This window comes from Erpetoichthys calabaricus, chromosome 6 (genome assembly GCF_900747795.2).
Source record: "Erpetoichthys calabaricus chromosome 6, fErpCal1.3, whole genome shotgun sequence".
NCBI lineage: Eukaryota > Metazoa > Chordata > Cladistia > Polypteriformes > Polypteridae > Erpetoichthys > Erpetoichthys calabaricus.
In genome coordinates this window covers 189382286-189670643 of record NC_041399.2, presented here as the reverse complement: position 1 = coordinate 189670643, position 288358 = coordinate 189382286, and the positions used below count along the sequence as shown (strand labels likewise).

Genomic DNA, 288358 nt, shown 5'->3' with positions numbered 1-288358 from the left:
TGTATTTGTAGTGGATTGTGATGTGTGTACATTATATTTAACACTTTTATTGAATTTATGAACACACAAAGCTAAAACAAACAACAAAATTAAAAAAGGTTTGTACGTATCCTGATGTTTTTTACTAAGAAAACTGCAAAGACAAGGGAAGACAAGGAGAATGAGTAGATTTAACAAGAGGAAAAGTCAAAAGACAGAGCAGAGCAGATAATACTTGAGAGAAACACGAACAGTATGCTTTAAAACACACATTTACTCAATCTTTTTCTTAAGCCTAATAAGAATATTTTTCACAAGTTTTTAAGATTACACATACAGTGGCTGTTAACATTACAGCTCGTGAGGGTAGTTTTTCAGTTCTAAAGTTTGCAGAGACTTACTTACAATATACACTGAGTAATGAAAGAATGGGCAATTTGGAAGTGTTACATACTTAGTCATAGTGGGCAAAGGTAAATAATATTGGGGAATTTATGTATGTATTTGCGAAAAAGCTCCATAACAGGAGAATACATAAATTTGATAAATAAGCTTAAATACCGAAACAGGAGATGATTGGATATTGTGTTAATGAAAAGAATGTATGATCATGTTATTTGGTTTGATATAAACAAAGTATAAATTAAATAGATTTTTTAGAGTATGCCTGTTATTTAGCATTCATAATTAAATTTATATTTGAATACAATTATTTAATCTAATGCTAATTTGAATTTAAGTTACAATGGCCATTAATGTTTCACTCTAAATTAATTTCTACAATTTATTTATTTAATTGAACTTAATAATCCATTTAAATTGACACTGAACATGTTAATTAATGACAAATATTTTTGACATCAGTTCAACTAGACACCTGCATACATTCAACTTAGGTATGCTACAGATTCTGCTGTGACCCCTCCAAAATTGTTCTGGCCCTCATCTGACCCACGTGTTGAAAATGTGCTAGAGGCACCACTGTTTCTCAGTTAACTTAGGCCAAGAAGGGGAGAAATGCAATGATTTTATGCAGATTTATCAAATGAAAGTTTTTAATGATGTTTACATTACATTGGCTGGCATGATAATGAAGTGGTAGTGATGCTGCCTTGCAGTAAGGAGGCTAGGGTTCATGTCACCTCTCCCTGTTGTTCCCATGAGTTTCATCCGGGTGCTCGGGTTTCTTCCAACAGTGCAAAGACATTGATGTATGTGTGTGTGTGTGTGTGTATGTTACAGTGTTCAGAACCCATTAAGAAGGCTAACATAATATTAGGTTATATAGCATGATGTGTAGAGTAAGTACAAAGAAACATATGCTCAAGCTTTATAACACACTGGTTAGACCTCATCTGTGGTACCGTGTGGATTTTCAGTCTCCAGGCCACAATAAGGACATAGCAGTGCTAGAAAAAGTCCAGAGAAGAGCAAATAGGCTGACTCCAGGAGTGCAGGGGATGAGTTATTAGGAAACATTAAATGAGCTGAGCCTTTTCACTTTAAGCCATAAGGAGATTAAAAGATGATATGATTGAAATGTTTAAAACTATGAAGGGAATTAGCACAGTGGACACAGTTGGAAACTTGTTAAGGGTAAATTTCACACAAACATTAGGACACTTTTCTTTACACAGCAAACCATAGACACATGGAATAAATAACCAAGTAGTCTGGCAGACGGCAGCACTTCAGGGACCTTCAAAACTCGACGTGATATTATTTTGGAAGAATTAAGTGGAGCTTTGTTAAGAAGAAAGGCCTGTTCTCATCTAGATTTTTCTAATGTTCTAATGTGTGTAAGTGAGTTCACGCTGCCATTGGCACCTTGTCAAGGGATTGTTCCTGCCTTGCTCCTGATGCATGCTGGGTTAGGCTAGATGGATGGATGGATTTACATTACATTGAATTTTTAGGTAAAATACCTGATCTGTCCAAAAATTAGTTTTTAGTCTACACCCTTTTCACCCTGAAATGAATTGCGTCCCTCATTTTTGTTTCTACCTAACTGTTAGCCTCTGCATTAACAACCTCTGGTCATTTTAGCTCAGCACAGGCCTGTGATTATAGTGCACTATGCAACTCCGCTTCACAATTCTTTCACATTGTAACTTTCACACATGACCAGTGGCATTTGTGTATACCATAGACAAAAGTAAGAGTGAAGTTCTGTACCAGTGATCATAATTCTACTAACGCATAAAGTGGTAATTATTACTGTATTGTTCTAAAAGAACCCTTATTTGGCAGTATCAGGCATCTACATGTATATGATTACATTTGCCTGATTACAGATACTGTGCAAAAAAGGTTATTATTAGAAAAACATATAAGGAAGGGTTAAGAAATACATACATCAACAAAAAAATGGTTAAACACTAATGATCTGTTTGGTGATACTAACAGTTGCTAGGTGCCTTCACTGTCTTAAAAGCATGTCGATTCTTCCTTCCATCTTTCTCACACTGTCATTCGGAGATTACTTATTTCCTTACTCTATGCAATGTATTCTTCTTCCCTTTGCCTTTTACTCTAGGTTTATACAACTCTGGTAGAAAGGAGCTCCTTAAACGTGGCCAAAGGTTACTCTCACGTCTGCCATTAAGTCTTCTCAATAAAATATTGAAGCCACCACACCATGTCATCCTCCTGCAGTCCCAGTGTTCTGTCAGTAAATTCCCTAATATCTATAATGACACCAGCTTTGGTTCCTAGAGGCTGGTTACCACCTCTGCCACCTGCTATGATTTGATCTCCATCCATTAATTACTGAATTTATTTAGGGTTGCAGAAGGCTAGAGTCTATCTTTGCAGTATTATGTGCAAGACAGATAGCAAACCTTGTCCATCTTATTCAGACAGCCAGCTTGGACTGGCCAGTTTATCCTAATGCACCCATGTCTGGAATCAGTTACTAGAAAAAAGAAACACACTAAACCATGGTGAAAATGTTCAACCTACATGAAGACAGTAATTTGGCTGGTCTTAAAGTCCAGTAATGCTTAGTTGTCAGGCAGCAGCACTGACTAATTGGAGACTATACAATACAATACAGTTTATTTTTGTATAGCCCAAAATCACACAAGAAGTGCCGCAATGGGCTTTAACAGGCCCTGCCTCTTGACAGCCCCCCAGCCATGACTCTCTAAGAAGACAGGGAAAAACTCCCAAAAAAACCTTGTAGGGAAAAATGGGAGAAACCTTGGGAAAGGCAGTTCAAAGAGAGACCCCTTTCCAGTTAGGTTGGGCGTGCAGTGGGTGTCAAAAAGAAGGGGGTCAATACAATACAATACACAGATTAGAACAAATCCTCAATATAGTATAAAAATAAAAAGTTTAGAAGTATGGAGCAGAATTTAGTAGATGATATCACATAAGAAGATTTGGATATATTTAGAGTCCTGGAGACCTCATCCATCAAGCTGCCTCCCCCATTTGGCCATTCCAAGACTATGACACTTGTCATAGAGGCTGATTATTTATAGAGTCCAAGGATCATCCTTATTGTGCAATAGAGTGGATTCAGAAAGTATTTAGACTGGTTTGCTTTCTACACACTTCATTGAGTTTTAGATTTAATTTTAAACACCTGATTTAATTTTAAAAACCTGAAACCTCTCATTCAAATATGTACTTAGACCTTTTGTTGAGTCACTCATGATTGTGGTCACGTGATTCCTATTTGCTTTAAGTATCCATGAGATGTGTCCAGAACTTGATTGGAGTCCACCTTTGGCAAACTGAATTGATTGGACATCATTTAGAAAGGCAGACACCTGTGTATGTAGGGCCCCACAATTCATAATACTGTACATATCAGGTCAAAAAGCAAGCTTCAAAGTAACTCAGTAGATTTCAGAAGCTTTTAGTGTTATCAGGAGCATAGTGGTCTCAATAATTGTGAAATGGAATAAGTTTGGAACCATGAGTAACCAGGCAAGAGAGACCTTGGAAAGGGAGGTAACCAGGAACTTAATGGTGACTGTAACAGAGCTTTGGAAGCTTTCTTTAAAGTTGTGAGAACATGTCAGAAGGATGACGATCTCAGCAGCACTCCATCAATCAGACGCATGTGACAACCGTCTTGGAGTGTGCCTCATGGCATTTAAAGAGATCACCAGGAAGAAGATTCTCTGGTTTGATGAGACAATAACTGAACTGTTAGGACAAAATTCCAAGCACTGTGTCTTGCAAAGACCAGCATCTCCTCATCACCTGCCTAATGTCATCCCTATAGGTGAAGCCTAGTGGTGACATCATCATGCTATTGGGGTGTAGTGAAGGGGTCTAAATTTTTTTTAATCCATTGTATAACTGGTTTCATGAGGCGGTGCATGCTTCTACACCTTATTTACTCTTGAAAGCTATGAATCCTTTGTAAGAAAGAATTCATCATATCATAAGATATCTGTATGTCTTGTTTTCCATATGTTATAGCCAACACTTATATGTTCTATACTAGCTGCAACATAACTAGCTATCTCTTCTTGGGGAACCTCTGTTTAAAGCTGAAGAGTTTCAACTGTTAACAAATTAACACATTATTAAGCTGTGTGAAAAAAATGGCAGTCAGTACAACCTATTACTGTGTAACTGCAAATAGAAGTCTGACACTTCAGCAACAACAGTTACATGATTAACCGTTTTGCTAAATGATTTAGGGAATCTGTAACAAACATTTAAGTTTAGGCATTTTCTTGAGACTCTGGAAAAACCTTTAGAAATCAGTGATTACTAAATCATTAACTTATTTAAAGAGAAATTCTATTCAATTTTTCCCCCTTCTTAAAAAAAAATTACATAAACCACAGCTCCCGGCTTATTCCTGCATCTCCAGAAGTGTGTTAATTAATGACATGTACCTTAGTCAATCAGTCTTTTTTCTGGTTATACATTAATGTACAATAAATGAGGATGTATTAAATACAGAATGGGTAATGACTTCCCATTGAGCTGTACGACATTTTCTAAAGATAAAATTATAGGCACTGTGCTGAATGCAAATTCTATTTGTCAAAAGTTTAGAAGAGTGGGAACGTGACTGCATGACAGTGCCATCTGCAGGTGAAAAGATTCAATATAAATAGACATTCTAGGAGGTGTCTCTGAAAACAAAGTGCTGCGGACATGCATGATAAAAAGAATGATACCTTCAACATTAAGATGATATTCGCATTTAAAATTAAAGTAGGATAATACAAAGTACTAAAGAGTAAAATTTAAATAAATAACTTTTTCTGTGAAGTCAGAGAATTTCTGTATTGGCTTGCCTCTATTGATTTTCCTTTATAAAATATTAATATTGTGGCATGCGGCTGGGGGATGGTACCCAGCCGGGATGCCCAAGAGGACCAGAGGAGGGCTCACGCCTCCTCCAGACCACAAGGGGGCATCCGCCCTGGTTGCTGTGGGGGCCTCGGGTACAGAGCTTTGAAGCTCAACCCTGTAGGGGCCCGTGGTCACCGCCAGGGGGCGCCTCAATGCCTGGAGAGCCCTGGACCTCAGTATTTCCGCCACACCAGGAAGTGCTGGGGGGAAGAGGAGCAGGGACACCCGGAGTGCTTCCGGGGGATGCAGCCGGCACTTCCGCCACACTGGGGCGTATCGGTGGAAGATTGCCGGAGCACACCTGGAGTATATCCGGGGGACAATAAAAGGGGCTGCCTCCCTACATTCAAGGCTGGAGTCGGGTGGAAGAGGACGAGGTCTGGGAGAGGAAAAAGGCGGCCTGAAGAGACGAAAGGCATTCATGTTGGCCTGGACTATTGGGGTGATTGGTGTTGTGGCACTGCGTTGTGCTTCACTTAAATATTGTACATAAACGTGTGTTGGACTTTAAACAGTGTCCGTCTGTCTGTGTCTGGGCTGTATCGCACAATATATATTTTAATTCATATGTTTTCCTTCCCAGGATGTCGATTTTTCTCACTAAAATGTAACATTTCAAAAGTATGAATTACTAAAACACAAAGAAGTTGTTTAAGATACAATTTCACAACTATATTTCCAATCATTGGCATAAATGCACTATTTAATTGTAATCAGAGGGCACTCTTATAATAACTGGTGAATCCTTCAAAGTGCTGCTCCACATGAGTGCCTTATTTTAACTATTAATCCTCACAACAAAGTACACAAAAACTGTAAAGAAAATGCAATACTTTATAGGTAGTTACTGCACATTTCATCTATAATTATATGATGTCCCTTGTGACACAAAACTCTCCCAATTTTGTTCTTAATTTGCTTTATACTTTACAGCACAATACAGTATGTTTATAATCTATTTATAATATATTGTCACACAGAGGTAAGCGATACCATCCCAGGGTGAGAGGGGGCACAGTTGCCAACATTCTTGTCTCTTCTGTCACCCACAGAAGGCAACTGACTCAGCCCCTAAGGAGAATGACGTATAAGGCCCGAATAGCGAACAGCAAGGAGCTCTAGAAGACGACATGATTGATATTCATTAAAGACGCCACAAAGATTCCTCTTTAGTGTATTTCAATTTACTTTTTATTTGAATTCATTTGGAGTAAAAGGCGTGACCTGGCTAACACCCCAACACTTCCTTGACATTACGAGTGTACTTCCACTCGTTCACATTATCCAATGGTTACTTAATAATGTACTAATACTGTAAGAGCCATTTCCTTAGTATATAAGATTCATAAATGTTTTACTAAATGACAATGCATAATCTATGGGAGGTTCCTATAACCTCCACAAGTAGAATTGAATTGGTATATTCTAGCCATTTCTAACAGCTCTGACTAGACATTATTTTCAGTTAGTGGCCAGCCTTGCCATGTGTAAGGTGTAGAGGGCACATGGTTTTAAACCGTGCCTATGTGCCTTTTGTGTGTGTTAAGTAACATGTAAGACAAACGCACTTAATTTAAGTGCTGCGCCGTACGTTTAAAACGTACAGAAGAAGAAGCTAAGAATCTTTAAATATATAAGACATTAAGAATCTTAAGTATAAAAAATAACTAATGTTTCTCAAGTAAAGCTAAGTTTAGAAAAGATACATTTTTCCTTTTTTTTGCCTTTTATTTTATGTGTGTAACTACTTTTTTCTTTATTCTTGTGTGGATTATTTGCTTTTAATTTTCACTAAAATTTTTAAAACGAACTTTTGGACTGAGAGAGTTCTTTCGGCACGCGTTTTATCCGTGTGTGAACTCGCCTTATACTTTGAGGGCTATAAATACCTTGTTTCTTAATCGTGACTTCATTATGTATGAAGTCAATCCTATTTTAATTCATGAGGGCAGGTACCATCAAATTATATGTGTATGTGTATGTGTGTGTGTGTGTGTGCGTGTGGGTGGATACAGGTGCGTGTGCAGGAGGAGAACAGACAAAATTATACTATAATTTTTAGAAAGTCATGAAACTGGGCTCCAGATGCCCCTGGATACAGGTTCTAGCAGCAGTAGATTTGCTGCAGTGTTATGGGTGTATAGAAGATGAACCAATACAAAAAAAATTCCATTCAATGGTGATCAAAAACATTATTACTAATCATACCTGACTGAGGCTTAACAAAGCTACCTATAATTTGCCAACTAACAACTGAGAAATGAAGGGATCTTTGAAGAGGCACATCAGAATACAAAACCCTTTTCCTTGTTATAACCAGTGTATGAAATTCAACAACACAGCCAGTACAATTAGTAAGGTACAACCACACTGCATAATGGAAACATATTGACTGGTCCACATAATAGCAAAGATCCCATGGATACATTTTTCAAATATGTCATTACACTGGTCAACAATCATTTTGCTACTGGGATTCTTTCACCTGTACTTTAACAAATTTCACTTGCTGACTCCAAATCTGAAAACCGTTTTCGTTCAGCACGTCCCATCTTTTAGTTATGATGTCCCAGGTCTTGGAGAACTAGGGTGACTGGACAGTAAAGGCGATGCGTTTCAACATTTAAGAAATAAGTTTGGTCTCAAGAAAAGTGAAGCCAAAATTAAGGAAGGTGTTTTTTTTTGGCCCTGAAATCCGTGAACTGATGCTTGACGATGAGTTCAAAATGAAACAGAAGCCCACTGAATCAGCACCCTCATTCGTGCAGGTTGTCCAGAATTTTCTTGACAGTCACAGAGCAGAGAATAATACTGAGCTTGTGGAGAATATGCTGAAAGTATATTAACTTACGGGAGCCAGAATGTCACTGAAGACGCATTTTTTACATTCTCATCTCGACTTTTTTCCACCAAATCTAAGTGATGTCAGAGATGAGTATGGGGAAAGATTTCATCAAGATATAAAGGTGATGGAAAACTGATATCGGGGAAAATTCACTCCGAGCATGATGGGTGACTACTGTTGGTTCTTGCAAAGAGAGACATATGTGCAGTACAAGCACAAAAGCGAGTGCCTCCAACATTTTTGGGCACGCTGACACATTGACATAAATATGCTTTAATGTGTCTCTGGTGTTGTCTTCTGGTTTGTTTTCAGAATTAACACATCAAAACAATTTTGGTGGGACACAGTTCAAACTCCAGATATCGTGTTGATATATTATATTGATATTCAAAAGTGTCAAAACATCAATGATGTGTATTTCAAAAACCTGACGTGCGGCTTAATTCCTATTTCATATATGAAATCGGTGTAAAAAAACTTAATGAAGAGCTGATCTGAAGTTCCCAGTAGCAAACAAAAAATATTTTTTTGTAGACCAGTGTTATTAGTGTATGATGGTAGTGTTTGAATAATTGTGTGAAGGCAGTGATTTGGTATGAGCATAGAACCATTTGGGTGCCAATGAATCCATTCCTTCATTGTAGAATTGTTCTTTTAATCTAGAACAAATATACTTCAAGCCATAAACCAAGGAATCCAAGAAAATGAAAGTCAGTTTAGCTTAATCAGATCTTATTTAAACTGAGAAACTCTGGGATGATGTAGATTAAGCTATTTGGAGTAGAGTTGCATTATGAGCCAATTTCTACAAACTATGAATGACATTTGAGTGTATGAGGTTTGTTATAGCTGTGTTATCGAGTTCACTATTCTTTACAAATTGGCATATTGTAGTAAGTACAAGCATCTAGCTTCAGGTCTGTCACTGAGGATTTCACCTTTGGGATATAACTTTAAACTTCAATATATACCTTGGCCACTCTTTTAATTACACTCTTGTTTTGTCAATACATCAGATCATCAGCTCATTTTTTTAGTTAATTGGCTTAGCATAATACTTTTAATGAATTCTGAAGTCGAAAAGCATCAGTTCACTCAATAAGATTTGATTTGCCCTGATAACAAAGCGTGTTACTTTGAATATTTTTTACTGTAAATAAGAAGTGTAATGAATAGGTATGGTTTGCAACAAGAAAGCTAGGAGTGCTGTGTTAGTTCCCTCTTTAATGTCGGTAGAGTTTGTTCTGTCTCAGAGCCTTTGTGATTTTCCCTTAATGGGAATTCCAATTCTCTCCTCCTTTGCTGTTCTCCAATGGCATTTTTTGAGGCATTGTGCGAAAGACTACTTTTTATCCATCTAGACCAGGGGTGTCAAACTCATTTTGGTTCAGGGACCACATACAGCCTAATTAGATGTCAAGTGGGCCGGAGCAGTATTCATAACATAATTACCTATAAATAATAGTAAGTCCATGTTTTTTCCCTTTGTTTTCGTGCAAAGAAGTACAAGTACATTAGAAAATCTTCATATTTAATGAAATGTTTTACAAAACATATCAACATATCAAAACATATAAACAACCTCAGATTTCTTAAAACAAGTGTTTGCACAAATACAAACAAAACTTTAAGTCAGAGGTATTTGGAACTGAAAAATATAGTACTGCACCTTAAAATTTATGGCATTACATGAACAATAGGATTCCACCAAACCAAACTCTTTTGTAGTGAAGCTGTTAACTTACATTAAATTTAACATTTTTTAACTATTTCTACAGCAAGAATTCATTTTTACAGAACTGAATTCTTTAAGTGCAATCGGTGTCTGAAGCAATATTGTAAAGGAGTTAGTCACATCTAGACTACTTTGTTTTTGCTCCTGAAACTTGGCATCTTTTGGTCTGCACAAGTGCATCAATATCAGGTGTCATGTCCTGACTAGTAGCCAATCTCAGAATGTCATCTAAGTGCTTGTTTGTGAGCCTTGAGCGCAATTTTGTTTTATTGATGTTCATTACTGAGAAAACTTGTTCACAAAGGTAGGTTGTCCCAAAAATGCACAAAATTTTTGCAGCCAGGGCTGTTAATTTGGGGTACCCTGGCAAGAGATATTGATAAAATGTGTCCAAGCCCACTGAGGCAAACTTGCCCTTCAAATCTGCATCACATTGCAAATCAATTATCTCTAGTTGGATGTCGACAGGGACATCAGAAGCTTTGACTGTGAAGGGTGAGCGAAAAACTGCAAATTCTTTCTCGAGTTCACCAAAGATCTGAAACCGTTTCTCAAACTCACACAGCAATCCTGCAATCTTGTCTTTATACCGTTTCATGTCAGCATTAATGCCTGCTGCACATACCTCTCTTAGGCAAGGGAAATGTGCAGGGTCACCACTTGACAGCTGTGTCTCCCACAAAGTCAGCTTCAACTTGAATGCACATATGCTGTCATAAAACTGTGTGACAACTTTTTTGCGGCCTTGCAACATTTTGTTCAGAATATTCAAGTGCTCTGTAATATCCACCAGAAATGCAAGGTCCTGCAGCCATTCCTGACATTGTAATTCCATCACTGGATTTCCTTTTTTCTCCATGAACTGTCCTTTTTCCTCGCGTAGATCAAAGAAACGCCTCAGCACAGCACCTCTGCTTAACCACCTTACTTCAGTGTAGTATGGCAGGGTATTAGTAACGTGATTGTCACTGAGAAGGCAGTCAACCTGACGATGATTCAGGCCTCTGCCTCGGATGAAATTAACAGTTCGGACAACCACCTCCATGACGTGATCCATTTTTAACGACTTGCATCACAATGCCTCCTGGTGCAAAATACAGTGAAATGTCCAGAAACCATCTCCTCCATTAGCGGCTTGTACTTTCTCTCTGAATTTTGTCACAACACCTGCTTTTCTTCCGATCATTGATGGCGCGCCATCTGTAGCCAGGCTGACGGCGCGGGACCAGTCCACCCCGACTCTGTCCAGCGCGCCAACCACAGAGCCGAAAATGTCCTCAGCTGTTGTGGTGTCACTCATAGGCACCAACTCAAGGAACTCCTCAGTGACGGTCAATGTGTCATCAACTCCACGAATAAATATGGCCAGTTGAGCAACGTCTATAATGTCAGTGCTCTCATCAATTGCAACAGAAAATGCAAGAAATGACTTGACCTTGTGTTTCAACTGCCTGTCTAAATCAGCCGGATAGTTCCGATATCCTCTCTGCCATAGTGTTTCTCGTCAGACTAATGTTGGCAAATGCTTGTCGCTTCTCAGGACACACGAGTTCTGCAGCCTTCATCATGCATCTTTTAACGAACTCACCGTCGGAATACGGCTTTGATGCTAATGCTATTTCGTTAGCAATTACGTAGGTGGCTTTTACTGCTGCTTCACTGACCTCTCGGCTCCGAGTGAAAATTGACTGCTGTTTTCTCAGACCCACCAGCAATTCATTTATCTTCTCTCTCCTCAGTCGTCCTTGCAAGATGTCGTATTTTCCACCATGATGAGTCTCATAGTGGCGCCGAATATTATATTCCTTGAGCACCGACACTTGTTGATTACACACCAAGCACACAGGTTTCCCATTTATCTCTGTGAATAAATAGGAAGTGGTCCATTTCTCTTGGAAAACCCTACACTCGGTATCCACTTTTCTCCTTTTTGACAAAGACATTTTGGCTAATGAGGGTGTCAAGGTGAGTAGAAAATAAGGTAGCCTACAGAGTGACAGAGTTGTTGCTTCTTTTACTCTAATTAAAACAGTGCACCCCTCCCCTTAGATTAACACAGTGCGCCCCTCTCATCTGACTAACACCCTAGCGGATGATTTAGGAATTGCATTTTATTACGAATTTCGAGTTCGTGTCTTTTATTAATTTTTTTACTTTCAAAATTCATCCAGTGGGCCGGATTGAACCCCCTAGTGGGCCGGTTTTGGCCCGCGGGCCGTACGTTTGACACCCCTGATCTAGACTCAGGCATATCTCTTAATGTTTCCCAGAGATTATGAATAATTTAATCTGAAATACTTCCAAGCAATTCTCCATTGCCTCATAAGGTAGTATTTTGAACAGACAAGTACACCTTACTTGCGCAAGTCTCTCATTCAGTGATCATTACTGTCAGGTTTGACTTAGAACCTTCTGAGCTTGTATGCTGGCCAGGTCCACTTGAAAAATTTGAATAATGTTGTTATGTTTTGCTTCCACTCTTAGAAATATACAAGTGCTGTCTATATCCTCATGGATTTGACTGTAAATGTTCAGGTACATTTTCCCAGAACAGTGATTCCTATTTTACAACTTGACCGATGATTACATTCTGGATCTACATGAGGGACGATACATATTAATTTATTTTTCCAAAGGTGCTTTTATTTTATATTTTAGATTGCAGGACAAATAACATTTTTTCTTTATCTGTACATATGTCACATCTAATCTATAACCCATCCATCATATTCTGTCTTTCTCATTCAATTTTCAGTATTGTTCATTTGTTACAGTTGTTTCTGCTAATATTGTTCTGTCCATTTATTATTTAGTAAAGTTGTTTATTATATTACTGGTTTTGTAATTTTTAGATATATTTTTCATTTAATTAATATTTCGTTTCTATGTGTGTGACTGTGTCCTGTTATGTTCCTTGTATTTTGTCAGTGGATCCCCAAGAGTCAGGACCACCTTTACTTTACTGCTAAAGGACCGCACCCCAGGCTTTAAAAGCAGGTTGGGATAGTGAGTTCCTTGCAGATCAATTAATGTATTTTGAAAGTAAGCTGTGCACATATCACTGCTTTTCTGTTTTTTGGTCTATTCTTCTGGATTACATTTTGGAACTTGCATGCTCTGGATTGGGTTTTAAGCAACTGTTTGTTGCTCTTTTTTTGTGCCTTTTGCCATTTATTATTGTTGTCAATAAATATCTTTGTTTATAAAAATTCCTTGTGGGACTTGTCTCTTCATGCCAGAGTTTTATGGCTCTCCCTCTTCTGAAGCATATTTGTTGATATTTGATATTCTTGATATATTTTGGAACATTACTAATTCTTCTTTCAGTTTGGGACCTTGAAGGCCGAAGCCCCCCAATTTCCTAGGGTCAGGCTCACCTAGAGTGAACAGTTTTTGTTATTTTTTTTTGCTGTGGATGATTTTGAAGAACTCAACCATTTTGCTAGCATGTGGTGTTAGAATCACACTAAATGCAGATATTACAGTCACCAACAGCAATAAAAAACTGTGTTTAGGATAAGACTGGATTATGTTATACAGTAAGTTTTAGAGCCACACCCACAAATGACAACAGCCATTGATGTTTAAGTCAGATCTAATAATTGAAGCCAGACTGACATCCTTATATGGAGTTGTCCGACCCTGCAAATAAAACACACCCAGATGGAGCCTCTGCATTAAGAGAGATCTGTAGTAAAAAAAAAAGGAAGCAAGCATAAGATATCAGGCCTAGAGATCTTAAGATTAAAATGATGTTTAGTCATTCATGATGGAATGGCAGAGAGCCTGAAACCTGTATGATTACTGTTAAATGCTTGTTTTCCTCCTAGACCCCAAACTTGTGCTTGTTTGGTTAATTGGCAAATATAAAATTGCTTTGTAGGACTAAATGTGTGTAAGCTTGCTCAGACAGAACTGGTGTCTTTCCCAGAGTTGGTTCTAACCCTGTGCTCAAGTGCTGCTAGAGTAGGCACCAGGTCCCTGAGACCCTGACCTAGATAACCAGGTTAGAAGACTAATGGATATATGGCTGTCTAATAATGTTTGCTTCAATAATCCATGTTTCTCTAAAATCAAAGTAATAACTGAAATGGCAGCATAATTTCTGTAATCTGTCTCCATTAAATTTTTCAGGGCAGATGTTGACTTTTGTCGAAATTCAGAGGTAGAGGATGGTAATCAGCTATAATAGATGACAAAATGTATGTTTTACTTCAACTCTCTTTGCTAGAAGGAACATTAGCTTTGCTATTCTGACCTTGATTCCCTGCATGTAGATGAGCAGCAAAGAGCAAACAACCTCTAAAATGGCATCGACATCTGGTGAATGACCAAAGTGAATGTGCAAAGCAAAATAGATAGATAGATAGATAGATAGATAGATAGATAGATAGATAGATAGATAGATAGATAGATAGATAGATAGATAGATAGATACTTTATTAATCCCAGGGGGAAATTCACATATTCCAGCAGCAAAAAATATTAAATTAAAGAGTAATAAAAAATGCAGGTAAAAAAAAACAGACAATAACTTGAATAATGTTCAACATTTACCCCCTCTGGTGGAATTGAAGAGTCGCATAGTTTGGGGGCGGAATGATCTTCTCAGTCTGTCAGTGGAGCAGGACAGTGACAGCAGTCTGTCGCTGAAACTGCTCCTCTGTCTGGAGATGATACTGTTTAATGGATGTAGTGGATTCTCCATAATTGATAGGACCCTGCTGAGTGCCCGTTGCTCTGCTACGGATGTCAAACCGTCCAGCTCTATGCCAACAATAGAGCCTGCCTTCCTCACCAGTTTGTCCAGGCATGAGGCATCCTTCTTCTTAATGCTGCCTCCCCAGCACACCACTGGGTAGAAGAGGGCACTCGCCACAACCATCTGATAGAACATCTGCAGCATCTTACTGCAGATGTTGAAGGATGCCAGTCTTCTAAGGAAGTACAGGCGGCTCTGTCCTTTCTTGCACAGAGAATCAGTATTGGCAGTCCAGTCTAATTTATCGTCCAGCTGCACTCCTAGGTATTTATAGGTCTGCACCCTCTGCACACAGTCACCTCTGATGATCACGGGGTCCATGAGGGGCCTGGGTCTCCTAAAATCCACCACCAGTTCCTTGGTTTTGCTGGTGTTCAGTTGTAGGTGGTTTAAGTCGCACCATTTAACAAAGTCCTTGATGAGGTTTCTATACTCCTCCTCCTGCCCACTCCTGATGCAGCCCACGATAGCAGTGTCGTCAGCAAACTTTTGCACGTGGCAGGACTCCGAGTTATATTGGAAGTCCGATGTATATAGGCTGAATAGGACCGGAGAAAGTACAGTCCCCTGTGGCGCTCCTGTGTTGCTGACCACAATGTCAGATCTGCAATTCCTGAGACTCACATACTGAGGTCTGTTTGTAAGATAATCCACGATCCATGCCACCAGGTATGAACCTACTCCCATCTCTGTCAGCTTGTCCCTAAGGAGCAGAGGTTGGATGGTGTTGAAGGCGCTAGAGAAGTCTAGAAACATAATTCTTACAGCGCCACTGCCTCTGTCCAAGTGGGAGAGGGATCGATGTAGCATATAGATGATGGCATCTTCTGCTCCCACCTTCTCCTGGTATGCGAACTGCAGAGGGGGTCGAGGGCGTGTTGGACCTGTGGCCTCAGGTGGTGAAGCAGCAGCCGCTCCATGGTCTTCATCACATACTCCATGGATGACATTTTGTGTGTTATCGCTGAATCGGACTGTGACTTGTTGGACTGCATTGATCTGGAGATGGAAATTGAAAAATGAAACTGAGGTACCAGCCTCAGCTGATCACGTTGCTGATCATGTTGCCCAGTTTCCAGCTGGGAGGACCATAATGTCCGATGACAACAGGTACAAACCAGATTGTGTCACACTGCGACTGCCACCGTCACCCACCTGATGTGCAAAGACAGCCAGGTAGCTGGCCCACCACATATTCCTTCTGACCATCGAGCTGCCCACCGCCCTCCCACTGCTGCCAGGGACACTAAACAGGTGTTGACAGACGCCACAGATGGTTTATGTTGATTTATGGGTAAAACCATTGCTTTGTGTGCTTTTAAGAAAACTGAGGTTTTTGGAAAAACAAAATATTCAGCTCTCAAAGAGTTAATGCTGTATGTAATTGTTTTAAGAATGACAATTCTCTTTTTGTAAGGTTAATGTCTATCTATCTATCTATCTATCTATCTATCTATCTATCTATCTATCTATCTATCTATCTATCTATCTATCTATCTATCTATCTATCTATCTAATGCTTTATAAGTAAACATCTGGGTTGCCACGCTGTATAAATAAGACCAGCATTATTGAGCAGGGAAATCAAAATACATTAATACAACTGTTAGGTTCTTTGTTCTTATTTAATTTCCGCAACTCTGATTCCCCTCCAACCAAATCTCTTATGTGTGAACAGCTCACCTCAGGAATTTTTACAATATACATAATAATGTTGCAACAATGTTTTAAAGAGTATAGTCGAAAAGCTGTGATATAAAACATTTTTAGGAATAGGCGAAAAATCTTTAAGTTATCTGACCCAGAAAGTAAAAAAATACTGAGATAACATTTCGGGAAGCATTGAGAATTAATCAAGAATACATCAAGGTAGAGAATGTAATTTTGTATGATAACACTTTAAACATATGCCTAAATAAAAAATCTTTATAAACTAGTAATTAGAATCAAGCAATTTATATTCCCAATACATAAATCTAACTATATTATATTTAGCTAATTTCATTTTAAAATATGAGCTAAATGTAGGTAACTTGTGTCAAAGTCAAAGGTAAGGGGGACCAACTATGGCCAGCAGCCACATATTCCTGCATTATAATTATACTTTCTTTTTTCCACAGATACTCCTATAAAATATACTGTAATGATCTGAGATGCAAAGAAGAACAGTTGGTACACAGACTCAAATAGTGAGTTAGTAGGCCTGAACAGGGCTGTTTATTAGTGAGCATCTCCATAACAAATTGCCTTCTGGACCATTTGTTACCAGGATTATAGGTCTATGCATATATAATAAATAACAAACTCTAACAAAACTAGGAAAAAAAATGTAAAGAAATGAATTAGGACACAATGGTTTTATTATCAACAGTAACTCTGTCAAAACTCTGTAAATAAATCCAATGAAAAATGCAAAGAAACTGTTAATTACTTTATTTTCCCTAGCAACATGACTAAAAGTCTGCATTTGGATGAGAGTCCCTGAAGCATGGCATCATGTAGAGTGAAGGCTTAGAAGCACATGTACTGAAAATACAACATGTTAAATAATAAGAATACATTTTATTTATAAGGCTCCATTCTAATGCTCAAAGTACTTCACAGAAATTCAGAAACAACAACAGGGCATATCCAACATTGGATACAAATAAAATCTAAATAAATAAAGATACAGAATATACTCAACACATTTGGTAGTTAGCAAATGTTTGCAGATACATTGTGATAAAGAATTCTCTTCACAGCAACTATTTGCATCAGTACCAAAGCCTACAGGTTCCACATCATCCAATTGATTGTCACTATCTTGATCACTGTCCTTGTCATTAAATATACATCTTGGAACAAATCTGCTTTCAAAACATCAGCAGCTTCATACCGTTTATGTGACAACATAACTACATACTGTCTATGCATAACAATGTTTTCCATAAGCTGCTGCCACTGAAAAAAATGAAATTGCAATCCACTAGATGGCAGCACTGTAGTAGGTAACTGAGAAGTGGCAACAGAGATCAGCAGCATACTGAAAAAAAAAACTTGCAACATCCGGCGCCGCCGAGAGTGGCAGCCTTTTCCGCAGCTCCGTGTAGGACTATATGTGTATGTGTATTTTTCTTTTATTTTTCTATTTTTATTTATTGATCACTCCTACCACTTTATTTTATGTGGATTTGTTCCCTGGACACACTTACTTTTACAACGTGGGCATGGATTTTTACACGCCGAGACTCGCCTATTCAAGTACTCAACTTCGAGCGCTGAGAACAAATGCCAGTGCCGGTGTGGTTCCCTATTTACCTGACGAGGTAAGAAGGCGGTATCGTGGCAGCAGAGCCGGCACTAAGCTAAAAATGAAGCGGCTTGCGAGAAAGTGGCGTTTTTAAGCCTTCGGTGCCTTCTGTTATTCTGGGGAATGTTGAACTCAATCTCAAATAAGATCGACGAACTGGCTGCGCTGGTGAAAAATGTCAGAACCTTCAGAGAATGCAGTTTGTTGTGTTTCTGCGAAACGTGGCTAACACCATCCCAGATGCTAATGTGGAGCTACCCGGGTTTAGCACAGTTAGAGCGGACAGAGACGCAAGTACCTGTGGGAAGCACAAAGGAGGAGGACTCGCTCTCTATGTTAATACACGGTGGTGTAACTCTGGACATGTTAAAGTCAAAATCTCCACTTGCTGCAGGGACATCGAACTGTTGGCCGTAAGTCTGCGACCCTATTACTTACCCAGAGAGTTTGGACACGTCATTGTTGTCATCGTGTATATTCCTCCTCGGGCGGACGTGGAGATAGCGAGTGACATCATCCATTCTGCTGTTGCTAAGTTACAAACGCAGCACCCCGAGGCACTTGTGCTAATCGCTGGAGACTTTAACCATGTGACGCTGGACAAAACATTACCTGCATTCTCCCAGTATGTGGACTGCAACACCCGGGGAAATAAGAGTATTGATTTACTGTATGCAAACGTTAAAGACGCATACAGTGCCACCCCGCTGCTTGCGCTTGGGAAAGGAGATCATAACCTGGTTCTGCTTCGGCCTCACTACAAACCAAAAGTGAGAGTCCTACCTACAACCACACGATCATTCAGGAAGTGGACCCCGGAGGCTGAGAATGCTCTGAGACAATGTTTTGGAACTACAGACTGGGATATCCTGCAGGGATCACATAGTGAGAACATTGAGGAGGTTGTTGACTGCACTACTGACTACATCAACTTCTGTATGGACATTGTAGTTCCAGTAAGAACTGTACGCTGCTATGCTAACAACAAGCCATGGATTACAAGTGACATCAAGGGCCTTTTGAACCAAAAGAAAAGGGCGTTTAAAGAAGGTGATCAGCATGAGCTCAAGCGTGTGCAGAAGGAACTCCGAGTCCAGCTCAGAGCGGCGAAAGAGCAGTACAGGAGAAAGCTGGAGCAGAAGTTGCAGAACAACAGCATGAAGGAAGTGTGGGATGGGATGAAGATCATCACTGGCTGCAGCTCAAAGCGGGGTACCACCATCGAGAGAGACGTGAAGACTTCTCTAGTGCCTTCAACACCATCCAACCTCTGCTCCTTAGGGACAAGATGACAGAGATGGGAGTAGATTTATACCTGGTGGCATGGATCGTGGACTATCTTACAAACAGACCTCAGTATGTGCGTCTCAGGAATTGCAGATCTGACATTGTGGTCAGCAACACAGGAGCGCCGCAGGGGACTGTACTTTCTCCGGTCCTGTTCAGCCTATATACATCAGACTTCCAATATAACTCGGAGTCCTGCCACGTGCAAAAGTTTGCTGACGACACTGCTATCGTGGGCTGCATCAGGAGTGGGCAGGAGGAGGAGTATAGAAACCTCATCAAGGACTTTGTTAAATGGTGCGACTTAAACCACCTACAACTGAACACCAGCAAAACCAAGGAACTGGTGGTGGATTTTAGGAGACCCAGGCCCCTCATGGACCCCGTGATCATCAGAGGTGACTGTGTGCAGAGGGTGCAGACCTATAAATACCTGGGAGTGCAGCTGGACGATAAATTGGACTGGACTGCCAATACTGATTCTCTGTGCAAGAAAGGACAGAGCCGCCTGTACTTCCTTAGAAGACTGGCATCCTTCAACATCTGCAGTAAGATGCTGCAGATGTTCTATCAGATGGTTGTGGCGAGTGCCCTCTTCTACGCAGTGGTGTGCTGGGGAGGCAGCATTAAGAAGAAGGATGCCTCATGCCTGGACAAACTGGTGAGGAAGGCAGGCTATATTGTTGGCATAGAGCTGGACGGTTTGACATCCGTAGCAGAGCAACGGGCACTCAGCAGGCTCCTATCAATTATGGAGAATCCACTACATCCATTAAACAGTGTCATCTCCAGACAGAGGAGCAGTTTCAGCGACAGACTGCTGTCACTGTCTTGCTCCACTGACAGACTGAGAAGATCATTCCTCCCCCAAACTATGCGACTCTTCAATTCCACCAGAGGGGGTAAACGTTGAACATTATTCAAGTTATTGTCTGTTTTTTACCTGCATTTTTTATTACTCTTTAATTTAATATTTTTTGCTGCTGGAGTATGTGAATTTCCCCCTGGGATTAATAAAGTATCTATCTATCTATCTATCTATCTATCTATCTATCTATCTATCTATCTATCTATCTATCTATCTATCTATCTATCTATCTATCTATCTATCTATCTATCTATCTATCTATCTATCTCTATCTACTGGCTGTGTCTGTAGTGGCTGTATACTGAAGTATGAGTTGTATCATACAGTTAGCCCAGACAGGCTCAAATGGATATGAGTTAACTTGTGCCTTGTTCCACTGTTATGACTTTGGAAGGCACCCTATAAAATACAACAAAAATGCAGAACAAACAGAACTCTGTCAAACCTGCACTGCTTTCCAGGCTTTATCTATGATGTAAACTATTTCAAGTATTGCTACTCTAAGAGTACTATGCTGGCTCCTCTTTGTTGGTTTTACCCACAAGTCTCCAAATCTCACTTGATGACTTCTCTCAGTTCTGCGTTGCTGTCCCTATTTAAATCGTTTGCCTCCCAGGTGTTTGATTCTTTCCTCCTGAAAGGAAAATCTTCAATACAAGAGTAACATTCTGACCTTGCTGGGTTTGCAGTACTTTTCAAAGTCCCAGATTTTAGCCAAGGATTCATAATAAAACGTTGAACGTGGAATTAAGGAATTGCTGTTGCCAGGTGTTAAAGTGGATGTCAAATTCGATTTAAAGAAAATCAGTCTGCTACACTGAAGGAGTTAGTTTGAATGGGACACTGCAAGACATGAGAAGGAGGAAAGGAGCAATCACTACAACCATAAAGAGTAATGTAGAATTAAAAGATATTATTGTCTGCAAGAAAGTCTGACAGGGTGCTGCATGGTTGGTGTTTTAGAGCTTTTTCCTGTGCCTTTATTAACAAAACACTATTTTTAAAAAGTTGATGGTCAGCTCATAGACATCATCAGGAACATGTTCATAGACCACACTTTGAGAGCCACTGTACTAAGGAGTTACAACCTGAGAAAATGTCTAGTCTGAAACTATTGTGATGATTGATGACAGACATGGTAGCTTTTTAAACTGAAAGGGGCAATTGTAATTTATTTCAATTCTGATTAAGGAATATACTGTTTCCCACTTTGCACTTAAATAGTACATTTCTAAAATAAAAATAATGATAAAAAAAACCCTAAAATGAAATAATAAGGCAGGTTTCCAGAAAATGCTGGAACATTTTAGAGGTAAAAATGTACATTTCAAAGTAGTCATGTAAAAGAGACATACAGTATAGCAGTGTGCCATTTTAAGTGCTGGATGTTGTTATGTAAAAAATAGGTTACACACAAAGTTTATTTTAGATAACACCTTACCCAAGGTGCTTTGCTGGGTTACAGTTGTTCATAGTGACACTGGCAGGTTAAGTGACTTGTTTGGGTCACACAGTGAGTCACTAGCAGAGATTATAGCAGACTCCAACTTCTAAACCACTCGGCCACACTGCCTGCCAAATTGGAGCTGACAGCTCATTCAGAACAATTCCATGGGCTATGTGGTCACAAAAGTGGAGTTCTACTAAATAACAATCTTATAAAAAAGGTACACTCTTGTGGGGTATAGTTATTCATATTTGACATTTTTATTTGCTTTCAGTTTCAATGTAGACATGTCAGATCAAGGACCAAAACCAAAGACTCCAAATTTGTAGTAATTGTGGACAATGTTATGTAGAGATGTGTGGGAAAAAAAATTCTTTTTGGGGCAAACCATATCAGAGACTTTATGATCTATTGATGTATTTTAAAAATAAAAACATACAAAAACATTCATAAAGAGAAAATATGTAAAACGAAAAGAAAGAATGAAATTACTAATAGTGGAAACAAATTAAGGAAGGAACAAAAGAAGGAGGGAGTTTCAACAGGATATCAGATGGGCATTTGCAGATTTTGAGAAACATGTAATAAGATACCAATAGTGAATTGGTGCTACAAAGGGCATTGTAACCTTTAGGGAGTACATTAGAGCAATCTCAGAAACCAGAATGGATGTTGTTGGAGGAAGGAGCAGAACTTTCCTTGTAATTCTTCAAAAGTGGACTTTTTTTTTTTACTATGCTAAAACAATGTGTTATATTATGTTATAATTATGTTGTGTTACATGGCTACAGAAAATTGTTACTGGTTTGTTAATGCTATTGTGTTTGCCTAATAATTACATGAATATTTTGGTGATTTGTTTAAGAAGAAAGTGTACAAAGCTCTGCTACATTGTGAGTCTAAGTTATTGCTCGACTGTGCATGTTTTTGTTGATTGACGCTGAGAACCGTTTAAATCAAATGTATAATGCAGAACTGCTTTCATGATGTCATTCTAAGTAATAAAAGCATGATGCACTGTTATCTACCCATTTATGATATCAGAAGCATTAGCTATATCAGCTGATTTTAGAAACATGATTCTAATTTTATGAAATTTGGACAATGGCAAAGTGCTTCACAAGATCAGTAAAAGAGCTGATTGGAAAGAATTGAGAGAAGAGAGGAAAGAGAGAATAAAGGAAGCAGGGAAATGTCAATCCAAGAAGGGCATCGAGTTAGGGTAAAACACATTACTTTAACATGGCTTCCTCATAGCTTCAATTTAGTTTGATCCTGATGTTCTGTATATTCAATTAATTATCATTATTATTCATGGTGGCTCCTAAATCCGTACTAACCCCTACTTTAGGACATAGACACAGAATTGTATTTCTGTAGCAGCAGCTTGTAGAGAATAGTGTTATAAATCAGTCCATATTTATGTCATTTCTAAAAAGGTATAAAGCTTCTGATGTTTAGAAACAATTAGATTTATTGCAGGATGAATATTTTGATGATAATGACAGTGATCAAGATAGTGACATTCAGTTGGATGATGTGAAACCTCTAAGGCTTTGGTACTGATGTGAATAGTTGGTGTGAAGAGATTTCTTCATTACAAGGCATCTGCAGTTGATAACTACCAAATTTGTTGAGTAGATCCTGGCTCTGATATTGATGCAGGTAACTTCTCCGAAGGCATTTCTTCATCACAAGGCACCCGACTTATCTGAACTGTCAGGATAGAACACATGAATATCCTGCTACCCATTGAATACACACAATCATCAGTTGCCAAATGAATTGCATTCAACAAGCATGGACAGCGCAAAGAAACAAGTTATATTTATGACACATGTGTTTCTAAGCCTGCACTCTGTGTGGTGCCATGATTCAAGACTCTCGGTCTAATGCAGGCTTTTAGCCATGGTGCTGGTGAAAATAAATCATTTAACAGTTTCTTGACATTTTTCATTGAATTTATTTACTTTTTCTGAGTTTTGTCAGAGTTACTGTTAATAATAAAACCATTGCTTTTTAATACATCATTTTTAATGAGTTTTGATAGAGTTAATTATTTATCATACAGTGGTAACTCTGGTCACGACAGTAATTCATTCCAAAACTCTGGACTGGACCCTAACGTAATTTCCCCATAAAATTGTATGTAAATACAGTACAATTAATCCGTTCCAGACTGTATGTAAATATATATTTTTTTTAAGCACAAAAATAGTTAATTATACCATAGAATGCACAGTGTAATAGTAAACTAAATGTAAAAACATTGAATAACACTGAGAAAACTTTGAACAACAGAGAAAACTAACATTGTAAGAGTTCACTCGCTGTAAACACTTTTTTATGAGTTGTAAGCATAGGGAAAAAAATGAAATGCCACTTCTCTTACAAAACTTTTCAAACCATCCTCTACTGGCTTTAAATTCCTCACCTTCGCCATTCGAAGAAGGATTTTTTTTCAGTAAATCGCCATGAATCTTCCTGGCTTTCGCGCATATGATCAGCTCGCTTACTCTATCCCTTGCAAGTTGCTTCTCGTTCAACCACACTAGCTTCCAGCACTTGATGCCTCTGCTTGGTTAACATTATAACTCCTTTTGCAACATCAGCTGCTTTGTTAGGCCCTGTATACACAAACAAAAGAAAATGGGAAACGGAGAATGGCAAATCATTGGCGCGTACGAACACGCATAGGCAAACTGGCTACCAGTGTTATTGTTCGCCACCAGAGTGTGTGGTCATGAACAGATGCAATATTTTGGCAAACTTTTTGATCGTAACCCGATTTGTACGTGTTCGGAAACGTTCGTGACCAGAGGTTCTACTGTATATGGATAGACCAATATTGCATCACCCTGGTAATAAATAGTCTAGCATTTATTGTGTTAAAGATTCAAATTTATTAAAGCCTGCTTTTCTGTCTAGTCATTTGCTCTATTTTACTGCCAAAGGCTGGTAAATTTTTTTCTTTCTTTCATACTTTCTTTATTTGTTTGGTTACTGAGTTCTGCTCATTTTTTGACTTTGAATGTTTCTTAGCCCCAAACAACTAATTAGTTTGTTGATCTTGTTTTCTTTACTAGTTCTGACCTCATACTCAAAGCTTGTTACTCTCTCTATTTAGCTGTTTGGTTACATTATTCACAATAACCTTGACAATGACTCTGTCCTGTAACACTTGTTCCTAAACAGTCCCCTCATTTGATGTTTAGTTGATCATATTGACCTCTTATGTAAATTGCTTTCCATAAAAGCTTCTGTTAAGAAAATAAATGTAAATGTAAGTACCTGTTTCTAAGAGAAGCTGGGGCTTGATTAACAAAAAGAAAGACTTTCTGCTTAAAATTAATTTATTTAATTAACTTTTTTTTTTTACTAAAGATAGCTGTTTCAGACCATTTTCTGTCTGTGGGATTTTTTTTAACATTTCAGGAGTCACCTCTGCACAAGTTTTCTTTGTGCCAATTGTTGCGTTGGAGAGATACCACATACAATATGTCAGAGACAGAGGTTTGAGCTAAGTCACATGTAGGAGGTTCTTGGACTGATTGGATGCAGCAACACAAGTAACTTGTATAGATGTGTATATCTGTAATCTTCTGTGCCTGTGTGAGCCCGTGTGCCTACTTTTAGAAATTGGTACTCACAAATGATGAATCATCCTGGCAGTGTTGATTGTATAATTTACTATCTTACTGCAAATGAATTTGCTATTTCATATTGCCATTTTACTTTTTTTCCATTATATGTTTTTGTTTTTCCTCTTTACTTCTAATGCAGCTGCATAATAGATTTTAAAATGTTATGCTTCACCCACAGATGCTTACAGGAAGCTGCAATGAAAAAAATGTTGTATCCATGGAAACAGTGACAGCCAATCCACTATATTTAAGAGCTCTGCACTTCCTGTACCTCAGAAAAGCTTTTCTATTATAGAATGAGATCTAATTGCTCTAAATACCAAGTTCTGTCTTTTATTATTGGAGCCAATTTTGTAGAGAAGATTTGTATTATTTACACACTGTTCTAACATCCTCAAATGAAGTTAAGATAATCATTTCACCTTTGTAGTCTTAACACATATTACACATATTTTTGTAAATTGTTATTATTGGAAAAATATGTATTTCACTTTTAAATTATTTCTGATCTTGAAAATACCATACTTTCATCATTAGTGCCACCGCATGACTATGGCCTTTCAACACAAAATAGCTTTCATGGGCAGTATAATTTATTTCAGCCTTCTAAAACTAGAATCTCAAAAACAGATGTCCATACTCGAACTGGGTTTAACTCAGTGCTTATAAATTATAAATTCATTTGGGGCAAACTAATGGGCTGATTTTTCATTTCTTTGTGTTTTAATAGTAGCTATATCATCATATGAGGTACTAAATGTATTTTTACATACCAGTAATAAGCAGAGTGCCTCGTGCAATTTCTTCTAACCCAGATTAATACCAAAAGTACATCAAAACAGTGCATCTATCCACTAAAATAAATGATAGCATGAATAAAGATGCAATACACCCTGACATTGAGTATTTTCAGCCAACAAAATATTCAGCAGAAGTGGGTCAAGAATGACTACGGGGGCTCCTTTATACCAACAGCAATACACCTGCATAATGCCTCACTGCGACTGTGATAGCCAAGTCAAAAGTTTTCTTGCCTTTTAGTCATTCTGGTGTGTGTTCAAACCAAAGTGTGTGTGTGTATTTGTTTATTTATGTATGTTTGTATTATTAAAAGAGTTTCTGTTAAAGCCAAATTTCCCCCTGGGAGCAAATGAAGTTCTGTTTATCTCTCTATCTTTAAAAAGTTATGGAGCCACCAAGTCACAGAGCCTTCTGCTATTACCATAACATCGTGCAATACATCCCGTTATTTCAATAACTAATAAATATAGGAATGAACAATGTTCAGTTCAGTTTAATTACTCTTGCACATCTCATTTCAATGAATACAGGCTGTGAGCAATTACACACATTTACAACTAAAATATAATAACAAATAAATGACTAAACAATCCAGCAGAGCTATTCAATTACGAATTCAGTTAGCCAGAATAAATTTAGCTGGGCCAGACATTTTCAGATGACAAATTTTAAACCAAATTAAAGGAACGTACTGAAAAACAAGTAATGTTTGTTTATTTTCCTTTTAAATGTGGTCAGGTCACAGGACAGGTCAGGTTGGGGAACATGCACTGGTACAGTTCATTACTGCAACAACCACACAACGAAACTGCTCAGGATCCTGGTTGGCAACCCCTCAGGCAGGCACGCAGTCCAGTCCCACCCTCCAGAAATGACCCTCTATCTACCGCGGCCAGGTGTTATGTGGGCACCCCCTTGGCCTGGTCCAGCCGCTCGTGCCCTCAACAATAAGGATCCTGCAAGCTGGATCACCCTCTGGGAATCGTGGCAAATGGCTGTAGTGCTGTAACTGACGCTCCCTCACAATACAGGTAATGTGCCTCATTCATGACTGCGGACACAAAGTCAAACCAAGGATTCTCCAAAGAGACACAGTACCAAAGGAATCCTGTCTTCGCCTCAGGTCACTGTATAGCATCCATGTCTTGCAACCTAAAGAATTGGACCTTTGTCTTTTTGTAAAGATATCGGGAGTGCCACACACCCCTTTCCAGCGACCTCATGACCCCCCCCCCCCCCCATGCAAACCCAATCTGTCTACTGACTTCATAGGAAGAGTCACCAGAGACATGAATGTGACTGCAGAGGTAAGTAAACCTCTCGACAAGGTTGACACTCTCTCCACAGACAGACACACTGCTGATAGATGTGCCAAAGAGGCACATCAAAAAGTGCATAAAAAACAAGAACAAAAAAACTACAGTAGAACCTCAGTTTGCGAGTAACTTGGTTTATGAGTGTTTTGCAAGACGAGCTAAAATTTTTAATAAATTTTGACTTGATAAACAAACGAGGTCTTGCAATACGAGTAGTATGTATACGCTTTGTCTGCTGAACGTCATGTGATCACAACTAAGCTGATGGTTCTTCTCTCTCTCTCTATCTCGCTGTGGGATTGTGGGCGATCGTCTCCTATTCTCCATCTGAGTCGGCGTGCCTCACTCATATAGTCAACATCCGTATGAGCATATACTTTTTACTACAGCATTGTGATTCTGTGTGTGTGCGCGCGCATGTGTGTGTTTGCTGTGACGTGTGAATCCCCGTCTTGTACCCCAAAACACGAAGCTGAGTCTCAGTACTTTAGCAACACCAGCTTTATTCAGCTTGAAACAGCAACAGCGTGGTTATTTATTGTAGCGGGACCTGCTGCTCTCCTATACACAGACACAGCAGTCAGGCAGGGTCGTGGCGAAGTAGTACTGTGCCCTGCACATTTATAATGTTCCTTATTCCTTGTATCACCCATCGACGGCAGGCGCTTATAGGATGTCTGCGATCTTTTTGGATTCGCTTTTATGGCGAACTGCTACAGCGCTGGGAGACTGCGATTGCTTTGGGATGCTCTTCCGTGTGTCGTCCCGTTGGGTGGAATCCCACAAAAGTTTAGAAACTCACTCACACCAGCCATGATTCTTTTCAAAGGTAAAGTGCAGGTTAATTTGTTTTATGAATTTTTACTTTATATTTTGTATTAATAATTTTTATATGAATAGTTTTGGGTTGTGGAACGAATCATCGGAGTTTCCATTATTTCTTATGGGGAAATTCACTTTGATATATGAGTACTTTGGACTGCGAGCACGTTTCCGGAACGAATTATGCTCGCAAACCGAGGTTCCACTGTATAACTGAACTGAATCTAAGGTAAAAACAATACCTTTTTTTCACTTTTGAAATAAAAAAATAAATATTTTGCTTACATCTGACCCAGGCACATCACAAAATGCATTTAAAAGAATAAAAAAGAACTATCAATGCTATATCAAAGCTATCAGTGCACAAACACATGAATACAATGTCTAGTGCACATAGATGGAACATAAGTTGGTTTTAAATCACCACATGTTTGATTTGTTACACATCACGCATTATGTTGATATTGTGACTTGTCTCACTACTGCATGGGTTGTGGAGAATGGAAGCAGAGTTGGGGGGTGGGGGGGGGGGGTTTGGGGAAAAGCACTCTGTGAGGGCTCAGGGCACCTCCTGAGCTGAGTGACAGGATCAGGGTGAGAGGGGAGTGAATGGTAAAAGAGCAGGAAGAGGCAGAAATGTAAAAGGTTACCTTTTCTTTTGTTGTTTTTGTTTTGGAGGTGTTCCCATGTCACAGACAAGGAGTGGTTGCCCAACATAGCATAACACACCAAATGAAAAGCCAGTCAGCATTTTGAAGATTCCCCCAGAGAAGCGGCTCCTATGTGTTTTATTCAACAGGTCGTCAACATTATCATAGACTACAACCACCACTTCTAGGCACACAACAACATGCTGCATTGTGCATTGAATGTTGCTCGGCTATATGGAGTGTTGCATTCATGGTATATACTACTTTTAAAAATTTATGTAGGAATTTCTGAAGGCTCATGGAATGTGTTTTTCCTGGGTTTCCCTGTGTTTCTAGTAGAACCATAGGCTGGTCTACTCGGGGGTTGCTCCTGGGCCGTATGTGGCGCACAGGCCACAATTTGAATATGTCGGCCATACAACATTAATATACATTAACACACAGATGAGATTAAGCATATTGTAAAACAGATAATAAGAAGAAAGTACAGGTGTGGAACATTCATAGTCAGTTATGAAAACTTAGCCCACTCTTCTTCTTTGTTTGTCATTCTACAGCATTGTAGCGACCTTCCATGTGAGTAGAGAAAGAAAGAAGGACACTGTGAAATGCAGAAATAATAAAAAAAATGGAAAAGTCTATTCTTCTTAACAGCTTCAAACAAAATAAAAAGGCAAAAGTGTTTTAACTTATATGACAATAAGAAAAAGAAATTAGCAATAACTAATTACATTCTTAACTACTACTCCATTGTTGTGGCCACGTAGAAAATATTGACTTCTGACTCTGGTGTTTTATTCAGCTCCAAAGCACATCGTCTTTTCACCTTTTCAGTTCTGTTCATGTGTCACTCAATGCTAGTCTAAAATAGTCTCAGCATATTTTTAGAGGTAATAATGCTGTGCATCTGACCATTTGTAAGATATAGATTGTCATTCATACAATAAGAATGAATATATTACAAAAACAATAATTAATTGTTGTGACATCTGGCAAAACTTGGTAAGGATACGTCTGTCTTGTACTGCTGTTGTTAAGATGGAGTGAAAGCATAGGAGTCACGACTCAGCACTGCACAATAAGACAGAGCAAGAATATGAAAGGGTCTTGTTGGACTCAATAACAAATAAAGCGTAATTTTATTTTTGCATTCTCTTCCTTGTTTTAAATTCTACCAACACTTTTCATAAAGAGGATTTGCTTAAGTCGAGGTTTTAATGTATGTATTATGTGAATACAGTGAATGGTTTCTTGCACCAGTCTCTGAAAGTAAAATGTAATAAGTGTGTGTAGCCTGCTTGAACAAGATGGAGTATTCAAACCGGGAATACATTAAACATTAAATGGGAATGTAGGCATGTAAAGCAAGACAACATTTTGAAGAAATCCACAAAGGAATATTAAATAAATCAAGAGAGAAGATAGCAAGGAGAGTTACGGTCACAGCCAGGAAAATCCCTTTGAATTGCTTTAGGTAAAATCCACCCAATGTACTTGTTACGTTTACTTTTATTGATTTATTTATCAATCGATTGATTGGCTGTATTACCTGTCCTGTGAAAAAAAAAGTTAAGGCAGTTTACTAATCCCACATCAAATTTTAATAATGAGACCAGTGCAATGCAAGTCCTGTTGGATGTTGGACTTTTTAGATGATGGTTTGGAAGAGCCAGTTGTCTATGAGGGCTACATCTGCAAGAGATGCCAGCTGATCCAGCACCTCGAGTTCAGGGTCGCTGAACTGGAGGAGGAGTTGACTGACCTGCATTGTAATAGAGAATTGGCGGACTTGGCCCATTTGTCCTTTAGAGAGATAGTGTGCACCCCCAAGGTGGCGCGGAAGCAGATTCCAGACCAGACAGGTAGAAATAGGTGGGTCACGGTCACAAGGCGTAAGGTAAAGGGTGCACACTATCCGGGGGCACCAGAGCTGGACGGTGTCTCTGATAATTCTGAGGTGGTAGGCAGGGATGAGGAGCCCCAAAGGGCCACCTCAAAACCAGTTCCCAAAAAGAGAGAGGTAGTAATAGTTGGGGATTCAATCATTAGGGGGATTGAAGTGCAGGTGTGCTCCAGAGAGAGAGAGTCTCACATGGTGTGTTGCCTTCTGGGAGCACAGGTGGGAGACCTCCCTGGAAGGGTGGATAGGCTCTTGGCCAGAGTGGGGGTGGATCCAGTTGTAATTGTCCATGTTGGAACAAATGACATACATAAGGGTAGTCTGTCAGTTCTGTGATCCAAATTCAAGGAATTAGGTGCCAAGCTGAGGAGCAGAACTGACAAGGTAGTCTTTTTCGAAGTTCTGCCTGTGCCACGCGCCAGTCCAGGTAAGATTGAGGAGATTAGAAGGCTTAACGCGGGCTCAAATCTTGGTGCGGGATAGAAGGGTATAGGTTTATGGGGCATTGGGACTCCTTTTGGAACAGATGAGACCTGTTCCGCCGTGACGGGTTACATCTGAACTGGAGGGGCACCAATGTATTGGGGAGGCATATGTGTAGGCTAGTTGAGGATTGTTTAAACTAGGGAATGGGGGTTGGGGGGAGGGGCAGTTAGTTTAGGACAGGCCAGGATTAGATCTATACATGGAAGAACAAACATTGGTGTAGAAATAAAAATGCATAGTAATATAAATTCTAAGCAAACATTTAAATGTAGAAGGAGTAACACATTAAAATAGCTTGCCTTAATGCTAGAAGTATCAAAAATAAGGTAAGTGAGTTGGAGTTGTATGCAGCAGAGCATAATTATGATATTATAGCAATAACGGAAACCTGGATAAATAACAAAGATGGGGATGAGTGTAACATAGATGGATACACATTTTTAGGAAGGATTGACAGAACAGAAAAGAGGTGGGGTTGCTGTTTATGCCAACAGGATTTAAATGTAAGTCCTCTTCAGTTGGATGATGAGCCCCATCTTAGTGAGGACATGTGGCTTCGCCTGGAAAATATTAGGGAAAGAGGTCTTATTTTAGGATTGTGTTTTAGACCACCCAATTCAGACAGTAATTTCAACACACATCTTTTGAGTAATATCAAAAAGGCAAGTTTACAGGGAGATATTATAGTCATGGGGGACTTTACTTATCCAAATATTAACTGGGATAACCTTGCAGATGGAGGAGCACAAGAGCAGGAGTTTTTAGAAGTAATCAGTGACTGTTTTTTAACACAGCATGTTAAAGCACCAACAAGGGGTGAAGCCTGTCTGAATTTGGTATTTTGTAATAATCAGGATAGAATTGAGGGTGTAGAGGTGATTGAACCATTAGGGTCAAGTGACCATAATGTAATACAATTCTCAGTATTTTGCAAGAGTACAGATGCAAAGAGTAAAATTGTTAAGTTGATCTTTGGTAGGGCTAATTTTGAGCAGATGCGACAATGTCTAAGTAGGATACAAGTTTTAAGACAGTTGTGGAGCAGTGGAACAGGTTTAAAAATGTTTTAGCTGTAATGCAGGACAGACACATACCTAAATTTGGAATTAATAGGAAACTAAAAAAAAACTCCACAGTGGATTAATAAAGATTTAAAAAAGAAATTGCAAAGGAAAAAACTGCTTTATAAGGCATATAAGACTAATGACTGCAAAGTGAATCGTAGAGCGTATGAGAACATGAGGGCAACCATTAAGAAGGATATCAGGGAGGCTAAAAGACAGTTGGAGAGGAATATAGCAGATAAGGTGAAAGACGACTCTAAGAGATTCTTTCAGTATTTTACTAGTAAAAGAACAGTCAAGAAGGAGGTCAAGTGCATCAGAAATAGTAAAGGGAAATTAAAAGATACAGACAGTGAAACAACGGATACCCTAAACTTACATTTTTCTGAGGTGTTTACAAGTGAGCAAGTAGATAACCTCCCAGAGGTAACAGGGACTACTAAGGAGGTACTGAGGGATTTGGAAATTGTAGAGGAAGAAGTGCTGCTCTATTTAAATAAGCTGAAATCAAACAAATCACCAGGACCAGATAATATGTACCCTTGGGTTCTTAAGGAGTCTAGTGAGTACATACTGTATATAAACCCTTGACACATATTTTTAGGAAGTCACTGCGCACTGGAGAGATCCGAAGGACTGGAAAATGGCAAATATCATCCCATTATATAAAAAGGGTGACAGGGCAGATCCAAGCAACTATAGGCCAGTAAGCTTAACATGCATCACAGGAAAATTAATGGAAGGAATTATTAAGGATAAGATTGAGCAACACATGACAAGGACAGGAGTTATTCTGAACAGTCAGCATGGTATCAGAAGAGGGAGGTCATGTTTTACTAACATACTGGAATTCTATGAGGAGGCAACAAAAGGATATGATCAAAGTGGACCATATGATATTATTTATCTGGACTTTCAGAAAGCATTTGATAAGGTGCTACATGAGAGGTTGGGCATCAAATTAAAAGAAGTGGGAGTTCCGGGTGATGTTTTTAGATGGGTGCAGAATTGGCTCAGACACAGGAAGCTGAGGGTGATGGTGTGAGGAACCTCATCAGAACTGGCCGATGTTAAGAGTGGTGTTCCACAGGGATCAGAGCTAGGGCTGCTGCTATTTTTAATTATATATAAATGATTTAGATAGGAATATAAGTAACAAGCTGGTTAAGTTTGCAGATGATACCAAGTTAAATGGATTAGCAGATAATTTGGAATCTGTTATATCATTACAGAAGGACTTGGATAGCGTACAGGCTTGGGCAGATGTGTGGCAGATGAAATTTAATGTCAGTAAATGTAAAGTATTACATATAGGAAGTAAAAATGTTAGGTTTGAATACACAATGGGTGATCAGAAAATCGAGAGTACACCTTATGAGAAGGATTTAGGAGTCATAATGGACTCTAAGCTATCGACTTTCCGACAGTGTTCAGAAGCCATTAAGAAGGCTAACAGAATGTTAGGTTATATAGCACGGTGTGTGGCGTACAAGTCCAAGGAGGTTATGCTCAACCTTCGTAATGCACTTGTGAGGCCTCATCTGGAGTACTGTGTGCAGTTTTGGTCTCCAGGCTACAAAAAGGACATAGCAGCACTAGAAAAGATCCAGAGAAGAGCGACTAGGCTGATTCCAGGGCTACAGGGGTTGAATTATGAGGAAAGATTAAAAGAGCTGAGCTTATACAGTTTAAGCAAAAGAAGATTGAGAGGTGACATGATTGAAGTGTTTAAAATTATGAAGGGAATTAGTACAGTGGATAGAGACTGTTATTTTAAAATGAGTTCATCAAGAACACGGGGACACAGTTGGAAACTTGTTAAGGGTAAATTTTGCACAACAATTAGGAAGTTTTACTTTACACAAAGAACGATAGACACTTGGAATACGCTACCAAATAGTGTGGTAGACAGTAAGACATTGGGGACTTTCAAAATTCGACTTGATGTTTTTTTGGAAGAAATAAGTGGATAGGGCTGGTGAGCTTTGTTTGGCTGAATGGCCTGTTCTCATCTAGAGTGTTCTAATGTTCCTTGTTTTCTATGTTTCTGTGGCTGTATGCATTCGAATTTCACCATAGGCTTAATAAATGTTATCTAATCTAACCTAAAATAAAGGGCACTAATGGTGTTCCATTGTTAGATGTAAGAGGTCCTTAAGAGGTCCTTTTAATGGTAATGCTCTCAAGAGCTTGTTGTTCCATCAAATGATGGCTACTTCCTGTCCAAGTCGTTCTTTATATAGGGCTGCCAGAAGAGGTGAAGCAGAGGCCAAACTGGAAGTAGCGTGTCCCTCCATGGAAAAAAACATTCCATATTTAGTATTTTCACATATTAAACATTTTTTGGAAGCTGTGATTGAACATAAATTGGCCATTGCCTGAATAATTATGAGTCTTTTAAGGCTATATCCTTATCATGAGTTAATTTTTCATTGTCAACTCACTAACATTTTTCAGCTTTTGAATGTTACTGCACCCTCCCATCAACCTGTTGTTGCCTGTAATGTCACAAGCAGCAACACAGCAGTATTTTATACTTGGTTGAATACAAAGATTCCAAATATATTTTGTAGCTGGCTTTGTGGCAGTTTGATGAGGGGCGTCCTTTGGGTCTGGAGGCCCCACCTTGTGGGAACTGCAGGGGGTGTCTGCTATGCCACTGATTGAGAGTTTTCCGGTGGGAAACACTCCACTTTCAGGGCATAAGCAGAGGATATGTTAGTGACTGGGATACTCTCACTGCCCCCTGTGCCCTCTTAAATCATTTCCTGTAAGGAGCTTACCACATTGGTGTATATGACATTATTAAACCAAGCAAAATCAGCTTGGGTTTAATAAGGAATTATGGGACAGCTCAGGCCTAGGGCATTTCTACCTAATTTTAATGTGTCACTTCTTTTCCTGATTGGTTTATATAAAGTAATTCAGCAGCTGGTACCCTTCCTTAGCCTCATTGTTCATTTCCTCTTGTGAAATGTCTTTGAGACAAGGTTAATTAATGTAATCTACTGAGTTCACAGTCTCTTAACATTTGCTTGTGGAAAGATTCGTTTATATGGCAAAGATGTAGATGTTGTTCCCAAGATTTAAAAAATAATTATAACAAAAATAAATAGAACACTTTAGTTAGTGCATAAAGATAAAGGGCCTTTTAAAAATCAAATTCTTTCTAGTAGCCTTTTTCATGAATTTGTCTTATAAATTGCTTTTAAACATGGTGATTTTTAAAAGGAAAAAATTGTCTGTGAAAAGATGTTTCTGTGTCTTAAAAAGGAAAGGTCTGTCTGTTTAATGGTACTGTAATATTCACATCAAATGCTTTTTCAGATTCACATGTTCCCTCTAGAAATCAACAGATTTACTAGTCACCATGGAAACTGTACAACATATTTTCAAAAAATAAAAAGAGTGAAGTAAGGCTTATTTTATAAAAAAGCTGGACCACATTTCACTTCACTGACAGTTGTATTTTTTAATCATTTTTGTCCTAGTTATACTGTTCTTTTTCATTTATATGATTGACATGTCACATCTGTAATGATGCCTTTTTTATAGACGAGTTTGTATGATACTAGTTAGAATTATGGCTTTCATGGCAGTTCAGAAACCTGCAATGATTCTGAAAGCTGCAGAGAAGTATTTTTGAATGCCAGCCTGGTGATTCTTGTGAATAATCTGTATGTTTTCTTTGTGTTCGCTTAGTTTTTTATGGATAATCTGGAAATGTGTACATTAAATGATGACATTACATTTTCCCAGTATAAGTACATGTGGTTATTCGTGTTTACCTGTGAAATTCATTAAAGCATTTTTTGCAACAAATTTGCTGGGTTCATTAGTGACCTTGCTCTCTGAATTTTTCTCTGAAAATTTACTCAGGCAGCTTTTTTTTCCCAGTGCCCCATGATGCTTTGTGAGAATCGTGTGACATTGCAGAGCTGCATCAGTACAATATTGGATGAGGATATCACTACCCGATCTACGCTACCCACCTCATTTGCATTGTGCATGTGCAGAACTTTCAAGGATGTGCAGTATAATCTAAGTGTACTCCACTACACTTTACAGAGCCGCTTCATGTAAGTGTAAATAATTTATGCATGGTATGACCAATGTCACCGCTGGTTAGTTGCCCATAACAGTGGCGACTGTCGTTCATGTGCAGTTCAGTTGTTTCCCTGCTCCGTTTTTCCTCCTGCATAGCACCGCCAGCTGCATGCTCTTAACTGCGAGCTGTCTCTCAGTTAAACAGTAAAACTATGGCAAAGAATCACAGCTACTCTTCAGAAACAGTATTTCAATGAGAAACGGACACACTCTTACTCGTCCCATTTGCGGGATCAGCTGTGGGCTTGCAGGCTTACTGTGCAACGTGCTTCTTGCACGAGGCTTTGAACATTTAAAAGACCGAGCCCCGGTCAACCTAACGGCTCACTTTCCTGTCCACTTTCCTTCAGACTGCGTCTCCTCCAGTCACTGCTTCTGAGCCGTTGAACTTCCTTGATGAGGAGGACTTTGTGTTCTTCTGACCAGGAGATGAGAGCTGGACAACCTGTGTGCTTTTCTGTTGTTGACAAAACCCTTCTGAATAAGGTCTTGTGTTTGTACCTGCCAGTGCAGCAATAAAGATTTTGTTTCTTGGAAACCTGTTCCCTTTTCCAGTATCCAGTGCAACTTTGTGACCCAAGCTTGACAAATTACACACGTGTGATATCATAGTTTCATTGTACATTGTGTCTTCTCTTCTGGATTAAGCATGATGTGTGCCTCCCTGTGTAGCGCAGATTGTGTAGTGACAGGGACACTCCCCTCAGTATACAACACTGATCTCTTGTATCACAGGCTCAGAGTGTGTTAGTTAGTCATGTTCTTAGGAACTTGGGAGATGTAGGGAGAGATAAAGGACTTGGAGTATCAGTGACATCATTTTCCGAAGTTGGTTTGGGTCAGGACTTGAAGTGTGATTCGAATAGAACTAATTTGAGTTGGAGTGGAGGTAGTGGGGTGAATATTTCTCCATCCAAGTTGGTTCGACAGATTGAGTGTGACCTAGTTGAGGATGTACAGGCTTATGGAGGGAGGTGGTGGTAACCTCAGGAAATGGGCAGGAGGAGTGTTGTATATCAAACTGAAGGAGTAGAACAGACTGGGAGGGATGTTTCCCCTTCTCTTTCCGGGATGGTCTTACCGTCCTTGGGAGGAGCGGGGGACTCGGACTCAGATAGCATCAGGCTCCCTCTTATTTTTACATATCCATAACAGGCATGGCAGGTAGTCAGGGTGATTTGGAATAATTTACATCAGGCGCAGGGTGAGTTTGAACTGTTGAAGCCTATTAAATTAATGGAGGCGTATCGAAAAAACAAAAACTTAAAAGATATATTTGTGCACGCCTCGTGTAGCTTTCAGCCAAAGAAACTCTTCGCTTGGGACATCCCCTTCAAGATGAAAAGGGTCATCCGTAATCCATCCTCTCACAAAGAGGTGGCAATTTTGCAGAAAATTAATTTAAATACCATTAACTGTGTATATGCGATACAGTATCGGGACTGCAACATAATTTACATGGGAGAGACTAAAAACTTGTTGAGGGCCCGAAGTGTCCAGCACCTCCAACTTATAGGTACCAACACTTTAACCAAGAAGGGTACAGACCGCTTATGTTTGGGCATGAACATAGTGGTAGTTGGGTTCAAGATATGGGGGCTTAAGAAAGAACTGGCTTGGATTGAGGGCCTGGAGATGTATTATCCCCAGGGTCTGAACGAAAGGTGATGGAGACTCTGCACACAAAAAAAAGGTCATTAAATTTTGAGGCTTTTGAACAGACCTTATTGCACAATTTCATAAGTGATGTTTGAATTAGGTATAGATTTGACAAATATGGATTTGATTGCAGGCTGCAGTTTGAATGTAGTATATTTAAACTGTTATATGGCCAGCCTATTGGATTCTATCCCCTACCCTAAACCTAACCCCAATTTTATCTCAGGGAGACATGGTGGTCCAGTAGTTTAAACTGCTGCCTCACAGCTCAGGTCACTATTTGGTCGCAATAATTGGTTCTGTATAGTTGGCAGACATTTCTATAGCCCTTAGGGACACTTATACGATCGCTATGCAGAGCATACCTGTTGAACATAAGCACTTATAAAACACTCCTCTGGTAAAATGTATCAGCTACAGCACTTGGTTCTCTTGGTCTTGGAAAAGATCCAAGCATGAATTGCTTCCCAGAGTTGGGGAAAAACAGATGTGTTGCCTTGGAACCCATGGGAGAAATGGGATACTCTATATTAGAAGAGGCAGTGGGTGGAGGATAGGTGAGCGCTATTTTGATTTGAGAGTGGCCAGATTCACACAGAGCAGCATGAAAACAAACATTGGCATTAATGCTAGACTGAAAAAAAGAGGTTTGGAGTTCAACCACAAAATAACAAATGGTCCTTTTAAGGGCCATCACCCACCAACATTATCTGAGTGCTAGCTCATGCGTTCACCTCCACATCCTGTTTATTATACCGGAACATCAACTCTACTGGCCTGATCATACTGCCCTCAAATGGACCAGCTGAAAAACTTTGTGACCCTGATGGATTAAACAGTGTAACATCTGCAAACCAGAACATAGTTATACCCTGCTAAAATATATATGGGCTGGAACAAGAAGAAGAAACCATCTGGCAAACAGAGTCATATAAGGAGCCTTTACAAAGCATGGAAAAGAGGGAAAAGCAGTTATCTGTCAGACATGAGCACTTATAAGACTCACTCTGCTAAAATTCTATGTCCTTGGCATGAGGTTCCCAGAGTACTTTCTTGGCATGCATCAGTTGCTTTAGTTGGGGAATGTGGGAGGTGTTGCTTTGAAAACCCATGGGTGGTCATGGAAGTGGAGAATAATGGCCAGGTTTCAGATTGGAGTGTAGTCTCTTTGAATGAGTGTGAGATGGAGTGGCAGCTTTAGAATGTAGTCATTGAAGGAGTCTTCAATTTGGCTTCAGAGTAACAAAACACGTTGCAAACTGTTAACATAGTCTGAGTTCTAGGCCACTTTAGGAAACGTCTAAGGACTCCTACTCCAAGGTAATAATAGATATCTCTCCATGAACTGCAATGAATGTAAATTACCAGTATAATACACTTTTATTTTAACATTAGAAGCTGAAAGGAACATTTCAATGTAAATTCTGTTTACAGTTATGCTGAGTGTACACACAAATGCTTTTTCCGGACCTGAGCAATAGTACTGTGCTGCACATCTTTGTACTACTATTGCAGTCATTTTATAGTTTTGCTGTTACAGCAAGGCTTCTGTTTTAGGAAGCATCACACAAAAGTAAGACTATAATTCTGAACAATACTTTGTATCACTTGTTTCTTGAACCATTGTACTTTATTAATATAAAATTATTGTTTCCTGAGTGCCCCAATATAATTAACAAAAACAAAAAAAACTGCTATAACATTTCTCTAAACTTCAAAATATTACAAGAAAGTATTCTAATATTAAAACCCCCTTGGCTTCATTTCAAATTAATTTTTAAATCAAAAAATGTTCTGCACTGATGCTAGTAATGTAAACATTTATACAATGCCATCATATTAGCTCTGCTTTGAAATTACATTTTGAGCACCTTATGGGAGAATGGCGTGCTTTGTCAGCTGAGTGGTGCTTGGAATAAAGAACATGTACAACAGGTGCAGAGTGGGGAGAGGACACGGGAGCAGCCAGATGTTAATAAAATACCACTCTCAACCTTCAGAAAGGAGAACAGAAAATAGACATTGTACTGGTGCCTGGCCCAGTGTATAAAGACAGCAAATAATCCATTTTTACTGGAACCAGTTCAGGCCCCTTTTCCTTTTTACTAGTACCAACATATATGCATTTCTGAAATTTGATTTTTGGATTCTAGGGTATTTTTAAGTAAATTTAGTACATCAGAATTCTAACTGGAGTTGCATGACAAGTAGATACAAGCTTTGGGGCAACCTAAGAATACATAATATTTATGGAACTTACCATGCAATTTTTACAAAAATATATGTAACTAGTGAAACACATGGCCCTCCTGTCACATGCAATTCTCCATCTTTGCCGTTCTTATATTCTGTATCCTACGCAAGATGCTCATTAGTCTAGCCCCAGTTGTTACACATGGATCCCCAGTCGCATGTATTTCTCCATCTGTGTTGTTCCTGCATTCTGTATCTCACACTTCATGCTCAGCAGATGGTGCTGCTCTTCTTCTTCTCCAATTTGTTTGACAATCAACAGGTTGTACTGGTCGTTTTTCTTTTTAACATGTCTCTTTGTTTGCCTTCCACTTTGCAGTAAGAAACCCATGAGCGCTGGTCAGTGGCCCGAGGTTGCTGCTGCCACAATTGGTATGAAATTTTCAGAACATGTCATAAACCTTCAATATACTGTATATATATACTGTATATACAGATGAGAAACCACATAACCATTTTATTATAGAGTGTACAGCCAGGACTTCTTCTCAATCAGGATGAAGGTTCACTGGCAATAAGGAAGTGTACCCCATAATTGAGAAAACAAAGCACTGAAGTGTGAAGAAAAAGATGATACATTTTCAAATGCACCAGTGGGATGTTATAAACCATTTCTGTGTATTTCTGAGGTTAGTTTTCTAGTTTTGTATATCTCTCTATTATATTAAAAACGTTTTGCATCGTGCACTTGGTGATTTGGGTATATTGGGGTTAAAATGAACTGCTACTTGAATAAAGGGAGCTGTATATTAAAAAGAATGTATGCAGCACAGGCCAATTTTCATATGTAAAACAAAATAAATAATAATTTATTGGCTCAATGAGCAAAGTGGGTGGGCATAAGCCTACCCAGCTCCTATACTGGTGTCACCAGGGCATTGTGACAAAGATCCCATAACAAAAAATGAGTTGACTGATACCTGTCAAAATGTAATGCTTGTTAATCTATAAAATTATGTGTAGTAATGTTGATTAGTTTTAGTGAAGAACTCCAGAAGTGTGCATTTGCAAAGGAAAAAAATGAAATGTTATTTTCACCCTGAAAAGAGATGAAGGTAAGAGACACAACACATTGGCTGTACCATCTTTTTCAGGTGTATGGCCAAAAAGGAAAAAGCTTGTTACAAATATATGGGAGTGAAAGAGGGAACAAAGCCATGGGAGACAAAAGAAGTGAAAGATCAGAGTAGGTGTGCAAAGCTGCCATTAGGTCATTAAGTAATATGCAATCCAAGGATAAGCTTAGCTTCTCTGGTTTTCTTAAACACAAACAAAGAGATCAGTGTTATGATTAAGGTATGTGAAATGTTCTACAATAGACTTTGTGAGGTCCTTGACTTTCACAGCTTGAATGTACTCCCTGAAATGATCTGCTAACTCTCCCTGTTTCACCTGCATAGTGTAGATGGCAGGACACTTCCTACAATAAATGGACTAAATAAGATTGTTAGACTGGTATGAAGCTTGTTTGTTTCATACTGAATTTTCTAGAGGAACCAGATATAATGGTATTGTTGCTGGCATATTTCTTTATGCATGTTCCTGGCATGGCTATGGCTATGTGAATTGATTTGTGAACAAGAGATTTGTACAGGTTAAGGGGTCAATGGAATGAGGAAAGGTTAGGAAGAAAAAGCTCCTGTGGTAGAATCTGCCTGAAAAATGGGAACATTTTGTTTAAATATAACGTTACTTATGTAATATAATACATGATGTTGTACAACATATAATGTCATTTATCATTTTTTTAATGACTATTGCTTTTAATTACATTGATTCAGAGTACTCTCTGTCCAAAGACCAGAACTACAATACCGCCACTATCATCAATCACTTTCCAACAACCAAAGTAACATCTACAATACGGACTCTGCTCTGTTGGGCCCTTGAGCAACGCCCTTAACCTGCAATTGCTGAGTGCTTTGAGTAGTGAGAAAAGCGCTATATAAATGCAAATTATTATTATTATTACAATGTACTCTGGAACATATTTTCCAAATAATTTCCAAAGTTTCCTCTTTCACTAAATAAGTGCCATCTTGAAAATTACAATGAATGCTATTTTTCCATTTATATACCATCCACAGCTAACAACACATTAAGCTAATTGTGCCAAGTTACAAATATTTGCGGAGGTTGCATTAAATCATTAAAGCCTTGAGAGACAAACATTTTACAGAGATGGCAGAACAATCTACTACTGATGAAGCTGTGTAGATTTAATGTAAAGAATGTGGCTCTTCATGAAATATGTAGGTATGAAAAATTTAGAAGCACCAAAATTAACACAGTGGAGTGGAGAGTGTGTTATCATGCTTCTTTCTGAAATCAGATACACACCTGAGACCACAAAATATTAACTTGCAACAGTAACCTCAGTTAGGACAGAAATATGCATACTAATAATAAATAAAGGTACTGAAAATGCATTATATTGGAGAACAGTGTCATGACCAAGCATTATTAAAGTCACAAAGACTTCCTTCTGGTCACAATTAATACAAAACATGCAAAATCTTATTCTATTTTAATCCAAAATACTTCTCAATTTCTGAAACTGCAGTGAGTCATAACATATGAAATGACATATTACACAAATAATTGCTATTAGCTTTACCATTTTCAGAATGCTGTTAGATGCTACACTATGCACAGCAGGAAATCTAGAGTATTGACAGAAATCATCTCTTGTTGTTCTCCAAGTGTCCTTTTTTGAGGGGTAAAAAGAAAGGATTAATTAAGCATAATCATCCAATCTTGGCAGGCAAAGCTTTTAGCCTGTGACGTACAATGAAAAGAAAGGCTGTGATTTTATAAGAGCAATTTCAGATGCCTCAAGAGCTTTAAAATGTCATGTAGCCTGAAAGGTATGAAGAACAAAAAGGATGCTTGATGTCAGAAGGCATGTGCAATATATATATCTGTATATATATTGTGGGATATGGCCGGCATGTCATCCCGGCCAACACCCCCAGGCCGCCAGGTGGAGCCCTTCCTGCAGCATGGAGGTGCCCTGAATGCCAGCAGGGAATACTGGGCAATGTAGTTTTTATTGTCAGCCCTGTTGGATACTAGAGGACGCTGCAGGGAGGCACAGAGACTATTTGCTTTACGCCCAGGAAGTATGTCAGAGTCACGTGGACAAAGGGAATGATGTGCTATCTGGGTGAAGAAAAGATGGATTTTTTATCTGACTCGGAAGTGTTCCAGGTCACATGGACAGAGAGGGTGAAACGCTTCCAGGTCAAGGACTATAAAAAGGACAGTGAAACACCAGAGTGTTGAGCTGAGCTGGGTGGAAGATTAATTGATTATTGATTTATTATTGTGTATTATATGAGTATAGTGGAGCGTAGAGTGCTTGGTGCACATTATTATTATAAAATAAAGTCATATCTGATGTCTGACGTCTGGTCTGAGGGTTCAAGGGGTCGACAGTGCCTCTATCTTTCACTATATATATATACAGTGATCCCTCGCTATATCGCGCTTCGCCTTTCGCGGCTTCACTCCATCGCGGATTTTATATGTAAGCATATTTAAATATATATCGCGGATTTTTCGCTGCTTCGCGGGTTTCTGCGGACAATGGGTCTTTTAATTTCTGGTAAATGCTTCCTCAGTTGGTTTGCCCAGTTGATTTCATACAAGGGACGCTATTGGCAGATGGCTGAGAAGCTATCCAGCTTACTTTCTCTCTCCCTCTCTCTCTCTCTCTCTCTTGCGCTGACATAGGGGGGTGTGAGCAGGGGGGCTGTGTGCAGCTGCTTCCTGAAGGACATGCTGCACGGAGCTTCGCATACTTAAAAGCTCAAAGGGCACGTATTGATTTTTTTTATCTGTCTCTCTCTATCTCTCTCTATCTCTATCTCTTCCTGCTCCTGACGGAGGGGGTGTAAGCTGCCGCCTTCAACAGCTTTGTACCGGCGGTGCTTCGCATACTTAAAAGCCAAAAAGCCCTATTGATTTTTTTTTTGACTGCTTGCTTTGCACTCCTTTGAAAAGGAAGATATGTTTGCATTCTTTTAATTGTGAGACAGAACTGTCATCTCTGTCTTGTCATGGAGCACAGTTTAAACTTTTGAAAAAGAGACAAATGTTTGTTTGCAGTGTTTGAATAACGTTCCTGTCTCTCTACAACCTCCTGTGTTTCTGCGCAAATCTGTGACCCAAGCATGACATTCTAAAAATAACCATATAAACATATGGTTTCTACTTCGCGGATTTTCCTATTTCGCGGGTGGCTCTGGAACGCAACCCCCGCGATGGAGGAGGGATTACTGTATATATATATATATATATTATATATATATATACACTTTATTTCATATATTTAGAGCAACTGTTTCATATATCCAGTATACATGAGCCTGTTTAGATACTGTGGACTTAACATGCACATATTAGAGTTAGAGACAGGCATCTTAATCTTCTTTTGGCTGCTCCCATTAGGGGTTGCCACAGCGGATCATCTTCTTCCATACTGTATCTTTGTATCCTCTGCATCATGTTCTGTTACACCCATCACCTGCATGTCCTTTCTCACCACATCCATAAATCTTCTCTTAGGCCTTCCTCTTTTTCTTTTCCCTGGCAGCTCTATCATTAGCATCCTTCTCCTAATATGCCCAGCATCTCTCCTCTGCACATGTCAAAACCAATGCAATCTTGCCTCTCTGACTTTGTCTCCCAACTGTCTAACTTGAGCTGACCCTCTAATGTACTCATTTCTAATCCTATCCATCCTTGTCCCACCCAATGCAAATCTTAGCATCTTTAATTCTTCTACCTCCAGCTCTGTCTCGTGCGTTCTGGTCAGTGCCACCGTCTCCAACTCATATAACATAACAGGTCTCACTACCGTCCTATAGAACCTTCCCTCTATCTATCTATCTATCTATCTATCTATCTATCTATCTATCTATCTATCTATCTATCTTTCACTCTTGCTGTCACAGATTACTCCTGAAACTCTTCTCCATCCATTCCACCCTGCCTGCACTCTCTTTTTCAACCTCTCTTCCACAATCCCCATTACTCTGTACTGTTGATCCCAAGTATTTAAACTCATCCAATTTCGCCAACCCTACTCCTTGCATCCTCACCATTCCAATGACCTCCCTCTCATTTACACACATGTATTCTGTCTTGTTCCTACTGACCTTCATTCCTCTCCTCTCTAGAGGAAATCTCCACCTCTCCATTGTCTCCTTAACCTGCTCCCTACTATCGCTACAGATCACAATGTCATCAGCAAACATCATAGTCCACAGGGACTCCTGTCTAATCTCGTCTGTCTACCTGTCCATCATCATTGCAAATAAGAAAGGGCTCAGAGCCGATCCCTGATGTAATCCCACCTCCACCTTGAATGCATCCGTCACTCCTACCACAGACCTTACCACTGTCACACATCCTGTACAACTCTTACGTACTTCTCTGCCACTCCCAACTTCCTCATACAATACCACAGCTCCTTTCGAGGCACCCTGTCATATGCTTCCTCCAGGTCCACAAAGATGCAATGCAGCTCCTTCTGGCCTTCTCTATACATCCTCAGAGCAAACATTGCATTGTATTTGTGAATGTTATGGTGAATTGTTTTATTGGTCAGCTTCTTTGTGAGAAAAGGCAGTCTACCATTGTATGCACTGCTCCCTTCTGTATTCTGTATTACCCAATGTCCAATCCCCATATATATTTTATATTTTCATATCCAGTTTTGATGTCACCTTGGTGAGCTCTACACTTCAGACAACTTGAATGTGTCCTTTACTTCAGTTTGAAACTAGTTTATCTGTTTGCTAATCCATTATTATGTACTTTGATCTGCTAAGCAGAACCTGCTTTACACAAGACATTTATGTAAACAAAGATGCACCATCTGCTGCTTAAAATACATTTTATTCAGAGGCGCTTTACATTCTAATGCTAAAATATTTTAGCTTGTTACAGATACAAGAGGATACTTAATGCTTGTCCTTCTGTTTATTTGAAGTACAACATGATTTTGTGCTCTCTGTTGGATACAGGAAAACTTGTTGAAGTTTCACTTGAAATATTATGATGTTCTCTATATTTGATTAAGGATTCCTATAAAATTGTTAATGATCCTAATAAGAAAAAGATGAATTGTATACCTAAAGATTTGCAGTGAAGTGTACATCACTGTTCCATAATATAGCAAGTAGCAAGAAACAGAAGAGCTGGGCTTTGAACACCTCATCAGTTACAGGCCAAAAGCAAATAATGACCTGTTGTAGCTTGTGAATAAAAGAATAACTGAATTTAAAGAGGCTGATACACAAAAGGAAGACATTGTCAAGAGAAAGTGTCATTTTCTGCCCACTGAAAGACCATTTGGGCAATCATTACCTGTATAACCATTACACCACAATCACAATTTAACTGTCTCCCTGTTGATACATGTCATTGGAATATTTATTGACACTTGTTCCCATAGGTGCAATTTATGAATGCAAAGGGGGCAATCCCCCCCGGTCCCTGATCAATGCTAAAGTTGCAATGGTAAAAATTAGTTGCATGTCCATATTGGATTTGGTTGAGTCTATATGTTGCTACATGTTACCAAGGCTGCATTCAGACTGTAGTTAAAAGTGATTTAATTCAGATTTTTAGCTCATATCTATTTTTTTTGTTAGACTGATCAAATTAAAATTGACTGCTGACTTCTGAAAGTTTACAGTACAGAATGTTTGCAAATTCACCAGCCCACAATGGCAAAGATACTTGAAGTGGAATCATTATTTCCACACCTGTATGTCTATCTAATCTATCTATCTATCTATCTAAACCCATGGACAAAACAGGAGGTAGGACTGGTTGGGGCAAAATGTAGAGGAGTTTGATGCAAAATGGTGGTTTGACAATTTCAGAATTTCTAGGGAGACATTCAAAAACTTATGACATGCATTGTCTACAAGACTCTCATTGAAAAATACCACTCTGAGGCACAATATTTAAGAAAGCATGTAGCAATTGGACATATTAACAGACATGCATGCACATCTATGGCTCATGCTCCAGTCTCATCGGAGGTACAATAGGTATTACTACCTCAGATTGAGAGGGGGTGCTGGTGCCAACCTTCTTCTCTTTTGTTCTCTCTGCAGTGATCTTGCCCTTTCCAGTCTCCTCCTATAAATCCTGCAGATGCCAGAAGGAAATGTTCAGTCTTGTACAGAATGTATGTCGAGATGGAGCTCCTTTTTTCTGTGACCAGAGCAAAGTATTTGCCTAGTCTTACAGTTATCTTGTTTTGATTGATTTTCTTGCATTTGCATGCATAGTGTCCCTTTTTTCGTTACTTTTTTTTATGTGGCATTAAATGGGGATAACTGGGTTGGCACCCCAACATTTCTTTGTGAAACTTGTGGTGTTTTTCTTGACCACACAGACTTTTTTTTTTTTTTTTGCAATTCACATTTCTCTAAAAAGATCAAATTTGTGTCATATAAGTCACATTAAAAATGCATTTGCAATAAAGTAATTGTATTTAACCTACCAGACTAACAGGTAGCTTATGGTGATGGTGACAGCACTAATCTTACCACACAGTACCATAAACCATACATTTTGGTCCCTGAAATAAACTGAATAGCCTAATCACAGAATTCAACAAATTAATATTTAATGATTATCTTTAAGCATTTACCCATGATTCCTGCTCACCATATCCTTGGTAAAAATGCAAAGAGCACTATATTTGTATCCAATCAATGCCTGATGTTAGTTATTTTTAAAAAAGAGAAAAACATATATAGACATTGTATGCTAAACATAGACAGGCAAATGTAGTTTGTTTAGAGCACCAGAAGATGAAAAACAAAGTCAAATTAACAATTCAAAATTCACAACCAGGAAGTCAATAGTACTGAATAATGATGCCAAAACTTTAACCAAAATTACAGTCGAAAAAAAACCAGCAAATTAATATTTAACAAGGCAAAAGTCTACAAATTAAAGCAATCTTTAAAGAATATACACACCTCCTGTTGCTATCTACAGTATTGACATAGTAACCACATCATACAGTAAAATGGTGCTGCATATGTAAAACCATTATAAATGACAGAAAATATTTTTACCTATAAGAAAACAACAAAAACTAATATTAGAAATTAATTCAGCAATGAAAAAAACCTAAACCATAAAAAAATCAGAAATTGTAGAAATAATTTATAACAAAATATTCATAACTAATGGTTGTAAACACTACATGACAATATTTGTGGAGTCTTAATATAAGCCCATTTGAAAGATGCTTGTACCTTGAATTAAAACGACTTTAGCAGTGAATGCAAAGCCTAGAGCCACAATCCTTTTGTCATATTAATCATTTAAGTTTAATTTGCTGTGTCAGTGTTTCCAATGACACACCAGTTTGAGAATGATTACCATTAATATCGTTGCCTTATCTGTGTTCTACCCTATATTCTTTCCCCCGTCTCTCCAAACTTTTAAAACCAATTGGCACCCATGATTGTTCCAAAGAGAAATGTTTATTGAGCATGCATAAAATGCAGTTAATGCCACAATGCTCATGATTCATAATGACTCAGTCATGTTAATATAGAGGATGACAAACTTAAAGGGGCACATATCTCTGATCAGGTATTGTGTAATTTTCTATAATCATTCAGTACAGCATTAGTGTATGAATATTGCAGAGAACAGAAAGCACAAATTAGGCAAAGGTGACATGCCATTTTATTACAGGACATGCACAAGTAAAGCTATACCACACATTTGATATTTATAACTGGCAAATCAACCTGATTAAATGGCTTTCAACAACAGAAGGAAACCTTAATACACCCTGTGGTACAAGAAAAACGCAGTGGGAGAACATGTTGAATATACACTCAACCCTGAATCAATCTCGGATTGTAGCTTTTATGATGTGAAATCTCTATCTACTGCACAAATGACTATGGCTATTTTGTGTGTATTCCATTCATCATATTTACTAAATCCACGAATCTGTAAACCTATTTTCAAATTCCAGTTAGTTAGTCCAGTTATAGGACTGATGGACATCACAGCTTAGCTTGGTAGTATTAGGCACAGGGTACAGCGAGAAACATAGACCTGCTCCAGTTCTGGCCGAATAAAAAAAAAAGACAGATATGTCTAACTCTTACAGCTTATGAATAAAAAAGAAAGGAGTATATCTACACTGTAAAAGCATTACAATGTCTTGAGATAAGGGCAGCATTGTAGCTAAAGTATATTGAAATGTGTCTGGTACTTTTGCTCACTGCTTTTATTTAAATCATTTGCTAATTATCCATGACATTTAAGCTATAAGTCACATATTCTTTGTGCTTATTTATGAGTTTTTGAAGCTACTTTATTATAAACAATTCTTTCATGTTTCTTGTCTAATGTATTTAACTTCCTGTGTTGGCATTTTTCACTCTGCTTTGCCACTTAAATTATTTTTAATTTTTCCCCATATAGCCTATAAGAAGTAAACTTTACTATGATAACTACTAATCTTGACTGCAATTCACAGTTAAAACAATTCAATATTTATTATGAATCAATTGTGTTATGAGTGACCTGATGGATAATGAGAAGAACGCAAGCAAGAATAGATGGCATACATAGTGCAGAAGCAGTTTTCTGTAGGGAATTAGTTGGCAAAAAGGTGCAACTGCTAGCAGTGAAAACAGACATTGTCACACTAGTCCTGAATGAATTGCATCACCAAATCAGCAAAATGCTCTGTATGTGCACTGAATGCCCACAAAAATGTAGAAATAGGTGCACACAAAGGAATAGAGGGACAAAGCAATTTGTTAATGGAAAGGAATGATCAATGCTCCCCTGGGCAGAAGAGGAAAAGCAACACAGCAGATATCAGGGATGCATGATACTCCTTTAAAGGGACTAGCAGTGTTACCCAGCTTTGCTAATGGACCTCGGTTATAGTGCCATCGGTTTATCAGGTATATTAGAAGTATTATGTACCTAAGTAGACTTCTGCATACAATATCGGGAGTTTTTTTTGTTTGCTTTGTGTGCTGTTGTTCTGCTTTTCTTGCTGATTGACCTTGGCTTTTCCAAAACATAATTTAACAGGAGACTGAAATGAACTGAATTGAATAATTGTAATTTAGGGTATATATTATTATTATTATTATTAGATGTTTATGAATTTGTTTATGTCATTCCCTTAAGCATTTCTTTTCATGTCAGCTGTATTTTCAAGCTTCTATTTTTTATTTTAATATGGCTTATGGCTTTTTTTACATTAATTTATAACAAACAGCACTGACATTTACAGGCTACACATTTACATGGTGAATGCAATGAAGTGAACTTTTTACATTTTGGGATTGTTTTCTCCCTGTAAATGTATTGTAATGACCTTTTTGTGGGTAAAGAAAAAAAGGCACATGAGTCATAATAGATACAACTAAGGGACTAAACTTTTTATGAAGGAGGAAAAATTGATTGTACACAAAAGATCATATGGACCTTCTTTATTCTGGCCATGGTGGACCCCTTACTTTAGTTAAGCTAATGTGTAGACTGACCAGGGACATAGTTGCTCCAGTCTTGTCTTGGACCCAAGGATACTACTTCCTCCTCTACTTCTTTCTCCCTGTCTTTCTCTTTCTGATGAACCAACACCTACGCTCACATCCACAGTATCTGGCACTAACACTGGAACTTTTTAATGTGCTTATTAACTATGTCTTCCTTAAGCTTCACCAAACTTTCCTCCTTTCAATTCATAGCCCACTCTCTTTGCCACAAGTGATCCCATCTCTTTTTCTTCTAGAGAAATCCTCTCCTTCTTCACTTATCCACCCACCCTATTGGTCAGTGCCGTTCTTCGTGTAACCCTCCCGTTGCGTTTGCTGGTGGCATTCATTTCTATAAATCAGTAAACACCCTTAACAGCCAGCTGGTGATGTTTCTCTCTGCATTGTGACAAAAAAGGACGTAGCACAGTCTACTTGCTATGATATTATTATTTGCAAATAAGAAACACAGGTCAGCTAATTATCAGATTACAATCAAATCAATCAAAGTATTTTTTAGATTTTGGGGTATATAATTTTTCAATTATAGTGGTTGTTTTTACTCCTGAATATTGTTAGTGAACAGAAAAGGCCCAGGGTTGTTGTTCTAACTACTCTAATGTTCAGGGTGACTTTGACACATGGTGAGTTATCTTGGTTGTCATGTGCCATAGAAGTGCGAGTTTAGTTGATTGCTCACAGGCTTGGTGCATGGACGCACGCTTAAAGTGCTGCATACTCTGAGCTGACCAATGACCTGTTAAGCAGCATCTACTTCATTAAATTCAATACAAATGTACTACTGAATACTTCAGGATGATGTTTAGTTAATTATTAAGGGCTTCCTGACAGGTATCTTTGTCGTGGACCAGTTGTTTGTGAGAGAAGGGTTGATTTACACCTCTCTTTCTCTTTCATCAGACCAAAAGAAGACAAACAATCCATTTTACTCACCACATCAACTTCCGGATTCCCAAGATGGCCACCTAATGTCACTTCCACAGTCAACTTCCCGATGAAAACGTCACTTTCCGTTCCCCCAACGATGATGTCACTTCTGTCACAGCAGTAACAATGTCACTTCCATCTATGAGGTCATCTCCTCCCACATCATTTCCTCCAGCCATTTTGTTCTGTATAAAAACGCCATTTTTCTGTTGCCATTTGTCAATTACTTTTTTGAAGTATTTTGATCGCTTTTTCATATATTTTCTTTTGCCTTGTCCGCTGGACAATATGTGGGGTCATCCCCCAACTCTTTTTTATGGTGAAGAGTCAATTCATTCACGACACAGTATACAGAGTTTTTGTTGATAAGTGAGTGAGTGAGTGAGTCAGTCAGTCAGTCGACTTTGTATTTTACGAATTGTCACACAAGAGCGATTAGGGGACAACTTCAGGGCTTAACTGTCTGTAATTTCACTCAGAACCAGAAATTTGTGCTGTTACTTAATATCTCTTCTCCTTTTCCCTCTACTGAAAAAATGAATGACAAACCTTCCAATGATAATGTCCCTTTCGGTTGCAGGCCACCGGAACCTGCCTCTTCTGCTTCCCAGCTCTTAAAACTGACTCCTCTGCCATCTTGAGGCGGTCAATTCTTGACTCTCATCTGAAGGAGGCTACTTGTTTTTATTTTCTGTTTTGCAATTTGAGATTTTCCAATTATAGGGGGATCACTTTGCTGTCCCAAACCTTCATGAGTTTTTTTGGTTTTTGCTCTTTCAAAATATAGACTGAATTTATGGAAGGCTTGCAAGAGATGAAAAGAGATCCACGTTGACAGACAATACCATAGTATTCCTTGCTATTTCAGCAGGGACCATGTTACCTTTGAAAGATCTCGGGCAGAAATGGCCACCCTGGACACACTGTCTTTTAAAGGTGCTGAGGACACAGGAGTGTAGAGAACTGGCACCTGGACTGGGAGCTTTAGCCAGGGAGGCAACTGAAGGGTAGTCTGTCACTCCAAGTGAGGTCAGAAGTGAATCACAGAGGTGGGGCTTAAAAGTTTCTCACAAGTTCTTAACTGATTGCAGGGTTAGGAAAAATGAAAGAACAAGTGTATGACTTGCATGAAGATGTAACATCAGAGTTTGATACAAGGACAGAAGTTGAGCTAGGATGTAAATAGAATGTTCTGGTGCTTGTCTACAGGACATGGCAATTAAAGAAGCCACGCCACAGTTAGGTAAGGACATCAATCCTGTGTTATGATGGCCCAGAGTGTCCTTAAGTGTTTGTTATGTTCTTTCTTTTTTTTACATGTTTTCTGACTGATTATCTCTTCATGTTATTGTTTTCCTAATGGCTATTATTCTGGCCTACATCATAAAAGAAAGCTCAGAAACAATTTCCTAAAACAAGATAAAATATCTATTGGATCAATGTGAATAATAAATTGCTCTGGAAATAACTTTAGATGTCCCAGGCATGTGCCACCTGATGTTAAAATGTAGGAACTTGTTGAACCAACTACAGAAACTTTATTCAACCTATAAACCACCATCCTTTGTCAGGTGATAAGATGGCAAAATATGACAAAATCATCTTTTCAGTAATTAATAATTTGTGCACATCAGTAACAACTTAAAGTTTGATTTAAATCTTTGGATTTTGTATTTTGCATTGCTTTGGATATGTAGTGGAGTGAGGGTATGAAGAGCCAGAACTATTCATCCATCCATCCATCCATCCATCCATCCATCCATCCATCCATCCTTCTTCCTAATCTGGATCATGGGGCAGCAGGAGCGTATTACAGACTATTTTATAAATTCAAGTTTTATTTTTTTTTATTTCTATTTAATTCTTTTGTAGGCTGAATTTAAGTATCCAGATATATTTTAATAATAACCCTACATTATGAAATACACTCACCAGCAGAAGATGTGGCAAGTGAATTATAAGTGTGAATTTTGCTTGATTGCTTGTGGCAAGACTTCAGTGAACATCAGGGATCACTGCATTTTAAATAAGATCTGAGGAGTAAGTTGAAATTCTGAAGATCTGCCTGCATAGTCAAAATATCTATCAGAGACATTTTACTGCAGGATATTTTGCACTACAGCTTTCTTAGACAGGACCAAAAGAATTTTACTGCAAGCTTTTTGAATTTGTTACATTTTCTGACTTTTCTATTTGTCTCACAAACAAAACCTCTCGTTTTTGCTTACAATTTGCCTGTTTCATCAACCTACCAATAACACACCAATGTTACTTTTGTGGAAGAAATAGTAAATCATAATATTAATTAACAAAAGGATGCCATTTTACTGATAAGGATTCATATCTCTTAAGTAGAATGAATGCCTAAAATTATTTTCAAGACAATTTAATACAAGAATGTGACCTTCCTAGTTACATGACTAATGTCAAATCCAGTTCTCTTGCTCTCCAGTTCTCTTAAACTATTGGTACAGAAATATATTCTAGCCGCATCTGGTTGAAGGCAAGAACCTAATGACCTACTATTACATGAACACTTTGTTATACAAGTCTTTTATGCATTTTTTTCATTCTCAGAATTTATTTCTGTGTTTTTTTATTTTGATTTGATTAATTTGTTCATGTTGTCATTGGAAACTTTTCTCTACCTTCAAAGAAGGCTGTTATGAAGTCCAGATAAGAATTCAGAACATATCTTTACTTGCACATAGTAATGCACAAATATCTCAGTCTATGCAGTGAGCAAACAATTAATCTCCATTTATACTTTTTTTCTAATTACATCACCTTATCTAATACATGTTATCTGATTCTTAATATGCAGAACTTTATCATCTCCTCAAATCAGATAAAGCCACCAGTCATTTCTGACTCATGCTGATTCTTCCATTATTCTGAACACCGCTTTGTTAAGAGGGGTGTTTAGTGGATTTTCCTGTTGATCTTAGCACTGCTTCCTCAGTTTATCTCTACTTTTTGGAGGGGTGTTTTTTGTTCATTTACCATATTCTAACCTTGGAAAATTATACTGGTGGGTTCTCTAAGACAAGGCAGAGACCTCATGTGTTTAAGCTTTAAATACTTTTAATTATCATAAACTTTTCCTTCTGATTTATATATAGTATATGTATAATAGCTAGGATTTGAATAAAAAAATAATCACAAAAATGTATGCAATTAATCATGATTAATCGCATTTAACATTAAAATATAATTATAAAATTAGTACATAAATCATCAAGTAAATACACACTGAATCACGAAATTAATGTAGAATCAAGTGAAGCAAACAAAAAATGAATGGCATATTGTAAACTTAGAACGATGACCTTAAACCTGAACTTTTAACAAAATACTACTTGAGCAAGTACAATTTGAAACTAAATGCCTTCCTAAAAAGCAAGTTGAAAAGAAGGCAATAAGAGAACAAGATCAATGTATTAATTATCAAATTGGCATAGCATATGAGACAGAGATGTATTAATGTAAAAAATTATCGAAACGACTGTTGACTTTGAATGCACAGCTAAAGACCGATTTAAATGAAAGAATACATGCCACTTAAATGGGCATACATTAAAACTTGTGTTAAAACTCCGCAAATACTATCCTCAATTACTCATCAACGTCAATGATTGAACAATTATACTCCACCGAAGAGTTGTGGCTGTGAACGTCAATTTCCAAGCTGCTTGTTTGCTGCCCCTTCGAACAGTTTCACATCTTAAGATATTTAATGCTTTTGTGGTTGGTAGAATTGTGGTGTGTCTTGGGATGTTTTTGGGTTACAGAAATGTACCACAACAAAAAAATGGTTGTAAAACACTGCTCTACCTACACCTTTGCTTTGTTCAAACTAAAAAAAGATCTCCGAAAGCTACACTCTCGCTTAAAAACTTAACACTGTGCAATACTTGGATGGTTATGTTGCATTCTTTGCATAAATTAGCAAAGATACTGCAAAAACTGGTATAATTATGCTTAGGAATAACCATTACACTTCTATTTCATAAAATTTTGGCACTATATTAGGGAAGTCAGCACTGTCAGCTGGCTGGACGACTGGCAAGTTAAATACAGTGGCTTATTTTGGTTTTAGTGCCACTCAGAGATAATTTAGTTAGCACATATTGGATCTAACATTAATTCAATCTTCTTACAGAAACATGAAATAAAAAAGGGTATAATTGTTACCTTTGCAACTTTTCTCTGACATTGCACCAGGTCTGCCGTAAACTCCTGTCCCCACTCTCTTCCCTCCCACACTCCTGCACCTATGTCAGTATGTATAAATCAAGAAAATGAACATCAAAGCTACATATTGTGAAGGTGGTGGGTGTAAGAAGATACGGAAAAAGATGATCTGCTGTAGTGACCTCTAACAGGAGCAGCTGAAAGAAGAAGAAGATTTTAGAGGATCTGTTCAGATTTGGATGATGTAAAAAAAACTACATCCACATTATTCAAGTCTCTACAGCAGAGAAGCTATTCTTAAAGATTCTTACGTAGAACAAAATTGGAAGTAAAGCGCAAAGAGTTTGGAGTGTCAACTCGCAGTATAATTTGGTCCAACAGAAAACAAATTTACTTTGTTTCAGTATTCATCTGAGGGGTCCTCACAGTTAGTTTATGGTCTAGAAAATGGTAAGGGAAGGAGAAATAAGACAAATTTTGAATCCCAAGAAAATACTATTTATTCTATTAGAGGACAGACAGGAGCAATATAATATTTATCCTGTTAATGATAATTTTTTTCAGTATTTACTTGTAGATATATTTCTAAAGGAACATCTTTCTGGAGCTCAGTTCCATCAATTCTATATCTGAATAAAAGATGAGGGTAAAGTGTCGAAAGGAAGGGCAGCAAAATCCTTTTCCGAAAACCCTGAAAATAATATAAAAGGTTAATATTTTAGTAGATATGTTAAGATAATCTAATACAGTACTCAACCCTAAAATTAAGTCACTAAAAACAATTGCCCTTTGTGGGAAAATATGGGATTACAGTATTTAACCTACCTTAATCTTAAAATCATTACCAACAATGGCCGCAGTTTAAATACTCTGCCTGATGTTTGGAGTGATAAGAGAAAGCCTAATCCTAAAAAATATTTTCCCTCTAATTTTCTGATGAATGAAAACAACTTTGAGTTCGACTCAGAATATTACTTACAGATCAAAGGCACCGCTATGGGTAAATGCTTCACTCCGTCGTACGCCAACATATACATGGCAGAGTGGGAAGAGACAGTTTTTGCAAAGTGTTCGTTCCGTCCCAGCAATTAAGTTAGGTATTTAGACAATGTTTGGGGGACGTGCGAGCACGGTCACGAGACGTTCAAGGCGTTTGTAAAAATCCTAAATACGACATTTTCTCTTGTCTAATGGTTTTCAGATTTTTCTCCTCAGAAAAAGTATCTCAATATTCTCACTAGTATATCCTCTTGAGTTTCAGCAGAGACCTCAGCAATGTCACACAGTGGGTTCAGATTTTCCAAGTAGTATCTTGATATTCCTTTTGCAATTTGAAAGTATTTACATTGTGTAATATATGATGAAATGTATAGGCAGTTGTTTGTGGTAATAAAACACATTTAATATTATTCCAAAACTGTAGTCGTTGCTTCTGCATAATACTGTTAGGTGCTATAATTTATATTACTGTGTTCCAATTAGATCATACTCGTTTTGGAAGAGAAGGCAGGCACTGTTGCATGGTGGTTAAGACTTTGCACTAGGAAATCCATTCCCGGGAATGAAACTGCTGGAATTCCCAGCTAAACGGGAACGGCCAAGCTCACATATATAGCGTGTAAAAGTGTAAAAATCGACCTAGAAATAACAGAGTTATAGTTGAAAATAATTAAGTGGCATGGTTTTTTGGCCCACGGTGTAGTGTGTTGCTCATTAATTCAGTCAACAAGAGACCAGCAGCAGTCAGTCTCCCGGCTTCCACTAAGACCGAGCACAGTGGCCTGGGAGTTGTCTGCATTCTGCAGCTCATGAATGCCGGGACGGGGCACAGTTCATTGACGTCTGTGCTGTTGACAGCTTTGAACAGCAACTTGAAATTGCAATGTGTCAGTCTGTTGCATCTGCATTATCTGTGCCAAGAAACTTGCCATCACAGAATGATGACAAGAAACTGGATGCATCAGTAAAAGCTGAAATGGCGGTATCCAATGACTGTGCCGCCTACTTCAGTGGAGGCAGAGCGTGCTTTCTCAGCGGCTGCCGTACTCTGCACGAAGGTGTGCTCTTGCCTGGACGACCGCACGCTCGACATGTTGTGCTTTCTATGGTTTTAATACCACAACTAACTAGATACATGTACTTATATGACAGCATGAACTGCTTGTAGTTAAGGTTAGTTTTTTATTGGTGTCAACATATTGCAGTAGTTTTATTAAAAATAAGTGTTGTTCGTTCTAAAACCATTCACATGAGAGATGCCTGTGCACTGTGTCATTCCTGGGAGCCCGGGATTCCTGGGAATGACATGCAGGATTCCCAAATTCCCAGGAATGGATAAACCCGTCCGGGAATGGATTCCCTACTTTGCACTTGAAACCTTGAGTTTGCAAGTTCAAATAATGACACTGTGTGAGACCACAAGCAATTCACTTCATCTTCCTTTTAGGAGAAACATCTTTGACAAAGTTGATTATTAAAATAAACGTAAATGAGAATCTCTTTCAAGACCCATGGGCCATCAAAGTTCAACATTTTGGGTAGTAAAATTTTCTTATGGGCTAGAATGGCCTTGTGCATTCTTGCTTTTAATTTCACAGGCTATATGCTTTAGCTTACAACATGGAGTATTTTACATTTAAATGTAATTAGTACATGTATACCTGGGGTATTGTAAGCATAATTATATTATTTTGGAAGTCTCTTTTAGAAATCTGCAGACAAAGACTCTTATATTAGCATTACACAGTTTTTCACAGTAAGATTTCTTCAAAGATTTTCAAAGTGCCTTTCAGAAATCCATTTTCTGCTAAATGGATTGGCTATTAGTAGTTGAAGTGTTTTTTTCAGAAACATGTGGCTTTTATTTTTAGCTAAAAATCTATTTCTCTAATTTATTTTTTCTAAGAAGAGTAGCTAAGAGACTATGCAGCACTAATAGCTCCAGTCCACGGGATCATGTGGAGAAGAAAAGCAGTGTCTATATTTTTAAGTGTATAAAGACTCATACTGAATGCAACCCATATTTTAAACTATGTCTTCATGGTGGAAATGATGGTGCTTTTAGTCAGAGTCTTTGTGTTTTAAAATAAGTTAGTATTTTAATGGTTTATACCTCCCTTTTACCAATTAGCATAATGGTGTAGTGCTTTAAAATATTTATGAGAGAGACAGATATTGCATAAGTTAAAAATAACATTTTAAATATTGTGACCGTGAGCAGAGGTCATGAAAAACGGTCATGAATTAAAACAAAACATTTTAAGTAACTTTTTCGAGAATAGTTTTGGACTAACTGTAACCAATAGCCCCTAATAACAACTGAAAAAAAATTAATTCTATAGAAAAACAAAATGCAGCTTTAGAAAAAAATGAAGGATCTCCAGTACTCTTCCTCTCTTTCTAAGTTTCAACTGGTTTGTTCTTATCAGACAACAATCAGCTCTGTCCCATTTTATTTTTATCTTATAAAGCAGTCAGCATTGTAGAGAGTGGCAGGTGTCAGGTTCATGTGAATATTTTTTTGACTAACAGTTGAGTAGTGTCTGTTTTGTCTTGTCAAGACAGCCATCTCATTTTAAGTGGGAGCAATATTTTAGTTCTGTTAAGTTGCAAATCCATAAACACAGCAAATCGTTTGTGTCTGTTCTTTTTGCCAGCTACCACGGCCATTCTATTATTTCTCTTTAGTTACTTTTTTAGCAAGACAGCTGCTGTTTCACAGTTTTTTAGCTGGCCAACACCCAAGTGGCTGTGTCTCTGTTTTACTGTGCAGCTGCAGACTTTCATTCTAACTTGCATCTGTCTTAGTGTTGCACGGTTGACATTACCATCTAATGACCCCTTGCATTGTTTTAGGATGTTGTCTATCACTCAGATACGTAACCTAAAAATATAGCATCAGTGAGCCCGAAAACATAACATCAATAATTCACAGGGCATTTAAGGATTTCTTTTCATTTGCCCAGCTGGATCCGAACACTAAATTTGCTCTTGTGTAGAAAGTGTGTAGAAATAATCATTTGTACAGCAAAGGTCTTTGTCTCTGTGACCATTTTCTCATTGTATGAACACTCATTTCCAAATCCCTACCTATGACTCAGTAGTGGAGCCCAAACCAGCAGATGAGTTGCATTTTAAATCATCAATGTTACACATTTTCAAGAGGTGACGGAGCAGACAAGAACAATGAGAATCCAATTACCTGTTTCTTACAAAGCTAGAAACGCCTTTGCTGAGTCGATGTTTCGTCTACAGAAGTGTTTGAGAGAAGAGATGACTATAGCAATTGAAAGAGTTGTAGTGATAGAAAGCACACTTCTGCAGAAACGTACTTGAGAATACACAGATGTAGCTCTGACATTTGGCAACCAAGGATATTAACTTAGGTCTTTGCTATCATTCTCCCTTGTTAGAAAGTGTTTATTGAAAAATGATAGTGTGTTATGTTAGGTTGTTCATTCTATACCTGTATTTTTTCTTGCGACACCATGATGTAGTTTTCAGAATGTTAATAATTTGTGGTCCCATCTACAAGACATGGAGCTTGGTTGCTACGTTTGTGCCTCCTTGCAAATTCTTAGTGCATAATGACATCAGCGCAACCTCATTTGAGAGATCAGCATGCTGTTTGCTTCATCCGAGATTGTGGATAACTTGCAGTTTTCGCTGTATTTAGGAATTTAATTTTGAGATAATGATCTTTTTGACAATGTACTTAGACTGTAATTTTGTGTTTAGTCGTTCATGCTAGGTGTTTTTTATTCCATAATATACAAACGTGGAAACCTGTCAAAGTAAGCAGTTTGGATCTAGTATACTGGTGCATGATTCAGTTTTATTTATGCTGCATTTATCAAGGTTTCACCTCCTGACCTTTTCCCAATCCTATCTTTATTTATTCTGCTGTGAAAAAAACAGTATGGGCTTTCTCCTTTGGCCATTTTATTGATCCCAGTAAAATTTGCAAAATTTATCCATTGCTGACTAATGAAGTAAGGACTTAAAGATCCTAACGTTAAGAAAAAGCCAAGTCAGAATGATGCACACACTTCTGTCAGAACAGGGGAAGAACAATCCCCAGGGGTGGTAAAACATTTCATTTTAGTAATGGGAGACACAGTTAGAGAACCATAGACACGTGGAATAATTTACAAAGTAGTGTGGCAGACAATAGGACTTTCTGGACATTCAAAACTTGACTTAAGTTCCTTTGAAGCAATTAGGTATATAGGACTGGCAAGATTGGTTGGGGTAAATTGCATGTTCTCATCAAAAATGTCAAGATAGACTTAGGGCTCAGGGAATTGGGAATACCTATAACTGATAGAGAAAGCTTCTGAAAGACAGTTTTGAAGATTCTCAATAGTAATTTATGACCTGGAAGGTAACTAGTGAAGTTATCATTGAATGGGGCTTAAAAGTGGGAATTTAAGTGATGGGATAAAAAGAATGCCATATATCTGAGTTAATGGTATGTGAGATAGAGAGAAGTAATATTGTGGACAGTAATATTGTATAATACGGGTTATTATCCAGGGTTATTACACGCCCTGGATATTTAGGAGAATATTCTTTGCATCTGGAAACAGTGAAATTAGAGGTGCTATGTAGTAAAGGATTTTTCTTTTTGTCAGCATAGGTCCTAATTTAGCACTGGCATCTCAATGGAAAGTTGCTCACTCTCTTTTTGACCATTTAAGAAAGTCTTCTTTGTACTTGGTACTTCTCAGTGAATCATTGGCTAATGGGTTATCTGGGTTTGTTACTAACAAATATTCCTACACCACCTGGATTTTATAAGCTTGTGTGTTGTGCATGTCACATTGTTATTAATAATCTGATGGACATCTGATGGATAGCCAATGCTCAACTCATTTTTTTTTAGGCCCAGTCACCCTTTCTGAATTGCCTGCTGGTAAAAATGAATATGGTCACCTGCTAGGATGGGGTTAACCAAACCGAGAGATGCATACATGCAGAAGAACCCATAGCGAGGGTCAATTCCAGAGATCAGAGAAAATAATGCCAAAACCAAAGGGGTAAACTATGAATGAGGTTAAAAGAGGGATTGCCACCAGTTGGTAATCATGAACCATAACCAAATCCAAAACTCAAGATGGCAGACAGAGTTGAGATGAGAGTAGTTATGAGTCAATTAGTTCAAGACACTAATCACTAAGAACTCCCAGGCTCATAATTGTTCAGGGTTAGAATCCATATTCTCGGATGCTATACTGAATGCTGCAAAAGGCTATAAGAGTACCATCTGTGACATGGCACCTTCTGCCTCTTGGGACACTGATCCTAGCAACAATGTGGCACATCCCAGCAACACGGTAACAAATTGGTGACAGGATCCAGTTAAAATGAAATAAAAATGTCCAATGGTTCATTACATCAGTAGTACAAAGCACTCACATATTCATATTCCCTGAGGTTAAAGTCTTCCAAAAACTCGAAAGAGAACAACAAGAAAAATGTATTCAAAACAGAAAAACTTCCATAACGCTGGGAGGCTGGTGACCAGGGATGTCGAGATCTCAATATTTTTATTTTTTTTGCCTCTCTCCTTTAATCTTCATTCTTTGATCTGGGGTGGGGCAGTATACTCTTTTACACCTGTCCTGGCACTTCCTCTGTTTAGTTTTTTATTGTCTTCATCACTGAACCATGAGGAGGAAGAGGTATGAGAATGGAAGTCTACCACCAGCAGGCACTTCTTTATTTTACTTATTTTTTAATATTGATTTGTAAATTGCTTATCTGCATTACTTTTTGCAATTCAATAAATTTTTTAGTATCACAAATGTGCAGGTAATATCAAATTAAAAATCTCATGAGAACACTGAAACATTTGAGTAAATCAATAGAAGAAAATGACATGACATCAAAACAAAATAATTCCACGAGGGATGTTTGAAAAGTTTTTTTTTACTCTGTTTATTAAGAATTTCAAAAACAAATTACATCAGTTTTCTACATAGTCACCTTCCTTTGCGATGCAATTTTAAAAGCCACATGACACTCTCAGACATGACCGATTACTACTCCTCCCGCCTTCACTGTTACCAACGAAAATATAAAAGAGAACTTTTTGAATGTTCCTCGTAATATGAAAGTTTCTTTAGGAGATCCTCCTGCAGTTGCTGTATATTCCTTCAAATTCATGTTTCATGTGGGAAAGTATACAGAACATGACTGAACTGAGTTTACTGTCCTGATCAGTAAAATCTGAATGTATGCCGGTACAATAGTTCAATAGGCCTCCAAGTTTAAAGAAAGGCTAATATAATTTGAAGAATTACAGTTTCCTTTAGTAATCTTTAATGGGCACTTTCTGGTGCTGTTGTTAGTTCAACTGCCTCATAGCTTCAGATGACTGGCTTTGAATCCCAGCATGGTTACTGTCTATGTGCAGTTTGCATGTCTTTCAAAAGTCACTACACACTGGGGAAGTTCTCAAGGAACAGAAAATGAATATTATCTTGTTACTTAAATTGGGTGATCAGGCAGATCCAAGTAACTATAGGCCAGTAAGCTTAATGTGCATCATGAGTAACTTAATGGAAGGAATTATTAAGGAAAAAAATTGAGCATCACATAACAAAACAGGAGTGTTAGTGAACAGTCAACATGAGTTCATACAAGGTAAGTTGTGTTTTATTAATATACTCGAAATCTGTGAGAAGACAACAAAAGAATCTGATGTGTACATGAGACTGAATTTTAGCTCATAGATAAAGTAAAAATAACTACAATACACTGATAATGTATAACTATCATAGAGTAATTTTAATAATGTTTAGATTTTTCTACAACCAATTTTCAGGAGTGCACCAAGAAAGAAAATGTCACAAGTAGAACAGCACAAAATTCATTATCATTTTTAATCAAGAGAATCAGAAACATGTTCAATGTGAATTCTATTAAAGAGAAACACCATTTCACAATTTCTGCCTGCGAGAGAAAAAAAAGGAAATTCATGAAAGCAATCATCACAATCAAGAGGCTGAGCACAAACTTAGGTTTGTCTCCCGTCTCTCTATTTATACATCATTTAATACTTGTAATTTGTCATGTAATTAGATATGATCATTTACTCATGTGCCACAGCTAACACCTAGCTGGCTCTGGCAGAAATGTACTATAGATACAAAATAATTCACATTTTAAAAATGTCGACAGCCATAAAAGCAATGCAAGTTTGACCTTTTCTTTTAAATAAATAAATTCAAGAAAGGCTGCCTGAAATGAACCCCCATTGATTGTACTTGCAGAGACAGAAGATAAAGCAGGATTTTTCAATAACCTACTATTTCCATCCATTTTCTAAACTACTTCATTCCAAGTTTAGGGGTACAGGAAGCCAGAGCCAATTTTTTTCAGCATCATTTACAAGTTGGAAAACAAAACAGGGTATCTGTTCTGGTACGGCTGCAGCAACCACACCATATAGGAATAAAGTTACAGTTGGCAGTTAACCTAACAAATTTATGTCTTTCAGATATTGCGGGTGGGGGTGCAGCAAGAGTACACAGAATTATCCATTTACGAACATGGAAAGAAAACTCAGCCCAAGCACTCAAGTGTGAGGTGTAAATGCAGGATGCTGTATCCATGTGACAACAGCAGTAACCAATTCACTATGTCTTCTCACATTCAATTCAAAAGTGTTGAAGTGTGTCTGCTAGCCAAGATCACACAACACAGATGTACTTCCCTACAATGCACCACAAATCACTCCAGCCCAGGCCCCAATACAAAGATACAAATCCAACTCAACATTCATTTAAAAGTTGTGTTAGGGGTGTGATGGCAGTAAGATCAAAGAGGAACCATCTTCAGGTAGTTCACCAGACCATACGTGGTTACTCATGCAAATTCTTGCTGCAGGTCAGTTAGACTGTAGCCATGTGACAATGCAGGCTGGCTCCATACTCCTGTTGTGCCCAGGAGCCTCTTTAACCCGCCACCGTCGATCTGAAATGAGCCAGGCAGACGAGGACACATGCCTCCAGACAAGGGGTAGGTGTAAAAGGGAGTAGTGCTTTTATTACAACAATCAAAACAAACAGTGTCCAAATTAAAGGGCAGTGATTCACAAAGTCTTTCATAAGAAACTAAATAATGTAATAAAAATGAAGTGTTCAGTGACAATTAAAAACAATCTTTAAATTAAAAACACTCCTTTAAAGTCAAGGTTAACATCCCCAACCACGAATTTGTCCAGTTAAAACTCAGTCCCTAGTGCAACCCATTTAAAACTGCTTATCCTCTGTTTATCTGTCACAAGTCCTCGCAGCAGAGGAGACGTCGATCTGACAGGCACAGCCTTCTCCAGGTTTCTACTGTTCCATGGCTCCCAATTGGGCCCCATGTCAAACCTCAATGTGTCAGCCTCATGCTTCCTGAGGGGCTGTCCTCCCAACTGTCTTCCTTCTTTCTTGTTTGCTCTCTTGCACTGGGATCTCTCCACCTTCCTTCCTGCTTCTCTTCATTCTTTAACCTCCATTCTTTTCTTTGTCTTCTCTTTCTTTCATTCTCTGATCATTCCATCTTGTACTGGCTTTCCCTTATATGCCTCTGTGGGCGCAGTGTCTCATTCGAGGACTACCATAAGCCAATGGAGCAACCCTCACGTGCAGGTGTGCTTCACCTCAATCACTCCACCAACCTCCCACAGCTGCATGAGCACACACAACAGCAGAGATTGAGCCGGCTATTTAATTATTTATTTATTATGGACCCCGTGCTGCTTAGCCGCAGAGCCTCTATTACACAAGCTAATCCTTGTAACACAATGTCCACTGATTGTCAGTGGATAGTGGAGTCCCTGAGGAAAACCTACAATAAACTTGAGAAGAAGTGGATGTATCAAAACACATGACATCCCAACCAGTGACCCAACTGAGGTTTACTGATTATGGCACTGGACTGCATTTTGTTTCTTCATTTTCATTGTTGGTACATCATTTTCTGTGCTGTAACTATTGTCATCTAAAAACAGAAGACCACAGTTGGAAGCTTGTTAAGGGCAAACTTTGCACAAACAGCAGAAAGGTTTTATTTAAAAAAAAAAAAAAACTAAACGGATGGAATAAATTACCAGGTAATATGGTAGAGCATAAATTTGAAAGACCTTTACGTCTGAGACCAATCCAAATTGTCATTAATTTGGTCCACCAAATACTTGTAGGAATGGACCACCTCGACATACACTCCTTGAATAGCAACCGAACATAGAGGCTCTTGTTGAAAAAGGACCCTTGGCTTCTCAGCAGCCATTTCCACCATGCCACTCTGGTGTTCTGTTACTTCACATGCTCCCAGCTGGTTCAATCCTTTGCCCACTCATATATACTCCAGCTCCTCCTCACTCTGCTCATCTGGAGTCAGAGGCAACTCAAATGCCACTGAGTGGACCCAAGACCAGGGTCTGCATCCCAGACGTACTGACAGTTATGCAACAGGGCTGATATACTCTAGCAGCCAGGAGAATCATCTGAAGTGCTCTATTATATCTCTCTCTCTATATAAAATCCAACGTCTGTTTGTCTGTCCGCTTTTCACTACTTAATTGATTTAGATCAGGTTTTTTTTTTATAATTTGCTTGAATGTTCTGGTTGATTTTGTGACTTCCCTCATTGCGCTAAGTACCATAGTTCGCTTGCAGGAGCAATTTATTTGTGCTAATCCAAGACAGAGGCTGCGGGCCAAGGGGAGAGAGAAATGTGACATCAGGAGTGGGGAGCTGGATGGGGCCCTTCTCACTCATGCGCCAGCCTCAGTTTGAGTCACTCTACCTCTCGCCACGTTTTGGAGTGTAGCTTGCCTCCACTTAGCTAGCGATTATCTGTTTGTTTATTGATTTTTAAAGTTTGTCCTGTTTCTCTACCACATGGACGGAGCTGCAGGGGACAGAGTGACCTGCTGGTACAACTATTACCTCACAGGTTCAAATCCTGCACTTTATAAATGTTTATGTGGAGTTTGCACATTACCACCATGCCTGTTTAGGATTTTCTCCGGAATATGCATTTTTTCTCCCACATCCCAAATTTTCCATCTGCGACTGTGTACATGTGAGGGGATCATTGTGTCATGTGCTGTGTTATGTAATTATGTTTAGGGAAGAACAAAGATATAGTGGCCAGCACCACTGTCTCCCAGGTATAAATGACAGGGTTAGAGTCCCAGCCAGAGCACAATCTGTATATATAATTTTTGTCCAAGTGAGGTTTCCTCCAGGTACTTCAGATTTCAAATCAGAGTTACAACATTTTCTTGGCAGTTCTAAAGTCGCCAAAGTGGCTGATCTTAGTATGAGTGTATCAGTGTGTCTTGCAATGGACTAAAGACGTGCCAATTGTTGGTTCCTTCACTATGCTCATTGCTGTCAGGATAGACTGAAGCTCATTGACTATTAATTGGAATGAATGTTATTCAGAATATAGATGACTTAATAAAGCGTTATGTAAGTATGAACTAGAAATTAGAAACAAAACATAGTGATGTCTGAGGATATACCAGACACATAATTTGTTTAGAATAGGAAAAGGAAAGATAACAAAGTCATAAATGAATTACATTATGAGCGAAATTTTATGAAAACAGAACATAAGCTATGCTGTGTACTCATTTGGCACTTTAAGGATATTGTAGTGGAAATAACAAGTAAAATGCAGTTTTCCCTCTATGGATTAAATTTAAGTGCACCTTGTTTATTATTGTGAATGCCAGCAGCATGTCTTTGATTTTCTCTAGAATATAAACCTTATTTCTTGAACCACCACCAGACTGTCCATCTTTTCTGCACAACTGAAAAATTTAAATTTTAATTAATTACTGTAACACTGTTTTTGCCATAAGAAACAAAGCACCTTATTCAGTTAGATAGGACTCACCTCTAGGAGGTACAAGGTTTTAATCCTTGTATCCATTTATGATAAAACCATCGAGAGTTTTTTTTTTCTTGCTTTGCATTTTGCCAGAGAAACAACCTAAGATCTGTGAGTACAAATTGAAAGGAAACCAAAGTATAAATCAACAGTGACAAGAAATATACAGGGGCCATGCTGAGCAGAAATGGCACTGAATTCAGCAGTAAATATGCTTTCTGATTGCACTCTGTGCCCAATGAGCAATATTTTGTCAGTGCTGGACTAGTTAATAGAATCTGTCTGTTTTATCAAAAAGAAAAAATAATGAATAGGATTTTTCAATTCAAATTATTTCTTCATAATCATGGTATATGTTAATTTTTCACATGCAAATACATTTTAAAGTGAAGCAAGTTTTAGAAATCTAAAAAAATACCTAGCCTGCTCTTGGACTTTATAATAGAATGAAAGAATAACAGGGTCCAACATGAAAACAAAAACCTTTAAACTTTCAGAAGACATCCACTTTGAAGCAGCAAAGGTCTCGATTTAAGATAATGTTAATTAAGCATTTCTGAGGGATTTGCGACAACAAAAGTAAACTGGAAACAATAAACTTTATCATAAATTGTTGGTACTGTTTTCTTGAGATAAGGATAACATCATTTACTCTGTTATTTCCTTACAGTGTGTGTCATGGGAAGAGTTTTGTCAGATTTCCAAAGCTTCAGGTTGCATACTAAGCTAGCTGAGCTGGTGCAGTTCTCTTTGTTCATCAGTTATGTTCAGCCATGGTTTGTACTAACAGACAGATATGCACACAAATCATATGATTATGGAGCTAGAGTCTGGCCGAATGACAGTGTGGTGGTGAAGAGGACACATAAGAGTTTCTGTGTACACATAACATTACATCTGAACTGAACAGATTACGCCGCATTGCATTTTTTATTAAAGCTTTAGGCTTTTGAATGAACCAAGCCATCTGTATGTTGGTACCATCTCAGGGTAAGTTCACAGGGCCAATTAAAATTCAGCTCTACTTCCTATGGCGTATTATGCACACACATGATAAAAAAATTAATTAGAAAATGAAAAAAACAGAGTCTGCAACAGAATCAAATGACGATGACACAGATTGAGGCACCACAAACCAATTAGTGGCTTTTATTGCACATTTTGAGTTGCTCTTAACTAGTAATAATAAAAGAACTTAAGACAATGTTTTTTTAGTAAACTTGCTGATACCAATCAACCCCTAAACACATGGTTAGAATGTGCAAACTCTGTACTGATCCAGGGTGTTGTGAGGCAGGAATGACATCGCCGCACTACCACTCTGCCTATGCTGAGTGTTAAACTCACTAAACTTCAGCATAATTAAAACTAAATAGTATGCCTGCCTATCAGTTCTTTCCAATTGATCGTTTGCTGTGCACATGCTCAACCTTTTTCATGCTAGACCACCAAAGCATGTACAAGCATGATGATAGCAACAGCAATGAAAAATGTTAGTGAAATAACACTACTTTTTTTTTTTTGCATATCAGGAATACACTTCTCCGTAGTAAAAAGACTGAAAGTGAAGGTAAGAGTGGCATTTATCAGTGATTAATGTCTAGTTCTCAACAGAACAGAAACAGCAGTTCACATCTGGACATCAGCTTTCAATAATGTCAGTAACAGTATTTAAAGAAGACACATAATGGTGAAACTACACACATTGCCCAAACATGGCCACCAATGAAGATGAGCAGCCTATCTCCTTTTAAAATGGCTGAAACAGAAACTCAAATTAGTGTTAATTTAATTGTGTTTACCTTGGTTTTAATTATTCATGTTAAGTGTTCATTTGTAATTAATGGAAGATTAAGCAAAACGCCTAACTGGATTTATCCCAAGTCTAGTTGTTTTAATGAGCCTCATGGGATTACCTTAGGCTCCTTCAGCCACTGCAGTTTTACACTGGCATTAGTTTTTGATGTGTGCTTCTGCTTCTTCTTGCAGTCCAGAGTTTTAGTTTTGCTGTCTTTTGACCATTTTGTTTGAAGTTTTTTTTTCATATTTTTGACCCTCTATAATGATTTTGGTTTTGGATATAGGATTTTGACTTGGTTAGTTTAATTGAAGTACTATTTGCATTCCATTTTTGAACATATTTTTTGCATTTTGTATTTTCTTCTTCATTTTTTATTTTTGTTTGTTATTTTTATTTTTGTATTTTTTATATTTTTGTATTTGTAATTTTGGTTTAACATTTTATTTGATTTTATTTTCGTGACCAAGGTTTTCATTTTTTTTTTTTTAGCATTTTTTTAAATATTTATTTTAGAGCATTTCACAATACAGAGATTTGTTATCCTAAAAGCAGTTAAGAAACAGCAAGAGCTTCCAAATGACTTTTTAGCATTCCCTGCTGTGTTTCATTTTTCTTGTTTTGATTAATATTATGTTCTTGACTGTATTCCTAGCATGATTTGTAACTTTATCCCAGTGGTATACCACCAGCATAGCTTAATTAAGCGTAGGGGTTACTTTCAGCGGTGGGCTCCACCTGTTTCCAGTAAGTGATAGCCAAATATATATGAATTAATACATTTACTGTAAAAGCATAAATTCATTCACTTCTTTCAGAATTTTCTTTAGTTACACTAATATTATATTTTGGTACATTCAAAGGTTAATGACCATTCATAATATTTCTGGATTCATATAAAAAGTATAGTAGTTCATAAAAGCAGCCATGTGTTCAGAGTAATACACAGTAAGGTATTAGATTAAGCGCAAAACGTTTTTCCTGTGGAGAAAAAAAATGCAAAAGTTAATTTATACAATAACCTAAGCAAGACAATATTTATATTCTTTATGTCTCTTTTGTGTTACCTTTGCTTTAGTTTCACTTACCACTGTCCTACGAGAAACTATACACTGTTTATTTTTAAACTGTTTCCAGTCTAAATTAAACCTACTGTTTTTGAGATATAGCGTCATCTAAGTTAGAGACAGTTAATCTAACAGTAACATCTTTTGTCATAATGCAGTGAAAAAGCAGTACCTAGAAATCATAAATAATTCAACTGAATGAATATAATTTATTCTAATAAAGCATAATTCCATTTTTGAGTGCAGCATACTTCCTAATCTCTACTTTTCTTTGCTTTCTTCTCTAGTTCTTCTGTTGTGGTGCCACCACCATCTGATCATGACACTGTGCAGCCACCTGTGGTCCTGGAATGAAGACAGGTGCTCAAGCTGTCCACGAGACTGACTGCATCGAATCATCTCAAACAAAGCCTGGAAGCAATGAGGAATGACTTAAGCACATTTATATCTAGTAGAAAGCCCATTCGAGGCTGGGTGGTCTTTTCACCTTGGACCTCCTGCAGATTTTGTTTTTCTCTACAGCTTAATTGGATATATTTGTTTTTTTCTATCCTCCCAGCCATCTGACCTCATCATTGTGCTCATCTGTAGAGACTTAGACTTTGATAGTGTATATAAGAATGCTATATTTCTACCAATGTTTTATAAGCTTGTATGAATTTATTTTTTTATATATATATATATATTCATTATCGTTCTTATGTAATATTGTTTTTTCTTTTCTTGTAACTTTCTCTTTGACATCTTGTAAAGCACTTTGATCTGCATTCTTTGTAAGAAAATTCCCTATATAAATAAATATTGATGTATACAAAACATTAGTAATAATGATGTAGAAACCAAAATACATCAAGAAATATATACAAAGAAATACACATTTATTTCTTTAAAAAATCTTTAACAAATTGTCTCAAAAAGATTTTTAAACCCAGATTCAACTATAGTAAACATACAGCTGCCAGACCTCAATGATTAAACCAGAATACCACTAACCTCTGATGATTGAGGTAACACTTTAGTTTAGGGATAGTGCATTTAGTCACTTATAGCTATGCATCAAGACCTTGATGAATGCTTTATATGGCCCTAATACCTTTATTTGGACTTAAACTATAAAAGAACCATTACCAGTTGTTTCTTTCTACATTGTGCAGTTAGTTCTTAATAAATAGAAACACAACTTCTGTTCAGAATGTAAGCTGTAAAATTCCATATTAGTTAGATAACTCTCAACAGCCTACATCTTACTCAATTGTTGCAGTCAAAATTGAATTAATAGTTTAAAAACACCTAATTATCCATCCATCCATCCATTTCCCAACCCGCTGAATCCGAACACAGGGTCACAGGGGTCTGCTGGAGCCAATCCCAGCCAACACAGGGCACAAGGCAGGAAACAATCCTGGGCAGGGTGCCAACCCACCGCAGGACACACACAAACACACCCACACACCAAGCACACACTAAGGCCAATTTAGAATCGCCAATCCACCTAACCTGCATGTCTTTGGAATGTGGGAGGAAACCGGAGCGCCCGGAGGAAACCCACGCAGACATGGGGAGAACATGCAAACTCCACGCAGGGAGGACCCGGGAACACCTAATTAATTCCTAATAAATATAAACACAATTTAATTTTAAAATGAATACAATTAACCAATAGAAAATCACAATGCAGTAATTAAAATTCAGTTCTTTATTTATAATTTTTAAGTCATTTTCAATTAGGATAAACAAGGCCTGCACTTCAGAATAAGGGATGTAAAATGATATTTAGGTATCTAGCAAACTCCTAACTTTCAAATAGTCACAGGTGTTTTGTTTAGTAATGCAGTCCAAATTTTAGTTGACCATAAAGTGTGATCTAACATGTCTGTGAATAGTCCATGTTATGCCTGCAGTGAAAAAGACACAGAGGAAAATAGCGTTCAGAAGATGAAAACAGTAAATGTGAGCCAAGCATAAATTTGATAACCAAAAGTACACCCTATTTTTCAACAAAGCCAAGAATCATAATGAAAACATCAAAGTCGGAAAACACAGCAAGAATTCTTAGTACTAGAAAATCAAACACCAACCATAAAGTCTTGTTTTGATCAAAACTCCAATACCAGGAAGGGAGTAGTGCTTACCTTTATACTGTTGATCTGATGACATCACAGGTTGCAACTTCCAGCCATCCTCTGGTGTAAGCAACAGCATACACAATCCTACAGAATGGCAGCTCCCATAAAAAAACAACATGGCATCGTAAAAGCCACAAACCAAAATCACCTTTGTCAAATATTAAACTGTACTGAAGGACAAATATAGTTTGCAGTGTTCAAAACCCCTAATGGTAAAAAGAAAGTCTGAAAAGTAGACACAACAAAGACAGATAAAATTAAATTTGAAAGCCAATCATGACATGTCCATACTTTAACTTTAGACTTACACATCCTTGATAGATAGATAGATAGATAGATAGATAGATAGATAGATAGACTATCTATCTATCTATCTATCTATCTATCTATCTATCTATCTATCTATCTATCTATCTATCTATCTATCAAGGATGTGTAACTCTAAAGTTAAAGTATGGACATGTCATGATTGGCTTTCAAATTTAATTTTATCTGTTTTTGTGTCTTAGTAAGTCCAAATATAGCCCTTGCGCTGACATGATACTAGTATTTAATGTGCTATTAATATGGCACATTGAAGAATGATATAAATAACCACTTTGTTGATGCGTTGTTAGTCTTATTAATACCAAATAAAGCCTTGTAAAGATCTTCCTAAGTAGCAGTGATGTGTATAATAGGCATGCCTTTTGTAGTCCATGAACTAAAGTATTCCTGATGAAGAGACATTCATAAGTGGCAACACATTCAAAATATACCAAGTAGAGAAAGATGAGAAATGAAACTTGGTAGTGGACAAACAATACAATTAATTCAATATATATTTACATGGAGTGTGTAATGATGACTGCAGTATTTCTTAATGAATCCTTATACAGTGACAGTGAACAAAAGAGAGCTGCTAAGCAAGAATTTCATCTAAATAATGCCAATGAGGCAAAAGTGTAATAAAGGGAAGGCTTCATAATAACAAACATAATAAGTTGCAGGGTTGCTTAACCAAGATAAACACAAAAGGGAAAGCAACACAATCTAATGCCCCTCAAGACCTACCTAGACACGGATTCTCTTTCTTGCACACTCTGGTAGGTTTGCTGGTCCAGTATCCCAGTTTATTTCTGACATTTGCACTCTTTCACATTTCTTCATAGTTTGGCCTCAGATCTTTCTGTCTGCTGTGTCCTGCACTAGTTTTCCAATCACCAAGTGCACCTGGCTAGTACCAACGCACCAATGGAAACCTGGTTAATAATAAGATGAGAATGGTTCATATGGTGTGAGGTTATTAATGGTGGAGTCACTCAGGGGTCTATCCTTGGACTGTTACCTTTTCAGGTTTATGTTAATGGTATTGATTCCAATAGCGCTGGCAAACTTACGAAATTCACAGGTAACATTAAAATTTGAGGGATGGCTGACACAGAACGCAACAAAAATAATTCAAAAGGACCTGGATAAGCAAAGTACTATGTGTGGACTAAAAGAAAGTCAATTATTATACAAGATGGGAGATATAGTCTTACAGAAAGTAACCTATGAAAAGGATTTGGGAGTATATGTTGACACAAAATTTTTATCAAATAAGCAATGTACAAAAAAAATTGAAAGGGCAAATAAAATGTTAAGTTATATCATAAAAACTGTTGAATATAGATCAATGGACATTATGCTGAAACCATATAACGCACTAGTGAGACGGCATCTGGAGTATTGTGTGCAGTTCTGGTCACCATGCTAAAAGACATAGCAGCACTTGAATCTGTGCAGAGGAGAGCAACCCAGTGCACCACAGGACTAGAGGACATTTCCTACTCTTACAGTGATGGTGTGGGTCGGCCCCATGCTACTGGGTCCTCCCATGAGTTTCTTGAACCTGCTACTGCCCGATAACATACCGAGGAATGAGCCAGCAGATGAGGACACAACACACAGACATAGCAAGGGGTAGGTGAAATAGTGTCTTGGTGCTTTTAGTAAACAGTGTTCAAAAGTGCAGTGTTCTAAACTCTTCAGTAAATAAATATTCCAAAAAACAAATGTGTTCAGTGGAGGTCAAAATCAATCAAATAAGTAATCTTTTAAAAACGAGATTAAAAACATGGCAGGAATCTATCCTTTATCTGTTAGTATTACATCGAGGCACAGTAACCCCCAACTGGTAACAGTCCATGTCACTGACATTCTTACTTTTTGAGAGTTCATTTATCTTTGGGGTATCTTGTGATCAAACTCCAACACTACACTCTACCATTCTTACTGCAGATGAGGTCCCAACCGATTCCCCCTTTACATGAGGTATTCAAATGTTATTCATTTTTTGGCTTATTGTAATGTGTAACAGAATTATGGCAGCTGTAATTCTACCTAATAGCGTAATTTCAACATGGTGCATTAATGTTACTCTTGGATCCTCACATCTTAAGAGACCTGCCTTCAGTTTCTAGGCCCTCCACTTTCTTTACCAAGTTAGCCTTCTTCAGGTTCTCTAATTACCTCCCACATTCCGAAATATTTAAGTTAATTTTAAATTGGTCTAATATGATTGAGGGTGTCCAGTTTCTGTATTTGTGTGCTGCTGGGATGATGTCCAGTATCTTGTGCAAAAAACAAAATGATGAACTTAAAAGATGATGGTTCATTTTCACCTCATTTATGTTACTGCTTGATATATCAGAGACTAAGATTATGGCAGTTTCCTTATCAACAAAATGGAGCTAAAGAAGAAACAGAGAAAAATAGCTGAAGTGATGTGCTTCTAGGTGGAAACCTAAGACTGTATGCAAAACAGGGGGAAGGAAATTTCACGCTTTTAAACTGTGGTGCTGAAAAATATGATTGGACATACTTATAAAAATTAGCTTTAACATACTAGGATCATAAAGAGGTCAAATATAAAAGGAGATAAATAAGCAAGAAAACGGGAGGAATCCATACCACTGCTCAAGAATTTCAAAAACAGTGGGAATTGAGTAAAAGCCTGGAAAGATGCTGTTCGTTTGATCTCAGATTGTTGCCTTTGATTGAATATTTAGTCTATAAATGCTTTATATTTTCTGTAAAAAAGCACCACACAAAATACAAAAGTGATCAGTGAACACATTTTTAAAAAATACCCAAAATTCACTACAATGTTCACCAAAATATTCACCTGTTTACATTCATAAATAATGATAGAAACAAGAGCACTTTATAAAAGCAAACGTCACATTGATGCCATTTTTTATCCTAAGATACCCTTGGGAGATCAGAAATAGGAAACACTTTATCAGTGATTAAAAAAAAAAGCAAAATATTGCAGCATTCAAAATATGTCAAACTTCTACTGGTATATTCTCTTTTCCAGTTACATTATGGACCAGATTTACTTTTAATTAGGAGATATGTTTCCTTTACCAGCCAGGTCATGGATCTTAGCACTACGACATTTACTGTATGTCAGCACTAATGCTGCATATTTTCTTTTCTAGCTTTGTCTCACACTTCTCTTTGAAATCTCTCCCTGTCTGTTGTCATCTCTCCTTGAATGTCATATGTTCATTGCCCCTCCATTAGTTTATGTTCTCACTTCCTTGCCCACCTTCTGCTCTTCTTCCCCTCTATGTATGTGGCTTTTTATACCACCCTCCCTTATGCTTGCCTTTAAGTCCCAATTATTTAGAGCCACCTCATGTCCCTTTCTCACAGTGTATAACATTATAGACTGAGAGCAATGGTTCACTTTTTCTAAACACAATTATGTATTGGCAGTACTGTAAGTATTTGAAAAAGCAGGTCTCACACACTGAAACACAGAATCATTTGTTCAACAGGATTCATTTTTTTATCCACAGTCACATGAATCTTTATTCTGTAGTGCCATCTAATGGAAGCAGCATGCTCTATAATTTTTAAAAATTTCAATTTTTTGCAATAAACTTGCATTGAATGTTATAATGATGCCAACAATAAAATGTAATACATTATACAAAAGGCCAAATGAATCTTTTTAATATGAAATTTGATCTAGATAAATATTGCGTCTGCAACTGAATATTCCTATATTGCATGTAAATACAATTTGAAGTCGAGTATCATCTATCACATGTTTTTTGACTTCTCCAATGCTTTTATCACCATACAGCCCTTACATCTGGAAGATTAGCTGAGTTCTGTTTAAATAAATTTATGTCATGGATAATTGAGTATTTATACCAAAATTTATGAAGTTGCAGAACTTGTTGATTCCTGCATGAAGGTAATGGACCAAGGAACTTCAAGGCTCTTCTCTGGCTCCAATGTATCTGTAACATTGTTACAACCAAACCTGTCATCATACATAACTGGCAAATCTGACAATCATACTACAAGAATACGTCTGCCAGCTCAACAAAATGTCTAAAACATGGCAAGAAATGATTCTGGTCTTTTTTTCAGTAGAGATAAGTTTTTTATTTAAATATTAATTGAATGGCAGGCACATGCAGAATTAATGCACCTAAATTCTCTCAGACCTGACTAAACACCTTTCTTTAAGCGTCAATAACACGGATTCTGCTGGAAGTGAAACAGTTTCTTTCTTGATTTCTTTTGCAAAGCGACAAAATTCAATTGAGCAGCACAGAGTAAAGCCAAGAAACTGTCTTAGATCCCTTCTGTTCACACTTCACATGTCTAACACGATTCTGAGACATGCCACCTGCAGTTCTTGAACCACTCTGAAATCAGAGGGTGCTGTGGTAAGTTGCATTATGGTGACAGTATGTACCATGCATGTGTGTCTGAGTGTACATATTTATTGATTTTCTTTTGAGTTGAGTTTAAACAGTTATACTGGATTACGTTTACCTTGAGGGTTTTAGGGTAGTGCCATTGAGAGAACTCCAGTAGAGAGTAACTGTGAGGCACATGTACATTTTATGATTTTATGACAGATTATATTCTGAAAAATCTTTTGGGTTTTACCCTTTTATGCTGAGCACTGTATCTGTTTTCCTGTATGCATATATACCCCTTTTTACCCCTTGAATTTTTACACTATCGCCTCCCCTTTCTGTTGGCCAGTTGTAATACTGACACTTTTATGACCTGTGTGTTCGAGTGTGGCTGGAATGTGTTGGCTATTTGTCATGCATTCTGTTATACAGTCAGAACAGGAGATGAAGGGAGATTAGAGGGGAGGCCAAGATACTGAGTTGTATGTTGAAGGTTTAAAAAATGCATTTCACATAATGGGGTGGCACAATGGTGCAGTGATATGAATAACTACTTTATTGGTGCATTTTTAGTCTTAGTCTTAGTGTTAGTCTTGGTTTTCGTCTCAGGTTCTCCCTGCATGGAGTTTGTATGTTCTCCCTGTGTCTGCATGTTTTACCTCTGGGTGATAGATAGATAGATAGATAGATAGATAGATAGATAGATAGATAGATAGATAGATAGATAGATAGATAGATAGATAGATAGATAGATAGATAGATAGATACTTTATTAATTCCAAGGGGAAATTCACATACTCCAGCAGCACCTTACTGATACAAAAAACAATATTAAATTAAAGAGTGATAATAATGCAGGTAAAAACAGACAATAACTTTATATAATGTTAATGTTTACCCCCCCGGGTGGAATTGAAGAGTCGCATAGTTTGGGGGAGGAACGATTTTCTCAGTCTGTCAGTGGAGCAGGACAGCAGTGTTCCGTTTTTTTCCCCACAGTCCAAACAATGGGTGTTATTTGTGTTCTTTGCATTGTATTTTTTTTTTGTCCACAATGGTCTTTTTTATTTTTTTTTTGGAGTTTTTTCATATCTTGTTAGGGAGTGAAGGCTGGGGGGGCCATCAAAAAACAGGGCCTGTTACAGCTCATTGCAGCAATCCTTGTGTAATTTTGGGCCATACAAAAAATAAATTGTTGTTGTTAGGTGGGTTGGTGATATTAAATTGGCTCTAATGTTGAGTTTGTGTGTGCTTGTGTGTTTGCCCTGTGATGGACTGGCACCCTGTCCAAGGTTTGTTCCTGGCTTGTGCCCTATGCTAGCGGGGATTTTGCTCCAGCACCTTTCGTGCCCCTGTTCAGGACAAAGCGAGTTAGAAAATGACTGACTGACAGATATTTCACATAATGCACTTTTATGAGCAGTATTGGTTGGTAGATTTTGGAACTTGTGTTCCTGGTTATTCTTTTTACTTTTTAAAAGGTAGTATAATTGAATTTTATTATGTTGCACTTATTTAAAATGCATTGGGTACACCAGTGAAAAATTAAAACAACTATATTACTAACATCCAACCTCTTTACTTAGTTTGACACAATGCAATAATAAAGCTGTCTGCCCAGCACTTCCAGGGCGACTGACAAATCTTTCTTGGCAGGCAATGTGGCCTGGTGCCAAACAGCAATGTAAAACACAAAACTGTCATTTTAGTCTCATGACTCTGCCTCACTGTATGACCCTACGGAATTTACTTAGCTTGCCTATATCCTCATTATTATTATTATTATTATTATTATTATTATTATTATTATTATTATTATACCTCTATACTTGTAAAATACCTTGAGATGGTATTTAACATATGAAGACAAAGTGGTTTCTAAATTGCCCTCTTTTTTAAAGATCCTAAGGCGATTTTTAATCCACAGTTTACGATGGCTTCACAATAACCTGGTGTTAATCAGACAGATGTTAGTCAGGACAATAATTATAATAATGTAGGTTAGACTCTTTTCCAGAAGGGTTATCAGTGATAATATTTCCAGGCAGGGACAACAATGAAGTAAACCATTGGATGGTATTTTGTGAGTGTTATTTCACAGAAGGGAGGTGTGTTCTAATAGGTATAGCCTCTTTTAGTTCACCATGCTAAGAGTTGCAGTTTGCTAGTTGCTTTCTTACTAGCACTGCTTGGTAACTTGTTTGACATATGTACAACTTGTGGCCATCGGGGGGTGGCTTCAGTTCCCCAAACACCCAACACAGATGGGTGTTAAACTTTTATTGTGTTAAACTCTTCTCAGGAAGAGTTTCCAACACCACCAAAATAGTACAATAAGCACAAACAGCACACAGCAACTCTTTGTCTTTGACTTCTTCTCTTTCCCTTTCTATCTCTGCCTCCAATGCTCCTCCAGCAAGCTTTGTCTCCTTCCTCCTGATTTGGGCTCCCAGAGCAGTGGCAAGTAGCACTTTTTAAGTGATCCACGGAACTACTTCCGGTGTTCCGAAGCCATGACGCAGAAGCACTTTTAGGTAAGGTTGGAGCCCAATAAAGTAGGGCTCACCAGTGCTCCCAGTGCATCCTAAGTAGAACCCAACAGGGCTCAGCCAACAAACTCCAATACCAGTGATACCTCGTGGGAATCCATGGCAATCCTGCCACCCAGGAGGGTTCTATTCAATAAGGCGAGCTTCAAAAAGGGCGACCTCAATTGGGCGCGGCGAATAAAGGCGCGTGTAAATAAAGGCGAGCTTCAAAAGGGCGACCTCAATTGGGCACAGCGAATAAAGGCAAACGCAACAAAATTATTACAGAAAATTTATTAGATAAAATCTACTATTATTATGTATCTATTATTATCTAAATTATCTACGAACGCCTTTATTCGCCGTGCTCAATTGAGATCGCTCTTTTGAAGCTCGCCTTTATTTATGCGTGCCTTTATTCGCCGCACCCAATTGAGGTCGCCCTTTTGAAGCTCTCCTTTTTGTGCATGCCCTTATTGAAGGATACCCCCAGGAGAGCTGCCATCTAGCACCCTGGGGGAAACAAAGCCCTGTGCAAGTTGTCTCCCCCTGTCCTTTCACACTGTGGGTGTCCTGGCCAGGTAAGGTTCCCAAGAGGCACCCTTCACAAACTCCACGTGAAGTAACATTTGCTAACAGTTTTGTAAAATTTTCCACTTAACCAGTGCATGTCTGTGCTGCCCATATTCTTGTTGAAGAATTATTATAATTATACGATTTAGGACTCTTCTGTCCTTTCACCACTGGAGACTTCAGTTTTATTTGCTTTGTCTCTGCCTGAAATAAGTGAAATATGAACAATATAGCAGTTTTTATTGCTGTTTTTACAAAGTCTCATAAAAAAAAAAACTTTAGCTGAAAATTGCATTTTTTGAGTTTATTTGGAAACTTTAAAACAATGGATATTGAGGTACACTGTTCACAGTATTTCACTGATAAAAATGCAAAAAACTACGTCAATGTCTAGATAGTCTGTATATAACAATAGGTATTGTTAGTTAAATGTCATGACATTCAAGACCTGAGCTGCAGAATATCACACTTCTGTCAAGTTAATTATGTCAGATATTTTCTGCAATGGATATCCAAGTTCATTATATCCCATTGTTTTTATTTTATTTTTATTTTGAAACATTGCTTACAAACATCCTGGTCTTTTACTAAAAATTTTACACATTTTGGAAATATAATACAGGGTTGGGCAAAAGTAGGTTTACAGTTGTGAGTATGCGAAATAAAGGGATTTATTCTTGTATTATGCTTTATTTATTAATTATTGCATTATTTATTTCTGTTATTTGTGTTTATGTGAGACTGGATTCGACTTCTTTTACACCTCCATCAACTCTTTCCTCTTGCTTGGATGAGATTGAGGCCTGGATGTCCAAGAACTTCCTCAAGCTGGACAGCACCAAAACTGAAGCTCTTTTAATTGGCACCCCCCATCAACTTTGTTCCTCTGTAAATTGTATTTCCTTTTCTGACCGTACCATTACCCTCTCCCCTTCTGTTACAAATCTGGGTGTCAAGTTAGACTCCCATCTGTCATTTGATACACATGTCCATCACCTTTGTAAAATGACATTCCTTCATCTTCGAAACATAGCCAAACTCTGTCTCTATCTTTCCTTCTGTGATGCTGAAAAGCTGGTTCATGCCTTTGTCTCATCCAGACTGGACTATTGCAATGCACTCCTCATCAGGATCCCCAGCAAGAGCCTTCAAAAGCTACAACAAATTCAAAATAGTGCTGCAAGAATCCTGATGAGGGTGCGGACATATGAACACATTTCACCAATCCTTCGATCACTTCATTGGCTCCCTATCCATCCCTGTATTGAATACAAACTCTGTTTGTTTACTCACCAGTGTATCCACGGAAATGCTCCGCAATATCTTAAGGAACTCCTTATACTACAATCCACTACAAGAAACCTTTGTTTTGCAAATACCTACCGCTTTCACCCCCTTGTAACAAAAACTTTGTACAGTGGGTGGCCGAGTCTTTGCAGCCGCTGCTCCACGGCTCTGGAATGCCCTACCAGAGAGCCTGAGAACACAGCAGATTGTGGGCTGTTTTAAAAAACAGCTAAAGACTTTTCTATGTAGGAAAGCTTATTAACAAGAATGCTACTAATTATTGTTGTTTTATCTGTTTTTATCTTGCTTTGCCTTTGTTTAAAACTTTTTTATGTAGCACTTTGAGATTTACTAGTAATGTAAAGTGCTCTATAAATAAAATGCATTATTATTATTACGCCACAGACAAAAACCTGTTTAAAGCAGGCCACCCATAAAAACTGAGTGATCGTGCAAGAGGAAGACTAGCAAAGCAGGTCACTATCGGAGAGACTGTACAGCCAACAAATGTTGCACAAATGCTTCATCAATTGCAGCTTTATGGAAGAGTGACAAAGAGAAAGATACAGGTAAAAATGTACATGACTTCTCAACTAGAGTTTGCTAGAAGGCATACAGGAGACTCTGACGTCAGCAGGAAAAAGCTCCCAATTGAGCTTTTTGACCATCAGACTGAATGTAATGTTTGAACAATGTACATTATTAAAGACATGCCATCACCACATGATGGTGGCAGCATCATGCTGTGCCGATGTTTCTCTGCAGTGGACCCTTGAAGGCTTTTGAAGGTAAAGGGTAAAATGAGTACAGCAAAATACTGGTAAATCCTGGAGGAGCACTTGATGTAGTCTGTGAGAAACCCGCACCTTGGGAGACGTTTTCCAGCAAGACAATGACCCCATGCATAAAGACAAAGCTACACAGCAGTGGCTTCAAAACAACAATGCTAATGTCCTAAAGTGGTCAGGTCTGAGTCCAGATTTCAATGCAATTGATATTTGTATCTGGACATGAAAAAAACTGTTCACTCATAATCCCCATGCAACCTGAGCAGGTTTGCAAAGAAAGGAGAAAAAGTGTACTGTACACTTTTTTGTATACACAGACTGAATACTGTAATGTCTGCTAAAGATGCTAATTACTGACGTGAAGCAGGTGAATACTTATGTGGTTCATTATTTTGTGTTTAATATTTAAAATTTAGTTAGATAACTTTACAGAGACCTGTTTTCACTTTGACATTAAAGAGTATAGTGTAGTGGTTAAAGCTTTGCACCTAGAACTTTAGCCTCTGGGGTTGTGAGTTCAAATCCACTGTATGAACATGAGCGTGTCACTTCAACTGCCTGTGCTGCAACTAGGGAAACAAAAGAAATGTAATCAATATTTTCTAAGTTGCCTTAGATAAAGGCATGAGTCAAATAATAAGTAATAATGATGAGTGGTGCTTCTTACTCTTGGACATGCTATACACCAGGGGTAGGCAACGTCGGTCCTGGAGTGCCACAGTATGTGCAGGTTTTTGTTCCAACCCAGTTCCTTAACGAGAACTCAATTATTGCTGATGAAGCACATATTGCTTAAGTGACATTTTAATGCTTCATTTTAGTGGTCTCGCTTGTTAAGGTTCTCCAACCTTAATTGCTTATTTCAATCTTAAACTGCTGCATTCAGTGTTTTAATTGCTCCTTATTAGCAATAAGATGTAAAACAGGGGTAGGCAATGTCGGTCCTGGTGAGCCGCAGTGGCTACAGGTTGTCATTCCAACCCAATTGCTTAATTAGAAACCAATCATTGCCAATCTCAGACCTTATTTAATTTTATGGCTTGTTAGTCTGTGCAATGTAAGGCTTTTATATCGTAGATTTTTTTCCTTTCCAAGGATATCATCCAAATGATTTGAAGCCTAAAACAGATCATTTTCAGTCTGTCACATTTTTCTATTAAGTGTTTTATTAAATCAAACCGTGCATGATGAACACACACAGATGTAATTGGAAAAAAGCTAGCTGGAGAACTGCTGGCTGCTTTGTCTTTTACATCTTATTGCTAATAAGGAGCAATTAAAACACTGAATGCAGCAGTTTAAGATTGAAATAAGCAATTAAGGTTGGAGAACCTTAACAAGCGAGACCACTAAAATGAAGCATTAAAATGTCACTTAAGCAATATGTGCTTTATCAGCAATAATTGAGTTCTCGTTAAGGAACTGGGTTGGAACAAAAACCTGCACATACTGTGGCACTCCAGGACCGACGTTGTCTACCCCTGCTATACACAATTATCCATGCGTAAATTGTTCCTACTTTTCATGACTTGGTTCTTGTTCATTGTTGCAAAACACAATTTTACAGTGAAGTGAATTCTTTTGAATTGAAATGGATAATCAGCTGGAATATTGTGAAATCAGAGTATACATTATTGTCATTATTAGATGTTTATGATTTTCATTAATTTACGGTGTTCACTCAAGTGCAATATTTCTTTTTGTGTTTTTCAAAAGTTATATGTAGTCCCTCTTTTAAAGTCCACAGATTTGAATGTATATGAAAAGCAGTGCTTGAAGTGGATATACATATGTGCACTGGTACTGTATGTGTTCCACTGTTGTATTTAACATGAAGAGCAAGGAGTATGGGGCAGTAGCTTTGAGTGTTATGACAAAATTTCTGTGGCTTCCCCTTTAGGTTTCAAAGACCACCATGTAAGACCTACATTTCTCCTTTAAAGTTTTCAGCACTGCAATCAAAGAGTAGGGCTGGGAGGGGTGGTTGGTTTTTAACACCACAACTTGGGGCTGGAGGTCGATGGAGTAAAACAGACAACAAAGATGAGAGCCAGTATGCATCTAAGAGTGTTGGTAGTCAACAGCAAAAACCAATGCCTGCTAACCATTGAGCTTTAAATCTTCCTTGAATTTTGCCAAACTTTCGCTTTCCATTTCACACCGTGATCACGTCTCTTTTTCCCTGTCTAGGAAGCCACCCCATCTACAGTCATCTGGCGACCCTGTTGGGTAGTGGTGGTATTTGTGTGGCCTGTCAATCTATTCTGCTGCATCCTTCATTTGCATAAAGCATGCTCTCAGCATAGTACAGAGCATATAAGTTACCATAATATGAATAAATGCCAACTGTGAAGAAGGGGAAGGCAAATAAGAAACTGGAGAACTGAAGTAAATTTGGGGTGCCAACTGGGCCATCCCGTTTACAGCAAGTGTTTAAAAACTGAACAAAACTGGACACGTTTGCGCAACAGAAAATAGACGTAACGAGTTCCTCATTAGTCTCAACACCTTCTCAAAATAATCGGCTCGAGAGAGAGAGGGTTTGTGTCGCTCATACAGGATGTAACTCCACCAGCTGAGACACCATCTTCCATGAGCTCTTGGATTTATACTGTCCCGATCAGGGTTATTGTATACCTTATCAGGGGCAGAAGGTTGATCCTTAGATGCCCATACGTGACACAACAAATAAAAAATTTATAGACACAAAAACGTGTCGGCTAATTTTCTTTTTTCTATAACGTCACCAAATTTCAGTCAAATCTGTCAAGGCATTTTTGAGATTTTGGGGTATTTACATATTCTTCTTTAATGGACACTACTGCCCTAGATGTACCATCCTGCTAAATGTAAACTTTTTAACTAAACTGTAAAAAGTAGTTCTGGCAGATCTACTCTTCACCTGTCTGTTCCAGGCCAGTCTCTGGCAGGTTGTACTGTGAACTTGAGGCCGGTTTACACTTTGATGGAACTTTAGCTGCCTTATCCTTTTCCTTTTCTTTCTGAGCCCTTTGTTTGCTGCTTGTACTTATTTCTATTTATGTATGATGTACTTAATTCCTATCAGGATAGTAAATGCAAGATAATTCGGGATGACAGTAAAAAAAATAACACCGCTGCTAACGGAGCTTAGCCCTAGAGGTCCATCTCCCACAATGGACATAACACAAAAAATTATTGACAAAAAAATGTGTTGGATAATGTTCTTTTTTATAACATCACCAAATTTCAGTCAAATCTGTAGTATTTACATATCCTTTCTTAATGGGCATTTACTGCCCGACATGCCCTAGATCAGGGGTCTCCAACCTTTTTTCCCCTGAGACCTACTTTTACAAAATGAAAATGGCCGAGAGCTACTCATGTTTTCTAACGTTTATTCTCATAGCTTATTTCAACCCAAACAAACGGAATAAGCTTGTTTTGCCTGAACATTTACAAAATGTTGGTGTCCACAACTCACATTTTGCATTAAAACATCACAAAAAATATTTAGTTCACCTGTAAGTGCATTTTGTCTGTCTGTATGCATTTTCTAGTGTATTTCACACTATTGAATTAAAGCATGAATGCTGTCAAAACAAAACAATGCAATTCCAAATACACAGATATGACTTACATGTCACTGTTTCACTTTGTCATTCACATGTCCAGTGTGATGTGTTTTTGAGTTAGTGAGATGACTGGCACTGCATGGCGTCAACAAGAGAGGCAGGTGGATGGTGGAGTGGAGCCACTTAGGTTCACTCTTATGGAGTCATTTAAATGTTCATCTATCAGTCTTGTTCTGAACTTTGATTTCATGACATTCATCTTAGACTCACAGAGGTATGGAGACCCAAACAAAGCAGACATTTTCAAAGCTGCTTGGTGAAGATTCTTATAGGTATCTGGCTCTACTAAGCTCCAGAAATGCTGAGAATGCTGTTGAGACTTTAACTGCACATTATTTTGAAGGTTAACTAATATATAGTATATAAAATCCAGTGTCTGTCTATCTGTATGTCTGTCCGCTTTTCACGAGAGAACTACTTAACGGATTTAGCTCGGGTTATTTCTATAATTTGCTTGAACATTCCGGTTGATTTTGCGACTTCTCTCATTTTGCTATGTCTCATAGTTTGCTTGCAGTACTGATTTATTTGTGCGAATCCGAGAAACACGCAGCTGGCCGAGGGGAGGGCCCTTCCTCACTCACTCACCAGCTTCAGGGTGTGTTCCTTAACTCCACTTAGCTAGCAAATGAGAGAACAACTGAATTCAACTTTGTTTGATATTTAAAATAAAGTGTTACTTAGGTCTTGATGAGTTTGAGTCCAGATATTCTCTTAAGTGTATGCCACATTGAAAAGATAGATTGCAATTCAGATTGTGGATTGTGATTTTGTGTTAAAAGGATCCTGATATGATATTTTGGAAAGATCACCAACCCCTAATTTGACTAATCAAGTTTTCAAATTTATGTAGGATTCATTAACCCTTTGGCGGGCTACTTGGAAAGGGGTTGCAAGGTAAATTTCAGCCTTTTAACTAAACGGGAAAAATGGTTTTCTTGATAAGTGAGGGAATGAGTTGGTCAATTTTGCATTATATATACTGAATACTGAATATATAGAATATTACTATTGGTTTTATAAAGTATTACTGTTATGTATTGGGTTTATGTGTTTGTTGCATGTTCCTTTGTTTTGTTTTCACTAGATTTGTTGGTGTCTGTGTTATGAACTGACACCTCATCTAGAGATGGTTCCTGTGTTGAGCCAGTGCTACTGTTACAAGGTTTAGTTCCTGGCACCCTGAACTGGATAAAGTAGGTATGATAATGTGTTGGTGGATGTCTGTACATGTATAGAACACTCTGGAAATAAAAACTGAGAGTACACTATGTTCAAGTGAATGAATGAGGTACTGTGAGAAATTAAAGTGTATTCTATAGTACTAATGTCAATTTGTGTGAGTGTGAAAATATAAAGGTTCAAAATATTGTTTTAATAGTGTTACATTTGTATTTGGTGCTTAGTTAAACATTAAAGTGTTATCCAATAATCTGAAGACCACTACACAAAAATACAGTGCTGTTGTTCACTCAGAAATCTTTGTATATTAGGCCACTAAGAAGTGTGTGCATCCCTCAGTTAAAAGACTCAAATTTGGAAACGGCAATTCTTGTCAGAGTAAATTTAAAGGCTTACTGGCCCAGCCTTCCATCATTTGATTATTATGAGAAAATGAAAGCAGATTGTGTGACTCATCAGATGTCTCTAGTGAACACTGCTAATCAAATCAACCATGTCCTGAATGAAGTACTGATTCATCAATGAACTTCAGAATTAACTGAATCACCTTCACTCGCTGGTGTCCAACCGAGCATGCAGCATCTAAAAAGCAGTGGCACACTGTGTTCATCCGATGCCTGTGTGAAATACTAAACAAATTCTTGCCTCTAAAAGTTCATAATGCAAAAAGATGTAGTCTTTTATTATTTTTATTTGTAATGTGTATTATTATTAATTACAGTAATCCCTCCTCCATCGCGGGGGTTGCGTTCCAGAGCCACCTGCAAAATAAGAAAATCCGCGAAGTAGAAACCATATGTTTATATGGTTATTTTTATATTGTCATGCTTGGGTCACAGATTTGCGCAGAAACACAGGAGGTTGTAGAGAGACAGGAACGTTATTCAAACACTGCAAACAAACATTTGTCTCTTTTTCAAAAGTTTAAACTGTGCTCCATGACAAGACAGAGATGACAGTTCTGTCTCACAATTAAAAGAATGCAAACATATCTTCCTCTTCAAAGGAGTGCGCGTCAGGAGCACAGACTGTCAGAAACAGAGAGGAAAGCAAACAAATCAATAGGGCTGTTTGGCTTTTAAGTATGCGAAGCACCGCCGGTACAAAGCTGTTGAAGGCGGCAGCTCACACCCCCTCCGTCAGGAGCAGGGAGAGAGAGAGAGACACAGAGACAGAGAAAAACAAACAGTCAAAAATCAATACGTGCCCTTTGAGCTTTTAAGTATGCGAAGCACCGTGCAGCATGTCGCTTCACGAAGCAGCTGCACACAGAAGGTAGCAACGTGAAGATAATCTTTCAGCATTTTTAGACGAGCGTCCGTATTGTCTAGGTGTGCGAACAGCCCCCCTGCTCACACCCCCTACGTCAGGATCAGAGAAAGTCAGCGCAAGAGAGAGAGAGAAAAGTAAGTTGGGTAGCTTCTCAGCCATCTGCCAATAGCGTCCCTTGTATGAAATCAACTGGGCAAACCAACTGAGGAAGCATGTACCAGAAATTAAAAGACCCATTGTTCTCAGAAATCCGCGAACCAGCAAAAAATCCGCGATATATATTTAAATATGCTTACATATAAAATCCGCGATAGAGTGAAGCCGCGAAAGGCGAAGCGCGATATAGCGAGGGATCACTGTAATATGTATTATTCTTTCTAATGTGTATTATTTATAATGTGTTCATGTGGGGTGGCACAGCAGAATACCTGTCTCAGTAGTTTAGAGTTCTGTGTTGTCTGCCTGGAGTTTTCCTTAAGTCTGTATGTTTTTTTTTCCTGGTTCTATGATTTCCTTATGCATTTTAAATGACAAAGTGGGCTAAGGTAGTTCATTGGTGGCACTAAGGTCCAATGTTAATGTATAGGAATTGTGTTATGTGATAGACTAGCATCCCATTCAGTACCAATTCCTAGCTTCAGTCAAAGTCTGAATGAACCAGTACAGAAAAAAAGACATATGAATACATGTTGAAAAGATTAGTATGATAGAGTGACATGCTATAAATGTTAGAATCCTACCTTGTGACTGACACTACCAGGATTAGCTGATTCCTGTCCTAATAACTATGTATTAGAAAAAGGCAGGTTTAGAAAAATGAATATATGTTCTAAAAAGTTTTTACTTTTAGAAATGCTTGTTTCATATTAAGATTTTTTCCTACACCTGTTTTCCAAAACCGACACAGTAGTTGAGGATTCTAGGAAGTTAATGCCTATGCCAGACTATATTAGGCTACTGCTTTCAAGGTGCAAGTGCAAGGGAACACTTATACACTTATGAACTGATGAGCAGCTCCAAAGGCACAATTAAATGGCTATCTTTGATTATATTTGAGTGGATAGCAACATGGTGCAATGTCTAATGCTGCTGCCTTAAGGCCATGTCGCATTATGTAACTTTTCCAGCAATTTTCTGACATAGCCTCCATAATCTTAACAAGTCTGCTAATGTGGCATACCCAGTAACACTCTCCCAACTAGTCCACGACTTGCTCTGACAAAATTTAACCTGTTTAATTTTTCTGTTTGAACCTATGTGTTCAATCATAGGGGAGAGCTCTGTGTGCATGTGAGCTGACAAAAAATGACTGCTCAGACAGAAATACAATGCCTACTGTATAATGAAGTGATGAGGAGTATAGAACAAGGGTGTTTTGGATCTCACAGACAGAAGAGGGGTTTGTCTATCTGATGTCTGGTGTTTTATGTACCATGCCAGAATGAAAAGGAGAAAAATAAAGGGTCGAGGCTGCAACTGAACTTGCCGTGCCTATTAATCCTTCATACAGCACCAGCGCCATCAGGCACCATGCCATTGGATTTCACAAAAAAGGACAAGCACAACTTTGCATGCCCAGAGATTTTTAGTCATATAAATTGACACGATCCGGCAATGATATCAGCAACATCTGTCGGCAAATCTGACATACCCTATGACTGGAAGGTGCATATTGTGACATCAGCTTTAAGGTTTGAATCTCATGGTCACTCTCTGTGTTCGCGTAGATATGACTCCATGCGTTTTTACCCTCAGTAGACTGATTATTTTTCTACAACCCCAATTCCAATGAAGTTGGGACGTTGTGTAAAACGTAAATAAAAACAGAATACAATGATTTGCAGATCTTTTTCAACCTATATTCAATTGGATACACTACGAAGACAAGATATCGAATTTTCAAACTGATAAACTTTATTGTTGTTTTGCAAATCTTCACTCATTTTGAATTTGGTGCCTGCAACACGTTCCAAAAAAGCTGGGACAGGGGCATGTTTACCACTGTATTATATCACCTTTCCTTTTAACAACACTCAATAAGCGTTTGGGAACTGAGAACACTAATTGTTGAAGCTGTGTAGGTGGAATTCTTTCCCATTCTTGGTTGATGTACAACTTCAGTTACTCAACAGTCCGGGGTCTCCATTGTTGTATTTTGTGCTTCATAATGCGCCACACATTTTCAATGGGAGACAGGTTTGGACTGCAGGCAGGCCATTCTAGTACCCTCACTCTTTTACTACGTAGCCATGCTGTTGTAACACATGCAGAATGTGGCTTTGTATTGTCCTGCTGAAATAAGCAGGGACGTCCCAGAAAAAGACGTCGCTTGGATGGCAGCATATGTTGCTCCAAAACCTGTATGTACCTTTCAGATTTAATGGTGCCTTCACAGATGTGCAACATTGTGCCTGGTCATTTATGTTTTCTTGTTTTTAATGCTGCGATTACCAAAGTTACTAAACAGAAATAATTCAAATTACTGATGTATTTTAATAAAAAAAAACAACTTAACACATTCATTTTGCATTAAGTTGCAGGTCTCCAGATTAGTAATATTATAGGTGTAGCTGTACAAAAAGAGACTCATTTCATCTTGAGTTATAACCAAACAGAGCTGTATCACCTTATAATATTTAAATTACTACTAGTTCAGTTCAGCAGGCCTTCTCATCCTCAGCATAAAACATTCACATGAAATTAGACTTCATTGCAACTGCATTATGATGCTTTCATTTCTGTGTGAGATGGACATTTTTCAAACCAGGCTGTGTCCAGTCTGATCATTTGAGGAATATGAGAGGAAATGCACCACCAACTTCAAGAACAGAATCAGAATTTTGTGAATGTTTTTGTAATCTGTCTCTTGGTAGTTTTCTTTTATTCTAATTTACTCCAAATAGAAAAACAAAAAAGAATTTGACCAATTGCTTCTCAGATGTATGTCACCTTGGATAAAGGCATTGGCTATATACAGTACAATATTCCAAAGCTTCATTTCTTTGTCTGTTATCCAAGGGACTTGTATATTATATAATAACATTTAAGTGTGCATAATTACAATTACTTGAAGGTACTGTATATGAAAATATAAAAACATATACTGTGATACTGAATCACATAATTCATCTGCACAGCAGCTTTAGAAGTTATCAATGACTGACACACACTGCCCTCTAGTGGAAGAACTAGGGAAGTATCCAGCACACACTAAATTATTTCTTTTCAATTTAAAAAAAAGCATACAGTATATCAATTTAATTTCTGTAGAACTGATTAAAAATGTTACTACTTTGCCAAAAGTAAGAAATTGTTAAGTTGTAAACAAGTGAACATCCATGAAGCGGATCAGGTTCATCTAGCACAGTGGTGGTACCAAAATCTACAAATGGTAAATTGCTTAACTCAAAATAACAGATATCTTTACAATCATTTGCCTTTTGGCATGATAGTTAATGTGATAACACAGTCATAAATAAGCTCTGAATGTGTTACTCTAAATGAGACCACCTTGGAGGAATCTATTGAATGGTTGGATTTTTTTCTTTAAACAATTTTCTATAAACTATAGAGAAAAGCCAAGCAAAATGACACCTTTTATTGGCTAACTAGAAAGATTACAATATGCAAGCTTTCGAGGCAACTCAGGCCCCTTCTTCAGGCAAGATGTAATCAACTGAAGAAGGCCTGAAGAAGGGGCCTGAGTTGCCTCGAAAGCTTGCATATTGTAATCTTTCTAGTTAGCCAATAAAAGGTGTCATTTTGCTTGGCTTTTCTCTACATTCATAATGGCTAACACGGTACAACACCCTAGTACTATAAACTATATATAGCAATAATCAATTTTATGAATTCTGTCAAGATGACTTCATGCAGTATAAGAGACACATAGCTTATCTATATCCATTTGTTGTGACTGTTTTTTGAGGAAGGTTTGGGAGCCCAGAGAAGACCCCACTCTTTCCGGTTCAGACCAGATAAAAAGGGAGGGTGATGCTTCTCTTTGGATCTACACTACAATGTGAAAGGAGCTCCCGATTGTTTGATACATTTACTATTATTGAGGCTGGATTGGCTAAATTTTTCTTCACTGTATTCAAATCTTAACGTTTTCTTTTTATTTCATTAAACAGGGTTGCCTGGTTGGCTAGCAAAGTTTATTATGGGGTCTGCGACTCTTCCTGAGAGGGACTTTACTTATAGAGATTTTTAAGACCTTAACAACTCTCCAATTGCACTGTGTGCCAACCCACTGTTAATGTTGGCAAGGATTGGTTTTCTGCTGCTGGTGCAATTGCAAGTTCACAGACTCACCACATAACGTGTCTTTTGCTTGATAGTTTGTGCGGGGAATGTTTATAAGCAGCTACTGACCTGGCCTTGTGCTCACTTTCTGTCTCCTCTATTGCTGTTTTTTTTGATCTGAGAAGGGAGCTAATGCAGGACAACGTCATCGTCACTGCGTGCATACTGCTTGTGTTTGAGAGACAGCTCCCATTTGAATAAATGCTTTGAAAATGTTCTTGTCTTCATAACAATAATTTTTTGGAAACCTGGACTAACCCCCGTCTCTCTTGTGGAAGTCTGTGTCCCACACATCACTATATAGCTTAAAGAGCTCTGGTGATGGTCATTACCCACTGAACTAGGGGTTGGTGCTGTGGTCTAATGCCTTCTCTCTTCCACCCTCTGCAGAACTGAAGACTGACAGCCACTCCACTGCTGATGTCACTTCCATTGTCCACATTCCTGGACCCACCCCTTCCTGCTGAATGACTATATTACCTGGGAACCCATCATCTTGTTCTCAGTTCTGTTTTGAACTTGATTCTGGAAAGATGTCTGTGCCAACTATTGTGGGTTGTATTTTTTGTGCAGTTTTTCAAATTATACAGGGTCACAAAGCTGTTGCCCTAACACTTTCACTTTTTTGTGTCTCCTTTATACAATCTGAAATAAATTAGATAGCAAAAGAAAGTTGTACTCTGAAACAATGTTTAGTGGGAGTGTGGCTAGCTTTACTGCCTCCAGGATCCAGTGATTTATATCAGGTCACTAGCTAAGAAGAGTTTGTGCATTCTCCTTAAGTGTAGCCATTTTTTAGGTGTGTTCACATATAATGTAAAAAGCACCTGATATCATGGCGATGTCCATCTGTCTATTCATACAAAACAGCTCTTTAGAAATTTCTGAAGTTCCAATTGAGAAGTATTGGCAAATTTGTGACCATATCCGTCTTTAAATCCTGTAGAGAAACATTCTGGGACAGTTAAACTATGAATTAGTTTACTGTTTCAGTTTTACTGTGAGAAAAGGCTACTTTAACGTTTATATTTCTTATATTTTTCCTTTTACTTATTTGACAGCTGCATCTGATAACAACTGCCTGATGTTCATGCTGATGTAAACACCTTTCGTTTCAGAACAAGGAAGAGTGGGCAGGGTCAGATTATAGATAGGGTTGAATGGCCTAATGTTATCATATAAAGAAGGTATGACATTAGATGTGTATGCATTTATTAAATTTGCTAATAATTTATATTCTTTATTCAGTACTAGCCAACACGCCGTATAATCTCGCCGCTTTTTTAATGAGGGAAAAAATGAACATTTGAAAATCCATAATTTAATAAACCACCAAGAAAGGTAACATTGCAACAATGCACGCTAACAACCAACATACAATCATCATTCAGTACGCACTGCCTTCTCATGTGCCCGCCCCCAACTCCTCACCTGAGTCGCTTTCGCCTGTGAACAGTCCACATGCACCTGTGAGTCACGTGGACTGTTCATTTTCCAAACACCGCCTCAGTCGCTTTTGTCTCTGCTATAGTCCACATGCACCTCTGAGCCACATTGTCTTTTCATTGTTCTTTGCGGTTTCGTCTGCTTTTCTATATATAATCCACCAAGTCACCCGACCATGTTAGTAGTGGGAACAATTGCAGTACGAATGGGGTTCAACGGCTTACCCACGTCTCTCGGGGCTGGGTAGACATACGTTGATCCATTCAGTGTAGTGCGCATGCAGTACTGGACATCCAAGGGCATCACAGACCTGTTAATGCTCAATCGCACGTGGCTGAAAGCCACTTGTCCCTCTAAGAAGTTGGACGCTGACCACTCTTGGGTCACGTAACTATTTAGCAAACGGGAGTCTCGTTCGATTTCTGAATTAACCAGACAAATCACTCCACCAACTAAGAACTGCCATGCACCACCACCCACAGAATCGAGAAAGAGCTATCAATCTGTCAGTGCTCTCTGTGTCCGGGCCAGGTGAGGTTTCCTGTGTTGAGTCAAATTAAGCAAAAGGCTCCACACCTGATGGTGCCCTTCCGTCAATTCCTTTAAGTTTCAGCTTTGCAACCATACTCCCCCCTTGGAACCCAAAGACTTTGGTTACCCGGTTGGCCGCCCAGCGGGTCATGGGAATGACGCCGCCGGATCGCCTGTCGGCATCGTTTATGGTCGGAACTACGACAGTATGTGACCGTCTTCGAACCTCCGACTTTCGTTTGATTAATGAAAACATTCTTGGCAAATGCTTTCGCTCGAATTGTTGTCGGGCGTGTGCCATGGTCGGCTGCTTAGTGAATTGTTGGTGGGCAGGGCTCTGTGTTGTCAGCAGGCGTAGCTCTGTGAGTTGTCATCGAATCCCATGGTCTTAGTATTGGTGGGCGGGTCTCTGTGAGTTGGCGGGCGTGGCTATGCTGTGCGTATCCCATGGTTGTCTTGCTTGTTCTGTCGGCTATGCTGTGCGTATCCCATGGTTGTCTTGCTTGTTATGCCGTGTGTATCCCATGGTTGTCTTGCTTGTTCTGTCGGCTTAGTGAATTATATATATAGATGGTAGTGACGACATTGTTTTATTTATTCATCACTGTACAAGGAAAGTCCCATCAGATACTGTGCCAGATTACAGGACTAAGTCTCATAAACTAACATACAGGCTTCTGCCTCCATCCCATCCTATGTATGTCACTGTGGTTGCACAGAATGTTGCGTGAACTTCAGTCACACCAGCTCACTTCTCCTGCTCCTTGAAATCAATGCAGGTAAGTGACATGATCTTCATGTCTGTAAAAGTAAAAACAACATATGTAGAAATGTATGAAAGATGGCTCCGTGACACTTTATGCTACAGTGGCAAAATGTGCATTACCATTACAATAAAAATCAATCTCATGACAGCATTATCTAAAGATTATTATGAGGTAATATCTCTGTGACACTATGTACAATTTAGCAATAAAATGCTTAAATAACCCACTATCTGTCAACTTTGGATGCGGCCAAAAAATTTATCTTGAGACTTCTGCACAGATTTAAATCTCCATCCAGCATTTTTTGAACAATTTTATGTTTGCGAAATTTGAACTCCAATTAGCCAAAGACCCTTCATATCCAACACCTAACAACAATACTGAAATTTTTTAATCACTTGAGTTAGAATCTGCTGTCTTTTAGCAACATTAGATTGTAAAATAACATTAGCATATGTACACTGCTAATACACTTAGATTCTATAAAAAAACGGGAATGGTCTCCCCTAGGCTTTCTCACATACTCAGAAATGGGGATGGATATTTGAGGAGTAAATCACAAGATAATGATTATACTTTTATATTATGAATATTAAAAAACCATCAACATCAAATCAAATTAATAAATATTGAACAATTATTATAAAAGTAAAGTTGAATAAATCAGACTCTGCAGCTGCATGTATAAAAGGTAAAATACCACTTCCGTTTAACGGAAATAGCCCAAAACTTGATAGAAATCTATGTTTTGTATGTACTTAATACTTTTTTGCAAAATTTGGTTGACCTAAGTGAAAATGTACTCAAGTTATCGTGTTTACATACGTACACACACACATACAGACAGACACACAGATATAATTCCAAAAATGGTATTTTCAGACTCAAGGACATCAAAGACGTTGAGATTCATCAAAATCTCGAAATGGAATTTTAGGAGGATTCCAATACTTTCTCTATACTTGTATATGAGAAAGTCAGGGAGGTCTAAAACATCGACATTCATCAAAATTTCGACATCGAATCTTTGGACGATTTTCCTATACTTTTCCTATACAAGAAAGTAAAAATTGTGATAGCAAATGCTTTAATGAAATACTAGAAAATGTAAAAATGCTACAGGTTTTGAACTAGCAAGCCAAGTCAATGGATGCACCTGAGCCATTACATAATGTACTTTTTAAACATTCCATGTACAGTGGATTTGGAAAGTATTCAGACCCCTTCTCTTTCTGCACACTTCATTGTGCTATAGATTTAATTTTAAATAAATACATTTTCAACTTTTTCCCATTTACTCTACACTCAGTTAACCCATAATGACAAAGAAAAAACATCATTTCAGAAAGGTTTGCAAGTTTTTTAAAAATCAAAAACTGAAATCTCTCATTTATATGTAGACATTTTGCTGTGGTCAGAAGCATCCTGTTTGCTTTAATTTTCATTGTGATGTGTCTAGAACTTGATTGGAGTCTACCTGTGGCAAACTGAATTGATTGGACAGCTTTTAGAAGGGCACAGACCTGTGTATAAAAGGTCCAACGATTTCATGCTACAGGCCAGTAGACCTCCATGATAAAATTTTATTGAGGCATAGATCAGGGCAAGGGTATAAAGCCATTTATAACGTTTGATTGTTCAAAGGAGCACAGTGGCCTCAATAGTAAATGGAAGATGATTGGAACCAGCAGGACACATCTATAGAGTTGGCCATGGCACCCAAAGTGAATACCTATGCAAGAAGGGCCTTGGTCAGAGAGGAGACCAAGAACCCAATGGGAATCTAACAGAACTTCGGAAGTCTTCTGTTGAGGTGGAAGAACCTGCCAGAAAGGACGACCATCTCAGAAGCACTCCATTAGTCAAGAGTTTATGGCAGAGTGGCTAGATGGAAGCCACTCTTGAGTAAAAGACATATGACAGTTTAAAAGACTCTGAGAGCATGAGAAAAAAAGATTCTTTGGTCCGATTATACAAAATTGAACTCTTGGGGCAGAACTCCGAGCACTGAAGACCAGGCACTGCTCATTACCTGCCTAATAGTATTCATATGGTGAAGTAAGGTGGAGGCAGCATCATACCCCATAGAGGTGCTTCTCAGCGGCAGGGACAGGGAGACTGGTCAGAGTTGAGAAAATGATTAATCCCGCCAAATACAGAGAGGTCCTTGAAGAAGACCTGCTCCAGGGAGTAAATGACCTCAGCTTGGGGTGACAGTTCACCTTTCAGCATGATAATGACATGAAGCATAAAGCCAAGACAATACTAGTGTGGTTTTGGGATAAGTCTCTGATTTGTCCTAATTGGCCCAAACAAAGTCCAAACTTAAACCCCATATAAAACCTGTGGAGATGCCAGAAACTGACCACTTACAGGCACTTTTCATTTAGTATAAGGGGGGCTCAAGGGGATCTACAAGGAAGAATGGGATAAATTGACCAAATCGAGGTGTGCAGAGACTTACCCAAGAAAACTCGAATCTGTAATTGTTGCAAAAGGGGATTTCCGCAAAGTACTCAATAAAAGGTCTGAATACTTATATTAATAAGAAATGTCAGTTTTTTTAATTTTAATAAATTTGCAGACCTTTCTGAAATCATATTTTTACTTTGTCATTATGGATTATTGAGTGTAGATTGATGAGCATAAATGGCAATTTTATCAATTTAGAATGAAATCCGCAATAGAGTAATATGTGCAGAAAGTGAAGAAGTCTGAATACTTTCTGAATCTACTGCATATTGTACCATATAAAAATCTGTGTCTTTTGTGAAGCCTAAAGTAATGTAGATTGTATACAAAACAAATTATAATGCATCATGTTCCCATCACTATTGGCAGGCTTGGGAACATCTAGTGAACACTTGTTCTAAATCCACCAATTCATTTGTAAACTGATTAACCTTTTTTGGCTTCTTAGTCAAACACATTAGCCCATATGGCCTTATCTCAAAGCACACCATAACAGGATTAATATCATTTTTAAAAAAATGATTTATAGTTCAAATGCAAAAGCTATCAAAAATCTCATATTACGTAGTGTTTCTCCAGTGCTGCCATGGCCCTCAGTTTTACACATTCATTATGAACACTTTCACATATCATCCTCAACCTACAGGGCTCAGCTGTCTGCAGAAATGTGTTTAGGAACTTAGCTGATCTCTATTACTGCATCTCAGTGTTCTGCAGGGTTATTGGTTTAATTTGATCGCAAATTACACATGCTCTCACTGAGTATGGAAAAGAATGATGTAATTGCTGTAATCATGTAAATGTGACAAAGAGATAATCATAGTGAGTGATTGCCCTCTAAAAATATCGAATAATTGACATTTCAAGTGCTAAAAATCTACTGCAATACATAGCTGTTCTTAAGCATATCCATATTACTAACCGAGAATGCTAAACCGGATGATGGACGCAGGCACATCCGGCCATGGGCCGTAGCTGCAAAAAGACGTACTGCGCAGGCGCAAGAAAGGGCGGACGGGATACACACCAAGAGGGGGATTTAACAAGCCCCTGGAACACAAAAAAAAAGAACACAAAACCGCCCCACACACCCTACAAGCAACGGACGGGACACACACAAAGAGGGGGATTCAACAAGCCCCTGGAACACAAAACGAAAGAAGACGCTCGCTCAACAACAATCCTCACCCACACACCCCCCCCCCAATCAATAAGAAGTGACACCCAAAGCCACATATCTAAAGGAAACGTCCATATTAAACATACGTCATCTCAAAACCTTCACACTAGGCAGCATAGGTGGATCTCATTAAAATAAAGCACTATTAACCGTTCAACTGGACAAAAGGCTCCATATTAACAGTGAGTGCGATCCTACTAAATACTTATCCATATTTCGCACGCTGAGGAACAAACAAGTCATGCATACACGGTCACGGGTACAAAACTATTCGGATCGGATAACGGGAACAAAACACACGAACACGAATGAAACAAAAAGAATACACGGCGGCGCATACAATGCGCTTCGGAAAATACGTGAGAAAAAATGTCTCGGATCAAAAAACGCAAAGCTCAAGTAACCCCGTTACAGAGACGTGCCCAAATGAACAGACACATTGAACGTAGATGCATACAGCGCGCGTCTCAAAGTGCTGCATCAAACAAGCACGATTTCAAAAGAAAGAGCTTGCGTCTCAGACATACAAAAAAGGGAGCAAAGCAACGCGCATATGACCGGCCAGAAAAACAAGCAAGCAGGACTCAAAAAGCAGAAAGCTCAACTGAACGACATACAAAAACGAACAAGGCACGATACAAACAATGCACGACGTAGAGTGAAACGGACTTTGCGCAAAGCGGAGGCGGATCAATTAAAACTCAAAAAATAGCGCGTCACAAATAATGGACATGCAACAACGCGGCACTCAAACACCACAAGCAAAACATGCCCGTCGCAGACATCAACACCAGACGTCTGCTAAACTCTTACGCCAGTTGGCTGACAACGCTTTCAATAATGAGTCCACTATTGAGGAAAATTCATTGGGATTAATGAATGTCATTTGCAATCATTGTCATTCACTTAACTTCACAGAAGAAACAACTGGCAATACAAATAATGAATTTACACGTTGTTGTCAAAAGGGGCAGATTAGACTGCCTCCTTTACATTCATATCCGGATATCTACAGAAGCTTCTAACTAAGGATGTGCCTGAAAGTAAAAACTTTATGAACTACATTAGATCCTACAATAGTTCATTTGCTTTTGCATCTACCAGAGAACATAACAGGACACCAAAAGGCAATGGCCCATACTGCTTTCGCATATGTGGTTAACACAACGCACTATATTATGTCCAAAAAATATTAATGTTAATCACATTATTAACCAGGTCATTTCATTACTTCCTGGAGAGACACGGCTCTTTCTAAGCTCTGACAAAGTTGACTCTGATGACGACAATGAACATCTGAATTTCCCATTAGAATATTTGAACACTATTAACCCGGATGGATGACCACAACACAACCTTACCCTTAAAAACGGAACAATAATCATGCTATTAAGAAACCTTAACACTAAACAGGGTTTAAGCAAAGGCACACGGTTAGTCGTCAACACCATAACACACGATGTTATTCAAGCAACAGTTCTTTCAGATTCACATGCTAACAATACTGTTCTCATTCTTGGAATTGATCTTACGAGTTCTGACCTAGAATTACCTTTTACATTGAAACACCGACAGTTCCCCATTAAACCTGCATTTGCCATGACCAGCAAAAAATCACAAGAACAAACCATGGACAAGGTTGGCATCTACCTCTCTGAACCCGTTTTTGGACATGCACAACTTTATTTTGCCTTCTCATGTGTTCGACGTTCATCTCACAATAAAGTTAAAATTTAAAATGATCCATGCCAAGGAAGACTCATTCAAAGACAAGACACCATCTTAACTACTAATGTTGTATACAGAGAAATATTCCAATAAAACATTACTCTATGCCAAACACTCTATTTTGTATTTATATAGGCATCATCCAAACCTGCACACTATTCTATATCTAATTCATACATCTCACTCTTTGTCATGCCCCAACGCCAGGGGTTGGCGAGCGAAGCGAGCAGGGGGCGGAGCCCCCTAGTATGTACATAACTTAGCAAAGCTCCCTCCCAGATGTCTATGCATACTTGTTGATCTTATATTCATAGGGTTCATTGTGCAATAATATTTTTTTATTACATTTATTTTGAATACAAATAAAATGAGGTTTGACTCTAACCACCCAGGTTCCAGTATATAAATTAATACTTAATTATCAATTGTAAACAAATGGGAACTGAACAACAAAAAGCATCTTTGGATCCCAATTTGGGTATACTTAATTTAAGGATAAGGTGAGAAAGCTGGTACATTGAGATGGATCTAGTGTCTGTCAAAAGCGTAGCTCTTCTACAAGCCACAGGTCTTCTCAGATGCTGTTGAGGGGTTGCTGATGTCATGTGGGGAGTGGGAGTGAGAGAGCATGGAGAGGTCCATAGAGTAAACCAGGCTCATAGGCCTGCTCCTGTGTCAGCCACTTCAGAGCCGGAGATGAAGCTGACAGATATGTGTGTCCCCTGGCATTTTCTATAGTGCACCACCACTAATTGTCTTTGCTCAGCCTTTTTAGGCACACATGAACAGTAAACAACAACAACATTTATTTATATAGCATATTTTCATAAAAACAATGTAGCTCAAAGTGCTTTACCTGACAAAGAAAGAGAAAAAAGACAAAATAAATAGTTAAAATTAGGGAACACTAATTAACATGGAATAAAAGTAAGGTCCGATGGCCAGGGAGGACAGAAAAAACAAAAAAAAACTCCAGACGGCTGGAGAAAAAAATAAAATCTGCAGGAGTTCCAGGCCACGAGACCGCCCAGCCCCCTCTAGGCATTCTACCTAACATAAATGACCTCAATCAGTCCTCATTGTATTCAGGGTTCTCATGGAAGAACTTGATAATGATGGTCATGTGTACTTCTGTCCTTTAATCCATCAATGTAAGGACATCACGGTGCTTTGATTAGGTGGGTAAAGTCCTCATCACAGTAAATAAAACAGCTTGTTGCACTTACAGACTGATAGCTTACGGAAATCCATCAAGTCATCCATTCTTAAAACAAGTTCAGAAGTCTTCCACCTTCCTAAGAAGTCAATGAGGACTTTGCCTATTCCACTGACTCAGCTGACTCAGAGCCCTCGCATTTGCAGTAACAAAAACATGCTGATGAAGCATACAAATGCTCTAAATGGTAAAATGTAGGCCCTGCAAATGTAGCCAGTGACAAATAAGAGCAGCCCACTGTTCAAAAGGAGATACATTCTATACAGTCCAGTTTCTCAGCACTTTGAAGAAGTAGAGAAATCTTCTCTGCCTTCAGGGTGCTGACATGCCAAACAAGGACACCAATGAGCCAGGCCATCAAGACAGTGAGAGATGTCTGCCTTCATCCATTTCTACTCTACACTGCATTACTGTGGCTAATATTAGAAGATTCCCTCAAACTCTTATAATATTTAATCATCACTCTGCAGGTTATTGAGGACTTCCAAACTATCAGCCAGTTAACTTTCTTGTTTCTGCATAATGCAATGTACTGACTGAGCTCATTAATTATATGATGGGTTGTCTGGTAAAAAGGAAAATGTATGCAGGAAAGGGATGCAGTAGACAAGGGAATTGTACAAAATAGCACTAGGAAAGAGAGGGAAATGTGCAATAGCAGAACTGTTACCTGTGATATTCTGGACATCGGATAGATCATGAGCCAAACAGGATCAGAGGAGAGAAGAAACACAGACCAAAACTGAAAGATGAAAGGTACACGTCTAATCCTAAAATGCTGTACAACAAAATCAAAGCAGTGTCATGCAGGTTTGAGTCATAGTCCTTCAGTGCTAACACTCCATCCAAAAGAAATAAAAATTTAAAAAATCAAAAGGTTCGAAACCAAAAAAATTAGTGTGTTTTAACAGTTGGTACGATGCACCCCCGTAGTCCTTTATACAAATACTACATGCACACAACCAAAATAAACTCAGTTTTCCTTTTTTGAAACTGGCTCATTAACTTCCTCAAAAGGGAAAAATGGAGAAAAATATTTACAAGAAAAATCAAGTGTGTGTATATACAAATAGAAAATCAAAAGAAAACTATGCCAAAACCAAATATTTATATAAACCTCCACTTGGACATATGTAGGTACAAGAGATATTTGCAAAGCTGTCAAGAAAAAAAAATAACTGCTCATTTTAATGCTCAGCAGCGCTTAGCCCTACCTTGCCATTTAGGTCCACTGACGACCCCTGTTGGCCAGCAACTAATTAAAAATATAACTGTCCAGGTTATCCAGGCAATAGGGACGAACAGGAAACATATTGTGCCTTTAGCAGGAGCTGAAACAAGCAGGCTGTCCTGGGGAAGTTCTTCTCTTGACAACAGCACTGTTTTTTTTTTTTTGCACATTGTCTTTAATTTTCTACATACTAATTTAGAAACAGAGCTTGTTTTGTATATGGGGGAAGTCAGTACAGAAAGACTGTGGAAGTATATGCTGTCAGACATGTGTGCCTGAGGAGAGTCTTATGGGCTCTAAAATGGTAGGAAATATGGAGAAAAGTGTTATACCAGAGCTAAAAGTCTTTACTTTTCTGTCCTTAGAACTGAGGAAGCAACTCACAAGGAACCATGATGTCACTTCGGTTCTGCTCCTTCTGTTCCAGCCGCCATTTAAAACCAGCATCTAAATGTTTCCCTCTGAGTTTTTGAAGCATTTTCTCCAGGCTGAGGAAGACAGTACCAAGACCTGACAGTCTTATTCCTTTTGTTGTATTTGGCCTTGCTAGATTTATTTATTTATTTTTTTACTGGTGCTCGGCTCTGCACCCCCAACCCTTTATACATTTCTGTGGTTCCTGTTTACACAATGCCTTACATTTTCTGTTGTAATTTCATCCACCTGCATTCAGAGAAGAATTTGGATACAACAAAAGGAGTTGAGATTGGTGGGACTTTATTTTTAACTACTTTCATAAATCCCAGTGGCTAGAGACCCGAATAAGATGAAATATCTGTGAATATATACACATTAAAAGTGTTGTTTTCTTGCTGTACTACTGACCATTTGATTGTCATTCTCATTCATAAAATTATGTAATTGTCAAAAATTGGAACATATGGCATGAGAAAATGATATCTGCATCAGCAATAAACTACTGACACATCTTGCCTGAAGAAGGGGCCTGAGTTGCCTCGAAAGCTTGCATATTGTAATCTTTCTAGTTAGCCAATAAAAGGTGTCATTTTGCTTGGCTTTTCTCTACATTCATAATGGCTAACACGGTACAACACCCTAGTTCTACAGGAAAGTAAGAGTGTCCTTTATCATGCGAGAACTGTTTTACTTTAGAATAAGATGGGCTTTCATCCCAAGATCACAGCTGTTGAAAGTCTTCCAACAGTCAACCGATTGAAGTTTTGTATCTTCATAATTCAAAAATTTTTTAAAGTGTTTTTATGACATGTGTAATGTCTTCATATTCATGTTTGGTCTTAAATTACTGCTAATGTTACATGGACTATTTTCAAAAGGGTATGTTTCTGTTATTATACCTTAAGCTCAGTGTTTTATAAAATCTGACATATGTGTCTGCTTCCTCTCTTTTTATTCTACTGCAGCAAACTTTACTGCTGCTAACTTATTCGGAGATTTTATATTCCACCCATTGTTCTAATTAGAAATGCTTTGGTCTGTGATTAACTTCAGATTTTGGTTGTATTTGGTACACTGTATGAAGGGAACTTGTCTTTTCGCATGACCTTTGGAGGTCAGGGCAAGGGTTTTATAAGGATAGCTTTCAAATTTTTGTCTTCTGGAATGCATACTGCACTTTTCTAGGATTCCTTATTTCTCCATTTTTATTAATTTATTCCCTTTTGTTATTTGTCTTGCATTTGATATAAGCTTTCAATTATTGTATTGATTTTCTGCCTACAATAATTATAATTAATGCTGAAATGTTGTAACCCCTTTTACTGTGGACACACGCTAGAACAGGGGTGGGCAAAGTCATTCCTGGAGGGCCGGAGTGGCCGCGGGTTTTTGTTCCAACCCAGTTGCTTAATTAGAAAACAATCCTCGCCAATAATTACATTTCATGGCTTGTTAGTGCTTTAACTCTGCTATGTCAGGTCATTCTCGTATCTTTTTTTTTTCCATTCAGGATATCATCCAAATACTTTGAAGTGTAAAACGGATGGGTAATTCTCAAACCTTCACTTTTTTCTCTTCTCTTTCCTTCCAAGTATTTAATTAAACCAAATAGTGCATGATAAATACACACAGGTATAAAGGGTAACACACAAAATGGATAACTGCTGGTTTCTTTTGTCATTTGCATCTTATTGCTAATAAGGAGCAATTAAAAACAGAGAATACAGCTGTTTAAGACTTAAATAAGCAATAAGGGTTCAAAATCTTAACGAGGGAGATAACTAAAATGAAGCAGAAGTGTTTCTAGAGCAATAAGTGCTTCTTATTAAGCAATTGGGTTGGAACAAAAACCTGCAGCCACTGCGGCCCTCCAGGAATGACTTTGCCCACCCCTGCGCTAGAACATAGCCTCTGAGGTCTGTGGTTAGGAAATTCCTGTTTGCTGAATATTCTTTATTAGTTAGGCTTTAAATTGATGTAATACACATTAAGTTAAGCTGCCTAGCTGCTTAGGTTTTATTATGAAACACAAGCTAAGTATGGTTCTTAGCCCCCTGAGGTTTCATTATAGAGCACAAACTAGTTAAACAGCTTTAACCTCAGAAGTTACAGATAAAAAGTGACTACCAAAGTCGTATTACTTTCTAGGGTATATGAACCAAAGCTTTGCAAATGACGTTAAATCAAGCTAACTCAGGCTAATGGATTTATATCATAAAACTAAAATTGGTCTTTTAGATCCAAAGCAATAAATTGTAGTCATAGTCTAGACTCCTATTTCATGGGACTGGGTGAGTTAAAACTTAATATCTGTCTAAACTCAACGCCATGTAAAAACACTGAAACCATTCCCCTGAGAAAAAATCCAACCTGACTGTTTAAACTCAAATGAAATTAAACATAAGAGGCTATCAGAATTTAAACATAATTTATTGTCACATATGAAAGCAGCCTATATCTGCTCTTACAAAATCAGATACCGTACAGGTTTAAGGTATTTACACCAAAACTAGTATCTGTCATGTTTATTTAAAAATTTGTAATGAGGTCACATCAGCTGGGTTATTTAAAGTATATACTGTAGTTATTCTTGTTCAGTCTGTAATTTCTTATGAAAAAAGCTGAATTTTTCATTGATAAAGAGAGTCAATTTTACGAAATAATGCCATAGAATGTGTTACCTATTTAGAACATATAATGTAAATACAAATTTTACCAGGTTTTTATTGTTTCTTTGTTTCTGTGTTCACTTACCAATACACTGTTTGTAGTTATTTGGGTCAATAAAATATCCATCAATTGCTAATTAAAGAGTGTAGTCATGCATGATTTAAAAGTTGCATATTAAAAAAAAAACACCAGTCATAAGTATTTCAACAATTTAATGATGTGTTGAGCAAAACACATAAAGTAAGCAAATATTGTATTTAATAGTAAATCATTTTACTACAAGGAGTAAGATTACATGCACATAACTATTCCAATCTTATATACAGTGCTTAAATTGAACGGTAAAAATATAACTCAGGTGAAACCCTTATTTTAAAAAACAAATTCTTGTTAAGCCCTTAATGCAAAACTAGAATAAGATAAGATAAATTGCATATGTCCCGACTAACCCCAAAACAGGATGCATGGAAACACCTTATTCCACTTACGAGTTTGAATATGGTCTGCAACTTCACATTATCATAAAAGGCAGTGTGGTGCACTGATGTACTAAGAAGCTAATTCAGTCAAAAATATGGCTTGTGTAACAAGAAGTGCACACTTAACTGGTCCATTACCTGGTGCTCTTCTGCACATCTACCTAATGTGCACTACACAATGCAGTCTTAGTATGCATGATAAGAAGCATGGATACTTTTACAATGAGCTTAGAAGGTATCATCATTGATTTTTCTTGTTTGCATAATTTATTGAATGAGTTTGCTCTCCAGTTTAAATTAATAAATTAACCACAACAATCTTTTCCTACCACTTTTGCAAAGTTTATTTCATAATCTGTGTACAGTATAAATAATCTTGGGTCTATAATTACTCCCTTTCAAAATTGTAAGGAAAGCATGAATTGTGCTCCCTTTATGATCAATAGTGCATCATTAGTGTTGAGATGATAATAAGAATAGAATTAATCACACTTTATTCATTTCATGGAGCATGAAAATGGGACATAGAAAATAATTTTCATTAGAATAAGAGTTAATATTTGTAAACGTCTATGAATACATGCACCTTTAAAGTTATGGAACACATTCTTTAGAAATTCAGTGTAAATTAAAGCTATTTTAACATCAATAAACCTAAGTTTTCAAATAAATAAATAAATAAATAAGATGTAATTGTTACACAAGACAAAACATTATGTTTTTCTGAAGACTAGAATGCCATAATAATCATGGACATACAGATAATTTAATCATTACTATGATTAAATAGTTAAGAGCTAGCTATTTTGGGCAGGAGCTCATATCCTGTCGTATATAGCAAGGCAGGTGAAAAAAGCCTTTGTGAGGTCGACCTCACAATTGCAGCTGAATATTGCCAGGTTAGTGCTTTTTATGTTTCATACCATACAGAGTCACAATAATAATGCACATTAAGTAGACACACTTAATTTTCCACAGTATGTTAGCCTTCTTTGTGGCCATTCTGTTATCTTATTGTAGTGACAATCTTATGTACTATATGCCCCTAGTTAACTGCTCCTATTGCTAGTTACTCATAAAATGAAATATTCATAGTAATACAGGATTTTCTATAAACTCTTGTGACCAGGTTTAGAACTATATTTTAGTTGCCATTAATTAATCTAATAAACTTTTGAAATATAATTATAATCATTTTGGTTTTATGGCCAACGACACTTTTCAGTGTCTAGGCATGGGCGTCCCTGTGATTTTTACTGTTGCTATTCACATGAAATCATCACATTGACACTCTTCAAGATTATGGCGTGCATGAGGTTTGTCTATGAAACGATAATTGTGATTTCATATAGATTTAGTCTATGTGGCTTCCTTTAGCATTAGGCTTAACAGGAATATTCAAGAAGCATTCTTTTCAGAAAAAATAATAAATCACTACTAACTTGTCATACTGATTCCACCCACTTTATATTAGATCAAAAAAAAAAGTCTGTGAGAACAGTGAAACAAACAATGGAATAAAATGGAGAATGATACAAAGGTATTAATGAAAACATAATAGCTTTTTAGGGTCAAAAAGGTGTGTCAGCTTGGCTGTCTTTGGCCACCACTGGTACAATTCCATAACTGTTGACTTGCCATCCAATCCATTTACGTTGGATTTCTGATTGGACCTGCGGGTTAAAATGATAAATATATAAATACAGTTACAGTATAATGGTAACATTTAATTGTAAAATATAGTCTATATTTTATTTTTAATTGATCTTTCATAAGATAGGTATGAAGAAGAAGAAAAATAAGAAAGTAAATCAAGTGTCTGTTGTGATGTGAGATTTTTGCATATAAGTTGATAAATATTTTGCATGTCTTTATTTGTAACTTAGGCAAAGCAATATAATATTAGTGTTACGTTAGTGAGACGCATTCATGCTTACAACCCCTCCCACAAGGACTGAGTCTCTCTGAATTTTACGACAGGGTTGAGGGGGAAGTCCCTCAAACCAGTTTGGCAAGTGTTTCTCTGCTAAAGCCTCTCTCTCATTCCCCACACAAAGCCAGGCTGCCTAACTGCCAAGCTTTACCTCAACAAATGGTTTTGGAGGGTGGCAGGTGTGAAGATGTTCTATCCCCCCATTGGTCTGAAGTATGGCTGTTTGGAACTGGCTTGTATCAGAAGCCTTTAAGTACCATGACGTCCTATTGGCTCAAGGGGTTGGACAGAGAATCTATAAATTTGCTTGCTTAACCTCACTCTCACTCTTACCAAACTGATGCATGAACTGAAAAGGACAACACAATGAAGAGCACAGCTGGGCAGCCATATTGAGACAGGCAATGCGGCCTGTTCTAAAGAAAGCTGACCGCCAATGATGCCTTAACTAGAGACATTTTAAGTAACTAACAAGTCTGTGTCTGCCTGAAACTACACATCACCATTTAATCAGGTTGTATGGTTGCCAATATTCAAATGTACTTTGCATATTGTTATTACTTATGAATATTATCAGTAATACATTGTTTAAATTGTAATGTAACTCCTGCTTGTCTTTTACTACACCTAACTGCCTGAGGTTATAGATGTAGAAGGGAAGGTGGGGAGAAGTTATATACTATAATACCTTATAAACAGTGGTAAGTCTGTGAGATCTGAGGCATTCTGACAAAGGCTACATATTAATAATATAATAGGGCAAAGTAGAGTAAAATGTTACTCTACCAAGACAAAGAGTCTTTAACCATTTTATACTTTATCTCTTGAAATGAGATTGGATTGACCTAAAAAACATTAGGTAATCGGGTACAAAAATAAAAATATGTTTTTTTGTAATGGTCCTTGGATTTTTTGTTTTATTTTCAGTGACAGAGGTTAAAAAAATGAATAGTAGATAAACCCATAATCCAAATAGTGAGGTGGTACTACATTTACAAAACCAAAGGGCATGCAATATGGGTTCTTCTTCTAGCATGTATAGTGTCAGTAGATTGCTCCCATTTTCTCTGTGTGCACATGCTTTTCTCCAAGGAATTCCTCTTTCCATTCCAAGAAGTCTAAGTTAGGTTGATTGGTAAATGTAAATTGGTTGCATTGTATGTGTACTATGTAGTGGAGGTTCTCTAGGTTTGGAGACCTACATTGTGTTTCCTGTAAACATCTAAATTTGAGGTTAGATTTAATAAATATAAATGTAACAGATAGATTTTGTTTAAACTTTATTTATACATATTTTCCTAATTAATATATTACTAATTTCTGAAATGTGTAGACCCAGTTCGCTTCCCGGGTCCACCCTGCGTGGAGTTTGCATGTTCTCCCCGTGTCTGCGTGGGTTTCCTCCGGGCGCTCCGGTTTCCTCCCACAGTCCAAAGACATGCAGGTTAGGTGGATTGGTGATTCTAAATTGGCCCTAGTGTGTGCTTGGTGTGTGGGTGTGTTTGTGTGTGTCCTGCGGTGGGTTGGCACCCTGCCCGGGATTGGTTCCCCGCCTTGTGCCCTGTGTTGGCTGGGATTGGCTCCAGCAGACCCCCGTGACCCTGTGTTCGGATTCAGCGGGTTGGAAAATGGATGGATGGATGGATGGATGTATAACAATAATGAAATATATATATACACATATAGTATATTTATAATATAATCTCTATATATATTGGCTCAAGAAGAGTGAGCAGATGGTGCTCACGAGGTAGGGTCACTCCTGTTGAGCTCCCAGGGAACAGAAACAACCGTTCCAGGAGATCCCACAGATACCAACGGACAATGGCAGGAGAAGGGAGCAGTGATTGTGGTACTGCCTGCTGAATAAAGACGGATAGCGGTGGGGAAGACACGAGCCAGTGAGAAGAACGTTGACTGCACTTGTTAGTGAGTGTCTCTGCTGGCTAAGCAGACCCACTTAGGTAAAGAGCAGAAATGTGGTTTAGATGGAAACACCATGGCTCATGATTTGTTTTTAATGGACAGATCCTAAAAGTGATTTAACTCTGTTTTACCTGTGGATTATTTATGAATTATTTACTGATTTTAACCTCCACTTCATCACTCTTTTCACTATGAACCATTTATTAACCCATTTGAACTCAATTGAAAGACTGCACTGTTTGCACTCTGTTAATAAAGGCACAAATTCACTTTGCACCATACTTTTGCTGTGTTACGTGTCCTCATTAACCGGCTCATCTTGGTCATGACTATTGAAGGTCCTGTGATGTCAGCTGCAGGCAACACGGATGGTCACGCTGACTGTTTCAAAACATATGACATAAAGAAACTGTACTAAATCTGCATCAGTACTGCACTGGACATTACAGACATACCTTTCCTACTGTATATATGTTGATGTTTTGGTTGAATAAAATTCAGTGTTTTCCAAGGGTAAACATAATGTTAAGTAGGTTAATCCAATTCAGGATTTTTGGGGCCAGAGACTATCCCAGTGTCATTTTCAAAAGGCATGAAACACGCAAGACAGGGTGCGACTCCATTGCAGGGCCCACAATCACAGCAGCATAAGGTTCACTTGGAAACACCAATTGTCCTAACTAGCACATCTTTGGAGAAGTGGTAGCTTTTAAAACAATACAGATATGGAGAGAATGTGTGAACATTATAAAGACAACAACTAGGCATATGATTAAACAAAGAATGTTTTATATGTGAGGCAATCCTACTGTGTGCCATCGTGCTGCCTATTGAGAAATACATTACAAATAAAATAAGAGAGAAATTAATATTTTTTAAGAAAAAGTTATGACAGCTAAACTGGGTCTAATATATGGGACTATCCAGGGAAATATGGGATGACTGATCACCCTATACAATGTTCATTTGCAACACACAATAAATGCAGTATGTGATGTAATAGATTTTGGTTATTGAAGAGAAATATCTAACAAAATGTTGTAACTCATTATTGTTCATTTGTGATGTGTTGTCTGAGAAGTCATCAAGGTGATACATAATGTCATTTTGCATGCAGTTACGGTGATTCACAAGTGAGAACTCTAAAATGGACTACTTCACTATTGCTGAATTGTCTAGTGCAAATCTTTTACTGTCCACTAGATGGCTCAAAAGTGTAATTTCTGCACGCTGAATGTCAAGTACCACAGAATCTATTGTATCTAAAATGGCCTTACACTTATTCCATACGTATTTGTATGATATGCTTGATTATTATTATAGAACATAGGTTTATTTTCTTAATAAATTTTGCACCATACACTACTGGCACTAATATCCCATGTTAAAGCAGACTTACTTCTTGATTGAGAAAGCAGTACAGAACAGCCACTAAGAAACCCTGAAAAACAAAAGATGATAATTAGAGAATCACATTTTGTAAAATGGGTGCATCTATGAGTCAATTAATAATTTCTGACAATATTCTGTAAATGGTGGGTGAACAGGGATTGAGAATGTGATTTACTGCCTGTTCTTCTCGAAGGTTTCCTGATGCTTTTCAACCTTTTTGTTTCTTACATTTGTTTAAAATAAGTTGTCATTGCATGCAAGTTACATAACTCTGTACTCAGAGAGCAGAAATAAATTTGCACAATGACATGCCAAAACATATATTTAATTATAAATGCAGTTAAAATGTTCCGTATATATTCTGAACTGAAGAGTGGGTGTCATTTGTTGTAAACTTTATGTCCCATTTTTATTTTAATAGTAAGCCCCTGATAACACAGTAATAATTACACAAAAATTATATAGCCTAAGATTATTTTAAAAGCAATTTCAATATTTTCTATATTTTATGTATTTTTTTTTGATCGTCCAATAATTAAATAAATATCCCGTTTGTGGTTGGGCCACAAATGTACAGACACTTTTACTGTAGTTTTACATGACTGCATACATTCCCATCGCCCTGTAACACAAACTGTTGGATCAGAAAATTGAATTTTTGGTAGAGCATTTGTCTTATGACTCAAATTCTGATTCTTACAACTTATAGATAAGTTATATAATTATGATTTTACACATGTAGGAAAACATTCTCAAAAATATCAGTTAGATTCAGCAATTACATGTCATTCAGAAAGTACAAACAATATGAGCTAATCATAAATAATATTCTCCAACCTGATTAGTCCAGTTCAAGGCCATGTGGAGCTGCGGCCTATTTTGGTAGCATTGGGCACAAGGCAGGAACCAGTCTTAGACAGGATGCTTGTCCGTCACAGAGCACACAAAGGCCATTTTAGAATGCAAATCTTTGGAAACTTGTTAATGCAGTGTTATAATATCCTCCAGTTCATTGATTAGCTAACCCACTTAGTCCAGTTAAGAGTTGTAGAAGTCCAAAGCAAAGGCGGTCAAGACAAGAACCAATCCATGAGGGGATGCTACTCCACTGAAGAACATGCTCCCTTCCAAACCCACAGTTACTTATACTGGACCATTTTATGACTCCCAATTAAACTAACATTCATATTTTTTAAAACAATCAAAGAATCAGGAAGAATTTGCAAATTCGGTTTTCCTAATCACTGAATTTAAATTGTAACTCATAAAGAAACAGACATTTAATTTGTATGAAGATCCACTGAATTTTTAATGTACAGTAATGATTCATTTGTTAATAAAATAAAGAATTCCAAATTTAACTGGAGAAGAAATGAAAAAAATTGATTCCCATAAATAGCCACTGAATTCGGAATGCAGTAATGCATTACTGCTAATAATGCCTATAACATTAGTTCTTATACCCTGAAATCTATCTATATTACAAGTAGTGATGAGCGAACCCCAAAGAGTTTGCTTCCCTATGATTTTTGCGAAATCACGGAAATGTTCAATATGCATTGAAGTTAATGGGGAAGGAGGAACTGAATTAGTTTTGAGTTGATTTTAATGATGCAAATGGTTTATTTTGTGTTCCTGAGGGCTACGGAAGTGGCTACCGATTATGCTGGACTGATTATTGTGGTAAAACTGTGCCCTGAGGTAGCAGTGGTAACTACTTCCATCAAGAAGAATGAAACGCCTTGTGAATAGTAATAAATCTTTCATTATTATTATTGCACAGAGTCTTGTGTGTTTTCTGATGACGGGTGGAAAGAGGGGTTGGCTCCTTTAAGGCCTGTTTTGACTGTACTTACAACTTTAACGCCTGTTTTGACTGTATTTACAACTTATGGCTAACTATGCATGCACATTAGCCATGTGGCACTGTGAGCACATAGAGGTCAGTGTTATATACAGTATTTGGTGGCAGTACTCATAATATTCTTGTTATGGTCAGCTAATGCAACCCTCAAGTGATAATACTTGACGTTTTTTTTTTTTTTTTTTTGAATGTCTGTGGGGTGGAGGGTTGAATATCAACCAGGTCATGACATTGTGCATGCATAAAGCAGTTTGACAAATATCTTACAATTACGAATGCATGAAAGTTCTGCACATGGTTGCAAGAGCTTTGCGAAGTCACACATGCCTCACAAAGCATCATGGTGTGCTAGGAACAAAAATGTTTGTCTAAGCTGGCCACATGGTGAATTTCCAGGAAAATATACAGTGAACGAGGAACAAATAACTCTTTGGCAATTTTCACCCATAAAAACTAATTACAAGAATCCATTTTCTGATCCCATTTACAGCTGACAGAGGCAGCAATCCAAGATGATATATGTTCATCACAATGGGCAAAATAAACAACTTCAATTAAAACAAAATACAAATGTCTTTAAGATGAAAACCAGACACACAGTGACCTCCTTCAGATTTGCATCCCATCTCTTAGAAATGTGAAGCAGCAGTGCTAATCATTACAAATCCATGCCTTACTCATCGCACAAGTAGTGATATAGTAATCTTAACATGTTCTTGATTTGGGTATACATTTGTTTACAAACCTGAAAGGATCCCAGACAAAGTTCCATGAACAACCTTGCACTTTCACTCACATGCTGTGGTAGGAAATTAAAGACCATGTAGTGTGTTCCAAATAAGGGAATCAGAAGCAGTGTTGACTTTGCCAGACGCCTGCAAAACAAAGCAGAAGAAATTTTAAAACATTCTGTTTTTAATCTGGGCACTTAAAAATCTCTCTCTATATAAAATCCAACATCTGTCTGTCTGTATGTCTGTCAGCTTTTCATGAGAGAAATATTTAACGGATACAGATCGGGTTTTTTTCTATAATTTGTGTGAACATTCTGGTTGATTTTACGACTTCTCTCATCGTGCTAAGTATCATAGTTCACTTGCAATTCCCGATTTATTTGCGTGAATCCGAGAGAGATGCAGCGGGCCGAGGGAAGGGAGAAGCATGATGTCAATATTAAGGAGCTGGGAAGGCCCTCCTCGCTGTCCTGTTTCACTATTACGCGGGCAGAGCCAGCCATGGAGGATGGCTAGTTACATATAAAGTATCTAGTTACATATAAAGTATCCTGGCTTTAACATTTTTTTTTTCAAATTGTAGAAACCAAAAAGACAGTAATTAATTTTAATTAGAAAGCTAGAAGGCTGGATAGACTGTTTAAAAATCCAGAAAATAAGGTGTATCTAAATAACTTAAAATATTTTCCAAAAGCAATTGATTGGTATCATTACTTTTAAAATGTTTTATATATTGTAATGCAGGACCAAGCAGAGACCACAATTACTGGCAACTTTAGATTGTGTAGGGCAGGTGCAGGCCAGTAAGATGCCCAAATGGTTTTTGCAATGCCAATAGTGACACTACACCACTGGTTCCCTGAAGTAAATTTTTCCTGGAGTATAAATATGGATTGAAGGCACTGGGAGAAGACTGGGAACTTCAGGAGTCAGCCAAACCGTTGGATGGCAGCATGAAGACCTGTGACATTTACATTTACTCATTAAGTAGACACTTTTATCCAAAGAAACTTACAAAAGAGTTCAGTGTAATTGAGTAAACAGGTTCTGTTTTGAGAAAAATATTATAGGACAAGTTCACAAAATGGACCAACACAAATGAAAAGCTCTAAACCAATTACAACAACTACATAGCTACAAAGAACCTAGCATCAAAAACATTTTCAATGAGATATTCACAGAACAAGATCAGTGGTGTGGATGGAGGTTGGCAGCTGGTTTCATCATCTAGGAGCTAGAAATGAACAGATTTTGGATTGAGATTTAATACCACATACAGGTAGCATCACCAGATGTCATTCATTAGCAGAGCTGAGTGGGCAAGAAGGAGTGTAGGACCTCAAGCATCTCTCCATATACATAGGTGTTGAATCATTGACTACCCAATAGGTAAACATCAGTGATTTCAAATGAACACATGCTGCTATCAGGAGACATTGGAGTGAATTGAAAAGAGCAATGGTGTGCTGCAGTCTGTGTTGGTTGAACAAAAGATATGCTTCTACATTTTGAACCATTTGCAAAGGCTTGGCACTGCATACAGGTACCCCATCTGCAGTGGTCAAGACATGACAAAACCAATGTATCGACCAGTAGTTGATCTGTATAATCTGTCAGATATGGTCTGATATGCATTAATGAGAGAAAACTGTAATGTGGTCAGCAGAGGATAGCCAGCCATTGATCATCACTTCAAGGACATATACTGACATGGTCGGTGTTAGTTATAATAAGGTGAGCTTTATGCAGTCAGTTGCTTTGAATAGATGGGCTGTGAGGCTCCATTGATGACCCAACTCAATGTAATATATTTTTCCTATTTTTTCAGGTATTGCAATAACATTCTTTACTTTTTTAAAAAAACAGCAATAGGTGGTCAGAATCTTCTGTTCTGCTTGAAGTGGCAGGAACTGCTGCTATATCTGTCATATGCTTTGCTTTTGTCTACTGCTCTGGTTGAACTGTTCAAAAATGACTGACTCAGCATGTTTTTAAACCCTTCTGTTTTGTGAATTGGAGTTACAGCAACAATTTTCCAGAAATCAGATACCATATACCTGTATAGTAATTGCTAGAATATTTTTAGTAAACATTTATAAATGACTAGCCGACCCGCGGCGTAGTATACGCCGCATAATTATTTATTGATGGGTGAACACTTCCTGAAAGACACAGTTGTCCAAATGGGGTGGGTTTGAGGATACGACTGTGAGTGAATGAAAAGACGGAACTCTGGAGAGAGCAACATGCAATAGTCCGTGACTGAAAACTGGTTTTGGCAGATACAGGCATATCTTTTTGAAAGTTTGCCCCTGTACCTTATTAATTGTCATCGCAAAGGCTAATCTAGCAGGAAATTGTCTGCGTGTAAAAGTAACAGGCAAATTTGAATCTGATGGGGTCAGGGAAATCCGGGGAATAAGGACAGTTTGTGAGGTAGCAGCTGCGATAGTTTTACACTCCAGTACATTGCGGTGAACGCTGGTAACAGTCAGTCTGTGCCATTATAGAGACTTTTTGCTGGCATGAGGTTTCTGAGAAGAACCAATTTTAATTTTGAGTTTATGCGGAGGCATGCCAGTGGGAGTAAGACTGTTCAATGAAACTTGATCTGCAGGATCATCTGTGACGATGGAGTCAACGCTGGTGAAAGTTACTTCGTCGGTAGGGATAAGTTTCAGTACTTGTTCATTAAGGTGTAGCGAGTCTTCGTTGGTGACGCTTAATATACCTTGCGTACTGAGTTGTTCCAGAGTCACAGTTGAGAAGTCGATGTTGCCATATAGTTGTTGAATGGGATCAGAAATAAAAGGAAAACAACGTGAAGGTAATGGACGCGGGAGGAGGGTTTGAGTTGGCGGGTGGGGCTCTGTCGTGCGTATCCCATGACGCGGGAGGAGGGTTACAGTTGGCGGGGGGGCTCTGTCATGCGTACCCCATGGTCTTAGAGTTGGCGGGCAGGGTTCTGTCATGCGTATCCCATGACGCGGGAGGAGGGTTAGAGTTGGCGGGCGGGGCTCTGCCTTGCATGCGTGCGTAACCCCTTGGTCAGGTGACTTTGTCTTTTATATATATATAGATGTATTTAATTTCTTTTCAATATACCAGGAAAAATTGCATTGGACCCCGGAATTGTTTTTTTTTTTAAGTCCTCAATGCATCAAGAGTCTGAAGTACTTTTGATTCTTCTCTGTTAAAGTCTGTAAACTCAGGGCTTTCTTGTACTTCTGCATGAGTCATTCCATTTATCTCTTCTTTTATGAAAAGCTTGGTAAGGTTTTTATGTAGTTGATTTGTTGCTTATTTTCACTGATATTGTCCTTGTGTGTCTCTAAGGCTTCTTAAACTTTCTTTTATTGCTTCTTACTACAGTAGTACCTAAAACATGTTTATTGCTTCCTTGGCTTCAAGGGCAACTTTTTATTTTTTGGTTTCTTTATGAACCTTTTAATGTTTTTCAAATTCCTACAGTACTTTCTGATATTCCCCTAGAACTATATTTTTTGTCTCTTTTTAAATTTTAACATAGGATGATCACTTTAGTCTTACCATTTAAAAAATGCCTATATTTATACATCTACAACATTTCTTTTGTCCTTTCATTTTATTTTTTGGGGTATATTTTTTCCAACTTGATTTACAATGTCACTAAGGTTGGCTCACCATCAAAATGTGAATCTTTGCTTCCCTTTAAACAGATAGAAATTCTATAAAATATACAGTACTAGGGGGCTTCACCCCCTGCTCGCTTCGCTCGCCCACCCCCGAGTTTGGTTTACCGGATATACAATTTAAAGAGATTGTTATTTTCATGGGAATTGTTACATATGCATTATTTTCACTTTTACTTTAAAGCTTTTGTAAAAATAATACTTGTCCTTTGTTTCCGACCCTGAGCGTGGTTAAATCTTTCTCGCAGGATGTATAACACTGCTTGTGAACGTGAACACATGGTAAGGAGATGCAGTCGGATCATCTGATGTCTTTCTGCTGCTGCTGCTGGCGAGCTGCGTGTTCTTTTTGTCATGTGGCACGTTGATCATTTAAAAGCCTGTAGAACAGCTGTCCTTTTGCCACTTCATGTCTCTGCCGCTCGCATTGGGAAGGGGGTTTGAACACACGCTAAGGAGTTGCAGTTGGATCATCTGCTGGCTTGTTGCTGCTTTTGAGCTGCTTTTTCTGCTTGTCGTTTGTCGTTGTTTTAAGAGCTGGGAGTACATGATGTCTGCCTGCCAAAAGCATTCCAACAACTGCTTGGTTAGATGTCCGTGAACTTGTTTTAAATGTTGTCTCACTACCTTGTCTTGCGGGACGTCAAATTGTCTTTGCATGACGTTAAAGTGTCTCTCACGGGATCTCAAATTGTTTTCCGAGAAGATCTCCCTAGCATCCCTCCCAGGATTTTTTTTTTTATAATAGAGAGATAACCAATACTGCGGTGGACTGGCGCCCGGCCCGGGATTTGTTTCCTGCCTTGCGCCCTGTAGTTAGGATATAGCGGGTTGGATAATGGATGGGTGGATGGATAACCAATATGATTGAGATTGCAAACCAAGTGCACTATCAGTGCCTTGTAGACGTTGTATTTACTGTTCAGTCCATTACCAAAGCTGCTCCACTCAGTTTAGAGACAGAAGAGTTACATTCTATTCCAGATGCACCAGGTGCCAAACCTAGGACAAGGTGCCTGTCAAAGCTAGAACACACTTTTACATACACCTTACCTCACTTGTACAGGGTCAATTAACCTAACTTGTCTTATGTACACTTTATATTTAAAATACAGCCAAAGCTAAATCCTACAGCAGTGTTACACACTGTTGAAGAGGATGAGATATTGAGATGGCAGTGATTGATTGGCCATCTAGCTTAGTGAAGAAGAATACTTGTGTTTTGTTTTGTATGTAGTATTTACCCCATTTTGTGACACCAATTGTACACCCAACCTACCTGGAAGGGGGTCTTTCTCTGAATTATGAACAGTCTCAGATAACCAGGAAATCTGTTTCCCTTCTCCATATCAAACAATTTTGTGCTATGACATTTTCAAGATTTCTTACATTTTTTTCCCTACAATTTTTTTTTGTGTGTATGTGGGGTATTTCTTCTTGTCTTCGTAGGGAATCAAGCCTGGGGGGCTCTCAAAAAGCAGCACCTTTTAAAGCCCAATAAGGCATTCCTTGTGTGTGGGGATATACAAGAAATAAATTGTTGCTGCATTACATCTGAATGTCTCTGCCTTATCAATGACTAATACTGAGTACAACATTTCAGATATCAATAGTAACAGTCTACTAACAAGCTACTAACTGAAGTTATCAGAAACATCCACAAGCCACCACAAAACTAAAGAAAATGATTAAAAAAATATTTTGTACTATCTTTCCATCCATTTCAAAATATACTTATCCAGAGCAGGATCACTGGGAAGCTGGAGCTGATCCCAGCAAGCATTGGGCACAAAGCAGAAATAATCCATGGACTGGGTGTCAGTCCGTCACAGTATTTTGTAATATTCATACTTTAATTGCAAAACCTAATGTAAAACTTATGCTTTGTGAGAAGCCCTACTGCGTTTGCTGAAGTGTGCAATATACTGTGAAATAATGCTTTGCTTCTGAGAAATGTGACAATAACAACCAGCTTAAGTGGCAATCAAAAAAGTACTTTCTCCTTTGATATTTAGTTTGGCCAGAATATTGCCCAAATTCTATATTTAGGAGCTTTTAGGGAAGCACTTCCACCTCATTGAGTCAAGTCTGAGCACTGCAGATTTAGTTTTGCTAAGGTACAGCTCCGACAGCCTCTTTTTACCAGTCTGCTTTATACTGTATTGTAAATTTGTTAATTCTCATTGATGAAGGAGAGTAGTTTTTGTCTTTGTAGCTTCTGTTAAACAGTGAATACTATACATATTTTACTTAAAATATATCAACACTGATAGATGGCTAAACTCTGTTTAGCTGCGATTATATATTCTTCAAAATGGTTTGATCAGATTTGATTTAAGAAACGGCTGCTGCAAATACCATTAATCAGGACCCAGAAAATATAGTAAAGAGACTTCATATAAAATTAAATTAGTACAACAACAGAGTAGGTGAGCTCTGGAGAGACATAATTAGCAGCACTCTAGAGCTGTGTGGCAGTAAATGAGCCATCAGTCCAGCAAAGATAATTATATTACAAGCTTGTCTTATTTTTAAAAATGCAAAACGTTTATGTAAAGCTGTTGATGGTGCTTATCACGAAAGATACTATTTGTTGACAACTTTAGGCATTTTTATTGTGTATCCATTTAAATTCTAAGTTCTTCAGAAGCCCCTAAGATCTTTCTTTTAAAATATTTAGAATTAGAAGTTTACAGTTAATTAAGAACATCTTAAATGAGATATACATGAATAAATTGGTGGATGTTTATTGTAAAGCCCACTATTTTTGCCTCAGTTTGCACGACCATAACATAATTTAGACATATGTAGTCAGCATATTGTTAATGTAAATTTCAATGTGAAACTGAAACAATGGGGCAGCATGGTGGAAGTATTTTTTTTACACAAATCAACCCACCCTTCCATCCATCCATTCGTCAATGTACTCAGTTTGTTTAATTCAGTTTGGCAGTCTTTTCTAGCAGTTTAAACACCAATTAAATCATCAATCTATTCAGTTTCCTTAATTCTGTTTTAAGGTCATGGGGAACTGAAATCTTTTCTAGTAGAACTGCTTCTCACCCACTGGAGCCAGTTTACTGCCAGCAGTTACTATGGCACACGTCTTTGACATGTACAGTAGAAGACTATGACAGAAAAACCCATGTAGACAGGGAGAATGTATAAACTCCACAGAACAAATAACAAAGCAATAATTTGAAATGGGCCTGGTTTCATGTCAGGGTGTACAGCCTGTTCTCATCAGAATTGTTCTAATGTTCTTAAAACTGCAAGGCAGCAGCACTGAGTAATGTACCACCATATCACCCTTGGTATTAAGTTATGGTATAAATTATAATTAGTTATAGTACAGAACATGCTGTACCATATCTATCTATCTATCTATCTATCTATCTATCTATCTATCTATCTATCTATCTATCTATCTATCTATCTATCTATCTATCTATCTATCTATCTATCTATCTATCTACATTGAGAAATAAGTGAACTCCTGTAAGATAATTACATAGTAATTATTCTTCCAAAGTAAACCACGCAACATTGTCACAACTTGCTTTGAAATCAGTGCTTTCTGTCGTAATTGATTTTGACTTCATTACATGTCTCTACTCAGAGTAACATATCACTGTGATTTGTTTGACTCATTCTAATGGACTTCAGTTTGAAGATTTTATATAGTTCTATTGCTACTTAATAAATCTGTCAAAACATTTCCAACCCACATAAAACTAAATGTGTTGTGCAAATGTGTTCTTCATGCTAAGGTGATTGTAGTTAGCATTTGGAGATGGAAGAATATGTTAATAATCTTAAGCTTTAACTGTTTTTTTTGGAGAAAATAAATTAACCATTTGACTGTGATATACTGAAAGAGATGGAGAAAATGTTTTTTTATTATGGATCTGCTATTTGGAATTTGTGGCTTTTTACCATACTCAGCACCTGAACTCATATTCCTGTGCTTTCTCTTTTTTAATTTAATCATTGGTCCATTGCATGAACTATATTTTAGCTGGTGAATATAAAATAAAATAAAACTGATTGTATTAAAGGAATATTTTACCCAACTATGATATTTTTTATACATTGCATACCATGTGTGTTTTGTAATGATGACTGAGAAAAAATGTTTAATCTCATGTTTATATGAAAGAGAAAGAGAGAGAGGTTAGGAGCAGGCGCTGATACAGCACATTGCCACACCCACCACATGACAAACCAACTCAGGATCCCAGATTAGGACCCAAGTGCAGCCATGTGGTGTGTGACACCTCAGCAGCACACAAGTTTAGATGGAATGGAACAGTGTGAGGTTTTTATGGTGGCTGGAGTTCCAGTTCTGCCACTAACCCCCAGGTTTGTCCCTGCAGGTTGGAGGGTCTTCATGCAGGGCTGGATGTAGATTAACTTCATACCCAGGATGGAGCAATTGCAGGTTAATGGACTTGCTCAAGGGCTCAATGAAGTAGAGTCACTTTTGGCATTTACGGGATTGGAACTGGCAACCTTTGCCAAGTGCAAATCCCTAGCCTCAGAGTCACCACTCCGCCCACTCCGTTTACATAAAGAACGGAGATAAAGTTTATGACATAATACAAGCAAATGGTGACTAGTGCTGTAAAGTGCAATGTGAAAAACATCAATGGAAAAAAAAAAATGCAATTCACATGGGACTGAGCTTTTAATTTGATGATCTACCTCTCCCCCTCTTTCATTGGTTAAGAGTACTACCTTCAATTCAAAATCTCAATCGCTTGTGAATTGTGTTTCCAGTTTATGATTCCACCAATTTTTCTGGAAGTATCTATTTAACAATATTTTATTAAAAAATGCATTTTTCATGCATGTTGTAGGCATGCAAGAGGATAACTGATACAGCACCACACAGATTAAAAATGTGTTACAAAGTAATTCCAAATCCAGAGAAGACCGAGGCAGGAGCTCTAACCTCTATTCCACTTCTGTCCTTCCTGGTAGACTGATAATTGCAAATTAATTAAAGGAACAATTTTTAATGAAAGTAAAGCTTCTGGGAAACTTCTGGGTTATTGATCTGGTCATTTAAGTAGCAGAGTGGGTTGTTAATCAGTTTCAGCTGCTTTGGTGTTAATGAAATTAACAACAGGTGCACTAGAGGGGCAACAGTGAGATATCCCCCAAAACAGGAATGGTTTAACAGGTGGAGGCCACTGACATTTTCCCTCCTCATATTTTCTGATTGTTTTTCACTAGTTTTGCATTTGGCTATGGTCAGTGTCACTACTGGTAGCATGAGGTGATACCTGGACCCTATAGAGGTGGCACAGGTAGTCCAACTTCTCCAGGATGGCACATCAATACGTTCCATTGCCAGCAGGTTTGCTGTGTCTCCCAGCACAGTCTGAAGGGCATGGAGGAGATTCCAGGAGACAGGCAGTTACTCTAGAAGAGCTGGACAGGGCTGTAGAAGGTCCTTAACTCATCAGCAGGACAGGTATCTGCTCCTTTGGGCAAGGAGGAACAGGGTGAGCACTGCCAGAGCCCTACAAAATGACCTCCAGCAGGCCACTGGTGTGAATGTCTCTGAGCAAACAATCAGAAACAGACTTCATGAGGGTGGCCTGAGGGCCCGATGTCCTCTGTGCTCACTGCCTGGCACTGTGGAGGTCGATTGGCATTTGCCATAGAATACCAGAATTGGCAGGTCCACCACTGGCGCCCTGTGCTTTTCAAAGATGAGAGCAAGTTCACCCTGAGCACATTTGACAGACGTGAAAGGGTCTGGAGAAGCCGTGGAGAATGTTATGCTACCTGTGACATCGTTCAGCATGACCGGTTTGGTGGTGGGTCAGTGATGGTCTGGGGAGGCATATCCATGGAGGCACGCATAGACCTCTACAGGCTAGACAACGGCACCTTGACTGCCATTAGGTATCGGGATGAAATCCTTGGACCCATTGTCAGACCCTATGCTGGTGCAGTGGGTCCTGGGTTCCTCCTGGTGCATGACAATGCCCGGCCTCATGTGGCTAGAGTATGCAGGCCATTCCTGAAGGATGAAGGAATTGATACCATTGACTGGCCACCACTCTCACCTGACCTAAATCCAATAGAACACCTCTGGGACATTATGTTTCGTTCCATCCGATGCTGCTAGGTTGCACCTCAGACTGTCTAGGAGCTCAGTGATGCCCTGGTCCAGATCTGGGAGGAGATCCCCCAGGACACCATCTGTCGTCTCATTAGGAGCAAGCCCAGACATTGTCAAGCATGCATACAAGCATGTGGAGGCCATACAAACTATTGAGTACGATTTGGATTTGCTGCAATGAAATTTTGGCAAAATGGACTAGCCTGCCGCATCATTTTTTCACTTTGATTTTCTTTGGATTCATCCCTCTGTAGGTTCATAATTTTCATTTCCATCAAACGATGTGACATCTTTTAGTTCCTAACACATTACCCAGTCCATATCAGTATAGCTATCCAGCATGATTTTTTTCCTATTGAGATCTGATATGTTTTCAAAGTGTTCCTTTAATTTTTTTGAGCAGTATATTTGGAGAGAAATAGGGAAATAAGTGAAGCACTAAGAATTACTGTTCTGCTTCCATCCACAATTCTGTTATATATGGCAAGGTGAAAGCACTATGTAGTCATGGAATTGGATAACAAGTTCAATATCAGCAAATATTTAAATTGGTTTGGAACAAATAAAAATAAAGCCATTGTGGAAAATTCAGGACTGGACTTGAAGTCCTCTGACTTATAATGTTTTGATTTTACTTTATTTAATTTCAGGTAGAAGAGATGTCAAACTTTCCTTTTGGCATACGTAAACATTATTAGATTTTAGGTTCTCAACTACTAGTGCAACTGAAAATATTACACATTTTGTGAATTCTGTTATTGTTTCACAGTTTGTTTAATTGATATAGATTTAATTTTATGGTTATACAGTGGTAGTGCTACTGCCTTATAGTGAGGAGACCAGGGTTCACATCCTGGCTCCTCCCTTCCTGGAGACTTAATTGTCTCCCCATGTCTATGTGGGTTTCCTCCGGGTGCTACAGTTTCCTTGCACGGTCCAAAGGCATGCAGGGTGGATGAACTGGCAGCGCAAAATTGGTCCTAGTATTTGGGTTGGGTGTGTTTGCCCTGTGGTGGACTGACGCCCTGTCCAGGGTTTGTTCCTGTCTGCACCCTATGCTAGCTGGGATAGGCCGCAGTGAGCCCTGGTCTGGAAGGATGTTAAAAAATGATATGACATGACTAATGTGTATGTATTATGCAAAATATGTTTTTTTTAAACTTTATTAATCACATTTGAGGTCTGTAATGGGAATGTCCAGAGTTAGACTAGCCATCTTTTCAGGGTTTATTCCTTGATCACTTTCTATATTGTCAGAAACTACACAGTCCTAGAGAAAAACATGGTAACGTTGAAATGGTTGCTGTGATTTTGAAATATATTTTTTCCCTCTTAATTATCAACTAATATCCTTTAATTCAATAACATTGAAAATGAACTTTTTGTTTGTTTTATTGTTATAAAGTACAATATAAAGTAATTCTTAGCAAATCTTTGCTATTTGATCATTAAACACATTTAATTGAAAATACATATAAACTATCGATTTTACATTATTCAAAGTACATACTGTTAATACGGATTAACTCTCTAAAAAGATAATATCAGCTATCACTTCTTGGCAGCTGTAAATCCTGCATTAGCAAGTGAGGTCTTATAACAGATGGTGAGCTTGGCACTGTCTTACACCAAAATGTCTTGGCATTCTGGTTGCTGGGTAGGTCAAATGAATTTTTATATATACAGCACAATTCACTGAGTACTATTGTTTGCCAGATAATAAGCAATATCATTACAAATTAGAAAACAGACTAACATGCAATTTTTGAAAACCACTTGTGTTTACTATACACATAGTGGGAATAATAAAAATGCCTGCTAATTAAACTAAAATGCATTACTCCATTGAAAAAATATGAAATTAATAAATTAAAAGTGAATTCTATATTTTTTTTGTCTTGATGAATTACAATATCCTTTTTTTTATAAAGGCAAATGTTTCTTAATTTTTTTTTTGTAATTTTGTAAAACACTTTATATAAAGAAGGTTGTTTAATTTGCATAAACCTCAATGATGACTGACATGTTTGTAGATGCACTAATCATTACTCATAATAAATAATACACCCAGTCATATAATTTGTTTTTTTCTAATATAGGATTGCACTTACCCTGTGGTTTGTGTGTGGATCCCAGTGCAGTGATGGGGGCACAGTGCTGAAAAAGTTGTCATCGTCCTTCAGATGAGATGTAAAACTAGGGTTATGATGGTTGTGAAAGTAACAAAATGGTTTACCCGATATTACTATGTTATTCATTGTGCTGTAGCAGAGTTGCAGATTTTGAGACAAGTAAAATAATAATAATATCCACTATTAATATTAATTTTACTTTTAATTAGATGATCTCTAGTTCTAAGGTGCCTAGGATGGCAGCCACGATAGTTTGATGCTCCATCTTTTGTCTGTCTTTTTGTGTTCAATTCAAAGGCAAAGTCATATAACATATATAAGGGAACATCTGTCGCAGTGTGCAACCTGATCTAACTCCTGTTACACATGTGTGCATGGGAAGCAGCTAAAGGGTCTAAATGAGAGTAATTCCATGCCAGACCAGGGGGTCGAGGAGTGCGCTGACCTTTTTTCTCACTTTCCTGCAGACCATTCATGGGAAATTCCACCAGGCTCTGATGACATCACTTTGTTTTCCGGGCCTTCTGATGACGTCACCTTCTGGTCCCAAACCCATGGTGGAGGACCATTCCACTTCCGGCCCTTTTCATGCTGACACTTCCGGGTTCAAGCCTATGGAGGAAGATCTAGCCCTGTTGACATCATATCCTGTTTTGGCCTTTAAAACCGCCATTTAACAAATAATCGATCAGTTCTGTTTTGGACTCCGTTCTGAGCACATCAGTGCTAGCAATTTACCATTTTGCAGCCGGGGAATATTATACGGATGGCTGCCCCAAACCTTTTTATGACTCTTGCATCTGCTTTTTGTGACACTCCACATATTATAACTACATCTGTGGATCTTACAACTTTGTTGATCACAGGTGCTCATGCCGCTAAACCGGTAGCTTGATGGCAGAGGACCAGAGGCAAAAGAGCTGGTGTCCTGGTTTGATTCAGGAAATGAGGACTACAGCAACCACACCTGAAATATATCTATCTAACGTTTGTTCACTGGCGAACAAAGTCGCCGAACTGCTGATGTTAATACAAGCTAAAATAGGCTTTTCTTTTTTATCTGTCCTGTGCTTCACTGAAACCTGGCTGAATGACTCTGCATTGGACTTAACCTACTTCACACTGTTCCGTCCAGACTACATTACTGAACTTTGCAACAAAGCAATGGGCAGAGGAGTGTGTTTCTACATTAATCAAGACTGGTGCAACAATGTGACAGTTCTTTTCAAATCATTCTATTCCCTACCTAGAATTGCTTAGTAGAAACTGTAAGGCATTTTATTTACCACACAAGTTCTCCTCAGTGATTATGGATGGGTTTTTACATTTGCTCTTGCATTAATACTCAGTGATTACATTAGTGAGTCGCCACTGCAATTCATAAGATTGAAAAAGATAACCCAGAGATGCAAATCATTATGATTGGTGATTTTAACCATGTCATTTTTAACCAGGTTCTTCCTAAATATCAACAACAAATAAAACAAGTTACATAAGATGAAAATATTGTAGATCACTACTATGCAGGTATTAAGGATGCTCATGATGCCTTCTCCTGGGCCTCCCTAGGTAAGTCTGACCATTCTCTCTTTGCTATTAAAGATGACTGACAGCTGGTGACATAGCTTACAAATCTGGCCAAATAATATTTTGCAGCTTCAGCTAACACCATCTGCTGCAAATATTTTTTCCAACATGTCCAAGATCTGCTTCTAAAGCTCATTGGTACAGTATTCTGCTGAATATTTTGCAGTTACATCTCACAGTTACGCAGGTTAGAGTGATTAGTGACTGTTGCTTCTCATAGTAGATTGTGTCACATGTAAGTTTACTGGCTGCCTTAAACTTGATGCTACCAGAATAGCCCTGTGGCTTCCTGTGAACAAACAGATTTAGAAAATGAATAAATGAATGGATGCACCTCCTTATACACAGACGCCTGCATGAAAACATGAGATTATACATTTTTATTGACCATCACTACAGACTACATGGGCTAAGTAAGATACAGTATAAAAATAACATTTTTGGTATGAGCATTTCTTTAATAAAGCACGTACATTCTTAAATTAAAATACCAAAGTACAAGAACATGGATGTATAAAGAGATAAGTGGCAGGTTTACAAAATTGCATGGAATTAAAAACAATGAAAAGGCACATAAATGCTATAGTATATGCTCCGCTTCTAAATATCATTCCCAACTAATTGATGAAAATAAAGACAACATTTAAATGTCATCTTGAATTGTAGTAAATTAAACAAATAGTCAACCTGAACTGCAATGTAAATTTCCTCCCAGCCGTAGAAGCACTTTTTAAAAAAAACAATTACTTAAAATTTAGAATTAAAAGATTAAGTTCTTTCCTTGCATGCACTATGTCTCTACAGTACATGATAATTAAAACTAGATTTGCTTTCCTTTCAAAAGCTCTTGAGAAAATAGGTTCACCTTTAGCTGTGCACCTATAAGAAATGTTTCTGGTTTGCATTGGCCCCATTCACAACACTAAAAAGGCCTCAATTTATATGTTTAGCATCAAATAATATTATCAGATGCATGAAACCCTGTATTTATTGGGACTTTAAAATTTACTGCAGCTACTCATACTTTGGCTGATTGAAATATAACAGATGGTTGGTATGAGGTTACTAATATCAACCTCAGGGATCATGTATGGAGTGATGTCAGGGGTCACGGGGTGTAAAGGGTGATCCTTTGGGTCACTTTCTTACTGGAGTTTGCAAATTTCTCAAAAGAATGAAACAAAGTTTGTTTGCATTTTTCATTAAGCTCTTGGTATTTGAATACCTTTCTGTTATTCTTTTGCCTTTGAGTTTGGTTCCTGTTTATGCTTGAAATGCAAGGCACTTTTTCATCTCTTAGTTTAGATTTCTATTTTGACTCACGTTGACCTCCCAGTCCTTTCACTGTCTGAACGCGGAACAGCTACTCTTAAACAGTTTTCATTTCTAGTGTACAGATAATTTGAAATTATGTCTGTAGTAAAACTGATTGCTGTAATATTAAAATGGCAAAAAGGGAGAAGAAGCTTGAAAATTAACAAATACTAGGCCAAGGCTTCACTAAATCTGCATCAGAAACAGGCCTCGCCCCATGCAACCATACCTTAAACTTAAAAGATGGTGCTCCAGTTTGCCTAGGCCCAAAATGAGACACAGGAGTTAAGAGATCTTCTTTTTCTTCCTAGTGTTAGTCCCATGCGATGACAGTGTCTATTTGTCTGTAACGTTTCTTCCCTGGCAACACCAGCGATTTTCATCCTCCTTGATCAGGTCCATCCAATGTTTTTTCGGTCTCCCTCGCAGGCGTCTGCCTTGGGGGTTCAGGTGCAGTGCCATTCTGATCACTGAGTTCTCATCTCCGTGGACGACATGCCCATACCATTGTAGCCTTGCCTCACATATCTTTTCCATGATTGGTGCAACTCCCATCCTTTTCCGGACATCAGTGTTCATAACATGGTCCCATCTTGTCAAAACAAGGTACCACCGCAGCATCCGTGTTTCCATCAGACTAATGGCCCATTCGTACTTTGCTGTAGCTGTCCAGCACCCTGAGCCATAGAGGGCAACTGGGCACACCACCGTTTTGTATATCTTGGACTTAAGATTGTCTGGCATGCAGCAGTTGCAGAGGACTCTGGTGACCTGTTGCCATTTCAACCATGCAGCATTGATCCGTGCACGGATGTCAGAGAGCAGGTTGCTGTTGCTGCTGATGACTGAGCCGAGATACTTAAAGTTGGCGACCTTCTTCAGGTCTTTGCCGCCAATGCTGATGGTGCTGTTGGTCTGTGGGCCACAGGTGTTAAGAGATCAAAATGCTCAAAAATGCCCTTTTATATGAGAGGATAATTCTTTGCATTTTGTATAAATTGTTCATAAACTTAAAGTAGCACGGCAGACACAAAATAACAAAAAACAAGGTAAAAAGCCATAAAAAAGGCAACCCATAATCCAGAAATCAGTAACCATAAAGATAAAAGCAAGAATCCAATAAACCAGAAAAAATGCAAACAATACTTACAAAGAAGCTCTAAACACTTCAATATTTAATGACACTTTGTGTGACCTTAGATTGGTCTGAATTGGGTGGTCCTTTGGCAATGGCGTCATGGTGGACTTGCCTTTTGGGCTTCCACTCACAGAACATAAGGGATATAGTATCAATATGAAAGCACTGAATAATTAAACAATACGACATTAACAAAAACCATAAAAGAGATGAAATTAATCCAAAAAAGAACTAACATTAAAATGGAACATATTATGAAATACAACAAAGACCTTAAAATAAAAATAAACATACTTGATCCGGGGATTAGACCTTGGCATGAACAGAACAATAGCAATGTAACATTATTATGAACTCACTAGAGTAACCCATTTTACATATAATAATTTTTTTTAAGTTTTATTTGTAGAAAATAACATTGCCTTACAATCATGTCAAATGTATACAACAAATGACTTCCTAGTTAAACTAGAAAAAAAGAAGAAAAGTAAAAAAAAAAAAAGGAAAGCAGGAAGAAAAAAGAGAAAAAACCTAAAAACAGAATTCAACCCACAACCAAGATAACCCATTTTACAAGCAAAACATTATACATTAAACAATCCAAAGCACATCTTCAGGGATAAATAAGGCTACAGGAGAGGATGGAAGATTTAGTTAGGGGGTCTCCAAACTAAACAACGATATCCTCTGATTAGTGTAAGGGATGCTTCATAGTTCAACCATTAATTAATAGACAAATATTGCTTTGCTCAATTTATTTTATTCAGTTTTAAACTGTTTTGATTTCTTGTCTGTTAAAACGAATCTGTGTGTACTCATTATGTAATTAATACTTTGTAAAATATGTATGTGGTTCTACTTGTTACAGTGCTAAAGTGGTAAAATGGACTCACTTTGCTGATTTTAAAGCACAATACAACTTATAAAGGGCTCTTTACTTTCAGAACACCGGAAATTGGAGTTTTTGCTTTCTCCAGTATAAAGCCAACTGGACACACCTATAACAAATGAGCTAAGCTCAACAAAAATTACCAGGTGTTATATAGTTAATGCATTTTGACTATGACTATTAAGCAATACATTTACATGTTAGAGGGAAATATATAGCACAAATCATGTTCATATTTTTAGAGTGTGACATAAGACATCCACGATTTAAAACATTGTTGGTTGTGTCGAGCTGGACAAAATTGAATAACCTTAATCAACATACAGCACTGAACTTGAATCACAAGATAAAGTAAATTAGAAATGCTGAAAGTTTGAAGTTTCAGATATTTCTAAGGCTTTTTAATTTCAGAATTGAATTAATGTAATCTGGACAATCTTATTTAATTAAAATTATTTAAAATAAGATGAAAAACTGGTTAAAATGATAGTTATAATACTTATGCAAAACTAACACAGAATAATCTATTAGAACTACATTTCTTTTCTCTTTTTATTTAAGACATCAACTTTGAGCAACCACTGTATGACAGCCTAATTGACTTTACTGGAATCTTAATCACAGCACATTAAAATGCAAACTCATCCTTACCTGTACTGGGATGAATTGTTGAACTGAATAAGTCGAGGATCTAGCTTCTGTATTAGAATTCTAATGATGTTTAAAAAGAGTATAAAATTTACCTGTCAAAAAGAGACAAGGATGTGAAAAAAATGAATGCAAAATTATCCTGTTGCTAGTTCTGGCATGCGAACACTTTTAATAATATTTTATGTACCTTATGTGTAAATATCAAATTTCTGCTGATTGCTCCAAACACACAACAAATAAAATATTCAAAAATATATTCCATCCATCCATATATTGAATCTGTTTTTTTTCATTATATGATATTAGGAAGGGAATTTTATTTGTACTATTTTAAAATTTGACACAACTACTTAGAAACATTTCACACCCTTGAATCAGAAGAAGAAGATTCAAAGATGTATTGATGGATGGAATTTCAGTATATTAGGTAAACTAATAATGCACACTCTAGCAATGTGAATAATACAAAAAAATTACAGGGGAAAAAAGTGAAAATATAAAACTCCCATAAAAATGAGCCAGAGACCTACTGGGTAGCAAAGCCTCCCTAGCACATTTGGCTCCTTGTATGCTTGCAGTATTTTTACTATAATCCAAACCCCATTACATGTGGGTTAACGTTCTTTGACAAGGTGAGCTCAGCAGTTTGACAAGAGCTCAGCAGTGTGGGAGAACAGTGAAGTAGAAGCACTTGTTCTCTTTGATAAAGAGTAGTAATTTGACATGGTATGGGTGTGTATTTAGGATGGCCTCTAAGCACTTCTCATGGGGCTGCATCAAGCATTGCCTAAAAGGAGAAGATCTAGACATTCTGGGGGGATGTTATCCCCTCAATTAGGCATCAACAGGTCCTAAAAGTCCTGGAATCTAGTAAAAACACTGGCCACTTTGAGCCTTCCTAGGAAAAGCAGATTAGTTAAGTAAAGTGAAGAAATAGTAAAGTATATGAAGCTCAAGGAAGTTATTTGCAATGAAATGTTCAAGGTCAATTAGATGATTTAGTGTGCTAAAAACACATGAATAAAATATAATATACTGGCAAGGTAAACCTATTAAATGTGTGTTTCTCAGCAGATAATAATAAGGTCAATGTTACAAATATGGAAAAAGCATCCAAATGCTCAGTCACGTATCAAATATAGAGATCAGAGAGGACATTGTAATTGTGGCTAGGAAAGGTGAACGGCATAGACATGCTTGTCACCGGCTGTATTTTAAAGAATTCTCTTCATTTACTGAACCAGTAAAATAATTCATTGCTGCTGTTAACTGCAATTTGAAAACAATTTTAATAGAATATTTCTCAAGCGTGAATATAATTATTAAACTGCACCAAATTGATTTTATACTGATTCTACAACTGAGTACGTAATGAGTTTTCAAAGCGGCAACTGACATATAGACTATTAAAAAGGCAATGTGGAGGTTTACAGGAGGAATACAGGAAATGAAGACAAATATTTTTATTATAAAAATATTAAAGCAATCTAGCTGAAGTTGTTTGCCCTATTGAAACTTTCATATTGCATAAAGTGTCTGATCTCAGTAGAAATGTAAATATGATTCCATAAATACATCTGACTTACTGCAATAGATGTAACAATTGGACCCTTTATTATCCACCAGTATTCAGAAGTCTCATTAATATCCCAGCAGCTAAAAAGCAGATAAAAGAAAACTCCGTAACTTACACATGAGTAAAACAATATAAATAATGCAAATTATAATGAGAACACCATTGGCATTTCTTATTTCTAGTTGAATTAGTGTTATATTCCCAAAAGGCAGTGTTTTACCAGTAATATTGGGTCAATTTGCTTTCCAAATTTACTAATGGAATCAAGAAAATTGTTACAAATGTGGCATGACTAAACCAATAAATACAGAAAAATAATAATATAAATAATAGCAATGAGGGTATGTCAAATTAATGTGTACAAAAATACAATTTTATACAAAACAGAAAACAATTACTTTTGTAATTGTTATGTAGTTATGTTGTGACTATTCCTTTTCATTTTAACTTCAAAGGCGTAAAGCTTTAAATACATTTCTGGGCTTGACTTGCAAAAGAAAAAAAATGTAAACATCAATCAGTGGGAAAATGATAAACATGAATTAGACACATAATCTAATTCCTATACAGGAATGCTGACAGCAATTTAATCAGTCATGACCCTAGTAATTCAAAACTTAGTCAGAAGACAAGTGATGGCATTCTTTTATCTGTGGAAAAAATTAATCTGCTCTACCTAACATAACAATTGTTAGCACAGAAAATGATTCTTTTTCCATTATGAAAGTGCTGTATTATTTGTTGTTTGTGCTCTTATGATGTACAGGTTGACTACATTGCAACATGACAGTATGTATTACTATTGTATTTTAATAATAACAGGATACTGTGATGGACTGGCACCCTCTCCAGGGTGACTCATGTCTGTGTCATCATATCCGTATTAGAAACAAAAAAATCAAAGAACATTGAAATGTGCAGTCACACACAAACTCTCTGATGGAGAAAATGAGTCTTTCTGAACAGTATTCTTAACACGACTATTAATGGAAGCAATTATTAAAGAAAATGTTGAGCAATGCATGTTAAATACTGGTTTATTACTCAACCGTCAACACAGGTTTTACATCCATTTTTAATAACATGCTCACATTCTATGAGGACGCAACAAAAACATTTAACTAGAAATGCTATCTTAATTTTCAAAAGTGAGTAAAGTAATTGGTATTTTTTACTCTGGTTGGTACTTACTTATTCAAATATATTTTATGAGGAGGCTGTTTTAATATTAGGATTTGATGCTAATAAAGAGTAGTGATTTGTAGCAATTTTAAATTCAGCTTTGAATGAATTACCTTTTGTGGTAGTACGGCTCAGACACAACAGGCAGACACACGAAGTCCTGAAACATACACGTTTATTTACAACAAAGTTCTGCACACAACACAATGCCTAGCACCAAACACCCTTGTGTCAGTCCCTTTCACTTCACTTTTGGAGTGCTTTTCCACCTCTCCTCCCGAGCACTGCCTTCTTCCTCCCGACTCCGGCTTCTCTGCTCAAGGGAGGCGGCCTTTTTTATAATCACCCGGATGTGCTCCAGGTGCTCTCTGACGAATGTCCGGCGGCACTTCCTGGTGTGGCGGAAGTGGCGCATGAGCACCAGTAATCACTCCAGGTGTCCCTGGAATTCTTTTCGCCAGCACCTCCGAGTGTGGCGTAAGTGCTGGCCTCCAGGGCACCGCAATCCTCCAATCACCCCCTGGTGGTGACCACGGGCCCCAATAGGCTTGAGCTTCCATGCTCCATTCCCATGGCCCCCATACAGACCAGGGCTGTCGCCCTCTCGTGGCCCAGGGGAGGTATAATCCCTCTCCCGGTCCTTGCAGGTGTCCTGGCTGGGCATGGATCCCCTCCGCCCGCCACATTTTGAATAATCTTTATCATATTACCAAATATCCCTACTGGTTTTTCTCCTGAAAAATTACGTCCCACAGTAATTATTGTGAAGCACCACCCTCTAACACCAGCCTCAAGACCTAGCACTCCCCAAGCATCCCACTGCAAATGTTTTCCATCATCCTTGGTTCGGTGAATAGGAATTGAGAAGTTGAATAATTATCTCACTGATTAAACATTACCAGCCTACTTTATATAAAACAGTGGCAAGAAACACAGCTCAGTTTATTCAGAAGATTCATGTGTTACTCTCCTATGAAGGACAATCATGTAATCTGACATATCCAGTAACTAACTCCAAATAGTCCACAAAGTTGCCCTGAGAAAGTAAAACAGTTCTGATTTTGTCTGTAGTTGTAGCGGCAGAATCATGTGTGTGAGAGCTGACAACCAATGAATGCAAACAAAAGAGAAGCTTGGCTGTCTGATTTCTTGTGTTTTATGTACCACGACAGAATGGAAAAAAAGAAAAAAAAAGGGCAGAGATTGTGGCTAAACTCACAGTACCTATTAACCCTTTGTACAACATCAGCTCCAACAGGCAGCATGCTATTGGCTTTTAGAAAAAGGGATGAGAACAACTGTTCTGGCAAGCTGACACATAGTCGCTAAAATTGATATTCCCAGCAATTTTAAGTCATGTAAATTGGCTTTGTCTGGCGATCAGATTAGCAACTACATTTGGAAAATCTGACATACCCCATGACTAGAAAACATGTAATGTGTCTTTGGCATTAAGTCACATCCACACTGCTACATTTTCATTTAAAAAGACAGACATTATTCTTTGTTTTCACCTTTCATACATATTACCTCAGAATTATTAACCCCCAAAAAATGGAGACGTTTTAAAATGCTCTCCAGAGCTACATATTTCTGCTAACATCTTCTCATTGTAACAGTGTGGATGGTTGAAAATGGAGCGTTTTGAAAACTAATTGTGCTCTAATTGCTTTGTGTTTATAATGTGGCTCTTCCTTGTTTGGATCCTGCTCGTTACATTTTCTCACCTTGTACATGTGTATTAATTTCAATAACAATAACACTTAACTATCAGTCTAAAAGAAGAAAAACCTTTTTTCTGTTTTTTGTATTCATCTTTCCTGTTCTTTGTGTGGAAATGCCAAACGCATTTCTGCCAAGGTGCCCAGTGTAGCTTCGTCACATGTGTTTTCAATCTTTTTAGCGCTGGAAGAGATACTTTAGTAAATGATGCAAAAAAAGCTAGTGTGGACAGAGATTTGTTTTGTTTAAAAATGATGATATAATGCAAAATGTGATGAGTAATACGAAAGATAGAATATAACTTCAAACAATCCTACCCTAAACCACTTTTGAATATGCAACCCAGGGAAGTCTTGCTTTTGGGAAAATTATAACAATGGCAGTTTTGTTGGCAGTTTGGCCAAGTATCTAGAAAAATCTGACATTAAACGACAAGGTTTTTGGATTAATCTTTGCCTCTGAATCAGTGTTTTAGTCTTAATGAATAGCATCCATCTCACAAACAATGTTCTTGATGTTATTACTCTTTCACTGGTGATAAATCTTGTTAGGATTGACACAAGCTCAAAAGAGTCTGACAGAACCATTTTGATATATTATACTCTGAGAATGAAACATCCTCTGAAGAAGAAAATCCTTTATTATATGATGTACTAAATGCCACTTGTTACCTCGCTAACATTATTCACTTTATTAGCTCAAATGAACTAATGACTACTGATAATGTATATAAAATGGAGTAATAACAAACCACTCAGGAGGAATAAGAGACATCAAGTGCACAAAAAACGTAAAGTATGACTTACTCAGTGTCTTCAAAATAAAGCCTTGATATGATCCAAACCACAATAAAAAATTTGGGAAAGCCTATAAAAAAAACAATGTCATTAGTCTAATGGATTTCTGATGAGTCAATGTTTTGGAAGAAAAATATTACTCTTGATTATTTTTTGTGAAAATGAAAAAAAATCGAACAAGCTCTAGCCCCATCAGTGCTCCTGGAAGCAGCTAGCACCATTTACAATTTAAACTGGAGTGTGTAGACAGACCATAACAGGACAGAGATATACACTCGATATGGTGAGAGCATTTCAACTAATATGCATTTCATTGGAGCTTGGCAGGAAAGCAGAATGCCAAAAAAGGGGGATGCATTGAATGCATGATGCTGGAGTCATGAGGCAACAACACAAACTACGGAGTCAATGCAGAACGAATCAAAACACTTATCTCAAACTTCAATAAAAATGCAGGCTTGACTTTTTTTTGGTGTGTGTACTATGTGATGAATTTATACTGCAGAAAGTTGATGTTGTAGTCGGATTTTAGAGAGAGAGAAAGACAAGGAAAATCTAGAACATCAATCTTCATGAAGAAAGCTTTATGCAATATGCCTGATTTTGATATAACTGGCTGTCCCCTTTAACATTATGCTGTATTATTGTACTGTTCATAAAATGTGAGGATCAAAGTAATGTTTAAGTGAATGGTTTTATTCTCGTTTTTCAGCGTCATAATGGCTGCTTTGATTTTCATTTCCACAGCTCTTGTCCTCATGTTGAGCAATGGGAACTATTGACTCCAAAGGTAGTCCATAGGTAGAATAAAGCCTTGGTATCTTATGCCTGTACTAAAGAAGCAATGAAATACACCTAAGTAATCACAAACGTTATGGTGCTAAGAAATACTGGGACCATGTAGAAAAATTATTGTCATTTCTCCAATTGTGACCGAAATGTATGCAAATACCTTTAAATCAAAGTCTGCAATGTGTACTTTAATCATGTCTGAATTGTTTGATTTGTAATAAGCTGTTGTGGCGGACGGTTGAGGCTCTTACCCAGCCAGGACACCTGGAGAATAGAGGGCAGCCACCCTGGTTTGCATCAAGGCCACGAGATCAGAGTTTGGAAGCTCAACCCAATTGGGGCCTGTGGCCTCAGCCAGGGGGCGCCTGGACATTTGTGGAGCACAGGACGGTAGTACTTCCACCACACTTGGGAGTGCTGCGAGAAAAAGATCTGGTGACACCTGGAGTACTTCCGGAAGTTAATGAGACATCACATGGACCACTTCTGGGTACAATATGGATGCCGCCTCACTCCATTCAACAAGCCAGAGTTGGGAGGTGGAGAACAGAGCTTGTGTGGAGGACTGTAGGTGGTGAAGAAAGAAAGAAAGAAAGAAAGAAAGAAAGAAAGAAAGAAAGAAAGAAAGAAAGAAAGAAAGAAAGAAAGAAAGAAAGAAAGAAAGAAAGAAAGAAAGAAAGAAAGAAACAAATTGAGTAATTGGTGTTGGTGATTTGTGCACAGTGAGCTAAAGAGAAGAAAATAAAAAATGTGCTTTTGGGCCTGTCTGTGTCCGGGTCAGGGGGCTGTCTGAACCCTGATCTTGCACACTGTGAAGCAGTGGGGTAATTCAAGGAAAAAATATGTGTTTGTGCCAAACATTATGGAGGGCACAGTGAAAAGGGTAAATATACAGTGTTGTAAAAAGTATGTGCCCAATTTCTCAATCATTTCAAATATCTGATATTGAGTGCTCTCAGGCTTTCAACTAATGTTTAATAGTTGATGAGGTTTTCACTTTTTATATATAAACACTATACAGTATATAACGTACACATTAGTAGAGAGTACTATCAGGGGAGGTGTAACGATTGTAATTCCAGCCCGGGTCAAGAGGTAGTGCTGTTATTTATATCTTCTCCTTTTTTTTAACAGACAGTTCTACCACCACTTGCCAGTTTGTGTCATGATCAGGGCTGAATTTTGGGGTCTCATAGCCTTCTTATTTAGTAGACGTCATTTTACTAAACCATCGTTAGGGTCACATCTAGCATTTCAAGGGGTGTAGTCTGTATGGTCGTGACCTGGATGTTATCATCAAGAAAGGATAAAAGGTCAGCAGTTGCGCCTGTGGATAAATCCTTTATAGAAATTCTATCTTTATTACTGATTATGTGTCTTACCTGGTTTTTGACTTCTTGCCTAATTTTTGACTGTGATTCTTGACTATTATCTAGGTTTCATTCACTTCACTTATATTTTGTTTTATTTTGCCTTTTGCAGACATCTCTCGGTTAAACTCAAAAAATTAGTTATCTGTTTCCTTGTGAGCCAGGATAAACTGATTCATGGACTCATGTCTGAAAAGATGTCAACTTATATGAATGAGCAACTTTGTCACAATTTTCTTTCCTGTGCAACAATATATACGGGAATTACAGACTTGTACCCCAATTATCCAACACAAGCTTACACTATGTGAAAAAGTTGTCTTACCTCAAAAACTGGCTATGAGAATTGTAGCAGCAAAGACTGCAACCAGATGTTTTCTGTAGTTCAGCATCAGTTTTTCACATCACTGTCATGGTAATTTAAACCCACTCTTCCTAGAGGAATGGCTTTCCATTCAGAAACAGTGATACATTTTAAGCATTTTAAGGCTAAGCCAGTCCAAATGTTTAATTATACTTCTTTTCAGCCATTCTTAAACAAACTTGATTTTGTGTTTTGGAGCCTTCCTTCATGACCCAACTACACTCCAGCTTCACCTCAGAGATGGAACATTCTTCCTATTAATTTTCTGATAAAGAATAGAATTCCTGGTTTATTCAAATATGTCAGGTTATCCAGGTCTCAAGACACTGACACATCCCCACCCCATCACACTACCACCACTATTAGTATGATGGTCTTACTGTAGTTGTTTTACACCAGAATTAATGTTGTCCAAAATGTTCCACCTTTGTGCAATCTGCTCATCTTCCTGAAATATTTGATGATCTTGGTAAATGAGAAACAAGTGTTTGTGTTCATCTTAACAATGGTGTCTGTCTTGCTACTCTCTAATTAATCCCATTTTAGCCCTGTAACTTCCTGATTGACTTTTGCTGAGAGGCAAGGCCATTTTGTAGTTCTTTGAAGATTATTTTAGGATCCCTTGAGACTTCCTGAATAATGTTACTATGTGCTCTTGGAGTAATTTTGGCAGATGGTCACTCCTGAAAACTTTTACTAATGTTCTAAATGTTTTCCAGTTGGCTATGGCTTCCAATGGGATTTGGTGGAATCCTGGAACATTAGGAATGGCTTTGTAGTCCTTTCCACGCTGATAGATATCAATAATTTCTTTAGGAATTTCCTTTGAAATTGAAATTGGCATTATGTGCTTCTTGAATGTCTGCATTAAATGGAACTAGCCAACCCGCAGCGTAGCATACGCCACATAATTATTTATTGATGGGTGAACACTTCCTGAATGACACAGTTGTCCAAATGGGGTGGGTTTGAGGATACGACTGTGAGTGAATGAAAAGATGGAACTCTGGAGAAAGCAACATACAATTGTACGTGACTGAAAACTGGGTTTGGCAGATAAAGGCATATTGTTTTGAAAGTTGGTCCCTGTGCCTTATTAATTGTCATTGCAAAGGCCAATCTAACAGGAAATTGCGTGTAAAAGTAAAAGGCAAATTTGAATCTGATGGGGTCAGGGATATCCGGGGAATAAGGACAGTTTGTGAGGTAGGAGCTCTGATAGTTTTACACTCCAGTACATTGTGGTGAATGCTGGTAACAGTCCGTCTAGTGCCATCACAGAGACTTCTTGCTGGCATGAAGTTTCTGAGAAGTATGACGACTGAACCTATTTTAATTTTGAGTTTATGCGGAGGCATGCCAGTGGGAGTAAGACTGTTAAGAAATTCTTCAGGGAATGAAATTTGATCTGCGGGATCGTCTGTGACGATGGAGGCAACGCTGGTAAAAGTTACTTCATCGGTAGGGATAAGTTTCAGTACTTATTCATTACGGTGTAGCGAGTCTTCGTTGGTGACGCTTAATATAGCTCGCGTACTGAGTTGTTCTGGAGTCACAGTTGAGAAGTCGATGTCGCCATATAGTTGCTAAAAGGGATCAGAAATAAAAGGAAAACATTGTGAAGGTAATGGACATGGGAGGAGTGTTAGAGTTGGCGGGCGGGGCTCTTTCGTGCGTGCCATGGTCAGCTGCTTAGTGAATTGTTGGTGGGCGTGGCTCTGTCTTGCGTGCGTCTTGCTTGCCATGGACTTAAAGGAAAACAATGTGAAGGTAATGGTTGTGGGAGGAATGTTAGAGTTGGCGGGCGGGACTCTGTCGTGCGTGCCATGGTCGGCTGCTTAGTGAATTGCTGGTGGGCAGGGCTCTGTGAGTTGGCAGACGTGGCTCTGTCTTGCGTGCGTCTTGCTTGCCATGTCTTGCGTGCGTCTTGCTTGCCATGGACTTAGTGAATTATATATATAGATAAGCTACCAAGTAGTGTGGTAGACAGTAGGACTGTAGGGACTTTCAAAACTAGACTAGATTTTTTTAGAAAAATTAAGTGAACAGGATTGGCAGGCTTTGTTGGGCTGAATATCCTGGCCTGTTCTCATCTAGATTGTTCTAATATTCATGCTGCCAATCTCACTCTGATGGTAAGGGTCAAAATGACTGTTTATGTTAAACAGGGCTGGCTGTGACCAAACCTGTGTGTTCATTTCAGTTGACTGTTTTTGCACAGCTCCAGTTGCTGCTTATAACATAATTCATTGGATAAACAAAACAAACCTTAAACATTTATTTGTTTACTTAAGTGCCCTTTACCTAAAGTTAGGTTTGGTTTAACACCAGAAAACATTAAGTGTCAAAAACCTGCTAAAATAAAGGAAATCAGGAAGAGGAATATACTTTTCTGCAGCACTCTATTTTAATGTCTGTATTCCAAAAATATACAGATGGTTAGGAGCATACTCAGGTAAGCAGAATATCAGTAGAATGATGCAGGGGAATGACTGAATGTACAAAAGACAAAATAAAATAAATAATGTGTATTGCTTTTCAGTTTCTCTCTTTCTCTGTGTAACTGTTATGTACAGAGAGTTACCAAGCAACAAAAAAAAAAAAAAGGAAGTGAGGCTAATGGCAGGTAGCATATGAAGGAATAAACTACAGTATTTGTTAAGCCTCAGTTCATTCTAGACACACAATTATTATATCTAAAGAAAGTTTAGAAAGGAGCAATTGAGTAAAGAAGCATTATTGAAAAATTGTGGCCTAAGGTTTTTCTGCTTAAATGGCTTCTAAAATAATATTGATAAAGACGGCCTGAATAAACACACACATACAGTTGTTTCCATAGACAACATGCAGCTATGGTTTTAAAATTGTCCTGCCCAACAAGAATTCCACATAATTTAGTTTTTATGTTTTAATTTTGCCTGATCAAATAAGTACAAAGTTTCATAGTGTTTCCTCGAATTGCCTAGCATCTACAGTATTAGTGTTGATCAACTGAGCAGAAACTAATGCAGTTGAGAATATGTTATTTTTAAGATGTGTGCATTACATTTATACTGTTCATTTTAACTTAACTAAATTGTTATACATACAATCATATTCTTGCTTGAAAGAAATTTCTTCTTCAGAGTTCCAAAATGGTGGTAGTAGTGCCATGAAATGTTTTCTCGTTTTACTGGATGGTTCATGCTGTGAGATTTTGAAATAACATCACTCAGTATATAAAGGTATTATCTACTTTGGAGGTGACTTTGGTGTATGCTTCTATCTTCATTATCTCCTGTGCATAGACTTATCCCTAAACTATTAATACTACAGCAGTCTACAGTTTCAAAACTGAGATCATGACATCAGTATATTTATCGACTCATAAATTGTGGGGTTGGATTAGATAGATAGATAGCAGCACCTTACTGATACAAAAAACAATATTAAAGATTGTATAATGCATGTAAAAACAGACAATAACTTTATATAATGTTAACGTTTACCCCCATAGGGTGGAATTGAAGAGTCGCATAGTTTGGGGGAGGAACGATCTCCTCAGTCTGTCAGTGATTTAAATCTTATTTAAACTTTTCTAAAATAAGTTAATATTATATATAGTGAATATTATATATTCTATTGAAATACAGTTGCGGCCAAAAGTTTTGAGAATGACTGCATGATTGACAGAATGCCAGGGTGAATTGCAGAGGTCTTGAAAAAGAAGGGCCAGCACTGCAAACATTGACTCTACATAAACTTAATGTCATTGTCAATAAAAGTCTTCAAAACTTATGAAATGCTTGTAATTATACTTCAGTATACCACAGAAACATCTGACAAAAAGATCTAAAAACACTGAAGCAGCAAACTTTGTAAAAACAAATATTTGTGTCATTCTTAAAACTTTTGGCCATGACTGAATTCTCTATAACTTGAATAGAGATTATTATGGTTTTGCAACCCTCTATTCCACTCATTCCTAATCCACTCATTCAAGCACAGTGTTTAAAAAGAAAATGTGAAGTATATATTTTGACAAGTTCTACTTAAAACTTACAAAACACTTATGCTCTTTATATCACATAAATGATTAAGTGGCTATATAGTTTATTCAGGACTGAATAATTTGAGTTCTTAGGAGGGAATGAATTGATTCCAGTTGTGAAACAGCTTTGCACTCAAAACAGAATTCAAACATATTTGCTTAAACCTTACAAATAAGGAGACCAACTCAGCTTACTAATTAAACTATTAATTATATTATTATAGTCCCGATGTACAGTATTGCTTTTAGGCAATGACTGCAACTATTGCTGTGGTTTAATGCCAATCTTTGTAACCTTTCAATTTTTTGTATCTTTGCCTACACCAGTTCTTTATCTCGATTAACTTAATTTCTAAGCTTGTTCTTGTTATCATTTTGCATCTTTGGGATTTTTTTTTCTGAAAATTATAATTTTATTACTGAAATATATTTATTCTATTCTTAGGCTATGAAAAGTGTAAAATTTTGTTTCACCTTCATTATCATTTTTTTAAATTTGGAATTACAGGTAGCTATTTGTCATTGCTTGGAAGACTTGTTTATTACTGAATGTCACCATTTTGAGCTCCAGTTGCTATTATACAGGAGCCCATTGCTAAGGGCATTTCCCATTAGTTGTGTAACATGTTATTTTTATTGGTAATTAACTAACATAATTCTAACAATAAATCCCTATTTCAATATTTATGACCAACATCTCTCTAAATTACTCAGTTGGTAATTGAAAGATCAGTCAAGATCAGTCTGAATATATAAAGAAAAATAAACATAAGCTGTGAATAAACATCCTTAATTGTTTACAATCACACATGTAGTGGATACTTACCCCATCCCAATAGCACAAACCACCAGAAGAACTTTCTATCTTGATGAAATGACGACAGAAGAAGTGAATTTAAATATAGGGCTTCTACAAGCAGCCAGAAGAAATTTGTCATTACACAATAATTGCAGAATACCATGGATACTTTGCAAGCCACCTAGCAGAAAATAAATATTATTAAATGTGTTTTCATTACTCATTGCACACATCTTTCTTGACTCAGTCCCAAGCTTTAATTTTACTTCATTTTATCTATTATGTGAACTTGCTTTTGTGTTTTGAAACATTGTTTTCCGTCATGTACCAACTACACTTCAGAATAAACTCAGCAATGGATGACCATTCTCTTTAAGACTTCTTTGATACAGAAAAATATTCATTCTATCATTGGTTATCTAGAAGTTCCTAAGGCAGCAAAGCATCCCCTCAATCATCATACAACCACCAATTTAAACAGTACTAAATGTACTTTCTTTACTCATCACACATTTTCTTAATTCCAACTATCTAAAATGGACCTGAGTCAAGATCCTTTTCTGAATAAAGTTGCCTGGCATTTGCTTCATTGAGTTAAATGTTTTTTGAATATCTCATTCATACCTTATTGGAATGAAATCCTTGCTTACTTATGAGAAACTCTTGGAATACGATTAATCACTAGTGCACTTAACAGCACTCTTTTAGGTAATGCCTGTTATCATGATAGATAGATAGATAGATAGATAGATAGATAGATAGATAGATAGATAGATAGATAGATAGATAGATAGATAGATAGATAGATAGATAGATAGATAGATAGATAGATAGATAGTCTATTTTATTCCTGGGGGAAATTTGGCTTTTTACAGAAGCTATTTAAATAAATATATGCATAAATAGATAAGTAAATAAAAAGGCAAGAAAGACTAGTAACTAGTAAACAATTACTACCTAAAGAGCAGTCAGTATCTCATACTACACTATTTTCACTGTTCTTTCTCAACCACAAGAATTCTAACTCATCTACAATTATACAGTAAAAGAAACAAATCCAATTTACATTAAAACAGGGATAATCTAGAGGAAGAAAAATACAGTAAAATATTTTGGTTAAAATGAAAATTGTTAAGCGAATATTAGCCTGCTCACGTCTGTATTAGTTGGGAAGCTTGAAGTTTTTACAGCTTCTATAAATCATTATTATCAGATATCCTCTTCTATTTAAGTTTTCCCTTTGGTACAATACATATACACCTTTCCTTTTTAATAAAACACCTCAGATACCTTAAGTTGAACTAAACAGTCTGTTGTGCATACATGGAAAAATAGTTACCATATAACTTGGAATACAGTATACCATAAAATTAATCTAAACTGTAAGCAGGAAAAAATTTTGGATGTTGATACACCTCCTATTCTTCTGAGAAAACAAAATTCTAACAACTAGCCTTTAAAGGATCAAGATATTGGTGAGGGGAAAAATAATTGAGGGGCTGTGATCACTTACTGTAGAAAAAGAACAATGATCTGTGTCTTCACTGGAAAATAGGATAGCATCCTTAATAAATACCGACACAGACTTCAGGATGAAGGTTATGAAAAGCTGGACATGTATATAATTGCGGGCACAATGAAGTCTCCTGCCAAGAAATAAAAAAAGTGGTTTTTTTTTTAGTTTTTAGACCTTTTAGTCTATTTTTTCCTTACTCAATATTGCTGTGCAATACAGACAGCAGTAATCAATCAAGATACACAAAAGAAGGAAAATAATCAGTAAAGGATTTTCTAGAGCTACTGTAGTTGGGGAACTCATTAGTATGCACTAGAATATACTGCAAAATCTGGAAAACTACATGATGTTGCAGGTGCAGAACTGGAAATAAATGTCAAACAGCTTATGTGATTCTAACTCACACATTCAAAGTCACTCTAATACAAGACTAGTATAAGGTTGTCAAGTGATCTACAGGATACAGAAGAAAACTTGAGTTCCTGGGGAAAAATGCAGGGGCACAGATGAACTATATTACTGCACAAACAGCAACTGGGCCAGAATTCAAAGTTATTCTTCTATACTGTAGATGTGGATCAGAAGCAATAATCACTGGGCCACTCTGCTACCTTAGTTTACCACAGTTTATTCAAATAGACTTTTTAATTATATTGTATGAAAGCAGATGTTGCACGGAATGGAACATCTCATAGATGGTACATCTGGCTTTTAAATGGACCAGTTAACCATTTCTGCTATAGCTATTAAGGACAACACTCAGCTAACAACAGTAACCATCAACTTCATTCTAAACTGAGGAAGTCTGCAAGTCTCAGATTTCTTGTACTACCTTGAAAATATTTACTACCACTTTTATAAATAAGGTACATAGCGATACACAGTAAGAATTGTTTATCTTTCCAAATTGATATTTGGCATTTAAGTAGAAAAGAAATGTTTGTAAATTAGTTTCAACCACTAAGCCGTGTTTTCTTTTACTGTATACTAGTGACCTTTTCACTTCAAAGTGCATTACAATGCACAATGAATTACTGTACATAAATCTTTGTGATTGATTATGTGACCTTGAATTGATTTAGTGTGCTCTAAAATAGGTGGATGCATACAGCAGATTAAGGCTTGTGGGTAGTTATCATTGAACATATTCATTCTGAAAGATGCACATAAACCATTTTAGCAATTCATGGCACAAGCTTCATAATAAAGATATGCCATACACTAATAGTTCAGGTTGGGAATGTTGAAATGTAAAATCCAGCATGTGGAGAACACTCACTTTTGTATCACTGTTAGACTATAACCCTCTTGCTATGTCTGTCTCTTCTAAATTGAAATTATTTTCATCCTTGGAAAAACATTTTTTAATTTAAAGAATATATTAACGTTTTTATGTCTTTAACAAAAGCAAAACATACCGAAAGGTAAGCAAAATGGCAACAGCAATTGTGAGTGAAACAATTGACGTGCCATATCCTATAGAGTAGATTGTCTTCATCGTGGCAAAGTAAGAACCCTGAAATACAAAATAAAAGATTAATACCATTCATATATATGTGTTTTACAAAAGGCTGCAACATATAATCTGTGCATCCTCCGTACAGTATATCTTTTTCCAGCCTGATGGGCCTTGGTTTAAAATATGACCCCATAACTACAAAACGCTCTTAGTCTTGCATTGCCTGCTAATCCTTATGGATTGTAAAGGATAACATCTTAAATTTTATACAAGTGATAATATATCGAGTGTGGAAATTTATACATGTTTATAATCTCATAAAACTCATCTACTTCTTCATTTTTTGAAGTTTTTCTCCTGTTATTTTAAACTATCAAAACAATGAAGTTAATAAAGCCATGAAGACATAAAAACAGGAATAATGTTTCAGAAAACTACTGACTGAGTAAAATATTACACTTTCACTTAGTATAGTCCTTAGCTACGGCATATTAAATAAATAAAATGTTCTATTTAATTGATATAGTGACAACAGGCAATCACAACACCTTACATTTTTTAAATTCAAGAAGATTGTCTTTTTGTTACTGATTAACAAAAGGTGAACATCTACAAGGCACATTATTAAATTGCACTGCTGTTACTTTTGTAAATATAATATTTAAATTCTCTGAACCTCATTCAGGAAATATTGTCTGAAAAATATCTAATTTAACAAATCACACATCTGCTGTTTACTTCATGTATTGTTTATTATTGTTTGTCATTTTCCAAAAAACATGTTAGAAAACCTCTTAAGCAAAATGAGCTTTTGAACTGTTCAAGTCTAAGCTCATTGTAAAGTATAAACAACACATTAAAATTCTTACTTGTATTTTCTCTTAGAAACTAGTGACAGTTTCATATTAATATGACCTATTTCCAATATAATCGTGAAAGTAATAATAGAAATGTTCAAATATGCATTATCTATGTAGCCTTTTTTCAATCTAAAACCATCAAATATCTTTGCATATTAGGTTTTATGCTTTAACTAGATGCAAATGGTGCATTTAAATTCACAACATTATCATAATATATAACAAACAAATCTATACTAATAAAAGGCAAAGCCCTCACTGACTCACTCACTGACTGACTGACTGACTCACTCATCACTAATTGTCCAACTTCCCGTGTAGGTGGAAGGCTGAAATTTGGCAGGCTCATTCCTTACAGCTTACTTACAAAAGTTAGCCAGGTTTCATTTCGAAATTCTACGTGTAATGGTCATAACTGGAACCTCTTTTTTGTCCATATACTGTAATGGAGGAGGCGGAGTCACATATCGCGTCATCACGCCTCCTACGTAATCATGTGAACTGAAAACAAGGAAGAGATTTACAGCACGACTCAAACGCGGGAACGAAGGTAAATGACGTTAATTGTTGAGTGTCTTTTAATACTGTGTAAGCATACATATTAACACATGTGCAATTAAACGTGTGCATTTACAGGGTGATTTCTTAGGCTTAAAAGCTCGCCTTTTATAAAACGCGGGAACGAAGGTAAATGATGTTAATTGTTGAGTGTCTTTTAATACTGTGTAATCATACATATTAACACATATGCAATTAAACGTGTGCATTTACGGGGTGATTTCTCAGACTTAAAAGCTTGCCTTTTATTAAAAAGGTAAATGCAAACTGTTTTCATTCTGAAGGGCACAAACCACGTTAGATTTCAGCCGTTAAACGCGCAAAAATGTCGGTACGCCAGATAAATAAGCGCAACATATTATCAGTTGTATTGTACGCTTACAATACATATAGAAATGTGTTAATCGTTAACTAATAGTATGGGATGGTGTTTTTCGACTCACGCCTTGATTTAAACGATTGCATGTCTTGGTGGGTTTGCGTAGCTTATTGTCAATATCTTTACACCTCTTTTGAAGACTTATTGACTGAAACGGGCTTTCACAAAAAAAGTTAGGGCTTTGCTACAGGATACACCCTCCACAAGTTAAGGAAGTAAAAATAAAGGTATATATTTCTGTTTTATTTAAATCTTTTAAGTTCGTATGCATAGCCCCATTTGGCTGTTTTAGTTTTTTTTTTTCTTTCTTCAGTAATATTTAATCTCCTTAAAGAAAAACAACATATGCATTTTACTTTTTTTGTATCTCTTTAGTAATATTTTAGTGTAAAAGGATAACCAGTATTTAAACCTTTTATGTTACTTTATAAAGTTATTTTACACAATGTTGAAAAATTAATAAGAAAGCTACATATTTTGGCAGCTGTTGCTTTAATTTTCAATGAAATGAAAAAAGCTCTCCAAGAGAAAACCTCAATGAAGAAGAAACAGTTTGCACTATCTAAAAAGGAGAAACCCTCATTTATAAAGGTTTGCTGCAGATGACTTAACGGAAAATAAATGAATAGTTCCTATGTGTATAATACATATTTATCTATTTGACTTATGCCTTTATTCCAGCAACTTGTAACATCTGAGGTACAATTTGTTACATTACTTTTGTTTTTTGCAGCACAGGCAGGTGAAGTGACTTCCTCAGGGTCACACAGTGGTGTCAGTACCAGGAATTGAACTGACAAGCTCCGGGTTTGCTGAAATATTACTGAAGAAAGAAAAAAAATGAAAACGGGCAAATAGGGCTATGCATACAGATGTCCATCCATCCATTATTCAACCCGCTATATCCTAAATACAGGAGCCAATCCCTGCCAACACAGGGCACAAGGCAGGAAACAAACCCCGGGCAAGGTGCCAGCCCACCACAGGGCGCACACACCCACACACCACGGACAATTTAGAATCACCAATGCACCTAACCTGCATGTCTTTGGACTGTGGGAGGAAACCGGAGAAACCCAGACAGACATGGGGAGAACAGTCAAACTCTATGCAGGGAAGCGAACCCGGGTCTCCTAACTGGCACCTTTCACTGCGCCACCATACCTCCCGCATACAAACTTAAAAGGTTTAAATAAAACAGAAATATATACCTTTATTTTTACTTCCTTAACTTGTGGAGGGTGTATCCTGTAGCAAAGCCCTAACTTTTTTCATGAAAGCCCCTTTCAGTCAATAAGCCTTAAAAACAGGTGTAAAGCTAAACTTGCAGCACCGCTATTCAATTACACTTGCCTAACGCCTCTCCTAAGGGGAGATACTGTGGGATCTGGGCATCCGTCAAAGCACCAATCACAGGCCCGATTAGAAGGCGGAAAGCTGTGATTTGTCGTCTCCCTCCCATGTAACAATCACAGCCAGTGTTACAATGCACTATGTATGTATGTGTATATGTATATATGTGTATGTGTGTGTGTATGTATGTGTGTATATGTATGTGTATATATATTATGATATGCGTGTATGTATATATATATATGTGGATGTGTATATGTATATATATATATATGTATATATGTATATATATATGTATATGTAGATATGTGTATATGTAGATATGCATATATATATATATATATGTATATGTATATATTATGTTTACATAACCTCTTTAACACACTACTTCTCCGCTGCAAAGCGCAGGTATTTTGCTAGTATACAATATAGCTAAACAATGTGGACACCACCAAAATGATTTAAGTTCAGGTGTTTCAGCCATATCCATTGTTAAGAGGCTTATAAAATCAAATACATTGGCATGCAATTTCCATTGACAAGAATTGGCAGTAGAATGGGTCGTACTGAAGAGCTCAGAAACTTTAAACATGGCACTGCTATAGGATGTCACCCTTGCCACAAGTAGGTACATGAAATTTCTGCTTTATTTGATATGCCTCGGTCAACTGCAAATGCTATTATCAAGAAGTAGAAGCATCTAGGAGCAACAACAACTCAGCCATGAAGTGGCAGACCATGCACTCTCACTCCCAAATGCTGAAGCATAAAGTGTGTCAAAATCGACTATCTTCTGTTGCATCACTCACAACAGACATCCAAACTGCCTCTAGAAGCAACATCAGTACAAGAACCGCATGTTGGGAGCTTAATGAAATGGGTTTCAGTGACTGAGCAGCTGCATGCAAGCCTAAGATCACTATGTGCAATGCCAAGTGTGGGATGGTGTTTCGGAAGCATGTCGCCATTGATCTCTGGAGAAGCAGAAATGTGTTCTCTGGAGTGATGAATCATACTTCACTATCTTCCAGTGTGACTGATGAATGAGTCTGGTTTTGGCAGATACCAGAAGAACAATACATTCTCGACTACATATACTACTCACTTGTAAAGTTGTATGAAAGCAGGTTAATAGTCGGGAGCTGTTTTTCAGGGTTTGGGCTCAGCCCCTTGCAAAGGCTGTGAATACTTATGTACATGTGCTTTCTCAATTTTTTTATTTTTAATAAATTTGCAAAAACCTCAGGTAAACTTTTTTCACGTTGTCATTATGGGGTGTTATGTGTAGAATTCTGAAAAAAATGAATTGAATCCATTTTGGAATAAGGCTGTCACATAACAAAATGTGTAGGTCTGATGGTCAGGCCCCTATACACTTTTGGCCATACTGTATGGTGTATTATGAACAACTAACTAAACATGTTTTCTAGATTATCAAAAAACAGATTTTATTTTGTAATGCAATTTTCATTATTTTGGAACCAGTGGGAATACATACATACTTTACAGAAAATATTTGGAGTTCAAGTTCAGTGGTCAATAGAGCCTAAATAAGTAATGCAGAGTTAATAGACACTTATAAAAGAATGAAAAAAACATTGTTTTTGTTTTTTTCAGTTACTTTATCTTTACCAATAGGACTAATTAAAGTGTATATGATTTCATTCTGAAGAGGGCTTATTTCAAGCTGGTTGATTTGATCAGATGGCTATAAACAAATGTCATTAAAATCCTGGGTCTCTACAGTGCCCACTTCATAAGATAACTCATTGACAGGCAGCTTCAATGAAATCTGTAGCAGCAGATGAATATTGAACTCTTGATTATTATGGAATATGTGAATTTTCACAGACTGTTATAAAAATCAAGAAGATAATTAGATTTCTAATTAGTATATTTTTTATTAATAAAACATTACCTAAAGTAGAGATATTAGACAGATTACTTAGTGGTGTTTTTATCTGCATATATTATTTTTTCCACTTTTTTCTTAATTATAATTGTATATTCTTTCATAGTATGAGCTAAACTTGACTTTTATTCATTTTAAAAATTATGTTAAATTTGCCTGTAAAGTAATATTGGCCTTAAAAAGCAATTATAGACATGTTTAGGTCAAGGCTGTGTTTCATTTTGACCAGTCTGAGGGCCAGTTTCTTATAAAAAAAGTAGGGAAGGCATCACCACCACAGATGTTAAGAGAATAAACTGGTGTGACTTCTGGAACATAGCTCTCCTTTTCAGGGACATGCAGTCAGAGGAGGCAGGCGAGGCAGAGCAAATAAATGTGTCCACTGGTCTGTGCTATAAATTTGTTTTCTGTATGATTCCAATAATTTTGATCATTTTTATAGACAAAATCACTATAGTCAAATTCCTGTTCAAATATAGGGGAGAAAAGTGAGGTGCGTCAGCAACAAGCCTCACCTCACCTCAGACTGCACCATCCCTCACACACTAGGCTGATGCATGCAATTGGTGCGTGCCTGTTGCTGTCTTTCTGTATGTCGCCAATATAATGTGTGTAGACATGTTTATTATACCCTCACTTTCCACAGTCTGGCTAATAGCTTTAATGAATGTGTGTGACATATTTAGTCTTGCTGATCGGCCACAAAACTGCAATGAAAAGGCACAAGGTGAGGCAGACAGTACCGTGCCACACTGAAGGGGGGCAGATGTGACCCCAACAGGTGCTTGTTGCTGCTGTTCTTTTACGCAGACACTCTATAAGTTAATGATATCAGAAAGTCAAGTGCACTGCAGCGGCCCATTTATTTTTATTTTTTGTTCCCACTGACTCTCAAAATGGAAGATTAAGACTAAAGGAAAATAAGGAGGACTTTTACAAGAAAGTGAAGGAAATTTTTGTGGAGAAGGATCGGCACATGGATTTCCAGACTAAGAAAAAAACAATCCAATAATTTAAAAACTAAATTTTGACCTTAAATAAAATATTCTTTTGTTTTTTCTTGTTTTCCTTTTGTTGAATAGTCTGTATTAAAATTGATTAAAGCATCAGAATTAAAAGCTTTTAAAAACAATTAAATATTTCAATTAAGGTCAAAATTGAAATTTTTTTTTTTATACACCACTCTATATTTTTGTTTGCATTGAATGAGTATGAATTGTGGAATTACAACGGCAAATTTAAAACACATGGAGAGTGCAGAGCAAATGCGCTCTCCCCGCTATAAATGTAATGTTCTTTCTTAGCCAAATATGTACCTTAGCTATGTATGTGTAAAGAATGCTGATGAGATATGAAACATAACCAGCAGTCAATGTGCATGCTGCCAACTGAATAGTGAATAAGCTACTCTTTTGAGTTCATGTATTGTAAATCTGACTCCGAAGTGCCTCACCAGCCGTGAACCTCACCGCATATCACTGGTCCTTTTCAGTAACAAACTCGTGATCCTGGAGTGTGACAGTGGACGTAGGATTTTATTACATCTTTAGTTTTAATAAACGACTAATTCTTTTCTTGACTCAACTGTTCAATTAAACAGGTTATTTGATTTTCTGTATTTGTTACAAGAAGTATTTCAAAGTATAACATTAATCATAAGAGTGATATATCCTCTGCTAACAAGTTGTAGTTTATTCTGGTGGATTGGAGGATTTCTTCAATACAATTCTGATAGCAAATTGGAAATTCTGACTATTGTTTAAGTGTATGCAGCATGTAGATTTTTAGAGACAGTGGATGTTGTCCTCATAAGGGTACCATATTTGGTAGTCCTACTGGGAGACTTCAACATTGAAGGAGTCAGTTTGGGAGAAGTGGCTTTCTGAACCTGATTACTACTCATTGATTTTCTATAACAAACAGCATGTCCAAAACCTAAAATTCTCACAAATGTACCTAGTGCCAGGCATGATGAAATTTATGCTTATATCATCTTATCTGATGTTATACTTTCTGGGCAGTCTGGTAAAAAAGAGGTGGAGAAGATAGACCAGGTTCAAGCATACCAGTAACTGAGCCAGCTGCAAGGAGCTGAGGCCAGCAGGTTTTTGGTGTCTTTCGTAACAGCAGTCCCTGGACCCATTGGTGAATATCAATTTTAGGGAAACTGCCCAAGTGAAAAAGGAGGTTTTCCAAGCAGTGTTAATAGGAGGACCTCCATATCTGACTGTATGGCTGTCTGATAGCCTCTAAGAGGTTCTGGCCAATTATTTGACAATACAGGAAGGGTAGGTTTGACATTGCTCAGAAAGTTCTTATCCAGGGTTGGGAAATGTTAAACAAAACTTTGGATATTATTGAGAGATGGAAGAAACCTGGAGGATACTGTATCAGAGGAGACAGAGTCAGATATTGTTTGTGTTAAGGTCATTGTGGTGCTTAAGAAGCTCTGTGGTGGCAAAGCTGCAGGGGTGGATGAAAAGATGAATATTTTGTAGGTGTCTTAACTAACATGTCTCTTCAGTGTTGCATGGAAAGCAAAGGCACTGCCATGCCCTGGCAGGAATGAGTGGTGATCACCATTTTTATTTAAGGGGACAAAAGGTTGTGTATCAATGGGATCACACATTTGAGCCTTACAAAAAATTCCTTTGTCAGGTTAGTAGAACTGGAACTCAGTCTGACATAATGACCTAAAATCTAGTGGGGAAAAATGCAGATTTCTTCCTGGTCATGTAACGACAGACCAACTCTAAACTCCTTCACAGATGTATGAGTAACCTTTCTATATATACATTGTAAATTTGACCATCTACTCCATAGTATTCAGTGGGAGGGTGGGGTACTTCAAAAGTAAGAGGTTTCTTAGACCACTGATGCATTCCATGGTTTTGCATGGATGCTTGGTGTGAAACCGTGTCCTCTCAATGTGGGTATTGGGCACAACAAAGAATTGGAGAGTATCCAGTGCAGGTAACCAAGGATTGGTTTCTGTTGGATGGAGAAGACGTAGTCTGCTTGACCTCATCAGACTGTGATCTTAAGGACTCAATGGGAAGATTTGCAGCTGAAAGTGATCCAGCTGATTTTAGAATGGTTTTCTCTTTTCAGCTAAGTGGTGAGCTCCTGCCCATTGTGGAGGAGCAAATAGATGATGATGATGATGTGATTGGCTAATGAACTGGTACACTATCTGCAGACAAGGGTTTTGATTTGCTAGTTAGTCTACATTCCCATCCTCACCTATAATCACAAGAATAAGATTGCTAATACAAGCAGCCAAAACAAGGTTCATGTGCAAGGCTGCATGATTGAATGGCTCACTCTGCTTCATAAGGTTAGGTCCTGAGTAATATGAGATGAACTAGGAGTGGCCAGTTGAGGTTCTATGGATATTTTATTAGAATACACCCTTGGCACCATCATGAAAAAGGTATTCAAGGCACAGTCTATTGGGAGAAGACTCAAGGGCAGACCCACAACCTATTGGAGAGATAATATCTATTAACTGTACTGGAAGTGTCCAGGAATTCTGTAAGAGAGGTTGGATAATACAGTGGAATGGTCAGCCAAATGCTGCATGTTTTTACTAGGACTTTCATCAGAATAAGCGGAATAAAAATTATGAAATCGAGCAATGATAACCTATACGAGATTTTTTTATGCCTCTTGTTATACAGATGTTCATTTGTTGTCTTGCCTGCTCTTTTAATACCAACCAATAATTTTTAACAAATTGATTTTCATAAGCACCTGTTACCAAGAATAAATTACCCCTGTACAGACAATTACGAAAGAAAAATACTTGTTACCAAATATAAGATTTTATATATAAACATATCTATATCTATGCGAAAGCAGAACACAAACTGCAAAAGTGCCTACATTTATCTAGGGAAATAGAGACTCTTATAAATAAGAAGATTAATACAAAATCAAAATAAACCTCTGGACAAACGTGCAGTTAGTACAGCTTCTTACATGAATGTAATTTCAGACTTCCTTACCAGAGTTCAATTTAGTGATGAAGGAAAATGAAGGATTAATAACATTATGGATCATGCACATAACCTTGGTACAGAACATGGCACTAACAATTTTTCAAACAAAATTATGCTGTTGCCATCACTTCTAAAAACTAACTAATAAATACTTGCCTGCAATCCTGTCTCCCAGCTATCACATGTAGTGTGCTATGTGAAGAAATTCAAAAATTGTGTCCCACTTGAATTAGCGCTGGGCAATTAATTGAAAATTAATCTAAACCGATATTCAGAACCTGTATAATTTTGCCCTTGTCAGTTATTTTGTCTTTCTAATTCTCTTAGCATTTTTTTTTATTCTGTTAATACTTTCCCCAGTGTGTGCTCATGTACTGTTCCCTTAAAAAATATACGGTACTATCGTGTGTGTGTTGTCATGTGACTCCACCCTGTCCAGTCTGTGACAGGGAAGCAGCATGGAGGAGAACTCAAACAATGAGCAACTCTTACCAAAAAAAGCATTTACAACTGTTACACAATATGAGCAGGACTCAAGAAAATGGAAGAAATAACTGATGCCATTTCCTACTACATTGCGAAGGATATGGCTCCCACAGCTACAGTGGGGCACAGTGGGTTTAAGTAGCTCATCTAAACCTTTGACAGAAGATACACCGTGCCATCGCAAAAATATTTTTCCTAAAACATTTCCTAAAAAGGTAGCTGCTGAACCTGGCAATCTGTAAGTGCACATCAGTTTAACAAACATAACGCTACAATATTCAGTAATCTAAATGGGGATATCTGGGTAATGGCTACCTGCTATATTCTTTCTGTGTTTGTTTATGTGTGTCATAAATGATAATGTCTACATGTTTTTATATGCCTTATTTTTTTAAATTCTCTTTTATGTTTCTGTGCTGTTTCTTGTTAAGCACATTGTTACATGTGTTTAAAACTATTCTACATAAATAAAATTTTATGCTAAAGCTATTTTTCAGCACATTAAATAAATACTGTGAGAACAACAAAAAACTGTTCATATAGCACCAGTCTTAATGTTACATTGTGCCTGATATTACATTGTTTAAAAGAGATGCAAGTTATTTTATACTTTTTCACATGGCAATATTTAAAATAATTTTATTTGCTTGCAATAAATGCAAGCTATTTATTTTCTACTTTTTTTTAGCGAATTTGCTTTTTACACTAAAACTAAAATGTGACCTTTTTCATAAGACATTTCATTTCAAGCGATGTGTACTTTGATATTCAGTAAATAACCATAAATACTTTATCTCTGTGTGTTTCCTTCAGTTATTTTAAAATCACAAAGATAAGATATGCACTCTAGAAAAAAATCCCAGGTTTAATAGTTGAGCATATTTACAGTATAAACCTTGTCAGTGGACTATCAGGGCAAAAAAATCATTCATTAATCGCAATATAGGTTAAATGTTCAATTAATGGTGATACTGATTTAAGGTCACATTGCCCAGCCCTAACTTGAGTTATGTATTGAGCATAAAATCATTTTAATGTCACAAACCACAAATAGTTGTTAACTCTTATTATGTGATGGTGGAGGTAGGAGGATAAGGGTAGTTATTAATATTTTAAAGCACACAGAAACTCACCCTTATTTTACATTCCTAAATTAGAATGCCAATAACTGGAGGGTTGGTGGAGAGCATCAAGGCTACAGGTCCTCCAAACTGTATGGACTGACAGTATTAAAAGTATAAAAATTGCTCTCTATGGCACACTCGGAGTACTATTCTAGATAAACAGATAACAACTGAATAATCCTCATGCACTGTTTAAAATCTAACATAAGGAAATTCTGAACTGCCATGCAAAATATATACAAACAGTAGCAGTGCAGATTTTATTAACTTCCTTAATTGATTCAACAGATTTCGGTATCACCTTGTAAACCAAATACAGTAGAACTTCTGGTCACGAATGTTTCCGAACACGTACAAATCGGGTTACGATCAAAAAGTTTGCCAAAATTTTGCATCTGTTCACGACCACATGCACTCTGGTGGTGAACAAAAACACTGGTGGCCTGTTTCCCTACGCGGGTTCAGATGCGCCAATGATTTGCCATTCTCCGTTTCCCATTTTCTTTTGTTTGCGTATACAGGGCCTAACAAAGCAGCTGATGTTGCAAAAGGAGTTATAATGTTAACCAAGCAGAGGTCTCAAGTGCTGGAAAAGGTGGAAAAACTGTTGCCAGTGTGGTTGAATAAGAAGCAACTTGCAGGGGATAGCGTAAGCGAGGTGATCATATGCGAGAAAGCCAGGAAGATTCATGGCGATTTGCTGAAAAAAAAATACTTCTTCAAGTTGCAAAGGTGAGGAATTTACAGCCAGTAGAGGATGATTTGAAAAGTTTCGCAAGAGAAGTGGCATTTTTTTTTTTTTCCCTGTGCTTAAAACTCATAAAAAAAGTGTTAACAGCGAGTGGTTTGTAAGGGTGTAGCGCAAACGCTTACAATGTTAGTTTTCTCTGTTGTTCAAGGTTTTCTCAGTGTTATTCAAGGTTTTTACATTTAGTTTACTATTACACTGTGCATTCTATGGTATGATTAACTATTTTTGTGCTTAAAAAAATCTATATTTACATATAGTTCCTACGGATTAATTGTATTTACATACAATCTTATGGGGAAATTACGTTCAGGTCGCGACCAAATCGGGTCGCGTCCAGAGTTTTGGAATGAATTACGGTCATAACCAGAGGTACCACTGTATTGCATTGTCAAACTCTACTGCTCCTTGCACACACATCCCTTTAGTAATTTTAACATAACAACAGAACAGGAACCCAATACTTTATTTTTTAAAATGAAAAGTACGCATGTCCCTTAGACACAATCAAAATAAAATTAGCAAAAAGCTTAATCACTCTTCTGGTGTTGTGAGAAGGAGTCATGGACACATAATAAAAATGGGAGTGAGGCCCACAAAACAGGATAGGACCTTGATTGTCCTACCTCAAGATGGTCTCACTCCAGGCAGCCTCACCCAAAAAACCACAGGTCGACGTCAGCCTGCACATGCTCAAAATATGAAACTGGTGTTAAATGTTCATAAAAACTTTAAATGTTCAAAAATATATCAAAAACGGAAAACCATAAAAAACACTGGCTTGGAAGGACAAGGCCAATACAGAATCTTTATAAATGAAAAATCGATTTAGATAAACAAAAGAATAAATAATGGAAAAAAGGGTAGAATAAGGCAAACTTATTTGTGTGAAAGGCAATCCAAGGCTACCAGTTCAAATTCAAAATCCAATACTCAAAAGCCAAAGACAATGGAAAAATTTAGAACACCTGAAAAATCAGTACAATAGTCACAAAGAAGTTTTTCTGCACAAACCTCAATGAACCTTTGAGGGAGTCACTCTCCAGGCCTCAAATATATAGACTGAAGTCTGTCTCTCAGCAGGGATGTAAAGGTGGTCCCGTCTCCTATGGTTCCACCCAAAAAACGCAAGGAATGAAAGCAAAAGAGATAAAACCACAGTACTATAAGAATTAAAAAGCAAATTATGCTATTCAGTGGTAATATTTGTATCATTCACTAGTTAGGCAACCTGTTGAAGAGTTAAAATATTTGACATATCTTGCACTATGTGTACCTTCAGCACTTTTCCTCGGTATCCTATGTCTGAACCTCGCTTGACTGACACTCCCTCTGTTGAATGCTTTCCTATAAAGATATTATATATTCTCAATCTTTCGTTACTGACTGGCTTAGTTCCTGATTCACTAAAAGTGTAAGTTATCAGAATGTGAGCAAATCAGATCTGGACCCTAATACACTTAATAAGTTAAAGAACTATTTAAAATTTACCTATTCTTTCTAATATACTTCAAAAAGTAGTCCACACACAGCTTTATTCTCAAATGACATATCACAAATTATTTCAGATATTCCAGTCTTACTTCCGCACTGGTCACAGTACAGAAGTAGCACTAACCAGTGTTGTAAACAATATTCTAATACTCTCTGATGAAGCAAATTCCTCAGAAATTATGTTGTTCATTTAAGTGCAGCCTTTGTCACCTTTGACCATTCTACTTTATTACATAGGCTGGAAATCTACATTGAGCACTCAGTCACTGTCGTTGCCTGGGTCAGTTAATAATTTTTGAATCGATTCCCATATGTACAGAAATGTGCCAATAGTACTCTATCGTTTTATTCAGAAGTTAAATATGGTGTCTTGCAGGGCTCAGTACCTGGACCTTTAGTGTTTTCTTTTTGCTAGGAACTTTCATTAGAAAGCATGACATTAATTTTCATTCATACACAAATGATACCCAGCTATACCACTTTTGCTCCAAATGATGTTTCTCCGATATTGTCCTTAAATAATTGTTTCATAGAATTATAAGATAGATGGATGAGAACTTGTCTCCGATTATAGAAAAACAGAAATGTTAAGGGAATGATGTAGAGCACAACAATATTCCATCACGTTTTTATTCAGTAGGTCTGCACATTACTTTATGACACTGGTATACTTTTTAAAAAACACATTACCAAACTATCTAAAACATGTTTTTCCAGCTTATAAATATTAGAAATTAAGGTGGTTTCCAAATATTGAGGATACACAGAAATTTATTCATGTGTTTATTATTAGGAGGACTGACTACCATTAAGTTTTACTCACAGTCTATTCAAATCACTCCTTATGCTGCTTTCAGTTAATTCAAAATGCTTCTACAAGAGTAGTATGAAAGTAAAGTAAAGTAAAATGTATGATCACAAAATGTTTGTTTTTAAAAGCTTAGAGCTGATTTCATTATTCTCCTTGGCATATATAAATCTTTAAATGACCAAGGCTCTACTTCCCTATCTGAGCTTATCATTACTTTCAGACTAGAGCAAGCATTAAGTTCTCAAGATGCCCACCTACCAAAGATTACAAGGATTAAGAAAATAACACCAGGAGTGGGTGAGACAGAACCAACTTCCTGCTTATTGTTATGAACTAGCACGTTTCAATGCATAAAGTGCCAAAAAATACTCAAAATGTCTAGTAGAGGGGAAAATACCACCAAACATTCCAGGCTAGTGACAAAAAAGGCCAACAAGAAATATTTAAAGGTATTCACATTACATAAGCTCTGTTAAATAGTGCAGCTCTTAAGATTACAAAAAACACAGCCGGAAATCCCTGAAAAGGTAAAGGATATCCATGGCAAGTAAGTTCCAATCACAAATCCAAAGAATGGCCGAAAAAGAGAACACAGAGGACAAAAATTCAGCAATTCACAAAACACAAGAAACTTGCCCTACAATGAATGCATTCATAATGAACCACAAAGTACCATGGGTTGCCCTCACCTTTGATGGGAAGGCGGTCCCGCCTCTTGGCGAATTACCCATAAAACATAGAATACATAGGACAAGATACACTGTGTAAACAGTAGAGGATACCACTGAGACACAAGTCAGTAACAGGTTCAAACATAGTCCTTTTTTATTAATAAACAATGTCTTCACAAATGAAAATAACCAGTCCAGAAAACAATTCGTTTTCTTTACACTCATCCTGTCGGGCCTCATCCACCTCCTCCAGACACTGCATTTCTATGAAGATGATGCAGTTCCTTTTATGTATGACTCTGCAATACTTCCAGGGCTAGGATATGGTCCATATGAAGCACTTCCAGGTCAGAGAGGAATCCCACAAAGTAGGGACCCATATCCCCCTGCAGTGCACCCAAGTGGCACCCATGGAACCCAACAGGGCTGTGTTCTGGAATTCCAATTGCTGTGATGCCCAGGGACACTGCTCTCTAGTATATCATAGTACCCGGATGTTGGTAGCTCTCCTGGTCCTCCCATCATACTGGCCTCCCTGCTGGGTATGGATTCAACCTCAGTGATGATCATCTCCTGCAACACTCACAACAGAATCATACAAACTAAATGACCAGCAAATGTAACATTAGAACATTAGAACACTCTAGATGAGAACAGGCCATTCAGCCCAACAAAGCTTGCCAGTACTAGCCACTTATTTCTTCCAAGAAAACATCAAGTCGAGTTTTGAAAGACCCTAACGTCTTACTGTGTACCACACTACTTGGTAGCATATTCCAAGTTCTATCATTCTTTGTGTAAAGAAAAACTTCCTAATGTTTGTGCGAAATTTACCCTTAACAAGTTTCCAACTGTGTCCCCGTGTTCTTGATGAACTCATTTTAAAATAACAGTCTCTATCCACTGTACTAATTCCCTTCATAATTTTAAACACTTCAATCATGTCACCTCTTAATCTTCTTTTGCTTAAACTGTATAGGCTCAGTTCTTTTAATCTTTCCTCATAATTCAACCCCTGTAGCCCTGGAATCAGCCTAGTCACTCTTCTCTGGACCTTTTCTAGTGCTGCTATGTCCTTTTTGTAGCTTGGAGACCAAAACTGCACACAGTACTCAAGATGAGGCCTCACCAGTGCATTCTAAAGGTTGAGCATAACCTCCTTGGACTTGTACTCCACACATCGTGCTACATATCCTAACATTCTGTTAGCCTTCTTAATGGCTTCTGAACACTGTCGGGAAGTCGATAGCTTAGAGTCCACTATGACTCCTAAATCCTTCTCATAAGGTGTACTCTCAATTTTCCGACCGCCCATTGTGTATTCAAACCTAACATTTTTACTTCCAATGTGTAATACTTTACATTTAATGACATTAAATTTCATCTGCCACAAATCTGCCCAAGCCTGTATGCTATCCAAGTCCTTCTGTAGTGATATAACGGATTCCAAATTATCTGCTAATCCACCTATCTTGGCATCATCTGCAAAATTAACCAGCTTGTTACTTATATTCCTATCTAAATCATTTATATATTTTAAAAATAGCAGCGGCCCTAGCACTGACCCCTGTGAAACACCACTCTTAACATCGGCCAGTTCTGATGAGGTTCCTCGCACCATCACCCTCTGCTTCCTATGTCTGAGCCAATTCTGCACCCATCTACAAACATCACCCTGAACTCCCACCTCTTTTAATTTGATGCCCAACCTCTCATGTGGCACCTTATCAAATTCTTTCTGAAAGTCCAGATAAATAATATCATAAGCTCCACTTTGATCGTATCCTTTTGTTGTCTCCTCATAGAATTCCAGCATGTTAGTAAAACATGACCTCCCTCTTCTGAACCCATGCTGACTGCTTAGAATAACTCCTGTCCTTGCCAGGTGTTGCTCGATCTTATCCTTAATAATTCCTTCCAATAATTTTCCTGTTATGCATGTTAAGCTTACTGGCCTATAGTTGCTTGGATCTGCCCTGTCACCCTTTTTATATAATGGGATAATATTTGCCATTTTTCAGTCCTTCGGAATCTCTCCAGTGTGCAGTGACTTCCTAAAAATATGCGTCAAGGGTTTATATATGTACTCACTAGCCTCCTTAAGAACACGAGGATAAATATTATCTGGTCCTGGTAACATAACAAAAGAATTAAAAAATGGGCAAAAGAGACATAAAAACAGTTTAAACCCCAGCCACAGTTCTGAAACATAATATTAATTTAGGAGATACCCATTTGGTATCAGCTTTTAAATCTCACTACTTTAGCATATCCTGATTACAGCTTTTGATGTGCTGTGTACATTGTATCTTTATTTGTTAATTCATCTGTATAAAAATACAGGGTGAGCCAAAAAGAAGTACCACATTTCAAACACTTTTTCTATAAAAACGCTACAAGATAAAATAAATTTCATTACGACACAATAAAGGGTATACAAAATAGATTTTTTCACTGTGTTTTAAAATTTATGTTTTCAAGGTGGTGGCCATCATTAGCAATACACTCTTCGAGATGATTTAAGATAGCTCACCAAGAAGAAATCACATGAAGTGTGTTCAGGCAAATTTGAAGGCTACCTGACATCGCCGCGCAAGGAGATCAGCTTCCTCTGAAACATCTTCCGCAAAATTTGCATTGATCTCAACAGCGTATGAGTTGTTGCTCCATCCTATTGAAACCAGGCATCCATCACATCCATTTCTTCCAGTTGGGCCGCAAAAAGTTCTCCATTATTTCAAAATAATGTTCTGAAGCGACGGTGACTGTTGCTCCCCCCACCTCAAAAGAGTAAGGGCCTACAATGCCAAATTCAGCAATGGCGCAGCAAAGTGTAACACGCTCACTGTGCAGGGGACTCTGATGAAGTTCACAAGGGTTGGTTTCAGCCCAGTAACGTAAGTTTTTTTTATTTATGCAACCAGTCAGATGGAAATGTGCCTCATCACTGCACATGGCGATGGCATCTCGATGAAAGGTTTGCAGAATGTTCACACACAATTCCCTACGGCTCTCCCAGTTTCTCTCAGTAAGTTCCTGCACTGCCATCATTTTGTATGGATGGAAATTCAGGTCCTCACGCAAAATCCTCCTCAAAGACGTGTTGGAAATGACTAAGGCAGAAGCATACTTGTGCGCTGAACGTCTAGGAGACTGCAAAATTGATGCCCTTACAGCTTGGATGTATTCAGGTGTTCATACAGTCCGAGGACGGCCTGGAGATTCTCTGTTCAATATTGTACCCTTCTGTCTAAATTTAGCCACCTACTGAAGAATTGGTTTCCATCACTGTTGGGAGTAATGCTGAAGTGCGTTCGGAAGGCGCATTGCATAGTGATGATGGATTTGTTGTTTTTGAAGAATGCTTCGACAGCAAAAGAGTGGTGTGAACCAAACCAAGGCATATTGCAGACTGAAAACTACAAGGGATCGCCTATCAAAGGACCCCCACCCATACCCACTCGGCTACCTCTACCTCACGCAATGACTTTGAGAAATGTGGTACTTCATTTTGGCTCACCCTGTATAAATAATACAAAAATTCTAAATTGTTACTAACCCTCCTCTATTCTGTTTCTCTTTACTATGTAATGCTGTGGCACTTGGTGTCATTACTCTAATTCCAATCTGATTTCCTGCCCATGGGAAAGACATCTTAGATACTAGAAGCATCTTTTGTCTGGGGGAGAGGGGAGAGTTGGTCAAACAGTTCGTCATGGTCTTCAGGGCTGTGACTGACTTTACCAGTTATGGCTTATTGTCAACCCCAGAGATTTATTTTCTTTAAGAATGCTGGTGACTGGATTTTTTTTCCTCTTCTCCATTACCAATTGGCTATAGTTCACATGTAAATATTGAAAAAAAATTGTTTGGATTATCTTATGTGATATTTGGGTGCTGAATTTAAAAATGAAAACCATTTTTATCCAGTACATAACATTTTTTTGTTGTCAATTATATACTTTTGTTTTCACACTAAAGTTAATTAATTATATATATTTTATTTTAATGATAAATTGTGTGAATTTAATATTTTTTTAAATTAAAATCTATGTTTAAAGCAAAACAGTTATTTATTTGACCGTTATTAACTAAAATAAGCACCACTGGTTCATAGGTGGGAACCTAAAAGTTCTGTGTATTTTATGGGGTCAGTAGTCAGGGCATACAACATTTTCTTGGTTTTCTCTGTGAGTAGGACAGCAGGGCCAAGAACTGACATTGGGTTTCTAAGGAATGGCCAGTTAGAAGAAAAGCTACAGCTTGGTGCCACAAACATCATCAGATCCAGCATTGGTGAATCCAGATAAAGTGGTACTACCACCCCTTCATACTAAGGTTGGTTGTCAAAGCTTTATCCAAAGATGGAGCCTTTTGTTTAAAGTATTTTTACCAAATGTTTCCGGGTTTGTCTGAGGCTAAATTGAAAGAAAACATTTTTGCAGGACCTGATATTTGAAAACTAACCTCTAAATCAGAATATGATGGTGCAATGAAGAACCCACAAGAGATTTGGGTGCCATTCAGAGAAGTTCTTAGGTAAAATTAAAGATCCAAATTGAAAAGAAACTGTAACAAATGTATTATTTCAGTTTAAGGAGTTGGGTTGCAACATGAATCTCAAAGTTCACTTTTTGGAATCACATTTGAAATGTTTCCCTGAAAGTCTTGCAATGAGGACTGAAAGGTCCATCAGAGTATCAAGGAGAAGAAAGTACCAGGGATGTTGGGATGTTGGTATGATGGTGGACTGCTGCTGATTGATTCATAGAGATGCACCAGAAAAAGTGTACAAATGACAGGCCACCAAACAAAGATCTGGATCAAAAAAACTAAGACGTGACAAAAACTAGACAAGTTACTGTATATGTAAGTCAATCAATATGTATTGTTGTTATATCTGTTTAGAAACATTAGATTTAAATAATATTTTCATGTTAAATTGACTTAGAACAATATTGTATAAATGAATACATTGTGCAGTTTGTTAAAATTTTTAAAAATGTCTTTTTGATTTTGAACTTAAATGTGACATGATGGAAACTTTCTAATGTATATTTTTTATTGTGTTCATAAATGTGAATAAAAATAACTATTCAGGATAAAAAATTTGTTTTATGAATTTCATTTTGCAGACCAGTATAAAGTTAATGGGGACAACATGGTGGCACAGTGGTAGAACTGCTGCCTTGTAGTAAGGAAGCCTGTATGGAATTTGCGTGTTCTCCCCACATCTGCATGGGTTTCCTTCCCCAGTCCAAAGACATGCAGGTTAGGTGGATTGGCGATACTAAATTGGCCCTAGGGTATGGTTGGGGTGCATGTGTGTGTGTGTATTCACCCTGTGATGAACTGGCACCTTGTCCAGGGTTTGTTCCTGACTTAGGCTGCAGAACCCCCTGTGACCCTGTTCAGGACAGAGTGGATTAAAAAATGACTGAATGTAAAGTTAATGGACAGGTATTGTTTGTTTCCATTTACATGAATTAGTTTCGAACTTCTTTGTTTTTCTTTGTGTTTAAACAAACCTGTATCTTTACATGCATGTATTATGTAATTAGTAGTTTGTAAAATGGTCATTGCATTTTTCCTATTAATGTGTTACAGCATTCTAAATCTACTCTTAGTGACGCATGCTATTCAAAAAGAAACTGAAATAAATATTTAAATTAAACCTGTTGTGATTTTATTCAAAACCTATTATTGGTCACTTTTAAGATGTAAAATAATATTTCATTGCATCAGTGGCATAGCTTTCATTGCCTTTGGTAAATGGATAAAAACAGATCTGTTTCATGACCTGAATAGCCTTGGTCCAGTATTCCTGTCCTAACCCAGTCATTGTGGTGTATACAATAATTAAAATATAATTATATATGATATAATAATATATATTATTCATTTTTACAGATCTTCAGCAACACTAGAAATCTGACTTTATGATCATTTGTATTTTTAACACTCTCAAACCACTGTTTTTAAATTACTGAGCTACAGAAGGTTCACTGTGCATACAAAGAGCTTATTTTCATATAATCAGGATTCAACAGGACTGACATTTCACTGCACTGCTATAATTTTTCTGTCTATTTAAATGAATAATATATAGGAAACAAGTTATGACTTGACCAGACTTTTTACCTTTCCTTTTTTTTTTATCACTGGGGAATCACCACTCTTATTCGCATGGCAAAATTAATGCTCCATTTTTGTTCTTGTGTGAATTTGCGGAGAACATTCTGCAACTACATGAATACAAGTGTCTGTCGTCAATGTTTTAGATAGAAAAAAATTAATGAAATGTTCCTAAAGGGGAACATTTTTTCTAATGTATATGATTTAATATTTTAGTTATGCACTGAAAATTGTGCCTTAACTGTGTGGTATTTTATTTAGTATGATAAACTGTGATCAGGTGCTGTAATGTCCTTGGCTTTTGGAGATGTGCCCTTTCATTATCTTCACCAAATTTGTACAGAAAATACAAGACAGATGCTGATATGTGTATTACATTGTGAAACAGGGGTTCCCATTAAAATAAATTTTTAGTTTAAAAAGAAACAGAATTTTATATTAGATGGTTAAGTTTGATGCAAGGTAAAGAAAATCAAGTGGAAGCAGACAGAAGAGAAAATGCCATTGTAAGACCAAGACAATTGTTGTGAACCTTAATGGACCTTTTCTCCTGCAGAACAGGAAAGCAGCAAGACGCCTAAAGTTCTAAGAGAAAGCTGTAATCAGACAAGGGGCTCCAGTGGGTAACATCAGGAAACTGGCATAAGGCTACGGGTGACCTAAGAAAGAAATTAAATATGCTAACGATGTAAAAGACTCCTGTGATTAACAAATACATGAGCAGTAGCTTATAAACATTGGCAAACTGCTCATGTTTGTTGTGGAGAGATAAATTCCAAGCATTCAATATATTTGAGTTATATTTCATACAGATATACAATTAGACTAGAAATCTTAACTGTTATCATCCGCTCATTTAACTAACTAAAAAAGGAAGTGAAAATAAGAAACTGTATGAAAACAGGAGCACAAATAGACCATTTAGGTCAAAAGGGTAACAGGAGTAAGGCTAGAACTGGGATCTTCTTCTTGTTCTTCTTCTTTCGGCTTCTCCCGTTAGGGATTGCCACAGTGGATCATCTTCTTCCATATCGTCCTGTCTTCTGCATCTTGCTCTGTTACACCCACCACCTACATGTCCTCTCTCACCACATCCATAAACCTTCGCTTAAGCCTTCCTCTTTTCTTCTTACCTGGCAGCTCTATCCTTAACATCCTTTTCCCAATATACCCAGCATCTCTCCTCTGCACATGTCCAAACCAACGCAATCTTGCGTCTCTGACTTTGTCTCCCAACCATCCAACCTGAGCTGACCCTCTAAAGTACTCATTTCTAATCCTATCCATCTTTGTCACACCCAATGCAAATCTTAGCCTCTTTAACTCTGCCACCTCCAGCTCTGTCTCCTGCTTTCTACTCAGTGCCACCATCTCTAACCCATATAACATAGCTGGTCTCAGTACTGTCCTGTAGACCTTCTCTTTCACTCTTGCTGAGTCTGTCACAAATCACTCCTGACACTCTTCTCCACCCATTCCACCCAGCATGCACTCTCTTTTTCACCTCTCTTCCACAAACCCCATTACTCGAAACCTTTAGAAAAGGTTCTTATCATCTGTTGTTTCAGTGTGGTGGGATGTGCCCGCTTTCTCTTGCAGCATCTCTTTCTCTCTCGCGCTCTGGTGTTTCTTTTTCGGTTCTAGAGTTGCTGTCTCTTTACCAATGAGGTTGTGTCTCTATGGTTTAAAGGATCTGTGTTGTTTTTATCTATGCCAAGGCTAGAACTAGGATGAGTAAAGCTAGAACAGTAATGAGTATTGTAAGAGCAGGTAATAGGAGTATGGACAGCCACAAAATGACAGAGACAACATCTGAAATTAGAAGCAATGTAAACATTTTCTAAACCTGCTTATCCAGAGCAGGACTGCAGGAAACCTGAAGCCTATCACAGAAGCTTTGGATGCAAAGCATGAAAAATTCCTGGTATGCAATATGTATGACATGGCTGATGTTGAGATCAAAAAGAGAATAATATTTCCAACTATTTATTTTGAGAGAGAGAGAAAGATTGAAACAACGGGGACAACAAATTTTAAAACACAATTCTGCCACTGGATTATTTTCACAATATCAGGTATTTTGAGCTGTGAATGTAAAACTAAAAAAAGATAAATTAATAAATATAGAATAAATGCAAAAATACATTAGTATGTTTAGTTTTTCACCAATTGGCAGATTCTCTTCACCTACCTACCTGCAGTTCAGTTCAGACATTGCCAACTCAGGAATATTACAACATTTGTATTGCTTCATGGGTAAATGACCTTTTTAAAGCAAAAATGATTGGTCAGCAACAATATGCTGAACTAGTCAGTCACTCAATCAGTGCCGTTTTATTTTCAACACAGGATTTCTCCTGTGTGAAGTGGCAGGTGAATTATTGTCAACAAAACACAGACACCTGAGAAATAAGCTGAAATGTTACTTACTTGTGATTTTTCTGTTCATATAGTAAAAGTTTTGTTGACCAACACATTTTGAATTCAGTTTGAATTACATCTTGATATACAAGAAGCGCAAATAAATGTGGCAGCTCATCATGACAGACTCATATTCAGCCTGGAATTTGGCTTAGTGTGTGCTGCTGTATTAGTTGCTGTGTACATACTGTATCTTGTTCTCAGTCAGAATTACAGCTAACATGCTGAAATTCTGTAAGGGATTATCTGTATCTAATACTTCTTTCTCTCTTGAGCCTCGGAGATCCAGTGAACAACAGCTTTGAAAGCTACCGAGCACATTCAAAGCAAAATTATCACCTTGGTATACTTCACTAACACTTGAACCAGAATCTTACATTCTGTCACTATCAGCTCTTAAAGAACTGTCACTGTTGTCACACAGTAAATCGCTTTCTTCTTAATAAGCTTTACATGCCTGTATTCAGCTTGCAAGAGTAGTCTTCTGTTGCAACATACAATTTCCAATTTAATACAAAATATTGGAAAAATAGTAAAACATAAAAAAATAAAAGAACATATTGTAATAATGGACATACAATACATATCATAGCGGACAGGTTTGCAGTAAAAGAAATTTTGTGCCTCTCTCAATGGGGTCATTATGAGCGTAATGTCACTGGGAGTTTTGGGCTACAAACCATCAGCAACAAACTCTTCCTCTCAATGTAAACCTGATATTTTCATGGCTCTTGGGAATTTGTCATAGTCTATAGATGACAACTTGATTGTGAAATTATAAGGCAGTTTACCAACTCCACTACTGCTAATTAGTGTTTGATTCTCTTCCAGACACTGCACTTTGCTGCCTCATCACATTAGAAGAATAAGCAAGAACCAGAAAGGGCTTCCATGTCAAACCACAAAAGACAAATTTCTTTATTCTCTGTTTATACAACAGACCAGGCAGACTCTTGGGAAAAGTGCCTGATTGTTAACAGAAAATATTCCATATAAGAAGGTCCTTCTTTTTTTCAATAAAGATTGTAAGCCAGTCTTCGGACCGTATTATAAAATTCTGCAAAAACAAGGTTATAAAAGTCGGTAATTGCTAAGTACGCTACCATGCTTTGTTGGGCAATATGAATTCAAATATATTTTATAATGAGACATAAAAGAATTATGAACATTGAAGGTTTACCAAGGTTATCTGGTTGCAAAATATTTTTTCTCCACTATCTATGTTTCTGGACATCCTATGGGATGAAACCCTTTCTTTTAACACCACCTCTAGTTGGTGCTCCTCTTCACCAAATCACTTTCTACATTTCTCTCCACATTCCTGCTCCTCCTTAGTCTGTTTCTCTTGAGCTCAACGCCATATTCCTTTCCCTCCATTACACTGCATACACCAATTCATCAGAAGGAAAAGAAAACAAATAGAGGCCAAGACAGGAAAGACTGAGCATATTTCAACCCTGGTTTAAAGCATTTTCTATTGTTTACCACTTCTCCATTACTTTTTTGTGGCAAGTGATGATCACTCTACTATGACATCAAGTTGGTGTTCATCATTTACATGCATGTGTAGGGTATCAGTAAACATGCATTTAACAAACTATGGGACATGTGTGCTGACATGTTATTTTATGATCCCCATTATTTTCCAAAAAGAATTGGCTTGATAATTTAGGAAACCAACAGCTTTAGAAATTAATTTAGAAGGGCAGAAATCAGTTATCTTTCGGCCTTTTGCTTTTTTTTTTTTTTTACCAATGATTGATGTTCTATATATTCTGTTTCTCAAACGTTTCAGTATACATTTTTAGTGCTTTGTTTTGTCCGTTTTTTTTTTCTTTTTTTAATAATTTTTAGGCTCATTAGCAGTATACCGAGAAATACATTCATGCATTTATTTTTAGTAGTAATTAATTATGAAAGCATTATTCACAGGCTGCTCAAATCATTCTTTATGAAACTTTCAGTTAATTCAAAATTCTGCTGCAGGAATCATTACAAGAACTAGAAAGTAAGAACACATAACTGTAGTTCTCAAGTCCCTACACTGGCTTTCAGTTAAGATTAGAACTGACTTCAAAATCCTAAAACTAAAGCTCTAAATGGCCAAGGCCCTGCTTAATCAAAATTCCAAAAATTATAGAAATAACAGTGGGAGGAAAAGGTTTTAGATACAGGTACCTAAAGCTAATGCTTTGGGTGCCTTCAGCCATGGGTGTATTCTGTATCTTAAGATATTATTAGTCACAACCAAGGTTGGACTTGGACAAGTGAGGACACAACAGCAAAATCTTTGTCAAAAAAGTAAAAAAAAAATGCATATTTATTAAAAACCAACAACAGTGGTTTTTTTTGCAGTGTAGTTAAAATTTGTACAAAAATGAATGCCCATAAAAATATAGTGCACGGGAGTGTTCCATAAATAATTAAAATCCATAAAACCAATAGAAAATCAGATATCCCTTCTACAGAGCATCAAACTTTGAAGTGTTCTTCCTGTACTCAGTCCGTAAATGAAGCCCACAATTTTCCCTCACTGCTATACAAATGAGGAAGCCTAGTGACTCCATCTTCCCTCCATTAACTCCACCCTCACTCCAGCACTTGAATTCAGACTGTCCGCAGTTCCCCCTCAGATGAGCACTGTGTCAATTCTGATTCACTTCAGCAGATACACTCTTCATTCTAGAACTCTGACCCTTGGGCTCTCCCTCTGAAACCTCACGTCGGTATTCGCAGGAAGATGCCAAGAGCACAATATCTCCCCAGCCCCTTAATGCAGCAGGACATGGTAGACCCATCTCCGCATGAACTCATGCTTCTATAACAAGGAGACAAACTCACTCAAAGTTCATCTCCTCCTATCTGTCTCGATCCATTATAATTATCTACCCAAATTAACCTTTTCTTTGCTTATTTCTTCTCTCCTCTCTGCCTTTTTACTCTGTTTTCTATATTCTGTAGTGTAGGTACTGCACTCACTGACTCATGGAACTCCTTATGAGTGACAAATGTGCAAATCACTCACCTGCATATGAATAATAATTTAATCCCATTCTTCCATTAGTGTTCCATGGCTGCACAGCTTTCCTACACACCTACCCTCCGAAGTATTTCCGTCTCCAAAAAACAACCGCATCCTGCCATTATTTATGCAGTATCACAATAATGCCTTTGAACAATCTACTTGCTTATACTGTATAAGATATGACCCTTCAGGCTCAGCTTTAAAATTCATACTGAAGACTCACTACTCTAGTATAGTACTGTATACCCTGTCCTCTGATTAGCTATTCACATTTCATTTATGTTTTTTATTGATTTGTACAAAAGCATATGTACGTGTAATACATTAATGATGAACTAACCCTCCTCTGTTCTGTTTCTCTTCTTGGTATCCTGCTGTGGCATTTGGTGTCACTGCTGTACTGCCAAGCTGTACTCCTGCCTATGGAAAAGACATCTGAGATATGGGGAGTGCTGGAATCATGGATGGAAAGATTCTGTGATCAGATTGGACAGTCCAGCACAGACTGTACTATAGAATTCCCATGAGGAAGTGGGTGACTATTTGACTAAAGTCGCAAGGACTGTTACTGCATTTTTTTACTGCAAACAGTTTTGTTTTCCTGTTGTCAACTAGCCAGGGCCGGATTTACACATTTCTACACCCTAGGCCAAAGCACATAATTCTGCGCCCCCTCCTCCCCTCAAAAAGTTGATTTATAATTTTGAATTTAATATGTAACAGTTTATTTTTGAAACATATAGCACTTAATACAATCTTTATAATTTTTGAACCACATTATATTTTCAATTCAAAACTACACTACTACACTACTTTTAAAATTGCATAACATTAACACCTACAAAAAAACTTTCCATCGAATTTCTTCAAGTTGTCTTAATTAACTACTAGAATTTCTTCCTTCGCGCTTTTGTCCATGAAAAGGCTTCAATTGTTTCATTGAAGTCGACAGATCTTGCTAAATTTGCTTCAATGCAAAGAATTTTTTTTTTATTTTGCTGCATCGTAGATCTTAAATGAGACTTGATTCTTTTCAGAAAAGAAAAAGACCTTTCAGCTGAGGAATTTGTCACTGGCGTGCAGACAAACATTCTTAATAAAATGTCAACGTTTGGATAAACTGTTTGTATTCTCGTAGCCACTTCGACGATTACTTCTTTGGTTTGTTCAAATTATTCACCTAGATGGTGTATTCAATATAAAAACAGCAAATAAAATTGACATAAAATGCAAAAGATTTATATCGATTCTCATCTGACATTATAGAATTTTGACGAACACCCCTGTCAACTTTTTCTGCTTTTTCGGCCCTGAGTAAACTAAACAGTATATAAAAGTAGTAACGATATATTTTACATACCTACTATCAGTAGATATATAAAAGTCAAGCGATATGAGCATAATGAATCACTTGGAATCACTATTGTAACGCCAAATCTGGAATTTTCCTTTAACACGTGGTTTACGCTGAGTGTGTGAGAGAGAAACAGTAAATGCTTTTTGCCTGTGACTGAGCAAGACAGTGCAAGCTGTAGAGATGGGCAACGTAAATGTACTGCTCAATTTATTTAATGTATATGGATGTAAATTTTAAAAACAGCATTTTATATGACCTTTTCAAAATAATACTAAAAAATGTGTAAATATTTGTTTGTTATTTCTTCTGTATACAGTATATGCCCTCCCTGACTGCCATGGCCTACGTTGGCCTTATGGGAAATCCGACCCTGCAACTGGCTGTACCTCAACAGTTAATTAGTAGATAGATTTTGTTTGATTCCATTTATTTAAATCAGTTTCAAATCACTTTCTATTACTATGTGCTTTTAAGCAAATCTGTGTCTTCATGTGCACTTATTCTCTATTTAGTAATTTGTAAAATTTATACTTGCATTTTACCTGAGAACTTGTATAAAATGAAATAAAAAAATAAACTGAACTAGCAGCAGTTCTATTATAACTTTACACCACTCATTCATATGTACTTATGCACTCTATATGTCTAGTGTTTTGTTATCTAGCAGAGTCCTCACAGACACCATTATTTCTTTAGATGCTTATATCAATAGCAGATGGCACAGCAATACCAGGGTGTTTGACATGATGTGAGCATATAAAAAAATGGAACAGTGATCTAAACTTTATATGAATATAAAATTATTTTTCTTAAGTGTTACAAATCATAATGCCAACAGCAGACAACAGAAATGATTGCATTAGTTTAATAACAATTTCATTATGATGTGGCAAACCTTGCTACTTCTTAGAAAGCCCTGACACAGAATAATGATATTGTTTGCCTCATATGAACCTACAAGAGAAGTAATATCTTCTGATCTTCTGTGTATATCGCCTCCTGGATGTAATGTCCTTTTGATATCACTGCACCTGCTGTTGTGTACACACAATGCACTGTGGAACGCTTTGTACTGAGTAGCTCCTAGTTTACAGCTTTGTGGGGTTGCACTCAATAAGCCTTTCAAATGTACCAGCCCTGTAAAGCACCACAAAAAAATCAAATGCAACAAATGAACGCTTCCAAAAAAGCAATTGAACCTTCTTATAAAAATATAATTTATTGCACAAATCTATTATAAATACTTTGAGATTCAAGATTGCTTCTTTTTCTTTCTTTTTTTTTTTGGCATGAACTTTGACGACGTCCTTATACTGATCTTTTCTGGCAGTTCTGACATAAACTTGAACAGAACATTTTGTCATTTTAACTATAAAATATGCTCATTTACTTATCAAATATTGAAATATTATTCCTTGAATAAGTAGTTTAAGGATGTGATGGGTTTGCATATTACATTCAGCACATTCTAATGAAATGCTGGTTTAAAAATGACTTGTTAATACTGAGATCAAATTCCTTCCAGCAATACTAAATGCATAATTTCATTGTATCTTTTATCTATGCAGAACTTTACTTTGAAATTTTAGGCTGTTTTTAGCTAGTGGACTTCATTCTGTACTCTCCTTTGTTGCAAATGACCTCTCCTGGATTTACCACAACATCCTCAGTCTTTGGTTGTCACACTGTTGTTGTATATAATGCCACTCTGAGCAAATCCCTTACATTGCTTCTATTCATAAATTCAACACTTGGTAATGAACTACATAATGAAAGGCACTACTGTATATAAAGCAAAATGAAAAAACAGAAAACATTTCTAATATTAGCACATATGCTTCTTTGTTTTTCTATCACAAATGTATTCTTTGCTAGATATTCATTATAGGTATCATTTCTCAAAGTGTTTAATTCTTTACAAAGAGAATACACTCTGATCTCAAAAGAGTCTTCTTTGCTGTTGGTGTCTTCGAAAAACTCAGAATTACATAAATTACAATTTATCCCAAAATGAAAACATTGTTGTTCAGTCAATAATCTGTTTTTCAAAAACCTTGCAAAAAATGCAAGAACCAGCATTTATGACAAGTCTTTTCACTTTTTCAGTGCCAATCACACATCACAAAAGGTATACTGCCTAACATTCTATTCTGTGGTACTACCAGATGGAAAAGATTTGACAAGGGCAACAAGAATTCTCAGAGAAACCAAACTATGAGAGGGAAGATATGGTGCACGTGGAGGATGCAAACAGTTTTTCCACACAATGCTAATTCTGGGCTTTGGCTGACCAACATAAGGACAGTCAGAGACTCCACTCTAGTGTTTTTTTCATGCTGAAAGGTGACCAGTGGCACCAATCTGAGGTTGCCTGCACTCTGGAACAGGTTTTCTTCAAGGACCTCTCTGTTTTTGGCTACATTCACCTTTCCCTCAATTCTGACAAGTCTACCCTTCATTGTCACTGCGCAACACCTCCATAGCATGATGCTGCCACCAACTTGATTCACCATAGAGATGATATTAGGACAGGTGATGATCAGTGCCAAACCTAGTCTTTGGAGTTCTGCCCCAAGAGTTTAATTTTTGTCTCATCAGACCAGAGAATGTTTTTCCTCATGCTGCTAGAGTCTTTTAAATTCAATTAGACAAACTCATATGTGCCTAGTTAAAGAAGTGCTGCTGAGATGGTTGTCCTTCTGACAGGTATTCCCATCCCAGCAGAGGACCTGTGAAGCTCTGTTGAAGTGACTATTGGGTTTTTCATGACCTCTAGGAAGAGTCCTGGTGGTTCCAAATGTCCTTCATTTCAGAATTACTGAGTCTACTGTGCTCCTGGGAACACTCAGCGCCTTAGCAATGGTTTCATTCCCTTACTCAAGCCCAACCACAATTTAATTGCAGAGGTCTACAGACAATTCCTTGGTGTTTTTAAGTCCATTCAGTTTGCAGGGAGAGCTTTTGAAAAGAGAGGATACATTTAAATATCTATGATCAGTGATAACCCAAGATGGAAAACTAGATGCAGAGATAACCCATAGAGTGCAGTATGGATGGAACAATTGGAAGGAGGTATCAGAAGCATTGTGTGATCAAAGAATTAAGTTGAAGGTTAAAGGTAAGGTTTTTAAGACAGTGGTAAGACTAGCAATAATGTATGTGTAATAAAACAAGAACATGACAAGTTAGACATGGCAAAAATGAAAATGTTGAGATGGATGTGTGGAGTTACAAAAAGTATAGAATAAGAAAAGAGACGATATGAGGTACAACAAAAGTAGAAGAGCTATCTCACAAAATATAGGAAAGTAGGTTAAAGTGGTATGGACATGTGATGACATCCATCCATCCATTTTCCAACCCGCTGAATCCGAATTTGGATGGATAAAGTAAAAGAAGATCTGAAGGAAAAGGACTTTATTGTTCCTGGACTGAGCTGTTTGGTGAAGGTTGATCAAGCACATTGATCCCACAAGCAAAAAAGAGAGAAAAGATTAAGAAGAATGTCTACAAAGAGTTCCTTGGATGTCATGGCTACGTTTTTGTCCAGACATGTAGTGTAAATTGTGGGACTTTATATACACAGAGATGACCAACTAGAGACTGGTGGAAAAAGCAGCTTGGGATGTCCTGCAGATTTAGCTCTGGAATGAAAATATTCATAAATAAATTTTATGAGCATTTCAATTCTGCAAGAAAGCAACTTTTTATATTCAAATAGTAACTTTAAATAGTAACATTTTACAAACAGAAAAACTGCAGAAAACATGCCTAGAGCCCAAGATATGAAATGGCTGAGCATTCGGCATTAGAGTCACAAGATGTCAGGTGGAATAGTACAGTACATGCCATTATTGTCATAGCACTAGCAATACTTAATAATAGTCAACTGCAGTCAATTATACTTAGATGTTGTCATCAGAAGATCCTTTGTGAGTATTCATCAAGAAGGAGAAGAAAATTGATGTTACCTTTAGTATGTGAAATGTGTAGCTGTGGGGTAAGAAATTATGTTTTAGCTTTTCCCTTTCCACCTATCATAGCTTAAAGGAGAAATTTTAGATGACTAGAACTCTTTTTACCCAGAGTTGGCAGAAGGTACCAGTTGGCAAAGCTAGAAGCAAAAGATTTTAATTAAAAGTTTGTAATTGGTGCTATTGCTGCGGAGAGACTTGTGAAATAAAAAAAAATATATTTTCATTTTAATGTTTTCCAGTTATTCTGACCTGTATTTACAGTATATACAGTAATAGATGTCTGACAAAAGGTTTGCCATGTATGCAGGAAGAAATAACTTTGTCACACAAGTAGATACTTTCATGTCAACCTTTTAAGTGTATGGACATTAATCTAGAATGTTAGTTAGGAGTTTAATTAGTTTCCTAATCAGGAAAACCCAAGCTTAAAGAACCAGTGTGAGATCTCTTGTGATGTGTTCAAGAGGATGTATACCCCAATCAGCTTCCAATCTAATGTAGTTTGGTTTACCGTCCCTTTTTTAGATTCAGAGGAAATCAGGCACTACAACTGTGTAGGCTGTGTGAGTCTGTGCATGGGAGGTACATACTATAAACCTTACCTTGGAGACGTGCCCTATAAATAGGATCTAAAGGTTAGAAGAAATGACAGGTGGCCCTGATACTTGATCTGATTCCAGGGATTGTTTGAACCTAACCTGAGAATGACATTTAAAGTCACCTTGTGGCCAACCATATTGAGTATGGAGTCAGAAGAAAAGTTGCTGGAAAAGTCTCAGTTGGCCAGGGTAAGAGAAGCTAACTTTGATACTTTAAAAACAAACAAAAAAAATGAAAGGTAGGAAAGGGAATGCTGAGACTTTTCGCTGGGCCACTCTGCCTGTTTGAAATGGTTTGTGACATGTTGAGGTAGGACCAGAGGGGCAGTAAGTTTATTCTTTTCATCCTCTTTACATGATACTTTATTTTCTTCCATATGCAACCTTCTCCTATAATAATGTGTTTTTATTTTTATAGGTTTTGTCTTGTGGGTGTTATCCTAGGTACAGAGGACTACTACAAGGATCCTCTCCTATTACAGTTTTCATTAGTGAATAATAGAGAATGACAATGGCACTGCAGCGAGAACTGACACCAGCTGTGCTGTCTTTTTGTGGCGTTTGCAGATCTGTCCCATCTTCATATGGGTTTCGACCACTTTTTCTGGCTTTAACCACCAGCTCCAAGCTATAGTGTCAATCTCATTAGAAGATCTAAAATAGCCAAGTTGAGTGTACAACCTGCCTAGAATTTGTTAGCTTCCAGTTCCCACTAACCAGAAGTGCACGGATTAGCTAAAATTAAACCACAAAATGGTTGTGCTTAGTTGCTTATTTGTAAGATTAAAATAAAAAGAGGGAGAAATTCACACATATTTTAACATATATTGAATAATTTTACCTTTATTAAAATATTGCTATGGATCCTGATTCTTATTTACTGTATATTAATGTTCCAGTAAACTGCCTAACAAATTATATACTTCATTAAGTACAATATGATCTGCATATGTATAACCAAAGTAGCAATGCAAAGGGTGTGATTTTAATAAAATATATTTCAATTCTAAATATGAGTGCCTAATTTTAAATTTCACAGTTCTATTACAGTTATTGAATTTCCCTAGGGCTATAAACCAGAATTTGAGTCAAAAGTATCTTTTGATATAATAGAAAATGCATGACAGAAGAGGCTAAAACATAATACTGAACAAAATCAATGCTCCAATGAATCCGTCGAAAATTGCTGTCTGCTCAGCGATGAATAACATGCTTGTGCTAGATTCCTAACTCGAGCCAGAAGCTACAATTCTTTATGTACTTAATTAAATAAAATGGCTATCAATGAGTTCATAATTATATTTGTGACTTCTGCCATTTTAGAGCAGTATAGAAATATAACGGTTAGCACCGCTAATTTCCAGCTCCAGCAATCTGTGTTTAAATTATGACATGATAACTGTGTAAAATTTGCTTGCTCTCTGCATGTCTGTGGTAATTTATTTATAAACACTCACTCATCCAAGTTAGTGATTAGGATTGGCCTAACACTGATTAGGTACGTGTGGCCTCTATTACATCAGCACCTTGTCCAGGGATGGATCCTTTATTGGTACCACTACTGCCAGAATAGCCTCTGTCTGCCTAAAATTATATTAAGTTGGTTAACTATGTGGATGAATACCCTTCTTCTTATCTATGAATATTATGGTTCAACACTAAATGTTTTCTGACTAAACCTTTGAAACAGATATTCCAACCATAGTAGTTTTTTTGTCCTTTTTCATCTGCTTGGTGTGCATTAATTCAGCTCTGTGACACCTATCCTCTGAAAATTTATACTGTACTAAATTATTTTTTTGAAAGCCACTCAATCGTAAGGTTTTATTTATGGTTGAAGTCCTTCCTTTTAACCTCTTTGGCATTAACCCCAAACATTACCCAAGTTCAGAATTCTATGTAATTATGGTTACACTCAAGTCAGACTCGGGGTGAAGTGTAATGCTCTCCTGTACCAATTATTCTCAACCACTGGGTTGCATGCAGTTGCTGGTTGGCCGTTGTTTATAATTGAAGTGGGTTGATGACAATCAAGATTGATTCACCAAGGGTATCTCCCCCTTACATTATGATGATTGTGTTCAATTCACTTCCCTTCCCTTAGTGTTTTGAGAAGACAGTACCATGGTAAAAAATGGAAAGGTTGAGAAATACTCTACAGTGTTAAGCCAGAGTAACTCTCAGGGTAGTATTCTGCTCCCATCTAGTGGATAAAATAACATTATGCTGCAAAAAATCATGAATATTTCTATGTATCTTACCACGCTAAGGTAACCCATCATTATTAATGTGTAAATGAAAAACTGTAAAGTCAGTTTTACAACAAATTAAAACTGAACCATTAGTTGAATCGGCCATTTGTAAAGAATCAGTGTCACACAAAGGATGTGTACTAACTCTACATCAGTATAGCAGTGGACACTAGACATACCTTTTCTACTATATTTATGTTGGTGTTTTGATATTTACATGTTACACGTAATAACATTTTTCTTGTTTTTGACTCTACTCTACTTTGAAACTGCTAATGTTTTTCTAAATAAGTGCTTTATAATTTTTAATTTTTTGATCTTAACCTTTTGATGTTTAACTTATAAATATATTTATTCATTAAATTCTAAGCAAAGCAAGGATGGCAAGGTGAGTAGCACTGTCACCTCACAGATTCAGACACTCTATTATATCACGATTTTAAAACCATATTCTTTAGTCTTGATTTACATGTCCAATATGATGATATAGATGATTCTGTCTTAGAATTTAATTCTTCTTGTAAAACGGTTTTGGGCTCAATTGCTCTGCTCAAGATACGCTGTAATAAGGGAAGACCTGCTCCCTGACTAAATGAAACTACTCTATCGCTACGCCGCGCCTGTCAAACTGCGGAACGGTGTTGGAAAAAAGATGGACTGATTGTTTCTAAACAGATTTTTCGGACTTCTCTATTCAACTTCCAGGTTGCAGTTAAGAAAGCTAAACATGATTTCTTCGCTGATTTAGTATCGTGTCATTCTAGGAATTCTAGGGTCTTATTTTATTCAATTAACGCAGCCATTCACCCTCATTCTGTGACAGGATTAAACAGTACTGTTCTTTCATGTGAGCAGTTTCTTTCATTCTTTGTCAGTAAAATTGATACAATCTGTTGTGGTATTGTTCCAACTGGCTATGAACTTCCTACTGTTAATCATGGCATTGTCTTGGAATCTTTTAATCTTGTCTCACTTTCACAGTTAAAAAGTACTATTGACAGCTTTAAACCTAATCTCGGTCCTCTTGATATTGTACCACCACTCCTCTTAGTGAAAGCCTTTGATGTTTTGGGTCCATCTTTACTAGCCATTATCAATGATTCTATTAGTGAGGGGGTTGTGCCTTCATTTTTTAAACATGCTGCGGTGCATCCCTGTCTAAAAAAGGCAGAATTGGATCCTGGAGTTTTAGCCAAATTTCGTCTGATTTCCCAATTGCCATTTCTGGCTAAAATATTAGAAAGAATTATTTATAATTAATTGGTTGATCACCTTAACTCCAATAATTTATTTGAGATCTACCAGTCTGGCTTTATGCGTTATCATGGTGTTGAGATGGCCTTCCTGAAAATATTCAATGACATCTCTATTATTACTGACTTGGGTGACACTGCAGTCCTTGTCCTCCTTGACCTGTCTGCTGCCTTTGACACTATTGACCATGAGATATTGCTGTTGCAGCTTGAAGATCTTGTTGGGCTTAAAGGGGCTGATCTTAACTGGTTCAGTTCATATCTAATTGGTAGACACTTTTCAGTGACTTTAAATTCCTCTTTTTCGTCTACTGCTCCTCTTAAATGTGGTAATCCTCAGGGATCCATTTTGGGTCCTATTTTATTCTCTATGTACCTTCACCCTATTGGAGCTACTTTTAGGAAATTTAATATTTCTTTTCACTGCTATATTGATGATACACAGGTTTATATTCCCGTCTGAAACTCTGCAATGAATCAACTGCACAACTGTCTTTTTGAACTAAGATCCTGGATGGCTAATAATTTTCTTGATCTGAATCAAGAAAAAACGGAGGTTCTTATAGTGGGTCCATCAGCTAAAGCCCAAATTGGTCTTGGACTTCTCGCCTCTTTCTCTGTCTTTTGCAAACCTCAAGTCCGCAATCTTGGTGTTATCTTTGACAGTAACCTCTCTTTTGAGAAACAGATTAATTCTGTAGTCAAGAGTTGCTTTTTCCAGCGTTGTCTTTTAGGTAAGATCAAGCCTTTTTTATCTTCTAGGGATCTTGAGAAAGCTACTCATGCTTTTATCTTTTCTTGCCTTGATTACTGCAACTTGCTGTATTCTGGGATTAGCAAATCCCTGATGTGCAGGTTACAGTTGGTCCAGAATGCTTTCTGGTTGAGGCAAGAAAGTCTGATTCTGTTTCTCCAATATTAGCTTCTTTACACTGGCTGCCTGTCAGTTTTCGAATTGATTTTAAAATCTTGTTGCTAGTTATTTTATTTCTGTTTATGTTATTTATGTTAATTGTATGTTTTTTTCTTCTTGTATTGTAAAGCACTTTGGCCACAGCATTCCTATGTTCTTTTAAATGTGCTATATAAATAAATTGACATTGACATTGGTTGTTGTCTGTGTGTCCTCCCACATCCCTAAAGACATGCTTGTATAACTGATGCAAAAATACTTGTGAGGCATGGAGAATTTATTGATTATTTTTACATTTTGTTAACTTAATATTCTTATATCTTGAGATTTTTACCTCTCAAAAATAACACTGGTGTGCAAAAAAATAATTATTAGGTTTTCTTTATAACATTGAGTGTGTTGGATTAAATCTGGCAACAGAATTAACTTATCACATCCAGTTTTTAAAAGATAATGGTTTAAAATGAAAACAACACTATTTTAGAGGAAATTATATTTTTAAAAATAATTATTTAAAGTTGAAAGAATTACAATTTCCTGATTTAATTCTTTTGGTATAACTATTACTTACAAAAAGTAGTCACTTGGTAGCTTTTTTCATCTTATAATCCTGAAGGTGTTTCATGGTGGTATGACAACAGATGTCTGCTAAAACAGACTCACTCCACTTCCCACTGTAACATCTGTTCATTTGAATGATAACCTGGTGGAATCTCTGCCTATGGTCATTAGAAACCACTTACAGTGGTGTGAAAAACTATTTGCCCCCTTCCTGATTTCTTATTCTTTTGCATGTTTGTCACACAAAATGTTTCTGATCATCAAACACATTTAACCATTAGTCAAATATAACACAAGTAAACACAAAATGCAGTGTGTAAATGGTGGTTTTTATTATTTAGGGAGAAAAAAAAATCCAAACCTACATGGCCCTGTGTGAAAAAGTAATTGCCCCCTGAACCTAATAACTGGTTGGGCCACCCTTAGCAGCAATAACTGCAATCAAGCGTTTGCGATAACTTGCAATGAGTCTTTTACAGCGCTCTGGAGGAATTTTGGCCCACTCATCTTTGCAAAATTGTTGTAATTCAGCTTTATTTGAGGGTTTTCTAGCATGAACCGCCTTTTTAAGGTCATGCCATAGCATCTCAATTGGATTCAGGTCAGGACTTTGACTAGGCCACTCCAAAGTCTTCATTTTGTTTTTCTTCAGCCATTCAGAGGTGGATTTGCTGGTGTGTTTTGGGTCATTGTCCTGTTGCAGCACCCAAGATCGCTTCAGCTTGAGTTGACGAACAGATGGCCGGACATTCTCCTTCAGGATTTTTTGGTAGACAGTAGAATTCATGGTTCCATCTATCACAGCAAGCCTTCCAGGTCCTGAAGCAGCAAAACAACCCCAGACCATCACACTACCACCACCATATTTTACTGTTGGTATGATGTTCTTTTTCTGAAATGCTGTGTTCCTTTTACGCCAGATGTAACGGGACATTTGCCTTCCAAAAAGTTCAACTTTTGTCTCATCAGTCCACAAGGTATTTTCCCAAAAGTCTTGGCAATCATTGAGATGTTTCTTAGCAAAATTGAGACGAGCCCTAATGTTCTTTTTGCTTAACAGTGGTTTGCGTCTTGGAAATCTGCCATGCAGGCCGTTTTTGCCCAGTCTCTTTCTTATGGTGGAGTCGTGAACACTGACCTTAATTGAGGCAAGTGAGGCCTGCAGTTCTTTAGACGTTGTCCTGGGGTCTTTTGTGACCTCTCGGATGAGTCGTCTCTGCGCTCTTGGGGTAATTTTGGTCGGCCGGCCACTCCTGGGAAGGTTCACCACTGTTCCATGTTTTTGCCATTTGTGGATAATGGCTCTCACTGTGGTTCGCTGGAGTCCCAAAGCTTTAGAAATGGCTTTATAACCTTTACCAGACTGATAGATCTCAATTACTTCTGTTCTCATTTGTTCCTGAATTTCTTTGGATCTTGGCATGATATCTAGCTTTTGAGGTGCTTTTGGTCTACTTCTCTGTGTCAGGCAGCTCCTATTTAAGTGATTTCTTGATTGAAACAGGTGTGGCAGTAATCAGGCCTGGGGGTGGCTACGGAAATTGAACTCAGGTGTGATACACCACAGTTAGGTTATTTTTTAACAAGGGGGCAATTACTTTTTCACACAGGGCCATGTAGGTTTGGATTTTTTTTTCTCCCTAAATAATAAAAACCACCATTTACAAACTGCATTTTGTGTTTACTTGTGTTATATTTGACTAATGGTTAAATGTGTTTGATGATCAGAAACATTTTGTGTGACAAACATGCAAAAGAATAAGAAATCAGGAAGGGGGCAAATAGTTTTTCACACCACTGTACATGTTCTCAGGGAAAAAATCCAATAGAGATTGTAGGAAATGGATTTTTAACACTAGAATTACCAGAGCCTACAAAAAAACTCGTAGATCCGGCCCACCTTAAAACCATTCTCACCTCTCCACCAGCGACTTTGTCTTCTAAATGTGCCAATTAAGACGAGCAGCAAGCAGCCAGCTATTCCATCCCCCACCGTCGCAGAATGTTCACTGTTTTCCCAGCTCATGCCTTGTTTGATTATATGGGAGTGACTGAACTGCTGGAGTTTTAGAGTGGACATAATAGATCGTTATTTGGTTTCTACAGTAATCTGTGTAAACACATTGTTAAAACAGAAACTTTTTCATATTTTAGTAATAAATGTTACAAAATGTAGGCATAAACTATATAATGTGTGAAGCCTGAAGTCCAAAGATCAAATACACACTTTCACAAAAGGTTCAAGAACATTACAAAACCTTCTGTGGCATAACGCTAAGATTTGCTGACTCAGAGTGCAGCATTCCTGCCGTGCCTTCGAGACCTGAGTTCGATTCCCTGCTGGGGAGAAAGTGTAACTTTTTTTTTCTTTTTTGACCTCAAACGGACATAAAAATGTATAAATTGGTATGCACTGTAAATCGTTAAGTTTAAAATGTCGATTGTGGTTATTTCTGTTGATTAATTCATGCTTTTTACTTAGAGTCAAAACAGGAGCTTATTCAGCTTATTCAGCTTCTGATCTGACTCAAACAGCGCCAGTATAAATTCACACCCAATTTGACGCTGTTCGTTTTCAAATAATATTGCATTACTTCGACAGTGTTTTCTGATTGGTACTATTCGCGTCATAAAATGATTTTTTCAAAACGTCACATATATTTATCACTTTCGTTTTTTTTAAATGTGCCTTGATCACCGCCTGCATGCTGTAGCACACAGCAACTGGCCACCTGCATGTTCTTGCGCACACTGAATAAGACAGCGCTATATGCAATCATCAGATTCAAATGTTAACAGTTCACACACACACAAGGATTGTCTATCCTACATTTACAACGTGTGTACCTGTTACAATGTACACACTTCTGTCTATGCTGTGGTTTCCTATTATACACCTGAAAGAAAGAGACAATATATGTGAAAACATCCTTGCACTAATGCAATATTATTTGAAAACGAACAGCGTCAGATCGGGTGTGAATTTATCCTGGAACTGGAAATTCTCTGATGTAGAATCAGTTCTGTATGGTTGTGGGCATGGGTGGGAGTGGTGGCCATAACTGGAAATTACTGTGAATGTGAGTGGTGTTTTGAGATAATGAATAGAGCTGCAAATTACAGGGAATTCTCAGATGTGGAATTCTCTGATGTGGCGAGATAAAACCTGACACACAAACATAGGTGAATCTGTTGTGCTTGATTATTATTTTAAGCAAACAGACACCGCAATGGCCACAGCTCTGTTATGAAAGAGAAGGTTGTCCCCTTCTGCTGCAAGAAATGGATGATTACGACTCAGACGGTGGCGAGGAACTTATTTTTGATATCGAGGAAGAGAAAGAGAACAGAAGCCCTCCCCGCAGGAAACGTCCAGTCCAAAATAAGAACAGCGCAGCTGCATCAGGCATAAAGGCAAAAGATGGCACCATTTGGATACAAAAAATAAATGCCACGAAAAGTGCACACAGACACTTCAGTTCGCAAGCATTGGTACGAGAATGCAGTCACAAGTGCACTGCTGAGCTGTAGCGTGTCTTTATGTGAAAACAGCAGTGTCAGATGGGGAGTGTCTGATGATTGCATATAGCGCTGAAGTTACTGCTCTGTACTATTCTTTCCTCTGCATGTCTTGGAGTACAAAAGAAACAGCAACATACAGCAACATGTGGGGACTGGCAAGATCGGGGGAAAAAAAACACGCAGTCACTGATTACAAACCACAAGATGTTATGCGAATGAATATGAATAATATAAATAATGTTGCATCCGTGCCACAAAGTTTTACGAAATGTACTATACAGGTAATAAAACAAATAATTCCAAATATCATACATACCTATGTCTCTGGGGTTTTTTTTTTACATCATGGACCATAAGGTGCATACTAATTCAGCGTGAGTAGGAACACTCAATAAAACTGAATAAAAAGAAAATCAAGTGACAGTGAGATATGAAGAAGGCAGATTCGCCAGCGTTTGTGTGTCAGATCCCTGGGTGGGAGGGGCGATAGTATGTATCGTGATACACTGCAGAGCTATAGCGCGTCTTTATGTGAAAACAGCAGTTTCAAATGGGGGGGGGGGGAGGATCCTGAACGTGACTGAGAGAATGAAAAGTGAATAAAAAAACAAAGCTAACCTTTACAAGTATCATAAATTACACCGGCTGTTACAGACTGAAATCAAATGTATGTTTTTATTCTAAAACTAGTCATTTAGCCTGTTACAATAACGGGCGCTAGAACAGTAGTGCATAAACATTAGTAGGAACAGTCTATATTAAATGGCAAGGGACTTTGACCTCATTCTTTTTGTTGGTCGTATTTTTCTTTCTTTCAGCCTTTCTTTTGTTGATGTTTACTTGCTGAGCTGACCGTTCTTCGTGGGCTGCTGCCGTGTATTGTGTGTCTTTAATTTTCTGTGACAGTAATACTGTCTTGTACGGCTCTATTCAATAAGGGCGCACGCACAAAAAGGCGAGCTTCAAAAGGGCAACCTCAATTGAGCGCTGCGAATAAAGGCGTTCGTAGATAATTTAAAAATGGCTCTGGAATATGTGAAGAGCAACAAAGGTGCAGATCTTTATTTACGCGCGCCTTTATTCGCTGCGCCCAATTGAGGTTGCCCTTTTGAGGCTCGCCTTTTTGTGCACGCCCTTATTGAAGGATACCGTCTTGTACGTCCGCTGGCTTGTACGTCCATAATATACCTTTAATTTTCTCTAGCGGTAATACAGGCATGCGCGTCGGTAATATGCCTTTAATCTCCTCTGACAGTAATACTGGCTTGTATGTGGCTGTAATATGCGTCACTGTATTGTGTACCTTTAATTTCCTCTCGCAGTAATACTGGTTTGTATTTCCGTAAAACACCTCTAACTTTCTCTGACAGTAATATCGCGCATCGCACCGTGCCCCGCGCATGCGCACTTCACCAGAAGACACCCACACACGGACACCTGGACGCACATAGGGATTTTATATATAAAGATAGTAAGAATAAGAGCAGCTCACTTCTCAAAAGGGAGTCGTGCAGGATCGAACTTGTGACCTTTTGATTCCCAGTCAGCAACTGATACTGTTGCGCCACAGCAGTAAATGCATGTCAATGTCACAAAATAAGGCGGCTTTTTTTCCTGCAGTTATATTTTTGAATAAAAGCACACTTGTTTTGTTATATTTGTACCTTTTGTGAAAGTTTCTGTTTTATATTTGGACTTCTCGCTTCATACATTATATAGTTTATGCCTACATTTTGTCATTTACTACTAGAATATGAAAAACGTTTCTGTTTTAAAAATGTGTTTACACAGATTACTGTAGAAACGGAACACACATGAAATGCGTGTGTTCCAAATAATGATCCATTATTTCCACTCTAACACTGTAGATAATCAATCAAGGCATGAGCTGGGAGAAGTTTGTGCACGTTCTAAGTCAGTGGGGGGATGGAATAGCCGGCTGCTTGCAGCTTGTCTTTATCTGCACATTTAGAAGACAAAAGACGTTGGCAGAGAGGTGCGAATGGATTTAAGAAGCGATTTTAGGTGGGACGGATCTACGAATTTTTTCGTAGGCTCTGATAATTCTACTGTTAAAGACATGTTACACACAAGCTCCCCAACTAGTTCTTCATAGTTTTCTGTTTTTGTATTGCAAGAAAATGATGGCATTTTTTTATCAATTGTTTACCTGCTGTAGTCAAGACAATGAATGGATTAACCCAACCTTTCATATTTCTGTGAAAAACATTTCAACAACAACTTTCTCTTTTCTGTGCAATATAAAGAAATCTTCGAAAAATACATTTCTGGCTATTGAGAAGGAATAGGAAAAAATGTGCAATAAATACTTGCTTTTGGGTTGTTTCCACCTCGTGTAATGTTAAGAACAAGGACGGCTGCCATTTTGCAGTTCAGAAAATACTTCATATAATATTCTGAGCATGAAAAATACTTAGGCCATAAAACAAATGAAACTTATTTTTAAAAAAATCAGCAACTTTTTTCAAAAGAGTGTTATTCTACTGAATCCAATATCTCACTGAAACAATTTATGGTAGAGAAATTCCTGTTTCATCTATGTTGTTATTTAGATTTGTATGGACTTAGACTGATTAGTACTACCAGATGCAGGTCATGTTACAAACATCCACCATAGAACAGTAACATAGGACTGCCTGGGACAGAGCAAGGAGAAAATTGTGGAGATCATGATGATTTAAAATGGCGTCACAAAACAAAAATAAAGCTATGAAAAACTAAACATTAATTAAAAATAATTAATCAAGATGTAAAATATATACACAGGAAAAAAATAACATACTCTAAACTTACAGAAGCATTTAAAACATACTAATTATTGATTTTATTTGCTTCACATTACATTACCTGGCCATAACACCATAGGAGCTGATTGTGTTTTTATTTAAATATTTCTATTCAAACCATATCTACTACAACAGCATATGAAAATGGACTCACTTCCTCATCAGCAATATCATCTTTTGCAACACAGGCGACATAGTATGGTGGGTATGGATTGGACCAGCCATTAACAGTACAGTTCCTGTAGATTATTCCTAAAAAGAAGAATACATTCAATCAACATTTTTTAGCATAATTGAGTGAAACGCCAGTAGCATAGGTCATGTACTTAGACTTTATGTTTATGTTTAAAACTTTAAATATTGGTTATACATGGCTGAAAATATTAGCTGGCATGATGCAATATTACAACAAAGGTGAAAACCATTTAGTCTTCATCAATTTATTTACTAAAGCAATTTAAATATATTGAAAGTTAACTCTTGTGGCACAAATAAAATTAATAAAATATTGTAAGGCTTTATTCTGTTATTCTCCTCATATGTATTCAATGCTTTTCCATCAAGATTCCCTAATTGTTGATATCTCATTTGAGAACGTATCTACTTTAGGCGGAGTGGTGGCTCTGAGGCTAAGGATCTGCGCTGGTATCCCGGAGGTTGCCGGTTCGAATCCCCATCAGTGCCAAAAGAGATCTTACTCTGCTGGGCCCTTGAGCAAGGCCCTTAACCTGTAATTGCTCCAGGGGCACTGTACAATGGCTGACCCTGCGCTCTGACCCCAAGGGGTATGCGAAAAAAAACTAACAAACACTGTTGTAAGTCGCTCTGGATAAGAGCGTCTGCTAAATGATGTAAATGTAACAGAAATGTTTATAAAATAAAACATATATTGATTTCATATATTTGTTACCTTGACTTTTCAGGAGATGGGAAAGATAAGAAGGACAGGAAATGCTGACAGTTTCTCCAGTATTAGCTTCTGGCCAGCACACAATTGTATCCCATGTCTGATTACAACCTGTAAAAATAGGGAAATATATCAGAAAGTAGTGCTGTTCATATTCTTTAAGAAAGTAACGGCCAAAAATTATTATTGTTACAAGTTTATTACAATAAACATCCTTCATTTTCGGTAGCATCTTTTGGTACCAAACCCCATCCTTAGGCACTATATAAGTAAACACGGCTAGTAAAACTGCTTACATTTTCATTTTTTTACAGTTGCATAGTGTATCAGACATGAGAATTCAACTGGCAAGTTTGATGTTTATAGTGCTTAAGTTAATACATCACAGTGCCCGACTGTAGTCATAACATTACTAGACTACTGGTTTGAGTGTTAAATCAATCAAATCAAATCAAAGGTTATTTGTCACATACAGTTAAATACATAGTTTAAACTGTACTGCAATGCTTAGTTACAGAAGTTCAAGAAAAATATAAATATGATATATTAAAAAAAACATACATAAAAACTTCTCGCTTGAAAAAGAGAGCTGCTGCTATCAATAACAGGTTTGTAGGTGGCAATAAGATGGTTAGATCTACTTGATTGTACTGCAGGTTTTCAGTTAAATGCTTTGACATTCGAATATAGAAGGTCCCACTTCTTGTGGCTTCAAATGAAATCTGAAATTTAAGTTTGTTTGTTTCAATATCCCCCTGGTTACGTCGCCAGCATTCTAGGATCAGAATGATTCACTCATTGGGGTATTAGTACAATGTGAATAACTTCTGTTCCTATGTTAATAAACATTAATCAAGATGATGTAACTTACCAAGTTAGGCAGTAACATGGATAAATTCAGTCAGTATTTGAAGTCAAGTCACTTTATTGTCATACCATCCATACATAGTATTGCAGCATACAGCAGCATGAAATACCGTTATCCAGGACCATGGTGCAAAATATACATAAACACAGGACAAATAACAAATGTGCTACATATAAATTCGCTACTAGGGGTAGATCTGAGAGCAGGGTGGCAGCACAGAGTTCAGAAGCAGGACAGCCAAGGGCTACAGTACCTACCAGGTAAAAGTGGGACAAATATACCGTGGGAGGGGTCCTTCATAATGCTTAAGCTTTGTGGATACAATGCTTTACAAAGATGTCTTCAATGTAGGAAAGAGAGGGCCCAATGATCTTTTCTTCAGTGTGTATTATCCATCGCAAGACCTTATGGTCAGAGACACTATAGTTCCTGAATCAGATGATGCAGTTGGTTAGAACACTCTGAATAATGCCCCTGTAGAATGAGATGAGAATGGGGAAGGTAGTCTCACCTTCTTCAGCTTTAATTGTAATGTGCTTGCTTTTAACCATTAGTCATTCACTAATCTCCAGGCCCACTCTTGTCTTTTTCACTCCTTCTGATCTTATCAGATGAAACATGGGCATCTAAAATAAGAAGTTTAAGCTGGTTCTCAACAATAAGCAAATGCCATAGTGCCTGAACTCACCATGACTCAACATTAGATGTAAAGTTCATCCAACTTATTTAAAAATGTTCTGATTCCTTTCCACCTTACTTTTATCCTTGTGCCAGATTTTCATGTTTTCCATCTTTGGTCAAGCTGCTTCTGTGATTAGGTGCAATAGGCTGCAGTGATTGCAGTGCTACCTGAGTATGGAAACATTTAATGCATTCCACTTTACATTCACAGAGTCTCTTACATTCTCAGATGTTATAGACGTGGGTAGACTTCAAATTCTTCAAATCCTCTTTGCTCAACCTGTGACAGCTTTCAGGCTTGTAGCTCGTCAAGATGTCAGTTGAGATGGGCCAACTGCTTGGGTTTGCATCTACGATGACACCAGCATATTTTTTGATTTAAAAGATTCCATTAAAGTTGGCAGAAACCAGCCAGACACCATATCTTAATATTAATAAATATATCAATTTATCCATAATTGAAAAAAAGAAAGTTTGCCTGCCCGAACCCCCCAAAAAAGCAGAAGAGAGACAGAACTCCTATAAAAAACAGGCACCCATTGTATTCCTAGTGAAGGCGTGTGTATGTGTAAGCTAAGTCTGCGAGCTGTTTCCTAATTTGGCGGTATAGGCTCGAGCTTACTGGGAACTTGAATTGGAATAAGTGGATTTGAGAAAGTTGTGGTATTTTCCTGTCAAAATATAAACAAAGTCTTAAGAATGGTAAAAAATCCAATTGTTCTAACTTTCCTGCAAAAGTCAGATTCTGTCTTTTGTTGTGCTCAGGAGCTTTTTACATATTAATGGTGTGCGTATTGAGCACATTTACCTTTCTTTGGTTATCTTCTTTTGTTATACTTCTCTGTGATGATTTTACCCTTTGGGGTTTAGTTTACATACACAGGTGCTCACTGACTACACTGTCAACTGTGCCAAGTAAGTCTTTGTACATTGATTTATCTTCCTTCCTTCCCTAGATTAGTGTGTGTATCAGTTGGGACTTTGTTCAACATATGCTGCTTTTTTTGGTGTTTGTTTCATAACTTAAAACCTTGGCAACTCTGCATCACATTATGTGCCACCAGTAGCATATTGATCATTTAAGATAATCCATTTTAATATAGTAAGGTACAGATAGAAAAATCAGTACTCTTCTGTTCAATGAAGACGTTTTCAGCCCCAACGTTTAATACAGACTGAAAATGTGATAGGATTCTAAACACAAAATAAAAGAAAAAACATCAATAAAATCATCAGAATAAAACAGCAATCTGCAAGAATAAATCCTTTAAAGTCACAGTCTACAGTTAAGACTTTAAGAAGACAAAAGCAAAATATTAGGGAGAAGAATGATAAAAATGTAATCTAAAATGAAGCTAGCACAAACAAAACTACAGTATCTTCAATCTGTGCTTCAGAGCAGCACTAATAACTTGAGGGACAATCTGAAACTCAGGCCTTTATGAGACAGGCTCAATCCCACTGCAGTTTAACTTACATTTACAAAAATGTGTGGAACTATTCTAACTCCATTCCTATTAGAATCACAGACTGTTAAACACAGTTTCAAGGTCAACTTGTAGCTCCTTAAAATCTAGCAAGTAAATAGGTAAAAGGATGGAAATGCATGGGTCTTTTGCACTGAAAGGAAACATGAAAAAAAAACACGCTTGAATAGCTAACAACACATATACATAAGCACACATATCAACCTGCTTAGCACAAGACAATCTTCGGCAGAGCCTACATGATGAAATAATTAGCTGTACTGCTGTATTTCAGCGGTGGAAACAGTTTAAGGTTGGCAACACGCAAGTAATTGATGAATCGTATTTGGGGAGGCTATCCACAACAGTTATGGATGTCAAAATTGCCAAAACTACCAAACTGTCATTTCATATTAGAAAATAGTTGACTGTTAGAGTGTTTTCCGGAGGAAGTACTCAAAATCCTTTATGGCTGGACTAAAGAACAGCAGACCACAGCAGTGTTTCAGGACTTGTAGAAGCAATGGTTCTCATGAAGGACAGTTTACTGCAGACTATAGGCTGTGGGATTAGTAACATTAAGTCAAAAGCCACTGGGTTTGAGAGATATTTTACATACAAATAAGGTTTAGCTGTGTTAAATTAATAAGTCTCATTAGTGAAAAGACATCAATTTATGACAAATATTGTATGCAAGGTCATTTTTTGTGTGTTTTACTTTTCAACTGGAAAAATTTGAAGGAAACGTCCTGGTTTCAGTATAATTCATGGTTGATTTAAAAAAAAATAACTACCTGGATAGTTAATAAGTAAATGAAACTGAAGTGTAAATATGTGTCAATGTGCCCTCAGATTATATTATTCACCTGTCCAAAGATGGGGATTTTAATTGCAATTGACTGGCCAGGAAATAAAATGACTGCGGTGGGTTGGCACCCTGCCCAGGATTGGTTCCCTGCCTTGTGCCCTGTGTTGGCTGGGATTGGCTCCAGCAGACCCCCGTGACCCTGTGTACGGATTCAGCGGGTTGGAAAATGGATGGATGGATGGATGGAAATAAAATGAAGCCATTTTAAAGTGTACACACTCTTTCTTAAATGGTGTCTTTATAGGATGGCCATCAGTAAAAGGTGCTTTTTAAAAGAAAGATATATTAGCTTTTTTACAATTACAGAACAGGCAGGTTCAGTGACTTACTTTGGGTCATGCAGTAAGTCAGAAGTGGGAGTGAATGGGCGGCATTTGGTTTACAGTTAAGCCGTTAAGGCCTGCTCACTGAAATCTCACAGAGCATAAAAGCTTCACACCAGTCCAGATATTGCTGAGGTACTGTATTTCTAGACCAGTCCTCCTTTATCACTGCATGAAATATCATTAGGTCCCTAACACCTTTTTCTTTTTGGCGAATTCTATGAGCTATTATCCACAGGGGCAAGAAAGGTTTAGCACAATTTTTATTATATCTTCTCTTTAATGATACTGTATATGCTTATTTGGAGCATCAAGTTTTTAAACCAAAGCATTTGTAATGTTTTTAGATATGGTTAAAATCTTCAGCTTTATTTTATATATATATATATATATAGTAATCCCTCCTCCATCGTGGGGGTTGCGTTCCAGAGCCACCCGCGAAATAAGAAAATCTGCGAAGTAGAAATTATATGTTTATATGGTTATTTTTATATTGTCATGCTTGGGTCACAGATTTGCGCAGAAACACAGGAGGTTGTAGAGAGACAGGAACGTTATTCAAACACTGTAAACAAACATTTGTCTCTTTTTCAAAAGTTTACACTGTGCTCCATGACAAGACAGAGATGACAGTTCCGTCTCACAATTAAAAGAATGCAAACATATCTTCCTCTTCAAAGGAGTGCGCATCAGGAGCAGAGCATGTCACAGAGATAGAGAAAAGCAAACAAATCAATAGGGCTGTTTGGCTTTTAAGTATGCGAAGCACCGCGGCACAAAGCTGTTGAAGGCGGCAGCTCACATCCCCTCCGTCAGGAGCAGGGAGAGAGAGAGAGAGAGAGAGACAGAGTTTGTTTTTCAATCAAAAATCAATACGTGCCCTTCGAGCTTTTAAGTATGTGAAGCACCGTGCAGCATGTCGCTTCAGGAAGCAGCTGCACAAAAGATAGCAACGTGAAGATAATCTTTCAGCATTTTTAGATGAGCGTCCGTATCGTCTAGGTGTGCGAACAGCCCCCCTGCTCAATCTCCCTACGTCAGGATCAGAGAAAGTCAGCGCAAGAGAGACAGAGAAAAGTAAGCTGGGTAGCTTCTCAGCCATCTGCCAATAGCGTCCCTTGTATGAAATTAACTGGGCAAACCAACTGAGGAAGCATGTACCAGAAATTAAAAGACCCATTATCCGCAGAAATCCGCGAACCAGCAAAAAATCCGCGATATATATTTAAACATGCTTACATATAAAATCCGCGATAGAGTGAAGCCGCGAAAGGCGAAGCGCGATATAGCGAGGGATTACTGTATATATATATATATATACAGGCCATGAATGTGAGTTGCAGATGTTTCTTTAAAACTATGAAGTTGAGTAGGGTACTCCAAAATTGTATAATAAACAGCTGAGTGTGAGTCAGAGGACTAGTATGCTGACGATTACAACCTTGCAGGTTAAGTTAACTGATAATTTTGTTGAATTAAACTGATTTCCATATTGTATTACTATCAAATTCTTATAATCCTTGCAAACCATAGCATTTTATTTGCTTATGCTAGAGTGGGGAAACTGTTTGTTCCTCATAATATAGACAAAGCAGTAAAGTTTGATATTAATTGTACCGGGTTGTGTAACAGCAACCAGTTTTAGGTAACTGTAATTAAACCTAATTCAGTTTGATTTTCTGTTCAACAAGTTACCATCATTCTCATTAATTACAAAAGAACTACATGAATGGATATTCATACCCAAAATCAGGCTTTCAATCAAATCTCTCTATTGTATTAAAAAAATAAGAAGCTCGATATAGTTCACAGTAAGTAGGAAATGTTTTAACAGCTTAAAGTTAAATCAATAATTAACATGAAAAATCACTGAAGTATTTACACTTTACTTTTAGTATACTGTATGAATACAGTATGAATACTGTCTTTTGTGTATATATTTTCTGCCATTGAATATTTTTTGTTCTAATATTGTACTTTAAAGGCTGTTATTTATTTTTGATGTTAATAAATACCATTTGTATTTGTGAAAGCTTAAAGACAGTCTCTCTGTCTTACTATTACTAGCAGGCCGGGAGGTTAGATTGTTCATTTCTTTTCTAACTGCAGTCCATTAAGGGCACAAGGAGATGGCTTTGTGAAGTCCTGTACTGGTGGTATACTGGGTTGAAATAAAGGTTTGAAAGTAAAGACAGCCCTAGTATGCGAGCAGACTGCCATAGAGGACACTTAGGTGAGACATGTGTGAGACAGATATGAGGTGGCAAGTAACAGTTGCATTGCATGCACAAGCCAAAATGCCTTCCTGTTACTGAGCAAAGTGGCATGTTCATTTTGGGATGGAGAAGTAAACCACACTACCTAGATAAACCAATAGACATAAGGAGAAAGTGCAGAATTCACACAGATGGTGATCAGGCTGGGGTTAAAACAACAGGTCCCTGAATTTCTGAGACAGGAATGATAACCATCCACCCCCCATAAGCTGAAGTACATTTTAATACCTTATGGAGGAAATTCATTGTAACTTTTTGCAGTGACTATGTCTAATATGCTTGTAGAGGAAGACCCCAATATGATATTTCATCAGTTATGTGTGATTATGTGATCACACTGTGACTTATTCAGGTAATATCAGAAATGTCATTCTTTCTTCTTCTTTTTCATAATGAAATTATAGTGTTTTTTTCAGCATTTACTGGGCTATAATGTTTTCAACTAGTGTATATATCTCTCGGAAATAATTAGCAGTTTCACTTTTACAAATTACTGTCCATGATCATTTCCCTTTCGTCTCTGATAAATGTATAAATATTCAAAGTATTCTCTGCAATCTTGAACATGCAACCACCTGGGAAGCTAAACCTAAATATGTTCAAAGAAAAATAAGGTGCTTTGGGAAGACAAATCACTTGTAATCATAGCTCTGCTCCTCTGTTCTGAAAGAACTCATCAGTAATTGTAGCCCCAGTCAAATATTATACTCAACTTAATGAAAAGGCTCTTTTTGATGAGATGACAAAGGCCACAGTGGCACCTAATAATATAAATGAAATTCAGCAACTATAAAAAGTATTATACCCCACTGAAATATATTTTGTTTTCCATTTTAACACATTAGAATGTATAATCTTAATACATTATTTTTATATTCACTGAAAAAAAATTTTTTTAATGTTAAAGTGTAAATATTAATTGAAATTAATCAAAATGCCATATTCCGTAAATTTCTACACATATACCCCGTACTTTGCTGTGATATACTGTTACAGTACAACTTTTTGGGATAACTTTTGTATAACTTTGTAAAGTTCTTTAGACTCTTAACAACAGAATGATGAGACAGTGACAATTAATACTTTTTTATTTTGTTAGAATATATATATATATATATATATATATATATATATATATATATATATATATATATATATATACAAGAAGCTCAACTTTAGATATGCAGTAAATATGTGCCGAAGACTTTTAATCTGTTTACCCATTTTGAGACCTTTAGATATACAAATGGTACAGCTGTGATAAAAGATTATACCATTTATCTGTATGCTGATTGGTGTAAACCGGTATGTTTCTTGGCTGTGTTATGTAAATGAACATAACTTACTTAGATTGTTGCTGTGTTATTTCCTCAGTCTTGTCATGCTTATCTGATCTGATTACATGACAGGCTCCCTCAAACTTATTTTAATAAAGGACATCCATATTTGAAGCTGTTTATAACGTTCTGATCACAACTATTGCTTATTTAACTTAGAGAAGTCTGTAGTAGTAAGGTGTGATACAGTGTTAGCCATTACAGACACAATGAGAAGTCAAACAAAATTACCCCTTTTATCGGCTAACTAAAAAGATTACAATATGCTAGCTTTTGAGGCAGCTCAGGCCCCTTCTTCAGGTATGATGTAATACAGAAAGTGGATTTCCTTTCTTTATATAGGCACCAGGGGCCTCATGTATAAACGGTGCGTACGCACAAAAATGTTGCATACACCCATTTCCACACTCACATCGCAATGTATAAAAACTAAACTTGGCATAAAGCCACATACATTTTCATGCTAGCTTAATCCCTGGTGTATGCAAGTTCTCCGCCTGGTTTAGCAAAGTGGTGGCACCCAGCATCAAATCAGTGCTCTTGTCCCAGTGTGGTTTCCATTTTTTTTTTAGATCCACATCCCTGACGCAGCTTTATCATATACACTGAAACAAACTGCATATTGTTTATTAGTTTAAGGCATCTGATTGTAATTAACCTGTAACAATATAATGGTCCATGGAATGGCCAAACTATTCCAAATACCATAGCTGCTTTAGTGTTGTTCCTCTGACTGCACCTTCTTCTTCTTCTTCTTTCAGTTGCTCCTGTTAGGGGTTGCCACAGCAGATGATCTTTTTCCATATTACTCTCACTGCACCGCTCAGAGTATTTATATCACTGTATCTGAGTGTCTACATGTCTGCTCTCTAGCTCGTCTCCCATCATTATTTATTATAGTTGGTTATAAGTGAGTAGAATGATGTTTTGAATTTCAACATACAAATACTCCCTGAAAGTTCCTACAAAGAATTGTATGAAACATTTGTCCTTATGAATAAGCCTTCCCATTCTTGGTATTTTTATAAACACAAATCCTCTAAAGTTTTGCACATGTGAACATTTGTACCATGAAATCTTCTAGGTGTAACTTGGTTAAAATTGTAAGTTAACTTTTAGTTCAGAGTAAAAATAAAATTTCTCTCCAAATGAGACAAAGGTTCTGAAGACAGCGGTAAATGGCACTGTATCCTGATCACTGGGTTTTATGAAAAAACAAAATATATTGCGTAGCAGACTGTGGCAATAGCTGGTCACTATAACAGGGAACTGAAATCAGGTTAGCAAGAAATATTTGCATGGCATACTCCCAACATTTCTGCAAGTTTTCTGAAGCAAGTCCCTGATGAAACAAAACCCAAGCACAGAGACAGAGAGAACTTGCATCTCAGCTGAAATAAAGTGGTAGTAAATAGTAGACCTTTCAAGGCTAGGGCATAGCTACCATCAGAGGTCCATAAAGAAGGATCTTGGTAGTTGATAACAGCTGGTGAATAACTCATCATTTTGAATGAAGTTTAACTGAAGTCTGAAAATGTGCTCTCCATGTTATATGCCAATGAGAAAGTCCTCTAGTAGAGCAGTATTACCCAAGGCGTTGAACTCTCATGCAGTATATAGTGAATACATTATGTTAATTAGTGATTAACAATGCTAGCTTGGTGTGATGAATGTCACATTTTATAACTTGGTGATATCTGAAATAATGAGACATAATATTATGTGCTTCACTATAGTCCATGGCATACTATATGTTTCTGTATGAACAGAATTAAATTAAATTCTTCTGTTAAATGTTCTCAAAAGTCTTTCTGCATTTTGTTCTGCATTCGGTTGTCCTTGTTTTTGTTTTTTACGGTTTTCATACTTCATGTTAGCTGAACCTAATGGAATATTTTCTACTTGCATAATTGTTTGTCATTGCTTTTGTATAAACACCATACCATCACATGTAAGTCTCCTGTCTGGAAAAGAAAAAGTGATAGTGCGGTAAATTGAATTAATCTTTATTTAAACTACAGGTTTTATAATTACAAGCAGTCAATGTTCAAATAACGTCAAATGCATGGAATTTAAGATCACATCAGTTTGTACAGTCATTTTAGAACTGATGCCCCACGTGAGAAGAGAACTGTTCAGAGAGTCAACCAAATAATCTGGTGTAATGCTTTACATAATCACAGTCTGCCACAGATGAAAGGGAAGAAAGCTGAGAATATGACAAAAAGCTGCTTATGTTCTTATAAAATATAATAATTATAGGAGAGTAGCAGAATGGGAGACAACTTTCAATTGCCAGCTATATTCTCGGCTCTGCCCAGGAGTGGTCATTGCCAAAGGCTCATTACTGCTTTCTAGGCCAAAAGAAACTAAAAAAGACACATGGACTTCACTCATTAATATTTCTTAGTGTGAAAAGCTGTTGTTACATCAACTATTGTAAAATATTGTATTTGTTTAATGAGATATCTGAAAAATCAAAGTCCTTATGGCACTGAGTACCTCTCTTCATAGCCAAAAATGTCTGATTATATCTGATTATAGTGTATTATTTTATCAACTAATTTTTTAGAAAGTTTTTATAAAATTCCATGAAAGACTAATATCTGACAGGGATTAAAGATGCAGTAATATTTAAGGGCCAAATGCTGACAGCAGTAATTTAGGGCAATTTTGCAATAGGGTGAGGTCAGAATTGGGCCTTGCTAAAGGTAGAGCTGAGGTTATTTTATTTTTTTCATGTTTACACATACTGTACAAACAAGTCAGTTCAATTTTCAAATGAAACTTAAAGAAACAGATTAGCAGAAATCCCAGTGTCAACAAAATCCCTTCTGGGAATCTGGGTAGACAACATTTCAGCAGATACACGGGAAATGAAGTGTAATGTCAATTTAATGATTTATTAATTGAAAGTAAAAGCATCCCATACAATTATGCAATTTATAAAAGTCATCTGAGTGTAACACCACCTATGGGAGGGGCCAAGGAGGTCGGGTGCAGTGTGAGTTGGGTGGTGGCCGAAGGCGGGGACCTTGGCGGTCCGATCCTCGGCTACAGAAGCTGGCTCTTGGGACGTGGAATGTCACCTCTCTGAAGGGGAAGGAGCCTGAGCTAGTGTGCGAAGTTGAGAGGTTCCGGCTAGATATAGTCGGACTCACCTCGACGCACAGCTTGGACTCTGGAACCAATCTCCTTGAGAGGGGCTGGACTCTGTACCACTCTGGAGTTGCCCCCGGTGAGAGGCGGCGAGCGGGTGTGGGTATACTTATTGCCCCTTGACTTGGAGCCTGTACATTGGGGTTTACCCCGGTGGACGAGAGGGTAGCCTCCCTTCGCCTTCGGGTGGGGGGGACGGGTCCTAACTGTTGTTTGTGCGTATGCACCGAACAGCAGTTCGGAGTACCCACCCTTTTTGGAGTCCCTGGAGGGGGTGCTAGAGGGCATACCTTCGGGGACTCCCTCGTTCTGCTGGGAGACTTCAATGCTCATGTGGGCAATGACAGTGAGACCTGGAAGGGCGTGATTGGGAGGAATGGCCCCCCCGATCTGAACCCGAGCGGTGTTTTGTTATTGGACTTCTGTGCTCGTCACGGATTGTCCATAACGAACACCATGTTCAAGTATAGGGGTGTTCATATGTGCACTTGGCACCAGGACACCCTAGGCCTCAGTTCGATGATCGACTTTGTGGTCGTGTCGTCGGACTTGCGGCCACATGTCTTGGACACTCGGGTGAAGAGAGTGGCGGAGCTGTCAACTGATCACCACCTGGTGGTGAGTTGGCTTCGATGGTGGGGGAGGATGCCGGTCAGGCGTGGTAGGCCCAAACGTGTTGTGAGGGTCTGCTGGGAACGTCTGGCAGAGCCCCCTGTCAGAAGTAGCTTCAACTCCCACCTCCGGCAGAACTTCGACCATGTCCCGAGGGAGGTGGGGGACATTGAGTCCGAATGGGCCATGTTCCGTGCCTCTATTGTTGAGGCGGCTGACCGGAGCTGTGGCCGTAAGGTGGTCGGTGCCTGTCGTGGCGGCAATCCCCGAACCCGTTGGTGGACACCGGTGGTGAAGGATGCCGTCAAGCTGAAGAAGGAGTCCTACAGGACCCTTTTGTCCTGTGGGACCCTGGAGGCAGCTGATAGGTACCGGCAGGCCAAGCGGAATGCGGCTTTGGTGGTTGCTGAGGCAAAAACTCGAGCGTGGGAGGAGTTTGGGGAGGCCATGGAGAACGACTTTCGGACGGCTTCGAGGAGATTCTGGTCCACCATCCGGCGTCTCAGGAAGGGGAAGCAGTGCAGTGTCAACACTGTATATGGTGGGGATGGTGCGCTGCTGACCTCGACTCGGGACGTTGTGGGTCGGTGGGGGGAGTACTTCGAAGACCTCCTCAATCCCATTAACATGCCTTCCAATGAGGAAGCAGAGCCTGGGGACTCAGAGGTGGGCTCCCCCATCTCTGGGACTGAGGTCACCGAGGTGGTCAAAAAACTCCTTGGTGGCAGGGCCCCGGGGGTGGATGAGATACGCCCGGAGTTCCTCAAGGCTCTGGATGTTGTAGGACTGTCTTGGTTGACACGCCTCTGCAACATCGCATGGACATCAGGGACAGTGCCTCTGGATTGGCAGACCGGGGTGGTGATCCCCCTCTTTAAGAAGGGGGATCGGAGGGTGTGTTCCAACTACAGAGGGATCACACTCCTCAGCCTCCCTGGAAAAGTCTATTCAGGGGTCCTGGAGAGGAGGGTCCGTCAGATAGTCGAGCCTCGGATTCAGGAGGAACAGTGTGGTTTTCGTCCTGGTCGCGGAACAGTGGACCAGCTCTATACCCTTAGCAGGGTCCTGGAGGGTGCATGGGAGTTTGCCCAACCAGTCTACATGTGTTTTGTGGACTTGGAAAAGGCATTCGACCGTGTCCCTCGGGGAATCCTGTGGGGGGTACTCCGAGAGTATGGGGTACCGGCCCCCCTGATAAGGGCTGTTCGGTCCCTGTACGATCGGTGCCAGAGCTTGGTCCGCATTGCCGGCAGTAAGTCGAACCCGTTTCCAGTGAGAGTTGGACTCCGCCAGGGCTGCCCTTTGTCACCGATTCTGTTCATAACTTTTATGGACAGAATTTCTAGGCGCAGCCAGGGCGTTGAGGGGGTCCGGTTTGGTGGGCTCAGGATTGGGTCACTGCTTTTTGCAGATGATGTTGTCCTGTTTGCTTCATCAGGCCGTGATCTTCAGCTCTCTCTGGATCGGTTCGCAGCTGAGTGTGAAGCGGCTGGGATGAGAATCAGCACCTCCAAATCCGAGACCATGGTCCTCAGCCGGAAAAGGGTGGAGTGCCCTCTCAGGGTTGGTAGCGAGATCCTGCCTCAAGTGGAGGAGTTCAAGTATCTCGGGATCTTGTTCACGAGTGAGGGAAGAATGGAGCGTGAGATCGACAGGCGGATCGGTGCGGCATCCGCAGTAATGCGGGCGCTGCATCGGTCTGTCGTGGTGAAAAAGGAGCTGAGCCGCAAGGCGAAGCTCTCAATTTACCAGTCAATCTATGTTCCTACCCTCACCTATGGTCATGAACTATGGGTAGTGACCGAAAGAACGAGATCGCGAATACAAGTGGCTGAAATGAGTTTCCTCCGCAGGGTGTCTGGGCTTTCCCTTAAAGATAGGGTGAGAAGCTCAGTCATCCGGGAGGGGCTCAGAGTAGAGCCGCTGCTCCTCCGCATCGAGAGGAGTCAGATGAGGTGGCTTGGGCATCTGATCAGGATGCCTCCTGGACGCCTCCCTGGTGAGGTGTTCCGGGCACGTCCAACCGGGAGGAGGCCCCAGGGAAGACCCAGGACACGTTGGAGGGACTATGTCTCTCGACTGGCCTGGGAACGCCTTGGGATTCTCCCGGAAGAGCTAGAAGAAGTGGCCGGGGAGAGGGAAGTCTGGGCATCTCTGCTCAAGCTGCTGCCCCCGCGACCCGACCTCGGATAAGCGGGAGACAATGGATGGATGGATGGATGGAGTAATTCCAAAGGATACATCACATTCTGCATCCAGACAGTGGATACAAATTATTAAAATTAATAAAAGAGATACAGTGTAGCATCAATACTTTGTGATATAGATGTCAAGGAACAGTGGATTCTAAAGGTATTCACAGAGTTTCTGCACACGTTATTGTGTTGTAGATTTAATTTTAAATGGATAAGTTCCACCCATCAATCTACACTCAATAACCAACAATGAAGACTTGAAAACATGTTTTCAGAAAGGTTAGCAAATTTATTAAAAATTAAAAACTGAAAATCTCTCACTCATGTAGTACTCAGACCCTTAATTCAGTACTTTGCAGAAACTCCTTTGGCAGCAATTATAGCTTTGAGTATTCTTGCGTACGTCTTTACAAGCATCACACACCTAGATTTGGGAATTTTATCTCATTCGTCCTGACAGATCCTCTGAAGCTCCATTAGATTGAAAGGGAAATGTCTGTAAACTGCCGTCTTCAAGCCCACAGATGTTCTATGGGGTTTAAGTCTGGGCTTTGACTGGGCCACTCAAGGACAGTCAGAGACTTGTTTGAAGCCACTCCGGCATTATATTGGCTATGTGCTTTGGAACATTTTAACATATAGCGCTGAAAGGAAAGCTTTTGCCCCTGTCTGAGTTATTTGTCTAAATTCAAACTTCCCTCAATTCTGACCAATCTCCCTGTCCTTGCCGCTGAGAAGCATGATGCCGCTGTGCCCACCATACCATAGTGATGGTATTAAGCAGCTGATGAGCAATGCCAGGTTTTTAACGGACATAGTGCTTAGAGACCTACTCAAAAGAGTTTTTTTCTCATCATTCCAAAGAATCATTTTTCTCATGCTCTTATATTCAAGATTGGTGTCTTTCTAGCCACTGTACCATAAATGTGTAATTGACAGATGATCGAACTTCAGACCCATCTCAGGAAAGGACTTCTGAAGCACTTTTAGAGAGACCATTGGGTCCTTGGTTACCTCTCTAACCAAGTCCTTTCTCATCTGGTTATTCAGATGGTGGAGTCATGATGGTTTCAAACTTTTACTTCCATTTCCCAATTATTGAGGCTTTCGTGCTCTTGGGAACACTCAAAGCTTTTGAAATGGTAAATATTGTAACTTTATCAATTTAAAATTAAATCTACAGCACAGAAAAGTGTGCAGAACGTGAGTACCCAGTGCAGTTTTGGTCTCCATGCTAAGCATTAGCAAATTGTTACTAAGTGGAGGTGTGATCGGACTACTTTGAATTTTGTAGGGAATGTGCAAGATAGATTTCTAGTTCTAACGTTAAAATATATTTCTTTACACAAGTATATACTGTAATGACATATAATGTAGGTGGAACCTGGTAAACAGTACACTTCTTACAAGTTTTAGGAAATATTTTTATACAAAGTATACTAGAAACATTAAACAGTTAACTTACTAGCATAAGTTGACGTGTCTGACAAATTGTTTAAATGAAACCTGACAAGTTACAGTACTTTTTGATGAAGGACTTCTTCTTGTCAAGGCTTTTTTTGTTTTTTTTGTTGCACTACTTTATAAATATCAGCACCCTGCTGTACAGATACCTGACTTTACTGATGTAGACACATTCCTATTGCAGGCTGGTCCCATCCTGGAGGTGAGCTGTCTTTCTGCCATCCAGATTTGGAGGCTTCTATTGACTGCTCAGTGCATTTATACTGATATAAACTGTGCTTTTACAACAAGCTCTGTAAATATGTAATACAATGTACCCTGAAAGTTGTGAAATTCTGCTAGTATGTGAAATATTCAGGTTATCCAGTTCATGTAATTTGGATGCAATTTGTAAAAATTCAGTATCTAGTAACAACATACTGTACCTTCTAAGAAAACATACATCTTGCATACAGTAGGTACATAAAGCCATTATGCTTTTGTGCAAGAAAATATCACTTGGAACATTAGATTGGAGAATATGCCTATTACATTATAATGTTGTACTGCACATAGCTGGTAATGGAATGGTAAATTGAAAAAAAAAAATAACGTTGCCTTGAAATTATGCCTATTTCAAGATGTAACATTAACTTTGTGTTTCGAGTGGAAAAAAATCTGACCAAACACAAAATTATAGTACTCAGAATGTGAAAATGACCTTGAAATGAATACATGTTAGAATAATCAAGAGCTGCACTTGCAGTTGGCAGAGTGAATAATATGAGCAAGCAACGAGCCGTTGTGATAGATAAAAAGAAGAAAAATATTGTGAAAAACAAAAAAAAACTAAAAGGGAAACAGATACAAAAAACAACTTTTACACAACTATAGGCTTTATTTAAAAAAATACACAAAAGTAATGGGCAACTACAGTTTCCATAAATATGCTTTGTTAGTGCATGAACTGTACATACTACTTTATGGTGTGTGAGATAACAGTAAAGCCTAACAAGATGGGTAACAGCTATTGCTGAGTCTAATGGTATTTTGTAACATTGTGCATTTTGGCATGGCTCTATATTGCTACAAACTCTTTTTAGAAGACATCTGTGTACATCTGATTACACTTTATAACACTTTTTAAACTTGAACTGAGTAGATGTCAACAAACAGACCAATTATGGGTGGCATAGTTTGAAGATCCTAGCATGACTGTGTTCCTACATTCTCTCATTTTTTATACAGGAATATGATTTTGCAAATACAAATTCTAAACAAAATGACACTTTGGCATAGTAGTAAGCGGTGCTGCTGCTTCACAAATCCAGCCTCCTGGGTTAAAACAGTACATCTATTTGTCATCTGTATGGAGTTTGCACATCCCCTGCATGTCTGTGTGGGCTTCTACATTTTCCAAGATGTGTGTATTACAGTATCTTAGTTATGATAGTTCAGTCATGCGGTTACAGTGGCCCTGAGGTCCTCTGATAGGGGGTGGTTCCAGACATTTGCCATTGGTGGCTCTAAGTCCCTAGAACATGCTAGGTATTACCGTAAATTAAATTGAAGACTAAAACTATCAATGAAGAAACATTTTCATAAACTATTTAAAATAATTAATAAAACACAGATGAAAAGCTAAAATGATATGAAACAATTACAATAACTGAAAAGACTAACTTCAAATAAATTACAAAAATATTTTCAGTTTTTGTGACCATGGGCCTTACACCGGTGAGAAGAGCATGCAAGACTCTCACTGGCTTTCTCGAAGTAAGTGGCACTTGAGAATCGGTGTGTGACGTTAGCAGCTCAGGAGGTGGTGAGACGTTTGCACAATTGAATCTGTATGGTTCTCATTCTACCATGTTTTAATTCTTGATATCTGCTTCAGACATCAAAATATTCCTCAATAAAGAGACAAGGCCACACAATAGAAGTGCAAGAAAGGGAATCAATTATGTCAAAGTAATAATTTGTAAGTAAGTAGTAGTAGTAGTAGTAGTAGTATTGGGATTAAACCTTACCCTGACCAACCTCGAATTCTGTTGTTTTAAAGAAAAGGATTCCCTTCCCTGTGATGGATTGATGTCCTGCCCAGGGATTTTTCCTGCCCTTGCGCCTTATGTTTGCTGAGATTTTCATTGTGACCCTGTTCTGGGAATGCGGGTTTAGAAAATGGATGAATTTTCTTCCCTTAATGTGCAAATCAACTAAAAATTGAGCATCGTCAGGAAGTGGCCAGGAGCTACACAAGACACATCACAATTTTGCATCAATCAAGTGGTGTCCTACAGTATTCTCCAAAATTATGTGACAGTGCTGCTGTAGTTGGTCCATTTTTACCCTGATACCAACTAATCTGTCTGCACACTGCCACTGTCAGCAATTTAATCACATATAGCATTCTTCTTTTTGTTTTCTTTTGGTGCAATTAAGATTTGTGTCTACTGACTGGACCTTAATTTTCTTGAGCATTTCATGTGTAATTCATTTAGTACAGTTTCGCTTAATCTGTAGTCACAAGAATAACAAAAAGACATTATAAAGGTTTGGGGAAGCCACCTGTATAATATATACTGGCTGCAAAAAGGTATTTTTCAAGAGATGTTTATAAGACAAGACTCCAAAACAGAACTGATTATATGAAGTCAAGATGGTGGCTTTAAAGGCCAGGGTAGGAAATGACGTCATCAAGGCCAGAAGGGGAAGTGATGTCGTCAGAGGTGGGACTGGAAGTGAATCCGTCAGAAGCGCTTGAACGGGAAGTGATGTTAATGGAGGCGCCAGAACAGGAAGTGACGTCATCTGAGGCACCGGAATCCTGTGGGATTTCCTGAGAATTGTCTGCAAGGGTTTGAAATGGACAGTAAGTGCACCCTGCCGCCCCCTGGTCGGACATGGAATTGCCATTATTCTGACCCTTTAGTTGACTTCTACTTGTACGTGTATGACACTGTATTTCGAATGACTTAAATGTTTTAAACTGCTCCTTTCACCAAAACTTTACACAACCACGCCTCTTAAAGAGAAGCTTTTTTGAGATGTGGTTCTCTTTCACTGGTGAGAGATTCGTGCATCTCACCGAACTTCTCGCAAGCCTTTGAGAAACGGGCAAAAAACCTTGGTGAGGGGCTAGTGAGAAGCGCACGAGTGAGACTCTCACCATTTATTATTGAGGAAGCGGCCCCATATCTGTAAAAACACTATAACAAAACCTCGTCTGTCAGGTGTTCAGAGTGGGCATTGATGAGGTTGTTGACCTCATCTTGAGTGATGTCATCAAAACTTTCACCACTAAGTATCTTTGCCAGTCTCACAGCCTTGTCGACAGCCTCATGCTGAATTTCTTCAGGTGAGAAGCCCTTGTAGTCCTGGACACACTCTGGCCATAGCGTCTTCCAGCATGTGTTTAGGGTTTCCTTTTTCATCTCCTTAAGAGGAGCTTGGATGACTGACAGGCACGTTGTGATCGTAAAGTTATGCCAGTAACCCTTTAATGTAAAATTCTCGTCCGTGTCCATTGCATTCACAAGGTGTTGGAGAGAATTCCGGGTATAAAGAGCCTTGAAGGCACAGATTACGCCTTGGTCCATAGGTTGGATGTCGTAATACAAATCCAAAGGGTGGCCTCCAGCATTATCCATAATGAGCAACACCTTGAAGTCCATGCCTAAGTCGTGGAGGTATTCCTTGGCTTGAGGGATGAAGCATTGGTGAAACCAGTTTGAAGTTAGAATTTTGGTAAGCCAGGCCTTAGGGTTGTTCATCCAGTGGACAGGCAGCAAGTTTTTATTTTTGTTTTTGAGGGCCCTAGGATTCACTGATTTGTAGATGAGGCCTGGTTTCATCATGTAACCAGCAGCATTGCCACACATAATAAGTGCGACTCTGTCCTTCTGTGCCTTAAACCCTGGAGCTTTGGCTTCTTCCTTCATGATGTAAGTTCTGGACGGCATCTTCTTCCAGAACAAGCCAAGTCTCATCCATGTTGAAAACTTGTTTGGGCTTGTATCCCTTTTCTCTATGATGTGTCTAAAGGTCTCAGGGTACTTCTCCACAGCTTCTTTGTCGGCAGATGCTGTCTCTCCATGTACAGAAATACTTTTAATATTGAATCGTTTCTGAAAATGATCAAACTATCCCTTACTGGCTTGAAAATCTTCAGGCTCCGGTGCTGTTGATGGTCCTGGTTGCGGTTCTTCGGTACCTTCTACATCGTCTCCTGTATCAAACTGCTGGTACAATTTCCATGCTTTCTCATGGATGATGTTACCATCCAAGGGGATGTTCTTCTTCCTGCAGTCGGTGATCCACAATGCCAAGGCAGATTCCATCCTGACGATATTCTTATTTCTTATGGTTGTTACCTTTTTGGCACTATCACAGAAACTTACTGATATGGTACTCCTGATCGCTACTTCATACTTCTTTATGTAGCGTACGGTGCTTTCGTTTATGCCATAATGGCGCGCTACTGCGGCATAACTTTATAGTTCCCGGAGCAAATCCAGTAGTTCAGCCTTCTCCTGGAGTGTCTTAAACTTCTTCTGGTGCTTAGGTTAATTGCCAGAAGCCTTAGAAGGTGCAGGGTGCTTGGGTAGCATCTTAGAGCTTTACGAAGAACAAAACGAAAAACACAAGAACACTCAGCGAAACACTCGAGATAGCTACACGTGGTAAACTGTTAAGATGCGGGGATGTGCTGGGCTGCATCTGCCAGAGGTATGTCACAGGGCAGCAGCCAATCAGCAGCAAGGAGAAATTTAATAACGCTCTCTGATTGGCTACTTTCACCATCCCAAGCACGTTTTCCTTTACGGTTGCTTTGTGTTCTCTCTACAGTGCAGTATTGCCATGAAAAAAGTCATAAAAAAATTGCTAAGGATATTTGTAGTTTCCACTAACAATTATTAGTTAGGTTCTAAGGAAGACTGCGAACTCTGAACTGCGACTTCACGGGGGTCTACTGTAGTTGTAAAAACTATTTTAGTTAAAATTTGTTGTTGACCCTTTGGTGAGCTGTGCAAGACTGAGTTACACCATCCTAATTAATGTTTATTAACTCAGGAACAGAAATGATTCACTTTGTACTAATATTCTAATGAAGTAGTCATTCTGACCCTGGAATGCTGTTGACTTAACCAGGGGATCATCAGAATGAACAAACTTCCATTAGCATGTTGGATTTGTGGACACAACAAGCTGGACCTGTTTTATTTGAACGTCAGTGTCATTAAAAGTAAACCTGCAGTACAACCGAGTAGATCTGACCTCAGCTTACTCCCACCTACAAGCCTTTGATTGACAGCAGAAGCAGCTCTCTTATTCAAGCAAGAAGTTCTTTATATGTGTTTGGGGTGGGGGCTGTTGTTTCTTTCTAATAACACTCCTGTGAAGTTTCAGTTTCCTCTTTGGGGCAAATAAAGTATATCTATATATCTATCTATCCTCCATAGAGCTAAAGATTCCCACATTGCAAATATTTTTGCTGAGGTAGGCTCCATCTTTTGGCTTTTGATGCCAAAATTGCAATATTAACTTCTTAAAATTATCTGAACATCAGGCATTCTCTAATATATCATCCATCCATTCATCTTCCAAACCTGCTTATCCAGAGCGTGCTTGTGTGTGTAAGTTGACCCTACAATGAACAATCCAGCGACTACTCCTGCCTTGTGCCTGATGCTTGCAGTAATATACCATTTTTGAAATTTGTATTAATATTTTTCACTAACCTTGTTTTGTTAGATTGCCATATTCCAAGCTTTGTTTCTCACATTTCCTTTTTTCCCTCTCAAATTGTGTAAGGTAGTCACATTCAGGATGTGGGCTTCCCAAAATCTAGAAAAAGTAGAATTCAGTTAAACAACACTGTCAAACAGTCTCTATACTATTTTGCTACTGATATACAGTGTCTTATTAATGGTTTTATGGAATAACAAAATCCCACACTGAAACTTTATTCTCTGTTATATTTTTATTCAAAGCATTAAGACTCAAAAGTTTAAGTTTTTTTTACTGTATGTGACATTGTTTGTTAGAAAGCAAAAGAAGGACATATTGCTTTGCATGCATATTCAGTCTTGGAACTTTAATATTCTTAATATTACTGAGAATAAAATGTAAGTGTAGGATTTGTTATTCAGTAAAATTAGAGAATTGCTCAAGGGTCTGAATACTATCAGACAAAATTGTAAATAGTGAAGAAACATGCACTTGAGATGTCAAACTTTGCTGTAATAATTGTCTTAAGTCAGTGCCCACTAGTAGTTCATAGTCAGACGGTGCTCAAGAAGCCCAAAAACACAGATAAAGCACAAAGTATTTTGAAACCAAAGTCACCGATGTTTATTTTAGGAAGTGTCATACTCCAGTATTTGATGAGTGAGATAAAGTACAAAAATCTGCAAGAAAAAGGTGTAATTAAAAGGTAAACAATCCATAAAAATATTATGCAACAATCAAGCAAAACAAAACCAAAAAAATGACAATTTCATTGAATAACTGAAAACTTTCATGCACAGTAGTCCAAAGCTGCCAAAAAACATAATGGTAGAAAGAAAAAGGTCAGATAACTGGTCCAATGGCTCACCCCAGTGCTGAAGCTCTCCCACAATCTAGCAGACACCCTGACTTACAAAGGTTCAAAAATGCCTTTAAGACACCCAACAGCATGGGAAATAAACAAAACTTTGCAATAAGCACAATAGCAACACCGATCCTCACCAATGACTTGCCAAACTAATGGCACAGAGGCCTTTAAAGCATTTCCTACACATGTGCCTAAAGGCAATGAGCTCATACCATTCTGATAGAGGTGGGGCTCCAGCCCCTTATCCTCACTTTATACCTACACATAAACTAACTTACCTACATTTCACACTTCCCCGAGATTATTTCTAAACTTTTAAACAACAACAAAACATAAAATCCACAAACAAGTAAAGTAAAACATCTACCATTCCCACACTGCGATTGCTTCCACCTTTCCCATTTCATTACTGTCGACTATTGTGAAATCAGCTGCTTGCCGGCTTTTAGCAACTTAAAGAGAGTATGTAGCCATGCACATGCAGAATGAAAACTGCCCATCAACTGACCGCTAAAGCAAGTGGTCCGTTAAAGAAGAGGACTCCGCCGAGCCGGTAAGGGAAGTCATTGTATAAAATCTAAAAATCGGATTCCTGCTTGAATGATGTACTAACGCTAATCATCTTGTAAGGATTAATTTAACATTACTATCTTTCAGTACTACACCTGTCAACTCTAGACTTTATTATATTTGGTTAAATCCTGGCTGTTGCTGGTTTTTCCAGCTCACCGTAGCTGTCAAAGGACCCAGTGACAGTTCTACTACCGTCACAAAAATACTTGCAACAGAAAAAATAAAATCCTGATGAAACTGCACAGTTGAAAAATTATGTCTGTAACCTTCTTTTCATTTTTTCATGTGGGAAGTGACACATGCAACCCTTCACTAACTACTTTCTAATACCACATAGAATAAAGGGTGCTATATAAAATCACAAAAGATTGTCAGATGCAGTCATTATATTATTAGCAAGATAATGTAGTGTCATTTTATTCATTGTCTAAAAGTAATTTCATAACTCTATGGGGTCATTTTGTAGACAATGTGGCATAGTGACTAAAGAGTTGGACTGTAAAGCAGGGAGTCACAGGTTCAGTCCCCATTATTTGAATTATTCAGTGACTCTAAGCAAGTCACTCACCCTGCCTGCTCTGCAGTTATGGAAACATGGGAAAATTCGGCTTAGATATAAGTGCTTTTGGATTATGTTCATTTTGCTTTTTTTTATTTGCCAATATTTACTAAGACACTAAATCAAGCATACTTTATGGTTTTAGAGCTAACGGTCTTTTCTTTGAAATCAGCTTTTCATTTCAGCTGGACAGATCTGCCATTGTTATGTTTTTTCCTATAATAGTAAATCCAAAAATAAAGCAGTATCAGAGTGATAAAACAGTTCAGTGAAGCAGAAAAGCACACAGACCTGTTTAAAATGAAGACAGACATATCATTACATTCCCTGCAGATGAGGATGTACGTGCTTCAAAGTATCTTGCCAAAAAATATTAATAAAGCCTCATGTTTGCAGTAAGTATGTATTTACATGACGTAAGGAGGATTTTTAAATGAGTTAATGTCAACAGGGTATCTTGTCCAGATGGAATTACAGGATACAGTATGTTTTAAAAACATGTGGAAACCAATTAGCTGAATTCTTCTGTCACATCATTAAAATTTCACTGAGAGAATCTATGGTCCCTGCCTGCTTGAAAAGGATAATTGTCCCTATGCCTAAGAAAATAAATTGTACTGTCTGGATGTCTACAGACCAGTAGTTTTCACTACAGTGATCATAAAGTGTTTTGAGGGACTGGCACTGCAACACATTAAACACCATAGTTATGATCACCTCCAGTTTGCATATTGTCACACTCTTTCCACAAATCATATCCCTTGAACTTAATGCCATCCTGGCACATCCTGAGTCACTGTTATGTCAGAATCCTTTTTATAGATTACACCTCTAACACACTTGTATCAGCAAATCGGATCACCAAACCCCTTAATTTGGATTTAGTAACATCCTCTGCCAATTGGATTTTGTACTTAATAGAAAAAATACCTTAGCATGAGAGGACTGGCAGAACTGCATCCTCCGTACTGTCCTTCAGCACAGTCAATCCACCAGGTAATGATGTTCCACCACCTTCTGTACTTCTTTTTCACCTCTGACTCTGTGACCAGATATAGCTACAACTCCATCATTAAATTTGCTGATGACACTACAGTCATATGTCTGATCACCAGCAATGATGAAACAAGTTGCAGAGAAAAGGTCTACCTGTTGATTCAATACTGCCACAACATCAATCGCACACTAAATGTTCATAATATCAAGGATTTGGTCATAGACTTCAGAAGACAGACCAAACATCTGTATCGGACGGGTTGCTGTTGGAAGAGTGTTAAAAGAGTGAACAGCTTAAATTTCTTGGAGTGACTACCACTAAAAAACTGAAATGGGCACAAACCATTTTAGCTCTTGTTGAAAAGGCTCACCAGTGCCTCTACTTCTTCACATGTCCAAGGACTGGTCACATGCCTCCATCATCTGTTCTCACAATCTTCAGATGCACCTATGGCGTAGCAATGGATTGTGCAGATTACGCAAAGCACAAGGGCCTACGAGTTTGGGGGCCCCACTTGGGGCCATATAGATTTTGAAACATTTTTTAATTACCTAAATCACTTGCACAGTTCATTGCGTTAATAATTCCCAGATTCAGTGCCATGTTTGCACCATCACCAGGCAGGTCCAATCCAATCCATGATGATATTACATATTTCGCAGGCTTACAGTTTACACAAATTTAGACTTTGGGAGTTCAGAGGCTCGGAGCCTAATCAGAGGCACAACACAGCCTTACAGAGAAGTGCACTTTCCCAAATTTGGTGACCTTTGGTGTGCCATAGCAGACATAAACAGAAGAAGTTTTGAAGGATGTCACATGAATAATGTAAATATCTCTATTATATAAAAAAAATCCTGTGACGAGATGAGACTTTTTAGCCTGGGACAAGACGAGACTTTTTCAGAGAGATAATTTGAAGTCCCACGAGACGAGACTTTGAGACAAAAGATTTAAGCATGCCCGGGGCCGGAAATAAAAGACAAAGAGTAGATGACAAAGTAGAACGTCGTAAAGAATTCAAAAACGTTGGCGTGATACACATGCACAGCAGGTTAGAGATAATGAAACTAATAAAATTCGAAAGTGTCATAAAAATGATAGTAAAGATTGCATTAGCACAAACAAATGGAAATTATTACTCGGTGAAATAACGGAACAGCGAAAAGAGATCGAATATATTGTTCAGATTTAAACTTTAAGTCAGAGATTTGTAGATCGTCTAATTTGTGTTGCCATCAGGGAAAAGTAGTGTTTCTTCCCAATGAAGAGGCATATCCATGAGAATTAAAAGATTTGTTGTTTGGTGAAAGTGAAATCCACATATGTGAGCAGCAGAGACGCGAAGTGGTTCTCGTGTAGTGCAGGGTTGGCGAGCGAAGCGAGCAGGGGGCAAAGCCCCCTAGTATACATTATTATCGTAAATAATTGCTACTTTTGTCCTTTGATGTCAACAGTTGTCAATGTTAGAACTTATAATCAGTAAATCATAGCAATTCTATTGTTAAGTTATGGTTCCCGTTAGTTGACAAATGCAGAATATTTGAAAAATTTGACACTTTTTATATTCTCGCCATACAACGCCATGTCGGCTAGTAGCAGTGGAAACATTATAAGAGTTGTGCTGCTAAACGTAAGGCACGCCTGCAACAGGAATTGAAAAATGCTAAGCTTACCAACATTTCTACCTTTCTCAAAACTGAGCAGGGACCAGTGGTAGTAACCGAGAATGCTGATGCTTTTGAATCGTCGCAACAGCTGCAAGCAGGTTATGCAGACAGTGCAGTGAGTGAAATGGTTGCAACTACCGAGTCTGGAAGTAGCAATACAAGGGCTTCAGATCAGGTGCTGTCTGCTGAAACCGTTAAAAATGTAGAAACTACTAAACACAAGCAACATATATGACAAAGCAATTTCAAACCGACAAGGCAAATTTCTTGGAACCATTGACACCTCACTTTATGATGTCCATTTTCTCAGAACTTGTGTAAAATAGGTCAATTGTGTGGTAGTATCCAGTCTGAAATTGCTTCATTTTATAGCATAGAACAGTTTCTACTTTCTAGCTTACACTGCATTTTAGTAATCCTTCTTCACAAAGTTGTCTTGGAAAAGTAAGCAGATCCATATCTTACATATATTTATGTACAACTACTACTACCCACACCTCCCACATTCCATTACCACAATTTATTTTATTTTTGCTAACTTACAGCTGCTGTAATAAAGCAATTAAAAAAGTTATTACAAATTCTATTTAGAGAACCAGTTTGTCTGTCACCAGCGTCTGATCTGATAGTGACACGGTTGCGGACGCCACTGCCGAGCTGGCCCCTAGGATATTGTTGCGAAGTTATGCTAGAAAGGAGGAGCCCACTTCAGGGTGCTGCACAAGGGCCTTCAGCAAGCCAGCTTCGCCACTGAGATGCACAGTACAGTCCTTCATCACTGGATGCATGAAAATCCTAGTGCAACATCTGCTCAGCACAAGAACATAAAGCAATGGAGAGGGTAGTAATGGTGGCACAGAATATTACTGGCACCCAGCTGTCTTCTGTTCTGGTTGTATACAACATTCATTGCTTTAGAAAGGTAAACAGCATTATTAAACACTGTACAGTTGCTTTTCACACTCCTTCCATCTGGAAGACAATACAGTACAATTGGCATGTTCACCAGTAGATTCAGGGACAGTTTCTACTCTTTGAAGACTGTTGAACAGTCAATCATAAAAATGAATACTATAATATAACAGTGTTTATTTAAACTATATATATCTCAGCAATCACTTGGCACAAAAGCAGCAACAATACCATGACAGGACACCATTGCTATTTACTTACAAACACAAACACACACACACACACACATGAAAACCTTAAAATTGCGACAGAAATTGTAAACACCGTATCATTGTCATGTAAGTTACCAACATTGTTAGCAGAGATATTAGGAGTGTCCAGCAGGTGGAAGCACGGAGCAGACAAGCTAAATGGTGTCATACTTTCATATGAAGATGGCAGACCATCTGGAAACATTCACCAACAAAAAGCAGCATTCTGTCATCTGCTTTTTGAGCACTGATGGGGTGAAACTTTTAGATATTCATCGACAAATGAAGGTTCATGCATGTCTGTCACTCCAGCAAGTATATGATTGGAGTACAAAGTTCCAAAATGACACAAGCTCTGTGAGAATCTCTCCTCGACTGGCTCATACACACTGAGTAGTCGACTGTAGAAGTTGAATGCATTGTGACAGAAAATTGTTGAGTGACAGTGAATTAAATAGCCACACTTTTGGACATGAGTCATGGTTCCGCACAACACATCATCCATGATGTGCTCCACTTCCACAAAGAGGACCTGCACTTTGAATGTTGCAGTGATTACCACATCTTTGGACCACTCACTGAGAAAATGGGTGGAATGAGTTTCAAATCAGATGAAGAGATGCAGCAGGTGGTGTATGAATGGCTGCATGTGTGGAATCCAAGCACACTATAAGCATTGGAGGACTTGTATTGAATGCCATGGAAATTTCAGAGAAAACGCATACAGTTGTATGACACTTTTGCTGCAGTAAATGATAAAAAATAAAATATTTAAGGGTTCATTTGACTCACCCATGTGAGTATGTATTTTTGGCATTGTTCTGAGGAGACACGCCAGTACCAATTTCATTGTACTATTATATACATGACAATAAACTTGACTTGACTAAATAATGTTTTAGACTAAAATCTCACTACAATCACAAGTCTGCAGTAATTACATAATATACAGTTTGTACCTCTTAGGTATGTCTATATATACTGCAGATTGATGAGGTTGAAACTTCCTTCTGTTTAGAACAAAAGTAGTTTGACAAACAGACCGTTCAAGTCCACTATTTGTGACTTTACATTTTTTTAATGGAACACTATCATCCTTATGCAACATGACTTTCATTTTATAGGCAGCAATATTTAAAGTAAAAATCTTTTTACTCTTTAATCATTAATAGCCAGTGTTTAGATACTTTCATGATTTGAAGAAATTTGATTGTCATAAGCTATCAGAACTTTTGTCTACAAAATACAATGGCATAAGCATATTTATGACAGAAGTTCTATATACACATATATATATTACAATTTTTACTTATCATTATGCTTACTGTTATGCCTGCCTACTCAGTGCTGATTGATGCCCAGTCTTGCTCTCCAACTATAAGATTCTGGAGGATTGTTTTTCTCTTGATATTTTTTTTTTTGCTCAGTATGTCCCATTCTTTGTACAGATTGTGGATGATAAAACCACAAACTTCATTTTACTTTTTTTTATTTGCAAATGTGCAGTCTCCAGTAAGGTGAAACATTTGATTTTGACTGTGTACAGGACATCAGTTGTTCACAAATAGACATTTTTAACATACTGTGTATGCTTTCCTCTCAGCACTCAAGCAATTACAGTGTAAAGCCACATTATCTCAAATCATACTCCACACATTACAGGACTGGCTGCTACAGATTGATGTTTCCGGGCAGATCTTATTGTTTTACTCTGCTCCTGCATGTAGCTGATGGATTTCTTAAACACGTGCTGTATCTTCATACTGAGACCAACTACAATACAGGTGTTCTTAAGTATTAAGAGGGACACCTTTTAAGCAATACCTACTAAATATATAAAAGGAACAACTTCCAAAGAAAATGTCGTAATTTACAGACATCATCTTAAAGCTTCCTGAGAAATATGCTTTTCCTTTGTCTGAAAGTAACTAAGATATCATTTGAAAAGCATTTGGGAAATCTGAAAATGCATTTAAGATATCTTGAAACATATTATCGATTATCTGTAGGCATGCATAAGATATTTTGAAATACATTTTGCCAAACAACATTTAAAGGACTCTGACCTTAAGTGGCTTAGCCAAAGCCCAGACTTAAACCCCATAAAACATTTTTCGATAGACATGAACACTGCAGTTTATGAGCATTTCCAATCGAATCTAACAGAGCTTGAGAAGGTCTGCCAGGAAGAATGGGATAAACAGTCCAAATCCAGTGCTGCATATTTGGTAGAGACTTACCCAAGAACACCTGAAGCTGTAATTGCTGCCAAAGATGCTTCTACAAAGTACTGAGTTAAAGGCCTTAATACTTATACTGTATAAATGAGAGATTTTAATTAATTTACAAATCTTTCTGAAAACTTGTTTCCGCTTTGTCTTTATGGGTAATTGAGTGTAGATTGATGCGAAAAAATGACACATTTATCCTTTTAAAATTAAATGTACAACATCATAAAGTGTGCTGAAAGTGAAGAGGTCTCATTGTATGTGTGTGTATATATATATATATATATATATATATATATATATATATATATAGTATATATATATATATATATATATATATATATATATATATATATATATATATATATATATATAATCACACCCAAATCAAGTATCTGCTTCAAGTTGTTGCGCATCACAGTCCTTGTCACTTCCAGAATACTACATGGGCGTAGCTGTACCTTAACACCAGGCTCAGTCACAATCTTGTGCTCAGCAATTTCAGTCTGGCCAGTCACGGATGAAAAGACATTTGAGTTTCTTCCCATCATGGACAATAAGTCACCCTTCTGGGTTTTCATCAAATCATCACCAATAGCCATCTCAGTCTAAGAGACTTTAGAGGTAGTGGCCAGTACCTAATCAGGATTGTGCCATTCCTTTAAGGTTAACATATAGGATTTGCATGGGCTTGCACTGGCTGGGAATCGTAACTTTATAGTTCGCAGGACTCATGTGTTCCTCCACTACTGCAGGAACTGCCCATTTTTCCAGAAACTTATGTGGGTCAGACGGGATTAAAACAAGAACATCATCTCCCTTTTTATACTCACAAAGTTTGCTTTTTCTATCAAAATTACATTTCTAGGCCTCCTGTTTGCTTTGCTGATAATCCACAGCAGTGGATGACAATTTAGAAATATGTTCCTGGATCAAACCAATCCGATCGACAAATCTCAACCTGTGAGTGTCAATGCAAATCCTTGTCCATTCTTCCCAAAAAGGGTTAAACACCCTTCATGGCCGCCTGTGAAATAATAGTTCAAATGGACTTAAGCCAATAGATGCTTGAGGAGATTAAAGACCAGTGTACAGGAGAAAGGACAACACGGTGTTTCAGGAGGTTTGGTTGCCATGAGCCACCCATGGAATCATCAGTTTTAAATTCAGTTGAGGCTGATAAAAAGCGGTGCTCAAATGTTTAACTGCAAGGCTCTCACATAGCTATTTCATGATGCAGTAAGTAAAGGGCGTACCCTGGTCAGTTAAAATCTCAAGTAGAATGCCCATATGAGTGAACACCTCTGACAGGACCTTAACAACAGTATGCATGTTAGCCTTCCGCAAAGCAACCACTTCAGGATATCTTGTTGCATAATCAACCAGCACAAGTATATACTGATAACCATTCTTATTCTTGGGAAATGAACCAACAATGCCTAACCCAACTCTCTTGAAAGGGATGTCCAAAATAAGCATTGGAAAACAGGGAGCTCTAGTGGGTCTATGAGTGGAAATAACTTGACATGGGAGGAAGACTTACAAAACTGCTCCACATCTCTGCTCATATTCAGCCAATAAAACATCTTTTCCATGCTGAGATGACCCCATCAAGGCATGTGTGTAAGCACTTTTCTTTACTGTCTCTCTGTGCCCACTCAGGACCACCAACTGCTCAATTAGTCTTCCCCCAATGTGATCAGAAATCACCTGATACAATAAACCATTCTTAATTTAAAAGTGCATAGTTTTGAAACTATGGCCCTCCTGTTGCTCATAGTAACAATCATCTATGACATGTGTTTGGTCACATGCAAAATCTAAGCAGCAGTCAGCTTGTTGCAAGCATGCAAACTCGGACTGTATGTTTCAGCCCCTGCTTCACCTGAGCCTGGATGTCAGCCCCTGCCTCCCTAGCCAATGGTTCCACTGAGCTTGAAGCAGCAGCCCTGTCTGGGGAGGCTGAAAGTGCAAGTGTCTGCTGCAAAGTGCCCTCCAACTGTCCCAGAAACTCAGGTGAGAGATTGTCCCTGTCAACACTGGCCAAATCAGGTTCAGTCTCCAAGCTGGCTTTCTGGCTGACCTTGTTGGTGGCGAGCCCCTCTCTTTCTGCTAAAAAAAGAGATGCTTTGCAGGCAGACAAGACACACACGGGCACAAAACCCACTAACTTGGCTGAGAAGCTGGTTCAACTTGGCTGTCCATTACTATATATATACTGTATATATAAATATATATATATATATATATATATATATATACAGTGCATCCGGAAAGTATTCACAACGCATCACTTTTTCCACATTTGTTATGTTACAGCCTTATTCCAAAATGGATTAAATTCATTTTTTTCCTCAGAATTCTACATGCAACACCCCATAATGACAACATGAAAAAAGTTTACTTGAGATTTTTGCAAATTTATTAAAAATAAAAAAATTGAGAAAGCACATGTACATAAGTATTCATAGCCTTTGCCATGAAGCTCAAAATTGAGCTCAGGTGCATCCTGTTTCCCCTGATCATCCTTGAGATGTTTCTGCAGCTTAATTGGAGTCCACCTCTGGTAAATTCATTTGATTGGACATGATTTGGAAAGGCACACACCTGTCTATATAAGGTCCCACAGTTGACAGTTCATGTCAGGGCACAAACCAAGCATGAAGTCAAAGGAATTGTCTGTAGACCTCCGAGACAGGATTGTCTCGAGGCACAAATCTGGGGAAGGTTACAGAAAAATTTCTTCTGCTTTGAAGGTCCCAATGAGCACAGTGGCCTCCATCATCCGTAAGTGGAAGAAGTTCGAAACCACCAGGACTCTTCCTAGAGCTGGCCAGCCATCTAAACCGAGCGATCGGGGGAGAAGGGCCTTAGTCAGGGAGGTGACCAAGAACCCGATGGTCACTCTGTCAGAGCTCCAGAGGTCCTCTGTGGAGAGAGGAGAACCTTCCAGAAGTACAACCATCTCTGCAGCAATCCACCAATCAGGCCTGTATGGTAGAGTGGCCAGACGGAAGCCACTCCTTAGTAAAAGGCACATGGCAGCCCACCTGGAGTTTGCCCAAAGGCACCTGAAGGACACTCAGACCATAAGAAAGAAAATTCTCTGGTCTGATGAGACAAAGATTGAACTCTTTGGTGTGAATACCAGGCGTCACGTTTGGATGAAACCAGGCACCGCTCATCACCAGGCCAATACCATCACTACAGTGAAGCATGGTGGTGGCAGCATCATGCTGTGGGGATGTTTTTCAGTGTCAGGAACTGGGAGACTTGTCAGGATAAAGGGAAAGATGACTGCAGCAATGTACAGAGACATCGTGTATGAAAACCTGCTATAGTGCTCTCTTGACTACTGGACTGGGGCAACGGTTCATCTTTCAGCAGGACAACAACCCTAAGCACACAGCCAAGATATCAAAGGAGTGGCTTCAGGACAACTCTGTGAATGTCCTTGAGTGGCCCAGCCAGAGCCCAGACTTGAATCCGATTGAACATCTCTGGAGAGATCTTAAAATGGCTGTGCACTGATGCTTCCCATCCAACCTGATGGAGCTTGAGAGGTGCTGCAAAGAGGAATGGGCGAAACTGGCCAAGGATAGGTGTGCCAAGCTTGTGGCATCATATTCAAAAAGACTTGAGGCTGTAATTGCTGCCAAAGGTGCATCGACAAAGTATTGAGCAAAGGCTGTGAATACTTATGTACATGGGATTTCTTAGTTTTTTTATCCATCCATCCATCCATTTTCCAACCCGCTGAATCCGAACACAGGGTCACGGGAGTCTGCTGGAGCCAATCCCAGCCAACACAGGGCACAAGGCAGGATCCAATCCTGGGCAGGGCGCCAACCCACCGCAGAGATATATATATATATATATATATATATATATATATATATATATATATATATATATATATTTGCAGTTGTAGATCCACAAAGGGAGAAAAAACAAATCACGTATCATAAAATAGTTTTATTCCTGAGCTTTGAACCCCTATCAGGGGTCTTCATCAGAGGATAATGCTTAGACTTACAAGAATCAAAGGCAATATATAGCAACACATTCAGTATGGAGGGGGGGGGGAATGGGGGGGTGGGTGGAGGTGACTAAGTCAGTATGATCAAGGGGGGGGGGGTGTGGAGTTTAATCATTGTTTATATGTCCGTCTTAAGTTGGCATATGCTGGGTTTATGTCCAAGTGTCTGTTGATGGCGTTTTCATCTGATAGCCAAGACTCGGCCAACTCTCTGGCGCTTTTTGTACTGGCCTTAAATTTTACTTTTACGTTGTCCCAGTTGAATGTGTGTCCTGTCGATTTAGTATGTGCATAAATCAAAGATAGTGCGTCCTTTCTTCTGACGGCGTTGCGATGTTCCTGTACACGTGTTGAGATTTTTTTTGACGTTTGTCCTATGTATACAGCTGAGCAAGAATTGCATGGAATACTATAAACTGCGTTTCGTATTTCGGCTGTCGATTTCTTGTTTTTAGCATTAAACAGGACCATGCGCAGATTGTTGGTGGGTTTATGTGCTATTCTGATGCCCCACTTGGTCAGGGTGCGTGCCGTGCCTTCTGACACATTATGGTGATACGGGAGTGAATGCCAGGTGGGGTGGGGGTTCTGATTTACGTCGATTGTATGCTGATATATATATATATATATATATATATATATATATGTATTTATATATATATATATGTAATATATAAAGTTGTATCCACATGGTTGTCTGTTTGTGGGAGTAGGTAATTTGCTTTAATGATAGGTGAACCTAATAAAGTAACTACTGAGTGTATAGTTGATATAGCTTTAAGTACATTTTGAAAAACTACAATGTTTAATAATCGAATACTGTAACATTTTTAAAAGAACTTTTAATATGCACTGAATACTAGAGCTGTTTTAAATTAGTGAATTACATACTGTTTTTAATGCTTTCTCAGCAATTACTAAAATTTCATGATATCAGCCTTAAAAAAAATCAGTAGTTGAAGTTAGCAAGTAATTATTTTTTACTTTAATTGAGTTTGAGAAACAATTTATAGGAAAAAAGCACATGCTTTATGTTTTGTCTTGGTAGAGTAATATATATATTGCTCTACTTTCCCCTATTGTATTATTAATATGTAGCCTTAGAATGCCTAATCTCACAGACTTACCACTGTTTATAAGGTATTATTGTATATAACTTATCCCCACCTTCCCTTCTATATCTATAACCTTAGGCAATTAGAAATAGTAAAAGACAAGCAGAAGTTAAGTTACAGTTTAAACAATGTATTAGTATTATTGATAATATTCATAAATAATAACAAAATGCAAAGTACGTTTGAATATTGGCAACCATACAACCTGATTAAATGATGATATGTAGTTCAGGTGGCACACAGACTTCTGGTTACTTAAATGTCTCTAGTTAAGGCATCATTGATGCTCAGCTTTCAGCCACATGTCTGTTCAAAATGGCTGCTGAGCTGTGCTGTTCATTGTGTTCTCTTCAGGTTAGCAAGAGAGATGCTTCTTCATCATATCTTGGTTGGTAAGAGAGAGATACTGAGGTTAAACACATACATTTATAGATGTTCTGTCCAATCCCGAGAGCCAATAGCACATCATGGTACTTAAAGGCTTCTGACCAAACAGCCATATTTCAGACCAATGGGGGAAATAGAACATCTTAACACCTGCCCCCAAACCATATGTTAAAGTACACCTTAGCCCATTTGCGGGGGTAGAAATGACTTTAGCAAAGAAACACTTGCCAAACTGGTTTAAAACACACATCCCCCAAATCCTGTCGTAAAATTCAAACAGACCCATTCCTAAAAGGGGGGGGGGGGGGGGGGACACTAAATTACACTGCTTTGTCTAAATTACAAATAAAGATATACAGTACAAAATATTCATCAAGTTATATGTAAAATCTCACATCACAACACTCCACCCCGATGAATGTTTTGTACAATGTCTTTATAAACAGTCTTAATTGTTTAAAGAGTCTGATGCATAACTTGTGCATTGATTTGCAGTATTTGCTCTCCCAGTGTTAAAAGTTGTCCGTGACCATTTGTCCATTACATATCTTCTTTATTTCAAAGACAATCTGAAGAACTTGGATGCGCTTCTGATGACTTGTATCTGCTCTGGCTTGCTTCAACTGTTCCTTTAGCTTTCTGCAGTCTTCAAATGTCATCAGATCTGGTGGTTCAAAATGAGACAAGTCCACACCTTCCACTAAACTAACCGTACTGCAATTTAAGTCTATTGTGAATTCTTAAAACTGACCTTTGTTCTTTACTGGTTTTGTGTCTAACTGCTAATTAGACCCCTGTCCTAAACTATCTGTTTAAGCATATGCAGCTGTACAATTAACATCAAAATTTGAAAGGTAACATGCCACAGGTGCCAGTAGAACCACTTCTGCCCAAGTGAGAGCACATGTGCCACTGCATAAACTGTTCACAAAACAACTTTTGTGACCCCTCTTCACACATTTGGGGTTGACTTAGTTGCCTCTTGTGCTTTCCTACCCATGGTGCAACTCTTGACTGCCATCAGCCTTTACCAGTATAGGCTGGCATCACCACCATGAGAAATCACAGCTATGCAACTCATCATTCCCCCTGTAGGCCACCCCTAGAGTTGTTTGCTCACCATATGCGTACTCAATGTGCTAAACACCTCGGTTCAGAATTGGCCCACTGGTCCTCTGCTTGCACCACAGCTGACAACCTCAGCAGGGCTTCCGTATTTTCCCAATTAAAACTATAACTAAACATTGGAACCCATATATCTTGAAAATGTACCAGCTGCACCTGCTTTCCTGAAAAGTTCACTGATTTTCTTAGTATACATTTTCCTTAATACAGTAATCCCTCCTCCATCGCGGGGGTTGCGTTCCAGAGCCACCCGCGAAATAGGAAAATCCGCGAAGTAGAAACCATATGTTTATATGGTTATTTTTATATTGTCATGCTTGGGTCACAGATTTGCGCAGAAACACAGGAGGTTGTAGAGAGACAGGAACGTTATTCAAACACTGCAAACAAACATTTGTCTCTTTTTCAAAAGTTTAAACTGTGCTCCATGACAAGACAGAGATGACAGTTCTGTCTCACAATTAAAAGAATGCAAACATATCTTCCTTTTCAAAGGAGTGCAAAGCAAGCAGTCAAAAAAAAAATCAATAGGGCTTTTTGGCTTTTAAGTATGCGAAGCACCGCCGGTACAAAGCTGTTGAAGGCGGCAGCTCACACCCCCTCTGTCAGGAGCAGGAAGAGAGATAGAGAGAGACAGATAAAAAAAATCAATACGTGCCCTTTGAGCTTTTAAGTATGCGAAGCTCCGTGCAGCATGTCCTTCAGGAAGCAGCTGCACACAGCCCCCCTGCTCACACCCCCCTACGTCAGCGCAAGAGAGAGAGAGAGAGAGAGAGAGAGAGAGAGAGAGAGAGAGAGAAAGTAAGCTGGGTAGCTTCTCAGCCATCTGCCAATAGCGTCCCTTGTATGAAATCAACTGGGCAAACCAACTGAGGAAGCATATACCAGAAATTAAAAGACCCATTGTCCGCAGAAACCCGCGAAGCAGCGAAAAATCCGCGATATATATTTAAATATGCTTACATATAAAATCCGCGATGGAGTGAAGCCGCGAAAGGCGAAGCGCGATATAGCGAGGGATCACTGTAATAGTATTAATTATTATTATATTAATTATCCCACTTAATTAATTAATACCCAGAATGTATACTGTATGAACCCAAAATTAATCCCCTTATTTTGGCATTCCTTACTGGTTTGTTCAGTTTCCACCCCTTGGAATATAAATTTGCTGCAGTAATGAACAAACCTTTCCTTTTAAACTATAGCTGTTCTGACTAGACTTATTATTATGTGACTTGTGGACTTGTTACTCACTTAAACCCCAGTAAGTGTCTTTTTCTTGCTGTCTGTTCAGTTCTTCTTCATGTCTTTGTCTTTAGTCTTTGCCTTTGGTCTTTTCTGCTGTTTATCCATTTCGCTATGTAGGCAGGTCTGCAAAATGGAAGGTGACAAAGCAGTTTCTGTCCATCTCATCTTCTTGGTTGTTAACCTGGTACCAACACTCAAACTTTGCTTCCTGGCATTCATTGGAACAGCTTGGCCACTAGTGCCACTCTGCTCCAATGTGCTAATGGTAACCCAATCTCCTGCATGGATTTTACTCTGCTAATTGCCTTCACTATTTTATTACCTGCACAAACCCAAAGTCTGTAAAACCTTAAATAATAGAAGTAGCACTATTACAAAAGGCCAGAAAATTGAAACAGAAATAACTATTTTCCCTTTCCTGTCTTCCTGCGCTACCCTTCTATTGTTTTTTCATTTGCCTGTGTGTCCTTTTTTTTATTGTATGGTAACTGCTACCTGAAAGTGTGGACTATAACCTCTCCAAAATCCCAATTCTAAATCCAGCATCTCTCCTAAAACTGACCTGTGTTCTTTACTAAAGACCAGCTCACTTTTCTCCATTTTATTACTGGGAGATTCATAGGCTGTCCTTTTAAACAACTGGTCAGTCAGGTTTCGATTTACTGAACCTAAGTGTGTGTGCTTTTTAATTACTGCTGGCCCCAGCACAGCTGTTAGGACCTTCACCCCCCTGTGCATTCCTGGCTTGTTGCCTGAGTTTGTAAACCTTCCTGTTGCACCATCCCCCATCCTTTGTTCTTTGGCTTGTCCCGATTCATTCAAACCAAATCCTAAACTGGTGCACTTTGTTTCCAACTCAGCCATTCTTGCATTAGCACTTTTAGACCTTTCACACACAAACACTTGAATTCCATTAATTTCCATTCTTCTTTGTTTTAATTCCACACTTTCTTTACTCATTATCTTTAAACCATTATCCATTTCATGCCCTCTAGTCAACAATTGCCATTCACACTCACCAGCTTCTCTGCCTTCCATCTGATTTCTTTGTCCTAAATCAAATTTCAGTGCAGCACTGGTTGCCTTTCTTAACAGTGGTGAAATATCTATCGGCGTAGCATGTTCTTTAAATACTGGGCAGACCTCAGAATCACCTGGAGATTATGGTGCAATGGAGAATAATAATGGAAGAAAACATCCTTGCTGTTTTCCCTTCCTTTCATCTCTCTCCTTTTCCTTGCACTCACATTCCCACTCTTTATCTGAGCACTCATCTCTCTCAGGTAAGTCACCCACCCATGTTTTAGGGTTCCAGTAAGATCCCATTACTATTGCCCTAACTTTCACCAAAGGTGGTTTTCTCTCCTTGTTTCCCCTGCTTTCTGTGCTTTTCACTTCAGCAGTGGGTGTTCTACATGCTAGCACTTCACAATTTTCACACCAACTGTTACGTCTTTCAAAACTTTCACACATTCCATTTTCACTTTCTTTCTTACACTGATCTTCCTTATTACCAATAATACAAGATAGTAAATCTCTTATAACAGCAGCTGTCTTCTTTATACCTGATCTCTGTTTTCCTGCTTTTAATCCTTCCAGCCCCCTTCCATTTTGTGGCATGCTCAGCTCAGCTTCTGCTTTCTCTACCTGCACTACAGGTTTCCTAGCTTTAGCCTGCTTGCTTCTGCCACTCCACTGGAAGATGGCTGACTTTAATATAAATTTAGGCATTTCTGAGTCTACAATTACAATCTAATACAATTTGCCACCTTCGTTATGGGTTGGCCTACTTTTGCCCCTGTAAGCAAACATACACATATATACACAAAGATCCTAAACAAATAAGTGCCGTATGAATGATGCATGCATGTCCCATCACTCCCTAGCACTTTAACCACTTAAATGCTGTATGAATGACGCATGCATTTCTCACCACTCTCTAGCACTTTAATTAGGGACTCACTACGACCAGCACTAACAAACATTCGGGTGTCCTTGTGACACACATGAAGTCTCTACACTTTGTTGGTTATATTCCATTCAGCAACCAAACAATGTTTTACTTCCACCGCATTTGTATACTGGACGCCCTAAAATTCACATACATAAACACACATATACATAAACAGTATTTGTAAACAGGGTGCAAAACATGGTTACCCCAAAATCCTGCCGACTACGCCAATTGTTTTGTCTTGGTAGAGTAATATATATATTGCTCTACTTTCCCCTATTGTATTATTAATATGTAGCCTTAGAATGCCTAATCTCACAGACTTACCACTGTTTATAAGGTATTATTGTATATAACTTATCCCCACCTTCCCTTCTATATCTATAACCTTAGGCAATTAGAAATAGTAAAAGACAAGCAGAAGTTAAGTTACAGTTTAAACAATGAATTAGTATTATTGATAATATTCATAAATAATAACAAAATGCAAAGTACATTTGAATATTGGCAACCATACAACCTGATTAAATGATGATATGTAGTTCAGGTGGCACACAGACTTCTGGTTACTTAAATGTCTCTAGTTAAGGCATCATTGATGCTCAGCTTTCAGCCACATGTCTGTTCAAAATGGCTGCTGAGCTGTGCTGTTCATTGTGTTCTCGTCAGGTTAGCAAGAGAGATGCTTCTTCATCATATGTTGGTTGGTAAGAGAGAGATACTGAGGTTAAACACATACATTTATAGATGTTCTGTCCAATCCCGAGAGCCAATAGCACATCATGGTACTTAAAGGCTTCTGACTAAACAGCCATACTTCAGACCAATGGGGGAAATAGAATAACTTAACACCTGCCCCCAAACCATATGTTAAAGTACCGTATTTTTCGCACCATAAGACGCACTTTTTTTTCCCCAAAAGAAGGTTGGAAATGTCTGTGCGTCTTATGGTGTGAATATTGCGTCACAGACCATGATGTGTAGTACCTGACAAAAGTAGACATCCAGGGGTAGAGGGCGACAAAACTCATTTTTACGTTACAGGCATTCCCTCTGTGCTTGGAGGAATGTTAGACTCATTGACTCGGCTTCTAATCCTTGCGTGTGCGTGAGTTGCGAAATGTAAACAAAAGCAAGATGGCATCTACATCTCATGAGGGAGCGAAGCGAGTGCAGAAAAAAAAAAAGCAGAGATTGTTTTGCGCATTATCACTGAGTCGGACTCTGGACTCCACAGATTACCAGCCGCTGGACTACTTCAGGCTGTTCTTTCCTGAAGCTGCCTTTCAGCTATTGTCAGATGAGACAAACAGGTATGCAGAGCAATTTTTTGAATCGAGGGCTGTGCTTGCACCGCATTCTCATTTTTCAAACTGGAAATCCACAACAAAACATGAGATGAAGGGCTTTGTGGCATTACAAATATAGATGGGACTAGACTGGCGATATATTTTCAAGGAGCATTGGTCCAAACGTGCTTTGTCCCCTGGTGGCTTTGGACAGGTTATGTCGCGTGATGATAGGTACGTGATTCTGCAAAGTGATTGTGAGCAACTGAGCTTAATAAATTCTGACACTAGCGATGAGGAGTTCTTGGGGTTTCCATAAAACTAGAAGAGTGATTGAAACTTAAAGTCTGTCCTTATTTGTTAATGACAGTGATGATGTTTCTTAATACCGCTGTTGAATTTACATGGTTGAAATATTATTCTGCTATATTTTATTAAACATATTAGTGCACCATTTGGTTCAGAATATTTTTTTTCTTGTTTTCATCCTCTAAACCTAGGTGCGTCTTATGGTGCAAAAAATACGGTACACCTTAGCCCATTTGCGGGGGTAGAAATGACTTTAGCAAAGAAACACTTGCCAAACTGGTTTAAAACACACATCCCCCAAATCCTGTCGTAAAATTCAAACAGACCCATTCCTAAAGGGGGGGGGGGGGGGGGGGGGGGGGGGGGACACTAAATTACACTGCTTTGTCTAAATTACAAATAAAGATATACAGTACAAAATATTCATCAAGTTATATGTAAAATCTCACATCACAACACTTTATAATTAATTTTTCCTTCATTAGTCTATTTTCAAAATAAATGTCTTCATTTCTTGTGTTAGGTGATCAGATGTGCTTTGAGACACTTTCAATTTAGTCATCAATAGATGCTACTACATAATAATTCTCATCAAGGGAAACAAAAATGTGCTTAGCATATAGATAGTCTTCCTGAAGTGATCTTTTTATTTTCTGAAAAACTAATCAAATCTTTTTTTACTCCACCACTCATTGACAGTTACCATTGTGGGACCCTGCTCTTCTTGTGCTTTTCTCATGCACGTTTTTTTCTTTCTTCCTGGAGAACATCTGTTTGTTATAATTCTGTTGGAAGAAGCCCAAACTGGCATGCAAAATGAATAGAAGTGATGAGTTGTTTAAACCCCAGACATATCTTTTATTAAAAATGTAATCAGTTTTTTTAAATGTAATACTGTATAGATGTCATAACTAGCACAAAATATTCAAAGACAAACATTATTTTACAGGGCTTTCTCAAGTTCCTTGTCCATTAACCTACTGTAATTACTTTACAGTGACATTTAACACCTGATTGATATCATTTTATATTACAACAGCACTATGTAAATAGTACACAGAAGGACTGAAAAACCTTTCCTGTTATAACATCTTAAAAATGGGGTCTTACAACTAGTTCTCACAGTAAGGACACTTGGGTATGGATCCTGGGTGCTCCTTTTGTGGAGTCTGCATATTCTCTCTGTGTCTGTTTCCTCTGGGTTCTCCAGTTTCCTCCCACAGCCTAAAAACATGCAGGTTAGGCAAACTGGAGATGCTAAATTGCACTAGGTTGTGCGTGCGTGCAAGCTTGTGTATATTCACCTTGTCATGGGCTGGTACCCTGCCATGCCGAAGGTAAGCAGGTTAAAAAGATGGATGGACTCCCTTCTACTTTTCCATTTTTCTGTGAGTATATTTTGTGTCACTATCATCTGAGTACTCTGGAGCCACCTGTGATGTTGGAAGGAAACTGAATGCTATGGAAGTTTTATATATATATGTCTTCCCCCAAATGGGACGACACACCAAAGAGCGTCCCAAAGGACTGCATCTGTGGAAGACAGTATATCCATTACTGGGGCAACCGCAGACTTCCAGCACTGTAGTGACTTGCAGTGAGCAAATCCGAGCCGACCGCGTTTGCACTGTAAGTGTCTGTCATCAATGGGTGATGCAAGGAACATTATAAATGGAGGGACCAGTATTACTTGGCCATTAACCTGGCCATATCTCTGTCTGATTGCTGTGTCTGTGTATAGGAAAGTGGCTGATCCTGCAACAATAAATAACCATGCTGTTCCTGTTTCAAGCTGAATAAATCTGGTTTTGCTAAAGTACTGAGACTCAATCTCATGTTTTGGGATGCAGGACAGGGACTCACACATTACAATATGAAGCTATAACAGAATGAATAAAATAAAAGGAAAAGGATTAAAAGAAAAAGGTGAAGCATCTGAAGTCTCCGCCTCATCTTAGAGAAGCTACCAATGTAGTTCTCCAAGGTAAGAATGAGGTAAATGAGTAATGAAGACCCTTCCAGAAAGCAGAGATAAACTGATGGGAAAGACCATACTCTACTCTACTTCTATGAAGCAATGTTAAGATCAATAGGACAATCTGGAAAACACCCCTCTTAACGAAGTCATGTTCAGAATAATGGAAGAATCGCCGTCATTGTTTGGAGGAGATGATAAAGTTCTGCATATTAAGAGTCAGATGATGTGATGTATTAAATAAGGTAATGTAATTAGAAAAAAAATATAAAAGGACATGAATTGTTTAATTTTTGCTAACTCCATGAGCTGAAATATTTGTGCATAACACTGTGCAAATAAAGAAACTTTCTGCATTCTCATTCTGGACTCCGTGACTGCCTTCTTTGAAGATAGAGAAAAGTTTTTCCCACAACACTACTCCAACTGTTCGCAAGACCCACTACACTGAATCTTCTAGGATGAAGCATAACAATAATAAGGAACTCCATAAGTGCTATTTGTTTGGTAGAATGCCCACTGGGGGGTAGATGGTGTTTTGGCCTTTGAACCCCTTCAGTTTTTTTTTTTCTCCAGCATCTCACTAGCTGGTGTTTTTAGTTTTCTGTCTTCCATGGTCATCTGACCATAGCATCAGACTTATTATTGTTATCATTAGAGACTTAAAAAGAGAATTTAGCAGATCATTGCATAATTAATGACTCTACTCAATCGGTTTCTTGTTTATCTGTATTATGTAAGTGCATTTTGATTTATTTTTATTTACTATTTTTGTTATTTCATATATATTTATTCATGTACTCATTTGGTTCTAATTTAATATTTTTCTTTTATACTTGAAAAATCTTGTAAAGTGCTTTGAGCTATATATTTTGAATAGAAAGGTGCTGCAGAAAAAAATGTTGCTGTTGTTAGTTTCAATGAGCCACAGCTTATTTTGGCAATGAAGAACCATGGATGGGCCGCTACTGTATTGCACATTCACTCCCTCACACGGAGCTAATTTAGAGCCAATAGTTACACTAAAATGGGAGGTAGGTGAAAAACCAGAGAACTGTGCACTTGAATGCTATGAAGAAATGCAGATTGCACATGCAAAAACCATCAGAGTTACCAAGTTGCAAGCTCACACACACACACACACACACAAACATACTGTATATATAAACTCCCCTAAACAAAATTAATGAATATTATAAACATTCAGTAAAGGAACAAATACAGTAATTATAGTTGCAGATGATGAAAATCTTTTCACCTAAAAAGCAACAAATGCCACCATGTAAAGACAAACATTACATTTCTTTAACAATTATGCTCCATGGGGCTCAACGCATAAACATACAGCATGTTGTTAGTCTCATACTTCAATTACAGTATATAGGATTTGCATTAAAAATCACAAGTTCAATTTAAATGCAGATGATTCTGTTTTATATGCATGTATATCCTTCTCTGCTGTAACTAATTCCCAGCCTGCCATTCAGTCCTTCATTGTACTCATATTTAATTAAGACTTGAGTTGAATAATATGTTTTTTTATTTATCCACAAGGACTAAGAACTGTTGCAGACAGGTTACATTGGAAGTGAGAGAAAGCTAAATGTGATCATTTTGAAAGTCTTTCCTATTTATTGCAGTGAGAAGTCATAATGGCTAACATGGTACAACACCCTAGTACTACTATTTATTGTATCAATCCACCATTCACTGCAAGCATAATGACAAGGTATTACAAAAAACAAACAATATAAATCAACACAGGATAACATGGTAGATTACTGTAAGTGAACATATTAGACAAAAATACCTGTTTTTTACATTTAAAATTGACTCTATCCCTTCATCTCTTTATTTAAGTGTATGTTTGTTAGGAGCTAAATCAATTCTTTAGAATTAAAAGTAGCAGAAGATCAATTAAAAATTCCAATGCACAACTAAATATTTGTATTTTTGTATGTTAATTTGCTTTAGACGCACATAGTCAAATTAAGTCAAGTGTAAGGTCATGTGTATGAGGTACAATGAAATGTACTCAGTGGTTACTACCGCTGACTCAGAGTTCCAGGAACCTGAGTTCACTTTCTTGTCAGGTGTGAAGTTTGCAAGTTATTTTATTTTAAACTGACATGCTTTTGTAAAAACTGAAATTACAGAGCACATTAATTATCACAATTAAAAAACATGAGTTGGCAGAAAAGACCCCAAATCACAAAACTCTAAAGACAGCACAAAAAAAAAAAAAACCTTGCTTCTCCACTTAGTTCCAAAAACAAGTTGTTTGGCTGGCTCACCTACTTACCCATCTCTGCAGTACAACTAAAGCACTCTTCTATCTCATCTCAAATCTCTCTTCCACAAGTGAACCTTCCTCAGGTCTCTAGACTAAAATAAGCCTGTGGCTCAAGGCTATCTTAAGCATTTTCTTGTGTTCAGTACTGGCCAAGCCGCAGAACTACTTTAGACGTCAGGAGTATTTCTTTTTTTGTCTAAAAGAAAGACAGGCTACATTTTTCCTGGTGTTTCTCCTCAGGAAGCTCTATGCAGCCATTAAAGATCTGTCAGCTCTTGAATTACCTGCCATAAGGCACCCTGGCTGGGCCAAATTCTTAAAATCATAAATTGTGTGCTGCCTCCAAATGATTTGGAGAATAATGTGTGGACTCCTATCATTCCTCCTATACTCAGCTTTAAAGGAACGACAGTGTCCCAGCTCTCCTGACCTGGAATGATGTCCAGCTTCTTGTAGTAAATTCTTCCAAATTCTCCATAGGTTCCACTTTCCCTCTGTTGGACTGTTGTCCCCAAGTATACTCCTGTTATGGGTAGCCACATCACGTACTTAACCAATCTGGACACTGCCCTCATACCAGGTTTAACATATAGAAATTCATTCATATTGTCAGTGTGGATGTTCCTTTCTCTTTAATACTTGCTGTGTCCTATGGCAAGCAAGCCCCATGCCAGTTAGACAACACCATGTTTGCATGGGTTTCCATCATGGACTGCAATTTTCTACCATATTCCAAACACATGTACTGTATATACTCACATATAAGTCAGGTCTTGAAACCCGAAAAATCAATAATAAAATCAGACCCTGACTTATACGCCCGTTCAAAAATGCAACACTTAATGTTTTTTTTTTTTACATCTTCTTGCTTCCTCCAATCTCGCATCAGTTTCTCATATGCATCGAATTTTGTTGCAGCAGCGCAGTTACCTATTTCTTTCGCCACTTCAACAACGTTTAATTTAAAACCAGCTTCATATATTCTTTTGATCGAACGCTCCATCGTAGACAAGGAATGCTCTTACAAAGAAGGTGTATGAGGGTGTGAGATACAAAAAATACAAAACAGTGCAAATGTTGCTTTGGAATAGTTCGGGTATTACCGTGTGGTCACATAGGCACAATACATAGAAAAAAAAGGCAGTGTGCTCCGTGGTTACTCTCTCAGGTGGGCAGTAGCATATCATAATCTCTTGGACCAATAGCGTGAGTTTTCCACATTCGTCTTATATGACCGACGTTAAAAAATGCCAGAAATTATATGGTAAAATCAAGTCCTGACTTATCCGTGGGAGAACTTAAACGCGAGTATATACGGTATATTTTCTTAAATTGCACATCCTAATTGGTTGTGTATGAACATGTGACAGAGCATGTACCCTGAAGCTGAAATGCTTCACATTAATATTTATTCCTTTGTTGCATCTGATGTTGCTGGGATAGGATCCAGCATCCTACAACCAGGTGCTAAAGAATCTGAGCTCTGATGGGATGATTCTTATTTGGAATTTTTTTAAATTTTTTTGATACAGCTTACGTGTTGGTACAGCAGACATTTGATAACAAGCTGAAAGTGTTGAACACACTACTGTATTGAATTGCATTCATGAAGTGGCTTATAAGAACATTAATGATTTTACCTACAAATTCTTGTGCAAGAAATTTTCCAAAATGCAATACATTTCATTATTATAAGAATATCGAAAATTAATTTTCCTGGAGAAAATGTAATGCTAAGCTTTGACAGTTTCATTAAAAAATGTTACAACTTTCTGACACTTTTTGACACTTTTGACACTTTGAAAGGTAATTATTTCCTTATCACATTTGCATATGATAGGAAAAAAAAAGTACAGCAAATTGATGACATTTTTTGAATTTAGGAATTATGATAAATGTCCTTCTTTAATGTAAAAAATACAAACCTTACACAAATTGTTTAGAAGTTTGTTCCTGTGAATATGTCACCGAGAAAGCCATTGGAATATGTGTAAATGTCGAATACTTTAATGATTGTCCATAACCTATACTATATACAGTAGTGTACTTACACTGAAATCAATGACTGTATATATACACACTGTATATATGAGGGAGAATCAAAAGTAATGGCAGCTTACCATTTAATACTAGTAAAATGTGAGCAGATGAACATAACATTTGTATCACATGTCCACATAGTCTCCCTGTAGGTTAATGCACTTCTTGTATCTTTCCACTAATTTCTTCATTCTTTGGGAGAAGAAGCATTTTGGCTGCACCTCTTCCTTAATCTCATCAGAGGTGAACCTGCGACCGCTTAGAGCCTCTTTAAGTATAACTAAGATATGAAAGCCTCATTGTGGTAGATCAGGGCTGTAAGGGGGATGTTGAAGACGTTCAGACAGTACCTGTTACATTGCCTTCATCGCTGCATGGAGTTTTGCATTGCCATGGAGCAGCAAGACACACAGTGGATACAAACTGAACTGACTGTAGATCACTTAGAAAGGCCCTACAATTCATACTGCATGTCAGGATAAAAATAAGCAATGAAGTCCAAGAAAATCTGTGTTGACCTCTGCGATAAAATTGTGGCGAGGCCTAGATCAGGTCAAAAATATAAAACCATTTCTAAATCTTTAAGTGCTCCTAGGAGCACAGTGGCCTCAGTAATTGTGAAATGGCACCACAATGACGCTTTCTGGCTTTAACTGTCTGTCCAAACTGAGTGAGTGGGCAAGAAGGACTTTGGCTATGGAGGTGACCAAGGACCCAATGGTTCCTTTAACAGACCTTCAGAATCTCTCTGCTAAGATGGAAAAACTTGTCAGAAGAACTATCTTAGCAGTACTCCATTAATCAGGCATTTATGGCAGAATGGCTAGATGGAAGCCAGTCTTGAGTAAAAGGAATATAATAGCTTACTTGGAATTTTGATAAATGGCATTTAAGGAATCTGTCAGAGTGGGAAAAAAGATTAGCTGGTCTGATGAGATAAGTATTGAACTCTTTGGACAGAATTCCAAGCACTTTGTCTGGCAAAGACTTGGCACTGCTCTTGAACTGCTGAATAACATTCCTACGCTGAAGCATGGTGGCACTGTTAAGCTAAGGGCATGCTTTTCAGCATTAGGGACATGGGGACTGGTCAGGATAAATGCAGCCAAATACAGAGAAGTCATTAAAGAAAGCAGGCTCCCAAGTTCACACAACTTTAGACTGGGGTAACAGTTGATAATGAACCAAAGCATACAGCCATGACAATACTGGAGTGGCTCTAGGACAAGTTTCTGACTGTCACTGAGTGTCCCAGCCTAAGCCTGGTCTTATACTCCATAGAACATGTGTGAAGAGACCTTAATATGGCAGTTTACAAGCACTTCTCTTCCAGTCTAGTGGAGTTTGAGAGGATCTTCCAGGAAAAATGGGATAAACTGCCCAAATTCAGGTGTGCAACGCTTGTAGAGACTGACCCAAGAAGACGTAAAGTTGTAAGTGCTGCCAAAGGGTCCTCTACAAAGTACATACACACGCATGCACATGCACAGACATATATATACATATACACACACATGCACGCACGTATGGGAGACAGTTTTAAGGCTTGGGTTATGGTAATTCTTTGCCAAGGTTGGGGCTGTTTGATAGTAGTATCTCTTTTCCTCCTTCTACAGAAATAAAGACTGACAGTTCTTTGCCTCTGATGTCACTTCCAGGGTCTGCCCACCTGCACTTGCCTCTTCCTGTCAGAACACCTTATAAATGGAAGAACTGCCATCTTGGAAAGTCACCCAGAGAGGGCACAAGTCTGAGGAAGACTCATTTTGCACTTTCAATGCATTTATTTTCTATTTCACTTTTTTTACTTAAACAGGGTTTGCCATAAGGTACCCCAAAATACTGATGTTGTATTGTTACTATACATACATATAAAAAACTGATAGTTTATATAAAGTTTTGGACAGTAACATTTATAAAAAAATAAAAATTAAAAAATTATTACCTAACAGGCAGCAAGCAGATACAAAATATAACAGATTCAAATTTGCTTGCCATAATGACAGTAGTAAGAAAAGTCAGATAAATGAAAATATATAATAGCAAAAGAAACTTGCCTACATCTAGGAGATAGGAGCTGAATATATTATAAATGAATACACTTAATTTAGAACAGGAAAAATCAATCACAAATGTGTGGGTGTGAAATTTGAAAACGAGAAAATTTAAAGAAATATCTGCTTTAAATGTGACATGAAGCTGATGTCATATGTTTAGAGGTTTATAGGGTCATTACTGACATATGTAGAGAATGCAGAAAACTTATCTTGCGTGTGCTAGTCAGCATGCTGCACGTGACCACACTGTACAAAGCTACAAGTATAGATACTAACACTGGAAATATGTTATAGAGCCCTCGAGACAAGTTCAGTCACTCTGTCAAAATATATATTACAGAAATGAAAATATAATGAAATAAAGTAAAATAACTATATGTTACAAAAATATAATAATGTCAGTATAAGTGGAGATGTTATACTAATAGGCAACTTTTATTTAATAAAGGGACACCTGTTTAGATTTAAAATTGTTTAATAATCATGATAGAAGTAAGACTATATACTGTAAGTTATTGAAATACGGGAATCTAGTTATAATATTATAAGTTGTACAGTGCTTGTAAAAAGCTTAAAAAGAAAAACTAAATGGAGTAAAATAATTTTAATCAGGTGCAGCAAAGTCTATATGAAACAAATATGTGTGCTCTTTTAGGTATGAATATGGTTGATGAGTAATAGGTAAGATAAGAATTATGTAAGGTATGCAGTCCAGGGGCCTCATGTATAAACGGTGCGTATGCACAAAAATGTTGCGTAAGAACATTTCCACGTTGGTGTAAAGCCACACACATTTCCACGGTAGCTCATACCCTGTCATACGCAAGTTCTGCGCTCGGTTTTCCAAACTGGCAGCACCCAGAGTCAAAGCAGTGCTACTGTTCCTGTGTGGTTTCCCTTTCTTTTTCAGATCCACATCTAATTTGGAGAAAAAAAGGAAGGACAGGAATTGGAGGTTAGTATGTTTGAAAGAGACAGTACTGCTACAATAAAGCATTTCATCGAAGGTTGCGCATGGTGCAGCAAGCATCTTGCGTGAGACATGAACAATCACTGTGCCACCATGTTCCTATGTTTAATAACATGCTTTAACTCCTATCATCATGAAAATGTTATCACGTATACATTTCAGTATTTTAATTATTCAGGGAGCTGTAATATCACGAATGTAATGGATTCTGTGTCCTGTTGGAGGAAGAGAAAGCCCAGGAGTAGGTAGTGATTCACACACATAGAGCACATAGAAGATCAAATACAAAACAAAGCATTTAACGTGCTACTTTAGTTAGCGATTGGACTGAGAAACTAGTAAATTAAACGATTTTAAGATGAAGTTTATGATATTCTACTTTAATGACAAAATAAACTACGTGATTAAAGTGGAAATTTAGAGATTAAAGTTAGCATTTTGTGCTTTTTTCTCCACTGTGTGCCTATTTTTTTTCTCTGTACCCTAATAAGCTATCATATGACACTCAGACGGTGGGCTACGACTCGCCTTTTCACGACGACTTTGATATGTGACAACTTCTTTTTTATTTCGGCCACTGTGCGACTTTGTGAACTTGAGCTTTGAGTTTCTCCGACACGCTATGTCACTCGATCAATTTCCTTTTGTTGTTTATACCACTGTTTAAACCAACAAATAGTAACATTTTTCTTTGTCTATACTTGGTATTCTCTGAAATTCTTCTGTTTTCCCTCTTGCTTTTGCCATTATCTTTTCACAGAAGGTTGAGCTTAAAGGCTATTTATATTGATTTGCATATTAAAAGAGGCGTAATTCTGGGAGGAGTTGGGGCGGGACATCAGGTGCGTGCACGTGCGTTACTTTTCACGCTGACCGGGATTTATAGAGCAGAAGAACGTGGAAGATGGCGTTCACCACGATTTATGCATCTGGATTTTTTTGTGCGTAAGCACATTTCCACTTTTGTGCTTACGTCATGTTATAGTGTGAATTCTACGCACGGCGTTATGCATGAGGCCCCAGGTGTATGGAAACAACAGTTGGAAAAAAATAGAAACAGAAAAACAGTCACAGAAGGATATTGTTGGATATATTCAAAAACATAAGTTACTTCCAGTATTTTAAAAGCAATAATTGTCAGAAAGGAGGTGATGCATGTCAAGAATATAAAAACATTTTCAAGAAATAAATAAATGCAGAAATAAAATATATAGAAAAGGATATATTAGATGCATACATATATCACCTATGAAGATATCACAAAGGTCCCAGAAGCTATAGTGAATATTAATGGAATACTAAATACTTCTAAGATTACATCGAGGAATGAGACGATGGGATTAAAATGGCTAAAGCTAAATAAATCACTGGGATGACATCACATTTAACCAAGGGTACTAATGAACGCTTTAATCTAAGCACATAAACACACACACACACACACAAATACAGTACATATTGTTATGCATGTGCGTCTGGGGACCACCTTCCTGGCTCTAACGAGGTAAGCAATACAAGCCTGGTACAAGAGGATGAGCAGACGCGAATGCTACTTTCTCCTTTCTTTCTCACAACCAAAAAATAGAACCCAAGGATACTGACCCCGTACCATCCTGAGAAACCATCCACATTCTGGTATTCAAAGTAGAAGAATGGCTTGTTTCCAGGAGGAGGTATCAAGTGCTAACCTGGCAAACACAGAGGACAGAGCTTCTGTGATTCAATATCATGGCTATTCTTATTGTTATTGACTGTCTTTTACATTTTTGATTAAACAAGGCTTCCAGAGTGGTACTCCAACCTTTTTCTGGCATCTCTATCTTGTCTACCTTCCTGGCCACTTCTTACAATATATGCATGGACATTGTCACACACGTGCGCATGGAAGGCAGTCAATGGGCATGAATTAATGTGTTGTTACGCTGGACAAGGGTTGGCAGTGCAAACTAATGCCTTTTCTCTGTCTTGTACAGATCCTCAGAAGGAAATCCTGCTTAATCTTACTTCTGGTTCCTTCACAGACTCTACTTCTGGTTACAGCTCAGAAGACCTCCCACCCAGTCCCACTCCTGACCTCATGTCCAGGTGCAGCTCAAAAGACATGCCTCCTCGTCCCTCCCATCTGTAAAGCCGTCATTTTCTCTGTACTATGTCAACCCTGTTTGGACTTAGTTTAGAGATACATCTCATTCACTCTGTTGTACGTACAAGTTGCTTACTTGTTTTCTAGTATACGGGGAGGAACTCCAAACCTTTTTCTTGGCTCTGTTGTTACAAACATTATTCCAATATAGAAAATGGTAATCAGGCTACCCTATTACTGATATGACAGTTTGTTTAACTTGAAACATGGAGAAATTAAATTAAATGATTATTAGACACAAATTTGAGCAACACATATCAATTATTAACATAATAGCAAACAGTCAAACTGACTCTAGACAGGGTATATTGTGTTCCACTAATATAAAAGCATTTCAAAGTGAACGTCAATGGCATTTGATGAAAGTGACATAAACTATATTGTTTATCATAATTTTTAAAAAGCTTTATATAAGACACCTCACCTATAGTTTGAATTCTTGAGAGGCATTGTGTCAACGTGTGAAAATTTGCTTTTAATCAAAACATGATGATTATGGTTAAAAGGGGAACAGTCAAGTTTTTCTATTTTTTAACAGAGAAAAGTACTCTTTTATGTGGGAGGTTTGAAAAAATTGCAGCATGAAATAGTCAGTTATTTCTTTAGAGCCTGGCTTCCTGAGGATATGTCTGGAGGGATTTCAGACATTATGTTTTAGTGACCAGGGGCCTCATGCATAACTCCGTGTGTAGGATTCACTCTAAAACATGGTGTAAGGACAAAAGCGGAAATGTGCGTACACACAAAACAATTCAGATGCATAAATCTGTGCGTTCACCAACTTCCACGTTCTTCCTCTCCATAAATCCCGGAAAGCATGAAAAGTAACGCACATGTACGTGCCTGCTGCCCCACCCCAACTCCTCCCAGAATTACACCTCTTTGAATATGCAAATCAATATAAATAGCCCTTAAGCTCAGCATTCTGTGAAAAGGCAATGGCAAAAGCATGGGGGAAAATAGAAGAATTTCAGGCAATATCAAGTGGAGGCAAGGAAAATCGTACTATTTGTTGGTTTAAACAGTGGTATAAACAACAAAAGGAAGTTGATTGAGTGACATAGGGTGTCGGAGAAACTCGAAAGCTCAAGTTCACAAAGTCTCACAGTGCCCGAAATAAAAAAGAAGTTGTCAGATATCAAAGTCGCTGTGAAAAGGTGAGTCGTACCCCACCATCTGAGTGTCATATGAAAGCTTATTAGGGTACAGAGAAAAGAAAACAAAATAGGGACAAAAAGGGAAAAAAGCTCGAAATGTCAACTTTAATCTCAAAATATCCGCTTTAATCACAGTTTATTTTGTCATTAAAGTAGAACATCATAAACTTCATCTTTAAATCATTTAATTTACTAGTTTCTCAAATCCCATCGTAACTAAAGTAGCACATTAAATGCTTTGTTTTGTAGTTGTTCTTCTATGTGCTCGATGTGTGTGAATCACTAAGTGTTTCTTAAATGGGCTTTTTCTTCCTCTTCCAGGACACAGAATCCATTACATTTGTGATATTACAGCTCTCAGAATAATTAAAATACTGAGATGTATACATGATATAATTTTCATGATGATAGGAGTTAAAGCATGTTATTAAACATGAGAACACGGTGGTGCAGTGATAGTGACGAGCTGGCGCCCTGTCCAGAGATTGTTCCTGTCTCCTGCAAGATGCTTGCTGCGCCATGTGTGACCTTTGATGAAATAATTTATTGCAGCAGTACTGTCTCTTTCAAACATACTAACCCCCAATTCCTTTTCTTTCTCTAAGTAACCAATCACCACACAATCAACTCTGTAATAGATGTTAAGCCATCTGTAAGCATAGAATGCCGATTCTTCAAAACTTTTAAGGAATATTGAAATATCTTCGTAGTACATGTTTAATTATTCTATCCATCTATCCATCCAGGGTTACACCAGTCCCAGCAAGCATAAAGCACGAGGCAGGAACAATCCCTGAACTAGCTAGCGCTGCGACACTGTGTCCTCACATGTTTAATTATTAACAATATAGATTATTTAAATGATGTTAATATTTTATCTGTATAATGTAATAAACATATTTTGCTGCTTTTCATCTTAAAAATGATATTATCATCATATGTAAATACGCGCTTTATAAAGTGGCTCAGGTTGTGCAATATTATAACTGTATCATAAGTTTACAGTGAGGCAATTGTACTAATAAGTACAAACAGTTCTATAAGGAGCACTTGATGGACTAATTGAGTGCGTTTATAGTTCTTGGGTTGAAACTGTTTCTGAACCACAATGTCCCTACAGGAAAGGCTCTGAAGCATTTGCCATATGAGAGCAGTTCAACAGACAGGGTGCATGGCTGAGGCAGCGTGTGCTTGATGCTGTATACTGATAATTTTCTTTCCGATCAGCTGCTGTAGAGCTGTGATTCCACACCCAGATACAGTGATATAAATACTCTGAGTGGTGTATTGAGAGGAACAGCACTAAAGCAGCTATGTTATTTGGAATAGTTTGGCCATTCTGTGGACCATTATATTGTTACAGGTTAATTACAATCAGATGCCTTAAACTAATAAACAATATGAGGTTAATTTCAGTGTATTTGATAAAGCCGCGTCAGGGATGTGGATCTGAAAAAGAATGGGAAACCACACTGGAACAAAAGCACGGCTTTGATGTGGGGTCTACCAGTTTGCAAAACCGAGCAGAGCACTTGCGTACGCCAAGCATTTAGCTGCCGTGAAAATGTGCATGGCTTTACACCAAGTTTATGTTTTATACATTGCGATTTGAGCGTGGAAGCGGGAGTACGCAACATTTTTGTGCGTACGTACCGTTTATACATGAGGCCCCAGATCATTGGACTTGAAGCTACAATGTAGCTGGATTTACAATGCACTGAACAAGTGATGGCTTCCTGTCAGTCAATTGTTAAAAATATACAGGCTATAAACAATGGAAAGGTAGGCTATTTTGTAAATTGTCTTATATAAAGCAATCTGTCAAACAATAATAAATTGAAGATTATGTGGCTCTTTTACTAATATGAATGAAGGACATTCAAGTGATAACATTTAGATGAAACGACTGAGAAAATAAATGTGCGGCAATAAAAAAATCACTTCTAAATCCAGCTATATACAGAAGGAAACAGTGTGTCTTAAAATGTGAAGAATTAGAAAGACAGAGAGAGGTGACTATATTACTTTTATATGCCTGGTAGAATCCTGTTCTGAAAAATATGTAAGTAACATTCAATCACCAAGCATAGGTTCAGTGAAGAAAGAAAAGTGTCAAATAAAATCGGAAAATGTATTTTTATACTGGATTTAAAAATGTAATCTATATAATAATAATCAGCAGCAGCAGATTTATGTGACCTTCTGACACAACTGCCAAAAAGCTCAAGTGAAAATAAATTCAAAACCTGGCCCTTTGTGAAAGGTTCATGTGTGAGTACTCTGGTATCTTCTCACATCCCAAAAATATACAAATTGTCCAGACTGGAACTAGAACTGCCAATTAATCCAGAGTGATGAAACTCCAGTCTGTAAATTGTGTGGCCTGTGACCAGTCCAGAGTTGGTTCCTCCCTTGTTCCTGATGTTGTCATGGCAGGTTTCAATCCCCTATAGCCCGGTATTCTACTAACATGGTTTGGAAAATAAAAGAAATGTGACAATTAAAATCTAAATATGTCCCTCAGAAGCTACTATTATATTTAAAATGATAATTTCATGTAAGTATTCAAAATAAAATTAGAAAAAGTAAATTAAGCAGCTGACAATCATTTGCTATTGGTACTGGAACACAGGAATCCCTGAGGAGTTGTTACTATTCCATAAAAAATAGAACTTGCCTCATCAGTATTTTGCAATATGCTCTTGGGACTTAATGCCTTTTTGATTAATCTATTCATCATTGCAAAATCCCTTTTTTGTTAATCCATTATCACATGTTGACCATCATCTGAAAGGATAAAATAAGTGCCAAAGCGACAGCAGTGATTAAGAGTAATTTGGCTCTTCTGTCAAGACAAGCTATGCTGGCATGTCTACATTTATATTTGGTAATCTGCAACTAAAATAATGATGAACAGGATACAACACAGGAATACCAATAAGTCTCTTTAATTCTGTGTGACTAAACCACATCCAGTACAGAACGAATCTCACCATGCTTGCTTTCCTCACTATACTTCTGATAACTGATATCTGCTGCTTCTGTTGTTTTTAATTTTGATTGGAACTAAAATTGTGTTTCTATTTTATGTTTGTTCTGTCTTTCATCATCTATGTCATGTCCAATTGTTGTTGCCATCAGATCCATGATCATTGCCCTTTTTTTTCACTGATGGTATTGGAAAACTAAAGCAACAAAAAGAGACGCTGAGTCAAGCTGTCATCTACCATGAAAAGCAATCAAGCTTTGTATTGCTTCATACCGGAAAAAGGTTACTTTTACACAGACACTAAAAGGCAATTCTAATTTTTCATTTTAGATATATCTGTAGGTCATTGTTTCATTTACATGTAGTTTTTGTTCAGCTTTTATTGTAGTTTCAATGCTTACATGCAAACTATACTGAAGTCCTGAAATTATTCATGCCATGCACAGCAGTCAGAAGCAATGCATGTGTCATCATATTTAAAGTGTGACGTATGCTGCAGAAAAGTAATCATAAAGATTTCAACTTTTCAGGAGCGCATGTGATCATCAGAAGCCTTTTATTTTGCCTTTTTCATCAGATATAATCTATAAATCTGTTTTGTTTTAGTAACATCCAAGTTTTACTTGCTCAGCACCACTCCCTCCTACATTTTTCTAGACATTATATCTTCTTTTAGCTCTGCTGACTTGTTAAAAAACTCATCCCTTTTTACGTTCAGTTTAAAATTAACATAGCTAGCAGGATGGCGTGAAAAATGGATTATCTCTAAATCTAAAATGTGTTGCTTTCTGATAATTACAATCATATAGGAACTGAAATCTACAATGCTTATAAAAAGTATTCACCCCCTTGGAAGTTTCAATGTTTTATTATTATACAACACTGAATCACAGTCGATTTACGTTGGCTTTTTAACAACACTTCAAGAGAAAATGGCTTTTTAGCTTTTAAGTGTAAACAGATCTCTGCAAAGTGGTCAAAATTAATTGTAAATATAAAAATAAAAAATTGGATCTTATAACTACTCACGCCCTTCAAGTCAGTATTTAGTAGATGCACTTTTTGCAGCCATAAGAGCCTTGAGTTTGTGTATATAGGTCTCTATCAGATTTGTATATTTAAACACTACATTTTTCCCTATTCTTCTTTGTAAAACCACTCAAGCTCTCTCTGGCCGCATGGGGATCCTGAGTGAACAGCCTTTTTCAAGTCCAGTCACAAATTCTCAATTGGATTGAGATCTAGATTCTCACCTGTCCATTCCTGGACATTAACATTGTTGTTTTTAAGACATTCCTGTGTAGTTTTGGTTTTATCCCTGGGGTCATTGTTTTACTGGAAAACAAATTTTCTTCCAATTTTCTGGACGTTAACATCGTAGGTTGCATCAAGTTTTCCTCCAGGATTTCCCTGTATTTTACTGCTTTCACTTTCCCCTGGACCCTAAAAAGCCATTTAGGGCCTCTTGCAGTGAAGTATCCTGCCATTATGATGTTACCACCACTATGCTTCAAAGTAGGGATGGTGTGTTTTTTTATAATGTGCACTGTTTGGCTCATGCCAAAATATGTTATTTATTTTAGCGGCCAAAAGCTCAGGTTTTTCAGCTAATTTCAAAGTTACCCATGTGCCTTCTGGCAAACTCTCCCTCAGATGTCATGTGCACTTTTTCTCTTTTTCACCCTCTCATAAGACTGTGACTTGTGAAGCAACTGGCCAATCTCCACCGCTGCAGTTTGTAACTCCTTCAAAGTTCTCATAGGTCTCTTGGTAGCCTCCCTTGCTTGTCTTCTTCTTGCACAATCACCCGGTTTTTGTGGACATTATGCACAAGCAGATTTACAGCTATGCAATACTCTTTCCATTGCTTCATGATTGCTTAACTGGGCTCCAAGGTATATTCAGTGACTTGGATATTTTCTTGTCTAAATTCCTTGATTTGAACGTTTTGCTTTTCAATCACCTTTAGCTTGGAGTGTTGCTTTGTCTTGATTATGTATGTTGGGCCAGCATACGGACTCATGACAAGTTGGACCATCCCGATAAAGTGCATTTATACTACAATCGATTAAACACTCTTGACTGCAGACAAATGATCTCCATTAAAATAAGTACATCACTTTTAAAACCAATTTGTCTTAATCCAGTGATAATTTAGGGGTGTCATATGAAAAGGGGATGAATACTTATATGATCAGCCATTTTGTGTTTTATATTTTAATTAATTTAGACCACTTTGCAGAGATCTGTTTTCACTTTGACATTAAGAGACTTTTTCTATTGGTAAGTGTCAAAAAAGCTAAATTAAATTAAGTGTGATTCAGTGTTGTATAACAGTAAAATGTGAAAACCACTGAATACTTCTCATAGGCACTGTATTTCAGAATGTGGATTTTAACTCCAGTCCTCAAAGAGTATTAGATATTGTTACAGCAAAAAAAACAACCAGTCTGTGCTGGATTTACTTAAAACTGAAATTGCTTGAATTATATTGGGCATATAACTGCAGAGAAGAATGTGTATAGGAAATATAGGTAAATTAGAATCTGATTAAAATTCTAATGCAAAAAAAGTTTTAAAACATTAATTTGCATGCATGGCCATCTTAATAGCATTACAGGCCCCCGGGCAAAGCAGTGCACTGGGGCCCCTACCTACACAACCACACAGCAAGTCACAACATACTGTACATAGATTAGCATGGGGTCCCTATGCTTGTGGAGCCCCCGGGCAACTGCCCAACGTGCCCATGCATTAAGACGGCCCTGGTTGCATGGTACTAAATGCCACTTATGGATACTTCAAATAAGAGAAACGGTTCCTTATGCTGCTGACACTAAAAGACATGGAGAGCAAGCAGAGTGCTTTACTAAATCTGAAAGACAGCACAAAGGACCATGTACAATCATATACTCAGTGGTAAAATATGATGCTTATCCACTTTGCTTTGTTCCCATGCACCTTCGAAGATTAGAAAATAAGTAACTAGAAGGACAAACTGCAAGCTTGGCCATGCTTTAGATTGGCAATTCCTCCATTTTTCCTATAGGGGGTGCTAGCTCCCTGGAAATACGTTTGTTTTGTAATTGTGGCATTTTAAGTAACCCGAAACTATTTAGATATAATATAAAAAGGTGATACCCCTCTCTTAGTGATATGGCAGTAAGAAATTACATAGGAGAAATAACTTTGCTTTCTTCAATGACAATTTACGTGGCATAACAGACAAGGAAGCCAATGACAAGACTTTTTACCGAAGTGGGAGCTCGATGTATACAGTCTGCCATTTTTGTCGCTGCGCTGGAAGGATTTTGAGGATTGGATGACGTTATCCTCCATCCGTCCTTCGGCTTCCTCGTATGTTATGCATATAGTTCTCAGTGAGGAGTCAAGAGAGGTTATAATTGAGTTGAATAGCACAAACCTGTACACGAGGTGACATTTTAAATATTGAGTACAGTGCTGGTTTTCTTATTAGCACTAGAAGAAGTTGAGAAGAGAGCTACTCGAATAATGACAGACAGTAAGGAAAAGAAATATGAAATTGAATCTTTTCAGTCTGAAAACACTGAATTTCAGTAGAGATTTGACAGAACTGGTGAAAAATGTGAAGATATAGTTGATATAGGCTGTTATCAAAAGCTGTACGGACATACAGTGCCTTCAGAAAGTATTCAGACACCTTCACTTTATCACATTTTGTTACCTTGCAGCCTTATGCTAAAAACGTTTAAAATCATTTTTCCCCTCATCAAACACAACTCAATAACCTCAGAGCAACAAGGCAAAAAAAGAGTATTTTAGGAAATTTTGCAAATTTATTTGAAATAAAAAACTGAAATGTCATATTGATACAAGTATTTAAACTGTTTGCTACAACACTCGGGTGCATCTTATTTTATTGATCATCATTGAGATGTTTCTATAACTTGTGTAGAGTCCACCTGTAGTCAATTTAACTGATTGGACTTGATTAGGAAAAGCACACACCTGTTTATAAGAGGGTCCCAAAGGTGATGACGAGTATCAAAGCAAAAACCAAGCCATGAGGTTGAAGCAATCTTCTGTAGAGCTTGGAAACAGAATTATATTGATGCATAGACCTGGAGGAGGCTAAAAAAAATCTGCAGTATGGAAGATTTCCAGAAGCTCAGTTCATTCAACTATGAATCTTCCTACAGCTGGCAGCATAGACAAATTGAGCAATCCAGGGAGAAGGGCCCTGGTAATAGTGGTGGTGACTAAGAATGTAATGGTCACTGAGCTCCAGGGAATCTGTATGGAGATGGATTAAACTTCCAGAAAGACAGCCACCACCACTGCCACACTCCAATAATGTGGGCTGTATGGTAGTGGCCAGATGACACATGAACGCCCACTTGGAGGTTGTACTAAGGAACTTAAATGATTCTCAGACTGTGAAAAACAACAGTCTCTGGACTGATTAAATCATAATTGAACTGTTGGGTCTCCATTATAAGTATGAAACCAGGCACCACACATCACCAGCACAATACCATTCCAACAATGAAGCATGGTGGTGGCAGCATCTTGCTGTAGGATCATTTTTCAGAGACTAGGATTGAGAGACTAGTCAGGAGTCAAGGTAAAACTAAAACAGAGCAAAGGACAGAGATATTCTTAATGAAAACCTGCTCTGGAGTGCTCTGGGACTCAGACTGGACCAAAGGTTTACCTTTTAACAGGACAATGACCTTAAGCACAAAGACAAAAACAGGAATGCTTAGGGACAAATCAGGGAATGTTCCTGAGTGGCTCAGCCAGAGCCCATATTTGAACCAAAATAAGCATCTCTGGTTAGGCCTGAAAATGGCTGTCCACTGACCATCTTCATCCAACCAGACAGAGCTTGAGAAGGTCTGCAGAGAAGAATGTCAGAAAATCCTGAATTCCAGATGTACAAAGCTTGTTGTGTCATACCCAAGAAGACTCCAGGCTAGAATTACTGCCAAAGGGGATTCAACGAAGTACTGAATAAAGGGTCTGAATGCTTCTGTCAAACATATATTTCATTTTTGTTTTTTTTAATAAATTTGCAAAAATTTCTAAAGTCTTGTTATTGCTTTGTCCTTCTGGGGTATTAAGTGTTGCTTGATGAGGTAAAAAATAATTTAAATGGCTTTAACACAAAACTGCAATATAACAAAATGCAGGCAGTGTGTTGAAATGGTGATGGCTTTGGACTTCAAACCCTGAGGTTGTGGGTTCAAATCCCACTACTGACACTGTGTAACCATAAGCAAGTCGCTTGGCATGCCTGTGCCCCAACTAGAAAACCAAAAATAAAAGTAATATTATATATATATATAAAAAACAAAATGTGTAAAAAGTGAAGGGGTCTGAATAACTTCTGAACGCATTGAAAATGTAAGGTGTTCTTTTTTAAATCATAGTAGAAATGAGGCAGCATGTTGGCACCGTGGTAGCGCTGCTGCCTTGCAGTTAGGAGACCTGGGTTCGCTTCCCGGGTCCTCCCTGCGTGGAGTTTGCATGTTCTCCCCATGTCTGCGTGGGTTTCCTCCAGGTGCTCCAGTTTCCTTCCACAGTCCAAAGACATGCAGGTTAGGTGCATTGGCAATCCTAAATTGTCCCCAGTGTGTGTGCGCCCTGCGGTGGGCTGGCGCCCTGTCCGGGGTTTGTTTCCTGCTTTGTGCCCTGTGTTGGCTGGGATTGGCTCCAGCAGACCTCCGTGACCCTGTAGTTAGGATATAGCAGGTTGGATAATGGATGGATGGATGGATGGATGGATGGATGGATGGATGGATAGTAGAAATGATACATGGAGTGAGTGGCACTAGGGTGGTCTAAAGATTTTAACTTGATGTTTATTTGCACACAGCAGATGAATAGCATTTGACAAGCTATGCTAGATGATTGACCTGTTCTCCTCGCAGCTTTCCTTTTGTTTTTACGAGTGATGAGATGTGAACAGTACATCCACACGGACTAGGCCAGGGGTGGGCAGATTCAGTCCTGGAGGGCCGCAGTGGTTGCAGGTTTTTGTTCCAACCCAGTTGCTTAATTAAAAAACAATCCTTGTCAATTATTTAATTTCATGGCTTGCTAGTGCTTTAACTCTGCCATGCCAGGTCATTCTCATATCCTAGATTTATTTTCCTTTCTAAGGATATCATCCAAATGATTTGAAGTCTAAAACAGATGAGTAATTCTCAGTCCTTCACTTTTTCTCTTCACTTTCCTTCCAAGTATTTAATTAAACCAAATAGTGCGTGATAAATACACACAGGTGTAAATGAAAACAAGCTAAATGGAGAAATGCTGGTCTGTTTTGTCATTTGCATGGTATTGCTAATTAGGAGCAATTAAAAACCAAGAATACAGCTGTTTAAGACTAAAATAAGCAATAAGGGTTCAAAATCTTAACGAGCAAGACAACTAAAGTGAAGCTGAAGTGTTACTTGAGCAATAAGGGCTTCTTATTAAGCAATTGGGTTGAAGCAAAAACTTGCAGCCACTGCGGCCCTCCAGGACTGAATCTGCCCACCCCTGGACTAGGCAAGCCGAACACAAGGATAGGGCAATAGCCAACATTTATGTAGATAAAAGAAAATATTAATGCAGATAATAACAATTGTGTATCATGTAAATGTTAAGCACACTATATCTTTCTTCATCTATTTTTTTGTGATCAAATTTATAAATGAAACGCAAAGCATCCACTTTTAAAGGGTACATAAGCCTTTCTGACAGGAATTGCAACAAGGCAAACCCTCATGCTCAATGCTCTCCAGCCCACCACCATAAACCCAATCCAACCCTGCTATGTTAAAATTGGTAGCAACAACAAAAAAGTAAAGGAGCCCATGAGGGCTTGCAAGTGGGGAAACAGCACAACATAAGACCCCATTATGAAAAAGAAGAACAAAGGTTATAGCCAGGACCTGGGTGCATCCGTAGTCAGACCAGCCATACCGTATCAATCCATTTATCAATATAAGAGCCAAAAGCCCCAATGATCCTCACCATATTTATTTTTAACAGGGTCCTGACAGCATCTTGTACTTTTCCCCCAACAGACCCCCAGGCCATCTCAGGGCTCAGTCACACACATTCAAATAAACACAAATGCATAGCTTGGGGAAATTTAAAGGTGTCAGTCAGCATAACAACATGTGGAGCTTGCCTATAATGACTATTGTAATTATACTTGAATGTATTATAAAGATTGCTGTTTTTCAAATAATTATAATAACATTAAGTAACTACACTATATAATAATAATTACTTGAGAGTAGTTTCCTCATGCAGAATTAATATGACATAGATATCATCAAGTATGCAATGCAGATCTGCTGAAAATGTTCAGTTTATTAAGTACAGTGCACACAAAATGGAATTTTCAATAACCAGTAAAATACAATTAGTAACATTTTTATTTTATACAATAAATGCCATGATGAAAACTGTGCAGATATAGCAGTGACATTATTTCATCCACAGTTGATTAAAAGAGTAGACTTTGAAAATATGTAATTGGATAGAATGACGGTTCCCATAATGTAGAGGGGCACAAAACTCAAGACATGTTATAGCAGTCAGCAGGGAACAACTCAATGGGCAGGTTGAGGCTTCAAAAGGAAAGTTTTAAACCAGGTATCCTTTGAAAGCCCAGAGCTGCTGTTACAAAATGCTGATCACTCTGGAATCTCATAATTGTCTCTATAAGCATCAATACTTTGCATTTTGTTAAAGAGAGCATGAACAATAGATTTCAAAACAGGTGTTTATGATGCCAGTGTGGGGCTCTTACTTCTAAGTGAAGCGCATTTTTGGACAAGTGTCCCATTTTCTGATGCTTGCCCAAATCCTTGAACATAATATGGTACTTGTTCATATTATGCAGGTGTTGCACTTAAATTTCAGCAATTATCAATGTGATTGTGAATGAACCTCGACTAACAGCAAAAGTAAAAAGCGTTACCTGAATGGAATATTATCTCATAAATTGAAATCGTTAAGTGTCGTTATGTGGAATTATTTTTTCTTTTTCTAACAGGATTAAAAAACAAAAGTTTCATCAAAATGATTCCCGAATTACACATTATGTCTATTTAGGGGACGAAATTTATTATTCCTTTTTTTTTCAATTTTCTGTAAAAAATGGAATTTGCTGCCTTTATTAGGAAAAGTAACGTCAGTACAAGAAACACAAACATCGCACAGTTTCTCAGTGCGTAATCTTCAAATCTAAATTACTGAAGACTTTCTCTAGCCCTGAATTAAATATGGTCCATACGCAACATGCCTGCTCTGAAAACCTAAAATCATTTTTATTATGTATTTTCCCTCAGTGTAAGACTGCCTGCTAGGAGAACGGCTTTCGTTGACATCACGGCGTCCGTTATGATTTGGATTCCAAAAGGTATTGTTAAAGGTGTCAGCTAAGAAATCGTTAACAAAGAGGTACTTACCGCTGCCACCATGCAGAAGGCAAATGCAGCCCCGCAGACAGCTGTTCCTTTCATATTTACTGATGTCTCAGAACTGTGCGCTCAGCACCCCGCGCCTCTCTTCGGTACTCGTTTTTTTCTCTCTCTCTCTCAGAAATAATAACAGATCAGAATTCCCCAAGTCTTTCCAAGTGGACTCCTACGCAAGTATCAGGACATTAATATGTGATCCCGCATTTTAGAAACACCTAACATCTGGCAGGCGGAGCTGCGTTACCGGCAGCATTTATATGCGCCCGCAGACAGCGTGAGGGACAGAAACAATGAATCGTTTGAATAAGGTTAAAAAAAAAAAAGTTAATACTATGTATTGATCCGACTGTTTGCAGCTACCTTTAACTTAGCAACTCCTTTTTTTCCACTCGTCCATCCATTTTCTTAACCGGTTTAAAGGCATTGCTGTATTAGAAGGAGCAGCGTTTTCTTTTATAATATTCTGGTGAGTTCATTTAATGATGCGGTTGCTTCACCAAACATCCATTTGAGCCTTATAATAATAAAGAATTATAAGAAGCAAAGACAATACATGAAGAGATTAAGTTAATCTAAAAAAGAAGCTGTGCTTAAAAGGTGTGAGTCATCTTCATATAATGTAAAGAAATAATAAAACATATGGACCTCTATCCAATTTCCAGCTTCACTTTCTTCTGTGTAGAGTTTGCAGGTTCTCCCCATTTCTATTTCAGTCCAAAAGCTACCTGTACAGTTCACTGTCATCAATAAATTGGACCACGGTGAGTGTGTCTGTGTATGTTCTGGATTAGTTCCTGCTGTGCATCCATGTTCTCCATCTGTACAGTTCTGTATGGACAAAGATGATTCTGAATATGGGTAGATGGCTCAGAATTTAATCAAATATACATGTGGATATGGAACACATACTGATATTATCACTTCTTAGTAATTAGATATCACTTGAATTCAAACCTGGGATGCCTTCCCTTCTATGCATCTGCATATGCTCCATGTTTTTCTATTGGTTTACTGTAAGCTCTTAAATGCTCCATTCTGGATCTTCATGTTGGACTCGTTTTTTGCTCAGTATTGTTTCCTGCCTTTCAGCTGCCAGGATATACACTGACTTTCTTTGACAATGTATTGAGAAATACAGATCTTAAGATATTTGTAAGATGGATAATGGATAAGTGAATCATCGATCCAGTTGAGTATATCCATTGTAGGCGTGCAGCCGGGGCTCTGGAGTTTGGTGCAGCTCTGTTGGGATCAGCAGGCACTTCCAGGGGGTGGTGCAGCAGGAGCTGCTGAGCCCTTATGTGCAGTTCTTCCACCACACCCAGAAGTGCTGCTGGAAACAAGTAATCAAGCACCTGGAGCACTTCCGGGTGCCTTATAAAAGGAGCCAGATTTGGGAGGAGGAGTGACGAAGCTTGACCTGAGGAGTGAAGGAGAAGAAGGAAAAGAGTGAAGAAAGAGACTTGTGGTATTGTGCTGTGCTTGTGCCGGGACTGTGTTATATTTGTGGGGAACGGGGAAGGCGTTTCCCCCAAGGGAAAAAGAAAATAAACAAAGTGTGCATTGAACTTGTATCCCACGCATGTCTGTGTTGGGTTCAGCTGGCGGTGCCAGCCTGGTGGGCCACACCATGAATGAAATACATAGAAAATAGACATGTCTTCAGATCTAAGTGTTGAAGCTGCAATCACACCGTGTGCTTCAGCATAAGTAAAAATATTCAGATGAATCTCCTGGAAAAGAAATTATTTGTTGGAGACCAAACATTGCCTAACTTAAAAAGTGTTTGCAGTAGGACAATGCTTTGATGTTGCAAAGGTGCTAAACAAACACTTAATATCAGAACAAAGTGACTGTACTGAATACATTATTAGCCGAAAAGACCAGCCAGTAGCCTGCACTCAGCCTATATTATATAGTCAAGCTGTACAACGTACAGTAATCAAACAAGCTCCTCTTTTCAATTTCACACTTAATCAACAAGGTACAGTAATCTGATTTTCTTACTGAAATCAGCCATGCCCTTTTTATGTATGAATGTTAGTAAAATAAAAAAAAGAAAACATAAAAATGTACAAAAAGTTTTATAATTTGCAGAGAAATAGTGAATGCAAAAAATGATCTTACATAAAAATATTGATTAATTAAAACACTTTTTAAGAGTTGTTTGGAAAAGCAAGAGGGGAAGTCAAAAAGTTGCAGTAACATTTTTATAATATCCTACATTTATTAGATAAATGGCTATAGTTTTTAACATGAAGTATCTGAAGTATTTTCTTATTGTTCAGAGTAAATAATAAACCTCAGACAGTAGCCTTTATTTTGTCCAGACAAAATGGGGAGGGCACCATAATGAAGAAAATGGCAAAAAAAATATGTATCGACCCCTCTGGGACTAACAGAAACACATTCCGAGGTGCATGTCAAACGATTGCCTTGCGCTAACCTAAGACTCCTCTTCTGCTAGGGACTCGATTTTATTGTCTGAAAAACTTCCTCTCTACCAGGGTTTCCTTTTGCTGAAATACTTTCAAGAGAATTTACACAATTTTATCTGCTGACACTTCTGCAGACATTACAAGCTGCTTGACATGACATGTTTGCTTTCTTCAATAAGGAAAGAGACAGGGGCAGAGTAGTTGAGATTTCTTTGTACAATCAAATCACCTCTTCATATGACTACGCTGTGTATATTCCAGGAAATTTGAATATCTGTAATCTCTCTGGTCATCTACCCACAATGCCACCGTATGTGTAATGCCCTACAAAGCAGGACCAATGCCTTTAACATAAATAGATAAATAGATAGACAGATGTGAAAGGCTCAATATAATAGATAGATAGATAGATAGATAGATAGATAGATAGATAGATAGATAGATAGATAGATAGATAGATAGATAGATAGATAGATAGAGCACTATATCATAGATAGATAGATACTGTAGATATAGATAGATAGATAGATAGATATATAGATAGATAGATAGATAGATAGATAGATAGATAGATAGATAGATAGATAGATAGATAGATAGAGTACTTTATTTGTCAAAAGGGAAAAAAGTTTTTTTTACAGAAGCTAAAGAAATATTATAACAAACAACAACAGCGACCTCCTTAAAGCATACAAAAAAATAACAAAAAGGAAAAAAAATCTGACTTGGCTAAAGATAACAGAGCAGTCACGGTAAGGCGTTGTAAAGATGTATTGCTGTAGATACAGTGGAGCCCAAATGGCGTTGCTTGACAAACGTCTGTTAAATAATTTGTTGGCTAGAAGTCCTCAGTGCTAGTGTGTCATAGAGAGGATGTGCATCATTGTTCATAATGGCCAACAGTTTTGTCTTCATTCTCTTCTTTGCTTCTATCTCCAGAGGGTTGAGAACGCATCCCGTGACTGAGCCTGCCTTCATATTCAGCTTGAAGTGATGTTACTGGCCCAGCTCAATACATTACTCTAAACAAACCAAATTATGTGATATCATCTACTTTTAAATTCTGCTCTGTACTTGTAATATTTTTATTTTACTATTATACTGTATTGAGGATTACTTGTGTTTTTTTTTTGTGTATTGTATTGTATTGACCCCCTTCTTTTTGAAACCCACTGCACACCCAACCTCTCTGAATAATGACAGGGCACAGAAGCTCTTTGATGAGGCGAAAGTCAATAAACAGTTCCTTGGTGTTGGTGATGTTAATTTGTGGACAGTTCTCTTTGTACCAACAAACAAACCTGACTCTTAAACTCTGTCTCATACCTCTTTTAAATGCACCTCTCTAGTGCAGAATCGTCTGAGAATTTCTGCAAGTGACATACAGTACATATAAAATATGCATGAAAGTTGCTGGTTTGTGTGTGTCAATCTCTATACATTATTTAATCAACTGCATCTCAATATAGAATTCCAGCAGCACACCTTTTTGTGTATATGTTGTCTAATGGACCCTCCCCAGCATCCCCATCAGTATCTAGGCCTGAAAATATAGTACTTTTGGCTAATAATGTGGAGGACAGCTGTAGTATTTCCAGACGTTAATGATTAATTTCACAGTGCACACCCCTCTGATGAGCTTTGACAATGATGGGAAAGTGACCCCTCTGTTAATATTTCAGGAACAAGGAATATAAATATTAATATTCAAGATAAGAAATGGAATTCAGTCATTTATAACATATGGTTATAATGCAGACTATGGTGTAATTCATCTTAAATTGTAAATCACACATATCTTTTAAGATTGAAACGTATCAAGTACAGGACCCTGATGTCAAAGCGCTACTCTCACTAGATCATATTTTTGGGACCATTTAGGGCAGGGATATCAGATAGGATATCTAAGGCTACAGTGGCTGCAGGTTTTCATTCCAACCAGTTTCCTAATTGGAGAACGGCCCTCGCTGATAATGAAATTTTGTATTTAACTGTATGGCTTGTTACTACTTTCATTCATTAAACCATTATATGATAGCAGATATGCAAACAGTGAATCTATGGCAAATTACACAATGTCAGAACAATATCTCACAAATCCTACATACTTACTAACCACACTGTTCATTACAAAAACAGAATGTTGTGTCACTGATGAGAATTTTGGAACATGCTAGGAGATGAATGAGAGGAAGAAAAGGGTCAAAACTGGGAGATCAAAAGACAGAAGGCCCACGCCAAAGCATGAGAGAAAAATCATAGTCAAAAATTTTGCTAGCAAAAGGTCAGAAACAGAAAAACAAGACAAAAACGATTAATAAAAGGATGTCTGAAAAAGGTATTTTGGATCCACAGCACAGAGGAAGAAATGACCTTTCCACCCATCATGTTAATTAACCGTGGTTCATGACCACTGAGGACACGCTCCTAGGAGTCTGGGACGTCATTCTAATGATGAGCATCCAACATAGCAGTGAAAGCAACTACTAAATACAAAATGGTGGCTAAATCCACACAGAAAATTAATTGGCCCAATTCCCTTAACTGGCCAGGTGGCCAATATAACAGAAAGATCAAAGGAGGTTCCTTTCAAAACTGTATGCTCCCCCAATCTGCTAGATGACAGCTTCCCAGGGTTTCAGTACCCATTCACATAACTGCTGGGAATGCTGGGAACTATAGTCGAATGGGACAGCCTAGTTGGTGTCCAAGGGTGCCACAGGCAGTTGCACTCCCTACTTTATGGGACGTCCGATTGACCTGTAAGTGTTTCCACTGGGCAATGACCTAGCACTGGATATACTCCTACATCCATCAAAGAAGCCACTCAACCTTATACAGACGAGTTGGAGTTGGTTATGGAGGGCAGAAGAAGCTCACCTGGGAGGTGTGGACTAGATGAAAGAGAGAGAAGAATTGTGTTGTGTTGTGCTGATGCCACTAGTTTTTGGACGGTATTTATGGTAAAAAGCCTATTTTTTATATACCGGGACTTCTGTCTGTGCAGTTGTGTCTCGGGTTTGGGGGGTGCTGCAACACCCCCTAGTGATCACACATGGTAGAAAAAGTTAAGCAATGTAACCAACAGCTCACAATAAAAGTAATAACATTACATTTAATTAAAAAACAACAAAAACAAAAACAAACAAACAGAAACGACAGCACATGTGTAAGATTGATCTGTAGCCTGCAACTTTAACTTTGGAGACTTTCATAACTGTTTTGGTTTGTTTAATTATTAAAATTGTTGGATTAAAGATTATTTCATTTAATTGTTTCATTTTGCTATTCACTACTTTTCTTCTTTGATTTATCCTTCTTTTTTTAATGATGGACTCATCCAAATGCCGTTAACTGAATAGGGCTGTCGTCTAACTTTACATTTTTCTACAAAGGGTTGCTGCAGTAGAGGTGGAAGGTTTAGTCCTCGTAAGAGACTGGCATTTTAGGAGATTATAGTACCTGGATACCTAGCACAGGTGTCAGGGAGACTGGTGAAAATGGCAAAGAAGAAATCACCAAAGACAGGGGATCATTGAGTTCCTATCACCATTATGTAAAGAGAACTGAGAGTGCACCAGACTGGCGGATGTAATCTAGATAGGAAGCTCCAGGGACTCTTGTAGATTTCTTTGTGTTTCTCAGCAAGTGGGGATACATGGATTGAGTTGATTCACATTGGTGACTGGTGGCAGAAGAAGTGATTTCAGAGTAATATGAGGAACATTGTTTATGGTACCTGACACTGGCCAATGGGGAAAATAAATTATTATATCTCTGTTCAACTAATAAAAAATATTGAGGCAGCTCACAACAGCCACCTTGCTGCCCAGAAAGAGTTGAAAGCAGGAATTAGTATTTTACAAAGAGACTAGATGTTAAATGCCATGGACCACCTCACTGTTATAAATAATGTTAGAAAATAACAATACGCTTGGCAGCATTTTCCTTTAAGCATATATATATATATATATATATATATATATATATATATATAAATTAAATATTTTTACATATGTCTAACTGTTTCGACTATAAAGTGCATTGAATAGATGAAGTACTGAAACAAATGTAATCAATCATAAATACATTCTTGGTTTCATTCTCTGCCCCACAGCAACTGAATGTCATAAAAGACTATGGCTTTTTTCCATACCTGCATTAAGAGAATATTTTTCCAGAGAAATGGTAGTCCAGTCCATTATTCACTTACTGTAATGTAATAGTGGCTTAGTATATAATAGATTTTTTCCCTTACTGAATGCTGGAACCAGACAACTTATTTTGAACAAACTGATCAGAAAAGTTGATATATTTTTAACACAGTCTATGGCTTAAAATACAATGTGTTTTTCTGAATTAGTATTTTGGAACAAAGTTCTAGAAAGCCTCTTTTGGCCGGTGCTTTTCGATTCCATTAACATTCTTCTGTGTATTCCCTCTTTTTACCATGATTCATTTGTTCAGTGTAAATAAATGTTCTGTTCTTAGCACCTTAATCTCAGTAATAACACTCTGTCAATCTACCCATCCATATCCAGGCCCTGCATAGTCAAGCTGTAGGTAGCTGGGAGTTGGAGTCTATCCTGGCATCACTGGGTCATGTAACAAGAACCAACCCTGGCTGGGATGCCAGTGCATAGGCACATAGGACCATTTTACAGTCACTAATAAACCTGGCAGTCTTTCAAATTGTGACTGGGCTGGAAGTAAGGCAGCACTACTGGGCACTGTGCCTCCCCTCTGAAGTAACCAACATTTAATGGTTCATTTTTCAAAACTATAGTGATGATGTCATGTCTGCAAGCAGAGTGGGTTTGAGAGTGAGTAAGAAAAATAGATGAAAGCCAATAAACCAGGAGATCAAAACGTACAAGTGTCAAAGCCAAAATGAGAGACAAAATTAGTTGTTATAAAACAAGAGCAAAGAAGCCATTCACCAAAATTTGCTAAAAAAAGAGTTTGAAAGAGCAATTAGAAAAGAGGTTTGAATGCACCATTGGGTTGAGGAAGAGAATTCCAGGAAGACCTTTTAGCCCATTGTAGCATTTGATGATGATCTCAGAGGACACTCTCCAAACCGGGGTGTCTTTGCCCTAATGACAAGAACTCCAAAACAGAGGTGTTTCTAAGTTTTGATGGGATCATAGTCTTGATGGGTGGCTAAGTATTAATGAGGGGAGGGGCGTATGGATCTGGGGGTTCTCTTTGATGTTTTCAACAAGTTGATATAAATTTATGACATTCAGAAATGGGAGGGGGTCCCCTAGTCGTTGTAGTTTCCTCTTGGAGTTTGGAGTTTGAATCCATTTATTGTTGGGAGGCAATACATTATGGCAGTACACAAAGATCAAGGGCTTGACACAATATATTAGGAGGTTAAAGCCTATAAAGCCCACCCTACTGCCACCACTGCTCCAAAGTGACAGCAAGCGTGAAATCCAAAATGGCAGACAAAGTGAACTGCAAAATATTTAACTGTCAAAACACAGGAGAATCACCACAAATGGATGTCAGAATCGAACTCAGTGACTCAAAACCACCCCAAAACAAGCATCTGATAATCAAAATCGAAACAGAAAAATATATAAGAACTAAGAAACTCGGCCCTAACAAGTGATGTGTGCTTATACTGTTCATTTAATTATATTCACTCACTTAAATGTGTATACTATTCACTTTGTTAATTACAATATAGTACTTACAGTAAATCTGAGAGCTAACACACAGGCATTTAATGAAACTAAAATAACTTCTGCACAATAAGATTCTTTTTTTTTAACAGGAATTTTATCAGCCTTAGAAAAACTGCTTAGAAATGTCACGTCCTAACAAGCATACCATAGTTAAATGAAGAAGAAAATGAATGCTGAGAGTGAATAGACTCCTGAGTGTTAAATGCTCTGACAGCAATACATAATTCAAATTTAATAGAAAAGTGAAATGCACATGATCTGGTATTTCTGACTGGAAGCTGAAGAGAACACCATTAAAAAAACAGCTGTAACTGGCTTTTATGCCTTTAACCAGTAACCACAGGCATTTACCTGAACTGAGTTTTAAATCCTACATTCAAAACCACTGAGTCACAATGTAATTATTGTATGATTTGAATTGCTCATCAAATGATCCGTGTCATTTACTAGTGCCTTCGCCACCCTGGAGTGTCTTTTTATTTTTTCAAAAATTTCTGATAATTTGATATATGTGTTAAGGGGTATTGTCCTGACTTGAACTCCATCTTCCAGACCCCAAAAAAAGAAGAAAAGCAAAGGAAAGAGCTGTGATTAAGAAAGCTTTTGGGGTTTTAGGATAATAATCCATTATATCCAATTTGACTCACAATATCCAAGTAAGGAATGGTAACAGTATTATGATACATGGTAGCTCAGATGAATCTATACATGGATGGTTACCTGTTACCTCTATATGATATTTACTTTATCCTTTAACTTTTTATTAATAACTATTGTGAAAAGAACAGCCTCAACACACACAAAAAGGTTTGGGGCAGCCACCCATATATTGTTCCTGGCTGCAAATGGGTTTTGATAGCGCACTCATGTGCATTAGTTTGAGTCCTGTGTTGAACTGACGGCGGCTTTAAAGGCCAAAACTGGAAGTGACATTGTCCATGGTCGGAACTGGAAATGATGTCGTCCATGGTGCCAGTGCCAGAAGTGACGTCGTCCGTGGCACCGGAACCGGAAGTGACACCATTGGTGATGTGTCTGGTAGGTTTTCCTGTATCTAGCCTGCAGAGATTACAGAAGTGGGATTAGTGCACACTGCCACCCCCTGGCTGGCGGGTAATTACCTTGATTTGGTCCACTGAGTTAAATATGTTTGAAAATGTATTATCTATGTTATAATTATCTTACTCAAGAAAATATGCTGTGCCCTTAGATATCATTGTTCCTGAGCTTCTTTATAACTAAATAAAAAGCAAACATTTTATATAATATCAGCTGGCAGATGAATAAATTAGAACTCAAGATGTTCAGTTCAAGGAAAGGATTAGCTATTGAGTACAAGATTGCTTAAAGAGAAAAACCTACAGCTATCATTTCCTGTTTTTGACAATGCTGTTGAGTGGTGTCAGCTCACAAATTCCACCCCCTCTTCCCAAAAAAAGCAGGCTGTATTTTGAAAAAGTAGGCCACAAGGCTCCAGGTGTTGCCTTAAAAGAAATAAGCTTCTCCCCAAACTCAAGAAGCTGGCTTCACATCTGCACAGGCTGAAAACATACCACAAAAAAGGTAGGGGATAAATTGTAAAAACTCCCTGTTCAAGAACAAAACAGAGTTTCCTAATATTTAAAGATATTTAGCGATAAAAAAGAAATCAAAACAAGGAAAAAATTAGAACAGAATCAAAAAGCGCAGTGTGTAGTTGATACAAAGTTGTCCAAAACGGGTGTAATGCCTCCAAAAAGATCCAGAAAGCAGGCCAGTTCCTTCACTAGTCTGTACAGATGAAGCTCATCTCAAGTCGGCCAGCCACAACTACTACTGCTACCTACACTGACCTAAAATGGGAAGCTGGCTTTAAAAGTTCAAAATGTACAGAAGTGACTTATTAGAGACAGGAACCATAAAATCTATGGCTTGATGAGACACACTCCACAAAAAAATCTTTGCAGACTGAGAATTGTTTTATATTCTACAAAAGAAGCATGAAAACAGGCAAAAGGCAAAAATGAGGGAAAAGGGTTTGTCTAAAAAGGCAACCAAAAGTTAACAAAAAATGAACAAGTCCCGATATGTAAACCAGAAGCTAAATCCAAGAACAACAAATAAATCACAAAAAATAAATAAATAAACAGAATTAATAGAGAAAGCAACGGTCACTAAATAACATCTTACAAACTCCATATATCCAAAGGGAGGTCCCAACAGCAGTAACAGCTGGGTCACTTCCACAGAGTACACTGAATAGACACACACTTAAAGACACAGTAAACAAATAACAAATAATAAGCAAAACATACAGAATAAACATTAAAAAATGAAGACAGAAAAAAAATATGGCTTGTAACACAATATAATGCAAACAAAAATATCCTCAAGTCTCAATATTGAAATTTAAAAAACAGAGCCAAAGTCCATAACAACAACATCTATAACATTTATTTCTATAGCAGATTTTCATACAAAAGATGTGGCTCAAAGTGCTTAACAAGATGTCAAAGAAATAGGTACAATAAAAAACTAATTACAATTAGATAGGACTAATAATAAATAAATAGTACACAAAAACTAAATAATGCACACTTACATAAAATAGATGTATAATTAATAAAGACCCTAACCCTAACCCTAACTAAATAATGCACACTTACATAAGATAGATGTATAATTAATAAAGAAGTAAAGTCCTTAAATATAGACCTGGATTTTAAGTCTGTCAATGTGATTCTGTTGATAAGATCAGGTGGCTTGGGAGGACAAAAAGAAATGTAAAATACTGCAGTTAAACTACAGAAAAAAAGAATAACTCTCTAATGGTGACAAAAGAATGCTCAGTTCACAATGGGCATTCTGCCTAACATAAATGCTCTCAAGTAGTTCCTTATAGTTTTTTTCAGGCTTCATCTTAAAGGATTCAAACAGTGGGTCTTGTGCGAAGTTAGGGTATCTGGACAGCTGCACAGGACATTGATCAGGTGGTGGTGGCACAGAACGCTACTATGGAAGAAGAGAAAACAGAAAATAGGAAAAATGATTGGTGATTCAATAAACAATGTGGTAATTCTATACATATCTCAGTCAATAAGGATAGAACTACAATCAGGTTATGAAACATATACAAAATATAAATACGAACAATAAAATCAAGTGTCAAAATCCAGAAATCCAAAAGTCCAATGAGAGGCAAACAAACATAACAGTAGTGAAAGCCTTAGCAGCCTTCTTGCAATCTGCTGGCTTTTAAATAGAACTGATGGCTGTCCTCAACAGCTTTTGTGTCAGGTCGCACCGCCATCCCCAGGCATAACATACATAAAATTACAGAGCATAAGTTACAGAACTAACATATACTACAGTAACATAACTTGAAAGGCATACTAGATTATAAAATAACAAGGAAAATACATTAATATTGTTGTTTGTTATAATAAAACTATGCTTATTTATTTATTAGCGAAATTTACCCCAGTGAACAGAGAAGAGGAGCGTAGCCCTGGTTTACCAAAACAAGCAGCACTCTAAAAGGCAATAGAACTCATTTTTAAGATGGGCAGTGACTAACCTGAAACACAACATGAGCAATTCTGTTAAATGCAATGCTTTCAGTGAAGAGTATAAATAATCTTGTCAAACCAAACCTAAAAACATCTTTAACAAAACACATAAATTACTGAGCTACTTTCACACGTTTTATTCACTTTTCTGAAACAAATGTAAACTGTATCAGACATATAAATCCATCCTACCACTTCTCTGTTTGTTGAATCCACTTTTCCATTACAGGAACACAGGGAGCCAATGCTTGTATCAGCAGCCACAGGGACAATGCAGAGATGAACTTGAGATTCATCACCAGTTCACCTAACCTGAATGTCTGTGGACTGTGGGAGGAAACCAGAGTACTTAGAGGAAGTCCACACACATGAGGAGAACATGAAACACTGTGCCCAATGCTTGGCCAACAGATCTACATATAATATGTTATATTTTTTTTAATATTTTTTTCTACTTTCTTTTCTAAATGAACCTGGTCTTAGCTTCATTTGCATTCTTAATGTTCTCAATAGGCAGACAGATTGGGATTACTGTAACTTTTTATTTTGTCACACACATGCTACTGGGACACAGCTAAATGGCCGAATGATAGTAATTCCACGCCAGACCAGGGGGCAATGAGGTGCACTGACTTTCTTTCTCAATCCCTTGCAGACCATCCACAGGAAATCCCGCAGAGTTCCGGCGCCACTTGTTCCCAGAGAGCAAAGGCTTGCTCCTGGGTCGACCTCTCTGGGTCGAATTCCCAATTTTTTAATTTTTCTTCCTGCTGGCTTGGGGATACCCCACATGTACCTGGGATCTTGACTCCAGTGGGGTGAACAGCTCTCTTTCCGGACTGCGGGACAAACCTTCCACTCGGAAACTTGGCCCCGGTACTCTCCTATACTCTCCTATACTTCAGGTCCTGTCCCGGTTTCTTCTGGACTTTAAGCATCCTGCCAACTACACCACTGTCACAAAAACAACACAAAGTCATCAAAAAGGTTTGGGGCAGTCACTCATATAATGTGCCCTGGTTGCAAAAGGGTTAAATAATTGTGAGATGTTCACAAGAACAAGTCCAAAAGAGAACTGATTTTGGTTGCTAAAGATGGCGGCTTTATATGCCGAGACCGGAAGTGAAGTCATTAGTGGCACCGGAATTGGAAGTGACGTCAACATTGATGCCGGAAATGGAAGTGACGTCATCAGTGGTGCCGGAAACCTGTGGGATTTCCCATGGATCGTCTGCAAGGGATTGAGAAAGAAAGTTAGTGCACTTCATCACCCTCTGGTCTGGTGTGGAATTACTATCATTCAGGCCCTTTAGCTATCTCCCAATGTGTGACACTTTCCTAAAACCATAAAAAGCATAAGCCAGAGTACATTTTCTCCCTACAATTTTATAATATTAGCACATCAAACAGAGTGCATTTTATACGCATGCTTGCATTGCAGGACAATTTGAAATAGACTTACTGTAAGTAAAACACAATACAGATCCGTACCATAACACCGTTTCTGTTGAAAGGCTACATACTGCAATACAAAAGCAAACTTACTGTAGTCAAAGTGAAAACAGTGTACTCAGTAACAACTAGGAGGGAGATTTGGAAATGCTTGGCTAAGGAGACAGGAGAAACTTGAGTTGCTGATTGCTACTGTTAAAAGTTAAAAAAAATAACTGACTGATGTTTTATAATGAAGAAGCCAGTCAGTATTTTAAAACTTTTAGCCAATAGGTATCCCTTACACTACAAAACAGATCCTGCCACTCTTTCAAAACTGTTAATTAATGACACAGGTGGACAAATTTGCTTGGATGGCACAGCCTTCTTTCCACATTGTTGTTATACATGTTTGGTTAATCTGATGACTCTAAACTGGCCTGGTATGAGTTAGTGCGTGCATGGTAAGAGTATGTCCTATAATTTGATCAGGTTTGCTACACGCTCAAAGCTGCTGGAACAGGCTTTACCTCCTGATAACCCTACAGTAAGTACTAATCAGTTAATGAACAATGGTTATAGCATATGACTGAAAATGAGTAGCATTTTAAAATGTTATCTCCTAAAGTTACTATACTGAGACAAAATTATAATACGAAATAATACATTGTAATATCACCAAATTTCTATGGAAATTTATTCCTGTCACACACACAAACATATTGAGTTATTTCACAAAGATATTGCCTACTGTGGTCAGTAATATTGTACTTGTGTGCTTCGTTAGTTTGTAGTGACAGCTAGCAATGAAGTAGTTAAGCATGTGCGTAGAATCCAATTTAGTGACAAGAATTAAACAGACATTACATGTATAAATTTAATCCTGAATGTGCTGTGGGGTAAATTTAATTTGCTTAGTTTAGGGATACAGGTAGTCATTGATTATTGCAGCAGCCATGGGTGCAAAGCAAGAAGCAAATATGAGGAATGGTATGCTGGTACTTTGCAAGGCTCAATTTCAAAGCCAATCAGAAAAGAGTAACAGGGACCTATAAATAAAGTACCTGTTTAATTTTCGTTGGATTGGAGGGGATGGAAAAGAGATAGAAAAAATATATTCTCTTAACTGAAAAGTTTTATTAACACATTCAATAATTATATGCAGTTAAACACATTGACTGATACCAAAGAATCTTCAAACAGAACATGTGAATTTGTGAATTTCCCCTTGGGATTAATAAAGTATCTATCTATCTATCTATCTATCTATCTATCTATCTATCTATCTATCTATCTATCTATCTATCTATCTATCTATCTATCTATCTATGCAAACTCTATGCAGACCCTGGCACTCTGAGGCAGAAATGCTAGCTCTGCTCTACCACTCTATCAATGTTAAGGAATCTGTACTAAACTTTAACCTGATTTAAACTAAATATATACCTATAAGGTTAACATCAGTAGCTGGCAATATCCTGGTGGAATAATGCAACAATTATTATGAAATAATGGTATTCTGTTGTGAAATAACACAAAAAAATTATTTTGAGTAGAAGGATAAGCTTCTATAGATTTCTATACATATTGAAAAACATGTTTGATTTATGGATTAAACAACTTAAGAACTGTGCCTGTCAAGTCCAACACAAATTTGAAGAGAGTATAGTAGAATGCTACAAATGATTGTATCATAATCTGTACTTTAATCTAAATGCATAATTTTTATTTTATTTTTTGAAGGATATTAGAATGTATTTAACAATGTGAGGCAAAGCTGGTTTTGTACTGTGACTAGGATGACAATGAGTATGGAACTTTCAAAAACAGCTTATAGCTTTTAAATGAGACTTGGTTTCAAGGATATTAGTTTAGAAAGAAAATTTTTTTAAAAAAGATCCATTACTTTTATACAGTATACTTAAAGGAATAATTTTCAGTAAAATTATTAGAACGATCACTTTAAAATCTTCAGGGACAGTGCATTTCAGTATTATTATATTAACTATGCTAGACATAAATCCTGCAAGTGGGATAATGAAGTTTTCAATAATTTGGATGTAAATGGGACATATGGTTGATTTTATTATACAAAGCAATGCTACAATATCCTGTTCTGTTACTCAGGTAAAATAAATGAGGCTACTTTCAAATCAAGTGATGCAGTTGTACCATTAGCTAATAGTTTTTTTCAATCTATAGACTTGTTCTGTCCTGTTTATAATGACATTATGCAACATTTTTTCATGAAATTAACCAATTTTCCAAATATAGTATTCTGCAAGGCACAAGTATTAATTTGAAACTCCATTATAGTTAGTTTCAATAAATCTTGTACAATCTTTAATGCTAAACCTCTAACTTTTTAATTTCAGTGTTCATTCAATGGCCACTATATTAGGCACACTTTGTTCATTACTGCAAATCACCTGCTCCTTTGAACAACCAATCATGTGGCTGCAACTTAATATGTATTCCATTCAGATTTGATCACGTAATATACTGTAGTTGCTGTTCAGATATTAGAATAGACTACAAGATGATTTAAAGGATTATGACTATTATTTGATTGCTGCTGCTAGAAGTAGTTGGTTAGCATCGCTAAATCATCTGCCCTCCTGGGAAGTTATTACTCTACCTTCTCAAGAAAGAGTAGGGCTATTCAAATGACAGCCCGTGGGCCACATGCGGCTTAGAAGCAACCTCTGAGTGGCTCAGCCCGTGGTCCTGCCTGGACTCCAGACTGCAACTAAAATGGCCTTAAATGCAACCAAAAATAGGCTTTGGTGATTATCATTTCTACTAGGTTCGCCAGTTGTGAATGAAATCATTAAAACCTTAAACTAATTATATTGTCACAGATACAAAAGGCCATTTTTTTACTGTTAAGCGGATGTGCCATTAACATATGTGTCGGTAAGAACTCCCCACTTGCATATCCACTAAGCCGTATAAAAGTTGGCTTATATTCTGTGTGAGGGAATTACAGCGAAAAATGACGTCAGACTTGAAGATGCGGGCAGGAAAAATACAGTCATATGAAAAAGTTTGGGAACGCCTCTCAGCCTGCATAATAATTGACTCTACTTTCAACAAAAAAGATAACAGTGGTATGTCTTTCATTTCCTGTGAACATCTGAGTACTGGGGTGTTTTCCGAACAAAGATATTTAGTGGCGCAGTATTTAGTTGTATGAAATTAAATCAAATGTGAAAAACTGGCTGTACAAAAATTGGGTCCCCTTGTAATGTTGCTGATTTGAATGCCTGTCACTGCTCAATGCTGATTACTTGCAACACCAAATTGGTTGGATTAGCTTGTTAAGCCTTGAACTTCATAGACAGGTGTGTCCAATCATGAGATATAAAGGTATTTAAGGTGGTCAATTGCAAGTTGTGCTTCCCTTGGACTCTCCTCTGAAGAGTGACAACATGGAATCCTCAAAGCAACTCTCAAAAGATCTGAAAACAAAGATTGTCCAGTCTCATGGTTTAGGGGAAGGCTACAAAAAGCTACCTCAGAGGTTTAAGCTGTCAGTTTCAACTGTAAGGAATGGAATCAGGAAATGGAAGGCCACAGGCACAGTTGCTGTTAAACCCAGCAGGTCTGGCAGGCCAAGAAAAATACAGGAGTGGCATATGCGCAGGATTGTGAGAATGGTTACAGACAACCCACAGATCACCTCCAAAGACCTGCAAGAACATCTTGCTGCAGATGGTGTATCTGTACATCATTCTACAATTCGGCTCAAATTGCACAAAGAACATCTGTATGGCCGGGTGATGAGAAAGCAGCCCTTTCTGCACTCTTGCCACAAACAGAGTCGCTTGTTGTTTGCAAATGCTCATTTACACAAGCCAGATTCATTTTGGAACAAAGTGCTTTGGACTGATGACACAAAAATTGAGTTATTTGGTCATAACAAAAAGCGCTTTGCATGGCCGCATTCCAAGAAAAACACCTGCTACCTACTGTCAAATTTGGTGGAGAATCCATCATGCTGTGGGGCTGTGTGGCTAGTTCAGGGACTGGGGCCCTTGTTAAAGTCGAGGGTCGGATGAATTCAACCCAATATCAACAAATTCTTCAGGATAATAATAATAATAATACATTTTATTTATATAGCGCCTTTCCCATGCTCAAGGCACTTACAGAATAAATAAAGAACGGCAGAATATACAGTATATAGCATTGTACAAACCAGATAAATAAATAAAAAAGATTAAGACAGTAAATTCTGAGAAAAAAACAGACAACATAATTGATGGTCTAGCACACACATACAGGTTACATTAGCAACTTGACAGAGAGGTAAACTGAGAGAAAGTTAATAAAGTCAAGTAGAGCTAAAAGCCTTCCTGAACAGATGAGTTTTGAGTTGTTTTTTAAAAGAATTCATGGAGTCGGCTGACCTGATTAATTTTGGTAGGTCATTCCAGAGTCTGGGCGCTATACAGCTGAAGGCCCTGTCACCCATGGAGTGTAGATTAGTGAGGGGCACAACAAGATTACCAGAATCAGAGGACCTTAGTGGGCGGGCAGGCACATAGTGATGAAGAAGGTCACTAATGTAGTTTGGTGCGAGGTTATTTAAAGCTTTGTAGGTTATTAGTAGGATTTTATATTCGATTCTGTAGGACACAGGGAGCCAGTGAAGACGGAGCAGGATGGGTGTGATGTGCTCGCTGCTGCTGGTCCGAGTAAGGACTCTTGCAGCTGAGTTTTAAATATGCTGGAGCTGTGATATAAGATTAGAAGGGGCACCTGCCAGTAGGGAATTACAATAATCGATGCGGGATGTGATAAAAGCATGGACAAGTTTCTCAGCATTAGAGAAGGAGAGGAAGGAGCGAACACGGGATATGTTACGGAGGTGAAAGTAAGAAAGTTTCTTAATGTGATTTATGTGGGCGGAATAAGTGAGGGAGGAATCAAAAATGACACCAAGATTTTTTACAGTAGAGGCAGGTCTGATGAGATCACTGCCAAGATGGACTGGGAAGGAGCTCATTTTATTAAGTTGCATTTTAGTCCCAATTTGCAGGAGTTCAGTTTTATTGCAATTTAATTTTAAAGAGTTCTGCTCCATCCAGGTTTTAATTTCACTAAGGCAGGTTGTGAGCTGAGAAAGCTCTGATGAAGTTCCACTTTTAACATTGAAGTAGAACTGAGTATCATCTGCATAAAAATGATAACCCAATCCATAACTACGGATAATATGGCCAAGGGGAAGCATATAAATACAGAAAAGCAGAGGACCGAGGACAGAGCCCTGAGGGACTCCTTGTGTGACTGGCGCTGAGTTGGATCTGCTGTTGCCAAGACTAACAAACTCTTGCCTATCAGTCAGATAGGACTTGAACCACTGGAGGGCAGTGCCAGAGATACCCAGCATGTTCTCCATTCTGGACAGTAGGATGTCATGTCTAACAGTGTCAAATGCTGCACTGAGGTCTAACAGAATTAATATGCTAGTTTGTCCAGAGTCTGCTGCCATAAGCAAATCATTGGTTACCCGTAGCAGAGCAGTTTCACAGCTGTGCCGCGCCCTGAAACCAGACTGAAAGGGTTCCATCAAATTATTAGAGGTTAGGTAATTGGTGAGTTGTTCAAGCATCAGTCACAAAGTTGAAGTTATGCAGGGGTTGGATATTCCAACAAGTCAATGACCCAAAACACAGTTCGAAATCTACAAAGGCATTCATGCAGAGGGAGAAGTACAATGTTCTGGAATGGCAGTCCCCTGACTTCAATATCATTGAAAATCTATGGGATGATTTGAAGCAGGCTGTCCATGCTTGGCAGCCATCAAATATAACTGAACTGGAGAGATTTTGTATGGAAGAATGGTCAAAAATACCTCCATCCAGAATCCAGACACTCATCAAAGACTATAGGAGGTGTCTAGAGGCTGTTATATTTGCAAAAGGAGGCTCGACTAAGTATTGATGTCATATCTCTGTTGGGGTGCCCAAATTTATGCACCTGTCTAATTTTGTTATGATGCATATTGCATATTTTCTGTTAATCCAATAAACTTAATGTCACTGCTGAAATACTACTGTTTCCATAAGGCATGTCATATATTAAAACGAAGTTGCTACTTTGAAAGTTCAGCCAATGATAAACAAAAATCCAAAGAATTAAGAGGGGTTCCCAAACTCTTTCATATGACTGTATTTCTAAGTACAGTATGTGGCGCTGCTGATGGGCCGGCCATGAATTTCAATGAGAGCCTGAATATGCTTGTGTCAAAATAATGAACGAAGGGCTGAATATGACGTTACCAGTCATCAAAACAAAAGGTAGACATGCAAAACATTTGAAATGCATCTACCCATCATATAGATTCCCTGTCATGAAGATATCTGTGCCCTGTGGAATTCAGTAGTCCCTTCTGATTTATCGTGGCATACTAAGGTGTGATTGTCACCGAACTCCTTGTGTTCACGCATCTTTGCATGCCATTTCTCTTTTGATTTACCACATACTCCATGCAAAAAGCTTGCCTGTCTGTCAGTAAACATGTACGAGCAGTCGCCTGCCTGCTGTTTCGTCACTCACAGTGATGTGATGAAGTCTGCGTTTTAAGATTGAAGGTGTATTACAGTTGTTTAACCGGGGTACTCTGTGATTGACAGCAGACAGTAAACTTTGTTAAAATGGTATTAAAAAATGCTACTTTATTAGTTGTTACTTAAGTCATTTTGGCATGCGCACTATATGTTCTGTTACCAATAAATTCTTCAATGGCAGCTAATCAACAAAGAAACATGGAAAATAAGATTTAGTAAAAAAATAATAATAGTAATAATTATAATTAATAATTCATTACTGGACACCCAAGAACTTTGAAATGTACAAAGACATTTTAAAGACAAATCATTAAAATAAACATACCAATACACTTAAACGCCATATGTGATGCCTTGCTCTTAAACATTTAATCAGGTAGTTTTTTTCTGGGGGGCTAGGAAACTATTTCAACAGGAAAGGCTTCATTTTGGAACTCAAATTTATTTATTTATTTTTTTAAACATTTTATTGAATTTATTAAAAGCAAGTAATATTCCATACAAGCAAGTCAAACTTGACAAAATTAAGTTCAAATCAAATCAACCCCCACCCATGAGAAAGAGAGCTAGGCCAACAGAGAGAGTAAAACTTTAAGAATAGAAAAAAAATAAAAAAGGGAAAAAAATCTGTCACAGGTGTCTGGTCACACTTATAGGTATTCTAACTTAGACACCATTAAAATATCCGACTACGCCACCCAGTTTTATTAAGAGACTGGGAACTCCTGAAATTTACCAATAATAGCACACAGGTTTCTTTAAATTGGGCGGTGAGTAAACACACAATGAAAGACACAACAGTAATTTCAGAAAAAAGGCAACAGTAAGTTCTATTGTACAAGACAATATAAGGTACATTAAAAAGATAAACGAATATAACAGAACCTAAACATATCAGAAATTAATTTCCTTTTTTGTAAAAGGAAAATACACAGTCCACACTCTAAAAGTCCGTAAAAACAAGAATTGGAGGATACAACCTTTAGTGGTGCAGAGTCCAGTTTGGGCACTGTGTTACCCCAACACTTAATTGTTCATGGATGCACTCTGTTACCCGGCAGAAGGCTGTGTCAAATTGTTGACTCCCTGTCAGCGTCTCTTTGTTGTTCCTTTTTCTTCCACTCTGGGCTCCTTGTGTGGCTGGGACCTAGGCACGCCTCATTCCTCATCTGTCAGCTTTGCTTGGTCCTCTCATGCGGCTTCCCTCTTTCGCTGGACCCACAACTGGCGTCTCCTTGTGGAGCTGTCTCTTCCTCCATGGAAGTATATGTTGCCGTCCTTGTGCCTCACGTCGTGCCAGCCAGGTACCCTTGTCTGCCTGCGAGCCCCTGTGCCCTGTCCGAGTGTCTTGGCAGCGTTTCCTGTGGACTCTCCCTCCTGCCTTCTGCTGGCCAGCAGTTTATATTTACTTCACCCCTCTGTTGTCAGTCCAGGACAAACAGTCTAATCAATGGCACATCTAAATTGCCTGGGTTTAACAATTAATAAAAACATAAGTTAACAAAATGTATGGTTACCAAACATTAATAAGTGCAGATATGCTGATTAGGAACCAATATTTCCAAGCCAGGTAAATACAAACATTCTCTAAGGTCAGACTTCAAAGCAGTGATTCCCTTGCAAGAAAGCAAATACCATTAATAAGTACAGATAGCCTTTTAACTTCTCACCCCCCAGTCCCAACAGTGGTGCCTAATGGAACCACCCAGTGCACAAAAAAAAAAATGTAAAAGTGTCCCCCTCTGACAAATCCATTCCCCGAATTTAAATACTTATACTAAAATGTTATTGATGAGATCCTGCCGAGTTTTTAAAAAGTTTTGAACAGACCCTCTAAGTGAGAATTTGAGTTTTTCCAATTTCAAGTATTATCGAGCATCAGTTACCCACTGACTTAAAAGAGGTGAGTTAGGATTCTTCTAGTTGAGCAAGATAAGTCTACGCGCCAATAGTGAAATAAAGGCAATTCCAGTTGTTTGTCCTTCTCCACTGTTAGTGGATTAGGAGTGACGGGAACTCAAATTTAACCTCTGTCATATGGGTGATTAATGAAATAGTTTAAGTTCTATGAAAAAAAAAATCCCTTGTCTGTCACGACCACCCATTTAAATTGGGAGAAGAACTCATATTTCAAAAGGGAAACCAATGTTATTGCTAACACTGTGCACTTTTTTCATTTTATGCACTTTGAAATGTGCCTGAGTCATATGTGAGCAAATGAAAAATGGAAACAATGAATAAACATTACTTGTTTTAAAATACATTAAGTTATGTTGATTTAAAATTGGTCATCACCTGCTGCTTACTGGCTGCTGGAACTGTCTCACCCAGTTAAACTTCTTGGTTTGAAAATCTGGCCGAACTGAAATTTTAATTGAATAGCCCTGCTATTACATAGAATACAGCAATGAAAAAAAAACTAAATTCAATGGGATGCAATTCTGTGGGTGAAAGCACCCATATTAATGATAGAATTCAGTGAAGAATGTTCAGAATCATTGAGACTAACAAAATGCAAGTGATACTCCAAAAACAGCTTTACAACAGTGTTTTACAGACAGGAATCTGTGAACATATAACTGTCAGACATTGAAGTTAATGAGTTACTTCAGTGGAAAATCATGCCAGTTTCCTCTCCTCTTCATTTAGAATGAAAATATAAAGCTAATAGGAAAATGTCACTATCAGAACCAGAAGATTCTAGAACAGAAGTGTGCCTCAAAAATTTTTTTTTGTTAAAAAGCAACACCAAAACAGTAAAAAGAGGTACAGGCCTCAAAATATCTCAAGACAGAGCAGGTCTTAGTTTGTGTCGCAGAAACAGGCCTCATTCCAGGCAGATAGAATGCCTGCACACATCCAAAATAATGCTAAACGTATATACTGTCAAAATGTGTTGTTTGTGTTGTACATCTTGAAGCACGGTGAATTCAACATCACAGTCTGGACAATAGTAACGTGATTCCTTGCAGATTTTCTTTCTAGACTAATCAGCTTTTGAACAGCACACTGCACAAGTGCAATTGACAAGAGCGTTGCTTTCAGATTCATCAGAATCAGTTTTGATTTCATTGTCTGTTTCAATTTCTCTGCCTGAAGACAGATTCACTTCGTCATCACTGCTTGTATCACTGTCAAGAGCTTGCCAGCACCTGGGCTGCTGAAAAACATTTCTTACGAGATGCCATTATGAGGCTAGGAGATGTGTTTGCAATGTTGCTTGGATAACAAATGGGCCTGTTGCTTACACAAGTCACACCTATACCGTTTTGCAAGCAATGTTCGGCACTAACGCTGTTGTCACTTTTACAACCCGAGTAATCCTCGGGTCTAACTCTTACACGGGACGCATCTATGCAATTGCCCGAATGATGCTCAGGACTAACAATTTTCGCACTGTTTTTACAGCCCGAGTGATGCTCAGGTCTAACGCTAAGTTTCTAAGAGCTAAAATGGTTGCTATGGACGGCTGCTAGCGTTTACCCTCTTAATACATGCTGATAAATTACTGTATAGTGTAGCAGCATGAGCTGCTTTGTCCAAGAAATGGATTCAATTACAGTGACCAGATTTTTCTGGGGGCAACCTGGGACACCAGGTGGGGGGTCTGGGGGGCGGATCCCCCCAGAAGCCAGATAGACTTTAATAATGGAAATGCCTATTTACGTGTTTCCTGCATCTTATTCTGTTCGAGTTTCTTCCATTTGAAACAATCATATTATTAAACCACAAACATATACCCATTTTCAAAGTAGGGTTCTATACCATTGTATGCTATTTTTCGTGAAATTACAGGTTAGATCTTGCCAAAAACAGTTCGTGAAAATTGACTGAAAGACACGCTTTCCTGAAGAGCAAATAACAAACTCATTAGTGTACATTATATAGTATACTGTATGTTATGGACGTACCAAAACCTTACGTTGTTAATTAGGAATCGCAGTGAAAGTAGAGAAGTGCCAGAAATGTTTTGTGAATAATGTATTAATACTTTCTGAAATTGAACATGACACTTTTTCAATGTTTATAAAGGAAAAACAGCTTTTCAATGAATAACTCTCATAATCATGAAACACTAATATTTTGGAGATGAGTGGATAGCTCTTAGGACATCAGGATTTTGTAATAACAGGTCATAAAACTTGTCACATGAATCACTGACATTGCATTTCACAACCAGCATATGTTTCAAAGTGTCGACTTTAAGTTGCGATTTTTCTGGTGTCCACATGTTGTTAATCAGCTCTTACATCAGGCTCAGAGAAGGAATAATAAGATAATTCCTGGCTCAGAGCATAGCATAGTCAAAACGTGTCGTATCACAAGGCACGACCAGCTCGATACCATCAGACGATGCGTCCGCGTCCGCTTCCGCCTTCTCGCCTTCCGTGCATTTCCATACTTCAAACAGTGGCCACCAGCAGGCGTCAGACTCAGAAGAAGGTCGACTAACCGTCTGACGTCATGATGGGTAGAAAGTATGATTTGGAATCAGAAAGGCTGAATGGGGTCTAGGCCTCTAGGGAAAAGTACGCATTTTGTCGGAAAACGCCACAAGCCAGGACATTTCCTGATCTTTCGGGGATGCCAGGACGGGTGATCCAAAAATAGGGACTGTCCCGGGTAAACCGGGACATCTGGTCACTGTAATTCAATTAGTGAACCAGCGCTAATAAAAGTTTACCGTTAGATATTCTGATTTTGAGTCTCACTATATTTATTGACTCAGTTTACATCTTAGTGTTTTGGCTTTGGATATTGAATAGTATTTTCTTGGTAAATTACCTTTTGCTAATCCGTCTGATATGAAGAGGTTATCTATATTTTATTTTCAAATTAATTTCTCAGTGTTTGAGAAAAATAGTTATTTAATTTTGTTTTTGAAATTAATTCTTACCTCCTGTTCAGCTTCTTCAAAAATCACACTGATATGAAACTTGGGATGATCGGTTTGGGAAAAAAGGTGGGTGAGCCCACCACTGTTTCACATTATTTCATATTTTTCAGTGACTGGCATAAAATCCAAAGCCTACACTTTTTTCAGATGGATACTTCCAATAGCATAACGCACCACATTACAGACCAGGCATCATCTGAAGATGGTTCCACAAGCATGACAGCGATGTTTGTTTATCACAATGACCTGTAAAGTCCCCATATCCCAATCCAATGGCAAACCTCTGGGGTTGGGAGGAAGAAAAATTTAAAAGCATTAATGTGTGGATGAAAAACCATCAGGAACTCCAGGACTAGAGAGACCCTAAGAGACATTTCCAGCAACTATTTTAATTGATGACCCCAAAAAGTTGTGTGGTTCCAAAAGCAAAAGTGGCTGTACAAGTTAAGTGCTAACCTATAGAGTGGCCACTGAGTGTATATTTATAAATCATAGTGAATATCTTTTTCTCAAAGTACTTCTATACCTAAAGCTTATTTCAAAGTGGAGTTATACTCACTTGTGAGTTATGTTATATTGCTCTCAAGTGAAATATTTGACTTCCTCACAATATCAATTCATTTTTCTGTACTGTTGTAATCTACGTGCCATACTCTAACTGTTTTTGCCTGCATAAATTTTAGCCAGGACAACAGTAGATCAAAGGGAATTAAATAATGGCCTCAAATTGGTTCCTCCAGAAGAGAGATAATTACATTTTGAATATTAACATCATGATTTATAATTACATCTAATGCATGATTATGAAAGTGTGTCTAACCTTTCACAGTTCTGATACACCCATCATAGTTTAAGCATGCTTAGAAAAAATTTGCTAAGGCAGGCTGTTTTATATCTGTGCGAATATTAAAATCAACAATTAAGAATACGTTATTATATTTTAAGCAGGGCTGGGCAAAATGTTACTAAGTAATATATGAAAAAGAAGCCTGGCCTAAGAGGTCTATAAATTAACAATATAACTGTGCATATTGTTAGCACTTTAAAATCATCTAGATTTTTTGAAATGATTTGCATTTCATTATAACAATTACTCAAGATCTGTCTCATCAATTAGTCTTATGGAATGAATATAAAACCATCTAGTGTCGCCTCAAGTAAGCACATTGTAGTTTACATATGAGAGGTGACTCAGAAATACACAATAATATTAAAAGAACCCTTTACTATAAAATCTTACATCAATTCCCTTTTAGTTACCTTCAAAACACACTTCTTGCAGGGTTCCCAGATTTCCAAATTTACAGAACAGAGCAGCCATAATTTCTTGTGACGAAAAAAAAAAGATGTTCAGGAACATAGGAAATGAAATAATATATAAACATGCATGATCTAAACATATTAGTATATGTAATAAGTACATATATAGATGACATATGTTTTATACAACTTGTAACATGTCTTCTGCCTTATATAATATGACACAATATATGTAAATAGAATTCAGATATGCAGATACAACCTACCGAAGCTGAAAAGTCTTTATCAGTATTACTTCACTTTCAAAACAAATTACACCCGAGCTCAAGCAGCCATGATGAGCACAAGAAACGTATGATGAAACGAGCACACGATGTACACAAACACATACAATTCAAACACTGAGATTCAGCTGACAGTTACAAATTTTATTCATAAAAAGTGGTACACCAAACTGTCTACAAAAATTTAGCAAGCCTCTTTAACTAGATAATCAATATAAAAATTTAATTTTTTTTTCCACATACAATTTTTGTTCAATCTGGATTTTCTTTGGCAAAGTGGGACTCTGGATTTGTCTGTTGAACTCGGGTCAGTCCCACTCAAATCGTGACGTCTGGCAACCCTGGCTCCTTGAGATGCAATATACTTGTCCCAGCACTTCTCCCATTCTAGGAAATATTTCCTGTTTTCATCTTTTGTTACCACTTCTAGAACCTACTGCACTTTTTTCTTCCACAGTAGCAAATCTTCTTCCCATTCAAATCAATTTTAATTTTGGGAATAAAAAGAAATCACAGGGAAGCAACAACCACATTGTTCTTAGTCAAAAACTCTTTGACTAACAATGCAGTGCATGCAGATACAGTACATTATCAAGACAGAAAATCTAATTTTGGGTATGACAGTTCTCTGGACATTTTTTCCTGGTGGTTTCCCGTACACACTTTAGCAGGTCACTATAATGTCACTGATTAATAGACTGCCCATGTGGAACAAAATCTTTATGAATATTTTCATCAATGTTGAAAAACATGATCATCTTTGCCTTGTTGGGCTGGAGAAAGAAAAAATCACCCAAGTCATGGGCATGATTGTAGAATAAATGGTAGAAATACAAACTTTAACAAAACAGCTTGATGAATCTCGGCAGACTGGTTAACCTGACTGTAAACAAACAATACCTAGCGACATATTTGAGATCTACACCCTACTCCCATACTATTGAAGATTTCCAGGAATTTTTCAGTCCCCTCTTGAATTTTTAAAGCAGATTTTAGAAAACTAATCAGGATTAAAATACTTTATATTTATTGTAAATGTCAGTTAACCTTTTAGCTTTCCAGGTGCAGAGTAAACTCCAACCCAATTCCCAAAAAGAGCTTATATTAATCCAGTTATCACTGTTATGAAGAATGTGAAAATAGTGCTGCATTAACAAAGGATAGTTTTAAGGAGAAACAGCTATGTACAGAACCTCAGATAGGAAGGTGCCCTGTTTGTCTGCTCTCTCCATAACAATGACAGCCTGATTCCAGAAGAGGATGAAAAATAATGTCATATCTGACCACACCTGTAACTATTAACACATTTTAGACATGTATCTTTGTAGGATCTGTTTATGATGTTGCTTGATCATTTATTGATGAATTTTAAAAAAAAAATTTTCACCTGTTTCATTTCTTTATTTATGGAACACAGCTGTATGCATCATGTGACCACAATTGTCACATCCGTTACTTCACAGGATGTGACACTATAAATATGGCAGTGATCACATTTCAGTATTTCCCTTGGTGGATAAAATTTCTTGAACTTGAAATCTAATATAGTTAGTTATATCAGGTTTCATTTATGGGTTTTGATCTTCTTTGTGACTTTAATGTCTGATTGTTTTTTTGGTTGCTTTTTTGTTTACTATTTTTGGCTCTGTTTTGGTTTTCCCATCTGACAGACTCCAATGGAAAAGAAAGAAAGAAAGAAACTCATTTTTTTAATTTAATGCAGTGGATTCAGAAAGTATTCAGATCTCTTCACTTTCTGCACACCTTATTTTGTTGGTAAGTTTATCAATTTTTAATGAAATTTACATTTTTGTGCATCAGTCTACACACAATAACCCATAATGACAAAGTGAAAACATGTTTTCCCCAAAACATTTACATTTGTTTTTAAATTCAAAAAGTGAAATATCTCATTCATGTAAGTATTCAGATTGTTTGCTGTAGCACTCCAAATTGTGGTTAGGTGCATCTTGTTGGCTTTAATTCTCATTGAGATATGTCTAGAACTTGATTGGAGTCCACCTGTGGCAAATTGAATTGATTGGACATAATTTAGAAAGGAACAGATCTGTGTATAGAAGGTCCCATGATTCATACTGCAAATCAGTAGACCTCCATGATAAAATTTTGTTGAGGCTTAGATCAGGGTAAAGGTATAAAGCCATTTGTAAAGCTTTGAGTGTTCTTGGGGGCACTGTGGTCTCAATAATTGTGAAATGGAAGATGATTGGAACCACCAAGACACATGTATACAGTTGGCCATGGCAGCCAAATTGAATACCTAAGCAAGAAGCGCCCAATGGTCAATCTAACAGAGCTTCAGAATTCCTCTACTGAGGTGGGAAAACCTGTCAGAAGGACAACCAAATCAGCAGCACTCCATCAAATAGACTTTTTTATGGTAGTGTGGCTAGATAGAAACCACTCTTACATAAAAGGCATATACAGTATATGACAGTTTAAAGGACTCTGAGTGCATGAGGAAAAAGATTAAATGATGAGACAAAAATTGAACCGTTGGGACAGAACTCCAAGCATTATGTCTTGAAAAGATGAGGCACTGCTCATTACCTTCCATAATACCATTCCGATGGTAAAGCATGGTGGTGGCAGTATCATGCAATGAGGGTGCTTCTCAGTGGCAAGGATGGGAGACTAGTCAGAAGTGAGGTGTGATGAGACTGGTCAGAATTGAGATATGATGCATTTTTAGATAAGTAAATAAAAACAGTGAGGTTTGGGCTGTATGGGTGTGTGTGCTCAGGCGGCCCAGGGTGTTTAATGGAGTGATTGAGGCTAATCTTGCTAGCTCGTGAGTGCATGATTGGTTCCAGTTGCCTCATTTATTTTCTGCGGGTCATAATTGAGACACTGCAACTGTGGATGGATAATAAAGTAGCCTAAACAGGATAGGGAAGATGAGAGAAAAAAAAACAGTGAAAGGAAAGGAGAGGAGAAAGAATACAGAATCCAGAAAATTCAAGCTAATGTAGTGATGGCAGGCACAAAGTGCCACCCAATAAACAATAGAAGGAGTGGAGGATGAAAGAGGAGCCCTCTCAGGGATCCACTAGGCCACAGAAGGATGTGAGGAAGACTGCATGGTCTGGCCTAAAGCATCATGGCAGACATTGATTGATGCAGTTGTGGGGAGTTCTGGAGTAGGTGGCCATGACTGCTGGTGTTTCCAACGGCTGCAAAGCTTGTGCAGGGTGAGCTGGGGAAACAGATAGAGGAAGATGTACTGGGCTTAGAAAGGACAAGAAAAAAGAGAATCCAATGACTGCATGGTCTTTTTATGGCTTATTTGATGGAGCACTGCAGTGTTGACTATGTGTGTCCTCATTTGCCCAACTCGTCCTCAGTTATGACTATTGATGTTTCCAGGTTCAAGCTGCCAACTTGGGGCCAACCAGGACTTGCAGATGGATGGATGAATGCAGCCAAATACAGAGCATGCGTGTGTGTGTGGTGGGTGGGTGTGCTCACTCTGTGATGGGATGGCATCCTGTCCAGATATTGATCTAACTTTGCAGCCTAGGGTTTCTGGGATAGGCTCCAAATGCCCTGTGACCCTGTTCTAATAAATATATTTGGAATATGCATAAACATAGCATTGTTTTTTAACAATATATTACTCTCCCACTTTTCACTTTTTAGTAATATTCATGTGAGAAAAAATGCTTGAAAGGAAACAAAAATATTTACTTTTTTAATACATGGACATTGTTATTTGTCTCTATGACTCTGTTGTCACTGTCATAATAATCCTCTTCTTGATCCCAGTATGGTACAGATTTTCTAATTTGGGTCATCAGATTAAAAAATTCACAAACTTCTGTTTTAGAGGTTTATAGCACTGGCAAAATGCTGTTAACCTCTTTTATTTAGATGTTTAAAGCATAAGTGAAAGAAGCGCACAACTGATTCATAATTTCTTGTATTTAGGGCTAAATCATAATAATACAGAAACAATACATTTGCTACTTAATATTTTACTAGAGTACATTCTTGCTCGTTTATTTGTAATTTTACTTAAATTAAACATTTGTGTACTTCCTCCACCACTGGGAGGAATAACAACAACAACAACAACATTTATTTATATAGCACATTTTCATACAAAAAGTAGCTCAAAGTGCTTTACATAATGAAGAAAAGAAAAATAAAAGACAAAATAAGAAATTAAAATAAGACAACATTAGTTAACATAGAAAAGGAGTAAGGTCCGATGGCCAGGTTGGACAGAAAAAACAAATAAAACTCCAGAAAGCTGGAGAAAAAAATAAAATCTGTAGGAGTTCTAGGCCATGAGACCGCCCAGTCCCCTCTGGGCATTCTACCTAACATAAATGAAATAGTCCTTTTTGTAGTTAGGGTTCTCACGGAGTCACTTGATGCTGATGGTCATACAGACTTCTGGCTTTTAATCCATCCATCATTTTTGGAACATCATGGTACTTAGAGTAGATGGTGGTGGCACAAGCCACCACCAAAAGGACACCGGAAAAGGAAACAGAAGAGAGAGTAGGGGTTAGTACAGATTTTAGAGCCACCATGAATAGTTATTATAATGAATTGGATATACAGAGTATCAGGATTTAAATTACAGTGAAGTTATGAGAAGGTCATGTTAAAGTAATGTGTTTTCAGCAGTTTTTTAAAGTATTAGCCTGGCGAATTCCTACTGGCAGGCTATTCCAGATTTTAGGTGCATAACAGCAGAAGGCCGCCTCACCACTTCTTTTAAGTTTTGCTCTAGGAATTCTAAGGAGACACTCAGTTGAGGATCGAAGGTTGCGATTTGGAATATAAGACATCAGACATTCAGATATATAGGATGGGGCGAGATTATTTAAGGCTTTATAAACCATAAGCAGAATTTTAAAGTCAATCCTGAATGACACAGGTAACCAGTGTAATGACATCAAAACTGGAGAGATGTGCTCGGATTTTCTTTTCCTAGTAAGGATTCTAGCAGCTGCATTTTGCACTAGTTGCAAACGATTTATGTCTTTTTTGGGTAGTCCTGAAAGGAATGCATTACAGTAATCTAGTCGACTGAAAACAAACGAATGAACTAATTTCTCAGCATCTTTCAATGATATGAGGTCTAACTTTTGCTATGTTTCTTAAGTGAAAAAATGCTGTCCTAGTGATCTGATTAATAGGCGATTTAAAATTTAGATTACAGTCAACAGTTACCCCTAAGCTTTTTACCTCCGTTTTGACTTTTAATCCTAATGCTTCCAGTTTATTTCTAATAGCCTCATTGTATCCATTATTGCCAATCACTAAGATTTCAGTTTTCTCTTTATTTAACTTGAGAAAGTTACTATTCATCCA

General features: G+C 37.8%; 1 protein-coding gene across 1 annotated transcript; it reads right to left on the bottom strand.

The window, feature by feature from the left end:
- Positions 1 to 108038: 108038 nt before the first annotated feature.
- On the bottom strand, positions 108039 to 257236 carry ghrhrl (growth hormone releasing hormone receptor, like). Its single transcript, XM_051929382.1, has 13 exons — positions 256872 to 257236; positions 213279 to 213384; positions 192313 to 192420; positions 191557 to 191654; positions 148143 to 148240; positions 146722 to 146854; positions 145236 to 145389; positions 137863 to 137923; positions 134163 to 134232; positions 132577 to 132668; positions 115070 to 115199; positions 112468 to 112509; positions 108039 to 108882 (listed from the first exon to the last, which is right to left on the bottom strand). Exons 1-13 carry the CDS (start codon positions 256923 to 256925, stop codon positions 108781 to 108783), a joined length of 1248 nt encoding a protein of 415 aa, XP_051785342.1. The 5' UTR covers positions 256926 to 257236; the 3' UTR covers positions 108039 to 108780.
- Positions 257237 to 288358: the final 31122 nt, after the last annotated feature.

Bases quoted from the DNA above. Each gene is read 5' to 3' on its own strand.
- ghrhrl (XM_051929382.1), bottom strand. From the start codon at position 256,925: ATGAAAGGAACAGCTGTCTGCGGGGCTGCATTTGCCTTCTGCATGGTG. The intron at 145,390-146,721 runs GTAAGTGATCAC...ATTTTCTGCTAG, and splicing joins ATCATTGTTCTTTTTCTACA to GTGGCTTGCAAAGTATCCAT. The intron at 115,200-132,576 runs GTAAGGATGAGT...TTTGTTTTGCAG, and splicing joins AACAATTCATCCCAGTACAG to GCGTCTGGCAAAGTCAACAC.